The 268,833-nt window shown below is 36.7% G+C and overlaps 7 protein-coding genes across 9 annotated transcripts; 5 read left to right on the top strand and 2 right to left on the bottom strand.

The window, feature by feature from the left end:
• Positions 1-87,476: 87,476 nt before the first annotated feature.
• LOC139960500 (uncharacterized) lies at positions 87,477-95,879 on the top strand. Its single transcript, XM_071958905.1, has 2 exons — positions 87,477-88,220; positions 90,145-95,879. The coding sequence occupies exons 1-2, from the start codon at positions 87,881-87,883 to the stop codon at positions 94,743-94,745; spliced, it is 4,941 nt and encodes a 1,646-aa protein (XP_071815006.1). The 5' UTR covers positions 87,477-87,880; the 3' UTR covers positions 94,746-95,879.
• Positions 95,880-114,689: 18,810 nt separating this feature from the next.
• On the top strand, positions 114,690-133,181 carry LOC139959472 (uncharacterized). The gene is made up of 5 exons (XM_071957130.1): positions 114,690-115,044; positions 122,211-122,254; positions 123,551-123,625; positions 128,520-128,601; positions 129,573-133,181. Exons 1-5 carry the CDS (start codon positions 114,967-114,969, stop codon positions 130,494-130,496), a joined length of 1,203 nt encoding a protein of 400 aa, XP_071813231.1. The 5' UTR covers positions 114,690-114,966; the 3' UTR covers positions 130,497-133,181.
• A 185-nt stretch (positions 133,182-133,366) lies between these two features.
• On the bottom strand, positions 133,367-192,005 carry LOC139959465 (uncharacterized). 2 transcript variants are annotated; one of them, XM_071957122.1, is made up of 27 exons: positions 191,897-192,005; positions 190,159-190,309; positions 189,476-189,622; positions 189,153-189,326; positions 187,532-187,724; positions 186,644-186,693; positions 186,030-186,120; positions 185,596-185,689; positions 185,087-185,184; positions 184,799-184,863; positions 184,222-184,272; positions 179,867-180,005; positions 178,167-178,201; positions 177,011-177,229; positions 176,122-176,324; positions 173,954-174,024; positions 172,509-172,567; positions 168,810-168,866; positions 168,082-168,138; positions 162,651-162,833; positions 160,551-160,730; positions 149,738-149,867; positions 145,388-145,470; positions 140,301-140,374; positions 138,740-138,791; positions 138,059-138,237; positions 133,367-137,565 (listed from the first exon to the last, which is right to left on the bottom strand). In XM_071957122.1, the coding sequence occupies exons 2-27, from the start codon at positions 190,297-190,299 to the stop codon at positions 137,367-137,369; spliced, it is 3,024 nt and encodes a 1,007-aa protein (XP_071813223.1). In that variant the 5' UTR covers positions 190,300-190,309; positions 191,897-192,005; the 3' UTR covers positions 133,367-137,366. The 2 variants fall into 2 exon arrangements, with proteins under 2 accessions (XP_071813223.1, XP_071813224.1); XM_071957123.1 differs by lacking the exon at positions 184,222-184,272.
• On the top strand, positions 191,976-205,422 carry LOC139959467 (indoleamine 2,3-dioxygenase 2-like). 2 transcript variants are annotated; one of them, XM_071957125.1, is made up of 14 exons: positions 191,976-192,181; positions 192,846-193,002; positions 193,610-193,705; positions 195,180-195,299; positions 195,721-195,854; positions 196,653-196,773; positions 197,216-197,312; positions 198,141-198,192; positions 198,706-198,781; positions 199,533-199,614; positions 201,975-202,067; positions 202,712-202,808; positions 203,238-203,308; positions 203,949-205,422. In XM_071957125.1, the coding sequence occupies exons 1-14, from the start codon at positions 191,991-191,993 to the stop codon at positions 204,128-204,130; spliced, it is 1,569 nt and encodes a 522-aa protein (XP_071813226.1). In that variant the 5' UTR covers positions 191,976-191,990; the 3' UTR covers positions 204,131-205,422. The 2 variants fall into 2 exon arrangements, with proteins under 2 accessions (XP_071813226.1, XP_071813227.1); XM_071957126.1 differs by having other exon boundaries at positions 192,099-192,114; positions 203,949-205,421.
• A 434-nt stretch (positions 205,423-205,856) lies between these two features.
• On the bottom strand, positions 205,857-216,327 carry LOC139959471 (probable ATP-dependent RNA helicase DDX47). The gene is made up of 13 exons (XM_071957129.1): positions 216,144-216,327; positions 215,106-215,199; positions 214,451-214,639; positions 213,831-213,902; positions 212,943-213,013; positions 212,411-212,530; positions 211,784-211,900; positions 211,201-211,347; positions 210,344-210,420; positions 209,842-209,902; positions 209,639-209,709; positions 209,255-209,384; positions 205,857-207,600 (listed from the first exon to the last, which is right to left on the bottom strand). Exons 1-13 carry the CDS (start codon positions 216,291-216,293, stop codon positions 207,490-207,492), a joined length of 1,410 nt encoding a protein of 469 aa, XP_071813230.1. The 5' UTR covers positions 216,294-216,327; the 3' UTR covers positions 205,857-207,489.
• A 23-nt stretch (positions 216,328-216,350) lies between these two features.
• LOC139959477 (PHD finger-like domain-containing protein 5A) lies at positions 216,351-220,820 on the top strand. The gene is made up of 3 exons (XM_071957135.1): positions 216,351-216,503; positions 219,294-219,484; positions 220,611-220,820. Exons 1-3 carry the CDS (start codon positions 216,452-216,454, stop codon positions 220,698-220,700), a joined length of 333 nt encoding a protein of 110 aa, XP_071813236.1. The 5' UTR covers positions 216,351-216,451; the 3' UTR covers positions 220,701-220,820.
• Positions 220,821-230,965: 10,145 nt separating this feature from the next.
• Positions 230,966-268,399, top strand: LOC139959478 (uncharacterized). Its single transcript, XM_071957136.1, has 19 exons — positions 230,966-231,061; positions 231,849-231,946; positions 236,944-237,221; positions 238,382-238,640; positions 239,283-239,475; positions 239,599-239,601; positions 241,921-242,003; positions 243,309-243,404; positions 244,087-244,312; positions 245,397-245,525; positions 246,455-246,579; positions 247,261-247,387; positions 250,867-251,007; positions 252,377-252,412; positions 253,988-254,184; positions 255,241-255,457; positions 260,479-260,499; positions 262,930-263,016; positions 263,739-268,399. The coding sequence occupies exons 2-19, from the start codon at positions 231,900-231,902 to the stop codon at positions 264,642-264,644; spliced, it is 3,171 nt and encodes a 1,056-aa protein (XP_071813237.1). The 5' UTR covers positions 230,966-231,061; positions 231,849-231,899; the 3' UTR covers positions 264,645-268,399.
• Positions 268,400-268,833: the final 434 nt, after the last annotated feature.

Here is a 268,833-nt window from a genome sequence, read left to right as displayed (position 1 = left end):
CTGAATCAGAGGATTGCCACTTTACGGCTTCCTGTTTATAAACAAGGGGGTTGACGAGTGACATTTGTAAGTGGATATGTTAAATTAAAATTAATATAACTATTGATGACGTCCCATGGGAGAAACTTGCACGAAACTGTACAGATGGGATGATAAAAGGCAGCAACTTGAAGGCTGACAAACAAGGCTAGAAGAACCTAAGATATAAGAATAAGACAATTAAGAACAACCTTATCAAATCGTATAATGAACAGTAATAGCGGTACCAAAGAATGGCGAGCAATGTCGGTCCGTGTGCACAATCGGTTTCTCCAGTTTTAATGCTGCGCGAAATGTTAAGCTAACCACACTGACTGAAAATTTGGCGCGCAGGCTACTTTCGTGTATAGAAAACACCGCAGGTAGACGCCTTCCGCCCCCCCCCCCCACCACCGACCTATGGTGATCTTCCCCGGCCAGGTTTATATTCATTGTGACCGTTCCTCCATGGTGTTTGCTGTGTTTCTATGTACTGTGTTTCTGTGTGTTTCTATATGTGTTTCTATATGTGTTTCTATATGTGCTCTATGTGTGTTCTATACGTGTTTCTATACGTGTTTCTATACGTGTTTCTATATGTGTTTCTATATGTGTTTCGATATGTGTTTCGATATGTGTTTCTATATGTGTTTCTATATATGCTCTATGTGTGTTCTATACGTGTTTCTATATGTTTCTATATATGCTTCTATGTGTAATATATCTGTGTTTCTATATGTACGGTATTAAGACGGAAACACTGCAGATAATAGAATTACAGATAGGCTATATAAGAGGTATCACTGGATTTACATTAAAAAAGAGTTGAGCATCAAATCTATGTTTCAACCTGTGTTCCCCTAATCAACACAAAAGCATACTCACACACAGACAAAATAGATACTAGATAGGACATGTATAATTTACATTATCAAACTTTATCATCTTTATCATCTTTATCATCAACTTCTTTCATCATCTTTATCAACATCTTTATCATCAACTTTATCATCAAACTTTATCAACTTACATTATCAAACATTATCAAACTAATTCAACACAGATAGCTGTTTAAAGGCGGATCAGTTGTATTGGTATATATGCATATAACATTTATTCTTGATACCGATGACGTCTGTTACCTTCAAAAGAATAGAGCAGAAAATTGGCCCATGATAGACATAAAACAGTTGCCTGGAGTGGGGAGGGGAGGGGGTTAAGGAGGAGGTGGGGGAACTAAACGAGTTGGGTGGATAACAGCGAGTTAATCTAAGTGGTGATAGAGAGTTAGTATGTGCGACAGTATAGAGTCTGTGTCTATATCCTACAATCGCGTCTTATATAGTTGAATGTTGTGCACATACTTATTTGTTGCTTGAGTGCGTTGAATAACTTTGAATATGTTTCGATCGATATGACCCTAGACTCCTATGAGGCGTCAAGAATTGTCAATTGCACATCAAAGTTCACTATTAACCTGTACAGACCCAGACCGATGTAAGAGTGTCTGTCTGGTTCGCGGTTAACCCCTATAATGTGAGCGTTCATTGAAGTCTTGGATGAAAACATATAAAAGAGATTTCATTGTGCCTTAGAGGTTTGTGGTTTTGAAAATAATCTCAACCGCGATAACAGAATCACAACAAATAACAAAAGTTATTTCTAAATATTGACTAAGAATCAAGTATAGTTTGATTTGCATATGGCATTTGAAGTTTGCTTCTATACTACAATCGGGTCCGGGCAGGAACGGGCGAAGGGGGTGGGTGGAAGAGGTCTGGACAGGGCGAGACGGGACGGGAGTAACGTAAGGTGTTTTATCAAAAGGAATATCATCTTGAACAATTAATGCTATGTCATTAAATATTTCATATAAAATTTAAACATGAGAGTAAATATTACCTATGGGAAACTTTCAGTATTGCTATAGTTAGCTATCATAGGTTGATGCGTGAACCATTCACAAATCAGTATAGGTGATGAATTGAAAGGTTATTGGTATACCATACCACCATTAGTGGGCATATGAACATCCGCCTGAAAGGTTAACCTATCGTTATCACTGTCCTATAAATGGACCTACTGAAGTGACTTGTTGGGAAGGTGTTCAGTCATCACCATTCTTGTTTTATGCTGGGACGAGAAAGAGGATGAAATAAACTACTGATGCTGTATTAATCAGGTTAGAGGAAGGACGGGGGGGAGGGGATGGGAGGGTAGGGGATGGGATGGGAGGGGAGGAGAGGATTACAGACCTACGTTAATTGAGAGGAATGTATTTTTAAAAGCTCACAAGTGACTGAATGGAGTCTGAGGTAGATGTGTCTATAAAAGGTCACTCCCTGTAATACAGTTAAACTAACATATATATATATATATGTATATATATATATATATACATATATATATAACTATATATATATATAACTATATATATATATATATATATATATATATATATATATATATATATTCATATACCATACACGATACACAATCAATAACAAACAATAATACAATATTGGGAAACGTGTAAAGGGAAACATTGCAAAAAGTCTACATAACAATATCAGAGTCATTACAACATATCCAACTTGAAAAACAGCATATTTAGACAAAGAAAATAGCTTAAGGGGTTTTAAAAAAAAAGGTTTTCGAATAACAAAATGTGGAAAAACTCTTAAATGTCAACGTTGCACATGCAGTTAAATGTCATCTATAATAAGAACAGCGCTTATACAATCGGATCAATAACCGATTTCTAGTGTTATCAGCGAATTCTGTTTCCTTGGGCTATATTTATTTTTTTATTTATGTTTTACTTAAAAATACATCAATTGTATGATTTATGGTTCATCGCAAACGGATTTGGCAAAATGAGGGATTATAATAACATGAATTATGTATGTAAATATTTTTTTTGTGCATTTAAAAAAGAAAAAAAAAATCTTCTCCATAGGAAAAACAGATGGAAAGCTTTGCCAATCGTTGAAGTGAATGACATTCGATTATAGAATGAGTATTCAGTATTAACATGAATAACAATTATTCAGCTGCCAGCAACATGCGGTCTGTATCTACGTCATTATTCGCGTAGGCAGTGACGTCACTGGTATAATGGTCTCACTAGCGGATCACCGGAGGGGTGTTTAATGTGTTTGTTTAATTTAGTTACACTTAGTCACCGACTTATAGTAGAAAGGTATTGTGCTTATTCGTCAATTTTTTTTTTAATAAGCACCGATTATTACTCAAAATCAGTCCAAAATTAACCAGTGTGTACATTATTTGTTCAATATGTGCAGAGTATCATTCAAAATCGGACTAAAATTAGTCAGTTTCTATAGTATTTGTTCATAAAGTACATAATTGTTTTTTTCAAAATCAGAAAAAAAAAATTGCCAGTTTCTACATTATTAGTTCATAAAGTATAACGAGTAAAGCTCAAAAACAGGCCACAAAAAAAGTCAAATCCTTTTTGTTATCGAATGAACGTTAATTAGCAAGTAATTATTGGTTAATTAAAGTTATTATTTTATAATGGTGTAATTCGATTCTGCAAATGTATCTGGCAGAAACATTTTGTGCGTGTGTGTGTTATTAGTTACAAGCGATTTCACACTTGTGTACAGCCAAATTCTTGACGTGCATTGTAATGCGACTTTCTTATCGAATAATTTCCAACATAAAGGCAACATTGCCTTAAAATCACAAGTATATATATATATATATATATATATATATATATATATATATATATATATATATATATATATATATATATATATATATATATATATATATATATATATATATATATATATATATATATATATACGATATGAATTTTCAAAAATCTGGTGCATGGGTCTCGAAATAATATGTGAATAAATTACACCGTTATATGTTAACAACACACCACCTACTCCGCCCATTATTCCCCCCCCCCCCAATCCACCCATCCACCCACCATCATCATCGCCTGCACGTGAGCTATAATCACCAACCAACCCCCGGAGTGGGGAACGTCCGATCACGCTAACTGAAAGGTATTTGCATTGCCATACAGTCCATATTATACATATACGATCAAGTAATAAGTATGGTGGAGTTGGTATATATAGGCTATAATAACACGCATTGATTGATCACCCAGTACAGGGTAGTGACATTTTTTCGCACTGTTTTGATGACATTGACAAAGCGATCCGCCAACGCATCTATGTCATTTAACTCTAGTATTAGTTTCCACTCACATCGACCGCTTCCTCCAAACCCTAATCCATTTAGGTTATTAGATATGATATTTAAATGCTTTTCAATGATATATACTCCCAAAACATAAAAGGATACAGGCAGATGCTTATCCGATTGAAAATTTCAAGGCCTAGGGCAATATTATATATCTCATCATGTAACAACAAGAAAAGGTGTATGTTACTAACTAATGGAATGTTACAATATAGTTAATGCAAAACAAAAATCGAGCTCATGAATGTTGTAGATTAAATTACATTAATCGTCATTATACTGAATATTTTTTACTAGCGAAAAGAGCGGGAAAAACTAATGGTAGGCTCTAGAATAATAATAATAATAATAATAATACACCAGTTTCATAAATAAATGATATAGTATGTTTGTTGAACGCAATAATTCCATTGAAAAAGGGGGGGCGCTTTGATGAAAGAATTCGAGTGTTGCCTATAGGTAAGTATGTCGAAATCCTATCTATATTTTCCCGGGAGTTGACATAAGTATCTGAGCTACAGCGTTCTTTGTAAGTGCATAGCTCCATGGTAAGTGTTAGCCAAGGATAAGTAATTTTAACGCGGCGACTAGAAAGGCGAAAACATCACGCACTGTAATATTATAGTTATGCTCGACTCAATGTGGAAAGATGAGTGTCTATCGTTAAAACTATCTACAAAGAAGCAATAAAGGAATTCTGGTCATTATTTATGTTGAGGAAGGGGGCGGAGAGGGTGGGGGCGGAGAAGGTGATGCTCTGGAATTAAGTTGGCATCCACCAAAAATTAGTTCTTAGAAGAAGACTTATAAAGGTGTTTCCTACGAACATCTCATGCAAGTTAATAGCATCTCTATAACAAGTTGGTTGCGTTCCGACCGGGGCAACAGTGCAGATCGTTCCTATGACAACAGCTATAGTAAACCTTCTCTCACCCCAGATTCCAAGATAATAAACCACTTTTGGACCCTGTTCATAACTGTGTGTTTTATCTTGGCCAAGTTTAGGTCAAGAAATTTGTGAAACAGAACAATACCTCGCTGAGTATAAAGAATGAACGGCTGAAATGCATCTACTAAAGCACGGGCCTATAACTCCCACAGCAATCCAAAAATCGATTAGAAGTATTTTGGGTAAATATTGAATTTGTGGTATACTGTAAGGTCATTTAGCTCAGCCCCCTCCTTTCCACGCCCCCCCCCCTCCCTACGCGTTTCCCACATCAAACCCAAGCTCAAGATCGTTGATGTCACACGTGACGTATTTAATGATGATAAGGCACTAAGCCATCTAGACTAAGCCTACACAAATTTGCATAACTTGATATAAAGCGATGTTTTTCTTTATATATTTTTTTATGCCATTTCTATAATTCATCACTTTCTGCCCACATAAAAAAAAAAAAAATCTTTCTACGTTGGTAACTAGGCGTATGATCTCCCACACATGCACACAATGGAGACGGTTTGATTGTTATAAAGTACCCGCACTAAAGTGTTACTTTCCGCGTCTTGGATTTCGATGAAGTTTCGAAACTATATACTATATTAAAGTAGCTTCCGTGTCTTTGATTTCGATAAATTTCGACACTACACGAATTAAAGGAGCTTTCCGTACCTGCTGACGTCGAGACAGTTCCGACACTATTCGATACCAAAACAACACTAAATGTGACTTGTTTTTGATGACATTAAGTTTGATTGAAATAGGGAATTAAACTTGATATTTGCCAGTTTTAACATTTTGCTTCTAAGTTTGTGATAATTACAACTTACTATGAAAGTTGTCATGGCTACCAAATGTTACAGATCGAATCAAATTCGTTAATTACTCTCAGTAATATCAATTTTGGTTAGAAATATCCTAGGAGAGTGTTGAAATGCGATTAATGGCGCTGTCTGATCGCGAACAAAATCAACAGAAAACGCTGTCCAATCGGTCCCTATATATACCTATAGTTCCAAGAAACTTGACCAGTTGTTGCTATGTGTCTTAGTATACCATCAACGTGGAACCACCATGACAAGCAGTATAGCATGGCAGTAACATAAGAGAATAAGAGATGGTTTTAAACATTTATAGGTAATTAATCAATTAAAACAATTTTGCAAGCACCTTTAACGTGTGTTTTTCGAGATATGTTTATTGTATTGTTTTCGTTCGGCAACACAGCTGAGTCAATTATCCAGCGCGCGTCAGCGTACAAATTCATTAGGCGTATTCGCGTGCTCCTTCGACGCGATTATGTTACCTTTGATTCATATATGTTAAATCGCTATACAAAATCTTGATTTTGATTCATAGATTAGAATACAGTATATATATATATATATATAGAGATTCAATATATATATAGATTCAATATTTATATATATTCAATATATATATATAGATTCAATATATATATATATATTTTCAATATATATATATAAATATATTCAATATATATATTTATACAACACCTAATACTATTACGGCCATTTGATTGGTCAATTGCTCGTCGATTGCATGCAAAATCCGCTCTATTGCACTCTATGAAATAGAACCATGTGTTATACTTTTTTGATAGCACTTTTTTCAATGGTAAGAGAGCAGAGAAACCTGTCTGTTCAAAACAATCTGTTGCATGAGTGCATTTTACATCCAATTATATCCAAATTTCGAAGGTGTTGTATAAAACAAATAATGAATGGTTTCCATTCGTGCAATAGTGCAAATATTTCATTCGTTGAAAGATGTAATTTGTTCCATATTCAACTCGGCTGCGCCTCGTTGAATGGAACATTCCATCTTTCAACTCATGAAATATTTGCACTATGGCACTCATAACCATTTATTATTTGTATAATATATTCAATATATATATATTCAATATATATATTCAATATATATATATTCAATATATATATAAATATATATTCAATATATATATATATATATATATATATATAAATATTCAATATATATATATATTCAATATTTAATATATATATATATATATATTCAATAAATATATATATATATATATAGCATATATATATATTTACTGTATATATGCTGTATACTGTATGCTGCATACTGTATATATATATATATATATATATACATATGTATATATATATATATATATATACATATGTAAATAGCATATTTATAGCATATTTATAGCATATACCTAGCTATATATATAGCATAAATATATAGCACTTTTATAGCATTTTATAGCATATATAGCTATACATAGCATATTTATAGCATATATATATAGCTATATATAGCATATATATTGCTATATATAAATATAGCAAGTCAGGACAGCATCCATTGTCGTCCTATTCGGAGTGATACTCGATCGGTAGGATCATGGAGGTAGTTTTACCTCCATGGTAGGATTGAAATGAAAAGTGCAGATCAAACAGAAAACAGTTAACGGCTGCTTTCGAATCCAGTGACGTGGTTATTTCGCTGACATAAATAAATTACGTTTTTCAGTTTTTTAATGAGACGCCCGATTCCAACACTTTGCGGGGGAAAAGAAAAACCACATAGATAAGGAAATATAACAAGATTTTTTGCTCCTTATAGAACGGAAGTATTAAATACTGATTATCGTTTATTTTGATTATAAAAACAAAGATGTAGGAGATTATCTTAGTTTGATTAATTACAATCTACCTTGTAGAGTTGGCGACATTACCGGAAATTATTGAAGTACATTACGCCTACTTCCATGAAGTAAAATAACTCCAAAAAAATGAGAAAAACAGACAATAACGGTTCAAACACTTGACTTTTTCAATCACCAACAATCTGTGCAATTCGTCTAACAAATATAAGTTTTTTTTTTTGTGTGGATATGTATTACGCTTATTGAGTTTCCGAAATTGATCCTTCAAAACAGATCAACGTTTTAAGTAATGCTTTATATTAAAGTTTCAAGGAGGTGATTGATTGCCTAAAGGGAATTCAATGAACTCACGTTCCTTGAGCGTTAAATAAAAAAATAAAAAAAAGGCTTCTCCTCCTTTCAGTGGCAATAATACTGAACCTCTCTATTGGTACAATCTAAAAACCTGACAACATTCCACCATATTCATATATATATATAGGAAAAAACTTGTAGTCAGTGCTCAGCTATGACATCATCAAGAGATGTTTGCTTCGGGCTCCCATTTGACTTTTAAATGAAACTCATGACAACAGCTTCAGTTTGCAATATATTAAAACCGTAGGCATACAAATTCAATGCAAATGTCACTATAGGATGCCTTAGTGAAATTCCTCCTCTAGTAGTCAAAACACAAATTTATTTCTGGACTTTTTCATTTAAAAAAAAATAAAACAGAGTTTTGCATTCATTGTATAACTGAGGAAGGGGAAGGAATGATGTGGGCTTGGGGTGGGGTGGAGGTTGCAAACATAAACGTCTGGTGCATAAAAGTGTAAAAAAGGAATTCTTCCCGTGAGAGTTTTAAGTTTTGAGAGCTTTCATCGTTAAATGTTTTGCCATTTAGTAACTATTGCCGCGTGTTTACATCACGCCGGCCTCTTTTTGGCGCACGAGAGATAAAAATGTGATAACTCGTTTTTTTCTTAAACATTTTTTTTTTGGCGAGGATCAAATTTCATGGCTTGCTTTTAAGAAACCTAATTTGGGGTTGGTTAAAGGTATCAGGCAACATCAGCTAATGTGTAAACACTCGCATCGCATCGCATCGCAACGGATGGAAACAATGAAACAAGGGTCTTTTTATTTCAATAATAAACGAGAAAACAAATTGTCGCTTTCTATAAATAAAACAAAAATTATATTGGCCATAAGTTGGTTTAACGTATAGTTCAAAACAACCAAATGCCAAACTGCATCGCGGTTTCGATGAAGCATATGGTGAATGTTAGGTTTAGAAGTATATAAACTCTATTGGTCGAAAAATGAGCTTCAACGTGTTAAAGACCTTCAGAAAGGCACAACGGAATACAGATTATATTTCGATATAGATTCCAAATATATATTCATCATTTAAATATTTAATTTTTTTTTTAATATTTAAAATTCACCTTTAAGACAAACTTGGTGATGACGTCGTTTTTATCACTGTAGGGATAAATGTTATTGTTAATTCATTAGTTTAATAGGTTTTATAGCTTTGCTTGATGTCTCGTCAACGTCGGATGAGTACAGAGAACCCCGGCCGACATCAAACAGAATATGCAAAGCTAATAAGGTTTATTTTCAAATTTTGTGTTTTGCTTTTCCGGAGCTGACGTAATGGTCTATGTGTGACTAGACTTAGTTGTCCAGCCACTTTGATATAGTTCTGTAACATATCAAAATTAATTATGTAGTCATGTAATAATGTTAAATGTGCAGCAAAAAAAGCCAATGTTTCTTACACTCTCGTCTGGCATCCACAGGCAGAGTATAAATGACACCAAGGGTCACACTCCTTTTTTGTTGTTGTTATTTTTACGACGTTTCACACTTTCAGCTAATGGTAACATTAATCTCCATCAAGTGGAACAATATTATACCCTTTGTGGCCAAATGAGGGCACTTAACTATCACAATATGCCCTTTTGTGGGCAACTGAGGGCACCCAAACATTTGAATCGTGAGATCTTGCCCATGTTTCGAATCTTTGACTTTTTTTTCAATCAAAGATGACTCATCTTTATAGAGATAAAGATTTGCTCTTCTTGAAATGGTGTCAAATAATTTATCTTCCTGTTTGGCGTTCCATACCGACATTTCATTGCACCGTATCGTATTATCATATTTCAATATATGATACGACACGTCCATCGTGAAAAGTAAACACGATCGCTCGCCAACAAAAAAAAAAAAGAAGAATAAATGAATGACACATCTGTCCATAAATATCAACTGACGTTTGAACATCCCGGTTAGCTAAAATATCCAGAACCTTATTTCAAAAGATGGTTACAATATGAACACAAAGCAAAAATATAATTTATATTAGATAGGTTATACATATATCCAAAAGCGTGACCGTAAGTTCCTAGATTTGAAAAAAAACAACAATATTTTGATATTATTAAACAATAATTATTGAATGCTTTAATCATATCTCTGACATGTTTAGATGAAAGAAAAGGAGGTTATGCATGGAGAACTTAGCTAAACCACGTGACTCAAATGAGGAAGGTTTTCGACACAATTCCGCAGAGACTTATGGAAAGGAGATGAGAGGAATTTCATGAGCTTAATATCCGAATAGCGGCAACTGAAACCTTGAAGTACATTATCAATAGCGCCTAGAGCGATGATTACGTTGTGTTAATAAAACAGTACCTGACAATGTTCTCGGACTACATGGGCCTCACCAATTCGAAATGAAAACGGGGGAATCATTTTCAATCGTTTACAAACCTAACATGCTTCTTCCTGAGTGAAAAAAAGAGGGGGGATTGCAGAGTATTATGTTTCATCTGACTTATTCTGGGATGATCGACAATGTACTTTGTTCAAGTGTTTGGAAAATATAATGCATATTGGAGGTACAGGGGGTGGGTGGAAGTGGGTTGGGCGGAAGCAAGTTGGGTGGGTTGGGAGTGGAAGTGGGTTGCGGGCTGCGCGGTGTGAGGTATTGTGCGTGGTGTATTTAGTAGTCAGTGGGGTATTTTTTTTTAAACCAGGAATCAGTTTGGTTTCAGCTTCAAGAATCACAGGGCTAAATTCCAGTAGGCCTATCTAATAAGATATTTCGTATTTTAATGAAAGATTGTTCGAAATTTGCCAAAAAATGAAATCGGTGAAAGAAAGGTCTTGTGAGATATTACAATACACACACACACGCACAAACACACGCATATATGTATATATAAATATATATATATATATAAATATATATATATATATATATATATATATATATATATATATATATATATATATATATATATATATATATATATATATATATTCATTTGCCTTTGTCGTTTACCTCCATTGCATTAACATAAAGTCTGTTCAAAGTATCTCTTTCGAGATCCGGCTTTAGGAATCACAAATGATTTTCGAGTTGGATAGCATCATGTTTGATCTCTAGAGTAGGGCAAAATATATCACCAAAAACAGAACTAGTATTGTTCGATATAGGTGACAAACGCCTACAGTGGAATTACGATCTTCCTTACCGGTTTCGAACCTCTGGACATACAATCATGAATGCAGCGTCCATAGCCTAGTGGTTAGGGTGTCCGCGTACAGAGCGGGAGGCCCGTGGTTCGAATCCCGGTGGAGGCTGAAAGTTTTTTCACTGTTCTTGATTTTCCAACTCATTACGATTTTCATATATATATATATATATATATATATATATATATATATATATATATATATATATATATATATATATATGAATGAGGTATTAGTTTCCAATCAATAAAACTTTGGAATTTATGAACCACTCAGCGACCGATATGTTTGTTTAATTTAACAGAGAGAGGTGAGCCTGCTTCGCAACGGGGGTTGGGGAGGAGGGGAATGAGGATGGGGCTACGGTTGAGAAGAGTCTATGGTGTGCAGAAACAGAATCGTAATTAATGTAAAGTAAGGTGTCACATCCAACATTCCAAAGGGAGGTACCCTACAGGTAACGGCTCCGCCGTTCTGTGTTTGTGGTGGATTTTAAACGTGACTGTGAACGAAGGTATTTAATGTCCTAATCACCAAAGAGATCTCAAGAAAGATGTAACCCTTGAGCTAGATATGATGGCCCCATTTTTTTTATATAAGATAATCTAGTCATGAAACCTATTTAAATCACTGCTCCCTTAGAAACAAGGGAAGCTTAAGTATATACTCAATTGACATTAAACGATGACTCACAAATTTAAGTATATTTTATTTTGGCAATGATGAGGGTTCTTTGAGGGAAGTAGAGTAAGTAAATAAAGCCTGGTAGATGAATCAGGGCCACGTGAGCTGGATTTCATTCCGTCTTAGCCTTTAGAGGATTCCAAAAGTGTGACTCGGTTTAATACCCGAAATGTCAAAGACTAAAACTATATGATATCGATTAATCTTGATCAAATGCAGATAACTCGTTAACTAAAATTGATTTTACAAGTAAGGATTATATACGATATTGACACTACAGTTAGTCGCCATTGTTGTTGTTGATGATGTTGATTAAATGATTGTTTTTGTTATTTTAAACTATTAGTGTGGTTGTTATCGTCGTGCACCATGCAGCAGTGATGCTGTTGTGTATACTTCCAAATGTCATTCTCTATTGTTTTATGTTGCTAATCAAACTGTTGTTGTTGTTATTGCTGTTGCTGCTGTTGTTGCTGCTGTTGTTACTGTTGTTGTTGTTGGGTAGTGTAGAAGCAGCTGTTTGTGATTGGTCAGCAAGACTTTCCAAATTCATCAAGTCTTCAAAAATGTTTTATTAAGATAGCAATCGATCAAACGAAGACAGTTTTATTATATATTGTCACTAACTGAAATTATTTTAATTAGGGATCAATTAATGAATTTGATTCAATCTTTCAATTTCGTCGACCCGGCAGACAATATTCATAAAGCATAAATAACATTTGAAAAAAAAAAATAGTGACATTGAGACCCTCCAAGATTTTTCTTCAAATACAATTTGATGAGCAGGTAATTAAATTACTCCATTCAGATCCGAAAATTTATTCTCCCAGACACGTTTTCATATAAGTATTAATCAAGAGGAACAAAAGTAAAAATTTTGTAGGTAATAGTATAACTCTTATCTGTTATTTTGTGGAAAAAAATGAATTTTCTATATTGTATCTACTAACGAAACTTATCTTTTGTCTTGTCACTTTTAGGCGCGACGGGAGTCCATAGACGGTAGACCCAATAATCATCACAGCAATGATTGCACGCTGGCCTCCCCCACCACATCCACCTTCTTCCTCCCCCGTCCTCCCACATCCTCCATCCATTTCCCCTGATCACTGTGTCATGTGGTTCTATTGATTTTCTACATTGAACATACGTAGCACTTTTCAAACGGTGAACTAGTAGACCTATGAAGAATGACCTTTTACCGTAATATTCATCGCCATTCGTAATTTTCCATCAAACACGTATACAAATTATCGCAAATACAACGAATAATGAATTGTCTCTGTACTTATACATTTACAGTTGATTTCATACCAAAGTTATATAAATTAAACTCCGCAATGGAGTATATAAACAAATTTTCTTCTTCTTTACGGTTCGCTTCCTGATTTTAAACAATTACTTCCGATTTATAAAAAAAACCTCCATTAAGTTGAGATCCCATCATAATAAAATATCCGTGGCTCGACAAATCTATACCATAGTGTAACGTATTATAAGTTCGTCTACGTAAGATGAGTAATACATTTTAGTTCGCTTTTAATATTTTTTCCTGGAGGATAGACTTGTTAACAATACTTTCAATGTATAAGAAGAAGAAAAAAGTCTATTTTTATTCGATAAGATTTCCCCCCAAGACGTTTCCCTTCATTCGGTTAAACTTGTTTATGACGTCACATGTGTTTGTGTATGTACGTGTTTGTATATATATTTATATAAATATATATAAATATTCGACTTTAAAGAAAACGTGATTTTTACTTCCGTCTAGATGACTTGATATCACGTAAGAATGTTCGTCCATCAAGCAACAACAAAAAAAGCGTTGGATGCCAAATTGTTACTCTTCCGTGAAATAAGAGGCAAGAATTAAACTGAAAGAAAGAATAATATATGCATAGACAAAAAGATGACGAGTAGAAAGTTCAATTGAAAATCCCTTTGGGATAATTCTAGAGCTTGTAGAAGAGGAGAGGAGGAAGGATGGAATATGCCTCTCAAAGATAATAACAGGCTCTTGCATGTAATAATGACGGAGGCAAGTTGGAATGCCGGGATAGTATCGGTTGTCGGCCTCAGGGATAAGTCAAGTTGAATCAAGAAATCGAATTTTAAAAAAGCAATATTTAAGAAAACTGTTGATAAGTATAGTGTGTATTACGGGTTGTGACGTCAGTCGGGTGACAGATGATATGATTTTGCGGTGAAGTCAAATAATTATGATATTTTCATCACTTTTTTTGGTATCAGATGGATGAAATAGATGAACATAAGGAATCAGGAGGAGGAGGAAGAGGAAGAGGAAGAAGATGAAAGGTACCGACGGAATAGGAATATGTTAACGTTAATTGTTCAATGATTGATAGTAATGTGGCTTCTGAAAGTTGAATTAGTCCTTTGGTTTGTTTGTTAAACAAAGGGGACAATAAGAACAAGAGCACGAATAGGAACAGGAAGTAACGGCATTTGAAACAAAGAAATGAATTAATTGTTTGAATAGTTAAAAGGCTGTTGAAATTAAAATAACTCGGAAAAGGTATAGTTATATACGAAATAGATTTATTGGACAAAACTTGGCTAACGTGATTGGGGTAACCGCCGGGTAAGTGCAGTCAAAGCAATGTTTGGGAAACATTTTAGCCATTTTTTTTTTGTAAGATGTTTGCCCATAATTTCATTATGTTTATTATTATCTAAAATGTGTATCTGGTGAAAGATGTTGTCATTGTATTGGACCGAGAAATTGACAAAAGTGTTTACATGGGAATGTTATGTTAACCATAGGCCAATGAAGTCGCCATATTGGGGAAGGCACCAATCAAACATGAAATACCTTCACGAGATTACGAATCACCGTGATATACTACAGTAGTCTGTTCACACGATAACCATGGATGTCGTGTCCATTGCTGCATGTTACATTGTGTTAGGCTATATAGACAATATCCTTAGCCTAGCCTATCAATAACCGTTGAAACCGAAGCCTGACAAGCGAGAAGGTGCGGTACGTTTCCACCAATGTAAAAATCCAAAATAGCAGTTCCATAACAGCTTCATGGTCGTTGAATTAAGTCGATCAGTGAGATTAAAAACCTAAAAATTCATAGTAGTATTTGCACTAGGTTTTGCACGTGGTAGTGAATGCCATATACATACGGAGAGGATATATGGCCTGCATGGATATAACCTATACCGTGCATTGGCAAATGATAAATTGCTTCGTTTGCATAATCTGTTGTCAACAATTGGCAAAGTTTGAAAAATGGGAGCATTTGTCCAACGTTATAAAAGTTCACATAGGTTGTATTTTATTTCAAATTAAAGGCTCCTTTTACTTTGTGAATTTTGGAAGCATGAGTCTATAACATACGTATTACACAGGGGGAATACATGTTGGTGTCAGACTCTTGTATAGGCCTATTGTGGTTTTTCAAATGATGTCCTCGGATCAAGCTACATGCAGAGAAGAAGATTTAGAAGAAATATCAGAGAAAAATTTTGTCTGTGTACATCCGTTCAATAATTTTGGTTGCATCGATCACACTTTCAACCCACGTTATGACGTCACGGCGCTTGCTCAATACACACAAACAAACTGAGAGTGGATCCTGAGGCTATACTTTCAACGAAAAGAGCTTTTCGGGTTAAACACCACCTACTTATAACAGCAATTGCAAGAGTAATGGTGGTTTGCATATACTGACTGAATACATAGTACTTTGTGAGTATCGTCTGTTTGCTCAATCAAAAGTCTCTGAATGAGGAATATATATATATATATTTATATATATATATATATATATATATATATATATATATATTTTTATATATATATATATATATATATATATATATATATGTATATAAATGAAAATCGTTATGAGTTGGAAAATCAAGAACAGTGAAAAAACTTCCATCCTCCACCGGGATTCGAACCCGGGCCTTCCGCTATATATATATATATATATATATATATATATATATATATATATATATATATATATATATATATATATATACATATATATATATATATATATATATATATATATATATTTACATATATAGGCTATATAATAAAGAAAAAGAGTAATATTTTAGAAAATATTAATATTGGAATTTTCGTCAGCAATATGTGGCAGTGGAATGTAAAGTACAAGATGAAAGTAACATAATGAACGTTTGACGCTAGATAAGTGGCCCTGATGGAATTAATTCCAAATAAACCATGACTAAACACGAAGCTGATCAAGGAACATAGAAAGAACGGTTTACATATTTCTGTGGAACTGATGGTTGTTTAGGGGTCCCAAGTCCTTGTTGAGGCCGGTGATGTGAGACTTAATACGAAAGATCCAATCGCTTTTTTTTTTTTTTTGCGTTTACGTTCAGTTACGGATTTGAAGTTCGAGGCAATTAAAATACAGTTAAGGTTTCTGAGAGAATGTCTACGGAGATTAAAATTGTTCGGAAACGAGGAATCCTGCAAAATTACGTTTTATTAATCACAAAAAAAAAAAAATCAATTCGTGATAATTTTGCATGATTGTGTTACATTTTGTACTTTTCATGTATATTCGAGAATTTTGACCTTTGTTCGGTTTTAAATTTTGCTGTTCTATATATACAAGATGGTAATGGGCGTTGAACATCCGCAAGAATTCATATTGTTCCATTCACGCAACCTTTCAATATGGCCGCGTTGCTATAGAATCTGACGTGACGTGACGTGTGATCTTTCATGTAAGCCGCAATCACGACCACTACACTGTGCACAGATCGCAGATATTGAATAGGGTTTGACGTCACCAGCATTTCAAGGAAGTGGTAACATATGGTTCTTGAGAAGGTATCAAGGGTTTAAACAAGTTGTTGTTGACTCGATTTCTTGTCTGCGTTTCATATCCTTTAAGGCGATAATCATTATAATAATGAACGCTTTTGTCCAATATTAGTGATTAAACACCGACGTAACATTATTTCGCAATGACTGGTCATTAATCTAGCTACGTAGTTTTACGTTAATGTTAATGTAGTATCTCTCATTCTGACCGAGGCATGTACGGTATAACATTGTTAAATTTTCAAATAATAGCGCCCTTTAATAAATAAACGATTTTTATGACTATAAATGCCCTTATATATATACAGAAAATTAAAAGTATGTAAGAAACATAAAATAATATCGTCCATGGATTGTATATCGATTTTACAAAGTTTTTTTTTTCTTTCCGTATAGGTATTAGAATTTCTACGATTATAGTTAATATCTGTACCTTTCTTGGTTAGACATATCAACATTATAAGATTCTGCCTATTTCAGACATCATTCACAACAAACGCAGTACTGGTTAATGACTGTTCAATATAAGTCAATCACAAATACATATACTTTAAACTGCCTGGTATCATTCTTTTTTTGTCTTTGAGTTAATCCGATTTTATACTCCGTCATTGCGTGTACTTTATACCATAAACTAACCAACTGCATGATAACATCATAAATTATAGCTCTCAAAAAAGTGGTTTCCGAAATGCTTGCATTTTTCCAAAACGATCTTCAGCGTTCGAATAACCAGTCACGATATTGGGTCTCCGTCACAATTCACGCTTACGTATATCGGTTTACCAAAAAGCGAGGTGTTAGACAATTAATTTATTCTTCTAAGATCCAATTGTTTGTTGTTGTTTTATTTCTTCTTAATATACTATGAAAGGCGGTAACTATGGTAACAATAGATGGTCTATGACGTCACCATCACAGTTATCATTCATAAGATTTAAAAATTCCTTTTATAAAAATTATTGTTGAGTTATCCTTGAAATACGGTGATAAGTTGGAATGTTTGAAGAATAATTCTTTTGAATGCAATTTTTTCTAAGAACATTGGTTTCCTAGATGGATAAATTATTCATTCACTACAACGTTTTTGAAATTCAGCTAGCTCAATTGCAATACTCGATGAAATCACTAACTGTTGCCAGATGCAATCTCAAAATTTCACCAAAGTTTAACAAATTAGTAACTCCGCGATCCAAAACGCTATGGACCGAAAGATGCAAAAAATCCCCATTTCTTTTTTCTTGCTCCAAACAATGAGCTGGAATATATTACCTTAAGGGTGGATTTATATATTAACATTGATATAGAACGCGGAACGGTCACCGATATACCTAAAGTATTCCCTAACTTTTCTCTTTTGCTAATAAATCAATAAAATCGGTATTTGAAGATATAAGTAAACAGTATTATGTATTGCTAGTCTATACTGTATTATGCATTGCTAGACTACGTGGAAAGAATAATTGTTTGGCTAAATGGTTTTGCCATGCACACGGTACAACATTACATCAATTCCCATTATAGCCCTGATGCACACGAACTGCTTACGTGGCATGACGTCATTTAACGTGCACTGGGATTATTAACTTACCGGTGTGTGACCTCTTGTGCAAGAGACCGAATATTATGCCAAATTTATGTATATATATATATATATATATATATCTATATATGTATATATATTTATAGTAATGTCATTATAGGTAATTCCCTAACATAATGTACTTTCTAGAAACCGTTTCTTTGTAGATTGGAAGGTTATTGAACGTAAATAAATAGAAGCAAAATATGAAACTGTTTTTACGCGCGATGATTTTGATTGTAGTTTTAAATTTGGGGAATGTTTTCGTTTGTCTTGTGTATATGTAAATATTTTGATATAAACCAATGAGTATAGGAGATGATAATCACGCTAAGGCCTATGTATATAGGTTTTACCGGAGAATTCCGGTTTTGAGCGCTCAGGAAAAGCTATATGCATAAACATGAATGTGACCACTACAACTGGCAAACAGGAAAGAGCTGAGCAAAGAATCAAAGATCCGTTACTGTAACTACCATTGTCACATTAATGTCACAACATTATATTCAAAGCCATCGAGAACAAATCGCGGTTAGTCTGTCATAACAATTAACAACCATACTTCCAGCCTAAAATGTTATAGAGCATTGTGGTAACAAGACATACCATGCCGATATATACGGTACTTGTCTCAGGTATATAGGATTTAAAAGCGGAACTTGTAATTGACATTATTGAATGTTATATGGTAATTATATCACTAAATGCCATACACCGGTTTAGCGAGAAGAAGACATTCAATGAGTTGTGTATGGAATCTTGACCTAAGTTAGTTCCTTGGTTAAATTTCGGGGAATGGTAGATAATTGAAGAAAATGCAACATAGCACTTTTTTTTTCTTTCTTTAAAAAGGTCATCAGAATTCAGTAGCCCCCATATTTTTACCCTGCTAAAAATTGCTACGTTTCTATGTTCAAAATTACATATATAAGTCTGACTGTACAGACTAATTCCAGGCATTTTAAGTGTGTTCATATATTAGAGAATGAAATTTCTCAGGATAGTTATAATGCTCCGGACTTTTACAGCCCCGCCCCGTCTTGCCCCACCCCCCCCCCCGCCTATGGGGGTATATATCTTGACCATTTTATAATGCAGTATACCATTAACACAAATTAATTACAACGGTAGGAATACACTTCTTTCAAAAGTAAATCGTTTGTAAAGTACATTGTAAATCATCATCTCTGCATAAAGTTGTGTGCAAAAAGCAAAAGTAAAACAAATCAACATGTGCATTTTTTACGGGGGTGTTGGTGGGATATGGGGCTAAGATGTTAATTTTTTTCCCCAGGGGAGGGTTCTTAAAGGAGGAACGTTCCTTCCCTTTCCAAACATTTTGGCAAAATGGAGGGTACAGCTTAGATTCAAAATGGTGCTTTATTTTGAAACTGGTGAAAGAATGTCGAAGAATTTTCAACAGGTTAGGTTGTACCTCACATACGTGTTGTATATCTATGTATTGCAAACTAGGATATTTTGCGTAATATTCTATCTTGGGAAGCGGTGGGGGTTGGGGGGGTCGGGCGGTCACCCCTTGACTATATTATTAATGGGGGACTAACTATCCGCCAGAATTTAAGTATACCTCATTGTGCCCCTAAAAATGCGCAACATGATACAGTCTATTGAATATGTCATTGCGTAGTCCACGAATATTCTATAAAACAAGCCTATAAGTATATACTTGTGAAATGCAAGCAATGATAGGTTTGAAATATCTGAACAATCGTTTTAGAAGTTTAGGAGATACAAGAACTAAAAAAAATGATACAGACACAATATATGTCTTTAGTGATGTTGTAAGTCATTGCTTGTACTTTTGTCCTTTTGTCGTACAGTTACCGGGATATTGCTTTTATTCTTTATTAATATACTATATATGATATAAATATATCGATTGTACATTAAGTAAACCAAACAAGAATATTGTTTTTGTATTTTCCGTCTACAAAACTAGGCTAGTTACACAAATCATTAGCTGAAACTTCATTGCTGGCGGAAAATGTATGATTTTTAACTATCAGAATAATACAATATTTTCTACTGAGCAGAATCGTAGTGGAACCGGTTTATTGCATTCCGTACACTTCATACAGATAACGACAATATTCAGTTTGGTTCATTTCTTTGAGAAAGAGAGAAATAAATAAGTGAAGGGTTGCATCATTCGAAATTTTTAAATTGTACAGCTGTAGGTGGGAGGAATATAAATTTACATCTTCCTCGAAAACACGGTGTTAGTCACGAAGTTGACGACGACGTCGACGTCAGAGAAAGTTAAGATGACGTCACGACCGTTTCAGCCCGAGTTAATTACGTAATTTCAACAGGAGGTGACAGTAGGTGGTGGTGACGTAACGAAAGAACAAAGTGGAACACAACATAGGCTGGAACAGCTATCTGCTGCCATTTTGCGAGACCCTTATGTGAACAAGTTTTAGGCAGACTTTTTAGTTAATTTCGATAAATTTTGCGTTGATATTGAAATACTTCAAGCCCATAACAATGAAGAGCAGTAACTTAAATAAGTCACATATAAATTTCCAAAAGGAATAAATATAGTTGAAAGTTTCGACAATTTTCAAACTTTGCTGCTGATTATTTTTTTTTGGGTAATACTGCTATGAAAGAGAATGATCTGTAACTGTATACATGAAATCATTAAACAAAAATGCTCGTTCATTTTCACTGGGTGAAAAACCAAAATCCGAAGTGAGTTAGTTTGATCAATCCCACATACTATTCTTATATCTTATCTTAGTTTGATAAAAAATTTTGTGTTTTTTGTGTGAAATGTCATCCAGTGAACCCAACCCACCTACTTTAAAACAAGTAAAGAATGTAATACTTCTTATACGTTGAGTTTATGATTAAGACTTAAATTGAGTCCTTCCTGGTACTCATACATTATTACCTGTATACTCGTCCTCATAGATTTGTACTCGCAATTAGGAAATCTTTACTGTTCTATACATACTATAATGCACGGTGACTTACCGTACTGGTACTCACGCTTAGAAATGTTGTACTCGCAGGCTATAGTACGCATATACAAACCATGTACTTGTACTCGGGCTTATGGGCTCTTGCTAGAAGTATTATATGACTCGTTAGTTTATTTTGAATTATTTTCATATTTTTTACATAGTAGAGTCACAGGTTGACATTTCAGGCATTAGCGGTTGGCAGCAAGGAAACGGTTGTCGTTGTTATTATATATATATATGCGATATTGTCCTCCCACTCAAACTGAAGAGGAGGAGCCTTGTACTTAAAATAGATCCGGAAACAGCAGAAAGTAAAGCGAAAAGAATCCAAAATGCACCTTGAAAACATCTTTGGATCTCAGTGCATGTTAAGAAAAACTATGGTAACGTTAAGGTGCCATTAATATGTTAGGATCTTTCTGTAAAACAGCAGCAATTTACAAAAAAAATAAATTAACTGTTAAGTTAAAAGTTAATATGTTAGCAACTTGAAAATATATGATAAATTTCTGAGTAATTCAACAATTTGCTGTAAAAACGACAAAATGATTATTTGACAAATTCAGCAATTTATCAATTTGCTGCAATAGGCCTATAGCAATTTGCAGCAAAACAATATACATATATTTTTATATATATTTCACCAATTTAACATTTTGCTAAAGAAAAAATGAAAGAAAAAGAAAGACGAATTACGTTTTTTAAAGTCATCATTTCAACAATTTCTAGCAAAATGAAAAAGTTATCACTTAAAGATCTCGTAATTAATTTTAACATTTTTACACCAAACTAATTAATTACGGCTAGCATCGAAATGTCATCATTGCAATGTTTTGCGTGAAAACGATCAATTGCAGCAAAATTGCAGAGAAAGCTCTTAAACAATTTGACGTCACCTTATAACGTCTCCACAGAAAACAAGAATAATCTTGAAATGTTTATGGCATCTATCGAAATACTTATTGAAATGAAAACAAAATGCTATGAATATTCAAAGATTCCGCTAACAGTTTTCCCTTTTATTTGATTTTTGTTTGAATGAGATCCGATTCTTGGCTGTTAATTTCAGGCCTTATTCATCGATGTGCATGAACGTTAACCACGTGTTTTTTTTGTTCTGGTCCTCTTCTTTAAAATACAATCAAATACCGTGACTTTCCCACTGATCCGCTCTTGTATCGAAATCTCTAACTCTATACTGTCAACAGGAATCGGTTAAGGAAATTACCCTTCCCTCTTTCTAATTAAAATCAGCCAGTAGCATATATTTTACTTATATTTGTTTCCTGCTAATTCGCTCCCGTTCAACGTCATTGCAGTTAATTTTTTTGTTCTTTGAAAAACCAAAGAACACATCATGTAGTGACGTTCGCAAGAAACGTAAAAACGAAATGATTGGTGACGTAATTCAGAATCGTATAAATCGTCTTCCGCCTTAACCAAGTTAACATTTTGGGTGAAATTATTATCTGTGCAAAACGTATTTTAGCTTTTTTTGTTTTAAACAATAAAAAGAAAAACAATGAAAAATATAAATAAAGGGTGTTTTTCGAGGGGCTTTTTATCTGCTTGCTTGCTTGCTTCCATTAATTAGTGTTAACCAAATATCGACAGACTCGTATAAGAGACAGGGTCAACTTTTAATTTCCTGTATTTAATTGGAAACCCGACAAATTGGCTTTAATTTACCATCCTCTTGGCTTTTACATGTTCTATATTTCTACAACAGAGGTCACAACCTGAATAAGATGACGTCACGAGCGGAGGCGTTACGTGTTTATATATCTAGTTGACTACGTGCGTTTCACTTACAGTCAACGGAGTCAATTTTGACACTTCTATGAGAAAACAAAAAGCGAAGGATAAGAAGATATTGTGCGTCGATTGCTTTTACGAGAAATCAAAAGTAACAAGAAGGGAAATTATGACTTGAGAAAAAAAAGCAGACAGGCACTTCGAGGGGCAGGCAATAAATTGATCAAATTAAAAAATCAATGACAGAATATGGTCTTCATTTTTGGAGTAATTTTTCTTATTTATTTTTTTATTTTATAATTTTGTACAAATTTAAAAACAAAATGCAAACACAATCATTATGAATTTAATTTTGTACACTTCAATTGTGAAATCGGTGACTTGAGACGAAGGGTTTTGTCACAAATTTGTTTTTATTTATTTATTTATTTATTTATTTATTTATATATTTGTTTTATTTTATTTATTTACTTTTTCAATTAATTTCATCTTAGTGATAAAGACCAAAGAACCTGTTGCTCAAGGACAAATAAAACAGGTTGAAATTTATTATTCACGCAAGGCCAAAAAAAAAAACCTACAAGGTTAACAACCGCACATGAATTATAAGTCGATGGATCGGAGGTAATAGATAATACACAGAGCACGTGACTAGTATATCAGATCTGGTCAAATATATATCTGTGGTTATTCATCCCTGTATGATGACATTTAACTAGTTTGTGTATACGATGTCAAGGTTTTGTACTGCACATGTAGATTAATACTAGTATATGAAAAGTGTCTGGGCGGCAAAAAGTTTGGGATTCAAAATCGAAATTTCTCGCTGATTAAAATCCATTCGGTGATAAATATCTGCTTTATTCTATATAGTTTGATCAATTTCCAATCATATTTTGGGGTATATATCTGTACTGGATTAGTAAAATTAACGTGTTAATTGGTCAATGTATCTAGAACGAGAAGAAATAGTTTTTTCTTCTTCTTTTCAACTCAGTTCACATTAACTTCGGAAGCAGTTGCTGTGACCGACAGGATAAAGGCGGTGGCATTTGAAGCAATGTGTCTTAGGCAATCGGGAGCTTCCGGTTTCGAAACCCGGCCGGATCATATTGTTATCCAAGAGCAATCTACGGTTTTCCCATCTGAAATGAGTATCTAAATTGAAAGTTTCCATATTTGAGTTAAAATGTTGAATTGGAAGCCACCGACGTGTGAGTTGTAATCAATAAGCCCTTTGGGGCTTCTCTCACATTTGTGGTCGCTTAAGCGTCGTAAAAATAATATTGGTTATTATTAAAATAATAATCGGAAAGGAGGGAGTAGTGTAACGCAACCTTCGACTGGTCGTGTGACATGTGACACTGGATTGAGGGGGGTAAACCACAAAGTTATCTCCAGACATTAAAATAAATTGTGCATTCCTCACATAATGTATCCCCAAAGGGGTACATATCACCCACCATACGGATACTTTATAAACTGTTCTTGTTTTTCATAAGCTAGTGAATGCACCCACCCCCGCCCCAATAATAAACATTTATAAACGAGGGAAAATGTTTTGTTTGTAATGTGTCGATCACCTTAAATTAAATAGGCTATTCACGTCTAAATTCGGCGAATTTTACCCAATTTCTCGATTATTACTCTTAAAACACTCCCACAGCTCTCCAATATGTTTTGTTTACCAAAAAAATGTGAAATTGTATTAGTGTGTAGGTCATGAAGCAATACAAAGGTAATATTTTCGACACCAATAACATAATTACTGAAATAAGTTTTGAACCACACCCAACAAGAAAAAACAACTGAAAACGTTAAAAAAAATAATAACAAAAATAATATTAAATTAATATATATAATAATAAAAAGAATGTTTTTAGTTTTTCTTATCATTTGAATTAAGACTTGAGTCAGGTAAGTCAAGTCATATTGCAATGTTTGAAAGACGTCACAACCGCAATAAGTGGGAAACGCCCCCAAAGTTTAGACCCGTAAGGGTTATAAGACTATATATGGAAAGGCAATTTTAAGTTCATGGTCATGAAGTGTATGTACACCCACACAATCACGCAGGAGAGTGGCGTGCCAAGATAGATTAATGCTATAATTAACCAACACTAATTACTAATGGCTTTCAGAATAAAAAACAGGAAGTGAATCCACAAAAGGAATTTCAACATTCAAATCTTAAAATGTTATAAACGCTGACGTTAGACTTTAATTTATGTTTACACATCCTATATCCTTTTATGGCAATGTTTTGGTGTCGCGAAATATGCAAAATTACTCTGTCGTAAATTATGTATTCTCCCCCCCCCTCCTCCCCTCCTCACTTTCGTTTATATCTCTATTGCAATTTCAAACAAAAACTATTTTTTCCCTGACACATTGTTTTCATGAAGATAATTTTAAATGAAAAAAAAAACATTAAAGTGCTTACTAAACACATATTACTGATCATTTACAGTTGTGTATATCTTTGTTGTATGCACGGGAGCATTATATATAAACAAACATAACATAAGCACCTTGCAGAATTCTTAGAAAGCATATAATTAACGGGCTGCGCTGTGTATTTTTTTAATATTTTTTTTACAAAATAAGGAATTCAGCATGAAGCAGAAAAAAGCGTAACTTATGCAGAAATATTTCATGATTCCGCGAGGGATTTTGTTATAATGTGCATTAAATGATATATAATTATACCGAGTCCAAATAAACTAGAAATTATCAAACTTTGGTTAGATATCCTCAAACTATTTCTCTTTTTTGTCAAGGTACATGATCCGCCATAACATTTATATATCTCACCTCTGAGAATTTTCATTTTTTTAAAATTATGTTTGAGTCTCCGCAATATCTGAGGAAACTCTGGAGAGTAGTGACGTACAGAAAAACTAATTTGTCAAACGTTTAGCCATTTCTAAAGCATGCTAATATGTGGGGCAATGCTGAGTGCCTCCAAGAATTAGGGTTCATTGCCGAGTAATCGCCGAGTAATCGCCGAGTAAGACACTATTTCCGCACTATACAAAGGTCTATATACAACTGTACATGTACCACTCCCAACAAGTTCTATTTGTCACTGGTTTATTCATTTTTCGTCAGCCTATAGATATATAGGCCTATACATAAAAGCGATTCCCATCTCCCGGTAAACTATATATAGTTTCAAAATCACAACATTTCGTTTTTTCGTTCGTCTCTGTGAAGTCAGGACTCAGGGGATTGATTCCCATCGATGTTGTTCAGACACATGACCAAATGTAGCATAAAAAACAGAGTTGAAGAAACAGACAACATCCCCTCCCTTCCCCCTCTACCGCCCCGACCCCATATCAACCCCCCCCCCCTTGCCTCAAGAAAAACTAACAGTACACTAAGTATATATAGTCACATAGCGTAACGCTTACACTTTCTCAAATTTCTATATATAATTTCTATATATTTCTTTATTTATATTTCTATAATTTCTAATATGGGTAGAATAATATTTCCTTCTCGTATGGTTCTATTTTTGCTCTTCCTTCCCCCGCCCCCGCCCCGCCCCGCCCCCTCCCCCTCTTATAAATGATATAGGAACGTTGCTTAAACCAGTGCCTTCTTCTGTGCACGGTTCTTATTCTTATAATATTGTTTACAATCACTCTTATCCTGTATTTCCTTCCCATCTTGCTCATAAAAACATAAATTTGAACTAAACTGTATACTTAGATATGATACTAAAATATTAATTGTGTCTCATCGTTGTAAGTCAGTATAAGTTGGCTCAATGCCTGCATGGTTATTGATTCAAGTTATAAATACACGGTATATACAATTACGAAAACTTGAAACTTGTTACCACCCACTGGACTTCCTTTCCCCGTTTTGACCCCCTTTCTCTTTTCTTTTCTTTTCGTTTTTTTTTTTTTTGCAACTGCATGGGTTGTTTCCTGGAAATGAATCCTCTGTAAATATTTGAATTTTTTTTTATGTGATATTAATTTGTTCTTTCTTCAAAAACCGCGGTGTAACAATGAAGTTCAGGAAATTAAGTTTTTCGGCCTAAGGTCAAATCCGTATCACGTCTCCTGGTGTAAATATAATTATATACTCCTGCAATAAGAGGAGCCATTCATGAAACTAATCAACTAAAACAATGAAAGCGGTTATCTTCAGTTCCTTGAAACAACACACAAATAAATCTTTCTTGGTTAGTTCAAAACGTCATCACCTCCAATAATATACGCAAGACTTGATTCTAAAATTTGAGATAATTATAGTTAAAACTTACAAAAATCAAATCAAAAATAGAAAGCAGTACCAGTCATTATGAATATATTTAACATGACGTGTTGCGTTATAGTTTTGTCAAATTCCTGTAATTGAAAGTGTTTCATCTTTAATACTATCAGCGTTGTATATAATGATTATCAATGTGATTGATCGTAGCATGAGCACAATATACGCTGGATTAAAGAAACAAGAATTCGAATTATATTTAAGTCGATCAGTGTTCAAATCGTAATACGGAATATATTAGACTGATATTTTGGCCATTTAAGGTTTAAGACTGGTTGAAAACCAGGGGTGTCGTGGTATAGGGTGGGGTGTGATGGGGTGGGCTTAGGTGGTGGTAGGGTGAGGTGCTACTGTTTTGTCGATGTGTGGCCTTAGCTGACCTTTGTTCTCTGTCCATATTTACATGCTAAATATTTACTGATATTAATGTTATGAAATTACGTAATGTTAGAACATTTCATCGTTTGTATATATGTGCGGATCCTGGGGGGGGGGGGGTGAGGGTTTACACCCTTCCCACACAAACCAATACAAACAAACTTAATGTACACATTAGCAGACCCTTGCGTTTAGACCTAATTAAAGCCCAAAATTATAACCTAAATATGCCTCAAAATGCACCTTTCCACGTCTTTTTTATTCGGTAGACGGTGGGGGTATAAAAGGAACCCAGCCTCTCCTACATGGGAGTCCCGTCAATAGTCACAGGGCACGTCCAGCGCCCCCCCCCCCCCTACACCACCACCCCGCCGTCTAAAATTCTGGATCCGACCCTGACATCAACAGATATGTGTACACCTCTCCCAAATAATATATATACAGGAAGCAATCAAAGGGAAACATGTAAACATAAGTTGCGTCGTTTCATTTTAGACTCGACCAAGTCTTCGTTATATATATGAAGAAACACTTCAAACATTACATCTCCCAAAAGTAGCGAAATTTTACTCGTTACCTGTTTTCGGCGAATTTGTTCATCGTAAGCATACCTATATCACTATATACGTTAGTGATGGGGATTCGGTTGTTGTTTATCCTGAAATCTCTTTCCATGCACTGTCTTGAATAATAACGTCGAATGAATTAAGACTTCAACTATAGTATACCGCATACCCTTACAAAATCCCAAAAATAAAGGCCACTACAACGTGAAAGTAAACATTTCAGGAACGAGCAAAACTATTTCATAAAATAGTTTAAGTTACATATCAAATTATGTTTACAAAATGAATGCAATCTTACCCAACATTCATCTGAAATGAGCTTACAATGATTAACACCTACTGGGCATTGCTGTTGCCTTGTTATACATAAAAAATATTAAAAACTGTTTAACTATGTTCGTTGTCGTTCTTTCTGTTAGGCTTTCGAATTCCTGCATTATTTCTGTCCCTGCAAGTGACGACCAAAATAATTCAAGACAATACAACACAACGCATGAGTACTTGTTGTTTCTAGGAAAGACCTATTAATGTCAATCCATCACGACTTTGATTATCAATTATTTGTGCCATTTTATCCGGCGTTGAATCTCGTTGAGCTTAAAGTGGTGACGAATTGACGTCATTGGAGTGACGTCATGGGTCAAAATACCAATGAGCCTCCATCCCCTAGTGAATGGTGGTGAGCTATGCAGTTATTACGGGACAATGAATAGGATGTCGTTTCGAGATACATAGGCCTATATATTACATTTAATAAAGAGTTGGGCCATTGTTATGTAGTTTGTTGACGCCACAAGAGGGTTGAGACAACTAACAATTTTCATGGGAAAGTATCAATGTTCGGGAAAGTTTTTTTTTTTGTCAAACTGTTGTGTATGTGTGTTTTTCTTACTCATTCCATGAAAGTTTCCGCCATGAAATTTGACATTTTTTTTCGTAAACAAATGAAAATCTTGAAAAGTTTAATACATATACGGTTGTAAATAGAATCCATTGAATTCAGCAAATTGATCAATCATGGAAATTAAAATCGACATATTTGCAACATTTTTGGGGGGGGGGGGGAAGACTTGGGTAATATCGGCCAGAGAGCACTATTATAGTCCTTTTCTTAGAATATAAATAAGTTAAGTTTCAACTGTGAAATCACTGCTGGGTACAAACATTGTGTGCCTATATGTGTAGCAATTCGGTGCTGACGTCACCTGTCATTGGTCTTATCCTATAAATGTTTCAACACTTTTAAAGCAAACATCTAAGACTCCCACGCTTATAGAAACGAACGATGGGTTTCATTTCTAGTTTCCAAACGTCACATCAGATTTCTTCATATCTTGTTACACTTTAATATTAAACGTGTTGAATCATTTTTATCATGAAGTGTGTTTTCATTGTTGTCAAGAACAACAGTAACAACAAATGCTTAGTTATTACTTCATTCCTTTTTACATATACAATTAAAACAAATAGCAGAAACTTGTTAGGAGGGAAAAGGGTTTGTAGCAGCATTTTTTGCGTTGTTAAATTTTCAATAGATATATATATATGGATGCTAACATCCCATAACGATGTAGTTTATTAATGCAGTTTGATGCAAAATAATGACCGACATTTTGAAGAGTTTACATTTTTTTTATGCAAGTGTTAAATCCAAATAAATACAAAATTGCGAAATTGATTTAAATCAATAAAACACTAATTAATAAACATGTCTTGTAGTTTGGTCAATTGTTACCTTATTATAAGTACAGAAATAGAAGGCCTTGATAAAAAAAAATTACCCTGGATTGCCGTATCAACTGGGCATATAGTATGCCCAAGATTTTTCTTTTAAAGTATATGTTATCGTGATTTTCATAAGCCAAACAATGCCCATTGATTTCATTGTGGATTGAACTCTGCATGGGGTATAGAGTTGTACACAACACACCATTAGTTAACCAGACCACCCCACCCCAATCCATTTTCCCCCAGCCCTCCTTGCCCCAATGCTGCTAATGTTTCAACTTCACGGACGAGACGTCAGGGGCGGGGGGGGGGGGCGGGGTACGGTGGCAGGTCGGAACCTCCATTGATAAATCATTGAACCGATGTGGTTAACCTACAGTTTTGCTATTTTAGTTTTGTTTTTGTTTGGTATTTACGTCATAGGGAATCGTCACGCGATAAATCAAATGCAAGTTATTTCCTGTACAGAGGTGTATGCATGAGTGTATCTGAGAGATCACGATCATCGGGGAACCTTCCGTACCCCAAACCTTCAATGACAAGATTATTAACGTCACGCGGAAACGACGTAATTTTAATAAACAAAACGGCGAGCAGTTTAACACTTTCAATACATTTCAAAATTGATTTGTTTGTAAATATTCTTGTTAATCCGATAGTAGCCTATACAATATATACAAATACGTGTTTGCAGTGTAAAACGGATCCGATAATATACAATATACATATACTCGCTTGCAGTGTAACACGAATAGGATAATATACGTTATACATATACGTATTTGCAGTGTAACACGGATAGGATAATATACGTTATACATATACGTGCTTGCAGTGTAACACGGATCTGATAATATACGTTATACATATACGTGTTTGCAGTGTAACACGGCTCCGATAATATACAATATACATATTCGCGCTTGCAGTGTTAACACGGATAGGATAATATACGTTACATACGTGTTTGCAGTGTAACACGGATCTGATAATATACAATATACATATACGTGTTTGCAATGTAACACGGATCCGATAATATGCAATATACATATATGTGTTAGCAATGTAACACAGATCCGATAATATGCAATATACATATACGTGTTGTAATGTAATACGGATCCGATAATAAACATGTTTGCAATGTAACACGGATCCGATAATATACATATACATGTTTGCAATGTAACACGGATCCGATTATATACATAATTATATACGTGCTTGCAGTGTAACACGGTAGAGATAATACACAATATATACATATACGTGTTAGCAGTGTCACACGGGACTAGATTTAAGCAGATTCATGAGTCGGGTGTGATACCTTCTGTATTTTCGATTTGTTGTTAAAACTCCACAACAATCAAGCCCAATAGCTTGACTAGATCATTTTCTTTTCAAACTGATGACGTAAAAAATGTTGAAATGTTACGAATCGAATCGAGTTAATAAATTATTGAATAAATTGCGATCATGTAATTAATATTACTGCATTGTTTCTTTGTGTATAATACTCAATAGGTTTGATACAATTATTGTTGAACAAAACATTTACATACATGTTATCAACCATATTTTCGGATTATCGACCCTCAAGTTACCCTTAGCCTTGAAAACCATATATATGGCTTCTTATTCTTTTCTATCGCATTCCATTTATTTCATTTTCACCGATAACATAATGGCCAAACTTAAAAGCGTTATAAATATTCAAGCCAATGTGATTTTAGAACTCTTTTCCTAAATTACACAAGATGCATATTTTATTTATTTATTTTTTTTATTTTTCTTCTCTGCAGCGAAACTACTTTGCATGATACCCTTGACATGACTATGAGAACTAATTTGCATATACTCGAGAACATCGTCTAATTCAATAAAGTCAATAGAAATTTTAAAATGCTCAATAGAGAAAGTTCGTCACGGAGAAAGAACTAAAAACTGACTTCATTTTGTTAGAGGTAAAAAAAAAGGCCCAAATACATTGCTGCGATCCAACTGGTTTTTCTACTTGGTTGTACGAACTAATTTAATTTACAAATATGGCATAACTTGCAACCATACTCCGGTTACAACGAATGTAATTCTTCTATTCACCATCTTTTTGCCGTTTCTTTTCTGATTGTCTTTGATAAACTTGTGAAAACAATTCATGGTAAACAATTTATCGATAATCGAACTTTACCACGAAGAACTTAAAATATATGGTGTGAAGGACAGAATTTACGAGGAATTTACGAGCGAGCCCTCCTTTAAGGGAATTGGTACAATCCATACATGTGTGCGGGGTGATTGGTTAGCAGTCAATGCCACGTTAAGAAGCATGAATTTCCCATGGGGCTTAATAAGCAAGTTTATTAGAAAATAAAGTATTTTAGCAAGTTTCTAACAATTTGAAATCACTTTACCATCTGCATGTATATAACAGTGCATTTGACCATTTATGACACGTTAGCATACATACGGCTTACAACGCCAACATATCGAGTTTGAGGGAATTAATGATATCGGCGACTGTCTTATATGTAAGCGCATTGCATTATGGGATTAAAGATTACACATATTTCTCAATATGATTTATCTGAACGCGGAAAACTAACAGATGCATTGGCCTGCCTCTGCCACCGGTAATCAACAATTCGTCGCTTTTACTGATGCGATGATAAGGCCCACATTATCTTAATTCACTGTGCCTGGGGCCAGCGTCCAAGGTATACATACGTTACCTTCTATGTTACGTCACACTTCCTTAACGTAGAGTGATAGTTTCTTATACTATATGAATGAGTGATACTATAATTTAAATAAATGTGAATACGACCCGCATGCCACCTTTAATTTGTAAAATCTATTCGAGCTATCGCAATTAATTATAGTTAATATGATCAAATGTGACCCATGAAACTCCTTTACGTCATCAACCGTTATATATAAATATATCTATGTGTACTCTTCCTGGGCACTTCAAATGCCACTTTATAATACTATAGGCTAGTAGGTAAGCTTGCGCGAATTAGGAAGCAAGCAATACTTAGTAATTCAATACACTACTGCAGATATGTGATATATCCTTCGTTATATATATATATATATATATATATATATATTTATTTATTTATTTATTTATGTCCCTTAGAGTACTTTTTCTTCGGGAGATTCTCAACTTTAACAACAATTTATATCGAGAGAAGATGTATTTTTGTCTATATACCTTCGTTTGTGCTAAGGGTTCATTCTCTTCCACTGTATTTTTTTTTTCGTAGTTGAACGTTATTTAGTTCATATTACAAGCAATCTTGCGACCTATATATAACCTTACCACTCCACTATCACTTCAAGCCGTCCCTGGTCTCAAGAGAGATAATGAACGTTAGATCAGTTGGCTTAATTAGAGATTGGACGATAGTTTTGCTTGTCCCCATCCAACAATTTCCGCCTGGATTTTATTGAATTCGGTCGCTATATGACGTGGGTTCATGGAACGCGAATTGGGTAGGACTGAGAAACTTTGGGTCAAACCTAACAACGCATGCTGGCGTCTGCAAATTGTTTCTCTTTAGTAAGCCTATTGCATAAGTGCCGGTTATATATGCACGTATTGTAATTGATGTATATACGGCCATGTATGTTCACAGCCCTAGAAATAGAAAGTGCAAATAATCTTATAATTAGCAAATAATTAGCAAATAGTCTTCAGTCTAACACTTTTTAGTGCTTGATCAATAGTTATACACTCTTGGCAAAGTATCCAAAGGATAGTTCAGTATCGTTGAAGGTATGTATACTATGCATATATGAGTAGCATGTATAAGGGGTACAACAGAATATGTCGTATATGGGGGTGTAGGCGTCAGGTAGACCTATACCTACTAACGAGAACAAAGTTCGTATCCATAATCAACGCTATATGACAATAAAATATGTTGATGGTAGCAGAGGCCGCGAAAGAGGACTTAATCTGAGGGTGGGATGGGGGTGGGGGGCACAAATTTTGTAGGGCACTGATACATGTGACTTTGACTTGAAAAAACCTCGAAAAAACGACTCGACAAAATTGAACACTGTGCATACTGAACCACAATTTAGAGTAATTGAAAGGCGGTTTTTCTTTCAAAAAAACGGCACTTATTTAATTACTAGAGATATACTCTTTTTCTTTTTAATTTTGCAACAAAAGAGCACTATCTACTTACGTCTTTCCTGTAATTGCTCAACAAAGGGACATTTTGTTAATTATAAATAGGGTCACTTTTCGCATTATGTAAATATAGAAATGTATAGACTATTCTGTCCATATATTCAACTTTTTTATTTGATGTATTGTATGAATTTATTACCACAAGCCGTACATCCTGTTATAAGGGGGAGGACTCGCCATTGCGATGTGTCCATGCATCCACCCCCTTGTATTCAGTGTTTTAGTAATATCCTGTTTTGTTTGCGTAAATTTGTTACGGTGATTCTTTCGCTTTGTAATTTATCAGGAACTTGAGAAAATTTACGTATAGTCATGCTGGCGTTTATAGTTTCACACATCTGATATCTTATTATTTGAGTTCTCTTTGGAGTAAAAAGAAAGGTTACCTAAACAAAAATACAAAGTAGTGGTTTTCGTCTCCGAAAAGATAAAGTGACGTCATTTGGGCCAAGACCCTTTCGAACAGTACATATATTATGGTCCATTTAATATGGAAGGCTATACAATGGCTCATACAGTACTATGATTGGCTATAATTTATAATATAATCTAATATAATCTATAATTTACAATTAAGGTAACTGTTGTTAACAATATAGTAACGTTTACATGGTATTTGAAGCAAGTTCCATACAGAGTCAATTTCAATCCACCCAACGTGTTCTCCCCTAAGAGCCATAAAAAAGTAACAACGCAACACCTTCTGTGGGGGGGGGGGGGGGTTCTACCATACCAACTGGGTGAGTATTGTTGTGGCTTGCATGTTGGTGAATTGATGGAATATGTGCTATTAAAATTGGAACAATTAATACCAGGTTATAGACCGTGCACTCTATGCCTTCGATGCACAGCGTAGGATAGCTTGTTTTACTGGTATGGTAAGAGGCTTGAACTCTGTAAGCAAACCTTTAAGATCTCGTTGTTAAAGAAAAGCAATCTGTCGGTGCATGGTCATTGTAAATGAAAATGGAAAGTATATCATGAACGGTTAATGTTACAGCTATCCAGCCTGAGAGGATAACCTCGTGTTAAACTACTATCGAAAGTAGTATGTCGGTTATACATTACTGGAACGAATTATTGTGTAAGTGAACGGATATTTATCATTATAACGTATGCTACCATGCATCTTTGAAAGAGAAATCAACATGTAATATATATATATATATATATATATATATATATATATATATACTACTTAAAAAAGACTACTTAAATTATACACTATTGCATGTGAACTGACCCACGTGTGATCTCATGCCTACCAAATACCGTTACATCAGTCCTATAGTTAGTTAGTTAGTACGCACCATCCACCATCAGCTTACTTGTTTACTAATTATACTCGCTCTTACCAAGTCTATTCATGTTACCAAAAAGAGAGAAAGAGAAAAGAGAGAGAGGAAAGGTTTTATGAGTAAGTCTGGGGTGGTCATTGACATTATGATGCACGTACGCAAACAACTCACCTCAAAAACATGACGAAAAACTTGAGGTTTGCACGTATCAATTTAGATTACTGGTAAGCCATCGTAGGTGTGTATAACTTAGGAGAGGCATACAAGTCTCATAGAGTATGCATTCAATGAATAAACGCCCCCATGGACACTCCAGGAATATTGAGATGGAGTATACAAATATATCAAATGATATTGTTAAACGGTATATGAATTCATGTATGCTAAAAACGAGGTGATATATATAAATATATATATATATATATATATATATATAGCGTCATGATGTTTTATGATGGCGGAGACAATCTATATTACTAAATCATCCCAAATGATATGCAAATGAGATATATCTGTTGTGCAAATGCGGCAAATGTTATGAAATGCTTTGTGAGATCATCTATTGACTGCAAGACCGTGTGTTGGCATTATGTGCGAAGACAATGCAAAACATTAGTTAATTGATATATCAGAAATAGTTATAAGGCGTGGACGGAGCTTTACTATACAGCAGTATGATGCTCTTCGCGTCGGGCGCAGCATTATACACTTAAGCGCTGCAGTATGATGCGTTTTAAAAAGATTTGGAATTGCTCCAAATGCGCTATATGCATGCCTCCTTGACAGTTTACACCCAAAAAAAGGAAATCCGGACGACTTGACAAGGTGAGCTTTCTTCCCGCCCTTTTCTCAGATCTGAAAATTCAAAATCTGTGTCGTTTTCCACCCTGTTTTTGTCTGTAAATATCAAATACAGATTCAAATAACAGACAATGCAAACACCGTGCTGTGCGACCAACAGTATATACTGTTCTTCTGCATAAATATGTAAATCCATATACTGTAAAATACTATATACTATATTCAATGTTAGTATACATACCAGCTAAATTTCAACTCACTGCTTATCTATACTTCATATCAAACATGTCTTGCGATTTGAATGACTTTGGATCGATATTTGTCGAATATTTCCTTATAACTTAACTATCAAATGTTATCATTGACATTGATACACACACGCACACATTCCACCTGTCCTATTTCCTGTATATTATAACATTAGTAACTTTTATTTTTAGTGCCATTTTGACAGTGAATCGGCGGAGAAACTGTTAAAGGAGCCTTCCGAGCAATATAAAAATCACCACAAAGGTGATATCACCAGCCATATCCAATGATGTCAGCTTCCTGCAGTTACGGTATATTTCAAGAAATCGCGCGCCAAAAAAAAAATCAGAAATAAACACAAGACAAAAGTACAAACGATAGTTTATGAAAAGATTTTTATTACGTTATGGAGTAGAACTATTTATGGCAAATATACTGCGTAACAGATCCGTAAAAGAGTTATTTATTTGATGCCGGTTAGATCCAAACAGGGAAGGACTGTAACATGCCAATACTGGAGATGGCAAGCCTACACTATTGGAGGTTTATACTAAATTACACTGAAAAGGGTGCCATTTTAGGCAAAATTTCAGTTTTTATATTTTATGAGTCCCAACAAATAGAAGAATTTGAAGACATTCATCTCTCTGTATTTCTATGTTGGTCTTCTAGTTTCTTTTTTTGTATTAGCATTTCCATTGGTTGGAATGCTCCTTTAAGATGTCATTTTCTCAATCCAGGTTTAAATGGAATAGTGACGTGCAGTGCTTTGAGTAGCTGGGTCGATATTTATGTAAAGGTATAACGGTATCACTGCATTACTGTGTGATGGTATTAGGGTATTAATTCATGACGGTGTATAACGTTAAATGTTTATTACATGACTAAACACATCTTTGGAATACTTGGAAGCGTCAAAAATGTTTGTTCTTATGTATATATTAACTGTAAATTGTTGTTAAATTATTTGAAATAATATGAAACAACGAGACAATCTGTCTCCTATAAACAAATTCTCCTGGTTTCTTGTAAACCTACAAATACCAGTTTGTTTAATACCACAATCCTTGTTTATTTATACGTATTAAGTGCCTCAGCTTCGTTGTCTCTAATTGAATAATAATTTAACGCCATGATACCAGCCCACATCAGCCCTGTGTGACTCTTCTATACACACAAGAACATTTGACTTCTGTCAACCCTTGGACCACGATGCATGTGCGCCGCCGCTGAGAATTGACATGGAGTTACTGATATTTGTAAATTTAAAGGACCCAACCATCTTATTTGGCTAATATAATGACAGAGATCTTTGTGAAGATATCTAAATATCTAAGAACAGCCGATTCACAGAGATTACAGTAACTACTGTAAATCTAAAGTTTTGTACCACAGTAAATACTGGATCGTGCTGACAAATCTGATAAAGCGGTAGCATGTGCTATTAAGTTTACAGTAAGAACTGAGGATATGTGTAATCCCAACAAATCCCAACAACTGGATTCAAAACTTACAGTAGTAACTGAGTTCTCTGTGTGTATCGGGTGCTAAGAAATATCTTCTTCTTATTTTTCATTTTGGAGATATCCTAGTTTTAAAGTCGTGTATGTTGAGTTGTCATTGTTTTAAATCTGTGATGTCATAATGACACAAGGATATGAAATATTTTAGCTTTTTCCTTGTTTTTTCATTTCATATTTTTAAGATAGATTATTAACAGTACTGACAATCAAACCGTGTCTGGTGAGCTGTTATTGTTTAAATCTGTGATGTCATAATGACACAAGGATATGAAATCTTAAGCTTTTCCCCTGTTTTATCTTTTCATATTTTCAAGGTAGATAATTAACAGTACTGACATTGAAACCGTGTCTGATGAGCTCTCATTGTTTTAAATCTGTGATGTCATAATGGCACAAGGATATGAAATATTTAGCTTTCTCCCTGTTTCATCTTTTCATATTTTCAAGATATGGATTATTAGATGTCATAATGGCACAAGGATATGAAATATAAGTTTTCCCTGTGTTTTTTCTTTTCATATTTTTAAGGTAGATTATTAACAGTATACTGACATTGAAACCGTGTCTGATGAGCTGTCATTGTTTTAAATTAGTGATGTCATCATGTCACAAGGATATGAAATATAAGTTTTCCCTGTGTTTTTTCTTTTCATATTTTTAAGGTAGATTATTAACAGTATTGATACAGAAACCGTGTTTCCAGTTAGTTTCTATAGATTAGATCCTAAGTTTATAAAAACCAATTTCTAATACAGAAAATAAAATATTATGTAAAATAATGAAAATCATAAAAAAAAAAATTAAGCTCATGTGGCGTGATGATGTCATATTTAAACTTAATCAAGTATTCAGCCTTTCCTGTGAAAGAACATTAAATGTGTGATATCTCCCAGACGGAATATGATTTTACTTAGCTGCTTTGGGGAAATTATTCATGACAGATCCTCCCGATCTCATACATCAATCATGATGGATGAGTTCGTTGTTATGTGCCTCCTTTAATGAGTAATAAACTATGTTCAGTTTCATTTCCCTTCTTCGCGATGACAAGAAAACACAAGCCTATATACTTCGTTGAGAGATAAGTATTCAATGTTGTAAGTTGTAACTTTGTATGTATAATAATTTAACAACAAAACAAACAAAAACACACCTAAATATGTTATGCCATTGAAATTCTCGAGGGCAGTCATTGAAAATACCAATAAAAATAAACCTGTAAAACTGTTTGGCAATTGAGATTAATGCCCGAGTGATAAATCGATAATCCTTCACTTTTTTTGCCTCAAAAAGTGGAAAATTACCCACAAGTCACGGCCTATATAATGATGTATCTATATTTAAGTGTTGAGTTGCGAACAAATACAATTTTGACTTCTTTCCTTGCCTATATAGGTTGAAACCCAAACAAAGATAATGGTAGGTATAGGTGTCATGATTTCATGCTTTCTGCGAGGGGATAATAACTCATATATTCTGTACACGTATAATAAACATCAATGCATATATGGCATGGCATACAGTATAGGTCATAATATACGATACAGACCACGTCATAATGTTGTGCGTTATATACACAGAACCGCAACCTGCATCTTTTACAGACTGTCTCCTGTCTTAGTAAACACATCTGCATGCAGAATAAAAATGTCTATGTACAAGGAAAAAACATAAATAAATAAATAAATGAATAAATAAATAAATAATAAAATGAGTTCTTCCTCGTACTCGTGTTGTACCAAAGTTGCCAATATGTACTTGTACTCGCGAACCTGAATTAGTACTCGTACGCGGGGTATGCTGGGAAACAAGTCCATGGTATATATAGCACTATATATTTGCAATATATATATACAGGGTTCTGCCCAGGGTGGATTGAGTGCCGGCAGGACTATCTAAGCGGAGCGCCACCATCGGTTGGCGCGGAGAGTACAAGAAAATTTTGGGTTTTGGAAACCCCCAGATGGCCGGAAACGGCCCTTCCCGAGTATTCTGAGCCACATGTAGACAGCTTTGAAATGAGATCTCATGTCTGGAATTTTTCATAATTAATGAAAAAATCATTCAGGCTACATGTGCCGCGAATTTTCCCAGGTACCTTGCCAAACAACTGTGAGCTCATCCCATGTCTAACACCTGTTTGTTAACATTTTTGGCACGTTGCCAGGGAACTTTTCATGGAGTAAACTTTTTTCGTTCCACTCTAGAATTAATTAGGTCAGTCAGTAAAGGATCGGTTAAGTTATGCGAAATGATATCTTAGACGTTCAAGGAAAGTAGGTAAAATATCCCCGTTAAATTTAGGTAAGTAAAACACACCTCAAGCCAACTGACTCCTCCGCATGCACACCCCATGAAACACGAGGCACAGTCCATACCATACACGCATAGCACGATATCAAGGCCCCTTGCTATGGCCGTCTTTATGAAAGTTACCCTTGTAATCACATGTTTTAGGCCACTTGGCATGATTAACTCAATGCTAAATATTGTTTCCATGTTCTTGTAGAAAACGTAAACTCCGCAAAATACAATTAGTTGTGATTTTGTAGTTACGTGAGATCCGTTATAACCGCCGAGGTGGTTAGGCTATTTGCTATACACTTAACTATGGTAGGATATTATTTTTTCGGTATTTTTGGAAATGCTAGAAAATACTTTCTTTTCCCCCGCTTAACACCAGATGTGGTCTTACGGTATATTCATAAATGGATGCACTAGAGCCTTGTTTACATGACGTTAGTTGCATTTTGTACGCTAGCAAGTTTGGCGTGAATTTTTCGAAAGTGCTTTGCTCGATCTTTCGTAAAATTTAAAAGGTGTAGCTTACCACCTTTCCGTACACAATTGGTACACATTTTCAGTTTTTTTTTCTCTATACGGTCAAGTGAATAAGTTGTACATTGAGTATAAACTCATCGCGAATGCAAAAAACGATGCGGGGATTTCCAGCAGACAAATGTTTTCTTTGCGGGATTACTGAGTCAGTTGAAGGGAATCCCGCACCTTAGTGGGAACACTGAACTGAAGTCAAATTCATACGAAAGAAAACGTTTACTAACCAACATACAATAAAAATATAAAAGAACGTGGGATGGCAATATTGTTCAAAACATTTCCCGCGAGGCTGATTTATTACAGCAACCTTCCCGCGCTGGGCCGTGGGTGTCCGTGTGACACGTATACCCTGAAGCTTGCGAAATAGCCATTGTAAGTGGGTTGGGGACACATCATTACTCGTTGGTATTGTGACTAAAATTGCTAGCACGCTCTCTGAACATTTTCCTTTTGTTTCTGAAACTTTTCTTGTGAAATTTTACTTTTATTTTTTTTTTTTATAGATGTACTTATTTGTCCTTTGTGTTTTTTTTTTCGTCCCGTTTTTTTTTTTGTTTCTTTTTGTCCGATTTTTTTTTCGCCAGCCGGGCTGGATTTCCCGCGAGCATCGCGGATTTCCCGCGAACCTTGTTCGGACGGTTCGCAAGGTTTTCCAGCCCTTGTCACTCGTGCCTAATGCAATATGATGTAAATTCACCTGCTACGAAGGTTAACGGCCGTATGTGTACTAGCTAGCTGGATAGTGCCTGTGTCTCGCTCGATAAAAGTAGATATAAATGAAACTATCAAAAGTAAGATCGGGAGTTGGAAACGGAAAACAGTCATTGGTCTGGAATGCGGAACTCTGGTAATTTTTACTAAGTATGACACTGTGATGTGTTGGATATTTTGAAGAGTTATGAACTGGATTTCCCCTAGTCTCAAACAGATTGTTTCTGTACGTTCGACCCTCCGGCTATGGAGCTGGTTTTTGGAGTTCCTATCGAAAATAAGTGCCGGTCGGAAAAGTCACTCAGGCAGATTGTGGCGGTCGGTAATTCAGCGTGCTGGTCGGGCCCGACCGGCAGCGGCAGAACCCTCATATATATATATTATACCTGCAAGATACAGTACTCCTTATCTTTTTCGCAGACCACTTGTCGCCGGTATCGGATACAAATCATGGTTTACAGTAATTTGCATATTACTTTATCATCACTGCATCTAACCTACCGTATCATCTATACACAGATCACACCACCTGCACCCACGAATCACCTTTACATCTAACTACATAACATTCCATGTTACAACACTACATCACAGCCAACACTCGATACTCATAGCCCTATACATCTACAGGAATTCCCCGTTACACCACTGCGTTACTGAAAGACCCCCATTTAGAATAATGAAGAAAAAGAATTTAAAATTTGGATATTTCCAAAACTTGTTAATTTACAAATAAATAATATCACAATAACAAAGACATATTTCGAACGGAATGGTGGTAAACGTTTCTGAGGATATCTTTTTTAATATTATAGTTTGATGCATTACGACCTTATTTTAAGGTTTGGTAAAACAAAGTAAAGCAATTAATACAAAGCATATGGTGTTGTTTTATACATCGGTGCGTATATACTAACTTGATAATGTCTCGAACCATTAAGCTTGTGATTACGTAACTGCGAATCTAATTGCATATATTGGTCAAAAGATACTCGAAAGGTTTGATTATATCTCAAGTGAAAGAACCAACAGGTGCAAGTAATATTTTTTTTATTATTATCATAAGAGATGAATTTATAGCTACAAAATGAATTACGATATGTTGTAAACTATAACAAATCACAGGTATTATAAGTATGTCTGTAACACTATTAACTTTTCATAAATTGCCGTGTAAACATTATAAGGGTTCATCAATGAAAGTGGCTGGACATTTAAGTTTAACCCGCAGACAACAAAGCCAGTTCTTCCTGCAGATGCAACACAACATTGGCCTAGAATAACATGTTTACAATGTAGCGCAAATTTGTCAATGACATATGGAGTTGAATGTTTTTCAATGGTTGCACTGTTGTTCATGTGACGTTCAAAACAAACAGGCTTTTTGTTGTTGAGTTATTAGAAGTTATTAAATAATAGATTTACATAAACAGCTGACGTTATTATCATTTGTACCTCAAAGGCGTAGTGTTTACGGAGATTTAGCATATGTTAAAGTTGAATATCTGGGAAACTGGAATAGCTAAACAAACATTATTTTTAAGCACTCGATTTTGTTTCCTTTTTTTTAATGACATATAAAATAAATATGTGTCTATAGTCATCCTTTAAGGTTAGCACAACTGTCACTATGGTAACAGTTGGTCCATAAACGTTTTTTTCCCCCCTCCCTTCATTTTGCGCATGCGCTGTTAAAACGTCATAAGTTCATTTCACTTCGGGATGTTGCATCATGCTTCCGTTTAATTGTTCTTTTGGGAGTAGAATATTGGCATCTATTTTAATTTAGTAACTGCACAATTTAACATTAATTAAAATAAAATGAATAATCATAGAGTTTCATTCAAGTAAATTCTCAGTGTTCCGAATCCTCGTTTTTTGAAATGTTAGTCAGTTTTATACTTATTTCACGGTTTTACGTGGCAATATTAAACAGTGCCAGAATAGAAGACTTAGCTAACGCCTTTTTAATGGATATGGGAATCTATATTAGTAAGGAATGTGACGGGAAACATCAGTGATTACCTTATATACGTTGCGATCCTCTTCACGTCAACGTAGGCCTCTATGTCTGTATAACTTGAAGACAAACGTGAGCCAATTACTGGTCATTTCGTGCAATACAGTTTATAGATCGATTACTTTTTCCGAGCCATATTAGAGAAAGAGTTCGAAACGTGAAAGCTAAAATTTCTATAAAACAAAAACAGAAAAGGATGCATACATTATAGTTAGAGAATTATTGTGTGGATTTTGTCAATACGATGTATAAATCTCGTTCAAAACATGTGACCTTTTTTGTTCTATTTACGGTTTTCAAGATATTTTAATGTATGAAAGGCTCCTTTAAAATATACTTTGACGACACTCGCGCAAAATACCTCAGGTTGTTTTAAGTACTCAAGCAGACCATGGAGCTATAAACAGAGCAGACATACTCTCATATGATAAGAAGTGTTATTTAAACTCCACGAAAGCGAAACAAATCTTAAGTTCTCCCCCCCCCCCCCCCTCCCCCGTTCTGTGAATAAAAATACAATTTTCCAATTATCTCAGTTCAGACATTAAAGTCTGCATTTCTGTCGTTGTGTGTTAGCGCTTAACAGTAATTTATAAACATTACACTGGTAATTAAGTTTTTTTGTTTTGTTCTGACTTGTGAGACGCCACTATATGATAAACCTTAATAGACACGAATTTACATAATTGATTCAAACAAAAGACGTATTCTGGTGAATATGAACGCGTATATTCCGATCGAACGGTGTGCTGATGGAAACGAATCACACTGCAGGGCGGGCCCCTTTACTGCAATAAAGTGAGAACGCGCAGACTGTAAGTAACACGTGACTGTCTGGTCGTTGGAGGCTATTACAGGACAGGTTTCATTTAATAATGATGACAAGATAAGAAAAGAGGGTGGAACATAAAAGTGTTCTCTGATCATTATATTTGCAGAAGACAACAAAAATAGGCGTTGAAAACTGTTCCTCGTGAAAACAGTTTGCCTTGGAGTGATAAAATTATTACTGCAATACGCTGAGAATAAAATAAAAAATATACTAACTTATGTCCAACATTTGGTTATATCAAATCCATTGAGAGTTTTTTTTTTTCCAAATAAGGATTTCGTTTTATCAAGATAAGTCACCGTTCTACATATTCTCACCACATTTACGTTCTATTCATGTTTGGAATACATTCGTAGCTTATAATGTCGTCGCCCAGACACCTTTAAATTAGTTAAACGCCTGCGTAAGGGAATAACAAATAATCACACTTATTTTTTATTTTTTTATTTTATAAATGACTGTTCTTGGAAGAAAACTTGCCAAGCGCATTGTCGTATCTTGATATCACTAACAGTTACTGCCAAATTTCAACAATACGTGTTTTCACACGTTGTCGGTATCCGAAATCGCGTTTTCCGTACGCGCGTCGAAAACTTTGCAAGACGCGCGCGTTCTCGTAAGTTCTCTCACGCGTTGTCGGACTCCGACGACTCGTGAATGAACATATCGCACGAGTGAAAAGCTTCACTGATTGGCTATTTGAAAACATTGGTTTGTCACAGACTTGGTGAAGTTACTGGTGTGAACGACTTTAGTTTTAACCTCGTTATGATGTTAGTGCTTATCGTTTTGAGCTAGAGTAACAGGGGAAATTGGCTCGTGCCTAAGAAATTAGTATGCGTGATGACTTAGGGATTAATCGAATCTAGTCTACGATTAATGAGGTTTTTCCCGCCATTGTTATTATCGTTTATAGGCCTAAGTCATTTAATTTTATTCACATAAACTGTTCATATCGGTAGGCAAGCGTGACAAATTGTGCAATAGACTGCGTCAGTACATATGACATTAAAGGTGCAAAACACATGGTTTATTAGCTACAGCTACAGTGGTGTTACATGGCATCCCTGTCTGTAGATGTTAGAGAATTGTTTTATTGGCCGTTTTTAGTGTTGTAACATGGAATGTTGTGTAGTTAAGATATAACCACGTGGTTCATACGGTGCTATACATTGGTGTCGCATGGGTTGTTGTGTGGTTAGATGTAACCATGCGGTTCACAGGCTGTTATGTAGTGGTTTTACCTGAATGTTGTGTAGTTAGATATAACCACGTGGTTCATACGGTGTAATTGATACAGTGGTGTCGCCTGGGTTGTTGCGTGGTTAGATGTAACCATGTGATTTATAGGCAGCTATGACGTGGTGGAGACTGGAATGTTTTGTACTAAGATATAACCACGTGGTTCATATGGTGCTATACAGTGGTGTCGCCTGGGTTGTTGTGTGGCTATGTGTAACCATGTGATTTATAGGCTGTTATGTAGTGGTTTACCTGGAATGTTGTGTAGTAAGATATAACCACGTGGTTCATATGGTGCTATACAGTGGTGTCGCCTGGGTTGTTGCGTGGTTAGATGCAACCATGTGATTTATAGGCTGCTATGACGTGGTGGAGACTGGAATGTTGTGTAAGTAGATGTAAATCTCGTGGTTTGTAAAGGCTCGTATGCAGTCGTGTCGCCTGTTTTGTTGCGTGGTTATAGATGTAACCATGTGATTGATATGTTGCTGTGCAGTGGTTTACTATGGAATGTTGTGTACTAAGATGTATAACCATGTGGTTTTACAGGTTGTTATGTTGTGGGTTTACCTGAATTGTTGTGTAGTTAGATTTAACCATTAATGTTGTACATCAACTCACTCCTGTAATATATCGTCCCGTCGTCGGTCGTGAGACTATATCTGCAGGCATTCCACGAAACCTATTCCTATATTTGCGTGTTAAGACAGTGTACTGCCAATGTACTTGAAACAGAATATCGAAATAAGAAAACTGGAACGTCGGATTTCAACAGCATATAAAACCGTTTAAAAATGTGCTGGTATGTTGCTGTCTGTATGTTACTGTGCACTGCGTTATTTAAAGTCTGTTCAATATTTCAAATCTAAGATAAGCTTGGGTTAGGGGTACCATTTAAGGGGAAAAGATCCGAGTGTAGATTCCGGAGTAGGCATGCTTATGTCTTCAAAGGTCACACTATGATGTATGCGATCGTCATTACAGAAAAAAAAACAACGCAAAATGCGAGGAAACTTAAAACCATGTTCAGTAGAAAAATGACAGTATGGAATTATATACATCCATTTTATAAAAATATTTCAAAACAAGTTTTGCAGAAAACTCTTTTTTTTTTGGAAAATTATTATACAATCATCTTCAGGAATTAATTGAAGGATATAATGGTATTGACACTTAAATATCATTACGTACTTGAAAATGGTTGTAATGAGACCTATAAAGTGGACTTTTCTCCCTACTTCTGTGTCTGTTCTGCCGTTAATAAAACTTTTCTCTCTCTATATCCTGCCGTTAATAAATGGTGCGTTGGTAAGTACAGCAGAAACAAAATATGCAGAATGCGCGGTCGAAAGTGAAAATAATGTTCACACGAGAAATGGCAGTATGTTGCTTTAAGTTATACCGCTAGTTTTGAGTTGGACCTCTCTGGCAAAGATTCAACTAGTTAGATCTTTATACTATTCATTTTCTTTAGGCCTGTACTTGGACACGAGAAAGTAAGTTTTTGAAATAAATTACATCTCTCTGCAATAAAAGTAATCGTAATATATACCATGTGATTGCAACATTGATACTTCCTTACGCTTACTTTCGTGATATAATGAGACCCTCAGGTGGACTTTACTCTGCAATTTCAGTTAAAAATCAGCAAATATACTATATCATTTTAATATACATAGATACTTACTTAGTCTCGGTATATAAATGTTCATCTAGCTCGCTCAGGTTTTACATATTGATAACATAATAGAGATGTATGGGAAATTATTGCACTGCATATATTAATAGTGCTCATGGCGTGAAATATTGAAGAATCAATTTCCGAGAAACACGAGTTCAAGGAACAAAGTTAAAATATCGTCACGTGATGTATATATACATATATAGATCTGGTACAAACACCAGCTGAGAGCTATACATATATTGAGGGGACACAGCCATGTGATGTGTATATATATATATATATATATATATATATATATATATATATATATATATATATATAGCACAAACACCAGCTGAGTGCTATACACATACTGAGGGGACACAGCCATATAATACATATATAACACAAACACCAGCTGAGTGCTATACACATACTGAGGGGACACAGCCATATAATACATATATAGCACAAACACCAGCTGAGTGATATACACATACTGAGGGGACACAGTCACATGATGTCAAGATGTGGCACAAACTCCAGCATGTGAGCTACATAATTTACAGTTAATTGTATGGAAATCATTTTTCTTCATTCCAACTGAAAAACGATTGTTTGATTTTGTTTGAAATACAAAATTTCGATCAACTTCTTTTTATTTTTAACCCCTTGAAGGCTGCTTTAATAGTGACTGAGATTTTCATATTCAAATTAAGTCACGATCGATGTATAAACACAAACGTCATATCGATCCAGTTTAGCCTTGAGTCTTATAATATATATATATATATATATATATATATATATATATATATATGCACCCGCGACGGTTATTATGAGAGGAAATATTACAGTATTATGAATCGTGACTTTAATAGTGCTTTTGCTGAATATCGAGATCCGATATTTGCCATGTTGAGAGACAAGACGAAATACTGTAGGGTTATAATAAAATAATTGTGTACGTGGTCATGGTAACCACTCAACTGCAGATTTCAAATCAATCCCATGTTTATATAGGTCGCCCGGAGCGTCTTGAAAAGGTTTTAGTTATAAATACGTGGTCTGTTTGTCGGTTTCACAACATCATTCTCCCTGTCACGTTTGTGGCGCACATAATTCTGGGCAGGGGAAGGGGGAGGGGATGAGAACTGTAAGTCGGCGAAGCGAAAAGAAAACATACTGTCATGAGCATTATAAGTTCGTCTTCACTACCGCAATTAAGGCGGTGACCTTTTGACGAGAAACTTGAGATCAACTAATGCTATACTTCACTTCTAACCACTGTACAGAATAACGCTGACCACAGATAACAGCATATTATAGATCAGAATAGTATTCTTGTTGCGGTTGGGCTGAAATTAATTGCTTAATGGCATATCGGATACTATTTGCGTTTGCAATATTCGATGTAATATAATACCTTTTTAACCGTCTTGAACAGAAAGAACAACAGAATTCGTGTCAAACGTGCAGGGAAATGGAATCGATGTCAATTTCCTTCAACACTTCAGGAATTAGGAGCAAAACTTAAAGGTTTTCGAAATATCAAATTTGACACATTGCGGTATGAAATTCTATAAAGTTTGCATATATCTATATATCGCTTCTGCAAATGGTTAATAGCTACATTGTTTACATACTATTCTGACACAAAGTTGACACGAGACGCGGGTCAATTCCCAAAAAAGGATATGGCACCGTTTCGGTATACGTTATGTGTTCTATAGTCTTGTATATAAAGAGTGTATAATGCATCTTTATTTGATAATAACCATCGACCTTTGGACAAACTACAAATATTACCCTTTGGTAACAATACGAACATTACAACTTTATACAACTATATAAGAGAATAACTTCGGAATATTTCTTCCTGCTTTATATTGGAGACAAATAAATAGCAGTAACAATATAGTTCAGCTGATATTAGTAAGTTAACAGATATAGAAAGCCTACAAGATTCATGACAGTGATTTGTGTATCCGAAATATACATGTAGGCTACAGTTCTAATTATATACAAACCATATAGGGAACGTCGTTATAGTACGGTACACCACCATACAGCTCACCGATGTTTGTTATATTTAACCAAAAGACTTTACTACCCATCACCTTTAAACCGTTCAATAGACGTTATGGGGTACATGCATGCACATCCAGAGCCTTGATGTTTCGTCATTAGGACGAAAGCGACTGCATTTGACTATATCTGCACATCTTACAGCCTAAACTGTCATATTAATTTGGTGAACCCCCCCCCCCCCCCCAACCCTCCTACAGGCAAGAAGACAATGTAAATTTTAAGTCATCAATGACTCCTATAAATTTTTCTCTATATATGTTACTCTTCAATGTCGTAATTAAAGAGATCTGTAAGTGTTATATACACCCTCCATTCAGGCATGCACCATTAAAGCCTCGCCCGCACTTACAACAGAAAAAAAACTACAGTTCATATCAAACCGAAGCATCCGCGTTTTTGACAAAACATTCGTGAGAATAATTGATATCGATTTTGTCTCGGGTAACTGCCGAGTCTTTTCGTAAGACAGGTTCTTGCAATTTGCTAGTCATTAAAGTTTCAGCCCGAAGATAAGTTTATGTATACCCAAACACGACGGCTAAAAGGGTATTTAAAAGCTAACATTGGAAACTCTAAATAAAAGGCAATTACGGACGGCATCATACAGATATTTCATTAGTAAACCTTTATATATGGACTCTGTAAATGGCATTGGTAATGTGAACTGATAATCTATATACGAAATAGTAAAGAAATGCAACATTTCGATTAATTCCATGCATACTTGAAACATGTCGAAACAAATGAATTTGATATTATTTTGAGCATTTTTTATCCGTTTTTGCTAAGCTTTTCTTGTAATCAATATATAGTACTACTTAAAGCAAGGTGGTCTTCATGAATCGTTCAAAAGAGGGCGTTAACTTTTAATTTGAAATGTATGAGTTTTCTGCCACATAGAAAAAGATTTTCGCACTATTATTTTACTCTCCATGAAAATAATATACATAAGTGATAGTCTTAAATTATCGGGAGAAATTAGACCGAACATGTCGAGGGCCGTATGTAGCATTAACGGTTTCGTTTACGTTACCATGGTTACAATGACGTCTTCGCGCATGTGTATAATTATGTCATACAAAACAGGCACCTCCATGACTGCTATAAGATGTAGGCTATGCGCGAAGTCCACGTTACTAACGGAGGTACATTGCGTCATAGTATCAACTAAAACTGGCGTAAAGAAAGTAGGCCTAATATAATAGTATATATACGCTACTTCTTTGTGTTTTGTTCCAGTGCTCCAATGAAGCTCAACTGAATGGGTCATTTTGTAATATGTCCTGTCACACCGAGACACCGGCCATATTGTTACACCGAAACACCGGTCATATTGGAAAAGACCGTTGTATATTGCCAGGCGTCGAAAAGTATAGAAACTATGTAAGACAGGCTATACAGCGAAATTGACAATTTGTGACGTACACATGCACGAATGGCTCAGGGTAAACTCTCGCTAGTTAAGTTGCTGACGGAGTATGTTATAGTGTTCGCATTTCTCGTGTCTCATCCAAAATAAATAATTCCTAATGCAGTAACTCTCTTGTGTACCGTTCTTGTGTCCAAGATACATACCATTATTACCTACAAAACAGAATAATAAAAAACAACCAAAATATCAAAAGTCATACGTTTCCGTAGCAACCGCTTTGTGTAACTTCCTTTGTTAATTGACGCTTAAAGCTGTCGCTAAATACGGTAGGTATACACATGTGGAAAATGAAAAGCAATAACAAGAACACGAAAATAGGAGTTGGGACCTTGCATTTGATTTAAAGAGCGCAAATGAAATCTACAGTAAATATTTAAATCAAACGACACAGTTATAAAAAAATATAAAATAAAATAAAAACGGCAGAATAACGGCAAAGTGGTGGCGTATAAGGTTATTTGCATAATGGAGTGGTTCACTTGACCTTATTCCATACCAAGCCATGTTATATACCTATATGAATAATTTTTACCTATTACAAAGGCCTATAGTGTATATATACAATAAGCAGTTGACTCCTAATTAGTCAGTAATTAGCGGTTTAACACGACACAGGAAAAATCATATCATTTCTAATTGGCCTGTAGTAGTAGTTGTCGTAACACAAAACACAGAAGAAAACAATACGTCTCAACTATGGCAATCGGTGTAAAGTGAAATCTCCAATGGATTATTCCGCCCACCGCCCCCCAACGCCCCACGAATATGTGTAACTCAAATTGCAAGCGTATAGTATATACTTTTTAAGAAAAGTCACCCAGGAAAGAACCTGGGCACGAAAACCAAACTACCGAACGACTGATCCGCTCTCAATCCCAGTCCCTTGCATCGAGACTGTGACTGTGTGATCATCGTCAGGTGTGTATCACGATTCCCCTCGAAAGGGAACAGACACTACACATGATCTAGAATAGTATACTTATAAATTCATAAACCATCCCCTGCACAAGTTCCATGAAATATGAAAGACTTAGACCGCCAGAAAACTGATATTAAACCCATGCATGGTGTTCCGTCCCTACATATATATAGTATGAGGGTCCATGCTATCATCAATTTAGCCTTAAAGGAGCATTTTAAGAGATTTAACATCATTTTAAAGTATGGATATCTTGAAAACCGGAATAGCTAAAGAAACCTTCTCTAAATAGCAAATCAATGTATTATTAATTTGTTCTTCTTCTTCTTCTTTTGTGTTTTACTTTGAGATATCAATAAATAAAATTTCATCCAAAAGTCACCCTTTAAACTAAGCTTCTAATATAATAGTGTACGTGATGCCTGAACGGACTTATATAGTAGGATTATTTTGCTATTTATTCAGTTACGCATTTAAATAACCAACGAAGGTAGCCTATATCTGTGTATATCCGTGTTGACATTTGCCGGGATTGCGTCGAACGGGACCCTGGAAATTCCGCGAATTGTTTTGATCATGTTTAAGTATATACATAGTAACGGTTATTAACTTAACGCAAATCCGTGTAGTTTTGTTGCGGGATAAACGTGGAAAATCGGTGAACGTCTTATCATTTTCAAATGTTCTTTATTAATGTATATATATAGATCTCCTCCATATATCCGATTGAATTATAATCTCGCTTTTTAGTATTTAACGCTTCAAACCAGAAGAAAATATCTGTAATGAAATTTGTATTTTCGACGATATAATTTTTTATTTTTTTTTAAATTTCTGGCTTATACACTGTGAAACAACCAGTGGTTTTGATTGAAATGATAACAGCATTGTTGATGTATTTTAGAGTGTGGGTTTCATAGAAATTGTGTGTAATGAGATATTCCTGTATATATAGATAGTTATAAGCGTCCAAGTAGCAAATCCCTTGATAGAAGTGTAGTTATGACTGCCCCGTGCTGTATCAGTATATATGCTATGTGAATTCCCTTCCCACTGGCTCTTCAATTATTAACATATTTTTCCCCATTTTAATCTACCAACCCTCCCCCCTCGTCCACCCCTACCCCCACCCGTAAAATTTAACGAAGGAACTGTTGTATGATCATCGACCCTGTAAAACATGTTTTTTATTAAGATGAACTGCATCAACCCAGTAACAACAATTTGCTTACTAATCAATTTGCATATATCCCTATATTATTATTATTCTTTTTTATACTCCCGTTTTTAAATAATTTAACGAAGAAACTGTTGTTTCATCGACCCTGTAAACATGTTTCTTATATGAAGAGAAAATGCATCAGCCCATGACAACAATCTGCTTACTAATCAATTTGCATATATCCCTATTTATATTATTCCTATAGGTACTCCCGTTTACAAATATAAGAGTGACAGACTAATTACTGCGATTTCCGTTACGTCGGCAAAATCCTTGTCTTCGATTTAATGAACCGTATTGTGGCATAGTCTGACGTTTCGTTCCTCATAAAAGTTGTGCGTGTGTGCGTGTACTTCTATATATGTGTACTGCTATGTGTGTGTACTTCTATGAGTGTACTTCTATGAGTGTACTTCTATATGTGTACTGCTATGTGTGTACTTCTATGCGTGTACTTCTATGTGTGTACTTCTATGTATGTACTTCTATGAGTGTACTTCAATGAGTGTACTTCTATGCGTGTACTTCTATGTATGTAGTTCTATGTGTGTTCTTCTTAGTGTGTTCTTCTATGTGTGTACTTCTATGTATGTACTTCTATGTATGTATTCTCTATGTTTGTATTTCTATGTGTGTACTTCTATGTGTGTACTTCTATGTGTGTACTTCTATGTGTGTATTTCTATGTATGTACTTCTATGTGTGTATTTCTATGTATGTACTTCTATGTGTGTACTTCTATGTGTGTACTTCTATGTGTGTGCTTCTATGTGTGTACTTTTATGTGTGTGATTCTATGTGTGTACTTCTATGTGTGTACTTCTATGTGTGTACTTCTATGTGTGTACTTCTATGTGTGTACTTCTATGTGTGTACTTCTATGTGTGTACTTCTATGTGTGTGATTCTATGTGTGTACTTCTATGTGTGTACTTCTATGTGTGTACTTTTATGTGTGTGTTTATATGTGTGTATTTCTATGTGTGTACTTCTATGTGTGTACTTCTATGTGTGTATTTCTATGTATGTACTTCTATGTGTGTACTTCTATGTGTGTACTTCTATGTGTGTGCTTCTATGTGTGTACTTTTATGTGTGTGATTCTATGTGTGTACTTCTATGTGTGTACTTCTATGTGTGTACTTCTATGTGTGTACTTCTATGTGTGTACTTCTATGTGTGTACTTCTATGTGTGTACTTCTATGTGTGTGATTCTATGTGTGTACTTCTATGTGTGTACTTCTATGTGTGTACTTCTATGTTTGTACTTCTATGTGTGTGTTTCTATATGTGTATTTCTATGTGTGTACTTCTATGTGTGTACTTCTATGTGTGTGCTTCTATGTGTGTGCTTCTATGTGTGTACTTCTATGTGTGTGCTTCTATGTGTGTATTTCTATGTATGTACTTCTATGTGTGTACTTCTATGTGTGTACTTCTATGTGTGTGCTTCTATGTGTGTACTTTTATGTGTGTGATTCTATGTGTGTACTTCTATGTGTGTACTTCTATGTGTGTGCTTCTATGTGTGTACTTTTATGTGTGTGATTCTATGTGTGTACTTCTATGTGTGTGCTTCTATGTGTGTACTTTTATGTGTGTGATTCTATGTGTGTACTTCTATGTGTGTACTTCTATGTGTGTACTTCTATGTGTGTACTTCTATGTGTGTACTTCTATGTGTGTACTTCTATGTGTGTACTTCTATGTGTGTGATTCTATGTGTGTACTTCTATGTGTGTACTTCTATGTGTGTACTTCTATGTTTGTACTTCTATGTGTGTGTTTCTATATGTGTATTTCTATGTGTGTACTTCTATATGTGTGTACTTCTATGTGTGTGCTTCTATGTGTGTGCTTCTATGTGTGTACTTCTATGTGTGTACTTCTATGTGTGTGCTTCTATGTGTGTACTTCTATGTGTGTACTTCTGAGTGCGTGCTTCTATGTGTGTGTGTGGTCCTTTTTTGTTCTTGTTATCGTTTTCATACCGTATAACATGAATAATTTCGACTTCAAAAGACATATAGCCAAAAGACAATGATTCATTGTTATTTTAGAATATCAAACAATTGCCTTAGTCATTGTAGTCTACAGAAAAGTCGACACGGTGTCCAGAACCATCATCATCAAAACCAAATCGTTAGGATAAAATGTGTCAAATTTGTCCTCTTTTCAGCCCCAGTCATCAGCGGATTATTGATTCTATGTGATGAGGATGCATGGTGCTTCACGTTAGAAAAATGATTTATTTGGACGGAGTCGATGTTATGCCCCGCCCCCTCCCCCCCCCCCCACCCATCAGGTATATGTGGAGTACATTAAGTGTAGTTTCTCTTCGGCTTATTATAATATAAGCCGTTGGCTGCATGCACGTGATATGAAATAAATCAATATGAACCGATAAAAATTGAGCTTGAATCCGAGGGACAGTGCAAACACAGGTTTGAAGTCACATTGACGTAGTAATGGGGTCAGTGTATCGAGTTAATAGGAACTTAATTCCTCTTAGCATTGTAAGTGATACTGCATCTAGAAATTTAAGGATGTCCATGCAATAAGTGGTTGTCTGATTATCGAGTTAAAAATTTATCGGATATTTATATGTATTTGAAAGCAGCTATTTTGGGTTTGATCTGGCTGATTTTGCCGAAGGTTTACCAAACATATCAAATATTGCTTCAAAATATGATTGGAATCGATGAAACCGAGAGGCAGGTATTGTAAAAGCTGCCTTCATACAAAAAATCAATGCTAATGCATGTAATGGGATATATATTGCATGGAAAGGCAATTGCGATTACAACGTGTTAAGTGGATATAAATAGTGGATCCCGCGGAATATATATATGTATATGTTGTGTGTATATGCATATGTGTTTTGTATATGTATCTCTGTATGTCTATGTGAGTGTCTATGTGTGTGTTTGTCTGTGTCTATGTATGTGCCTATGTAGTTATATATATGCCTGCGTCTATATCTGCATGTGTCTATGCATGTCTTTGCTTATGTCTATATGCCTATGTCTATATGAATTTGTCTATGTGTAATGCATGCGTCTATTTATGTGTCAATGTATACGTGGCTACGTTTATGTACATCTCATAAATACATACTATATAATATGTATATATGAAGCAATATTTTGAAACGCATAGTTTAGAGGTGTATTTGACGTTGAATTTGATTGATCGTACTCTACCTTCGAAGAAAAATATCAGGTGCCTGAAAAATAAAACGATTTTGAGTCCACAAAATCACACAGAAGAAAGATAAAATTGAGATTAAAAAATTTAAAGGGTCGGACATATTAGTACCAATAAACAAATACAGATTCAAATCTCTAAGCGGACTATATCAAAAATAAAGAAAATATACAAAATTTAAAAGTCTGATTATTTATTTATCATTTTCGTAGTTGTTTTTTTTTAATCCTTGATGATGAACTTATATCCAGACACTCGTATAACACGAAGTTCATCATAATGAATGAATAACTTACAATTTGCGTAATTGTCTCGAAATATCAAAGTCTAATAACAAAACCTGCCCGTTTACGCACAGAAAGACTAATACAGACACGCACGCACACACACGTTCCCCTTTATAGCCCCGCCCAGAAAATAAACGAAACCCGTTGCGTCGTATACAAGACATATATAGGAGCATAACGCGGTAATGATACTGAAACCAACGAACTAACACATAATTAGCTATTGGTATAATCCAATTACATGGAAACGCATCATAAGATATACTAAGACCGACTGTAATTTATTAAATTATTGCTGTCTTTCTCGGGCTTACTGGCTTCGCCAGACCTGGTTAATAACTACCTTATAATAGGCTTTATGTGGTTACGTGAAGCTCTTTATATAATTTTTTATAGTACAGCTTACAACTCATTAGCAGATGATTAAGAGATCACATGATTTTTGTCGGCAAAAAAATGTTTAGATACAGAAACATATGTCGGGCTTATCCTGAAATCTATTTTTTTAAATTTTTTTTTATAGAAAATTCATTTTTCATTTGTTTCGTCATAATTAATAAGTGAGATTGTAGCAGGATTTCCACTAAAAAATATATTCCATGAGGTTTGTTCAAGAACGTGGATCGATGATCATAGATCGAATTAAGGACAACTTCCTGTTGTTCAGTGAACCCTTGATTAGCAATTAATTAATGACTAATGGTTACTGGCGTAGAACGAAATTTTCAAGAATATATTTGCAAGGAACTTTTACGAATCTTCTCATGAAATGTGCACAGTATGTAACCCCCTATATATCACCATCACCAGTCAAGATTAACGAACGGACTATAGCCTGAAATGTCAACCTCATGATATGTAAAACATTCATATAAAATGTTAGCATTTTACCTTTTACATGATTATGAACTACCGCTACACGAAAAGGTTTCTGCTGGTCCCGCACGATACCCTCCCCACCCCCCCGCCTCTCGTTTGTGTTAATATCGCACTAACCCCCCCCCCTCTGCCCCCTCCCCGCCTCACCACACCACCCACCATTCGACAGAATCAATTTGTACTACTCGTTACAAAAGAACGAGTTGACGGTCTTTTTTTTAAGTTCACGGTTGGATGACCTTAATTTGTTGCAGTTTATTATCGCGACAGACAGACAGGGAACAACGTGCACAGAAGTATACCGAGTATATATTGTGTGTGTTATGTGTGTGTGTGTGGACATTGTCGTGTTTACTGCCTATTTTGTTCTATTGTGTACCTACCAATTGTGATCTGTTTACCCTTTTATGGCACTCTTCAGGGCCTGCTAATAGTAGTCGGTTGTTTGTCATCTGACAATAATGACTGTAAGTCTACGAGGCGTATCAATAAGTAAAGGCAAAAGATAGAAACGAATTATCATATACACCTAGTTCAAACAATAGCCCGATACGTTTGAAAGCGTGACGCACGGTCTGTGTGTGAGTGAGTTTTAATTTGTTTATTATCACTGATTTACGGATTACCACGCCTACGAGTAAACATAGGCAATACAAATTAGCCACACCCTATATGAATAGTACTTACGGGGGGGGGGGGACAATAGAAACTGGGTGGCTACTAGTATGAGCAGGAGGAGGTGGGTGTACACTGTTACACGCCGGTCCCGAAAGGGTAAATGACTAAAAGAGGAAATGTAAGGCTGGTTGTGTTTGTTAGCAAGGTGTTAAGTTATTTCCCAGGGAAGCAAATAATTATGTTAGCGAACATATAGACATTTTTGAGATTTTTGTCGCATTGAGGAATTTAGAATCTAAGAATATTGTTTAACGGTAAATATAGGCCTATATGTACGGATTAAACATGATGAACACACCATCACATCAACACAACAACAATAGTGTAAGTATACAAATCACAACAACATACGAAAACAAGTTTTAAAAAATGGTGGGGGGGTCGGGGCCTCGTGATCCCTCACGTGACGTTACAACGTCATGATCATACAGTTATTTTCATGGGGGTAGGGGGATTAAATTGATAACAACAGTGGATCGCTCACCAACATTTAGACTAGTTGATTGTATAATGTAGACCTATGTGTTTCTTTTCGAATGGGTCTCGTGAGCCCTCACGTGACGTAACAACGTCATGATCATACAGTTATTTTCATGGGAGCGGGGGGATTAAATATTGATAACAACAGTGGATCGCCCACCAACCTTAATACTAGTTGGTTGTGTAATGTAGACTATGTGTTTCTTTTCGAATGGGTCTCGTGATCATTCGTGTGACGTAACAACGTCATGATCATACAGTTAGATTTGGGGGTGGGGTTGTTGTGGGCACGAAAGGCAGCCGTGGTATCAACATCATAAACGGGAAGAGGTTATGTGTTTGGCTACAGAGAGGGAGGGGAAGAAGGGTGGGGTGTTCGAATTTACATCATGGTATCATTATCAACTTAACAATCTAAAGGGTAAAACGTAAGGAGTGTATTGCTTAGAATGAAACTGAACATGCGGATACTCTTCGTTTCTCTCTTCGCCCCCCCCCCCACCCCCGTCCTGGCACCCAACCAATGAAAACAAAGTAGACCGTCGCCTCACGTGGATAAATGGAAATATTGGAATGGGCCGAAAGAACCCTTTTCTTCAAAACATGCATGCTACCGTTTACATACTTGTGTTACAAATCTTGAATTACACACACACCATAGCCAGAAAGTGATAACACGTATTAAGCCTAGCACTGAGTTTCTTTATTGCTTCACTGCACTTATTATTCTAGATATTTACCCAACCGGTATTAAACGTTCTTTCCCTTTCGTTTTAGCAACCATGCACCCAATTCACACAAAGATTACAGTATAGCTACTGTAAAACCTTAAACTTTTTGTACCACAGTAAACACTGGATCGTGCTGATTAATGAGATAACTTGGTAGCATGTGCTACCGGGATTACAGACTGAACGCAACCTTCTAATCATATGCTTAAGACGTTTGTTGGGATTACACATGCATACTACGCTCAGTTCTTACTGTAATCCTAATATAGCACGTGCTACCGATTTATCAGCACGATCCAGTTTCTACTGTGATACAAAACTCCAAAGTGATTACGTGCGATTTCGAAAAGGAAAAATATAAGATAATTTTTGATCTTATGTATTTCATTATTTTTCTTTTTTTTCCACCGGTGTTGTTGGTGGATGAAATGTGTCAATTGATGACTAAAAATGACAGTGATAGTTGTTAAATCTATCGGAACCGACTTAAGAACGGTAAAAAAAAAATATTGAAAGCAATTTGAAGAAAAAACACGGCTCTCATTATAAGAGCTAGACCATGCCTATATATGTCTATACTAGTGAGTTTCGTCATGAATATGCAACACTAAACAGCTTTAAGATTTACAGAAGTTACTGTGTTCTTTGTGTGTATCGGTTGGATCAACAAATATACTTTTATTTACTGTCTTCGTTTGCTGGTTGGGGCGTACTTTTAGCAATGGCAAATTAATTTTTAGTTTAAGAATTAACAATGCTACAATGAAACCTGCAATATATACACGATGTGTATAGTCACTGTGATTGGGAATGGGTGTATTGGAATGTCGCTTTCGCAGAAGGACATCGGTGGAGGATATAGGGGGGGGGGGGTTCGAGTGGGGTTAAGAATAGTCTAGATATTCTTATATGGGAAGGGAAGGGGGAGGGAAAGTGTGGTGGGGTTGTTGTGGAAGGTCACTATTTAAAAAAATATCATTTTCGTTACTGGTTCAGGATACACGCCCATGGGAAGTTTTTCAGTTATGTATAATAACACGCCGCGGTTAGTTAGCGTAAAAATTATAACCATATTTAATACGCGAATAACTAGCCCAATAAACAGACAAATAATCGACATGTATTCGACTTTTGGTCCAACAAGAGAAACATAACAAACATAAAGATTTTTGTTCTTGGGAGATGCTGCGTATTTGTATCGTCCAAATTTATCCAATGATATGTGGATCTCACAGAGTGTATATGTGTGCAGCATATATGACAAATTTAAATTATAAAAAACCAAAGATGGAAAATTGATATTTGTCTATCCACCCCAACCCTTTACTGGCGCTTCCCTCATGATCCAAGAAAACTTAGATTTTGGTTACGTCACAAGCCGGCGGCGATATAGACAAGACTTATACATTTATGTTATTTTAAATTTGTGTGATAAACGTTGCTTATGGGTTACAATCTGGCTAAAATATGTACCGTATGTCTTTGTTAAAGGCATGCAGTACAGACGCAAATGTGTGAAACTGGCAGCGGTAATATAATTGCATGTCTATATACACATTCATGGAGGTATCAAATTTTGCGATATGATATTTAGGATTGGTTCTGCTACATGTTGGTGTTTTTTTTCTTCAGTTTTGTAAAATACGGAACCTTACATAAAGTAGCAGGCTATTATAACAATGAAAGTTAATAATGGTAAACAATGAGACACGATGACGAAGCCTTTACCACAAAAGCGATAGTCGGATCCAGGGACCAGAGCTTAAACCGCCTACACAAGCGTTCTTTGCGGATCAAATCAATCTTTTCTGTTTTAGTTCCTATATACTTTCAAAGGCGTTCATCATAGGTATAAACGGCGAGGCGGTGATCTAATAATTGTGTGTTTAAGTAGCCTACTCACCCCATACGTTGACTCATATATGTGACCAGTTACAATAAAGCTATCGGGAGACTATATAAAGTCTTTATCGCACCGATGCATCATGTCAACGCCCCGCACGTGGGTTTTAGTTAAGAGGACACACCCTGTTATTGTTAATTCTTCTTCTCTTTATTCTCTTTAAATTTCTCTGGTAATATCTGAAATGATGACTGAATGTTCGCGACCGGACTATAGCGGCTGTGTCATTTAATTGTGATGTGGAACATGTGATGTAAAATTTGGATCTACCACGTCCAAAATGACCCCCTCAACAGCGACCCGTGGCAAAAAAACCCCTTAAAAATAAATGAGTCATTACCATCATTTTGTACACGTGGCCTTATTAAAGAGACTAGTAAAGATTAAAGACAATAGATCTATTTATTATAGCACTGCTAAAACTTTAGCGTATGCGACGAATCGAATGCGTAAATAAGTTTATCTGTTGACGTGTAAGAAAAAGGTTGTTTTCCGTTCCTCTTGAGAAGTGTTATCGTTATACGTTTAAAGGAAATTTGCTCCAACGCGTGAAGGGATTTCTTCATCATCATCGATTCATTTCGACATTATGACCCCACCGCAGGGCTAACCATATACGTAACACGATATGACGTGTCCTGCTATGCCTATAGCTGTATACGTGTTAGGCTCCCTGCATGTACGGGTTGTGAAACTAATCAGGAAACACAATAACAGTGCTCACATGTTTCGTTTAATTGTTACGAAACTTTCCTTATTACTCTCATATAAACCGAGACAATATACAAGAGGGGTCATGAACTTACTATATACGGGGTCAATTATTAACTGTTCTTCCTATGCTGTTAGTTTCACTATAGTTTCTGGCAGATTGGCGGGTTATTTGGTACCGCGCCGAACGGGGGAAATTTGTTCAGTGAAAGTCTCCCGGGAGTCAATTGCAAAACAGTTCCTTCATGGTTCCAAAACAGTTCCCGCGACAGGAAACATCTAATAAACGTGAACAAATCGAGCGTAAATACAAAGATGGAAATTGCTCAATGTTCTGCAAGATTTCTAGGACAAATAACAATGTAAAGATTGACAAATACTACCCATTGTGTCGGGCTGTACGCCAATATACGAGCAGAAATGGTATACTACCAACACAACTGTTGAGGCGACTCGCAACAATGTGAATCCTGTTGAATCAAGTACAAAAAAGAGATATATTTTCCGTTTTGCACTTAATGATTTCATTAATCTATATATACATATATATACATCTGCTCCTTTAATATCTTCACCTCGCCCCTCCCCTTCCACTCCCCTCCCCTCCCCTCCCCCTTCCTCCCCGCACTCCTGATTTCCAATGATGAAGATAACGACTGATCTAAATGTCTTGACCACGTTATAGTTGTTGCTTGGCGGCTTCAACATGCTGTACCTTTATAATTATGTGAATCGTATAGCAAGACTATAATTCTGCCTAAAGTCAGCAGTTTACCCGTTGAAAGCAATGTTTTCGTTTGGTCTGAAGCGATCATTTTCAACTTTACTATACCGGTGTTGTGGCCGAGTGGCATTTGATGAAGCAATCAGGGTTAGCAAGCGGGAGGTTCGGGGTTCGACCTCGCGGGGCCGGGTTATAGTAAGGTGGATTTTTCGTCCCAAGAGCAATCTACGATTCTCCCCATGTGTAATCACTTTCTGCATTGAAAAGATTTCCAAATTTGAGTTTAATATGTTGAATTGGAAGCCACCCGACGTGAAAGTTGTAATCCATATATATATAGTTGTAATTCTTGAGGGCTTCTCCCATGCACATTCATGGTCGCTTAGGCGTCGAAAAACAAACTGCATGGTTAATTCGACAACCCGAAATGTTACGCGTGAATGAAATCAGTACCAAAAGGGAGGAGGTACGACGGGGGGTCGGTATGGGTAGGAGGGATGAATGAGAGGGGAGAGGATGGGAGATGGGAGATGGCATCTCTTTCTCCTGGATTTGATAGCCATATATACTTCCGGCTAATCAAGTCTTCATACACCTCCTATGATGTGGTGCAGTACGCGTATACGTTTCATTTTACCTTATCAAGCGATCGTATGCTTAGTATGGCATGTTTGTTTATTCTCTCTCCCTCTCTTCCTATTTCTCACTGTCTCCACCTCCAACCCCCCCCCCCCCCTCTCCCTCTTTTTTTCATTAAAATTAGGTCTTCTATACCGGCTTATACTCTGTTTTTTTTCTTATCTCTAGTCTAATTGACAACAGCTTTTTATCAAATTCAAGGTCATTACGTTGGCAATTATACATGCGGATCGATTGTGTAAAGTTTACCTTGAGAATTTAAAAGCATATCGCATGCGTGTAAAGTTTGGCTCTATAAATACCGCACATAAATTGCATGCGTATATCGTTAAAACATCGCCCACGTTCAAAGTGTATACATTCAACTCCTTGCACGACGGAAACGATGAAGTTCAATATCAAACACTATAGGGTATGGCCATACTATAATTAGTAATCCTTGGAATGAAGTATAGGAGGGACTTGCCGGACTGTTGGAACTCTCCAAGGCTGATATGTTTCGTCATATGCAGATTTGAAAAGAAAAAGAACTTATGTGACAAAATCGGTAACATTTAAATGTTAAACTGTAGGCCAACTATCACAATGTTGCCGGGATAATTCTTTATCGGTTGCTTCAAATTTGTATAGCCTATAAACGTTATTCTGTAAAAATTGTATTTTGCTACAGATTCTACCACCTCTACCCCACCCCTACTCCTCCATGCTAGTGTCCAAGCAATTATTATTCATAGTAGATTATCAAACGAATCTCTCAGCAGGGAGTCCATAACAACTCCCTGCTCTCAGAGAGAGGCAACTGCGGAGAAAGGCAGCACATACACCGTAACATGCAAGTATTTTTACAGAAAAAAAGTTCTCTCATAGACGAATTGGTGCTCTTTCGTATTTCTCTAATTTGTGCTATTGTGGAGAGAAAGACAAAACCATTATATATCTTAACTATTAAGTTATGACATGAAAGAAAAAAAGATAAAATTGTTTTTTATTTATTTTCACTTTCAATAGTCATAAATCGCCCCTCCCCCCCCCCCCCACACACACACAACTTCTCACCATCCGAACAGGGTGCTCCTTAGGGTAATAACTGCATGATCCGAAGGAAGTTATATGCAATAAAATGGTAAAGAATTCTCCTTGAATATTAGTAAATTTCCTGTCGGAATGATTGAACGACCGGAAAATCCAACCTCAAGAATAGCCGATAAACTTCTTAAACATTATATTTCTGGTCATTCACAGAGTGACGTGAATGTATATATTATATATATATATATATATATATATATATATATATATATACATATATATATATATATATATATATATATATATATATATATATATATATATATATATATATATATATATAATATAATAATATGTAAAAAAGAAAATCCACGTATACTCCAATAGAAAATATTTTTTAGAAAAAAGCAGAGAAATAAGATATGACTCATAATTGACAAATAAGGAGAATTGTTTTGGAAAATATATAGGAATTTTCGGTCCCCCTGGGACCTTCGTCAGCAATACTTGGCAGTGGAATGAAAAAGTACAACATGTAACATGATGAAAGTATGACGCTAGATAAGTGTGAGTAGCATTGATGGAATTAGAACCAAATAAACCATGACTATACAGGGAGCGGATTAAGGAGCAAAGAACGGTTTACATAATGATAGAACTAGTTGTTATTTTAAGGGTCCCAAGTCTTTGTTGAGGCCGGTGATGTGAGACTTAATACGAAAGATCCAATCGATTTCTTTTTGTTTATGTTCATTTACGGATTTGAAGTTCGAGGCAATTAAAATATTTGAGAGAATGGCTATGAAGATTGAAATGTTCGGAAACGTTGAATACTGCAAAATTATCACGAATATAAATCTTGTTTGTGATTATTGAAACGTAAGCGGAACCGAGAACCTCATGTTTCACGTACATAATTTATCGATATAAATATAGATACGTTCGGCTATATTAAGCATTATACTGGGGAAGTGCATGGGAATCTTGCTGTAGTTTATGATTTTCTTTATCTTCTATTTACGTCACTATAGAATTCATCAAGTGACCTCGACCAAAATAACACTCAATATATATATAGTTTCAAGGAGGAATTTGACATATATTTCCTATTGTGTATAATGTCAATGGAATTTCACGGGCTCACGTATAGGGAGGAATAACAAAACATGCTATATAAATGTAACAGGATGTAACATGACGAAATGTATCGGTACATGTATAATTATGTACCTAGCATAATCTCGAAAGTGAAACAAAGCTGTCGCTACAAAGTGTTCGCCAAGCATGAAGTTCTGTTAGACACTCTTGTGATAACAGAGTTTTCTATACGGAATGCCATATGGTGGCATACTCCTATGAGAGTCTATATCAATCCGCCCGGATGTTCCCCTTCGGGAAAAGTGCCAAAATGCAGTAGGAGAACATCTTTTTTTTTATATGTTATCAATCAGGATCTGCTTTTTTTTGTGGCTTGCATGTTGAAGAGCATGAATGGAAGTACACGTGGTGCAAAAAATGGGTCAATGGGGGCAATTTTAGACCCATATAGGCCTCCCAGGAGCAGCGTACGAAAATTGTTTACTACTGAGTGAAGAGGTTTGTTTACAAGTGACGAAAAGTTCAGGCTCGGATAGCAAACAATCTGCATGGTTACGATATGAAAACTTGATGGTGCCGTGGAAGGGCAGCTTGTCAGCTATCCGGTGATGGGTAGCGTTTAGCTAGTGAGAATTTCTATTTAGACTTTCTATTTAGACCACATTACTTTTGTTATTTAGTGTGTAAGTCAATGGGGCTTTTAATGGGCGTATGCTACCATATGTATAAAAACTGTCCAAAACAATATGACCATGTCCACAATTATATATAAGCATGTCCAAATTTATATAAACATGTCGAAACTAATATAAGTATTTAATAATAATAGGAGCACGTCCAAAATAGTATAAGAGTGTAGAAAGGATCAGGTCCAAAATATTAAAAGAGTGTCGAGAAATAATACAAGACGGTCGAATGTAATTGTTAATTCAATTTGGTAGTGAACATTTTGGCGTTGTAAGTTACGCCATATGTTGCAAAGTATCCAAAATAATATAAGCATGTCCAAATTAATATGAGCATGTCCAAATTTATATAAGTATGTCCAAAACTAATATAAGCATGTCCAAAATAATGTAAAAGAGTCGAAAAAATAATAGAAAAGTCTCGACTGTAACTGCGCACTTCAACTTTGTACAGTGAACATGTAGGCGTTTGAAGTCACGCCATGTGGTTCAAATATCGAACTTTTATATAAGTATGCATTTGGAGGAAAAATTTCTTTTGGTCAATGTCAAAAATCTCGTTTAGAGTGATAATGATAGATTTAATTAAACTGTTGACCAAAGGGAATAAGTGACCATTAATAGATCTTCGGCTTATCGACATGGACCGAGTGAAGTGGTTCCTTAGGACGATGGACCCTTAGGTTTGCAATCACATGGTTACAACGATTTTATTTTTTTCCTCCAAATTAGCGAGCAATGGCACGTATATAGTGCTTAGTCCAATGCTGGAAATTAATAACTGAAATGAAGTTGATTCGTTGGCACGTGTAAAAAAACAGGGGACATTGTAAAAATAACCCGACCGGTATTATGTATAGGCATGCCTGACAGGAGAAACAGGGTAGTGGGTGCCTATATATATATATATATATATATATATATATATATATATATAGATATATATATACATGCAGGCTCTTCGATTAGGCTAAATATAAAGAAAAGAAAATGATTTGCGATTGCTTTGCCCCTCATTTATGCTTGCTCACCTAAACAAAAGGGCTTGAGTGACCAAACTGCTGGTATATGCCGTACCGGTATGATACCGCTAGTCATCTGTTAACACAGCAATTATGGTCACTCATTTCCACCTTACATAGTATATTAATATATATATATATATATATATATATATATATATATATATATATATATATATATATATATATATATATATAAATGAAAATCGTAATGAGTTGGAAAATCAAGAACAGTGAAAAAACTTTCAGCCTCCACCGGGATTCGAACCACGGGCCTTCCGCTCTGTACGCGGACACCCCAACCACTAGGCTATGGACACTGATTGTATGTCCAGAGGTTCGAAACCGGTAAGGAAGGTCGTAATTCCACTGCAGGCGTTTGTCACCTGTATCGAACAATACTAGTTCTGTTTTTGGTGACATATTTGCCTTACTCTAGAGATCAAACATGATGCTAACCAACTCGAAATCATTTGTGATTCCTAAAGCCGGATCTCGAAAGAGATACTTTGAACAGACTTTATGTTAATGCAATGGATGTAAATGACAAAGGCAAATGAATATATATAAATGAAAAGTCATATATATATATATATATATATAGGTTATATATATATAACCTATATATATATATAACCTATATATATATATATAACCTATATATATATAACCTATATATATATATAACCTATATATATATAACCTATATATATATAACCTATATATATATAACCTATATATATATAACCCATATATATATATAACCTATATATATGTAACCTATTCTGTATACTCAGGCTGTAGCTGGGAAAGAATTTCTTAAGTGGATATTTTACACTGTCACACCAGTCGAGTATATATATGATATTGCCAGAAAAGGGTATTAATAGTACCAGATACGGTATTATGATACTATACCATATATGAGTTTACGGTACTACCAGATACGAATATATGGTACTACCAGATGCGGGTATTACTACTACCATATACTAGACGGGTATTAAAGTTACGTAGGTCCGTTTATGGTACTACCATATACGAATGTATGGTACTAAACCGACACGAATACATGGTACCACCAAACATGAATATATGGTACTACCATATTTGACAACTGAATTGTTAATCGTAAATCTGTGGTTTAGTGCTAGTTCGATCTCCGTGTTAACATATATTGCGTATCGCTATATATACATCACGAAAGGCCATAATCACATAAATGTGTGTTAGATATGTCGACATGTAAGTTAACCTTACGCAAAATAATGTAGACTTCTTTATCAACGTTTGTAAGGCATGAGAAGTCGAATGCGTATTACTATGAAAGGTGCGGACTCTTCCGAATTAAAACCGCATTATTATTATACCAGTATTTAAAACAATCAACCATGGCCAATCTATTAGTGGCATGATTGCCTTTAGTTTCCACGACAAATATCCATTCAATACCCTGGTATATCCATTATCATAGATACCCTGGAATTCAACTTAAGAATGTATTCACTATGGGAAAGGTATCGGTTCCGTTTTTGCAAACCATGTAGTTTATATGTAGCCTATATAGTAAAAATTATGTATAATCAGCAACATATATACTTGCGTATACGTTGAACAAGAAACAAACCCAACCCACTATCTTTTCATATAATGATACAGCGGTGTATTTGATGAACAAATCCCACGCCAGGACTGCAGGGGGTTGGTGATTGGGGGGGGGGGGGTTCTACCAGTGATGGATGCCATAGTGTCACTGACCTTATTATTACTTTTTATAATGAAATTCATACAGCACACAGAGTCTCTGTGATGTCATTTATAAATCTTGCTCAATTCTTCATCGCATGACATAAATAATCAGAACCAATGAATATCTAAAACGGAGGCTGGGGATTTCGTAACTGTTCGGGAGACGGTGGAAGAAAGAGGGAGACAAGGAAGAGAAGGAGGTGGAGAGAGAAGGGGGGGAGGAGAGGGAAACACAGAAGGTTGCGAGGGAGGGAGAGAGAGATAGGAAGGGGGACGGGGATTATATATAAATATATATATATATATATATATATATATATATATATATATATTGACATATTGATTGAATATGATATTTGCATATGATCTCTAAGGGAGGGCTATATAAACAAGTATTATGGCCTCAGTCTAAAGAAAGAGCCTTCTTCTCGTTAGAATATAATAATTGTACACGACGATATTCCAGAAAAGTGGGGTACCAAAGGCCACCCCTGCCACCCCTCCCTCCCCTCCCACCTCATACCGACTTAACCTGCTCTCCTGTAAAGTCAAACAAGAGTCATTTACACGAAAGAACAGTCAGGAAAGAGGAATTCACACACTTACAAATAGACTCACAACAGAATCAAACGTGCAGAGACAACGTCAAGGTGTTCCATTTGTTTATTTACCGTATATGTAGATTTCACACCCGACAATCACACACACACACACACATGTCCGTGACCTAATGAACGTTAAACATTCCAACAACTCAATGAAGGCTTTCCGATGTATGAGCCAAGTCGGTCAAGAATACGCGTAAATGTTTTTTTGTTTTGTTTTTTTGTGTATATTAGTTTCCATAGAGTAACTTACCCAACGTTAATTTAAATTGATCGTATTATACCAATTGTAGTAGCAGAAGTAACAATACCGTTTCTACCAGCAATGTATTTACTACTCAGTTATAGTGACCTGTTTCAGTCTCTGCAGTACGTGCAAATATTGTCTGTTCTAGTTCTTTCTGTTCTCTGAAAACTGCTTACGTCATTCTTAATTGTAATGAAGCTATTTTTGTTTTTGATTTTTGATTTCTTCTTTTTTAACCTTTTTATATATATACGGTACATTTACCCTGAAAAGTAAGGTGTATACATTTAGTTGTGTTTATACCCCCGCCACGTAAATATACACGTAAGCATGGCATACACACTGTTAGTATGTTAGTTATACCTTTATATATAAACACATGGCCGCAACAGTGAATAAAAAGAAATTACTTTCAGCAATTTCAGCCCTGATACTTATATGCAAAGTAGACTAGGCTTATACATCTACTATGTAAAGTGTGCGGTCCAGGTTTAGCCTAAGGGGTAGCCTACAGTAGTAATGACATCGCAACAGATGTGTGATACATAGCGGGCCCGCAGGGGATAATCAAGTCCTCAGCCCCCCCCCCCCTTTTTTGCATACCTAAGTTTTCCTTCAATGGGCCTATGTTATTTAACTGAGAATGCATTATTGTATATCCCATATTTTCCCAAGTCCTTGATTGTATAGCCCATCCACCATCACGCCCCCTCCCGACCCTGCTCCCCTCCCCCTCCCCTCTCGCCATGCCTGGATGATCGTTCCAGGAAACCCTCTAAAGCTGGGGTGGGCAACCTACGGCCCGCGGGCCACATGCGGCCCGCCAGTGATTTTTTTGCGGCACGTGAGATGTCTCAAGAAAATAAACAAAATCAATCTATTTTACATCATCACAAAACACGAGCTAGCTGCTTAGAATTTATAGGCACTAATGATGCTGTCAGGTAGGCCTATTATCACCATTAATCATCAACTGGACTGTATTGACATGATGTTTTTTTCAATACAGATTAAGTACACACACCTATTGCTTGGAAAGTCCTCGAAATCAAAGGTTTGAAATCAACAGCAGGTCGTTGGTTAGGTGCGGCCCAGTCAATGTTTCACTCCTTATATCTGGCCATTCATTCAAAAAGGGTTTCCCACCCCTGCTCTAAAGGTTACTCAATATGCCCTTAGCCCACACATGTTTACACAATATATGTCAATATAGGTGGTATATATATACAGGTAGGTGTATCTGTTTTCCAGCAAATTAGCATGTATCATATCCTGGTTTGAAATTGCAGAAGTACGAACTTTCGATAAATTAAATGCAATAGCAATCGATTGACCATAGAGACTAATTAACGGCTAATTACGAAGAATGCTTTATGAAAGAAAACTTAATATACACACATAAACACCATTCAACGGAACAAAACAACTGATCATTCATTGTCGTAGCCAGCGGGGGAGGGAGGGAGGGGGAAGGATGGGAGGGAGGGGAGGGGACAGGGGATATAATGCCCTTAAATAAATTTCGGGGACGAAACGAGGACGGCAAAAACAAAACCGAAAAATGGAAAAGTAACAAATACAGCCATGTATAATATATATGATACTGGATTGGCCACTTGTTCATAGTCGAAGTACGTTGTTTAACGAGCAATCAAATTTCTCTCAAATTAGTCAAAATTGAAAGTAAACGAATATTCGTTCGATTGATAATCTGAAAGTCCGCATTTATCAGATAATGTATATATAACAGATATACGACTACATAATTGATTTCCTTGGAATAGTATTTTGATCCATTATAAATTGGAACTTCAATCCGATATAGATTGAAACTTAAGAGTGAAACTGGAAGTCGATCCAAAAGAATGAAATTTGATCAGCTATATGACTGGAATTGACTTTAATCCATTAAGATATGACATTATTTATGGAAACAAATCCAATAGGTCCTGAGTTTGGAATAAACGTCATTCTATCAATGGACGCAATTGTCTCCACCTTCTTGTTTAACTACAGTTTCTTTACTGAAGCGAAGAACTGCGCTTGCCCCCCCCCTCCCCCTCCCCCGAAAGTAACGAGCTTTACACACAGACGAAAATTGCAATTAAGCAAAAATAATGACAGCCATCAATATGTTTGGTTTTAAACGAAAATATAATGAGCAAGTATATAGTAATGAATTTGATTCGATTATGAACATTTTGTTGCCCAGATATCACTTCCATAATTTGTTCCTTTGTAATTATTCCATAACATGCATTCGGTTAAATTGGGAAAATTACTATTTACCAACTTTCATAAATACGTGACTCGTTATTGAATGTTAGTATTGAGTACCTCAAAATGTTTATCCATCAACTCACAAGGTTCCTAAAGTTTTAACAATTATCTTCCAAAGCTTGACTAGTCAAGTTATTTACAAATAATCAAGAAAAGTACACACACACACACACACAAAATCGAACATTCCCACATTGAATTTTGCTTATCAATAATAACAGAATAAAAAAACAATTTCCGTCGGCTGAATTTGTTTGTTAATAAAATCGATAAGAATCGATCACGTGACGTTTGATAATTATTCACCGCTATATACTTGGGGGAAACTATGGAAGAATTATATAGCTATCATTATATGTAATGTAATGCCTAATTTCTTAATGTTCGGTGTCTGTTGAGAAGTTGTACACAAATATTATAATAGATTTACCAAACACCGATCATTACTTAGAGCAATTCCTGAGTATTCTCCCCTTTGAACCGCCCACGGAATGTGAAAAGGAACTAACTCTCTCCCTCAAACTGTAGGTCACACTGCAAAGCCACCTGCAGAGAGGCATTGCAAATCATTGTTTTGGTACGTGCTTCCATTTTCTTCACACCAATCTAAATTTAAATTTTGCGAACGTCACTGTTACATTTGCAGTTCCCTTTCAGATATCACAATGGGTCTGATTTCGAGAGAGAGGTTATCTCGTACGTGTTTTATAGAAGGTCTTTTCCGGGAACTTTATTCTTAACTTGTAAACCATGCACCCATCACCGTGCACCCCAAGCAGCTAAAAGCGGTCTTTCCGTCTTCCGAAATACAAGTTAATGCCAAAGATAAAACGTTAAGGGGATGTTACTAGATTTGTTTGTCTATAGGAGAATAAAACTTCGGTTTTTCTTTCATTTCAAAGCCCAGTATAGTTTAAGTTGGGCTGTGACCAAGGGGGATAGGAAGCTTCCAAAACGTGGGGGGGGGGCACAACATCAGAGAGGCACTTTCTCATTCCACAACCACCACTCGTTATGCTATAAACCGATACACACCGGCCATATCACTTAAATATATATGATGTGTTAGTATATGCTATCAATACTATTTATTGAGATTGTTTATTGTTAACCGTGCTACAAAAAGATATGGGATGCCATTTTCAAAAAAGCATGTACAGACTAAAAATAAATAATTAAAATAAAATATTAAAATTAACAAAGGCAAATATCTAAAAAACAGTTGTTCATCAAAGTGGCATTTTTTATTTGCCAGTAGGGCACATTTGCTATTTTGTAAAAAAAAGTGGGGTGGGGGGGCACGTGTCCCCAGTGCTCCCCCTGCTCCTACCCCCTGGCTGTGACTTATATCAATCGAGCCTTGTAACGTTAGCGCTCTAAGAAGAGTTTACTGTGATAAGCATTTTCTCCAAACAGCTAAGAAAATTTTTATTCCATTTGTTGGAAGATATCACGGAATTCATGTTCCTTCACAGACAAGGCTGAGGACTTGATCAAGTCTAAATATGACGTCATTAAGCCAAATTTTCTTTAATTGTATGTACACTATATAGAAAATATAATAATCATGTAGTCCGATATAGAAACATTCATGTTCCACGAATTTGATCTTTGCAAACACTAGGAAGGATTTGTCCAATTCTATCACGTGTTATTTAGTATATAGAACGTATATTTTAATATTGTTCTCTTCCCTGTAACGGTTGGGTTACTTGCAGAATAAAAATGAATAAAACAAATATAAACACATGACACACACGCACGCATGCGTATAACCAAGGTATCATGTTTCAACTAAAAGTAGAAATATATTCATTTTGGAAATACTACCGGTATCTATAAATGTCAGACTGCGGTATATACGTTTCTTATTGATATGCACACATGCAGAGTTTAAAAACCTTTATCAGGCATGACGTCAGAGATAGGATGCCAGTGTCATGTTTCGCAATCTGGACACGCGCACGGCAAACTGAAACTGCCCATTGTAGATTAACGAGAGAAAAAAAAAAATCATAAAATCTACTGAGAAATTGTCTGCCTCTTCAGGCGAGAAAGAAATGAAGAAAAACATGCTAAAAGAAACCAAATAGAGATTTTTTTGATATCCGGTTAATTAATACTCGTTGTTTAATCTCGTGGTCAAGTTGGAACGTTGTGAGCGTGAGAGCATACACACGTGATGAAAGCAAGACATCCAACCAACACACGTGACCAGTTGCAACGCTTTCACTTTTCACATTAATCTCTTATTCGACATGTGATATCGATCAACATCAATATGTCAACCAGATACGCGGCTGTTATAAATGTATATATGTCCTTTCCTCTCCTAAGGAAGTTACTACCTCGAGTACGATTATAGAGGGATATATATATATATATATATATATATATATATATATATATATATATATATATACATATACATATACATATACATATACATATACATATACATATATATATATATATATATATATATATATATATATATATATATATATATATATATATATATATATATATATATATATACAAAGATGTATATATACATTTATATCGAATAAGTATATGGCACGTAATTACATCATTTGAACGAATAGATACTGTGATAGCAGTGATTATGAAACACCTATCATTGTTCACTGTCTTTTAGTAATACCACAATATGCTAAACTGTATAGTTGACTATATCGTACGGAGATATAGGCTACCTCTTTATATGCGTGTGATTAAATAAGTGCATTGGGTCTATACGATATTATACTGGTTGGATGATAGATAAGCTTCTTTTTTATTTGTATTTATAGTAATTATACCACCAGCGACTTTTCAGCCCACAGCCTTTTTTTTTTCTCAGTCGTACTGATTGAAAAATTTGGAACGAGGGTTGCATAATTCAATTATCAAAGAACGGTTTCAGCAATATTGTGCAATCTTAATCTTTTCTGGTATATACGTACCGTTTACGCTACATACGCGGAGTGCAATAACAAAATTGACTGATTTCGTAAGACTATATCGGTAAACAAATACAATGTCTTTTCAATACAATTCAAGTCTGTTTGAAAAGTGTATGAATAGTGGTTAAGGACATGTGTGAACTTGATCGATTGTTATTACAACATGGCTTCTTTGTGTGTTGTAATAACAAACCTTTGATCAATATACACAAGATTGGCTACAATCAATGAAGTCATCTTGCTGTATATATATATATATATATATATATATATATATATATATATATATATATATATATATATACAGCAAGATGACTTCATTGATTGTAGATGATGATGTAGCCTATACACATATATATATATATACAAAATTAAAAATTATGATTCACATGGGGGAATTGTCTTTGTCGTATATAATTAATCACATGCAAAATCATATTGGGGATTTTTTAACGTTTTCTTGTGTTTAAAACTTTGTGTTTCACACTTATTAACGATAATACAACTCCGTGTTTCGTTATCGGATTCATCATGGATTCGAATCATGTCGAAAATATGATAAAAATCAACCCGAAAAAAGCTGTTTTAAGCCACCTGTTTTACTTTTGTAGAGATAATTTGATCAAACATTACTTCGAGCATTATTTACAAAAAGAAGAACAAAAAAAAAGAGAATGAATTTTGATCAAACAGGAAACTTCTCTAAAAGTAGGATAAGAGTGAGGGAAATTACTTAATTTTAAATTTAGGCCTATATAGATCTTCCGTATTTCGTCACCCGGACACAATTCAGTAGTATTGACCAAATCAGACAGATGAACTACAAACATATCATTTCCTGCTTAATTTTAACTTCACTTTTCGAAACGAAACATTCATTAATCAAGTTTTATTATTGGTCAGAGAATTTAGTATACAGGCCTATAAAAAAGTACCACAATAATAAACAAAAATGTTCTCAACGCAAAGGGATTTCCAAGGTGGAAAAGGGGTGGGTGGGGGAGGGGTGAGCTGAACTGTCGATGGACCAGAGAGTCGGATGGACCGGGGAGTTGGATGGGCCCTAGAGGGATATAAAAAAGACGGTATCGTTTGATGTTACCGAATTTTATTGAAAGAGTCAGTTGCCGAAATGTTATCTAAGGAAAAGCTTAGGAACACAGAGATATAGTTACAAAATCCTGAATACAATACACGAACGCATGGTGAAATTGTCAAAATATGCGTAAAAAACGTTGGCGGTGATTTTAGCATATCTAGCCAATTTCTGTGTCGTCAATTGTTTTATATAGTGCATTTGCACGTGCAAATTGATATACTGACACGTGACGCGTCGAGGCATGTTTTTTTCCCTCCACCCACCCCAACCCCGCAAAGTGTAATAATAATAATGATCATATACTGGTACAAATTAGCATTATCAAACCATGAATATAACTATGTGATCTTTATCCCTCATTTCCTATATGCGTATTATACTAGGCAATGCTGGCTCACATCTATCAATTGTGAAAGTTCCGCTTATGTGACAACGTTACTTTACATACAGGTTCCGGTCTATTATATTTGTTATATTTCGGTTAGGCATCTGTTTTGTAACTTATTGCCATAAACCAAACGAACATTATAAGTCGTTGTATGTCGGCTGGAGAAAGGATAGGAAAGAAACGTATACCATATGTCACTGTGCAATGTCTTTCTTTCCCGAGAAATATATGTCACAAGGTCATGTTTAAAAATAGAACAGGGTCAAGTGCACGCATAGAACATGAAGAATGATCGTGTGTGACGACATTGATGACGTAGGACAGGTGCTTCTGATCACGTTTTAGCTGCGTGACTACTTCATATGAAATACCCTACATTTCTTTATCTATCTCTATCCCCCCCCCCCTACCTCCGGTTTTTCTTTCTTTCTTTGCGAGTTCTAACCCTTCAGCACCATTCAGTCGCAAATTATTAACCTATTATAATTTTCATATCCGTGTTTTCTTTCATTCGTTATTTCCCTTCAGTTATTTTTCCCCTTCTTTTTTTTTGAGAAACATATTTGAATAACCTTCGACACGGTTTAATATTAATACTATTATTATTATTACTTCAGCCGTTGGGAGGAACTTATTACGGAAACTGCCTGTTGTATTAAATCATTGTCATAATTCATTTATATACTTAATCCAATATAACGTGTGTGTCTACTTAATCCTCACGTGTGATACATTATTCGCAATTGTAAATCCTAAAGCAACGTGTACAACACCAAGGAAGCGAGTAAACCTATATAAGACACGGCTGCCAACACCTCCTATCCCCTTTCCCTAACCCAGCCCCTCTATTCCCAACCGCGCCCACTTTCTCCACCACCCCACTTTCTCCACCGCCCCACTTTCTCCACCGCCCCACTTTCTCCCTAACCCAGCCCCTCTATTCCCAACCGCGCCCACTTTCTCCACCACCCCACTTTCTCCACCGCCCCACTTTCTCCACCGCCCCACTTTCTCCACCGCCCCATGCACACTAATACTGCTTACATAAGGAAGATCCACTACCGAAAATACCAGCGTTGATGATATTAAATATAGTATAAAATTTAAAACAACAAAAATAGTGATAAAAAACAGAACAAAAATCGCAATGTTGATGATGCGATGGTGACCCGGAAGGCAGTAGCGATGATGATGATGATGATGATGATGATGACGACGACGATGACGGTGATGAGGGCGATGATGATGATGAGGGCGATGATGATAATGATGATGCATGGACGGATGACGTATGGATATATATATATACGAGTATTTAAGTAAACCCATACCGGCGACAAATCAAATTCAGTATAGTTACCGATTCACGCTAATTAAACTTTCATTAATTTTGTCAGAAAGATATTGTTTGATCAATAAGCAATCAGTTACTTTATCAGTATATGCTAAACTTGCTCCTCTTCTAGCTGAAAAGCCAAACGGTCACGATATGGATATTTGCAGGTACCATGACAGGCTATAAGTCCTCAGATATACATGTGGACGCGGGGTACAGGATATGCCAGTTGGAAACTTTGATCTATGCTTTAGCGGGCCTTGAAAGTGAGGAATTTTAGTTTGTCAATTGAGTCAACTGAACGCTTTACTGTGGCACGACACCTACCTGTACATATAACAGCTGCAATCTTACTTTTGTGTGTTACTCTAGCTGAATCTTTGTGGCAATATTGCAACAACAACAACAACAAAACTATTTTAGAGCGAGACATTTTCATTTGGTTGGCATTGTAAATATGCGTATATTAAAAATAACAATAATAATCATAATTAAAAAAATAAAAGAGTCGACGGTATATCTTTAGGTGCAACTTCTGAATCGGACACGAATTTCGATAATTTATTGTCTTTCCTTTTGACCTTTGTTTCTTCACGTACTACGTGTACATCGTAAAATCATGTATTCCTTGCTGTGTGTGTGGGGGGTGGAATATTCTTTTTCGTAATGCATTTAATATATACGCTCGGCACATTACATTCTGTACGTCAATTCGCTCAGTTTCGCGATATCATTAAACGTATACGCCCACATATAATAATACTACAGCTGTTTTGATTCATTGCAGCGTTCACCTGAGTAAAGCTGAGCAGGTTTAACAGCTGACTGAGTGTTGATTGCCAATTCCCGCCAGTTTCCACTATCTTAGTACCCAGATCTATAGCGAGTAACTATATGCTATCATTAAAACAAAAGTTAGATTACAATAAAGACACCACCTATAATCTAGAGGGTTTTTTTTAATTAAAGTGATGAGAAATTTGTTATAATTAACAATTAATCAATTCTAAGACACATATATAACGAAACATAAAATGCAAAAAATAATAATAATAAAAAAAAATATAGATAATCAGTTATAATTAATTTAATTCTACAGTATGAAGTTTCCTTCATAAAGTCCGTTTACACATTGATTACAGTCAAGTTAAATAAACGATATTTGTTTTTCTTTCTTAAATTTTATGACTTCGAATAGTATTAAACATTGATACAACAGTTGACGCAAATTAATAAGATGAACCGTTTCAAATAAATGGTGTGGAGTAATTATGTTCCTTCGTTTTGTTCTTCATTGAATTAGGGTGTCCCCCCCCCCTTTACATTGTTATTTTATGTCAAGGCGTCAGCTCAACTGTCTCTCACTCTCCCTCCCCCTCCCCTCCCCTCCTCTTTCTCTCTCACCCTCTAGCCTCTTCGTTTGAATGAAGTGTACTTAACGGATATCAAATTAAATTGAGTAATATTCAATCAGAAAAAAATTAAATGGGCTTTGTCAAAATGCCACAAAACGTTACGTTTGCAAACATCTTAAAATAGTGTTTTTTTCTTTAATCGTTTTAAACCTTGAATTGATGTAACCTTTAGAATTCGTGAAAGGGAACTTCCGGTGGGAGACAAGGCGACAGTATTTAAAGGGGTATTATCGTGACAAAGATGTGAAACTTATATTGAAGTGAATAATATTCCACACTGCAAGTTGAAAACCCACATCTCAATACATTGCCCCTAACTCTGACATTGAATGTAACGTATTTTGATTGGCTAAACCTTCAACTACCCGGAAGTTGGATTATAGTAGGGGGTCTGTGACGTCATCTGGGCAAATGCTCTTTCTTGGAACCTTTTCTTAGGCTATCATATTACTTGTTGATTTATCCTTGAAACCTGATACATATATTAGCATAGCCGTCAAAGTTCTCTGTACTTAGAATTTCATCAAAATGCTTCTTTTTTCTTGTAGACAAAATATTTTTGTCTGTGAATAAATAATTGAAAAAACTGTAGAGAAATTTTCAGCTGAAGTGCCCAGATGACATCATCCAGTCTGCTGTTGCCAGATGCATTTATCACTAAACTATTAAAATATATATATATGTATATATAACAATAATAATAATAATAAAGACTATGGAAATAATGCTCCTTCTTTAACGTGCTATATACAAAAATTAAAATTAAAAAAAAAGAGAGAAATTGTGTTTACGTTTAGGTTACCGCCTCGGATACAAGTCATATAGGTGTATAACCCACCCTTCTCCACCCTTCTTACTTCCCTTTTTCACTGTACTCTTTTAATACTATGACCGAGGAAGTAATTTCTATGCTTCAAACATGTATATAGGCCACGATGGCTGCATGTGTACACGCGGTTAGACGGCCTCATAGTATCCTTGTTCGCGCATAAGCTGCAGGTACAAACAGTATTACACAATCGACAAAACAGGGCGTTGGCTATAATCAACAAGGATGAATAATACCCTTAAATGGTTGAACAGAAGCCAGGATATTGTGTTTGTCCGCAAAGTGGGTGTTGCCGATCTAGATAAATAGTAAAAACATTACCGTATATCACCAACTGCTTAATCATATATACATCATTATAGACTAAACCTACGATGGTCATGAAAGTCTGAGAAAAATAAATATAAAAATGAAGATAAAATTTAAAAAACTACTGAAAATAGTGCATGTTGATTTTTCTTTGTGACATATTTTATAATGGAAGATGGATTTCCTTGATGGTCATGTAGACCTGAAATACATTACAAGATAATATACAGACATATCGTATTTGCCAAGTAATGGGCATTGATCTTACACGTATAGTCTATATAAATTATGAACTAAAGAACATATACATTTTCTTTGATGTAGCACTTTTAATCCAGTATACTAATATTTGTTATTGTTATTTAATATACTAAAGTCCCAAGTTTTCTTTCCATATTTTAGATTGTCAAATGGCTTCAAAGATATTGCGACTCTAAACTGTCATTTTGATGACCTCTGCTTATAAACCTATCCAGCAATTTTTATATAGTCAAAATGATTATACTTAAAAGATGATCAGAACTGTAGCCCACATTTTTGAAATATCATACTAAATTTGCTGAAAATCCCTTCAAAAGACTTTTTTTTTTTAATTCCTAGAACCTTTCGCCATTTTTTTACTGCCCTCCACAGTCAGGAAAATATGACCAGTCGATAAGATATCGATGAAAAAACAATTGTGACTTTGTTGGAAGTTTGAGCAAGAGCCGGTGACTATAACTTAAACTTACTAGCATATTTTGCAGGCCTAAAACTAATTATGTTGAATGATCTCGTTAAACAGAGTTGGAAAATGGGGGGGGGGGGACAGCGATTATATATACTTCAATCTACACTTGAGTTGACAATTCCCCTTTTTATAATATTCCTTTATAGCTGGCGAGCAACAACAGATCAGGGTAAATTCCCCAAGCTACAGTAATACGGATGTCACGGTATATACACTGGTGAGTATTGTCACTGTATATAATACACACTCTTAGCTTCGTTTACGTTAATAAATTATCCATTCATCGTCACTATGACGGAGATATGGGGGTATTTTTTTTTATTTAAAGCGACAAATAAACAATGAAATTGACGTCACGACTTCACTTTATCTACCACTCCTCCCCCCTCCCTCAAAAAACAAAAACAAGAGCACTTAAGGAATTTAAGAAATGTTTTGATATGTATAAAATGTTTGTATTGGTTAGCCATGACTCGAGGGAAAATCCCGAACGGCACTGGGGAGTCGATCATCATTGAGTGCCCCGGATGGCAAATTATTGAGGTGTCTAACCCCAGTATACGTTTATACGTGTATACGTGTTTAGTATAAAATCACATTACAAATCGTAAGGTATAGACGTTTATTACTCGTTTGTGTGTTATGTTTGTCAACTGACTTTTGGGAGTTTTTTCCATGACTTAAAATCAAATACCTTAAGAAATCTGAATAACTTGAAATCAATAGATGTCACAAGAGTACAGACGACAGACATATCCCACTACATTAAGTCCAAGACGCAAACCATTTCGGTCAGTTCCTTACATGCTTACATGCAACACAAAACTCACTATAGGGAAACTTAACACAACAGTTATACCTCATGCATGCCTCAAATCAGGCCAGAGTTGTATCAACTCACTGCTCAAAATAACATGTTTACAATGCGTGATCTACAGAATTGTCAACGACAAAATGGTTTTAATTGTCATGGGAGGATACCGTGTTGTTTATGTGAAGTTGAAAGAATGTGTTTTGTATATATGAGTTATTGAATTTATCACACGATGGGTTTAACATAATTATATAGGCTTACATGCGCGGTGAAACCGACATCATCATCAACAGAGCTTAATAATAATAACGAAAGCACTCAATTACTTTTCTTGAACCTAATGACATATGAAGGGCTATATAAAATCCTGCCTGACGTCATTCTTTAAGAATAGAACTGATCACTTTGAAACTGTTACACCCCGTTCAAAACCTATATACTAAACTATAGCTTTAAAAATCAATGAAAATTTCACTTCTTTTTATAGAGGTAGTCCTTTAAATTCGGAGGATCTGCGGTCAAATTCATCTCCTCAGACTTAATTACGATATTAAAAAACGCATTTTGCAAATATGCTTAGCAAATTTGCCAACGGCAACTAATGTTCGATTTACGATAGATGACTCATTTACTTACATAAAGCTAAAAAAACACTTTTGACAAAATACTCATGATTTGAAGTTAACAAACAATGTATTAACACTAACGATTAGACGTGACTTGAACTTATTAGTGGAGGAATTAACCATCCAGCTTGCCTCCAAGAAAGCATGATATTATATATTTAACATATTTTGAAAATGAATAACTTGAAGACCAAAATTAGATTGTTGCATATAAACACTGAATAAGTTCAGCTGAACTAATCATTTATAATAATAAATAACAATAACAATAACATTAACAATAACAATAACAATAACAATAACAATAATAATAATAATATTTATTATTCTTCTTTTTACGCCGCTTAAGCGACCACAAATGTGGGAGAAACCCGCAAGGGTTTATGGATTACAACTCACACGTCGGGTGGCTTCCGTTTCAACATTTTTAACTCAATTTTGGAATATTTTCAATTTAGAAAGTCATTTCAGATGGGGAAAACCGTAGATTGCTCTTGGAAGAAAAACCCACCTTACTATGAACCGGCGGGGCATCAAAACCCGGAACCTCCCGATTGCTAAGCCTCATTGCTTCAAAGGCCAACTCCTTTATCCACTCGGCCACATCACCGGTGTTCAAACATGCTTTGTTTGAATTTTCCCTTTTCACTACATAAACAACTTATACGTAACATATAATTTTTCTTCCGTTACAGCAACAAACAATTTTAAGGCCAAACTATTATATTCATTACCGTATCTAAATCAGACGATTTCTTTTCAGATGTCTACAAAATAAATTACAATCTAAAAATTCATTCAGAAAGATATATGATTATTTCTCATTAACTTTCTGAGTAGTTTTGTATGTAGCCAACATGTATGTGTGTGTATGTATGTATTTTAGATCCTCCTGCAAGCAGGAACTCGCGAAGAAGCCATCATTGGCTTATCAAAGCTGCAAGCTGACCAAAGTCAGTCACTTAGATTCATATTTAACGTCCATAATTATGACTCTGTAACTGGCCGACATACATTAATCTTGGAGTGACTCGAACTCGGGACCTATATGATTGAAAGGCACCGGCGTTAACCATTGAGCTAACACTCCTAGCATAGGGCTATTGATGGCGCTTGTAAAGGCCCAACTATATCCGTGTAACAGCTGCCACTCCCCCCTCCCCCCCCCCCCCATAGCCTACAAAACAAAAAAGGAGTTTACCCCTGTTCGACCTCGCAAGAGGTCCTACGGGGGATAATAATAATATGGTTTGGTAGAATAGACACTTTTTTTTCCTTTTTCTAGGGAAAGTTGTCTATTATTCAGTCAGGGTGATGCTGAGAAGTGAAGTATTGTGCAATAACATAGCCTACAATTTTCACAACAAACATATGAACTAGTATACTTCCGTAGCTTATCTGCTCCCTAACTCCAGTGTGTCGTAACAATTGGACATAGCAATGCACACAAAAACTGCTGGTGGACAATCGAACGAGCGGCTATTTTTAGAAATGACATCATTAGTCACCGATGACTGTACTAGTTTAATTCTTGCAATGTTCAGCCGGTAGCTTGACTTAGCATTTGCTTTGATGGATGATGGAGATATCAAGGGCGTTAATTCATATGAGTAATTTTAAGTAATATGTAACCATGGAATCAAAACAATAAAAAATATGGGAAATCAAGTTTTCTTAAATATTATATTGTAAAGATGCAAAGAAAGAATTTATGATTGAATAATTATTGTGACGAAGGACGAATGGATGAGTAAAATAAGAGACGAATATATAATATACACTGAAAAGTTGCTAAGAAGCAAATCAAAACCGTTCTTTTTTTTTCTTTATTTGAAAATTCAATGTAGTTCAAGTGAAGCTTTCGGTTAAGACAGTAGTTTTATACACACATATCTTTTTCTTCCCCCCTGGGTTTTTTATCATTAAAAAACCTTTCTGTCAGCGTATCAAGTTATGTGACAGGGCAAATATTTTCAATCAAAACGAATTGGCTGGACTTGTTTAACCTTTACGAGTTAACTATAAGAAAGACACTTTGATCGCAATCGAGCCAAGAGTGTATTAGTCGGTAAACAAGAGTATATACGGTGTGGAAGGGGACGAACATGGTATGAGACATGTGCACATGGGGCTAAATGGAGGAGAGTAATCAGGCTTTTTGAGATCTGATATGAAGCTAACCAACATGCGAAATATTTGTCCTGAATCTGGTGAAGAAACTTATAAGCAATTTAAGGAAAGGGTTGTAAAATAAATATATTAAGATACAAGATCTAATCTTTAAAGGAAAATCTAAACATACAAGACGTAGGCCTGTACTGAGAACACCGGTGGTGTATGAGAAATATTATGTGTAGCAATTCCATGATAATATATGCTTGCACTTGCCTAACATAATACCGTACATAGTTTAAGATGTGTGGATTAATGCTGACATTATATATATATATATATATATATATATATATATATATATATATATATATATATATATATATATATAATGCTAAATTAAAAACCGGGGTTGCCCTCTATGGATGGGACGCTGTCGCGGGCCTAGTAAGAAAACAAACTTAATTGTGCGTTATATACCTACAACAATATCAAGGGTGCGCTTTAATTTCATATTCTAATTCACATAACGATTGGGTAAAGTTGCTATATAACCAATATGCCTATAAACAGACGTAACAAGAACCTTACTGTTTTATGAGAAGGATAATGTTGATGTTTATGGTCATTTCCGCTTCCCAGCAGAAACAAATGTAAATTTGTAAATAAACTTCTATAGCCACAATGTTTATTATTATTGCAGATTGTATACTATGAGAACTATATAGTGATCCGTTTTTTCAACATCTTGTATATGTATCCATTTTCAGTCTTTCCCACGTTTTGTTTTCACAAGTTCATTACCGCTTTTGTCGATGACGGGAAATATGACGCAATTTCCTTTGATGTTAGGTCGGCTAACTATTAATTTATCTATCACTTGCGAGAGATTTTACGTTTATTACCTCACAATTGTTTTCTTCTTTTGTTGCGTTATGTTTCGTCAAGACTTTTCTTGTTAATTGTTTCCATTAACTTGATAACACCGGACAAACTGCTCACCATGCCCAGATTGACATGTACGCAGGCTGTATAATGTACGGAATATTCACACATATAGTCCAAATCGATTCTATATCATGTCTGTGCTTGAATAAGTCAGTAAATTAGGAACAGTTCACATCTATAAGTTATGTCATATATTATGATGTATCATTTGATGAGCGGTTAAAAATGTAGTTTTTTTTTAAATAAATATAACATGATATGAAATATACGGGGCCACCTTTTGAAGGAGGCAAAAAAAATGTGTCAAAACAATATGGTGTCAAAGGTCTCTTGTATTATAGGGATTTGTTTTCTATATGTACATGGCAACAGCCAAGGGAGTGAAATCGTGGCGTTTTCATTTTTTTCTCCGTTTCTTAGTTCATAAATTGCAAGGCATTCCAACAAGCGTGCACTTTTACGGTGAAAAAAAAATGGCGTTTCTCGTTCGACGAAGCCTCGACTTCAGTTGAGTGAAGAAACCATGATGTTGTATAATTCAAGGAGAAAAATGAAATCATTGTGTAGTCTAGCAACGATTATAAAAAGGAGAGTAAAAATTGTGAAGATCGAGGTGATCATTATACCCATCCGCCCCACTACCTCGAGTGAATGACTAAAGCTTAATTTCTACATGACAGCAATTAATTAACCTGCATCCAAAGTAAGTTTACCCGTCGAGTAAATGACGCGAAATGGGATATGGTTTCTATACAGCCAGCCCGAGAGATATACGTGTCTCTTTGCTATGAAAAAAAAGTGTTACATTTTCTGTAAAAGATTTAACCTATTGGTCATACGCCGCACGTACAAATGCATGCGCTCCGTAGTTTTTATTCGACCACACTCTGTATGAACTTTATAGTTTATTAATCGCGAATTAATCGTCGATGGTTCCTGTTAAGGATATTGTTTTAAATATGTATGTATTTATTATATTTAATATATATATATATATATATATATATATATATATATATATAAAAAATATTAAAAAAATAAAATATATATATATATATATATTTACAACAAGATGATTTCATTGATTGTAGCCAATTTTGCGTAATTAACAAAGGTTAGTTATTACAACACACAAACAAGCCATGACGTAATAACAAGCGATCAAGTTTACACTTATCCTTCACCACTATACATACACTGGCTACTCAGACAGACTTGACTTGTATTGAATAGACATTGTAGGCCTATTTGTTTACCGATATAGTCTGACGAATTCAGTCAATTTTGTTATTGCACTCCGCGTATGTCAGTCAATAGCTTAAACGGTAGCTTACGTTTATACCAGAAAAGATTAAGATTGCACAATATGCTGAAACCGTTCTTTGATAATTGAGTTACGCAACCCTCGTTCGTAATTTTTCAATTAGTACTACTGAGAAAACAAGGGCTGTGGTGTTGAAGAGTCGCTGGTGGTATAATTACTATAAATACAAGTAAATTTTATCTACCATCCAACCACTGGTATAATATCGTATAGACCTAATGCACTTATTTCATCACACACACATATACATTCAGAGATTTATCTCCGTCAACTATGCAGTTTTGCATATTGTGATATTACTACAATACAGTGTACGATGATGGTGGTTGCATATCACTACTAGACGGTGGGGCGAGCCGTTCTGGACGGTTGTCTCGTTGTCATCACTTTGGGACTACATGAAAATGATCTTAAAATTAGATATATTATTTAAAAAAAATAATTTTGTGTTTTCCCACGCTGGGAATTGGGGCGTTATTGAGAAATTAATTAAAACGGCAAATATATTTCTGTTAAAATTACCCGATTGTAGAAACGAAAATATCCAATCAGATCGCAAGTTTCATTTGACACTGGTTGCTAAGACTTGTCATTGACGCGATTGGTCCGATAATTTGCCTGTACATCAAAATTATGCCGATCGACGAATCAGAGTCGCTGTTTTAGCGTGCTTCGGTTCGGCTATTTTACGTCTCAGCTGGTACACACAGACGCTTCGCTTGCCGCAAAACATGACATAAACATGGATTGCAATGCGGGAAAGTCGCTGAATTCGTCCAAAAACAGGTGTTTTGCTCACTGCGCTGATGTTTTAGAAGATATTAAACCTTTTACAACAGCAAGGTGGACCACATTCTTGAAAAGTGTGGACATTTGGAAGGATTTGGTCGGAAATCAAGCCGATATAGCAACAGCTTTTTTGCGAGAGCATAGGAGTACGTGTGTATTAAGCTTGCCAATTCCAGAATTTGGTGGATGTCATAACACTTGTTATCGGTATTTTACCGACTCATCGAAGCAGAAGAGAGGAAAGATAAGCAAAGAGAAGCAACTACTAGCTGCCAAATCAAGTCGTACATCAGGTAGGTTCTTTATTTTTGTCATATAAACATGGACATTTACAGAGAAATTTCACTCACTCACTCACTGCTCACACTTAGGCTAGGGTGAAATGCACTGGCTGTATGGTGTGTTCAACTGTGTTGTATTGGTGGTGCATGCTAGCGGGTTCAGTTGTTTTCCGCATACGTTACTTTCCGCAGATTACATTCCGCTGAAAAAATTCTTGTGCGGAAAACACTTTTTTTTCACTTACCTGTACACTATATTTTTCCTCAATTTTAGGATACCAAATTCAGGCTGGATGATTAAAATAACATGAGAAAGTATCAAAGAACGTTGATAAAGGATGGTTAGACTGAGTTCATGTCAGAAAAGTTAAAGCAGCTTTTAATTTACAGGAGGCTTGGGGTGTTTGTAATTAGGGATTCTTAAGAATTATGACAACCTTAGCTATCCTAATAATAATCTAGTCTCACATTTTAGTCTCACATTTTACCCTGTTACAGTCAAATCCTTTCTTCTCCATCCTCCCAAATCCTTCCATGTGCCTAATCATTTCAGTAAGTCATTCTGTTCCTCCCAAAAAAATGGTACTTTCCGCTGAAAAAAAAGTTGTTTTCCGCTGACAAATTTGTCAGCGGAAAACACCGTTTTGTTTCAGCGGAAAGTAATGTGTGCGGAAAATAACGGTACCCCATGCTAGCCTATGGCAATGCTAATGTCATTAAATTAAAAAAAAAATACTGTCATAATGACCCAATATAAATTAGCAGACCTATATATCCCACTTCTTTATGTGTTTTGGTGTAAAATATTGTTAGGTTAGATCCTTATATTGGGTCGGTCATAAAAATCATGTTGCATAAATTATATAAAGCCAATGCATGATCATGCATGTCAGAGCTATGCCCAATTTTTCAGATGTTTTGTTGTAAATATTAATTGATATATTTAGTGCTACATTGAAATTATTATAATATAATTCTACTTAGACTTGGTTTTCTGACGGTTTGTGTCTAAAAAGCTGTCGCACGGCAGACCTATGCCCAATTTTTCAGATCTTTTTATATTGGGTCATAAAAATAATTTAAAATTAAATATGTTGCATCTAAAAAGCCAACGCACGGCGGAGCTACATGTATGCCCATTTGTTTTGTTTTTTGTGTACAGATATTATTTATTGCTACATTGAAATAATATATTCTTCTTAGTTTTCTGACTGCTTTATTTTGTCTAAAAAGCCGACACGGCTGACCTAGGCCCATGTTTTTATTCGGGTTACAACAATATTGCATCTTCAAAAAAGCTAAAGCAAAGCAGATCTACATGTATACCCAATTTTTGAGGTCTTTTTATTGGGTCATAAAAATCATGTTGCATTTAAAGAGTCAACGCACGGCAGAGCAATGCCCAATTTTTTTGGTGTAAAGGTTAAAGATATAGCTACATTGATAAAATGTATATATTCATATTTAGTTTTCTGATGGTTTTTGTCTAAAAAGATGTCACCATGGTAGTTTCAGACAAGATTTTGTTGAAAAACCTGTCACACGTGGAGCTATATGTATGCACATTTTTTTATGTGTTTTGGTGTAAATTATACAAACTTAAATTTTATAAAGTGCAAACTCTACTTAAAGTTGTAGGCCCTAACAAATTGCATGTTGGATCTATGCCCAATTTTTCAGGTGTCTTGGTGTAAATTATACAAACTTAAATTTTATAATGGCTTGAAAATTGTATATTTAAATATATCTTTAATTTTATATGGCATTTTCTAAATAGCTGTTGATGGCAGAGCTATGCCCGATTTTCAGGTGTTTTAGTGTACATATTTTTATTATTTTCATTGCTACATTGAAATATCCATCATCTCCCTATACACAGAATACAAAATGAAAATTCACACATATATTTTTCTTTCTTTCTTTTGTGCCATTACAGAATTGGAGCCTTCAACTTCAAGTATTGATACTGGTGATGAAGCAACAAATCCACAACAAGCCCCGAGGGTGTTACGATCTAGCTCAGCTCTTGCGGGTGTAACGAAGGAGCCATCTGTCCCTTCCCACATCCTGCCAAAGATTTGCATCTTCTGTTGCCGCTATGAAAAATCATATACAGACGCTCAGAGGAGAAAAAGAAAAGAACAGTTGATGCTTTGTGAACAGCCTGATGGAGGCAAGGTAGCCGCAGCTGCTAAAGACAAGAAGGACGACCGCATACTTCTCCAAATTCGTGATCGTGACTGTGTGGCAATCGAATTGCGTTATCATAGAAGTTGCTACAGGAGCTACACAGGGTACCAAACCAGGAAGTATGTTGAGCCAAAAGAACAGCTCTATGCCACAGCATTTGATGCTTTTTGCAAGTACTACATCGAACACAAGATTCTTCGAGAGAAACAGATTTACAGAATGACATCACTAAGGCGGTATTTTGGCAAAGCTGTGAAAGATGTTGAAATGAAAGATGCCTCCAACTACAGAACTTACAGCCTGAAGCAGCGTCTCAAACGAAGGTTTCCACAGCTGTGCTTTCTTCAGCCCAAGAAGAGGTGTTCCAGTGAGATGGTTTATGTTGAGACACTATCGGCCGAAGATCTTGTGCCTGAAGCTGTTGGTTCTGAAGCAGATGACACTGACACCACCACAGATACTGACAACACAGATGCTGAGGAGGAACAAGAACCACCCAGAAAGCGACCAAAGGGCATACCAAACAGTGGACAATCCAAGCCTCAAATGTCGTCACTAAGGGATTGCTACTCTACTGCATTGGATTTAAAAGAAGAAATCATGCAAGCCATGAAAAAAACCAATCTTCCATGGCCTCCAACATCTGACGATTTAACCCTTGATGCAGCACGCAAGATAGTCCCCACCAAGCTCTACAATTTTATAGCATGGATTGTTGGTGTGTCCGATGAGCCAACAGATGAGCAGAAAGTAAAGATTCAAGATGCAGAAGATCGTCGCATCCTTGCCATTGGGCAGGACATCATCTACCTGGCAACAAAGGGAAGGAAGATGATGCCCAAGCATGCATCACTGTCAATGGCGATTCGTCATCTTAGTGGATCAGCCCAGCTCATTGGTTTACTGAATGGTTTTGGACATTCTGTGTCACACACTAATGTCTTGGAGCACGATACAGCATTAGGGCAGCAGGAAATTGATAGAGGCAATGTTCTTCCATCCAGTCTCAACAAGTCCATCTACACCACCCTTGTGTGGGACAACAACGATTTTGGAGAATGCACCCTATCAGGTAAAGGCACTACCCACAACACCAACGGAATAGCTGTCCAACATGTGAAGTTAGATTCTACATCTTCAGGGTCTCAATTGCGTCAACATATCAGAAAGTCAAGGAAGCGATCCCTGCCAGCACCTGCTTCAGAGATGGTGAGATTTGGTGGTTTGAAGAAGTCATCCCCTCAGGCATTTGATGACAGTGTACAGCTGGAAGTTGAGCATTATAATGTTGTCCTGCATCCATACAGAGAAAAAGAAGATGCATTTTATGTCTCAAAATTTTCTGAGGCCCGCCTTCTTCCCTCTTGGACTGGATTCAACCAACTGCTTTCATCCAACATTCCACCTAAAGCAACCATTGCATACTTGCCAGTTGTAGATGCTAGCCCGACGGATTTAAATACTGTCAACACTGTACTTCACAGAAGCCTGGAAATAGCCGATCAGTTGGAACTTCCATCAATTGTGGTAGTAGTAGACCAAGCGATTTATTGTAAAGCTCAGACAATCAGATGGCAGACTCCAATTTTCCAGGAGAGAATAGTTATTCGTCTTGGAGCTTTCCATACCACAATGACAGCATTAGCATGCATTGGGAAGAGGTTCCAGGATGCAGGGTTTCAAGATGTCCTGATTGAGGCAGGTGTAGTAGCAACAGGGTCAGTGACTGGTGTGATGAATGGCCACAACTACAATCGAAGTGTTCGCTGTCATAAGCTTATGGCTGAAGCACTGCACCGCCTTCGATGGCAAAGTTTCTTGAGTACTCTGGAGGAACAGAAAAGACAACAGTTCAAGAAAGTAGTGTCATCCCTACAGGCATCTTATCCAAGAGAGTTTGACACCCAGCTGGAAGGAAGTGCTTACAAGGCTATGATGGCAAGGTATGGAGACTTCATTAAAGAAGGAAAGAACAACGCTACTTTCGCTTTCTGGTGCTCTTACCTAGAAATGATTGGCAATATTCTCCTCTTCATTAGAGCTACCAGGGAAGGAGACTGGAAACTGCATCTTGCTACAGTCAGAGTTTTGCTACCATGGATGTTTGCCTATGATAGGACAAACTACTCACGCTACCTTCCGGTATACTGGCTTGAAATGAACAAACTCCCAATCACTAATCCATTTATCCATGATGAACTAGTCAAGGGCCACTTTGCAGTTCAGCGTCAGGACACACACGGTTTTGCAGGAGTAGCTTGCGACATGACAATTGAGCAAACTGCCAATAGAGATTCGAAAACGAGAGGGGGTGTTAAAGGCTTCTCAAACAACCAAGGTGCCACCAATCGATGGATCAGAGGCCACCATGAAAGAGCACTGATAACGAGACAGTGTGAGGAAATGGCTGGCAAGGGAGAAAAAGTTTCAAGACGTGCAGATTTAACAAAGAGTCGTATGACGAGAGATCAGAATGACATCAACAACATCATGAGCACCATAATAAGTATGACCAATCCTTTTGATAGTGATCCAGAAGCAGATACTGCAGAACTTGTGCACCTATCATCAGGGGTCATTGCTTCAGCTGATGTATGCTCTGATCTTATGAATGCATATACAAAGGGTGACGAAGCCTTCATCAATTTCTCCAAGACCCGTCTGCAAGGAGACATATACCTCAACAAAACTCTGTCCAAGATGAAGTTGAAGACATTTGCAGATGTAGGCAAAGCAACTGTGAACATGAATGGGAAAGAGGTGGCTTTGAAAAGTGATAGAGAGTTGCTGGCGAGGCTAATTATTATTGGCAGAGTACGTAAGGTAGATCAGCGGAACATGTTGACTTTCTCATTGAGTCTATATCCTCCAGCCCTGGCCAAACTTAATGGATGTTTGGTGAAGACGAACAAAGCCAGTCTGTTGCACCACCTAGAGAAGTCACCAGAAGCATCTCCGACTGTCGAGTTACCAAAGGAATGTGTTTGGATTGTCGACGGAATGGCCAAGCTTCAACAGTTGAACTCAAAGACGATGCCTGACACCATAGGACAATTGGCAAAGAAAATACTGAGAGACCTGGTTTACTTGGCAAGAAGCACTGGATCAAACATCATACACTTTGTGACAGACACATATCCAGCTATGAGCATCAAAGGTGCAGAGAGGAAGCGGCGTGCAGCAAGTGGATCGCAAAGGATCAAGATCACCAAGCCAGACCAACCCGTGCCCAAACAGTGGAAGAAATACCTGGCTAATGGATTCAACAAGGAGCAACTTGTCAATTTCCTGTTTGACTCTTGGAGTACTTATGGGGAGGAGGATTTGAAGGGAATATCTGTGTACATTGCACACGCAGAGCAGTGTCATCTAATTACAGCAAGCAATGGGACAACAAATATTCAAGAAGTTCCAGAACTCCATTGTACACACGAGGAAGCCGACACCAGGATGTTGCTCCATGCTAAGTACGCCAGCGACATGGGAAGTAAAGATATTGTCATCAAGAGTCCTGACACGGATGTGTTCATCATTGGTATTGCTATGTCACCAAAACTTGAGAGCTCAAAGCTATATTTCAACACAGGGAAAGAAGAAAAGAACCGCACCATCAGCCTACAGGCCATCCAACTTGACCTGGGAGAGGAAACCACAAAAGTTATGATAGGCCTGCACTGTTTCACTGGCTGTGATTCAACAAGTTCCTTCTACGGAAAAGGGAAGACAAGACCATTGAAGCTAATTCTAGACAATGAAAGGTATAGACAGGCTTTTCAAGCCCTGGGTGAAGCATTCACGCTTACAGATGACGTCATCTCAACATTGGAGGACTTTGTGTGCAAGCTTTACAATATGCAAGAGCACAGCAGTGTGAATGATGCCAGGTACGCCTTATTTTCCATGGCTACCAGGCAAGAGGATATCATGCCCCCCAACAGAGATGCACTACTAAAGCATTCACAACGTGCAAATTACCAGGCAGCTATTTGGAAACGTGGTTTTGAAAGCCATCCTGACATACCATCACCAGTTGGCCATGGTTGGAAATTAGTAGAGGGTAACCTTGCGATAGATTGGATGGACCTGCAGCCTGCTCAACAAAGCATCATGGAATTAACTCGATGCACCTGCAACAAGTCAAAGTGCCAAGGTACAGATGAAGGATGCTGTGCAGCTTTGGGTTTGCGCTGTACCGAACTATGTGGATGTAAGAACTGTGCCAACATGCCCATACCAGATGAAGAGCCAGCCACTGAGCCTGAAGGTGATGAGGAAGATGATGACGAGCATGATGACGAGCAAGACAATGACGATGCTGAATTCCATGATGATGAAGAGAACTTTTAGGTAGCATACGAGGTAAAAAGCATACGAGCATACGAGGTAGCATACTATTAGGTAGCATACGAGGTAGCATACGAGGTAGCATAAAGAGAACTTTTAGGTAAAAAGCCTCATTGACTTACACACTAAATCTTAAAAGTAATGTGGTCTCTAAGTCTAGATAGAAGTTTTCACTAGCTAAACGCTACCCATCACCGGATAGCTGACAAGTTAGACTTTCATGGCACCATCAATTTTTTGTACCATGACCATGTAGATTTTTTGCTATCCGAGCCAGAAGTTTTCGTCACTTGTAAACAAACCTCTTCACTCAGTGGTAAACAAATTTCCTACGCTGCTCCCGGGAGGCCTAAAGGGGTCTAAAATTGCCTCAATTGACCCAATTTTCTCACCACATGTACTTCCATTCATGCTCTTCAACATGCAAGCCACAAAAACTAGACTATGATTGATAACAGGTCACAAAAGATGTTCTCCCGCTGCTTTTTGGCACTTTTCCTGAAGGAGAACAATCGAGCGGATTGATATAGACTCTAATAGGAGTATGCCACCTTGAAGATGAAGAATCATTCTAAGGTTCTTTAATCATGCTAATTGCTATTTGGTCAAATGTGATCCGTCATATCAAAAGAAACAATAAGGTCGGCCATGCATAAACTGAGATACAAGCAAAATATTCTTGCAAATTATAAAGAAAAACATGCATTTTTGTCATAATAAAGTGATAAAATGGCAAAAATCTGTTATTTTGGGGAAATTTCATCAACTATACGGTGTTTCGTTTCAACACTTCATGGAATGCACGTCCTTATTAGATGCCAATTCCAATATCATTACTTATAAAAAACAATATGGGTCATTGCAGGATGTCAAATCCCTGAACAAACAGTGTAATACCATATTTCACTTGCATGACACGCAGTCCTTTTTAAAGGAATTCTTGTTTTTTAGTGTTTTGTTTTTAGGCAGGATTTACTCAAAAGTGCCCCATTTCTGGGAGTGGGAACTGTTGGGATATTGAAAGGACACACAATACCTACATTTTAAGCCACATTTCATGTAGTCCCCAGGAGATGACTGCAAGAATTAATTTACAAAGCTGTTTTGGCCACATGCCCCATAGTCTATACCACAATATATATATTCTTTCAAATGATGCAATCACGTGTCATATACTTATTCGATCATTTATTACAATGAACATTGGTTCACTAGACCGGATATTTATGTATCTAGGCCTAATCTACTTAATTCATCTAACAAAGTTAAAAACAGAGAGTTTTCAAAAGTCTTTTCCGTCGTGTCTTACATACGAATTGCTCATGCAGTGATTGGACGCAATGAGCAACACGTTTTAATTTTTCAATATAGTTGATTTGATTTATTTGATTTACCACTGATAATAAATATATACATGTGGAGGGAAGTCCTCTAAAAAGCCAATTCAGGCTTAACAAGGTAAAGGACTCCCAAGAAAGAAAGAAAGAAAAAAATACATATATACATAAATGAAAATATAATTAATGTCATAATAAGGAATAATTAATAACGTACAATATACAAAACAACAACATACATACAACAACATACAATAGTTAATTTGGCTGCCGGTTAAAAGAATGATTATCTGTATGGATATTCTGTTGTATACTACACCAATCGAGTTATAATAAACATGTTTTACATTCAGAAATGAAGGTATCTGTGTGTCAGTGTAGTCGGAAGGTGATATGTCTGTATTGGCCTTGTTTGTATGTATGTATGTATATATGTCTTTACGTGGTGGGGATAGGATAAAAGGCAGAGAAACTGTACGCGCTGATGTATGTCAGTCAATGCCCTAGGCTAAGACTTAACTCATTCTTCTATATATATGCAGCAGTGGCGTAGGAAGGTACTTTTGAGTGGGGGGGCTGAAGACTGATGGCCGGCCTGGGGGAGGGGTCTAAGGGGAGGGGGTGTCCCCCTCCCCTTTGGAATTTTTTTGCATTTCCAGGTGGCCTCAGATGCAATTTGGTGCAATATAGCACACTTCAACACCCACTCCATTTTGTAAACTTAATTTTGTATTTTCACCTGGCCTTAGATGCAATTTGGTGCTCCAAATGAGATTTTTTTCTCATTTGGAAATGAAAAAGGGGTTTTCTGACTTGCGGAGCGGGGGGCGGAATGATACTTCCGCCCCTCCACATTTTTCACTGGGGGGCTGGCGCCCCCCAGCCCCCCGGTTCCTACGCCCTTGATATGCAGTACGTAATATGGACATAGCTATATATATGTAGTCAGTATAGTAACTATACAAAACAAATATATACAAGCGCTTTACCGCCGATTCCTGTCTGTATGCAGCCAGCCATTAGAGAATACATATTTATCGTTGGATATGATTTTCGTATAAAGGCATACATGGGTATACATCTTCTTGTAATGACTGTTTATTTAATATTTTCATTATATTTTCTTTGTTTCATTCTATGATAACAACGGCTGAAGGCGGCGGCGGGAGCTCTGATGCTCCCCGTAAAAACTGAATGAATGTTACAACAGGAAGTTCAAAGCATCAGTATGCATTCCATTATAAACATGAACTAACCGCCGATCCCTAACTCTAGTATAAAACACTCTTTCGTGGTACTTTTGCTGACACACATGATGAACCACGAGTTTCAATCATGTGATGGGTTGTGACGTAATACTATATACACATGTGGGTAGGCAGCGGGGGAGGGGTGGGTTGGGGGTGGGATTAGTTTTCAATATATATTGCATGGTTGGTCTGTACGCAGTACTTCCTCTATATACAAAGCATATATGTTTGTTTTTTTATACACTGTAAATTTCCTGAATAAAAGTGCTGATAATAAGAAGGAAGGAAAGAAGTTAACCCGAAGTTTAATATTCACCAAAATTATAGCCGTAATTGCCAGAAGGTAAAAAACAAACACATGTCCTGATATATTGACATGACGGCTAAAGCCATAAAGTCCAGAACTCGAAATTGGTGGTTGGGAGTAAATTTTCTTTGACAGCAAGCTATATACAACGCGAGCTGAGCCATTTTAAGTTCCTCTTCTTGTATTTTTCACCATCAATCAGTCACTTTATAACTGATAATATCATGTATGTTACTTAAATATTAATTTACTGCGATTAGAGCTGCCAGTAAAGGTTATCAGTGGGCCTATATAATGCTTCTCAGATTTTGGTCTTGTTCAAATTGCTACATTTCACATTTGGTTGTCTTGTCCTTTAGTTTGAAAGTGATTTTCTGAAAGTTCTGATCTTCAAAGTTTATTGTTTGAGTTATGAAGAATGTTCACATCACACATTAAATTCCTTCAGTAGGGGACAAAAATTTTCAATAGCATACCCACTCTATCTCAAAGACGTTTGCTCTCCAGTCAAGGATTCAAGGGCTCTTTGTAATATCAAATAAATAACTTGTTATAACAAATATTAAGTTGTAATAACAAATTAATAAAAACGTTTTTTGTTTTGTTTTGTGAAAACCAATTCCTTTTTTTTATAACACATTAAACAATTTGTAATAACAAATTTATACCTTAATTTGTGAAAAAACCAAATGAATCATTTTATTCACATGGCCGTAATATGGTTTTTCGTAATACGCTGATGGCCAATCAAAACGCGTTTTTTTCATGTTCCGATGAGTATAACTGTCATATATATTAACATAGGCGCAAGACCAAATACAGGGCTCATGATTTTATCAAATATACCCCCATGGGTATGTATATATAGTACGCATATCTAGATTGTATACTCATTTCCATGTCCTATCAACTGTGCACCAATGGCAATGGAGGTAATCATTCAAAATTGAGCATATCCGGTTATTTTAATGCACATCGATGCTTTAATTACGTTACGGTGCCAATACCGTGCTTTAACTATGTACAGTTATAACTCCCCAGTGAGTTCGTAAATGTCGTGTACTGACAACCCGAAGTGGAGATATTTCAGTACAGTACAGACTATATACACAGCTGCTACATAAAACTTGGCAAACTGTTCTCTGCCCTCCGATGAAATATATGTGATCACAATTTTATTACTTTCTTGACGTTGCAAAACATGCATTAAAAAAGAAAACATCTAATTCATTGGTATAACATAAACTGCGTATAACGTTAACCATGGCCCTGCAATATCATCTGAATTAGCTATAGGTTGATTGTATGCCAAAACTGTATTCTACTGATAACAGCCTCTCTGATAACCGGATGTTTCGCTTAATAATATCAAAATAAAAAAAAAATATGATATGGTTGATTGTTGATTTATGGCTTGCATTACAGAGACGGTAACCGATTAGAAAACAACTTTTGTAAAACGAAGATATGGATTACAAAAAGTATATATTGCAGCCTACACTATATATAACTATATACAGTGTTGTGTTATAATAATAATAATGTTTTCAATTTGCAAACACCGAAATAATATCCGGGCCATATTAAAGAAGACCCGACATACATTATTAAACTGCCAGTAATATATATACGACCTTCCTTACCGGTTTCGAACCTCTGCGTCCATGGCCTAGTGGTTAGGGTGTCCGCGTACAGAGCGGGAGGCCCGGGATAGAATCCGGTGGAGGCTGGAAGTTTTTTCACTGTTCTTGATTTTCCAACTCATTACGTTTTCAATTATACATATATATATATATATATATATATATATATATATAAATGAAAATCGTAATGAGTTGGAAAATCAAGAACAGTGAAAAAACTTTCAGCCTCCACCGGGATTCGAACCACGGGCCTCCCGCTCTGTACGCGGACACCCTAACCACTAGGCTATGGACGCTGATTGTATGTCCAGAGGTTCGAAACCGGTAAGGAAGATCGTAATTCCACTGTAGGCGTTTGTCACCTATATCGAACAATACTAGTTCTGTTTTTGGTGACATATTTTGCCCTACTCTAGAGATCAAACATGATGCTATCCAACTCGAAAATCATTTGTGATTCCTAAAGCCGGATCTCGAAAGAGATACTTTGAACAGACTTTATGTTAATGCAATGGATATATATATATATATATATATATATATATATATATATATATATATATATATATATGTAACTTTTCTACTCCTACTTTCCACTTTGTCTTAGGCATTGTTTGAAAGCAGTCGTTTCTTTTGTTTGTGCATGTGGATATTTAATATGATGAGTACTAAGTTGTCTATATTATAGTATTAAAGGAACGCAACCTGTTGCTTTTAAGTATAGTGCATGCCTCATTCTCTTTCTGCTCCTTCTGCGTGTGTGTTTGCTTGTGTTTTCTTCTTGTTCTTTCTTCTTTTTTTGTATTACACAATTTTTTAAATCCTATCAACCGTTTATGAATGGATGCCTGAAAATATACGGCTATGAAAACACAATTTACAAACAAATTTTATACACACAATCACTGTGTTCTGTATATACGTGACGATAAGACCAGCTCTTTTCTTCACGAAAGAGAAAAAAGTCACGTGATTTCTAGTCAATAAAAAGGTCCATTCGTCTCGCAAACAGTTCAATGTAAAATTAACGTACTCAATATACCCAGAGAAACGAACTATGCAATCACATCCGGTTATAGGAAGTATATATAGGGGTTTTGCTGAATTTTATCCAATGGTTAGTTTTTCATTTTATTCACACAAACTTCAATACATTCAGTCGAGTATGAAACTATTTTAACCTATCAAACACACACATATACATTCCAAGATACAAAGGAAAAAAGTATGCCAAACAAAAAAGTGGGGCATTTGTATATAGCTGTGAAGTGTGTGATATACAAGGTATGTCAAAATATCTCGATAACTTTATATACTAAGCGCCCCGTGACTGGTGCACTCGGGTTTGTTGCATGTGACCATAGCATTGCGGAAAGGCGACGCACAAAATAGCGTAGCATCCTTCATGTGATATGTTTACCATTGGCTTATACACACTAACTATTCAGTAGCTCAAACTAGTGAAGCAGTTTCCATTAAGTACCTTTTACAAGTTTAATAACAATGCAGGCAATATTCCCTTCGTTTAGAAAGTTGACACTATAACAACTTTTCTGTAATGACCATGTAGGTATTTAGCTATAAGAGACAGGGAGTCCGACATTTTGGCTAGTAAAATATAAATAGATAAATGCTAGACTCTAAACAGAGTAGCATTTTCTGCCTGATCTGAATCTCTATAAACGTCACTGAAATTATGGATTTTCCCTACTCTGCTTTTGCAGGTTGAACACACATTGCCTAAATTCCGCAATTTCTCCACACAACAGATACATACCTTATACAGAACAACATCTAAATCACAAATACCAAAGTTTGCTATGAGAGGTTGACCTATGATCTTAGCAAGATATATGCCATATCCTTGAGGGGAGGGGTGGAGGAGGAGGGGCTAAGGACTTTAACCCGAAGGGAAAATACTTGGGCGGATTGATATCGATTATAGCAGGGGAGTAAACCGATTCGCATGGGTGATGGGAGAATCGAAGATCTCTTCTACAAGTATCAAAAAGTATCGCGGTTATCGTCTATACCATGCAGGGGTGGGCAACCTTTTTGAATGAATGGGCCAGATATAAGGAGTGAAAAATTGATTGGGCCGCACCTAACCAACGACCTGCTGTTGATTTCAAACATTTGATTCCGAGGACTTTCAAGCAATGGTGTGTGTACTTAATCTGTATTCACAAAAACATAATGTCAATACAGTACAGTTGATAATTAATGGGGATAATAGGCCTACCTGACAGCCTCATCAGTGCCGATCAATTCTAAGCAGATGATGTAAAATAGATTGATTTTTTGGGGCTTTTTCTTGAGACATCTCACAGGCCACAAAAAAAATCACTGGCGGGCCGCATGTGTCCCGCGGGCCGTAGGTTGCCCACCCCAGGTTTATAGCAATGGATACTTAAACGGGCTATACAGATGACATATACAACTCCGCTAGTATCAGGTGCTTGATGCTTCCTTGATTAATTCCTTTGATAAAGGAGTTGTATGGAGGGGTTGGGTAAGGGACTAGAGATGGGGTTTGGAATCGGACATCCGTGTGTGTGAATTTCAAGCTTATGGTGAACGAGGCCCAAATGACACCATTAAAACTTAGCGTGTTTCGTTGTGTAAAGGTTGCACACTCCATATAGGGTCATACCAATCCGCACGAGGATTCTCGAAAAGTGCGGAAAAACAAGTCGGAAACATCTTCTTCGATGATATATATTCGTTATCAAACCGGGATCAGTTTAGTGTCTGCGAAATTTGGAGGAAATTAAGGCCAATTTTAAACCTTTTGTTGTCCTTCGAAATGAACAGCGTATATACGAACATTGTTTACTGATGAGTAGTTAAAAGGCTTGTTTGTAAGTGACGAAAACGGTTGGCTCTAATATCTAAAAAAAAATCTATATCCATATCATCATTGATGCGGAAAATATATTTATGAATGGACTAGCGTGTCGGCTATCCATCAGTGAGGGGTAGACTTTAGATAATGAGAACTTCCCACAAGGACTTAGAGACCACATTACTTTGGCGATTTAATGTGTTATTCAATGAAGGTATCATAGAGCCGACTGTTATACCGTATAAGAGACTACATTTTCAAGAATTCATTCAGGGGGAATAAGATCAATTTATTCTTCAACAGATGGCCGATAACTATATGGTCTCTGTAAAAGAATGAATTCCCGACTCTTTGAAGATTATAGATTGTATACTGGTAATGCCGAATAACACGAGAATAAAGTGGGCTAACCTTATTATCACAGTGCCTCGATATGGTTAGAAATATATTGAGCTGGTGTAGTATAGTCACACTTTTCATCTCTATTGGGTTCAAGTCATGTGCCTTAAGTAATGAAATCTTCGTCACTGATTACCGGAATGGCATGATCGGTCATATTTAAATATGACTTCGTCACGTGTAGAGTGACGTCATATCAGAAGGGCGATCAAGTGTATCATTACCAGCTTGTTCGTGTGCAGTGATTCTTATATAGCCGCTTAATAACCTCTTTTATGTCAACTACTCGTTTCTTGATATAGACACGCTATAACGGTGTTTGTTCGAAATCACCCGAGCAAATAAATGACGTCACAGCACTGTTGCAACTACGTAGGCTCCCTGCCTATAGTATAGATTATAATTGGTTTATCTCTATAGCGTTTGTTGAATAAGTAAACAGTCCATGACATCTGCTGTAATCCTGTCAAACAGTTCAATGTTCATGCAGTGAGAATATATATATATATACCAATAACACGTACAATATATGAATACTGTGGTATTCGACACTTTGAACCGTAACACGGTATTGTTATAAAATAAATATGATACAATTAATTCAAAAGACCGACAAAGAAAATGAAAATGAAACCAAAGGGTAAAAGAAAATTCCATCTTGTGAATTTCTTGTCAGATATAATCATGCACAGACGAATCGCTTCTCGATATTTTGGCTAAGATTATGTATGTTCCCCTTGTCTAGCATTATGTTCCCCTTGTAGGGGAACAGTGATACACACCCGACGACGGTCACACCAGGGAGCTGTTATGGAACACAGTCACAGCGAAATCAGTCGTTTGGTTATTTGTTGGGTTTTCGTGCCCAGGTTCTTTCTCATTGGTGATTTGCTTTTTTTTCAAATGTATCTGATCAATTACATAACTAGGCATTTGTGATACTGTGTTAGTCCTATTCTTAGTCTGCATGAAATTAAATTTCTACATTAAAAAACCCTCATTTAGTTGAGATCAATATTTCAATATTTATGAATAGATTAACGTTAGGGCAATCTTATAGATGAGCTTGAAGCAAAGCACGTGTACACTGTCCAATATCATAGCAATGTAATGTAAGCATGAAGTTATCAAAACCTACATAGACATACCACATACGACACGTATAAATATACCTTCGGAATGCTGAGTACAATTTGCGTCAAGTTGAATTTGTCACATGGAATCTCGTCGCCCTCTCCCGAGGGGGTGGAGGCATGCTCTCGTCATAATTTTACGCAGCAAGAATTTTCTCATCGGTGTGGTAACACCATAGACGGAAATTTCAACACCACTATGTATTGGTTTGATTGCTGCCCCCTCCCCCAACCCCTCCCGTTCCCCTCGCTAACCAATATTATACCTTTTTATAAGGGTCCTCTAACCTGGTATAATAGTATGTTCGCCCATTCTATGAACTATGTACAACTGCTGACCTAAAATTGTACTGGTAATTTATTAGTTTCCCTTAACCACAAACGACAGGAACAAACAGTACCGTGCGCAATGACACCCCCCCCTCCCCCCCCCGCCAACTTCCGCCGTCAGTCTAGTCATGGAGGTAAAAACAGGTCTAGTGGAAAACGTTCAGTAGGGATATTTTTCAAACTTTCCAAATTATTTACAAATTGCATTTAGACTATAATTGTAGAACTTATAATATATTATATATATATATTATATATATATTATATTATATATATAATTATTTTAAACTTTGGGGGAAAAAATTCTGGCGGAGGACGCCCAGACCTCTCCTCCTTTTATGGCAGTCGCACTCATTGACCCCACAGCCACACCCTCCATTCGTCAATATTTGCATCCGCCTACAGCCCCTATACCTACTAAGTCAGTCAGGGATAATTTGAAGCCCCTGCCCCCCCCCCCCCCGCGACCTTTGAAATCATGTGAACGTCACTGGAAAAACAAACTATTGACACAATTTAATACAAATAAAGAGCAATAGATTACTAAAACAAGAAAGTGTGATTTGTGTGTCGTATACCTGCTGCTCCTCCCAGTTCTCACGTGTGGAACATTTTATACGTCCACTACAATCTCCGTTTATAAATTTTATAATTTTTTATAATTTTTTAAAGTTTATAAATCAAAGATTTTGTAATCGTTCAACTATGTTAATGAGTTAGTCCCAAGGCATGTAACTTATAGGAACACGTGTTAGAATTTTAAAGAGACTGTATACAATGATCAACAAATGACTAAAATTGTGGCCACAATATTCCAAAAGTATGAAACACACGCATTTCAATCCTTTCTTTGACTGTTATAGGCAGATATACGGGTTATTATTTTACATGATACTCGACTTCATGTCGACTTCTGTCTGTCTGTCTCTCTATTTGTTTGTCTATCTGACTCTGTTCACATATATTAACAGTGGCACATTCAGTGCAAGACCAGCATTTTCTGTGAATGTCGATAACGTCAAATCATGGGTGCTTCTCTAATATTAGTCCATATGTAGTCCCTAATTCTGTTTCCTATACACCGAACATATAGCACCTTTAACTGGATCCTATATAGAGGTTAGCAAAGTTAGTTTAATCTTGACTGCCTGTGGGTCAGTGGATTAAGAAAGCCAATTTTGACCTTGATACGTGAGGTTACACATAGGATTTGTCGCAACCGGTGTGCCATAACCCGCTGTGCATACGTGTCGGAGCCAAGAAAGACCGGACAGTTACCCGGCAGGTTTTGTTTTTAACTTTAGGTAAGGAATGAAGTGGTCAGGTGGTCTCAAAATTCAAAAATGTCCCAAAAAATGTGATATCCGAGGTCGACGTATGAAATCAACTTGGCTTCTCTTTTTTCTTTTAATAGTGACGTGAATCCACATGTTGATGCTTTGGTCAAGTCTAACGATCTGTTGTTTATTCTAGTCGACGCTAATTGTAACCATTAAATGAATGCATATCGTACCTTGGGGCGGCAATGGGTTACCCTGGTGCGCTGCTTAATACCAAGCGGAGTCGGGGATATTATAGCCTATACTCTTTGCTATATACTCTGCCTCGTTGATCATCTGTATAGGCTATACGTGGTATATGCATGCATATCAAACAACTAGTGGATTTGCTATAATCGTTAAAGTAGCCTATCTTTTTTCCCGGGTTTTTGTGATATATATGCTATATATACTGCATGAAATGCTATAAATATTAAATGCCATGCATGGTTTACTTGCATGGTACTACGGTATACTATACGGTGTACGGTATTATACGGTATACGGTATAGTATGGTATACTTGCGTAGATGAACGTCATGCCCTATGTTGAACTCCCGTGAGTCCTAGTGTTACGAAACACATGATAGGATGTACGGAATACTTCAGTACATGTGTAGATGTTTGTAGTGTGTACGGTCATGTTCGTATATGGTAATACCTATGGTTCAAGATACCTCACAATACTATTATTTTGGTTGGATATTCGTATAACATACCCAACGTAACAGTATGCGTTTTTAGGCATGTAACACCCCAAGATGGGTGTGAGGGTTGGGAGGAGGGGGGGGGTGGGGTTACAACTTGCCAATTAAGGGCAGACAAATGGTTGTATCCACATACATTTCTGAGTTATGTATAGAATGCCACATTTTGGAATACTCTCGAACCCAAACTTAAAAAATCACCAACCTTATCAATATTCATAAAGCAACTGAAGCTATATTTGTTAAACAATGATTTGTAATATATGCGTTAAAGTTATCACATTTAATAATGCTACTTGTGCTTCCCGTTTGGGAAGTGGGGAGGGGGGGGGGGGGGTGTAGTTAGCGTATTGTATTTAATTTGTTCATGGTGAATCTGCACTTTATGAGTGTACAAGCGTAGCTTTTTCAGATTTTCCATGCTTTTTTTCTTTCTTTGACATTGGTATTATACATTATTGTGAATGTAATTGTAAAAAAGGAAAAAAAGTGAAATAAACGAAACGAAACGAAACGAGGTGTATCTAATAATGTACGAAATATATATAACATTATGCTTGGTCACAGTACAGAGCGACAACCCAACTTCGACGTGAAAGGCAGTGTGTAGCGGTTATTAGGTTCCCAAATCCTCACCAAGGAACAAGATTCTCTTGACCATATTCAAACTTGTTTCCTTTGCGGTATTGTTGGGCGGAGTCTTCCGTGGATTTGGTGTTTCTGCGAAATGGGAACTAGGGTTGTGTTTTGTCATTATAATGGTTTCGAAACAACATTTGTCACCATAGCTTCATTGCAATGATGATGAGTGGGGTGCATTTATACCTCTCTCAGTATTTGAGAAAGTGGTCAGATGCTGAGGTACACTCTCGTCCGCCGCGGATGAGGGACAGTGGGGGCGCTGAATGGGGGTGCAGGAACGAGTGCGACAATTACATGCCGGCGTCGTAATTATACTTGAACACTCATCGAAAGATTAGGCTTGGTTTAAGCCGGCATTTATCCACGATCATCAAACTGGAAGGGATTAGTTCAAATGAGCTTCCATTGGCTTTCTAGCCCTTGGGGGATTACTCAATTAAACTAAGTTAAAACTACGGCATGCCATACGTTTCAAAAATGTCCAAAACAATATAAGCATGTCCAAAATAATATAAGCATGTCCAAATTTATATAAACATGTCGAAACTAATATGAGTATGTCCAAAAATAATACGAACATGTCCAAAATAATATGAGAGTGTCGAAAGACTATATGAGCATGTCCAACATATTAAAAGAATGTCGAAAAATAATACAAGGGCGACAAATGTAACTGCCTAATTCAATTTTGTATTGAACATTTTGGCGTTTTAAGTTACGCCATATGTTGCAAAATATCCAAAAAAAATATAAGCATGTCCAAACTTATATGAGCATGTCCAAATTTATATAGACATGTCAAAACTATATGAGCATGTCCAAAATAATACGCGCATGTCCAAACACATATAAGTATGTCCAAATATAATTTGAGCACGCCCAAAATTATATGAGAGTGTCGAATAATAATATAAAAGTCTCGAGTGTAACTGCTAACTTCAACTTTGTTATGAACATTTTGGCGTTTGAAGTCACGCCAAATGTTTCAAATATCAAACTTTTATATTGGTATGTCGAAAAAAAATTAGCTTACAATACCTTCTTTGGAGGTAATTTGTATCAACTGACACAATGGTTATCATTATGACAATATATTATTAAAACATTCTTCTGTTTTTGTGACGCAAATAATTCAAAATATGTAAAAACAAGACCATCACCTAACATTTTTCCTTTTCACATCCCTTCGTAATGTGAGTGGTTTCGCCCTGCCTAGAGGTGCTGAGATTATTCATATATTGTTGCGAAGGCAAAGAAGTTCACGTGCGAAAGTACGTACAACATGCACAAGCGCTAACAACGTACAGTAGTTATCACACATGCGTACGTTGACAGTGAAAATGAAGTACTATACTGTGTTACTTTTTTAACGGAAAATTGTGACACTTAATTACGGTTACCAGGCGAAGTCGGCCACTAGCCCAGAATTAAAAAAAATAAGCCTAGGTTAGGGGTATTCAACGTTTAATATTCACTCTCACCTTTTAACTAAATTTCAAGATGGAAACGTGGGAAGAACTCGCCAACTACATATTATTGATTAAACCGCGTGGAATGTTGGACACAGTGGTTCTTCCTATTAAACTCACTGATAGTTACAGCACCTTGGGGCCAGGTTGATCACTCGCGCTACGAAACAACTCAACTAATATTTCCTCGAAAATAAAATCGTTCTTGATCGAAATATCATTAAAATATTAACACACACACTAATACGGTAATGGATGAACTGTATATCGTCTTAAGTTACGCTGGATATGGTGTTTTTGTTTTCAGCATACCAAAATAAAAAGTTTGATATTTGGAACATATGGCGTAAATTCAAACGCCTGACTGTTCATTACAAAGTAGAATCGAGCAGTTACGCTCGAGACTTTTGTATTATTTTTCGACACTTTTTTATATTTTGGACATGCTCATATAGTCTTTCGACACTCTTATAATATTTTGGACATGCTCGTATTATTTTTGGACATACTCATATTGGTTTCGACATGTTTATATAAATTTGGACATGCTTATATTTTTTTGGATATTTTGCAACAGATGGCGTGAATTCAGATGCCAAAATGTTCACTAAAAAGTTGAAGTTAGCAGTTACATTCGACATGTTCATATAATTTTTCGACACTCTCATATTATTTTGGGCATGATCATATTATTTTTGGACATACTTATATTAGTTTCGATATGTTTATATAAATTTGGACATGCTTATATTTTTTTGGACATGCTTATATTATTTTGGACATGCTTATATAGTTTTGGACATTTTTGATACATTTGGCATTCCGTATAAAACATATAGACATCTTTCAGGTTTAGTGTCTCTTTTACCAAGCATACCGTAGATTCTGGAAGCTGTATAAGCTCTCGTGTAAATAAATCGTCGACTGCATAGTGTGTATAAAAACAAACCTATGAACTAATCCATCTTAGCATTGATTAGAATACTCACTACGTGAATGATGTAATTGTGACGTCGTTATTCAATAGAGCAATATATCACCATTATGTATCATTACCACTCTTATATATTGACCTGCCACCAGGAAGGGCGTTGAAACAGCTCTCCCTGCTTCAGCAAGGAGCTATAAATAAGATTTACACAAGCTCTGTTCTACCATGGAGCTATAAACAGATCCATGTTTCTACCCATTGCCAATATAGCGTCTTTAGTGAATCAACGAAACATGCACCCTCGGTAACAATCACGTCATGACGTCATGAAATGTGTCAATCTGCCCACGTGGGACACACCAGTTAAAGCAGCTACTGACGTCACACTTAGTGAAGTATTTTAGAAAGTGTCCTTCATATACGAAGATGCGTGCGTACGTACGTACGTGTGTATATGTGTGTGTGTGTGTGTACGTTATATCGAATGCTCAAATTTTAATCGGAGTTGTGCTGTGACGTTTTTCCGAGAAATTTCAAGCTTCTCAGCTGTTCTCCGGAAGAGAGTGATGAACTCCTGCAGTATTGTGTTGTATAAGACCCTGTTATTCAAGGTATAGGTGGAGTATTCATAGTGGGTCGTGTCGCTACCTATAGCATCGCCGTAAACAAAAGTAATAAAGGGTCGCTACAACATTTGGAGGGGGAAAAGTCGCCGATATTTGAGGGCTAAAAAAGCTGACATTTCTGGTAAAATTACAGTATGTAACACCATTTTGTTACAAAGAACAATTTATCATATAAAACATGGGAGTGGGGGGGGGGATACCTCCACCTAGTAGAGCCCTTCCCCCGGGTCACAAACTCCATGGAGGATGAGCTAGCCAGAGAGGATGAGCTAGATCTTGCGTCTGAAGGCGAAAACGGTGACGAACGCCCCTAAATATAACACACATGCACCGTACATCGTACTATACAACTGTAGGTTTGATGGATGGAGTGATCCGGTGACGAACGCCCCTAAATATAAAACACATGCACCGTACATCGTACTATACAACTGTAGGTTTGATGGATGGAGTGATCCGGTGACGAACGCCCCTAAATATAAAACACATGCACCGTACATCGTACTATACAACTGTAGGTTTGATGGATGGAGTGATCCGGTGACGAACGCCCCTAAATATAACACACATGCACCGTACATCGTACTATACAACTGTAGGTTTGATGGATGGAGTGATCCGGTGACGAACGCCCCTAAATATAACACACATGCACCGTACATCGTACTATACAACTGCATGTTGAATGGATGGAGTGATCCGGTGACGAACGCCCCTAAATATAACACACATGCACCGTACATCGTACTATACAGATGCAGGCTGAATGGATGGAGTGATCCGGTGACGAACGCCCCTAAATATAACACACATGCACCGTACATCGTACTATACAACTGTAGGTTTGATGGATGGAGTGATCCGGTGACGAACGCCCCTAAATATAACACACATGCACCGTACATCGTACTATACAACTGCATGTTGAATGGATGGAGTGATCCGGTGACGAACGCCCCTAAATATAACACACATGCACCGTACATCGTACTATACAGATGCAGGCTGAATGGATGGAGTGATCCGGTGACGAACGCCCCTAAATATAACACACATGCACCGTACATCGTACTATACAACTGCATGTTGAATGGATGGAGTGATCCGGTGACGAACGCCCCTAAATATAACACACATGCACCCTACATCGTACTATACAACTGTAGGTTTGATGGATGGAGTGATCCGGTGACGAACGCCCCTAATTATAATACATATGTACCGTACATCGTACTATACACAACTGCAGGCTTAAAATAAACATGAATAAATAAATAATTATAGATGAAGCGATTCAGAAGCGAAAGGAACACATCAGCAAGTACAGTTGCATATTTCATTATGATGAGTTTAAAGTGGTTGGGTGAGTTTCGTTCAGTTTTGACACTTTCATTTCAAACGAGATACACGCAAATAAATATTCGTTCAAGTGTTCCGTGGAAACGCCTTCGTGTATTTTGTCTTCAAAGTTTGTATTCAGCCCTATACTTAACAAAATTTTAGTTTGTTTTCTTTCCACTTGAAGGAGGCTATACGCACATCTCGAACACCCCCCCCCTCCCCTCCCACTCCTCTCCCTAACCTTTCAAATGATTTGGAAATGCCTATTGCTCCTCGCAGACAGGAGTGCCATTATTTGTAAATTTTCATTATACAACTTTATGGCAATATCGCAATTCAGGCCCGGCTAGTATAATATGCAGATAGGAATATGGCCTTGAGGTACATAATGCTTTGAAAGTGTGCTATAGGATTATGTGTAAAGTACATATATGTTGTGATTGTGACAGTGATGTATAAACGATGTGATGTAATGTGTTGTGTTGCACCAGGTGTTGAGCGATAAAGCAGGACATCTCAACAACAATAACAACAACAACAACTTAAAGATCAATTCTAACTACATTGGAATGTACTTGATGTTCAGATAAAAAAGCTACCATTTTTAGCTACATTGCATGCAGACACCATAGAAGCTGGCATTAATCTAGAAAGAAGTCGAAACTTCCAGAATAAATTTCCGTATAAAAAGGTTTTGCAATACTTTTTCAAAAATTACGAAAGCAAACACAATTTCCAACGCATATTTCCAACAAGTTGTTTCCAACGTTGATTTCAATATACTGTCTATAGGTCACCATAAGAACTATATAGAACCCAAACAAACTTTTCAGATTAATAAAGAAAGTATGGCCAAGGGGTGAAATCTATCTTCCACGGTTTACTGATTAGTATTATAACTACAATTTATAATGATATATTATGAAGAATCACTTATACAGATAGTTTAATTAATTGTAATCTCACTCTGAATACAATATGGTTTAGACTTAGCAAAAACAAGAGCGTAACTATAGACTTATGGGTTTTGTTTGGGGGGGGGGGGGGGTGGGGGAGGCAATGCTTTTCTAGGGACAGACATGACCTATTTTCTATCAATAGGGGAGGGCTGGGCTGAAAGATTATTGGGGGGGGGGGCGTTTCCTCCGCCAATGAGTTAAAATAGTTGACATAATGTAAAGACTTATGTCATAGTTCACTGTTGCAGTAATTTTACAACAAGTATAGGCCTGTACTGACACAGTTCTCTAAATATATAAAATCACCGGAAGTAAACATTTGAAACGTATGAACAAAATTTGATAAAGAAAGAGCAAAAAAAACCCTCTAGATCTGCGGCAAGTAGGCCCTAAATGCATCTTTATTTCTTCTGAAGTCCCTCCCCACCCCCCCCCGCCCCGCCCCTCCCACGTTGTCACATAGACCAACGGACGGTATGACATAACAACATTTAATTCTTACCCCCCCCCCCACCCCAAAGGACATTTTATTATCAGCTTATCTTATACGAAATAACTTCCGTATTGATAGAATAAATCAAAGAATTGTGGCAGAATTATAACTCGAAAAAGCAATAATGTGGGGCTATAATTGCGGTGATTTTGCATTTTCGAGAGTGAAAATGCAACCTTCGAAGTGTTATGCTCTATTCAATCACAGCGAGTTTACGTTATTGATTAAAAGAGGCAGCTAGTCGTCGCCAGTTTATTCTTGTTTATAATGCGGCGAAGTGATAGGTCGCAAATTTAGAAGTTGTAATGAATTGTGTCAACCATCAATTTATTATATACGTGCTTGATTATTAAGTGGAAGAAAATACCGTGTCAGTTACAACATTTCCACACCTAAAATTCCCTTTTACGTCACCAAAACACACCCACACCTCACATACACCTCCAACAAAGAAACAACAACAATTAGATCTTCTTATTGCCGAGTCGAATATCCCCGTTAAAATCATGCATATTCATGCCGTTTATATTGTATGAATATTAACGACATGCTCACTGACGTTCTCGATTTCAGTTGCACATTAATTATTATTGACCTGTAGGACAATGCCAATGGTTTGATGGAGTGATCAAGTGACGAATGCCCCTATAGTTACAAAAAAAATACGAAATTTTGTCACGTATACGTAAATAACCCAGACGAGATCTCGAAACAATAATGTTAGGCCTAAATGTTACAGGACAATTTCCTCCATGGCTCCTTTCCCCGCTGTGTAAATAACACCGTCTTCTCTTAATATTACCTTCCCTATGCATCTACCAGGACCCAAAGAGTCAACTTTTCAGTTCTCTTCTGTGTTGGCGCTTTTCCCCTCCTTCACACCCACCCACCCACACCACCTACATATCAATTTCATATCGAGGTCTTATTGTCCTTGTTATATTTTACAACATGCATCCACGTGGGATAAAATCAAACCAGCTCTTCCTGATGTATTTGATGTTTGTACTGGTATCTGATATCAATATGTTTTTAATAAGTTTTCAAACCAAGCCGTTCAAAGGCAATAATCACTCACTATGATGGGATTTATTAACACGGAGGTTTCGAAGTTGGTATAGTCCCACTATACTGACTGAAAGAAGGGTGTGTACGGACCGCGTTGGGATGGGTGGAATGACGGGGCTCTTGTAGTGAATAAAACGCCCGCCGGACTCAATGATGATCAAATAATTGGGGCACGGGGACGCCGTTAAGGTGTCCTAAACCAGTATTGGTCTTCCAGCAACAATAAAAACAACACAGAAATGTATTTGCTGTCTTGCTGCACAATAGAATAGTGTACAGACAGATTATGCTGAACCGTACATCTATTTAGGCTATATGTATGTGTGATAATGTTAGGCACAAGTTAGCCTACATTATTGTAACATATATAATATCGTGAACAACACCAGTAACAATAAAAATGTTTTAGTGAAAGATCCACCTTCTTTATAAAATCCTGCATCCGCCCTTACAATCCAGCTTGAGTTTAATGAATACAAATCGAAAAATAAACTGGGTACTGAAAAAAAAAAAAATTGAAAGACTGTGACCGCAATTTGGTCTGGATCAATCGGTTTTACCTTACTTTTAACCAGTGCACAACACTACTATTATAACCCTCCCTCCCCTCACCCCCCCCCCCCCCAACCATGTTCATGTCTAATCGCTGTTTCTACGAGATGGGCACACCAAATCATATCCATTCAAACTTAGATTCTTCTCTAACAACACACCTCTTCTACTGCTATAACCTAATTTTCAATACAATTAGAGCATAGAAGAACATATATACCCTACCTTCCATTATTGGAAAGTTATATACATCGGACCATAAAATCAGAGCTTTCCAGAATGATGAAATACTTGGCCGATCTAATCGTAGACATGACGATTAAGTGAACACGTTTATTAAGGTCGGTAACAAGAATTTAACCAATCAACAATCCTTACACCGTGAACAAATGATCCAATCCACAGGAGCTAAAACGGTTACTCACACTTTCAATCAACCAATCACGTAGCGCCAAGCGACCAACCAGTTATTACTAGTTCCAACCAATACTATACCTATAGCGTTTCACAATAACAAACATATCCCATTTATACAGCGTTGCTGTGTGCATGTCTTAGTGCTATGTTTATGTACAGTGTAGTCTTTACACAGCCAACCTTGGTTGTTATGCATTGACGTAACAACATATATAATATATAGCAGACGACCCTGGCTGATTTGTCAGACGGTAGATCGGAACCAAGTTAAGCAGACGTGCCTTTCACGTGTAATACTAATGATATCAGAGCGAATGCTCCGTTAAGCTCTTGGAAATCTATAAATGGAATAAACTTCTCATATTTGTTTTTAATAAAAGTTATAAACGCCAAGGAATTTTCGGATACGATATTTTGGGTTTATCTCGGTGTTTTAATCTTCAAGTAAATTTCACCATGTTTCACGATCGCCAAGTTTTGCAGGTACCGGAGATATACATTGCGGACTCCATACGGAAGAAGCGATTACGAAAGGTATGTAATACCTAAATGGATTAATTACTTCTGTAGAGAAAAGCATATGTCATATTTAGTTTTCAACTTCTTGTTTGTAACCGTTAGCAGTCAACGCAATTCTGCGTTCGACACTTAGAGGTTTTATAAGAATAAACCTTAGTCATGCATAATTTTAAAAGTTGTTAGACAAATACAGAGGGGTTGGGAGCGGGTGTATCATCGGGGCGGCATTTTGGGTGAGGTGCCGGGGGAGTGGGGGGGGGTGGGGTGGAGAGGAGTTCTGTGGAGGGAAAGGAGAACGGGAAAGAGCCTGAAAAATATTTATCACCGACTCATGAAGTAGCGCCTTAAATGTCAACGGATGGGTGTAATCGGAGGTGCTATACGTGAGGTACTCCATGGTATAGTGAAGGTGGCTAATTCTGCTCCAAGTTTGATACCTTAGAATTTGTGGTGGTTGGAAATTTAATGGACATGTCTACATGGTGAGATTCTAAATATGTCGGCACAAACATGACCATCCCCATACGTCTCTTTCCCACCCCACCGTCAGACCTCTGCATCGTTAGGCTTGTGTGTTAAAACAGTCACCTCATTCAAAAATACTGACGTTAAACTAATGGTGATAATTAAGTGCTATATTCAGTGGCGGAGCTAGGGGTATTGGTCAGGAGGGGCGAGAATGGTCTGTAGGGGCGCTTTCGACACTATCTAAGCGGAGCGCCACCACAGGTTGGCGCGTAGCGGACAGATTTTTTTTTGAGTAAAGATACTCCCTATAGATCGCCGGAAATGACCCTTTCCGGGCCTGGCTAATTTGCAGATAAACGAAGAATAAATAGGTGTCATCGCCAAATTACACCAACAAAATGTGACAAATGTCAATATGTAGATGAGAGCGCAATAAAAAAGTCAATAATCGCGAATAAGTAGAAAGTGGTAAAGAGCTGAAAAGGGCGCCAGCAGTCCATTTGAGTCCGTCATGGGGGCATTCGCCCCCCCCCCCCCGACTGTATGGACGCTCCGCCACTGGCTATATTCCCGACGTCCCCAGATCATGGGGCAGTGATGGGGTAGGTGATCAATGAGGGGGGGGGCACGTCAAAATTCACAATAGGGCCTACTTGCGGACGTGAAATATTCGACATCATGTCTCGTAATTTCTATGGGTCCGGTTGAGCTGACCACACGATCTTGTGGTGTGATACGATCGTGAACTTTATCTGCAGTATCGAATTGTTTTATTGATGCTTGTATTGTAGCATGTACAGGTGGCCTGTCTGGTAACTAACACGTACGCGCGTTGTTGGTCAAGTTACATTCCACACGCATTCATGTGATTGCTCGAGCGTATCAATCTGACCACACGAAGAAATAAAAATGTGAAAAAAAGCGTATTTTTGGCAGTTACTGTAATTGAACCATACATGACTTCACAAGTCAGCTGAACCTCCTGATAACTCGACTGATCTAAAGACTAAAGTAGTGATAGGCAAACATGTGCCCTGACACCAACGGGTTTTGTCGCCAAAATGATTAAAAATATTTGCCCAAATATCCCAGCTATAGGTTTGAAAGAAATTTGGCAATATTACTGAGCTTATAACGGACCTTGCCACTTAGCGAAATCCTAGACGAATGCAAAAGCAACTGAACTTGTATAATTAAATAAAATAACTCCCGCGCATCTTTCAAATGGACGCCGTTATAACTAGAAAGCATGCGTGCTGTGAATGAATTTGCAGGATAGTCAACCGTGCAACACCTATCGTCGCACTTTATGAATGGGCTGTTGCCATTGGTTGACCTTTCACTGGCGGAACGTGGTGTGCTGCAAGCGAGGAAATATTATCCAGAAAAAAACCGGTACTTGATACGGTGGCGTTGTTCAATGTTTCATAAATTGTAAAACGGTGCACGTTGTTGAAAATACGGATAAATCGTAAATGGGCAGCTTCCTGTTAGTTAGAACATGGAGGTCTGTTTTACCTCCATGGTTAGAAGAACAACAACGGTCTTGGCAATCTTGGTTGGGAGATAAAAGGTGAAGGGGAGGGGTTGGCAGGGGGTGGGGGTGGAGTCCGAGAGGGGTGGAGGAGGACACGGGCAACCCCGGAGAAACTGACAACGCTGTGGCAGCGATCGATATATTTACAACGCCTGGTATTCTAGCTCTCGCTTACACAAACTCTGTTATCATTAGAAGCAATGTTTACATATAAATTCTATGAAGTTTTGCTTACGTAACTTACTTTTGTAATGACCACTTGATTCCCTTCTTGTTTGACGGAACTTTCTGGAGTTTGGCTTAACTCAAAAGTGAAGATTTGGGAAACCGCATCAGATCGTATATCCAAGAGTCACATAACTATTTTAGTAGAAAATGGCAGAGCAAAAATTAACTGCTTTAACTATATCAGTTTCCAACAGTTGGCCCATTGCCTCCATGTTTTGACACTGCTCCATGTGGCTCACTGAATGGGCCCATGGCCTCCATACTTTTGACAGACTGCGCCACGCTGCCCGCTGAATGACCCGGTGGCCTCCATGCTCATGTGATGAGAAATTACTCTTGTTGTATTCTGTCATTTAGACCGCCGAGGTCGTATCCTGCTGCAATGTGACCTCGGAAAAGTCTCGACAAAGAATCAATACTATTGACAATACAGAACATAACTTCAAAGGGTAATGTTAATTGTTCTGCGCCAATCACCACCCATTCATTTTAAGTGGCTCGCTTAGCTACCTTGTCCAATTTTTTAGAAGTCTTCACGCCCTAGTATCCAGAGGAATGTTCTTGTCTGTTGTGATTGTTGGCTATTATTATGCGAAGGGGGAAAGCGTATTATTGTTAATGGAAGATAATGCGGATATAGGTCTACCTGCATTAAAATCAGTATACACATTTTATCATTTATTATGTAAGTCGAGATATATACCTACAACCATTTTAGACACTTTTGCACTCATGATACTGAGAGAATTCATACCTCCAGGGAGCTGCATATTAGATTAACAACTCCGTATTCAGAGAGTCGTTTAAAAAGAATAAACTAAAATTGGTATCCGTTAGAAAACCCATATACATTTCCCTCTTGTTAACTGCAAAAGTATATACGAAATTATGCCCTTGATGTACCACCTTGAAGCCTCAAAGTCACCTCTATTCACCCATATTTAATAGTTAGACTGATTTTCATATCTATAACGGGAACGAACACCCTTGGGAGTTATAAGGTGGATTGTGGTTAAATGAAAAATCGTTGCGTGGCAGGTATTTGAGCTCGCTGAAGCGCTTTTCAATCAGGTTTATGATGAAAGCCTATACATACCTACTAGTAATATTTTGGCCTACGTGTCGTTCGTTCGGATGTTTTTCATGCGACGTCACGGAGCGCGGGAAACTCATCATGTGAACGGCGAGGTCGGTGGTTTCGTCACGTCCCGGTCAATAAAAAGCGGGCTCGTTATTATTGTGGTTCGTCCGCGTCGCACGGCCTGGTCTGCTACGTGACTTGGTTGTTATTTATTTCTCTATTTTTCTTGCTGGATGATTGGTTCATCATGGCTCCTACCTTCTAACACGGCAATAGTGAACACTATATATGACCATGCAATTACACACCCACTTACCCTGTACAGTACAGTATATATACGGTATGTTGCATGTGTACAGCAAACATTCAATACATTGTTATAGGATCTCCTTCGATACTACTTGCCAATGGTCTTTGAAGAGCCTAAGTACATATTATCGGCCTTGTGGCAAATGAAAATAAGAATGTATTCACAATAGTTCACCAAAATTGCGCCAGAATCGATCATAATGACAGGCCAAAGTTTGCTCATCAAACAAGGGATACTAAATTTAGTTTACTGGACAACTCTTTTTTTCGGTCTGTATAGGTTGAACAACTTTTTATTTTATTTTGCCTGTACCATATACGTTGAAACTGTACCATTACTGGCCACTTCAGAATTACCACAACTAACACGTACAGTATAGGTATGTCACAGATCTGCGAATACATGTTGGACATGGAGGTATGTATTACCATGTAGGCATAATACATCCATCAATCAATCAATATATCAGAAACATTTATATTGTGCCAATGTCAATAAAACCTCCATGTATTATGATGTGAGTGGATGATGTGTTTGGATGTACAAAAATATTGCTACTGAATACTGATGTTTATTCGAACGAAATGAACGCGACCAAATCGAGTACGTCCATGGTAAACTTGCTTGATTTGCTTATATAAATGCGCATTGTTTGTGTGCATGTGTGTGATGTGTGAGTGAGTGGGGAGGAGGAGGGGTATAGTTAATAAACTGTCGTGAGTTATTCAAGCAAGATGAAAAACGCATTTGGAAATCATTCTCGAAATACTTTTGAGCATGGCTGTTGCTTCAACGAACATAACATCTTTTCATAACATCTCGGTGATTGTTACTCAGAACCACAAAATATCTGACGAAAGTTTGCGCATACCAACTCTTGTGAAGCAGTTCGAACGTGACCAATGAAAAAGCAGCCACATAACGATCAAAACAAGGCTTTACGCTGTCATGGGGTGTTGGAAATGTAGTTTCGGAGTCGGATAGAATGATATGATGCAAAAAAAAAACAAAAAAAAAAATGGGAGAAATTTATTATGATATAATGTGTTCTTATCTATATAAATAAACCGCAGAGATATAAAGAAGAAGGAAAATATATCCAGAAACGAAACTGTCTAGTTCGTGTAATGTATATGTGTATTGAGATAGTGTTTTGCGGTTAAAATCACATGTTATACGCTGTCAGGATATTAAATGATTGCGGTTTATTGCAGAAGAAACATCAAGGATGCGGCTGTGTATAAATTCTGTGTACAGGTATGTAAGGTTCTGTATAAGAGTTTGGCCTATCCATTGTGAATGAACGGAATATTTTAGAGTGAGATTAAATATGAAGACAAAGTTAGTTCATACTACACATTCGGTAGCGTCTCAGTGTTGTGTCCAATAAAAGCTTTTGAGCCAATCTACGTCTTCCATCTCCCGTGACCCCCCCCCCACCCCCTTTTGTACACCCTCTTCTCTCTCCGCCAGTTTCCCTTCACTTAAAGTCTTAAATCTGGCTGTTATTATCTGTAAATAATATTATTCACTTATTATTGGGGGATAACCTAGTAATTTTGCAGAAGGTGTTACACCTTAGGTTGCAGGTTGTTATATATATATACGGACTGACCTTTAGAGGATAGAAATAAGTCAACCGAAACCAGGGTTTCTGCTTTGCTCACGTCTCCAAGAACCGTTGGGCATATAGCTAAACCAATAGACGAAAAATGTAGTCTACCTTGCTTCTGCGCATTAGCGTTGGCCTATATATATATCAAATACAATGTGTATTAATGATACACGCAGTATACTGTATAACTTGCGCTAAGCAAATCTACATGATAAACGTCACCAGATAGGCGTATAGACATGTAAACATTAAAGCTGACATTAATGATTGCAGGTGGGGACTTTTTCCTTTTTTTTTTATCCCAGTTAATGAGCCTGCATGTGATGCCAAGTCACGCGATGAACAATCACAAGTTTCATATCGATTAAGCATCATTCATATTAGTGAAAGTTAATACTGTTAGCAAAGCGAAAGTTTTGACCACAATTGTTTACAGAACCTCATTGAAGCATAAAATGTTACCGGTATAATTTCGCCGTCCGACTAAAATGTATTCGGTGAATAAGAAATGCAAATAAACCCCACTTGGTACAAAGTTAAGCCAATTAAATAGTCGTAACCGATCATAACTTGATCGTAATTTAAATAATGCCAGCAAACTTCACCAAGTAGCCAAGGTGGATTAAGACTCTAAACAATATGTACAGATTTATACACAACGTGTATGTAATCGAGGGGAGCAAAATTACAGACTAACTACTCCTATGTGTACGGGGTACATGTTTAAACTTGTATTCGATACAATATGAGTGATTTCGAACGAAACTTTAACAAAAAGAAGAGACAGAAAAGAATAAAAAACAAAAACGAAAATCCTTTTGGAATTAACCTTCAATATCTTGCCTAGCGTACTTATTCATCAGTTTATCTTGGGTTGTTGCTTCTTGTTCCTTTCAGCGGCCTATCATCGGTTACAGGCCTTTTCTTAGAATACATGTGATAGGCCTATGTTTTTAAACAAAAAAAATCATGTCGAACTTGCAGTCTCTGAGTGTAATTGCCCTGCATTTCTTTCCTTTTTTTTGCATGAAATTTTACGTCTCAAAGAAACGGACGGCTCAGTATATATATATATATCTGCTTACGACCCTGGATAATATATATATAGACATCGCCATGAAAGAACATTCGAGAAAACACTTCACGTATAATATGTATCAACTTGGCAGTGTTCCAAGAAAAAAGAGCCTGCTTGATGCGCTGTTAGCAACCGCTTATTTTATGAACATGCGTGGGCGTACAACACTGTATTGATTTTTGAGGGGTGTAATGGTAGATGTGAAACTAGTCCGGCTATGTTTATAAGTTCTTATATATTTGCACAGTGAAAGCTTTCACTCTCCCTGCAAAAGTGTTATCTATTTTTAAAAGATTGATACGGTTTATATCTTACGATGAACATACATACATCGTTGGTAGTGTAAGCAGGGAGGTATAGGTGTTAAGTGCATAGGTAAGATTTTTGGAGGACTCTCATGCGTGTGTTTTGTCATAACATTGTGTATATGCACTCGTTTTAGAGGCACGTTACCAATTGTTTTGTTTTTGCTTATGCATTATACGCCAAAGCGAACATATTAATTATTTAAAAAAAAACGGAATTATACTGTGAAATTTATCTTCACCATATCGTGGATGTTTCCTCCGTTTATTTGAAATCAAAATTAAAGCTGTGCACGAGTCCCCTTTTTTTACCTTTTCGGAGAAGTCTAAATTCGTTAATTTACAAAATAATTTTTTGCTAATAATGTTTCCATGGTCGAGGCAGGAACTTGTTAACCAACCCTAATCTCTCCTGTAGCAAAATAATTATCAAATTATAGCAGCTTAAACTCGACCGGTATGTAGACAAAATGTGACCTTGCATGGAGGTTTGTAAGAAAAAACATTTCATATAATTTTAAGACTGACCTGTTTCATTTCTCTTCGATTTTGTTCTCAGGGTCGAGTAGAATTCCTCGTCAAATGGAAAGGTTGGACAAACAGGTATGTGTTCAAAAGGTTTCCCGCGGTTTCATTCGTTTCCCGCCAACGGTCTGAATTTTAATGAGCGTCGGGTTTTTTTTTTTGTGCGGAGGTCTTTGTTTTATATCCTTAAAATGTTAAGTTATCCAACGCGTCCCACGATGGCACTCCGACTTGCTTTATGAAAGAAGTCGTCCCCGCCCGTAGGCCGTATATGGTCTTACTGTTATAAACGTTCAACATTTTGTATATAGGCTTGAACAATTCAACCAGGGGTTTTCGTAAATACATATTTTTTTTTTATATTGTTGTATATAGGCTATGCTTGATGTGTCGGGTTCCGCATACACATATTTCCGCGAAATAAGGTATACGCGGAGAAGATCGTGCGATATTGTTACCCAAATACACTACTCCCGGTGAAATAAGAGCCTGTTAGTGTTAATTAGCGCTTTTGGTCACAAGGAATTCTTTAAGTGGGGGGGGGGGGGGGGCTTTAAATGGAAACAAGAATGAAGAAGTACAGTTTGATCGTCTACTAAAGTCACAGTTAACACTCACTTTTGTTCAATTAGTGTCACCATGTAAAAGCTTGTGGGCAGAAAGATTATCACAAACGTATAATGAATACCATGCATGATTCATGCATATAAATATTGAAAAAAAACAACAAAACTTTGGACACATCCTTAAAAGTTTGTTTACCAATGCGAGCATATCTAGCAAGTTTGAATCTCACTGAATCCCTTTTAAACTGTTCATAGTACAGACTTAGTACAGACATAGTACAGACACCGTCATTCGTTGTATTGTGCTGTACAACAGTGATACACAGAGATTCATGTTATAGAGTTATTGTTTTTAATAGGCTAGCCTACATGTAAAGAGCAATGTCAGTTTCAAGAAATCGTCTGGAAATCAGATAACGAGGGGAAATAATTACGACAAAGGCTAAAAAACGGTTACTGGCGGGGTATAGGCCATGGGGGAGGAGGGGGGTCTGGGGGGAGGAGGGGGGTCTGGGGGTCATCGGTAAAGCTTTCAGTTTTCCAGTTTAATTGTATGGCGCGTCAAACTTCAACCATAACTTTTCCAAGGTTTTTTTTTATATATATTTTTTTATAGCTCACCATCATATCGAAACTGAAAGAAATAGGAATGAAAAAGAAAGATGTAACCAGTTATGTTGTGCCTAACTTTATATAACACTGTGTAGTATCACCATTTATTTGGAAATGAAAACATTTTGTTTTTGTGCTTCATGAACCTTCTTGACTTAAATTAATGGTTTCTTTTCCCTGTTGACGATATCTACAGGCACAACACTTGGGAACCGGAAGACAACATTCTCGATAAACAACTCGTCCAGGAATTCGAAAACAAGCTAGTAAAGTAAGTCAATATCATGTGCTACTGTGTTTGCTATGTGAAGTTGGTCCAATTCGCCGAACTTTCGATTCTTGATTCCTTTCTTTAAATGTACCTGGTTAACGAATAGTGCGTTCCAGAATAGGTCTAAGACAGGTCTCATCTCCCGCACCCTCCCCCAACCCCCCACTTCCGCTCTCCTTCCTACCCTCCCCACCCCAATGCGCTCTTCACGTAGTGCTGTTGTGAGACAAGTTGACTTGTGCGTGTAAACGTTCCATGCATGATAACCTCATTGGGGGTTACATTATCCATGTATGTAAGTCACCACATGATGACATGGGGGGAGAGTATACAATAGACCTAGTTGATCCGTCCTCAACCTAGATTTTACACATAATCACATGCTCAATATGTTCATGAAGTGCGTTGTTGTTCGGTTCAGTCCGCCTATACCACCTAACAAGTTACTATACCATTGCATGCGGCGGCTGTATATATGCAATCTTTATCATGCAATTTACATCACTTCACAATTCACGCACCATTTAAAGTTTCATCATCAAAATGCAAATACTCGAGTTTATACAACTGATCGCCTCGATCATTGCTTCGCAAACATGTTGTTATTCGCCCATATGCTTCAAATTGCATATAATAATATGAATTCGTCAGCACGTCACCGCTAAAAATAGAATTCAAGCAACGACGCGAGGTTTGTATGGAACGCGTAAGAGGTAAAAAAGGAAAATAAAAGCGCTAAGTGATTAGAAAGAATCAGTTGAGATATCCGTCTGCCAATGGACTGGCATGGAGCTGTGTAACAAAACAAAACAAAAAAAAAAAAAAAAAAAAAACATACCAACCAACATCGATAATATGTTTTTTTGAAAGATACACATTTGTTTCTAGTGTACCGTATAACTGCGAACCTAAGAATTATCGATTTATACGACGGTATGAACTTCAGATATAAACCATTTTATTATGGGACGGATTGAAACCAACGTTGTTGTGTTGCCGGTACAAATTAAACTAAAATACCCCCACCTGTACCTACCTAACCCCCTCCCTACGGGTGATTTCAGTTTTGAATCGTGGTAGTTGACAACATTCGCTATATATGCTCGCCATATGTCATGGGTATACAGACCCGCTGGACCAAATTAAATTTCAAACTTAGTGAGTCACAAAATGGCAGTAATTTAAATCGTTTGTATCGAAAATTGACATAACCGAGTCGATCTTTTAGATAAACCAAAGGATTTTAATATGAATCATACCGTAACTGAATGTTAGAAACATCATAATGAACGGGTGGGGTCTCTTGGTGTGATAGAAAATATACATTTCGACTTTCTAAATCGACTTTGTGGAACCTCGGCGAGATGTATATTGTTATTAAGCGACACGTTTCTGCCGGATTGACAACCTCTTCATTTTTTCGTCAATTTTTTTTTATAATAATTTCGTGTATGTCGTTAAAATTTTCATTTGGGCAGCACTTATCTCGTCCTCGGGTGTTTGTCAATATAACAAAACAGAAAAGAAAACCTTTCATTACAATTTAAGGATTTTTGTTGTTTTGGTTACGAGGGCTCATTCCATCTCAATATCACGTACTCGTTATTGTTATTGTTGTTCCGTTGCCATGGGAAGCCAACGATGGTAACAACGATCGTGAAGACTACAAATCACTTGAAGAATATGAGCGGCTTTCTTTATTAATAGTAAACCAAAACGAGAAGAAATCATTTTCTTTATTGATTGCAAAAATTACCTCGCGTGTTGGTTCGCGCAGCTCGAGTCAATTACGGAATCATGTATAACCTCTAAGGGTCCTTGATGGGTTTTACAATGTTTACATCGTTTATTTCTCATATGAGAGAGGTAAAAAGTCAGTGCAGATTTTATGTCAGCATCAATTCACCATGCAGATAATGTTAACTGTATAGTTTATATATATATAGAGTGTTTTCAAAGGGTTACTGTCAAACATGGCCTCAAATGTGAAATCATAATTTTATTTTTTATTTTCTTATGTTGATACTTTCATTATCATAAGTTCATTAACTTTACGAGTTGTAATTCCGTCCCGTGATATCTAATTGAGTTGTCATGAGAAACTGTTGCAACTTACATCGCGGATTATATAACGCCGCAACCATATACAGGTTTGGGCGTACAGCGAAAAACATGTGTTGTAAAAGGCATGTCAGAAAGCAAACTTGTACAAGATGTGGGAGGTATTGTTCAGTGGAGCGAAACCAAGAGGTCAAAGATTCTCTGCAAAGTACCGTTAAAAGGTGATTTAAATACAGGCAATAAGCTGGAGCCACTTCATCAATTTTCACCACATGACCTTAACAAGAGGTCAACCATTATCTGATCATCTATTGATGTAGTGACAGAAAGTTGTCACAATATTTACTTATTGGTAGAAATGGGTTGTCCATTTCTGGTGGCAGACTTAACGTGTTACTTAGTAAGGAACAGTTTCGAGTGTAACGTTTCTCAAAGGAATGGTGTTACATTTAAACGGGTAGAATGTTAAAATAGATGATTTGGTGGCACCCTATGGGTGCGATACACATGCACAGTAATTGAGAGGAAAGTTCATTTTTTATGTGGAATTTACTATATCGAGTTTTGCTAACATGTTATATATACGTATACCTTATATACGAATCGTACTGAGATTATGTAGGTAATCGAAAGAGCATCACAATTGGATGAGAAAAGCAAACAAGCAAAGCAAACAAAACAAACGAACATGTCATTTTTAATGAGACAAACTTTAACCTGTACTTTCAATAAATCATAGAAAAAACCTATTATAATAGCGTTGCTTTGAAACTTGCAACCTGGACTTACACTTCATTTAGTAGCTCTAGATCGGTTTCGCTCCTCAAGTTCCTGTCATATATTCGTTCGTATAGTTTTCGTCCCGTATAATATGTACTACTGTATATATTCATTCCTTCACGGCCTTCCTCTTTAAATCGACCGACACAGAAAAAAAAAAATCGGAAATGAGTTACTACAGGTTAACCCTCGCTAATTCGGCAAGTGTATAAGGAATTTTTTTTTAAAGGAATTTTTTTTCGTTTTGTGCAACGCTCCAATTATAGACGGCAGAGTTGTGAAGATGTGTGACCATCCGGAATAGAAGGCTACAACATTCGTCGAAAATCGATAAAATAAATCTATTGTTGCTACACACGGTCGTCACCAACCCTCTGTTTGGCCATATTTTTGTAATCGAGGCAATGTCTTTTGAATGGAGGTATATATAGGCAGTAAAATGCTAAGAACGACACATTTGGATTGATGGCCTCTTTAGAATCCTATAAATAGAGCAGCGAGGTTTGACTGAGGAACACGCTCGTATAACACTTTCTTGTATTTTCATGAAGCAGTGCACTTTGTGCTAGTTCCCTCCCCGGTGTTTGGCGAAGTACGCCGTTTCTCCGCTAGACTTATGCCGTTTAATTGAATGTTGAATTCAGTCCATTTACCTTGTAAGGTCAATCCGTCCTGTATCCAAGGAACATTCAGTCGCCAGGGGTATTCACTGATTCGCGGTCTCCCTTGTCTAATAATTGGGAATAATCGCAGGTGCCGCTTTTTTGGCGCGAATCTCGGCGGGCGCGCGACGGTGCACAGAGTGTGTAAAAGCGCAAAGTATATATGGTACCCATATATGTAGGCATTGACCTATTTACTGTGATCAATGTTTTTGTAACATTAATGCCGGTCTTGTTGTTGGTATTCTTGTTGCTTCAAGAAGCAAATTAGTCCTGAGTGCCTACCTTTATATACGCCAACTATTCAGAGGGATTGAATAACTGTCAATGTAGGTGTAGACGTGAATAACATTCAACAGTGCACACTTCGTTACTGCGACGCTGATACGGCTACACTGTGACTCTGTATATGCATGGGAGTTTGAAGTGTAGTTGCTTGCACATTCGAGTATAGTATACTGTACGATACGCCACGATTGAAACAAAGCATAAGTCCATCAATTTCATTACACCATGACACATGAAAATGGATTTAGCCGTTCATAATTCGCTAACGTATATATATATATATATATATATATATATATATATATATATATATATATATATACATACATACATACACATATTAACAAGTCAACGTGATAATATAAACTCTCAAACAGAATACTAAGCCCTTGCGGTTGCCGCATTTTCTGTATATTAGTCGTGCTCAATCTGCATTCAGTACATACAATTAATTATTGTTTGATATAAAAGTCCCACGATAGCGTACGACTCGATATTATAACATCATTTGTTAATATTGCTTGCCTGCATGCATTCAACATTTTATTATTCTTTTTATGTTTTTGTAATTCCGGCACACGCAACTCATGCACAACCTTATCCCATAACGCCAGTAATACTTGTATATATATGTAAGCCTCGTATTAATTGGTTGTTAAAAATTTACTATTTAAATTGAGGCGCGTGGGCGATATTTTATTAGGGCAAATAACAGAGGCCGTCAAACAGGACGGGTAAGCTATTGAAAATACCGCGCGGCTCCGCCGTTTTGTTGTCTCGTTAATTGATCGACGAGTTTTCTATACTCGTCAGCAATGAGTTTCTGCGTCGCCGCGTGCTTCATGTAAACAAAACACACGTGCCTAGTTCGCGCGATGATTAAAATCGGCGGGAAAGTTTGTACGCATTGAAGTATTACATACTCCTTTGCCTGCCAACCCGACGGGTGTCATAGGTGTAGCGGCTCATTGACAAAATCCAATAGAAGCGGAGGTTACGAAGGGTCATGTAAAATGGTAGATGGCATGTAATCCATGTTGTTCTCTTTTTGCCTGAAGACTCACCAATATATTTTCTTTCTTTATTTACTTGATTACTTGCAGACAAAAGATGAAAAGAAGCAACTTGAAAAAAATGGCGCGGACTAACGGGATTGCGACAAGACCTCAGCGAATTAACTCCACGGTAAGTTGAATATCATTATATAATTTAAAAAAGAAGAAGAAGATATTACCCGCACGTACGGTGGTCTTGAAGCGACAGACGAGTTGTTAGTTTTCACACTGACAACTAGTCCAAAAATATGATGTTTAACGCAACTTGAAAGCACGTCAAGATATAACAATATTCGTCGAGTTGTCAAGTAACGTGCAACGCAGCAACTTGAAAAAATTTGATAATGTTCGTCTAGATGGAACACACGACAATATTAGACAAATCGGTTGATATCTCGTGTTATACTACTAACACTGTATAGGTATACCAGGGAGTTGTACCATTACTACTTCCCGGGTATACAACTTGTCTGCCCCTACATCACCACCGTACTATGTGTTTCTTTCTCTGTTCTTTTCGATTTCCTTCTTTTTCCCGCCAAAAAAAATATTGAAAACCTTGCGCAGTAAGTTGGCCGTTTAACGTCGTCGGCGCGAAAGTTCACATGGATCTAATAACGGCAATGCAAGACTAGAAGTGTTGAACGGTCATTGGAAGGGGAAAACAGTGCAATAGCATTTTCAGTGGGTGAGGGAAATGCAGGAAGGTGGTGGAACTGATTGAGATATTGTTACAGTGATCTTTGAAAATGTTTTTGATTTTCGAGATGATTATATTAACAATCGTACATGACTATAAGACCAAGGTCCGTCCTTCTTGAAATAGTGGGTCTTACAGTTGTCTATACATTGTCTGGTCTTGTACCTTAAATCGTTCTATAAGGACAGACCGATTGCGGGAGATCATGAAAAAGGTTTTTTTTGGGGGGGTGGGTGGGTGGGGTGGGGGGGGGTGGTCCAATAGGAAGGAGACTTGTAGCTGCGCGTCTTTTCTTCAATGTTCATAAGTCTTTTGAGTTTAAGCCACGGTTACGTAGCCTTCAACTTCCACCAAGCAACGTATAATTTTTATTTAAATCTACTTATTTCTTCATCCTTCAGGAACCGACTTCTCCGATTTCGAAAAGTGGCCGTCGGATGAACCGTCTGCAGAAGTCGAAGATAATCACCAGCCTGTCCGACGATCTCTTGGAGGAAATGTTCTGTACCTCGGATGGCAACTTCCTCGACTTTCCAGAAAATTTAGCGGTCAAGGGTGGTCCGGAAGACCAGTCTCTGGCACGGTCGTCAGTTCTAGTAAGCTACATTCCCAAACAAGACTGCCTGAGGAGTATAAAGTTCAAGCTCGGATGGTGTCGGACGCGAAAGGATGACGCCGGGTCAACCTGTAGTTCGCCGACGAGCGATGCCAGATCGAGCTGTTTCCTGTCCGACACCGAGTCGTTTTGCACGAGTCCCGGCGCCGACATTCATAACGACGTTTTCGACGACTGTCCTACGACGACTACGACCATCAAGAGTGAAAACTACGACAAGTCGCCAGGTCCCGTTCCTTCGCCGAATCCTTCGTTACCTTTCAAGTTATCCATCAAAGTGCAAGAAAGATTACAGAGAGGTCCGATGGAAGCTAACACAACAGTCACGTTACCCTCCTCCCCGTCATCTCAGATACTATGCTGTCCACCGGTTACGCACGAAGACTTCACCGACATTGCCGAAACTGGAAAGCTCTTTGACCCGCCCAGCATGCCGGTCCAAGAGGAGCCCAAGATAGCCTCCGACGCTCAGAGGAAATGCTTACAACTGTCGGTACAGCCAACGTATTCAACCATCGATTTTTCTCAGCTTAACCTCTCGCCGCTACTGTCGCCATCGATCACACAGGACCGTTTTACCTTTTCGCCCGAAAGTGACGAATTCCACAAAGTTCCATGCTCTTTTCAACCAGACCAAATACGTACGACTGGCTCGCCATGTTTTTGGACCTCGGATCGGGGACATCTTTCGTTCAATCCCTATCAGTGAAAGGGTTCGTTAAGAATCATAACGGACCGGGACAAAACTGCAGAACAAGAACGTGTTTCGTTTTCTATGTTTGTTATGAAAACGAACGAAAGAATGAAAGCAGAAAAGAAAAAGAGTAGCGGTCGCCTTAAAGGCGACCAAAATCAGCAAACGGGTTTATCCTCCGATTAGTGTGTGACTAGTGTAAATGATGCCTCGAGTAAAAAGCCCTCCGCCTGTATAATCTCTACGAATCTCGGTGTTTTCAGCTTTAAAATATTCTACTTCATTATTAAAGTTTTGTTTCTTCTGTCTGTCTCATTCTCTGTTCCTTCCTCTTAAATGGATCTAACAAGTTTCTATATTTGGACTTACTCTTACTTTTTTTTCGCTGATATGGTATTTGTCCTTTTAATGTCGAGAGTCATTTAAGGAGGTAAAAAAAAGGGAGAAAAAGTAAGGAGGATGAACTTTCAAAATAGAAAATGACGGTTTGTAATGTTGGTTTATATAAGTGGGGAGCAGAATGCATATCATGTGTGGATTAATTAGACTCCTGGTGGAAGTTGAGGAGAGGGTTGGGAGGGGAGGAAATGCGGCTGAAAGATAGCGTAAGTGACTCTCGATGGGTGGGGGGGGGGGGGTAATGGGGCTCAACGATAGCGTCACTGAATCTTGATTCAAATTATGAAGACAATGTTGTTGTTTATTTGTGTTGTGTCTGTTTGGGATTGCACCTGATTAAATACTTTCGTAACTCGCAAATCAGCGTGTTTTTTTTTTGGTAGTGGGGTGGGGTGGGGGGAATAAAAAGAATGCAAATTGAGGTTGTTGTAGGCTATATGGTTTCATAAATGGAACACTAATCCATCAGATCAATATTCATAAGCGGGGAAAAAAAATTGGAATATGAATTTTGCTTTAAGAAGAAAACCGCAAATAATGTTCACCATTGTTTCGCATTTAGTTTTTTTGAGTCCGTATGGATATACTATAGTTTAAATGTACTGTGAAGATATCACACATACTGCAATATTTCATACATTTCAGTGAAACCGTATATACGCCTATACCAGCATCTTTTAAATCTTAAAGCGTGTCACATTATCACTGTGCTTATTGGCTATCGGACGACACCGTTACATCGGTTTTCAACATCACCGTTAATACGTATACTAGTCTCTATGTCTTGTGTAGGTAATATACTGGTCGGGTTGTACATAGTACCAGGCGCGGCGGAACGGAAAAATTATTGGGGGGGCTAATGTGTGGAGACTATCTAAGCGGAGCGCCACCATCGGTTGGCGCGGAGCGTACAAGAAAATTTTGGGTTTTTTCAAACCCCCAGATGACCGGAAACGGCACTTCCCGAGTGTTTTATGCTGCGAATACCTGGCCCTAAAATATGTGTCTCAAGCCTGCAATTTCTCAGATTGCACGTTAAGTCTGTAAAAACATTGTAATTTGTATATTCGATGGTGTTTTAAGAGAGTTGCTATTACTTTTAGTGTACTCGCAAAGACGTTTTTGAGTGTAGTAAGGGCAGTGGCGGGGCTAGGGGTATTGGTCGGGGGGGGGGCAAGAATGGTCTGTAGGGGCGCTTTCGACACTATCTAAGCGGAGCGCCACCACAGGTTGGCGCGGAGCGTACAGAAAATTTTTGAGTAAAGATACTCCCGAGATTGCAGGAAATGACCCTTTCCGGGGCCTTGCTAATTAGCAGATAAACGGAGAATAAATAGGTGTCGTCGCCATTTTGTCGGAAAATACACCGACAGAATATGACAAATGTCAATAGGTATATGAGAGCGCAATAAAATAGTCAAAAATCGCGAATAAGTAAAAAGTAGTGAAAAGCTGAAAAGGGCGCCAGCAGTCCATTTGAGTCCGTCAGGGGGGGGGGGGGATCCGCCCTGACTGTATATATGGACGCTCGATCCACCACTAAGTAAGGGGATGTTGGAGAACTGGCTGAAATGAGGCAAGTCATTGGCCTAAGACGAAGTTGTGTTACGCTCACCGGTACTCACACTCACTGCTTCCACTTTTCACGGGGCGTGAAGACGCGGTTGGGGTGACAATGTGGTCTATAGCCAAGGGACGGGCCGAGGGTCCCCCAGCAATTACTTAAATTATTACACCTATAGAGTATACGTGTGCATCGGACAGATCGACAAGTATGCATTGAAAAATGGGCAGATGTAAGTTTCGGAGCCTTGGTAAATATTGGGGGGGCTTATCATGCATTTGCCCCCTCAACTTTTTTATTGGGGGGGCTGAGCCCCCCCAAGCCCCCCCGGTTCCGCCGCCACTGCATAGTACCTATGTGATAGAATCCTATAGTCTTATATTACATGGTGTATATATTAAAATTGATGTGTAGGTTCGTCAAGTCTCTCGCGATTTTCTCTTTTACAAAAACAGAGCAGTTTTACGCAAATAGAATTGTAAGAAGACGTTCATATAAAGCTAGAACAGAATGTGAGTGTCACTCTATGAATATTTATAAGACGATGCAATAGGCAGTCATGACAGTACCAAACGAGAAACATATTTCTTTATGCCAACGAGGTAAAGTTAAGTGAAAATTACAATAAAAAAAAAATGTTTTTAGTGAACGTTATTGTTAATACTACAACAGGTTATGTAGTATGTATGTAACATACAGTATGTAACATACATTAATTTTTGTACAGGAGACAAAAATTTAAAAAAAAAGGAGGTTGGGTTTATCTCTGAAATAAGAAAGTATAAAAACCAAACAAACAACTAATTTCTGTTCCATAAGATTTTGTAATAAGTAATCAATTCCTTAGTCATTGTATTGTATGAATGACACAAATGAACCAAAGTACGAGAATTAAATAGGAAATTTGTTGAATTTTTATAAAATTCAGCTGAAGATCAGTTTTGATATTTATGCTTAACTCCTTGTAAAATTGTTGCTGGAGGAGGAGTTCAGTTGTGAACATTTAAGACTTGCATCAAAAATGTCCATGTTCAACAACTTTGACATTATCTTCTCCAAGTTTCACTTTTTCTCTCTCTCCCTCCCTCTCTTTGTTATCTGAGGAAAACTTAATTAATAGAATACTGTAAAGGAAAAAGATTGCAGTTTTTTTTTTATTAAAAATTAATGTGGAAAACCTGAAACAAAAAAGAAACTGTACACTTTTTACTCAGTATAATATTCTTATAGAAAAGTAAAGAATAGTTTTAGTAGGTTATTGTAAGATGTGCTTTAACCAAAAAACAATAAGGAAAAATCTTTCAAGAGTGTAACAAATGTATTGTTCATGAGTTATTAATATGAAAAGGATTAAAATTAAAATATCTGCTTAGTAGTACCCAGTAACTTTTTTTCATTCATATATGATATGTTTTAGTTAGAATATAAAGTAAACAACTCAGTGTGGTACAATAAGTATTTGTCTGTATCATAGTCTTGCAATCAACTTTAGTTGTTTACGCCAATTTTAAGTATAGATTCTTCCTTTTTACACACGAAAAAATATTTGTAAAATTGCTGAGATTGTTGTACTGTTTTAATTATGGATGAGTCATAACTGGAAAATGACTTTTGAGACGTAATAGACAGGGTTGCAAGCAGTGGAGGTTGAATTTTTAAGGGGCACTTTTCCAACTTTTTTTGAGGATATTGACTCGGAGAGTTACCAATGAGAAAGTGGCTGAATTGACTAGTTTAACATGCAAATCACTACTGTGACTCCTCCCTCTATGCCAGTGCTCAAAGCAAAAGAGAATACAGTTCAAAAGAAAAAGGGGGAGGGGGCTTAATGTGCTGTAGTAACATGTTTACCATATAGTACAACTTTGTCAGGGACAAAATGTAATGTTTCAAGTTTTATTTTAAGAATTAAAGATTGTTTGCAAGTTATTTCGAGGTGAACGGTTAAGGGGTGAATGTATGACCAAATAGAAGAAATCTTTCAAATGGCATGGATTGCATGGGTTGGTAAAGAAATGAAATGGATGTGTGTGAATGGTTTTGGAGGAGGGGAGGTGGGGTGGGGGGGAGGGGTTGTTTGGGAGGTCCATGAAATAGTGCAAGGTTTTGGCAATTTTAATAGATTGAAAAGCCTTTGATATTTTTGGATTAAAGAAAGTTTATAAATTCCTATGAATTTGGGCGGGAGAGAATCACTAGAAGCAATGATTCTTAACGTTATGATGTTTAACAGTTTATGACAACAAAGCAAAATTGAAAGTTACTTAACTTAGTCTTAGATAAAGTTGTAGACATGATGTTGTTCATGCTTGTTATCTAATAGGTATCTTAAGAGAAAGACAAAAGCCTTAACCGTAAAAGGTAAATTTTTCCAGTACTTTTTAAGAAAACTTTTTGTTTTTGTAAGAGATGATTTTATTAAAGAAGTGTGAAATTTTATGGTATGAAAGATGCAAAGGTTGACAAGGTAGAAGATGTAATATACGGCAGAGGCTAGAAAAAAAAAGAAGATTCCTCTTGTGTAATATTTTTCTCACATTTCTTCAGATACACCATTGGTGACAGCCATATGCTCTCCCCGTCCCCACCCCACCCAAAATAGTATCTAACAAATTAGCTCATGAGATTTGCTAAAATAACTCCTCAACTCTCCTAGAATGCGTGAGTGAGTGAGTCTTATATCCTCCCCACGCCTCCTACCCCAAGAAAGAATTCATAGCTCATGATAGGTGACAAGCACAGGATTTCAAAAGTGGTGGGGGGGGGGGGGTTGAGGGGATTCTTAATTTTAATTTAGGTAAGGGCATGTACCTTTATGGATGGACTTCCTGAGGTCTCATCTTTCCCTGTCTGAATGTAAGACACCCCCACTGAAGGATTTATTAAACAGACAAAGGAGGAATTGACCTCCCTCCGCCCCCACCCCCTCTGCACATGCCACTGCTTAACTGTAGAGTGAGTGACTGGTCTAACCCACCCCAATCCCCAAAATATCAGAAAGTTCATTCAAAGCCTTACCACATTCCAGAGTGGCCTTAAACTAGGTCGAAATACAAGGTTGTGATAATAAATACCTTTTTGAATTTGGAAAACAAAATCCCCCCCGATTGGATGTTAAGGGGAGGGACATGCCCCAACACCTGCACACTGCCTCGATCCCATTGTCAAGGTCTCGCTCCAAATGAATGAATTTCAATTTTGAACAATGAACCTACCAGTACTGCATAACACTCTATTTGTTACAATTTTTAGCTAAGTCATAGGTTTATTTGAATCATCAAACTCAGCGTAAAATCGTGGCTGAAGCATAAAGTATTATCCATACTGTTTATTCTCCCTCTTTTCAAAACATTCCGTAAAATATGTCATGTCATTTCACGAATGACCAGATTCATGTCAAAACGAGAAATAGAAGCATATAAGAACTACCAAACAAATTATCTATTGACTGAAAACTACTCACCTCAACCTACAAAAGCTCACCCATTCTCACACACAAAGTGATTTAAAAAAAAAAATATTTCAGATAATTGACCCCAAAAATAAAGACTGTACCGTTTGACTTCGCTATACGCTGCTGGGAAAATATAGATTATTTTAATGGATGTAAAGTATTTCCTTATGAGTTTTTAGCTCCAAGCAAGGAATAGAATGTTTTGGCCAAGCAAGAATATTACTGTACTTCATTGATAAAAGTTATGTAAAATGTCCGAAATATTAAATAAAAAAAAATGTTGCCTTGTAACATTCGGTTCAAGTTTGGCCATCAATTCCCATCAACAAGTTTACTAAATTTGGTCATTGATGAAGTATAACGTTTTCCTACAATTCTACCAAAACAAGTCAATTAATCATTCCACTGCACACTAAACATTTTGTTCGCCGTACGCTTCCCTCATTTTGGAAATTAATCACAAACAAAATGCAAATACTATCTGAAAGATTTTCAAAATTTTGCACCTTTTTTCTTTTGTTAGTTTGAAAAGGAAACATGAAAAAGTCAAGCTAATAATAAAATGAATTATAACTACCACCACGCAGGACCTCAAAATTTGACCAACATCGTTTCGACTGCTGTAAAAGTTACAAAACGGTCACCATTAACAACATTTAGCAGACAATAAATCATACATCATTGTGGAAGTTAAGACATCAAACCCTCGAGTAGATCAAAGGCTATTCTTGGAGAGGTTCTTGAAAATAACTTGTGCCAACTTAAAGCAACGTACCGTCTTTTACGAAACACCGCATCCGTGTGACATCAGTTTTCATTGATTTACTCCAGACCTTTTTCAAAGCTCGTAAAAAGCACACGGGTTATTCCCTACAGCTTGATGACATTGACAAATGACGTACTTAACAAATATCATCCTCGGAAACAAACAATAGACCAGAACATTTGCAGGCGGATAACCAGCAGCAGCGTACTTCGCCCTCGACAAACAGACCGTTGCAAACATGACAGTCCTACAATAGTGAGGGTTTCAAATATGTGTAGAAACACTCGATGCCGGTTGAAACCCGATTCAATTCTGCTTCGCAACTCAACAGAATGTGTCACCAAGCATGAAATATCCGGATGAGAGTTTTCAAGTCTAAGAGTGTGTTCCTTTAAGATATGATTCGCTAAAAGAAGTGAGTACATTCTAATCCTCGTTAATCGTGACTATAAATGCACCAGCCAAACAAGATCATGGACAATTTTTTTCCAGTAAATTGGCAAGTCAGAAAGTAGGGAGACAATAAACATCATAAACCCCTTAACTAACTCCCCACTCCCTCTGCCTCCCTCTCCCCCTCTCCTTTACCCCATTTTACTTTAAATGACACATTTGATTAAGTATCATGCCCCCGAACCCCCCCCCCCCCCCAGGCACATGCTGCTGACAAACTTCTCTATGCAACGTCAACGTACTCTGTGTCTACAGAGTCTTCTGAGGTGTACTTTCCTGAGAGAATGCCGCCATATTCATCCTCTTCAAGAGAGGAGAACTGATCGATGAGGAAGTGGTGGCAGCACTCCTCGTCTTCCTGACACCCAAAGGAGACGGTGGGGGAGACCTGGTCGTATTCCGGGAAGCTTGCACAGCAGTCAGAGCATTTAAGGCCTTAGTTGCCTCTCTGTGGATGAGGTAGAAAAAGGAGGAATAATAGTGCAAGAAGAAGGAGAAGCTGAGGGGGATGGGGAGAGGAGAAGGAATGAGAGACTGAGCGGGGGGGGGGGGGGGGGGGATGGGAGGCTGAGGGGGGAGAGGGAATGAGAGGCTGAGGGGGGAGAGGGAATGGGAGGCTGATGGGGGAGAGGGAATGGGAGGCTGAAGGGGGAGAGGGAATGGGAGGCTGAGGGGGAGAGGAGAAGGGGGAAGCTGAGGGGGAGAGGGAATGGGAGGCTGAGGGGGGAGAGGGAATGGGAGGCTGAGGGGGGAGAGGGACTGGGAGGATGAGGGGGGAGAGGGAATGGGAGGAGAGGGGAGGGGGAGGTGGTGGTGTGTGTGTGTAATAAATATAATATTTCATAAGAAGTATTGATAAAAAGGTTTGTACTGTCTGTCCTTCAAAGAGAATTGAATACAGAATCTTGTGAGACAGCAACACACATATTAAGTGACAGTACCTTGCCAGAGGGCCGCCGGCTTTCTCTCTGTCCTTCAATGCCCTCAGGACGTTGACCTGTGTGACCTCTAGGGTGACCAGCGTACGCGCCACTTGAAGCCGGACGTACTCGCACGAGTCCAAGTCCAGCATTTCCAAAAGCATTCTGATTATTTTATCACTTTTCATCCCGAGCACGCCCTACACATGGGAGACAATAAATGTGCGGAGAATATATCAAGAGTGCCGACTTAGAACGAAAAAGAAGAAAAATATGATCGGCTTGCAAAAGGCTGCTTATATCTTCTTTGGGATCAAGTTTTATTTTGAATAGTTCACCAACAAATCTACATAACCTTTAACGTTTATGAACCTCGAAAAAGAAACAATGGCTGATAAAATCTCAACAAACCCATTGCCCCAAAAAATTTGTTCAAGGAAAGGACATTCCATACAAACAAAAATAACTACAGGAGAAAAATAGAAAGACAAAAAACTGAAATGAACAGCAGGATATTCACAAGGCAGAGATAAAAGTGGAGGAGGTTTTGGCATCCACCTCCACTCCCCCCCCCCCTCGCTCCCTCTCTCTAGACCCTGAGATTCTGAATGCAGGAGGGGGGTGGGTGGAGTATGTTCATGGAAGGTTGTTGATGAAGATGGAATATTATAACATTTAAAATTTTTAAAAATGGAATCTCACCGCTGATATGACTGCATGAGCTCTGCAATCGTCATCCTCTGCTTCTAAATCCCTGCGAGGGAAAACGTGAAGATCGGTATTGAAAGAAGACAATTTATACAACCTCAATCTAACAGCAGGCTGTTTGATACCATCACAACAAGAAATAATAGGCCAAAGATAAAAAATAAATCTTTTTTTTTTAAAGAAAAAAAATGAAAAAAATGATTATAACATAAATGTCAAAACAAATTAATTTGATCCACTTTTTCCAGCATTTTAGTTTGTTACATTGTTGTTGGGTATCAACTTTTTCACAACTCTCTCTCCCAATTTTGCACTCCCTTCTTCCACCTTCCCCCCCCTCCCGCCCCCCTATTACCAAACACACCCTTGCTGCAAGTATTCCTTCCACAGCAAGGATGTAATTAATCAATATTGTCCCATATGCGTATGTTTTCTTCATTCTTCAGTTTTCAAAGTAACGACGCCACAGTCTTTTCCAAACGCTGGTTACTTTACAACTGTGCTAATACTGTTATCATGAATAACTGTCATAACAGACAAACTTACTAAAATTATATCATATCATATCAATCCATCTCTTTCCTCTCAACAATTTCTCAGCTTTCATCTCTCAAAAAAAGCACAAACTCAAATGAATGTCATGATTTAATCGTTGTAACATCATGCGGACAATGTTTTGTTTATTTTTAGTTTTGTTTGCATTGAAGGTGTTTTCATTTCACGAAGAAACAATGCATACCATTACTTGAGAGAAACGTGCCTAGATTAAGCCATCCGTGTCATCCTTTGCGATCGGAATTTAGTCACGATTTCTCTCCCTCTCTCGTACATCCCCCCCCATTCCCAGTCTCATAACCTAGTCAAAACATAGCCTCCACTTTACAAAAACATCAAATGTCTGATTGGTTCTTATAGTTTCACTTGAAACCAGGATATAGCTGGCAACATGATTCTCATGTTAGCAGAAAAGTTCAACCCTGGAATGATAACAAGTCAAACCACATCCATTTCCCTTTTTACACAAATTCTATTCCTCCCCTCTTTATTTTCTTTGTGGTCAAAAGATAATATGTTGTAATTGGTAAAAACACAAAGAGACAAATCGTTAGAGCGGAGAGAAGACTTTCATAGACATATTTAAATCCCTGGTATTGGTCATAACAATGAAGCACTTTAACATTTGAATGATACTCTGATATATAAAACTACACAGACCCATCCACCCATCCCCCTTCTGCCCCCCCATCCTCTCCTGCCCCCTCCCCCAAACCACCACATGTACTCAACTCTTTGCTTGTCACCTCGCCCTGGAAAATGATTCCCTGAAAAGTGCTACGATAACCCATTCAAATTTGAATAATTCTAACGTTGGTTGACTACAACATCTTTGAAGGAAGGCTTCCATTGATGAGGTAAAATACCCCTCCATGGTACAACCCAACTGTTCACTGACACCAATCCCTGCCCCCTCCCCCCCCACCTCCCCACCCAATCTTCCAAACCCTTGAGGAAAACAGAAATAGTGGAAATGAAAATATTACATTTCATGACTTACTGTTCAACTTGATCTACTATCCAATCCCTCATGCTGAGAGCAGACAGGGTATTAGCCACCTCAGCTCTCACCTCCTGTAGACCAAAAAGTATTTCAGAGCAAAAACAAAACATAAACACAAGAAAAAACACAAACATTAAAATGGAACTGAAATAAACTGAGTATTAAACAAAAGGTAACACAATCACATGGCAAGAGCTGCACACAAATTAAGATGCTAAAAGACAAATTGTTTCAAAAAGTTTAAATTATTGACAAACGTCTTTGTACAGCTTTTTATGTTTGCTAATGTTTGCTTCAGTACATCTGAAGCCTTGATAACCTTTCATCCCCCTTCCTCCTCCCCACCCCCTCCCCACTTCCCCTCTCCACCCCTCCCCACTCCCTCCTCCCCCATTTATATCAGGAAGTGCAACTGCTATCAACTGTCGCCAAAACACGGTTTGTAAGAAACATGAAAGCAGCTCCAAAATGACCTCTTACTTAGAAAGTGTCAGTCCCTTCGTTTTGGGGGAAATTTTACAGGCGGAATAAAAAAAAAGGGAAAAGAGAAATAAGGAGAATAGAATAAACAATGTAAGGATGTCATTCCATTTCCATTACTTTTGTACTCTTTCCATGACTATTCCAGGATTTTCCATGACTTTTGGCCTTGTACAGAGTTTTTGTTTTCTTGTTTTTTATTGAACATTGCCATTATCTTTAGGCAGACTTTGGAAATTAATTGATCTTGAAAACTCCAAAACAATGATTCTCATCTTTTCCATTTGCCTTTCACCCCTGTTTGAAAATATCTCTATTGAAAGAGAAAAGTTTGTCCCCCCACCCACCCCCCCTCTCTCTCTCTCTCTTAGTAAAAGAAAAAAATAAGCAGTAAGAAGAAAAGAAAAAGAGAAACAATTAGGACATCAATAAACCCAGAACAAAAATATTGTTTCAAGAAATTCAGTACTGGTTGTAAACATTATAACAAAAAAACACAAACAAAGACAAATTTTCCAGAACAATGAAACTTGATCCTTTGTTGTTTTATCTTGAACATTGCAAAATCAGAAATACAATATTTGAAAACAAACATCGACATTCAAGGTACAATCTTCCGCTAACACTAAACTTTCCCCTGTAAAAGAAATCTTTGTGCTACCGACCACGAAAAAAAATGATATGAGATGACGTGGAATTATTATACGGAGGTCACATTGAAACCCTACGAAAGATGATAACATACCCCCCCCCTCCCGTTGGTCTTTCATCACACTGACTCCCCTTTAATATTTCACTGCTATATGATGAATGATCAATAGCACGATAAACTCTGCTCGAAATATCGAGAGAGTAAAAAAAAACGAAAAAACCCCCCGAAAGAATGACTTTGCCCCGATACGCATCTGCACGTATAGACTGGTCGATCATGCGTGAATACAAAATTTTGTTTTCGTCAGAAAAGAATATCAGGATGCTTGCCATCATAGAGGAAGGTATATCTCTCGAATCGGGTTCGACTCGAGGGACGGACATTCTTCTGATTATCCGACATTTCGTTTTCAAATTTGTCACGATGTTAAGATCTATGTCACTAACAGAAATGTCATCCACGGTGGTAGACCTTAGTTTTTTTTTTTTAATTTTTTAAGATTAAATCTAAAATCTAAAATTATTTGCACTTTTGAATATTCCTCTGGGGAGATGAACAATTCTCGTTCCTCAATTTTCGATTATTTTTTCATATTTTGGCAGTAGCCAAAATAAAAAACATAAATAAATAATTAAACCTATAAATAAATATCGTCAAAACAAATATGAAGCGCAGGATGACAGATGTGTAAAGTTAGACGATGGAGAAATGAATATTTATTTATCATTTTTGGTAAAAAAAATTGAATTAATTAAAGTATTCATGCCAGAGATTGTAGGGGATTATGATTGTTTCCATCTTAATTTTTTTCAAAACATTGATAGAACTTGAAAGAAGAAGAGAGAGAGAGACAGAGGTGTAAAATTTATCGCTTTGAGATTTCCTAAATCGCATTGTTGTGTAGCGCATAGTAGCACACTGAACAGATTGGCCATGTATGAGATGTTGCTTGATACGAAAGTCAGGAGTTTTAGAAGAACTTCCAGTTTGCATGTTACATGTTTGTACAGAAAAATACCCCTTCCCCACCCTCTCTACAGCCCAATTCCTGTCTGCCCCCTCCCCTTACCTACAGCAAAACCTCAATGCAGGGTTGTAGCATAAACAGTAGGATACAAATCATCATAGAGCATTTAAGACATTTAAACCAGGAACAAAAACTGAATTATTTTGCCATCATCAAATCTATCAACTTTCTTTTTTTTTACTAGGATTTGTATCATCACTCACTTTTAATATATGTTTTTTTTTCTTTCTAGGTCAGTTTTACTCTTTTTTTGTGTTTTTTCCTTTTTTTTCTTTAACTGTCATATTTATTTCGCTGCTTTGTGATATGTAGAATTCAAAAAAAGCATGATGTACAAGCATATGTTGTAACGGGGTAAGCCTTTATCAAATGGCCTGAATGATTGAGACAATCAACGTGCTAACTGCACGAAACAGGACACTGGCTCATCAGATAAAACAAAAGGTACTTTTTGAACGATCTACTTCAACGCAAACATCTCTCTAAAGAGATTGCAAAGAGCTATTTTGGTATACTTGTACTTTCACTTCCACTGCTACTTTACTGATTTGACAACAGCAGAACTAAAAGTTGCTGACTAATATGATATTTCATCACTTTAATCAATGCCCTCCATTTAGGTTCAATGGCCACCACTAAGACGTTAATAATTACTTACAAGTAAAGGCAGACCAGGATATATATTTTCAATAATATATATATATATATATATATAAATATACATATACATGTTTATATGAATATATATATATATACATATATATGTTATATATTTATATATTACATATATATGCCGTGGTTATTTGAATGACTATCAATCGAGATAGGCAGGTACATGATACATCAAGGTAATATATATATATATATATATATATATATATATATAAGTTTATATATATATATATATACATATATATATATATGTTATATATTACATATATATGCTGTGGTTATTTGAATGACTATCAATCGAGATAGGCAGGTACATGATACATCAAGGTAAATAGACATTGAGGAGACTGATCAAATTTGTACAGCCAAAGGTAAACAAACAAGGATTATGACACAAAGGTTAGCTGCATTATTATAACTCATATCAGCTGACAAGTTGCTCTAAGATGACTCATATCGTGGAGCTATTATCGGCAAATAGCTCCATGCTCATATATAACACGAATGCCCACCAGCATCCACAGATATAAACACAGACAAACATAAAAATAAGAAATAAGAACCAAAACTAGTGTTAATAAATCTATGGCAGGACCTATCTGTGATACCAGATGGTAAAATAAGAAGTTGAAAAGTCATGACAACAATGACAACAGCAAAAATAAACATCTATATATGTTAAAGAAGATAGGACTTTGTTTTCAGGCGTGTTAATCAAGGAAACTATGACAGACAGTTTACATTATTTTTTTATGTTTTATGAATATATATATATATATATATATATATATATATATATATATAAATATATTCGGCTAAATTCAATGGTTGGGCGAATTCCCCATTGATTTGCACACTGAAATAAAACATTAATTCCTCATATACTCCCTAACCTCTGACCCTAAAACTAACCAAACCCTAGTTTTAGACAGTGGAGAACAAGATAAGACTACTTGCGACAATAAAATTATGCCAAAAATGGTAGTAAAAACGTTAAGGAGAAACAACTTTTTTGCCTTAGCGTCAAATTTCCACTCTCCTATTGTTCAATTTCGCCCTAGTGCCGAATTTTGAAATATATATACAATATCACTGGGCTAATTTCAGCAGTAAAAGGTAGCCACCTTCACTTTCCGATGCTCCCGCCTCCTTCTCAGAGAATTCCTTAAAATTATCACTAGAGTTTGCAAATATTGTTCCACATTTCACTTCTGAAGTCTTTTTAAGAAAACTTTTATCATCTTGAAAACAAAATACATATATATTTACTGTATATGTTCATTTGCCTTGGACATTTATTTTCATTCATTTAACTGAGTCTGTTCAAAGTATCTCTTTCGAGATCCGGCCTTAGGATTTACAATGATTTCGAGTTGGTTAGCATCATGATTGCTCTCTAGAGTTAGGCAAAATACGTCAACAAACACAGAAATAGCATTGTTCGATACAGGTGGCAAAGCCTACAGTGGGATTATGACATTCCTTACCGGTTTCGAACCTCTGGACGTACAATCGGTGTCCATGGCCTAGTTGTTTAGAGTGTCTGCATATAAAGTGGGAGGCACAGGTAAGGGCTAGAAGGTTTTTTTCGCTGTTCTGGATTTTCCAACTCATTACAATTTCAAATATATATATATTCAGTTGCCTCAGCGGTTTTATTTCCATTTCATTTAACTGAGTCTGTTAAAAGTATCTCTATCGAGATCCGGCTTTAGGAATCACAAATGATTTACAGTTGATTAGCATCATGATTGATCTCTAGAGGAGGTAAAACATGTCACCAAAACAGAACTATCATTGTTGGATACAGGTGACAAACGCCTACAGTGGAATGACGACCTTCCTTACCGGTTTTGAACCTCTGGACATACAATCAGCGTCCATAGTCTAGTTGGTTAAAGTGTTCGCATATAAAGCGGGAGGCCAGGTGGAGGCTGGAAGGTTTTTTGGTGTTCTGGATTTTCCAACTCATTACCGTCTCAATTATATATATATATATATATATATATATATATATATATATATAGGAAGCCCTGTATATATATATATATCATATACATATATATATATATATGTATATATATATATATATATATATATATATAGGAAGCCCTATATATATATATATATATATATCATATACATATATATATGTATATATATATATATATATATATATATATATATATATATATATATTTATATATATACGTATACATGACAACAGTTTTTAAACTTGTTCAGAATACTTACCCGGCTTGGATCATCATAGAGACGTCGCTGTAGGATTTCAAAAATTCTGTTCATTTCATCTTCATTTTGAAAACATTCCAGACCTGAAGTCAAGGTACAAATAATATGAATATTATGAGAAAGAAATTGAAAGTGGATAATTTTTCTTTGTTCTTAACTTGCTACCAAAACAAGAAAAGGGGGGGGGGGGGAGAGAAAGAAAAAGACCAAGCAGAATAAATCCATCCTTAATTCCATAATGACAACATGATTGTCAAAAAGCAGCATCAGAGAATGGTAAATAATTTATTGCTTTGAATTGTTATTTTCAAAGATGTTTATCAGACCACCTGACAGCTTCTTTATTAAAACTCAAGCAAAAAGATGAGGCTTAGAAAAGTGATGTTAGAAAACTAGCTGATTAAAAAGTCAGTAACCCTGTAAATGATACTAAAGACTCTAGCATCTAAGAGTGTAATATACTCCAACATAAATATTTACTGCCAGCATCGAGGTATTTCACTGTAATATAAAACTCGTCTCAATCTCACTTTGAAAACAATTTGGGGGCTGATTACTTCAAGGAAAGAATTAAGTAGTAAAATGTATTACATGTTAAGTTTGCTTTAATAAGGTGTCTTGAAGAGGGCAGGTATATCAACCATAGTTAACACTTCAGAAAGAAAGGGAATAAAAGAGTCTTACTGAAGATGTAAGGTGAATGTAGGAGGAGTGAGGAGAGATGAGGGTGAGTTGAGGTGAGGGTGGAAAGATGAGGATTATAGGCACAGCATGAGTATAGGAGGGATGATGGTGGAAAGGAGGTGGGGATGGGAAGGAAGGTGAGGATGGGAGGTACAAGGTAAGATTAAGAAGGGGGGGGAGTGGTAGAAAGGAGGGGTGAGGGTGGGAAGGGAGGAACAATGTGAGATAAAGAGGGGTGATTGTGGAAAGGAGGGGTGAGAGTGGGAAGGGAGGTGAGGATGGGAGGTACAAGGTAAGATTAAGAAGGGGGGTGGTAGAAAGGAGGGGTGAAGGTGGGAAGGGAGGAACAATGTGAGATAAAGAGGGGTGATTGTGGAAAGGAGGGATGAGGGTGGGAAGGGAGGTACAAGGTGAGATTAAGAGGGGTAATGGTGAAAAGGATGGATGAGGATGGGAAGCTACAGTAGGGATGAGTGTGGGAAGGGAGGTGAGGATGGGAGGTACAAGGTGAGATTATGAGGGGTGATGGTAGAAAGGAGGGGTGATGGTGGGAATGGAGGTGAGGATGAGAGGTACAAGGTGAGATTAAGAGGGGTGTTGGTGAAAAGGAGGGATGAGGATGGGAAGGGAGGTGAGGATGAGAGGTACAAGGTGAGATGAAGAGGGGTGTTGGTGAAAAGGAGGGATGAGGATGGGAAGGGAGGTGAGGATGGGAGGTACAAGGTGAGATGAAGAGGGGTAATGGTGAAAAGGATGGATGAGGATGGGAAGCTAGGGGTGAGGATGGGAAGGTAGGTGAGGATAGGAGGTACAAGTTGAGATTAAGAGGGGGGATGGTGGAAAGGAGGGGTGATGGTGGTAAGGATAGGTATGGATGGGAAGGAAGTTGTAGATGGGAGGGTAGGCAAAGGCAGGAGACTGGAAAGGAAAGTAACAAGAGGTAGGCTGCAATGGGTGCAGGATGAATTGGGAAGGATTTTTGGTTCTACTGTTTGATTGTCTTCCTTGGAAGTATATATCACTGTAGTAAAAAATATCCATAACTTGTACTCACAATAAAGGTCAATTCACATGAATATTTTCAAGTTCATTTAAGCTTTAGTTATCGAGTAAAACCTTGCTTACAAGGTTTTGACACACTTTGACCTTTGTGGACCTCTGGCGATCTCAATTGACCTTCAAAACAATGGTAGGGTCCTTTTAATTAATAAGGTGGATCAAGATACTAGGTAAGAAAATAAAACATGAAACACTTTTTGAGTTATTGTGTTTAAGCCTAGCTTATACATAAACACACTCAAAATCACCTCTGCAAAGAATCCTTTTTCCTTACCGCAAGCAATCAAAGAGCAATGCCATCGATTCCACTTTGATCTTATTTCATCATCCATTGTACTATTTCATGACTAGACAAAGATGTATTGTTCTATATCAATCCATTATAAGATCTATTGTTCTAGTCCAACGACATGGTGTTTAGCAATACAAATGTGAATAAAAATTGAAAAGACAATAGACACAGAGTCTTGGCACAACCATAATTGTTCAATTGTTACAATTCATTGAACTGAATATAATATTGTCTGTTGTAATATTTGCACATAAGTGCATGGATTCCTTTTGCCTCCGGCAAGGAATGAAAAAAAAAAGCAATGCTATCCTATTATTTCATCATCTGTTGAACGTATTGTTCATTAGTCGATTCCATTATAAGATCTATTGTTCTCTATCCATTCAAAATATTAACAATGAAAAATATCCAATTAACAATATGGAAAGACAATAGAAGAAACTAAGTACAACTGTAATTGCTCATTTACAATGCATCGTTATATCAAATAGAGTCTGTTTGTAATGATTGCAAACAACGTTGACGTAAAATTTATAGTCCCTCTATCAAATCTCATGTTGTTTACTATTACTAATATTAACACAAGATTATAACTGCAATATGTGTGTTCACATGGAGGGTTGTACATATATCTAACAATCACCTTTCTTGTCTAAATTTCTTCATTGGAACAAAATTCTTTTGAAGAAATACCACTTTTATTCCACTAACAGGAGTCATTTAATTGTCTCTCGTAACCCTTACATCGCTAAAACCTATAATATTTATTCTATACCAACAAGGTATTGACAAAGCAAACCGTAATAGAATTGCTAAATCAAATCAAATCAAATCAAGGAGTTTAACCCCCGGTGGACCTCGCTAAATGGTAACACTTTTAGCAAAGTTCATATACCTGAGGTATACAGCCAGGATTCTCATTATTGTACGATGCAATCAGTGCATGTATATACAATGAGTTGTAAAGACACAAGCACTGATTCACACTGTAAAAATCCATGTTGCACCAAATTAGGTTCAGTAATAACACCAAAAAGATATTTTGATATGTGACAATTATAGACAACCAAAAATAGAAAAAAAGGAGTAGCCTAAATTTGACAAACTTTCAACAAAGTCATTTATTGTTTAGTCCAAATATAACGTTTGACCTAGATCTAGAAATAATTTTTTCCAATCAAACGCAACAAACAATTGAAAAAATTCTTCAGAAGGACATGCTCACATGAATAGCATAATAGGTATTCAACTGAATACCCACCCCCCCTCCATCCCTCCCTAAAGAATATAATATCAAAACCCAACAAGTTAAAATAAAGTTAAATCATAAACACAGACGAGTGAATCAATAGGTAATATGTTGAAAGTGTTCTTTGTCTGGTATGCCGTGCTTTCGATGTTATTAAATGATTCCAAAGTTACGGTGGTAATAATTATAAAAAACCTCAGGCAATTCATTTCGATTGCGTAAACCTAAGTCGTCATTCACTCAGAGGACGTTATAATTCTGCTCATAAAATTGGAAGAATTTTTTTTTTTTGATGGATGATTGATTTTCAGTCAGACATCATTCATGTTTAAATATTGATTATTAAATATTAATTGAGTGAGCTAGAGACGGTAAAAATGTCTCCAAAAACATTGGTTTGACTTTTGCTTTTGAATAGCATGGAAATGTGTTTAAAGGGGACGTTTCCGTGGCATTTTATCACAGTAAAGAAAAATATACCTCGTCCGTAACTCAAGATATATCTTTTCGAATGAACCCTATTGTTTGGCTGGCTTAAACCCTTGATTCTAGACTAGTGTGGATCACTGTAGGTGGTCTGTGACATTTATTTTATTATATTTTTTGGGGGGCAGAAATATTATAATCCTCTTTGAATAAGTGAGACAAGTGAAATATTGTAAAGAAAAACTGAAAACATTTTCATCTGAATTGTAGTGATGACATCATTCAACTCAGCTGTTGCCAGAAGCAATTTCACAAAATGCCATCATGGCATTGCTATCAATGTACTATGACTATAAAAGGCTGCATCAAAATACAACTTTATCCAAACATGTTAAACTCTCTCGCAGAACTAATAATCTGTTCATTGCGAAGAAAGATAAACAACGTACATACAGTTACCATTACTGATCTCACTCCTTTTGCTGTTTCCAGATACATGCAATATAAAATTTGACCAAAAAAAATCATATCTCTGACATTAAATTATCTCTTAGGATGTGCTTCCCCCCCCCGGCCCCCTTATAGATATCAAGTAAAGAAAAGGCAAAGGAAAAAACTAAGTTCAATATGTCTGTCTTACCCAGAAATACCAGGAGTTTGGCCGCAGCGGCACGATATTTCCAAACGCTCGAGTTCTCGAGCTGGTGTATGATGATCTCGACGACGTCTGTATCGCTAGCACGGAGTTGCCGGACGAGGATCTCCAGGGACTGCGACAGATAGATAAAAGAAAAAAACCCTTAAACAAAAACATTCTGACATCGATTCTCAATTTCACATGCCAATTTTTCCAAAAATAATTTGGGCATTTCTCGCAAAGATATCACAGTCACAAGAACAATACTATTTTTATATACAAAATTTTGTATATCAAGGGAAAATATTAGGTAAAGCATATCTCAGAATTATTGACAAGTTGAAGAATTGTGCAGACATTGACAAGTTGATGAAGAGCCAGCAGCCCAAGGTGTAAATTTGATAAATTCAATTTTTAACCAATTGGGTTAAAATGTGCACAGGTATGCTAATGGAGAACTGGAAGCATTACATTCCCCCCTGCCCCCCCCATTTTTTTTTTTTCTGACTTCCATTCATTTGATTTATTTCCAGCAAATAGCCCAAATTTTTTAACAGAATTATCATAGACAATGTGAAGTATTTCTAGAATAAAAACATGTCATCGTTTACTTGGTCTTATTGTTGTAACTACAGTAGTTTGATTGCATGGAAACGGAGAAAACAGAAGTGCAATGACCGTATTTTCGTTCCCCTAAGGTTCTCGAGACTAGTCTGGATATGACTAACTACACACAATAAAAGAATTCATGTACAGTGAAAAAAAACAAGGAGATCTGATCAATGGGAAACGAAAGCAGAAGAGACAAGACTAGGTTATTTTACACACTTTACGCATCACTAGTGTTACAGTTACTGCATGAAATGAAAGTTAATTTGGCCATTTATGTGTGACTGGTGACGTCAATAGTTCTTGGTAATAGCGTTACAAGTTTAATATTATCCTATAGTAAATTACCGAGTTTAACCCCTGAAATATAGAAAGGTAATTTTTTTTTGTAATTGTTCTTACATTTTTTTTAATTTTTTTTTTTATTAGAATTATTTCTTTGTTTTGTAGATCATATTTCATATTTTACCTTAACATATTATTAAGCTCATTTTTTTTTCTGTAATGGAAATTGGGTCTATTGCAAAATGATGGAATTTCAAATATTGAAGTTCTTAATATGACCTAATGATGGCAACTGTTTCTTCAAAATATGAAAAATAGAAGGAAGGAAAAAAAAAGGAAAAAGAAGAACTAAGAGAAATTAAAAGGTCACAGATCCTAATGGCACTATGACATCACTATGACATCACTATGACATCACAGATTTACAAATTATACCAACAGCTCCCAGACACGACTGTTTCAACTGTAGGATATCTCCAAAAGTGAGCAGGGCTTTTTCTTTTATAGCAGTCTTGGGGAGTTTTTCTTTTACAGAGATGTCTGACAGTATCAGCTCCAAAATTGGTCTGGTCTGCGTCTTGGTTAACGAATCCTATTGTCCTTATTACAAAATTTGCTCGAATGAGTCAATGATATTGAAATAGAGTAGCCAAAGGTATGTTTTTACCCGTAACTTATGACTTATGATTCAGTTTTCCTTATCTCTGCTTTAGGGCTTTAATCTAGTATTAGAATTTAACAATGTACAGAGAGAGAGAGGGGGGAGGGGGAGGGGAGAGGGGGAGTCAGCAGCCTTTTCCCAAGAGCTAACAGCTTATTTCTATGTTTTTTTTTGCATATGATATATCATGTCTTAAAATGTCTTGTACAGCTCACATTTGCTAGGACAGGCCCTCCACCCCCCCTCCCTCCCCCCTTCTACGATCCCAAGTCACTCGTAGCTATATTAGTTGCTGGTAACACTTAATCCTTTGAGAATGGCAGCCATACGGTGAAGAGCATATTCTGTGTGTAAGTCATTTCTCCGCAGAGATAAATCTCACATAAGTGACGAGACTGAAATCAATAACTTTTGACTATATTATATCAGATACCTGCACTTTATTACCAAACAACGTCAAACATTACAGACTTTATTACGAGGTTTCAAATTACGATAGCAGTTCATTTCTACCGGTATCGTTCGTTTATAGAAAGAGCTTTCAGAAACCATATATAGCGTAGCTGACTGAAACATATACAGATCTGATCTTAGTATAAAACTGTGTTCCACACAGTCTGATCCACATGTTACATGTTTACTAAACTCTGTGTACCACACAGTCTGATCCACATGTTACATGTTAACTAAAACTCTGTGTACCACACAGTTTGATCCACATGTTACATGTTAACTAAAACTCTGTGTACCACAGTCTGATCCACATGTTACATGTTTACTATAACTCTGTGTACCACACAGTCTGATCCACATGTTACATGTTTACTATAACTCTGTATACCACACAGTCTGATCCACATGTTACATGTTAACTAAAACCCTGTGTACCACACAGTCTGATCCACATGTTACATCTTAACTAAAACTCTGTGTACCATACAGTCTGATCCATATGTTACATGTTTACTAAAACCCTGTGTACCACACAGTCTGATCCACATGTTACATGTTTACTAAAACTCTGTGTACCACACAGTCTGATCCACATGTTACATGTTTACTAAAACTCTGTGTACCACACAGTCTGATCCACATGTTACATGTTTACTATAACTCTGTGTTCCACACAGTCTGATCCACATGTTACATGTTTACTATACTCTGTGTACCACACAGTCTGATCCACATGTTACATGTTAACTAAAACTCTGTGTACCACACAGTCTGATCCACATGTTACATGTTAACTAAAACTCTGTGTACCACACAGTCTGATCCAGATGTTACATGTTTACTAAAACTCTGTGTACCACACAGTCTGATCCATATGTTACATGTTAACTAAAACTCTGTGTACCACACAGTGTGATCCACATGTTACATGTTTACTAAAACTCTGTGTACCACACAGTCTGATCCAGATGTTACATGTTTACTAAAACTCTGTGTACCACACAGTCTGATCCATATGTTACATGTTTACTAAAACCCTGTGTACCAAACAGTCTGATCCACATGTTACATGTTTACTATACTCTGTGTACCACACAGTCTGATCCACATGTTACATGTTTACTAATACTCTGTGTACCACACAGTCTGATCCACATGTTACATGTTTACTAATACTCTGTGTACCACACAGTCTGATCCACATGTTACATGTTTACTTAAACTCTGTGTACCACACAGTCTGATCCACATGTTACATGTTTACTAATACTCTGTGTACCACACAGTCTGATCCACATGTTACATGTTGAATAATATTGTGACATGAAGGGCTGAATGATGTTTATGTCTAACTTACAAAAGTACTGCTTCTCACATTTCTCGATCATAAAGACAAGATTAATGTAACCCAAGACCACAATAACAACAACTTTTTTTATCTTATTACAATCACTTCTGTGTGTTCACTTTGAACAGATCTATGTTATGCCAGCCAATTTCATACAAAAACAAAGGGGGAATCATTGTGGGGCAATGAGGAACTTTTATTGTTATTAAAACTATTAACTGACCTATCTCTTAAAACTTAATTAGGAAATAGCAGATGCTTGGCAAATAGTGGTGTTTAACAGGGAAGGAAACTGTCCATCTGAAAAGAAATGTAAGGATGTGGGGATGGAAAGGTGGGGGGGGAGGGGGAGAAGGAGAGGGGTAAAAGAAAGAGATGAAGTAGTTATACAGTATTAGTGCTAGGAGCAAAAGCTGAGGACAAAAGTCTGGACAACATGGGTTCAAATAGTTCTGGCTTATGGATCCTCTGAAGGAACAAACTCGATCAAGTTGAATCGATTCTGTGGTAGATCAAATAAAAGATGAACTGAACCATGACGAAGACCGATTGATGAATATGCATGACTTTTCAAATGTACTGTTTCTTACATATCTTGATTAAAAAGAAGAGATTGCTATAACCCAAAGAATACTTAACAATAAGTTTTTAATCGTATCACAATCATCTCTGTGTGTTCACTCCAACAGGAACAATCTTAAAACCTCCTGGTGGGTTTGGGGGGGGGGGGGTGGGGGATGTAAAGTTTGTCCAACAATGAGTTAGAAAGACCAAACATTTGGCACTTATCAAATTCAGAATTTGGATCAGAAGTTTAACTAACAATTGTTGTCGAGACACTTTTGATGCATTTACATATTCGTCTTAATCTTGTTCTCCTAAATGCTTTAATATGAGTCGAAGGAATCAAGAAGGCCGAAAAACACATCTGAGAGCAAATTTTTTTCTGCACTGTACCAGTGGAGGTTTTTTTTGGAGAGAATAAAGTAGTGAAGCAAATACTATACAGCTGGTGCAAAAATAAAAAGCACACACACACAATGATCTATATTTCAATATCCCTTGTCTCTAATTTGTGGTATGAATGAGTAAAATTCAAAAAAAAATGTCCTGAATTTTATTTTCTTTACCATAAAAATGCCTTTTGTAATGCATGTACGACACAAGGAATGATGGTAATTGATTAAGAGGTCGAATAACGATCCTCTTCCCGATAAAAAACACTACTTTTCATAAATGAATACCTCTACATTATGAATACGCGGCTTATCGAAAGAGAAAGAAAAAGAAATTGTCACAATCAAATAATATCTCTGCAAAAAGGGAAACAATTTTGCAACTTACGGTTTGTTAATACATCACCCGAGATGATTCACAGAGGCAAATAATTAACCTGTCATAAAGGTGATGACTAATTAACAAAGTAAACAAAGAGTTACAGGTGGTGTGAGAGGACAACAAACAAATGGGAGAAGTAAGATCTGTTTTCATCAGTAACGAGTCTACCTATAAACATCATAACATGCATAAACTAAACGTGGGAGGGACTGATGGAATTGTTGGCCGGGAGAACTCCTTCACAATCGCTATTTGCATAAATGGTCAAAAGTCTTTTGTCAAAATGATCGAGACGTGACTAGCTTGACTGGGCATGTTTTCGTTTCAGAAAACGGTTACGTCAGGGAGAAATCTATTTTTAAATTGTTGTGGTGTAGCAGTTTTGAAGGTTCTCATTTTTGTTGTGAAGGAATTGTTGGGGAAAAGTCCTTCACAAACGCTATTTGCATAAATCATCACAAGTCTTTCGTCAAAACGAGGCGTTACTAGCTTGACTGGGGATGTTTTCGTTTCAGAAAATGGTTACGTCAGGGAATAATCTATTTCTAAATCATTGAGTAGCAGTGTTGAAGGCTCTTAAGTCTGTTGTCTGATATAAAATACTATCGTTTCTGTGGAACAAACCCCCCTTCCCCCCCCCCAAAACAAAACAACAACTTGTTTTGCAAGTTGCCCACCTTATCGAACAGCATTTTGTGATTTGATATCATCTAAAATTATTCACTGTGACTACATCCAAATTTTGCTCTTTGCATGTTGTTTATATAAGTTATGCAAAGTTTCTGAAAAACAAAACATTTCTTGCAATCAAAAACAAGCAGGTAGTACTTACTATATGTATAATTTGGTAACAGAAAAAAAAAATTCCAAAAATTCCAAAACAACAAAACATCACAGATTGTCTACAAAGTTTAATTAATTGCTATCTTACTTTGATTAAAAACTGGCTAGGTCTTAGACGGACCGCCAGGGGGTTGAGAGGGGGACAAAGGACCTCAGAGGGGCTCAGAGCCTGCAAAACAAAGTGGAACACACCATCACCAAAATGTGGAAAATGTGCAGTCTTGCAATTGCTAGCTTTACGAGCCGCATCAAATGATGACTGACCCGCTGGGCCCACAAATTAATTGATATGCCACTGGGCTAGGTTTGATAGAATCGGGGACTAAATTAAAAACTATTTTGAAGTGTTTAAAATCCAGATTCAAGATCTGTATTCCAAATGGTCAATCATATAGTAGTAATCTTCTCAGTTATTCATAACAAAAACCAACAGCAAATGTCTCCCAATTTAAAGTCAAAGGTCTTTTTCTTGGTGAGGAACATAAGGTGATACACTGCACTTATGTTTTTGAATTTTTTTGGTGGGGGGGGGGGGAGTGGCCAAAAGAAAACTTAACATTGTAAATCATTTTTCTGTAGTAATTGCCTTCAATTTTTTCTTTTTCTTTTGCCCCTCACACATGCACAAACAACTTTATATTCAATGTGTTATACTAACAACATATCCTGTTGTATTCTCTGTGTATATCAAAAGCCTAGTTTGTCAACCACTGCTCTAGTAGTCCATCTTCACCATCGACATCAGCTCTGTTCATTCATTGTGCAGAACATCACCTATTGTGTCTTTCTGGATTCATTGTCTTTATCACCATAGCTCTCTATTGTGTTTCCCCAATTTGCATTGATGTTCACCACTGTGTAGTACATCGCCTTTTGTATTTCTCTGGTAGTATGCATCTCCATCATAGATATCAAATCTTTCCATTCATTGTAGCAGCACATCACCTTTTGTGTTTCTCTGGTTGTATTGTAGTTCACCATAGACTTCTATTGTTTCCTGGGTTGCATTGTTGTTTAACACTGTGTAGTAAATCACCTATTCTATTTCTCTGGTAGTGTGTATCTCCATCATAGACATCAAATCTTTCAATTCTTTGTAGCAGTGCATCACCTATTGTGTTTCTCTGGTTGTATTGTCATTCACCATATATTTTTATTGTTTCCCAGGTTGCATTGTTGTCCACCACTGTGTAGTATACCACATATCATGTTTCTCTACTAGTATGAATCTACACCAAATATGAAAAAAAAAGTTATATTCATTGTGTAGAACATCACCTCTTATGTTTCTTGGTTGTATGGTAGTTCACCATAGATTTCTATTGTTTCCCAGGTTTCATTGCTGCCCCAATGTGTAGAACATCACCTATTGTGTTTCTCTGGTTGTATATATTTCTATTGTTTCCCAGGTTACATTGTTGTCCACCACTGTGTAGTATACCACCTATTGTTTCTCTGCTAGTATGAATCTACACCATAGACGAATAAAAGTTCTATTCATTGTGTAGAACATCACCTTTTATGTTTCTTTGGTTGTATGGTAGTTCACCTTAGATTTCTGTTGTTTCCCAGATTTCATTGTTGCTCCCCCACTATGTCGAACATCACCTATTGTGTTTCACCTGTTGTATTGTAGTTCACCTTAGATTTCTATTGTTTCCCAGGTTTCATTGCGGCTCCCCCACTGTGTAGAACATCACCTATTGTGTTTCCCTGGTTGTATTGTGTTCACCGTAGATTTCTATTGTTTCCCAGGTTGCATTGTTGCTCCCCCACTGTGTAGAACATCACCTACTGTGTTTCGCTGGTTGTATTGTAGTTCACCTTAGATTTCTATTGTTTTCCAGGTTTCATTGTTGCTCCCCCACTGTGTAGAACATCACCTACTGTGTTTCGCTGGTTGTATTGTAGTTCACCTTAGATTTCTATTGTTTCCCAGGTTTCATTGCGGCTCCCCCACTGTGTAGAACATCACCTATTGTGTTTCCCTGGTTGTATTGTGTTCACCGTAGATTTCTATTGTTTCCCAGGTTGCATTGTTGCTCCCCCACTGTGTAGAACATCACCTACTGTGTTTCGCTGGTTGTATTGTAGTTCACCTTAGATTTCTATTGTTTTCCAGGTTTCATTGTTGCTCCCCCACTGTGTAGAACATCACCTACTGTGTTTCGCTGGTTGTATTGTAGTTCACCTTAGATTTCTATTGTTTCCCAGGTTGCATTCTTGCTCCCCCACTGTGTAGAACATGACCTATTGTGTTTTGCCTGTTGTATTGAAGTTCACTTTAGATTTCTATTGTCTCCCAGGTCAGTTGCATTGTTTTTGCACTTTGTAGAACACCTTGCATCTCTTATGTTTTCTTTGGTTGTATTATTCTTCACGGTAGACATCATCATATCTATAGGTTTATTTTTACAAAACATCACAACCTGTGTTTCCTGGTTTATCATTGTTAATGATATGCCTCTATTAACAATACGTCTTTCCATTCACTGTGCTCAATATCACCTCTTGGTGTTTCTCCAATATAGACAAGCGATATACATGCAGCGCTGAGCAGAAATCAAACAGCTGTACGAGCATCACATTATAGTCAAACTATTTCATCATGTACGAAGTAACATAATTCTTACACACCTTGTAGGAAAACCATCGACATATATGCTGGTACCTAAGCGATATCGAAAAAATCCTAAGTCAAAAAGGTTAAGAGAAAATATTTGTAAAATTATGCAACCTTTTAATAAATAATACCTTTCCCCTTATAAAAGTTCTTTTGAAATTAATGGAAATAATGTCTATTGAAGAATATCCATAAACACAATGACTTCACCATATTTATTACATGTTACCCGAAACACATCTTTACGAAAGTTAAAATTTGAAGATGATAACAAATGTTGCCTGGCAACAACGACTTTAAGACTAAATGTGAAAAGTCACTCATATTAAAGGTTATGCAAGCTAGCCACTAAAAGGAAATACAACATGACAAAGCTTAGTCTGCTAGCGATATATATATATATATATAAATATATATATATATATATATATATATATATTATTAGAGAAAACCAGAGAAATAAGATATGACTCATAATTGACAAATAAGGAGTAAGTTTTAGTTATATATATATATATATATATATATATATATATATATATATATATATATATACAAAACGGCATAAATAATGCTCTGTTATATGGTACAACCAAACCACTTGTTCTCAAGGCTTCTAACCTTCAGAATGCACCACTGCCTTCATCAATGGGTTAGCTCTGATATCTGATAGCCAAGTTTTGCACAACCCTAAGCAAAACGTAGGTTATGATCATTGGCAACATTTATATCAATTTCAATCATTTAAAAAACCACCTACAAACATTGGCCTTTCCTTCTAGACATTACAGTCTCAACATAGACCTGAGCAAAAAATTCTTTCTTAACGCTATAAATGAAACTCTTCTTTCCACTTTTATTTACGTCAGAGAGAAAAAAATCGATGGGATGACTGTCATGAAGGTGAAAAGAGCAACTGCTTAGAATCTGAAAGATCCTGAAACCCACTCAATTTAAGACAGGGACAGTATTAAAGGCAGGAAATGTGAAAGCAAACATCACATACTGATAATTAACTGCCTTCAAATATTTACTAAAAGCTTGCAAAAAAAGTGACCACAACTCACAAATCCTTACGTCTTTAAGGTCTTCATTATCTCTCGCAATGTTTATTTAAATGTTTCGCTGTCTGGAAATAACTTTCTTTAATATAAACCAGAGCCAAAATAAAAAACAATTAAAAAAAGGAAGTCACAAGTTTACTGTACAAAGAAAATGTCGAAAGTCTATCAAAATAAATCCTGTTTGTCTTGTATACCCCAAGATAATGAACTCTGTCAAAAAAAGGTGAGTTTGCAATTCAGATTATTGACGAATGACGCAAATATGAAACGATAATGCAACAATGAAAGGAAACCACCAGCAACGAGGCAAAATGATAAAAAAAGCAAGAATTAAATGGTTTTATTTCAGGTATCCAGGATGTGGGACTGCTGTTGACGTCAATCACGAAACCGAAGAAGAAGAAAAAGGTCGGTGGAAAAATTTGTACAATAGAAGACGGTAAGACTCGGTTTAGTTACTTTATTGGTCAACCTGATATACAGCAGAAGACAACATCAAAGGTTCAAATTAAGGATGGAGCGAGGACAGGGCCATTTTCTTTTTTCTTTTTCTCAGGGAATTTTTTCAACTGCGATGGCAGGGTACCATGGCTATTTTTTCAGCACTCAAAATGGTACAAAGGCGACAATTTGAACAAATTTTGAAAAGGTATCGAGGCAATTTTTTTCCAACCTCAAAGGGAGAGTAAAACATAGAGGAATGACTGAAACAGGAACAATTCATAAAATGATTTGTAAATGGTACTTCTATAGCTTTAAGTCTCCAGTAGTCTTGCAAATAGCTGTCTTCTGGCGCAAATACTGCTGCAGTTTGCGACAATTTTGGTGAGCCCTAATTTTTATAGTAGGTTGAAAATATTGATTGAGATAACTGAAAGGGCGAATACCGTCTTGTGGTATGGCAGTTGTTACAGATATTCAATGGCAACTTGCCACCAGGATGTTGGTTTAATTTGAGTCCTGGTCAAAAAGAATATCATTGTTTACTTTAAATAACCAGTCAAAATAAATAAACCTGAGCATTTCTTTGAACTTTGGTCATTACATGACAAAGTTGTTAGGATTTTAACTTTTTTTTCTTTCTTATAAAAAAAATGGGGCAAAGAACTGACGATTTTTTTATTTTATTGACATGTACAATTAATATGTACCTGTGCGGTAACGTGTGTGTGGTTGCTACTTTTAAGTTACAAATAAACACTGATTATAACTCTCCAGTGCGGTAACGTGTGTGTCGTTGCTACTTTTATGTTACATATAAACACTGATTACAACTCACCCGTGCGGTAACATGTGTGTCGTTGCTATTTTTAAGTTACAAATAGACACTGATTACAACTCACCCGTGCGTTAAAGTGTGTGTTGATGCTACTTTAAGTTACACATAAACACTGATTACAACTCACCCGTGCGGGTTAATGTGTGTCGTTTCTTTAAGTTACAAATAAACACTGATAACAACTCACCCGTGCGGGATAGTGTGTCGTTGCTACTTTTAAGTTACAAATAGACACTGATTACAACTCACCCGTGCGGTAACGTGATTGTCGTTGCTACTATTAATTTACATATAAACACTGATTACAACTCACCCGTGCGGTAACGTGTGTGTCGTTGCTACTCAGGCTACCCATGAGTTTCTGCTTGGCTACTTCATCTGGTACACAAAGACGTCCCAGGCAGACAGCACAGTCGTAGCCTAAGTCGTCCTGAGCTGGTGAAGCACACAGTTCTTGTAGCACGGATATCAGCTCTTGAACGGAGGGAAGGTTCTATAAATGAAGCGTTTAGAGAAAAGGGATCAAAACCATCACAAAAAAAGTAACATTAGCAAACCGATTCCATTGCCGTGGTAACGGTACATATTCCTTCAATTTTTGGAGCTTCCAAATTAAACCTCTGGGTTTTGATACCTCTTACATAATTAGCTGGTTATTGAAACAAAATTTAGTAAGCATATGACAAGACCGTTGGTCTTCAAAGGTGCCACTTTAGCATAAAGTTGTTACTGCTTTTGAATACCCTTTTCTCAGCAAATATTCCAAGGCTAAATGTCATAAACAAAAAATGTTTTTTTTAAAAAAAAGTGAAAGGTGATTGAGAATAAGGCGATGGTGGTGATGAGGTGAGATGGTAGTGATATCAGTGGTATTAAGCTAAGAAGGACAAACAGGGCACACCCTCCATCAGTGAAACACGAGCCAAATGTACACCGGGCTCTTTTTTTTAATGATGCTTGTAAAAGACTTGTAAAATTTCCCTTTCTTCACACATCCTATATTTGACCTATTAGCACCTATAATCAGGGGTAAGGTAATACTTCAATGTCGATGATGATGACTATTAACGGATAATTTCACCTATCTGGCCGAGAAGTAATATTTCTTGGCAACTCATACATAAAGTTGTCCTAAGGACTTGGGTAAATCTGATTGGAAGTGAAAAGCAATGATGTACCAAATCAGTGAAAATACTTTTTTTAAATTTTTTTCAATTAAGAAAAAAAAAATTGTCCTTTGTTTTATTAAGATACAGAAGTTAAATTACTGCAAGGTGATTCAGAATTAGTTGGCTTGACATATAAGCTTCTCTCAATTCTTCTTTATTTTGTTTGAAATAACTTAGTATAAAGGTTTTGCAGTGTTTACTAAAAATTGTTTAACCATTTTTTTTACTGCTCAAATTTCCTTTTGTCTACATTCATAATGTACTTGTATTTTGTTGATAATATGGAAATTAACTATTGTGAATCCAAACAAGGATTGGACTTATCAAATGAGGAAAAATAACCAGTGATTTTGTTTGAAATAATTTTAGTTTAAAGCTTTTGCAATGTTTACTAAAATTTTACTGCTCAAATTTCCTTTTGTCTACATTCATTATGTACTTGTATTTTGTTGTTAATATGGAAATTAACTATAGTGAATCCAAACCATGCACAAGACTTATCAAATGAGTAACAGAAATGTTGAACAAAACACTGATGGTATTGTTGTCAATACCAATTTGTTTTTCTTGTTTGTTTTAGGGGATGGGATGGGAGAAGGGGGCGCGGCTACATTTTCCTAGGACAAACACAAGGTTAATTTTCCAGCCTTGTCAGCCATGTTATCATTGGCTGATAATCTTGTGTTTAAATGATCAATCTTTTTGACATTCTCTGAACATCTGTACACAGGATATTGTAGTACAAAGTCCATCATAATTATGGTGGGGTAGTGTATTAATAATAAAATGCATGATATTTACACATCTAGAGACAGTAGAAAAATAGTGACTTTTATAGTGAATTATATCAAAGATCTTGAAAGAAAACAAAAAGTATGAAACAGGTAAGATTGGCTAAAGTAAAGATCAAGAATGGAGCAAATATGAACAATACTGTTGGGAGTGGGGAGTGGATGGGATGGGGTGGGGGGAGAAGGGAGGGGGAGAGATTAGATCATAGACTGGATTATGTGATAGGGATATCAAGTGGGTGCAGGACCCTCCCCTCCCACCCTGCATGGTTTTGCCGAAGAAGTTTCTTCCTTTTTTAATCTATACTGTTCTCTCCCCTCCCCCTACCATTCCCCCCTAACTCCACCTTTCTGATAGGTACTCCCATGGATGTTCCACCCCCCAGAGAGTGAGATCAGGAGATATTTCCTTCACTCTCGATGCCGTGGCAGAATAGCCGAGGAGAAGCGCACCTTGTTGACTAAGTGTGTGTTTCTGGCGTTGATCATCGTGGTAACGACATCAGACTTGGCTGCATGAGAGCCGTCCTTCAGATAACTCACGAGTTCACCGACTGCGAGAGCAGACCAGTAGCCGAGGGAGATGATGGACTTTGCCGACTCATATCTCACCCTTGAGTCATCGTCGACTTCGAGCTGGGAAAGAGAAAACCATAACGATCGAGATGACATTTTACGGCATCGTCTTATCGAGGGAGGACTCGAATCGTCATCGCCCGAACATGATATACGCGGCGAGAGCGGAGATTTCAAGACCGCCGTCTAATCAGTCGATTGGGGCTTATGAAATGTGATCATTGAATTTATTCACTCATTATTTAATGGGTGCAGGTGAAAAGCTATGGATTCAAATAACAATCAATATTAGGTGTAGAATGGAAGGGGGGAGAAATGGGGTGAGGAACGTGGCAGCTATAGATTGGGTATGAAAGGTATATCGTAAATTTCACCGACTGAAATGTGGAAGGGAATTCCAATTAGTCGATTAGTGAGCTGTGAAGAATGTTTATTGAATTATCTTACCCCTCAAAATGATTGATTGTGTCTGAAACAATTGAAGTAATGTTATCACTAAAGAGGGGGTGGAGGGGGGGGTTAGTACAAAATTAATTGGCAGAGCAAGTGTATAGATATCTTGTCATACATTGACTGCAAGTAGCAGGGATGTATAATAAAGTTATATTACACTCCTAAAATTAATAGGTTAATAGGTGCAAACAACACAATCATGGAGAATAAAATTAATCAAGGCCGTTGTGTTACTCCACATGAATAAACTGCAACATCCCATGACAAGTAAACATTTAAATTAATGGGAGCAAGTGGGAGCATTAACACATTTGCATGATAAAATAACCAAAGAGGTTATGTTATTATGCATGAATAAACTGTAAAATGCCCTGACAAGCAAACATTTAAACTAATGGGAGCAAATTAACACATGTGCATCATAAAATAACCGACGAGGTTATATTATTATGCATGAATAAACTGCAGCATCCCCACACAAGTAAACATCTAAATTTAATAGAAGCAAATAACACATGTGCAGGATAAAATAAACAAAGAGGTTGTCTTATTTTTCATTTTGCATGAAACATTTGAAATTAACTTCAAATTTATGGGAGCAAAAATAACACATACAGAATTAAACAACCAATGAGGTTGCTTTATTATGCATGAATAGACTGCAACACGTCCTGACAATCTAATATGCAACCAAGAAATGAAGTTCCTTGCACCAATGTCACAATGTTTATTTCCGCATGAATTAACCCACTCATCTTATCCCTAACAAACCAGTTGAGCATGAAATGTAGTTTCACATGAAACTCTGTGCAGGCTTTGTTTTAGTAACTACTTAGCAGGTTTAGAGGTTAATTACATAATAAGATAGAACCGAAAGTTGTGAACTCAACATTATAAAGTACACGACAGTTAACTATAATTACAATAATGAAATACAAATGTCTATTATTAGATTTTAATGTCACTGCGTACATTGTGTTCATTATTAAACAGAAAACCAACAGTGGCTTCATTTGTAGTTAGATATAACATATATATATATATATATATATACATACATATATATATATTATATATATATATATATATATATATACATACATATATATATATATATATATATATATTATATATATATATATATATTATATATATATATATATATATATATATATATATATATATATATATATATTGAAAATCGTAATGAGTTGGAAAATCAAGAACAGTGAAAAAACTTCCAGCCTCCTATGTCGGTGGCAGATTTGATTACGGTACATTTGCAATCTATGCAACCAGTATCGTTAACACTCACAGGTATGGAATAGTTACAGGTCATATCCACTGTACGTCATCTCTGTACGACACTGTATGTTTTAATGATGTCATTCTTTATGGTAATAATTTGTAATGATTAACCCAAAGCAACTGATTACCACAAATGAAACAAAAAGAAAACAGGAATAAACAACTTTAAATACAATGTGAGACTACACTCAATAACCTCCAAGAAGACAATTCAAGTCACATGACATGCATCGTTAATTCTGAACTAATTGCTTTCTGTCTTGTGACTTTCCTTTGAGATATAGATATCGATATAGAGATATGGAGATATTGAGGGACTCTTGTCACTAGGGAATCTCAGGAGATATCTGGATATATTAACGTGCTAACAGCCGTTGGCCTTCAAATTTCGTTGAGTGGGATCGGGGCAAAGGTTTTCCCGGAAGAAGTGCTAAGGTTTCTATCTTCCGGGATGGTTTCTCTCTACTTCTCCCACCTGACCCCCCCCTCCACCCTCCTCCATCCCCCTCCATCCTCTTCCTTTGTTTCTGTGTGACTCCATTTCAACACGATGACAAGTAAAACCGGAAAAAAATACTTAAAAGTGCATTCAGAAATTTTAAAATTTTTACATTAAAAGTAATAAAAGGGCTTTCAAAATAAGGTTTATTTTACAATTCAAATCATCGGGGTTAATGGGTTTGACATTTCCAAACGATGGAAAGACATTCAAATGAGGCTGGAAATGATGAAGGTTTACTGTCTCTGAAGCCAAAAAAGAATTTTAAACAGAGGATGCTTGACGTATATTGTCGCGTGAGGAGTTCCGATATGTACATCCCGACGACATCCAAAATGGCAACAACTTTCATCGCTTCGATTAACATCAATTAGCATTTTACTTTCATAGGGTATGAAGGATGGCCATGAACTTTGACAGTTAATATCCAACAGTCCACGTCAACCGTCAGTTTTTCAAAAGGTCTCGTTCGACGAAAACAACAACAAATTTATCGATTTCTCATAAAAAGGCTCAAGACTAGAGTTAAAACTCACAGAGCTATCCGTATATCCCTAAACCCTTTTTACATTTTGAGAGATGACCCTTTAATAAGTGACTGTGATTCATCGATTAAAATGACTGGACTACGTAGTCACACGTTCGTAGACTACGCACACAATGGACCTTTCAGGTCAGGTATTCAGATGAAACACAAAATATCAATAGCAAAAACATTAATAAGACATGGTATGGTCTAAAAGTATCTAGGAGGAAGGATCTAAGTGTAATAAAAAACCTCAAAATCTCATTTTTTATAATTTTTTTATTTTGAACACCCCTTTAATAAGGTCAACGTACTTTTCAGCTTTCTTTGGCTACTTTATACCATAATGTAAAAAAAGTATTAAAGTGGAAGTCCACTTTATGAGGTTTAAATATTGCTTGATGTTTCATCCACATTTTCTTTCACAAGTTGCTATAATTTCAAATCAGAAACCTTTTTTTCTTCACCTGTAACATTATCAACAAATACAAGTGAAAAAAGCAGAAGTATATCTACCATACGAATTTTTTTTTTTTTAAATAAGCCAAACACTTATAAAAAGGTTGAAGTATTGCTTGTTTCATTCCACTTTACTTTCAAAGTAAAATATGCAAATTGCTAATTAAAAAAAAACCAACATACATTTTTCATTTTCAATACTAATAGGTATCAATTTGAAGCAGAAACACATTTCTGTCTGTGAAATTTATTTTAAAAAAAATCAGTAAAACTGAGAGTGGTATAATTTGTCCTTTCAAACAAAAAAACCCTTCTGAGATTGTTACTTTATTTTTGCGCCATCGCTGATGACAAAAAAAGATGAAAATTTTGATCCGTGGGTTTTGTTACTATTTTAAAACCAATACGGTCTTTAAGACTTTCAAATGTCAGAGGCATCATTTAAATTTCCACGACGCAGTAGTTTCCCTAATCGATTCCATTTACGTTCAAAGTCTGACTCCTCTCCCCGTTCTTTAAGATAAATGACAAAGTTTCTGTCAATGTTTACAACATATTACACACAAAAAATGAATAATATATTGAGTACATTTGCATTGTGAATATTTGCCAAGCAACAGATGACTGTTTGTTAATTGTTTGACAATATATGGTTAAAGTTGCTGCCATAGATTATTGAAGTAAGGTTTTTATACTCTTGGGATTTCTAAGAGACAAATGAAATATTGTTAACGACTTGCTTTAATATCTACTGCAAAAAGCCTGCGGAAGTAAATATATAAAAAGTTTTAACAGAGAGCGCATTGTTTAGATCCTGGCAAGATCATCTTCGGAGGCCAAATAAGACGTCAGGCCCTCTCTAACTTTAATACATCTTGCGATTTCTATCGTGAGAATAAAAGGTTTAACTATTTAATTTTCAAGCCTTGCTAAATTGTCCTGGTTTTTCAACATGGTTCAAACACAGAGTTTGAGTTCTCCAACAGCTGTGAACAATTTATCATAAAGTTTTACTGTTTGTTATGTGCAGTGTGTTGTGTGTTCGAGTCACTCCAAGATTAATGTATGTCGTCCGGTTTCAGAGTTGTTGGCAATTGACAATTCATAATCATGGACGTTAAATATGAATGTAAGAGACTGACTTCAGTCACCTTTGCGGCTTTCATAAGCCAATGAGGCTTCTTCGCGAGTTCCTGCTTGCAGGAGGATCTAAAATACATACATACAAGTCAAGACTCAAGTCTACCAATTTCTCGTAAGTGAAGCTATTAAAAAATAAAACAATGTTTGTCGACTTGCTTGTCCTCACAGATTCAAAGACTCAACCTCGAGTCAGGATAAAAATTCACCGACAACGACTGGACTCAACTTAAAATGAAGTGACTTTGTTAGACCTCTAATTGTGTACACATGACTCAGCACTACAACATTTAAGAGCAATATTTGACTTAACAGTATACACTGACAGTTTGTCAAAACTACAAGATCAATTTCTGGCACAGTATGGGTGGGTGTGCAAATCGATATACAGGGGAAACCTGTTGGTTGTTACAGAGCAGGGATGGGGGGTGGGGGGGGGAATGGACCCATGATAGGAAAGTTGGCCTTTGGTAGTATCTACACAGAATCTCATATACTGAGAAAGACTCAAGGTGGATATTATTATTATTATTATTTAGGGTTATATTTTATTCTTCTAAACTTTTTCACAAGCTGTTATTAACTACATCATATGTGAAGTCAATTATAGTAACCAGAGAATTAAATACAAACAACCAAAGCACGGGAAGTAAACGGGAAGTAAACAAAGGATGCTATTAAAGGGGAGCAATACTGCCTGCTTGACTCTTCACATGCTTAAGGGGCTCTACAAAAGTTCTCCTTTAATATCAGTTACCGCTACAGCCTGGAACTGACAGATTCCTTACCCACTACAGTAAAAGATTTGCCGCAATGATTTTGCTGGGTGTAGACCGCACCAAATTCTAATACGTCATGGAGTGCGCATTTCATATTATCAATCACAGTGAGGCAGGATAACAATGGTATAGTACCATACTTACCCTTTTTGTGAGGGCCACGATAATTTGCTTTTCGCAACAGTCCAGGACACCAAAATTCTGAAAGATGAACAAAACAGGCGATCTATTGTATAAGATGATTGCAAAAATAAAGGTCACGAAAGACAACAAAGGCTTTTATTACTTTATCAGGGTTAACAGTTTCTCTGGTCATAACCCGAACCCAAAGGTTACCCTACCCCCACCCCCTGCCCCCCCTCCCCGGATTTAACTCTGTGTACTCATATTCCATTGCATAGATGGATCTAGCCCTAGTGCTCATCTGTCAAAGTATACATCTGGGGTAGCTAACTGAAATATTATCTTTGAATTCTTACATTGCAATACCTGTTACACAACTTATTTCACTGGTCTTGCATGCATCACTATATATTTATCCCAATCCCATGCCCCTCCCCCCTCACTCCCCCTCACCCCTCCTTCCTGTACAAGTACAATAGTTCTAATGTTTGTTTTCTTCATCCTCTCAAAGCATCTGCATAAAGGGTTAGAAATTAAACCTAGGATACTAATGATACGACTGAAGACGACAGTCTGGGTATTTTTGTAATGTCCATTGTACAAAACGATACTTTGAAGAAGAATTACAAACTCTAATATATTCAACATATTTTGAAATTGCTTGGAGTAGTTTTTCACTATTATTTAATATCCTGAATTTGTATAATATTTTGAGCAAATGAGTGAAGACAAAAGACAAGAAAACAAACCCTTGCGGTGTCTCGTCTTTCCTCCACACGGTCTGAGTCTAATTTGGTCAACATCACCTGACAAAGCAAATAAACAAATTAATAAACAATAAATAATCATTATCATAATAGTAAATAATATTATGGGACGATTTCTTTCCTTTGATCAACTCTGTCGTCTGGTCTGTATGTTTGTTTTAAATATGATTTAACTTCACCGAACATTTCAAATCTCATTTTATGAGTCACTGTAGGTCATATGGGTATTGGGCTCAATGCCAAGCAACTGAGCAATCCACCCTTAAGCAGGTATATAACAAGCACCAAATCCCCAAAAAAATCTTACCAACATAAAGGAGGATGAACCAAGCATCAAAAGCAATCCAATATTTCCATGATGATGTTGCTCAATAAAATCAAGCACCAAAGAAATCCAACTCGGTGTAAAAGAGAACAAACTAAGCAAACAGGCAATGCAACTTTAAAAGAGGATATACTGTACCAAGCAGAAAAAAATCAATTCAAAATGAAAGAAAAGAAATACCAAGCGACAAAACAACCAAATATAAAAGGAGGAAGATATACCAAACAACAAAGTAAACCAACCTTAAAGGGATACAATACACAACAATTCAATTCAAGTTGCACGTTGCATTGGTTTGTGTCCTTGTGTCGACACTTGCAGTGGCGTCGTAAAGAGGGTGGTCGGGGGGAGGGGGGGCAGGTGCCCTCCCAAAACAAAATTGTGTCTCCCCCCGATGTGATTTGTAGTGTTAAGAAAAAATACTACACACACGTCCGATCGTCCACCAATCAGAGAGCTCTGTCGACGTTTTGGCGATCCCGCCAGCTAAATAGAGTTAAAGCTTCGAGCACCAGTAAACATTGTATCGAAGTCTCCGAAATATACTCAACATGTACCTGCGATTCCTTGTTTAATCACCAGTGGTGTATACAATTTTGTGCATAATCTTGTGAAACATATTTTCACGATTAGCGAAGACACTGAGATATGAAAAGTCTTCGGAGATTATCAAAACAGGAAAGATCACGTGCGTTAGGACCGATATAAACCCCCAAGATCCCCCATTACTTCACTCAATCAGATAGCTTTATCATTAATGGTGTTATCGAAAAACAGAAAACATTGGCCTCTTACAAATTGAGTGTAATGTAGTATATTTTCTTCGGCAATCTGCAATTTTTCAATTAAGTAGCGGATATTAACGTATCTAGGTGCATTTATCGCTCCTTTCACCACTCTTTTCTCAGCATCACCAGATTACGGAGAAGTTTACTGGACTCAAATACAGCTTAATAAGAAGAAGAATGTACAAAACCATACAACAAAGCAATACAACTTTAAGAAGAGGGCAATATTGGGTATAAAAACCAAGCAATACATAAAACTAATATTTAAAACAAATGGAAATAGCATGGATAAAAAACCAAGCAGCAATACAACTATAAACTGTCAAAACAAGTTAAGATGGGGTTTACCTGCTTAACAAAAAACAAAACCCTGATGTGTTCTCCAAAGTTCATTTTGTTAAGACTATCAAAGAAACACAAGATGAATGAATGGACATACTAGCAATCTCCTTAATGTATTTTTCGATGACCTTAACCATTTCCTACCCTCTAAAGATCTTTTTAATACCAAAGTCAGATTTTTTTGGGGGATTTATATCACTGCTATATCTACCAGATCTGTTGACAGACGGGCTCCTCTTTTTCCTAATAACTATAATGCAGATTGTCGACGACATGACAGTCTTAAGGGCATGTAGCTATTTTCATCGATGAAAAAGACACATGGTCTGAGAAGATCATTGTCAGCATTACTCTATTTGATTACTCTGTTAACAGACAATATTAAAACTTGGGCCCATTTTTTTTTTACAGTTTGTTAACAAGAGGGGGGAAGCACTTCAGTCTATCCCTCCTAAATATGACACGATATCCAGAGACAAGAAATATGTACAATTTTTTCTACTTAACTTCCTTTTTTTCTTCCTTGTTCTTCTTAACTATTATCATAAAAAGGCAACAATTATAACCACCTTTTGGTAATAATTTCGTTTTTTCTTTTAAATATTATGACAATAGTCATAATAATCTGCCAATTCAATTCAATGGAAAACATTAATAAGTATATTCCACCATATCACTATTTAGAAGGCTTTTCATGTTTCGAGGTGTTTAAATCTTGGTTTATGTCGTTCACATTCTCTGCCGAGCAACCTCCGCACCTGACAACTGCCGGGTGATCTAACGGGACTCTCTATTAACGAGGATTCTTTTTAACATCTGTCAGTGAAGCGAGAGGTGAGAGCCGATTGGGTATACCATAGATTTCTTTCGAAAGAGCACAGCTTTTGTTTCGCTAAACTTTTCCAGCCACATTTTCTGTCGTTGATATGCTGGTAAAGTAACTAAATTGATCTGAAACACCCTGTCCACCTTTTCACTAAATTCATTTCGAATTATTCCAAATCACTGTTCAGGTGTTGATTAATAATTAAAAATACGTAATTTAACCGTAAGTTTATTCATCGGCCAGACGCAGCCACTTGGATCTTTTCCATTTATAAAGCTACTAACTTTTAGGATAATGGTTATATCCCTGCAGAAATGAAGAAATAAAATACCTTCAAAATTAAAACAACTGTATAGTGCTTCCACAAGCATTGTTGCCTACTGTAGCACATGATAAATATGTAAATAACTTGAAAATTCCCTTTTTTCCCTTTTAAAATATAAACATTGCTATGTACTACAAAGCCACATTTTTTTAAAAGAGCTTTAGGAATGTGGTATTAGTGGATATTAATTTGAAAGACTCTTTCAAACCGTTGTTTGCCTAAATATCTTAACTTTCAAATTGCATGCTACAAAACTTGTTGCTATGACAGCATACCAGCACATTGATTCTGTACTTATCACTCAGTAGGTTATCCAAGAAATATAATATAACAAAATGGATATTAATTGAGCCATATGTTATGCGCTTTTCACTGATGAATCACCAGTGTTAATTACACCGGTAAGAAAGCAAATTTTGAGTCAATAACCACATAAAGTATACCTTGCAGTAATTATTCATCCTCAAGAGCGTTAAAGGGACATTCCAAGACAAAAAACTAAAGGGGCACATCACCATGCTTGAAGGCAATCCAGAAATAATACACACCGCAGTGCTTGTTACAGAGACTTATCTGATTATAAGTTTTTTTAGGTTTGCTAAATAAACCTGTTGCTACGCACAGAAAAACACAAGTCTGTAATATCGTCATGGTAACAATTTTTTAAAAACCCTTCCTTTCCTTTTTATCCATCTTGCTTTTAACATATGATTAACTTGGAAGCTTTGATTTAAATAATTGTTGATAATGTTCAGGATGCTTCACCAAAATGCCAAAAATAATGTCAGAATATTTTACCCCACTTTTTGCACATTGCGTTATAAAAGTTTATAAATAACAGTAAATTTCTGCTTGATTGCCATGACGATGTAACTCGACATGTTGTTGCCAGATACATTCATAATGTTTCAAGTTAAACAATTCACGATTAAAACATGCTATACCCATGACATGGTTTTCACTTAGTGATAAAAAGAGTAAATAAAAACAAAATTATAGCAAAAAATACACAGTCACATTTTGACACCAAAGTATCTGAAATTTTTAATCAGAAACTGTCAATAATAATGGTTACCATTATTCTCTTCCACTTTGGGCCTTCTTTGTCCAATCTCCGTACACCTGATTTGCATTCTGAGAAAGAAAGAGAGACAAATAAGTAATAAAGTTGCCCAAAAAAGGCTGACCTCTTTAAAACCTGACCTCTTTTAAAATACTTCTCATTCCAGCTCATATACAACGGGGGGAAGGCGGGGGCAGGGATCATCTGATTTACCTCGCCCAACTGCTTGCGAAATCCTTGTCAACAGTTGAAAATTTGAGATAAAACACATCTAAGCAGGGTATGACTTCTTGCAACATCCCTCGCAGTAACTAGTGCAACTATGTGGGTGTGAGATAAAAAACGATTGTCGTCAAATTAATCGCCCACGTAAAAATTTGGTGCGGGCAAAAATAAATTACAAACGCTGGTATTTTATTACATCATGACTGCTGTTTTTGCCACGATGGACAAATTTACATCGACTGATGAACGTTAAATCTACACGCATGTCATCCATGCATGAGATATTCTTTTGGCTCAGTTCATTAATATTAACAAAATTTCAAGAGAAATGCATGCAAGCAATACCATCAAATTTTACAGTAGATTTTTTTATTTTTTTTAATAAAAGAGGGCTCTTTTATTTTTAAATTTTCCTTTGCCTTCTCAGAATTCAATTCAATAACTAATTTCACTTACAAGGGATGTGGTTTAACAACACTCTAAGGAAAAGCTTCATACGCAGAATTATGACAGCCATTAAAATTGTAAAACATAATAAAATATTTTGACAAATGGTGTAAAATTCTAAATTTTTCTAATATGAAAGTAATCAACAATGTTGACAATCCTCAGAAGGAAATGAAACAAGAGAATCGGTTTCCGGCTTCATTTTTGTTACATTTTACTTTTTGTTTAGTTTTATATGGATTGAGTGTTTTTCATGGTACACACAATTTGTTTTTCTTTCTTTTCTTCTGTTTCTTTTCGTCATTTTATTTTTCTCTTCCTTTCCTTGATGTAATAGTTCTACTTTGTTAAGCCCAACAGTATTCTAGAATATTCCCTTTCACAACTGTTGTATTAGTTTGAATGATTCAAGTGTAAATATAGAAATGAAAATGAAATGAAATGAGATGAGATGAAATGAGATGAAATAAATAAATAAATAAATACCATATATTAAAGTGCTGTTATCGTGAAATAAAACATGCTCAAGAGCACTGTACAAAAGAACCAATACCTGGAATATAAAATTACCAAACTTAAAGAAAACCTAAAAGTAATAACAACAGCAATAAAAGTAAAAACATAATATAAGACAGGGTTATAAACCACAATAAAGAACATAAAAATATAAATATACATAAAAATGGGCACAGTAATGTGAATAAAACAACGAATAAGATTATTGAGTTGAAATGAGCTGCAATGAGATGAGATGAGATGAGATGAGACTCATGTCATAAACTTACTGGCTCCAATCAGGCTGGCAAGGTTTACTGCAGCTAAATTCATCTTAGCGCTACCAGGTGGTGAAAACTTCCTGTTAACAGAAAGAAAAAATAATTTTGAATAAACAGAACGGAGGTTCCATGAGGTTCATTCATCTCTCAAGAGTCAAGCGTCTGACTACAACAAACTTGATGATGGGATAGTGCATCTTCTGTGGTCAGTATATTGTTTTAGTTTCAGCTTTTAGTCATGAAAAAATATATCCATAACACAAGGAAAATAATTTGGAGTGAATAGAAGATGAATTCCTGGCTGTGGTGCTTGTATATGCTTACAGGCTAGTGGGTCAGAAATTGAGCTGGAAATGTCCCCCTGTGATGGGAGGGTTAATGACAATTAGGTGCTTATTTCACCAGGGAGAGAATTTGATTATTCTTCATAGTATGTCTCTATAGTTTCTGTTGTAGGCATGTAACATTTTCCACCAAAAATGAAAGACCCTGAAATGAAAAAGCTAATCCATTTCCACTTGTGACCCATATATGGTGGTAGGGCTGATATATGGTGTTAGGGCTGATATGGTGGCAGTGCTGATATATGGTGGCAGGGCTGATATATGGTGGCAGGGCTGATATGGCAGTAGGGCTGATATATGGTGGCAGGGCTGATATGGCGGTAGGGCTGATATATGTTGGTAGGGCTGATATGGTGGCAGTGCTGATATGGTGGCAGTGCTGATATATGGTGGCAGGGCTGATATGGCGGTAGGGCTGATATATGGTGGCAGGGCTGATATGGCGATAGGGCTGATATATGTTGGTAGGGCTGATATGGTGGTAAAGCTGATATGGTGGTAGAATTGAAATGGTGGTAGGCTGATATGGTGGTAGGGCTGATATGGTGGTAGGCTGATATGGTGGTAGGGCTGATATGGTGGTAGGGCTGATATATGGTGGTAGGGCTGATATGGTGGCAGTGCTGATATATGGTGGCAGGGCTGATATGGCGGTAGGGCTGATATGGCGGTAGGGCTGATATGGCGGTAGGGCTGATATGGCGGTAGGCTGATATGGTGGTAGGGCTGATATGGTGGTAGGGCTGATATGGTGGTAGGGCTGATATGGTGGTAGGGCTGATATGGTAATAGGGCTGATATGGTGGTAGGCTGATATGGTGGTAGGCTGATATGGTGGCAGGGCTGATATGGTGGTAGGCTGATATGGTGGTAGGCTGATATGGTGGTAGGGCTGATATGGTGGTAGGGCTGATATGGTAGTAGGCTGATATGGTGGTAGGGCTAATAAAGTGGTAGGGCTGATATAGTGGTAGGGCTAATATGGTGGTAGGGCTGATACAGGGGTAGGGCTGATATGGTGGTAGGGCTGATATAATGGTAGGGCTGGTATAGTGGTAGGGCTGATATGGTGGTAGGGCTGATATGGTGGTAGGGCTGATATGGTGGTAGGGCTGATATGGTGGTAGGGCTGATATGGTGGTATAGCTGTTATGGTGGTAGGGCTGATATGGTGATAGGGCTGATATGGTGGTAGGGCTGATATGGTAATAGGGCTGATATGGTGGTAGGGCTGATATGGTGGTAAGGCTGATATGGTGGTAGGGCTGATATAGTGGTAGGGCTGATACGGTGATAGGGCTGATATGGTGGTAGGCTGATATGGTGGTAGGCTGATATGGTATAGACTAACAAGTTTCCCAATGACCTCTTCAGTACTTCAGAGGATGACCTTGAATGCCACCCCATTCGGGGGGTGGGGGTTACTTTTCAATAGCTTCTGAAAGGCAGGGCTAAATCTTTGCCATATTTGAAAGCATTTCCACATCACATCACTAATAAAGGATGCCGTAAGGCAGAATTTTGAGTGTTGATATGTTATCGTCAAAACAAAAAGGTATGTTTCTGTAGCCATACTGATTTTCAAGATATTTCATTTTAAAATAAACTTGATCTCTGGACTGCCAAATTGATGATGACATCCGCTCCTCGGTGGATGGGGTTCATTCGACACTCCGAGTCTCATAGGCAAATTAGATAAAGGCTTGGTAAATCTTGCTATAAAGCAAAGCCAATATATGGTTCCCTTATTTACTGTCATTATAATACTAAACACTAGCAAATGATTACAAAAGTAGAAAGACAGAAAAAACGTTGGTGAAATAGATAACATACTTTGGAGGCGACTCTAAGGTCAAAGGTTTTGTGATTTGTTTGGGTTGGTAGGCGGTTCTGCTCTTGTTGTGATTCCGATACATGATGAGGTTGGTTTCCTTGGCGACGTTCATCTGATTCACAAGTCGAATGGTTGGTTCCATTTCTGCGGGAGGGGTATCGTTCCAGTCGTTGGATATCCTGGGGTATTTTTTGTCTGGATTCTAAATGACCGAAAACAAAAGTAGGAAAAGAGCAGATGTGTTTTAATTGGGAAAAGTTTCAATACATATCAAAGTTCTGAAGAAAATAAAAATAACTGGTGTAATTTGACACTTGTCAATGCAGTCGTATGTAACATTATTGATCATTTTCCTGCTGTTTAAAGGGAATGCGAGAATATCATCCCTTCTTATTGAGGACGAGTAGGAGTGAGGTCTCCATGGATACAAACCATAAAATACAGCAGAGAACTAACTTGTTTTCATTATCACAGAAATCTAGAAATGTTACCGATGACTATCAGTACCAAAGCTTCTATCTTTATCATCCATTATATGACTTTAATCAGGCCCACAAGTCCACTGACTTGACTGACATCAGGCCCTCCCTCCCATCCTTCTCCTCTTCCCCCCCCCCTCAAAATATTTGATTTCAAAAATTGTATAATAAACGATAAATAAGAGCCAACCGTTGTTTGAATATATTCTGTCCGTCCCCCATATTTACCCCTCTGAACTATATACAACACATGGTCTTTCTAATTCATGGTTGGACCCCATTTCCATTGAAAACATGAGCTGTGAGTAGTATGTTCAGGTTTCCTACATGGCTAAAATAAAATTCCCCAAAATAATGTTAACATTTAAACAGATAAATTACTCCCCAAAAAAACAAAACACAAACTTACTATCCTTGTCAAAGGTAACAGATCTGGGACAGGGACTGGTTTAGGGTAATACTTCATATGGACGGGATGAGGGGTTACCGTCCCCGATTCTACTGGTGGTAAGCTTTCGGCGCGAGTACTCGGGCGTGGTCTGCTACCACCGGTGACGGATCTAGTTTTAGTGGTCGATGGTCTGCTACGGTCTGGCTTGTCTGCTACTGGAAGGAGACTTGAAGCGGCCTTCGATGGCAAAGTAGTCGAACAAAATGTGCCAAAAATATCCAGGTTGATATTTCAGAAAATTTGATTAATTTCTTGGAATGAATCATGTGTAGAGGTAGTATGATCAAAGGAATAGGCGGAACGTGGACTGTGGGTGGGGGTGGGGGAGGGAATGACAGGAAACAAAAGGACAGGAAAGAAAGTGAAGCAGGGCGGTGATCCATGTGTCTCTCATTACAGAATGAAATCTTCCAAGTGGCTTTAAACTACTGTTCGCCCTTCCTCCCCTTCTACTCTCCTCGAATTGACCTCATGACCTCACAAAATTTTCCTCCAAGATAAGTAAAATGGAGAACATCAGTAACTGAGTATTGCACAGCATATTAAACCAGCACCTCATAATCATCATATAAATCTTTATAGCTGATCGACATGTTTTCATTCATATCCCTTTTCAGAAGTTGACTTTTATCGCATGGTCGGTTTTAAGCACACAGATGAGACACATATAACCTAATAGCACGGTCACAAGTTGTCGCTTCAAATGAACTGTTTACACATTCAGTCGTTCTTCTTTATACCCTACTCTGCACCCTTCTTCCCACCCTTCTTTTGCACCCACCTCTACACGCTGCCCTGCATCCTACTTTGCACCGTAATTTGCACCGCCTCTGAAGCTTAGCAGCTTAAGAATAAGAGTGAGTCATCTTAACCTGTAAATAAGTGACCTCTTCTCTACACCTTGACCTAAACCCTACTTTGCACCATAATCTGCACCATAATCTGCACATAATCTGCACCTCCTCTGCAGAATGGCAGCTTAAGATTGCAAGCTTTAGGTAAATGACACTCCTCTCTAATATATTCAATATTTCATATTTCAATATTTTATATTTTAATTTCATTTTCAATAAAGATAAGGACAGAGAGGATATAGATATTAAACGTTTCTTACCCTAGAGGCATTCGTCACGGCAGTTCCAACTCGGCCTAAAGTGGGGCAGAAACATAATTTGGTTATAGGGAATGCATGCATGTTGTACATGGTCACAACTCAAATAAATATTAGTAACTATTATGCAATAATTGATCCAAGATACAAGCAACCAAAGAAACAATCAGTTAAAGCAGTTCTTTGAAATTTACAAAACCGACCGAATGAAACTCAAAATACGATAGCATTCGATCGGGCCGAGACAAACTACTATTAAATACTTCCACGGAATGAAGGTTCATGAGAAAGTGATTAAATCAATTTGATTGGATCCTTGGCATTCCATTGACCTAGAACTTTTCAATACAGTAGTATTAAACACATTCATAAGCAGACTGGAATATTTTCAAAAATTTTAAAAGACCTTTACACTTCATTATTTGAAATCAAACTTGACTTGAAAATCTAGTTAGGGTTTTATAAGTATCATAAACAGGATCAGAGAATTGATCAAAAATCAACTCAAAAGACTACTTTAAAATTTTGACGAACTGGACAGAGTGTCAGTAAAAATTCTCTGTATTTTGGTTGATGGCAATCTCGTGGGAAACGCCCTGCTGCAAGGAAGTAGTACATTAGGCAAACAGTTGAAGAGAAAGAAAAAACATAATTTATATTAGATATATGAACGGATACTGCAGTAAATGAACTCCTCACTAATATGTGAATCTGTCATGGTTGCATATTTTGGCAATAATATGAGTAACATAACAGTTTGTCATACCTGCAGAATTCTAATAGATAAATTTGTTTTGTAGGAAATGAAGCTTATTATTATTTTGATTGTGTTCACCCGGCCAATCAGAGACTGACGTAATGTCATGGTACTCACAGAAGTGTAAGCATAAGGTACATCTGTGCAAACACATCTGTTTGAGACATTAATTTGCTCCTGGGAGGCAGCCATCTTTTCATCCCCAAATCAAATATAAATGAAGGACATGATAATAATGTAAGCAGAAAAACAGTTTTCTTGCCATATCTAAGGTGCCTTTAAAGCTCACGTGTGATTGCCTCCACACTTAACTTTGAAATAAAGTGTTAAATTTGTTTAACAGAAGCACTTTTCTCGGACGTCTGCGACACTGCTAATTATTTCCAGCCGTAGCAGAATTTAGTAAATGTAGGTCATTGTTCAAATTTTCTAAGAGCGGCTGTTGAGGACTTGTTGAAGTATAAACATGGCTGACCATTAATTGACTTTCTAGCATATTTTGGTGAAATATTAATCACCTTTTTACATAAAGAAAAACATCTGGTGACATAGGTGGCAGTATGCATAAAAACAACAACAACCGTCCATGTCTTGTGTACAACTACATCATGCGATCTTTGGTGACATATGAAATATAAGTCAAACAACAAAATTCTGCCAATATATCTTGTTGAAAACTTCTTTTTTTTGTATTTAGTTTTATAAGTGGCAAGATAATGCATTATTGATCAATAAAGTACACTGGATGTCAAAAGGTAAAAAATTTGCACTCAATTTTTTTTTTTTTTTTCATTTCTCCAGGTGACAGAATTGAAGAAAATACTTGTGCCTACATTTGTATTTCTTATAACTTTGACAAATATCTGTTTCTTTGTTATTTCCAATAATCGTTTTGTAATATCGTAAGTAATATGATTTTTTCGGCAACGATACGCAAACTACTCACTTCCAGTATTACTCATCATCTTTGAACCTCTTCCCGATTCATCTGGAGACTGGTTGTACTCGATTGACTGAACAGCTGCATCTTCCATCTTCTCCCAGATCTCGTGGATGCGGTCAGAAATCTTTTCCAAAGCGAGTTTCTAAGCAATCGGACAAATATATTTTTAGATGACTTCACATTTAGTATAGCTTATGGCCATAGACACATCATGAAAACTGTACTGTAAAATTGTAACAATAAGCCATGGGTTTTTTTTTGGGGGGGGGGCTCTTTTTCTTCTTAAACTTACTGATTTTTACCATATGAAATAATACAGGTTTGGAAAAGGTTGTTGAGTAGCAACAGATGACTAAAATAATAATTATTTTGATTTATTTTTAGATATTACTAATAGCCCCAAATACAGATTTAATAACTGAAGAATAATAATTTCTTTGACTTTCAGCTCGTGCTTTCTTGAGTTCAATTCCCAAACTGTTCATAATGTCACAAGTTTCTCAATTTTTTCCCCTTCTTTTTCACTTTCTTGGTGAAATTTCTATCTATATTATTTTGCTCAAGATTTTGGACACCAGTTTGTGTGATTCATGACACCATATGAAATTCTGATTGCTACTTTTATCATGTACAAACTAAAGTGTTCACAGCAAACAATGATATACATGCACACATAGATAATAGAAGACACTCAAGTATAACTAGAGAAAAGCTTTAATACCTAGTATCAGGGGATATACATGCACACATAGATGATAGAAGACTCTCAGGTGTAACTAGAGAAAAGCTATAATACCTAGTTTCAGGGGGATATACATGCACACATAGATGATAGAAGATGATCAAGTATAACTAGATAAAAGCTTTAATACCTAGTATCAGGGGGATAAACATACACACATAGATGATAGGAGACGCTCAGGTGTAACTTGAGAAAAGCTTTAATACCTAGTATCAGGGGATATACATACACACATAGATGATAGAAGACTCTCAGGTGTAACTAGAGAAAAGCTATAATACCTAGTTTCAGGGGGATATACATGCACACATAGATGATAGAAGATGATCAAGTATAACTAGATAAAAGCTTTAATACCTAGTATCAGGGGGATAAACATACACACATAGATGATAGGAGACGCTCAGGTGTAACTTGAGAAAAGCTTTAATACCTAGTATCAGGGGGATATACATACACACATAGATGATAGGAGACGCTCAGGTGTAACTAGATAAAAGCTTTAATACCTAGTATAAGGGGATATACATACACACATAGATGATAGAAGACGCTCAGGTGTAACTAGAGAAAAGCTTTAATACCTAGTATCAGGGGATATACATGCACACATAGATGATAGAAGACTCTCAGGTGTAACTAGAGAAAAGCTATAATACCTAGTTTCAGGGGGATATACATGCACACATAGATGATAGAAGATGATCAAGTATAACTAGATAAAAGCTTTAATACCTAGTATCAGGGGGATAAACATACACACATAGATGATAGGAGACGCTCAGGTGTAACTTGAGAAAAGCTTTAATACCTAGTATCAGGGGATATACATACACACATAGATGATAGAAGACGCTCAGGTGTAACTAGAGAAAAGCTTTAATACCTAGTATCAGGGGATATACATGCACACATAGATGATAGAAGATGCTCAGGTGTAACTAGAGAAAAGCTTTAATACCTAGCATCAGGGGGATAAACATACACACATAGATGATAGGAGACGCTCAGGTGTAACTTGAGAAAAGCTTTAATACCTAGTATCAGGGGATATAAATACACACATAGATGATATAAGATGTTCAGGTGTAACTAGATAAAAGCTTTAATATCTAGTATCAGGGGATATACATCCACACGTAGATGATAGAAGACGCTCAGGTGTAACTAGAAAAAGCTTGAATACCTAGTATCAGGGGATATAAATACACACATAGATGATATAAGATGTTCAGGTGTAACTAGATAAAAGCTTTAATATCTAGTATCAGGGGATATACATCCACACGTAGATGATAGAAGACGCTCAGGTGTAACTAGAAAAAGCTTGAATACCTAGTATCAGGGGATATAAATACACACATAGATGATAGATGCTCAGGTGTAACTAGAAAAAAGCTTTAATACCTAGTATCAGGGGATATACATACACACATAGATGATAGAAGATGATCAAGTATAACTAGATAAAAGCTTTAATACCTAGTATCAGGGGGATAAACATACACACATAGATGATAGGAGACGCTCAGGTGTAACTTGAGAAAAGCTTTAATAGCTAGTATCAGGGGGATATACATACACACATAGATGATATAAGATGCTCAGGTGTAACTAGAGAAAAGCTTTAATACCTAGTATTAGGGGGATATAAATACACACATAGATGATATAAGATGTTCAGGTGTAACTAGAGAAAAGCTTTAATATCTAGTATCAGGGGATATACATCCACACGTAGATGATAGAAGACGCTCAGGTGTAACTAGAAAAAGCTTGAATACCTAGTATCAGGGGATATAAATACACACATAGATGATAGAAGACGCTCAGGTGTAACTAGATAAAAGCTTTAATATCTAGTATCAGGGGATATACATCCACACGTAGATGATAGAAGACGCTCAGGTGTAACTAGAAAAAGCTTGAATACCTAGTATCAGATCAAGGATTTTAAAATATGAGGGGTTATCCCAAGGTCATTACGGACTCCACATAGGGGGGAAGGGAGGAAGGGGTTCATCCCTGAGAACCAATTAAAATTAATGATGTGACATGGTGCATTGTGAGACATATTTAGCCTATAAAACAGATTTTATTATTAGTTTCCATTATTAGGTTGACCATTCTCGAAACCTTTTACAACACAATGAAGACACCATGAAATTTATGAAAAGAAATTTCTACAATGGGTATGAAGGGGAAAAAAAATACCATTTATGTTGATTGTTAGAAACTTACACCTTCCAACTGTAGATAAGCATGCAAAGAGAGAGAGTGAGAAAAGAAATACCGAAAGAAAAAAGTGAAATTGATACTTAGAAAAGTACACGATCAACAGACCAGTAATAAACAATGCACATTTGTAATAGAAATGAGGAGACTTCAAATGGTCCGTTCCTACCAAAGAAACTATCACATCTCTATCGATTCATGCAATAAATCTTACAGACAGACTACTTACTCAAAAGCATGTTTTAAGGTCATGATTCTCCCTTCAGCTGTGCGCTTGTGTGTGTGCGCACTCTCATTTTCACAACCAGCACACAAGGGAAAGTTCAATTGTGCTACATAAAGCCTGACACTGCAAAACTTTGATTTCTTTCATCTGATCTGCCCAGCTACGAATACAAATGCCTAAATCCGTGGCATCCGTCACGGTCAAAATTATTCTTCTAAAGCTGTTGGTCTACAATAAGTGAAATCAATAGTGACGAGTAAAAGTGTTATGTCTGGTTCCAGGTAAGCATGCACTCATGAATTTTGGCATGCGCATATTTTGGAAAATGGGCCCAAATTTGCATGGCATTAGATTTTCAAATCCTGTTTTCTAAACTTAATCTAACAAACCACTTTTCTTTCTTTTTTTCTTTCTTTTGAAGTGAGTTCCAAATTTTCTTTTCTAAATTTGTTTATAATGATTTTTATCTGTTGACTGAGTTATCTGAGGATTCCCCAAGTGAAATGATGGTTACATAGGGATTGCCTCCAGCATAGGGCTGAAAAGCTCAGTTTGGTAAAAACACAGGACTTGTAATACTGTTCAGTTGATTGATTGAGATTCAGTTCAAGACAAAGATAATTTTTTCTTGTCCAATTGTATTAATTTTCATTCCAAAAGAACAAGGTTTTTTTTTTATTTCTCTTCTCGAGGTCTGTTCATGGTCAACAAGAACGACATCCACGAGCTATGGTAGTGCACTACCTTAAACAGGGAAGATGCAAAGCATCTTTGCATTAGAAAATAGATATCACAGAAAACAATAGCTCCAAAGACTACATGCAAATGCCACCACCACTCACATCACCACCCCACCCCCCAATGCCCCCTCCCCCACCCCCATACAAATACACTGTGATGCTTAACCACTGAAACAAGTGTATCATAAAGCAACACTTTAACACAAGGGATGTACACCATTCTTTCACATTTCCCTTTGTTTTGTTTCTTCACTTCACAGCTACCTTTCACACTAAAAGTTACCAAACTACAAACTAAAGCCTACTACAGGCCCAAAATATTGTCAAAAACACAAAAACAACACTTTGAGAGATGGCACTGTAAGGTCATGCAACTACTGTTCAAATCATGCAAGTCACGTGCAAATGTACACACAAATTCATATTCCTTGGCTGTCATTGAACGTAGAGGCTTCAACTTCCAATGCTGTTATCGAAATATAATAAAATTAAATTGAGATGTTAATATGAATTACAATGAAGATAGAGAAATAAAACGATGTTGCCATGACAACAAATCAATGAGGAAACGAATGATATGTAACGGTTAGTTTTTGTAACATATGTCACAAGAAATGCTTTAATACCGCGAAGGATCATATCTGGTTCTTTTTCAATGCAATAATATAGAGCAATTGAGTCTAGATTCAAACTTCTTTCCAAAAGCAGAATGACATCACTAGGCTTAGTCTAATTTGCATATAACATTCTGGGCTGAACTTCTCGTTATCAAATGATTTGGCTCAAACATTAAAAAGACACTTTAATCCATTATGGAATAACTTGAAATTCATCGGTTGACATAATGTCCTGGATAATCCAGTGAAAATCTTTGAAGTACGACAGAGTTGTATAAATGTTTAGACAGAAACCCATGCAGCAGGGTAACCATAGAAACATATGAACAAATTCAGAACCTGAGGCACAAGAAAAACACTTAAAAATAGACTCACATGAATATCCAGTAGGTCAGCATTTTGCATCTGTCTCCATGGCAACTCGGATGCAGTCTCTGGGGCTTTTCATAATAAACGACGAAAAACAGAAAGTCAAAAAAAAATATTCTCAAATGCATCATTGCAAGTTGGTTAAGCCATAAGCAATTCAAAAGTGAACATAATTTGCGTATTTTACTATAAATCTTCAGTTATTCTCATACCTTTTGTGAACTAAGTAATTGATACACCAGAAACAAAAATTTAGTGGTTTTGTATTAAGTGAAAAATTGGAAATGTCCTCACCTGGTTCAATGAATGAAGATGTAACGGCCAGACCCAAGTTATGGTAGGATAGAGGGTTCTCTCGGGTGATAGCATCGTACTGATCGATAAAGTCAAACCTGAATAAAACAACAAAAATAAAAAATAAAAGAATTACATGTCGTAACTTTCTTTTACTAAATTCCTATTGGGATGTTCTGTTGCCTTGCTTGTTTAAAAATGCTGGAAATTTTCTGTATCATTACCTGGTCAAAAGCACATTCTAATAGCATTCCGTACGGCAAAGATATCTATTTTTTTCAAAGTTGATTTTTTTCTGTGCATACATCTGGCAACAGAAATTCCTTGCCGTTTACATATGGTCGGCTAGTATTATCATCTTACAAAGAAAACAGACCATCTTGGTCGTTTTTGTCCTTGTAAAGTAAATGTTAGCAATCAGTTTCACTTGACGGAGCAGTTGTGGCTTTCAAGGTGTGATGTAACAACAGGTCAAGAGGTCAATAACTTGATGGGTTGGCTTTTCCTACCTGTGATGAGGGGAATCCCAGTACAGATCAGCTAAATCTCTCTCATCCTCCTTCACAAATGCTCCACTCTCAGCTTCATCTTTCTTTTCTTTTACTATACAAAAAAAAAGTAAATTGGTCAATCAATTAACCAATCAATCAATAAACTAACAAACACTTACAGGTAGCTGAACAAAACCTAAATGTCAGAGCGTGTCAAGGAGAGTAAAGAAGACACAATTTTCTCCATGTATATTTATCATTTATAATAGTTTCTTCTTTGTAGTTATCATAATGTTTATATTGCCTACTAACAATGCTATCATCAGAGCAAACTGGGTCAGATTTACATGAAAACAAAAATAAGCTGGCATTCTAATTTTAAGTGAGTAATTTTTTCTTCTTCTTATGTTCAATCATTTGACCAACATTTGTGTTTCAAAGAAAAGACTCACACTGGACCGAAGCTGACGAAATCCTTTGCGTTGGAATTTCTCTATTGTCACCAGATTCCGTCAGAAATACACCCTTATCATCTTGCTTTGACTATAAAAATAAAAGAAAAGTAACAAAAATAATCATAGTAGAACCAACCACCAAAAACAAGACAAAGTCGTATTAAATTTTACAAATCTCTAAAAGTTATTTCCATAGCCAAAAAAAAAGGAAGAAAAACAGAGGTTCAACACAGATGCCAAACTATTGTTAATTATGAGCGTAGAAGTAGGTTTGCATATATTTGCGACATAGTTATAACCCAACGCACGAAGCCGGCACAAGCAACTATATTTACAAGCTACCTTGAGTAAGTCCCGATTTATACACCTGGGGTAGAAGAGAGACAATGGAAATTAAGTGCCTTGCCCAAGGATACAACCTTATGATCTGGCCGGGACTCGAACCTACATGTTAATTAGTGCCTTGATGCCAATTAATGCCAATTAATGCTAATGTCAATTAATGCTCTCTCACCTTAATCTGATGAAAGTCACATTGATAACATCTTTTTATTAAAATGGAACGATGCAAGTATAAACAGCTTTGAACAAACAAAAACATTACATCTCACCTGAGCACCGTCCTCATGGGAATTGTCCACCATCTTGTCTAAATGTTCGACTGGAGAAAGGAAAAAATAAATGGATGTTAACTTGAACCAGTCACACTTTTCTTTTAGCTAATTTACACAAATGTCCCAATCTTTTACTTAAGTACAAAAATGATGCTATTTAATTCCTCAACTAGAGTAAATCCAATAAGATATCACAGTCACAACTTGTCATATTCCTTGAAAGTCTTTAAAGACATGTTTGGCAAAACTATTTTTGTTTTCACCCTTCTTTAATTGACGTGTTTCTTTTTACATGATATACAGTACTGATGACAACGTGAAATTATAAAGTTACGATGAACATGAAAGTATATCACCATGTTCGGTGTACTCAAGCAGAATTTCATGAGTTTATCAGGGCACTACCTAATGAAACCAATACACAGCAGCTTGCATGCATTTTGACATAATAATTTCCTCTCAGAATCAAATACATTTAAATACAATTTATATTGACAGCTTGTTGTATTTAATCTTGGAACTTGCCTCCCACGCCCCCTACCCCCTCCCCCTCTCCCCAGCCTACTTTGCATAAGAATACAGACTCATGTTGTTGTTGTTGTTGTCATTTATTATTGAGGCTTAAATACAATGAATGATAATTTGTCATTTCTAGACAAGTACAAAACTTTATGAGATCGAGAAATAATGTAATACCTCAAGTCATTAGAGTGAAGCCATATGGGAGAAGTGGCATATTGCTATCAAATGCAACAACCAAATAATAAAATTGTAAAATGTGACATGCAATTACTCTAGATATTAAAAAATTCAATCATCTCTGATTTTCTCTGAAATTCTAAGTTTTCAAATTTCAATTTTGGAGACATTCTCTTTAATAAATACCTGATCTTATTTCTGCATCACCACCTCCTCCTCCTCCTCCCATCTCCTTGCTCTGACTGGATCTTTCCTGTGTTTCACTCTTCCTAGATAAGGCAGAGGATTGCTTGAGGATGGATTTCTCTGGTCGTAGAGGCAACACTGTTGCAACGGGTATGACTGCTACCTGAGGTACTTTACGAGGTGAATTATCACTCTAAATGAATGACAAACAGAAAAGCATTGTTTCAATGCCCCCAAGGTTGTAATTTCACAAATCTCAATATTTGTGGGACTATGAATGTCATACCTTTGAACCATTCAACTGTGTCATCTCAATCCCCATGAAGGAAATAACTACCCCCCCCCCCGGCCCCCTCTTGCAACCCTTCTTCATTCTCTTCACCATATTGGCTCTCTTTTACCTTATCACCTTATCATGATCCTTCTCATCTTATCTGCCTCCCTCCTCCTCCCTGAGCCACTTTTATCACATTTCATCACATCTGAGACGTCCCCTTTCATTGCACCTTTAGCCTTGGCATTGGTTTATTGACACTTTATTCCATTATCTGTCCTTCCTCTTGATGTTATTATATTGTGACGCTTTGATTCCTGGTCCTCCCACATTCCACTCTAATATATTCCTTTTACCATTTATGGCCGATTCTTTCAGTACCTGTACTAGGCAATTTTGTTAACCTTCTTGGTCTTCTGCTTTTTTGTAAAAGATCCTTCTATGATCAAACCATGAGGGTGCCCTCAATAACTTTGATTCATAGATATTCAAACTTGCAGAGAGAATAATGTAAACCATTTATGCAAGTTAAACAAAGTATAACTTTTATACCTCTTAAAAGTACTTGTGCTGGTTGCAAGCATGCTTCACAAATTCTAAAAAGTTCACTGCTTCCTTTCCTGAGATTTACTGAGAAACAAGTGATTGATAACTATAAAATATTTTGAAAGCTGCTTAATCCTTGATTGGCTGACAATTTCAGCATTGGCCTAAAAGTCAACAATATTGGCCTAAAATTTTAGCTTGCTTTAAATTGTTAGAAATTTTTCAAAAACCCTTTCCTGCATGTTCTGATTCTTCAAACATTTTCACACCAAAAAAAAAGTGTGCAGCAGTGTTATATATAGACAAATTAACATATCAGTGTGGACACTATTATTGTAGTAGCCAAACACTTCCTTGTTGGAATTTTGATCACAGGTGACCATTATCAGAATGTCTAGCATATTTAGAGATGAAATGCCAATGGCTTCCTTTCTAACCAAACTAAAAGAAGTATCACTTAAAATAAAAATCACAATTAATCAAACCAATACAACCTCCTACATTTTATTCTTTATCCGATGAACTTTAAATAATCAAGTAGTTGCTAATTTCTTTCCAATTCTAATAATTTGTCCCCTATCATAAAAGTAGAGTAAAAACATGCAAAAAACCAAACTAGAAATTCTGAAAAATTTTCCATTTCGACTGCATAATTTCAAATGGAGCTTTGGTAGACATGCTAATGAATAACATTGATTCTCCTTCTTGGTTTCGAGTTAGATCATGTATGATAGAAAATCGAACAAAACATTGTTTAAGATACAGCAGTAATGAAAAATAAAAGATTTTTCGACAAACTACCTTTTCTGTCCTGGCTGATTGTGGATCTTTTCGATACCTTCCTAAAAGTTGGTTCATCCGATCCTCCAACCAAATTACTTTCTTGCGTGCGGCGGGTATGTCTCCTCCCACTTTTAACGCTTCCTTCAGCATCAGTTTGGCATGAACCAATTCACTGTTTAGTTTTCCGACCACCTACAAAATGAAGTGCCAAAGAAATGCGATGGCAATGTTATATATTACTTGTTACAGTTTGAACACCATGAGTTACCTTAAATTGACTTCAAGCATTTTGGGGGGGGGGGTTCAATTCCTGGATAACTTTTAAACAAAATTTTCCAAACCTTGAGAATCAAGACCAGTTCTTCGCTCTCGGCCTTGAGATCATCGACCTGTTTACCCCAGAACGAAATGTCTGCTTTGGATCTAGCATGCAGCAACTGTTCCATGGCCTGCTGCAGCTGATTCTGCAAGTGTTGAACCATCTCAATCTACAGAGAGAAACATATAAGTGTTTCATCTTTAGGGCTTGTGAAATCATTAAACACAAAGATATATAACAATCAAGATATCTACTGTACTGCTTGTGAAATCATTAAACACAAATATACAATAAAGATATCTACTGTACTAACTGAGCACATGTGGTAAGGTGATAAAGAGCAATGGTAAACAAACATTTTGGCTTGGTTCTTTTTCTGTAAGCATCTGAGTTTATAGTTCTGTATGTGGGCTAGTACTTTAAAAGAGAAATGACACACAACTTTAATTTGGTCTAAGTTCAGAGGCAGCACCAAGATTTCATAAAAGGAAGCTCGGCCGTGGGTCATTGATGCCGATATCATCATTGTAGGGAAAGAAACATTGGAGGGGTGTACAACCCCCACGTCAACCCCATCCCCTCCTTGGAACACACCTTCATGTGCAAAGTCTGGATGTGGTCTATTCTACAATTATTCAAGATGCTAAGGGGGGTTATTGCAAATCACAGTTACTTGTGCTACAAACCTGATCCCACGTTACTCACTTGGTCATCCATAAGAACCTCTGACCTGTGAGCCACAGGTCTAACCTTAGCGACTGGTTTCCCACTGACAATTTTCCTTGGTTTGCCTGCAAACTTCCTTTGCCTCTTGTTTGTTCTTCTAGCCTCATCCAGAGTCGACATCTTTGTTAGACTTAACGAAAGAGATCAATTGTATTAATTAGAGGTGCGGCTATCAAGTACGAACATAATAGTCAAAGTAGGCTTCAAAGGATTAGGCTACTAGTAAAGTGAAGGCAGAATTACTACTTGAGCCAAAAAGATTGCTAAATCACAATGAATGTTGAAAGTTGTTCCTGACACTTTGAACAAATCCTGGGGAAGGAAAGTAAACAAGGGTTTGTTGAATACTTAATATTATAGCATGCAAACTATTATAGGAAGCAGCTATATCATGGTAGATGCTAAAAAGATTTCGCAAAGTTCTGAATGTGATATGGGAATCAAAACACATGGCAGCATCCTTTGTCAGTCTGCACCTTGACTTGATTAACTTCATTAAATGTTAATACGAGGGCTAGTGTACTTCTTAACCCCACTCTAACATTAGTTGATGAAATCTGTGTGGGCAACAATTTTGATCATAGTACACCTTATGCAACATGCTTTTCCAGGAAAGTGTTGATAAACCTGCTAATTCAGTAGAATTTTGGTCACATGCATTCAAATGTACATATTCTTGCAAAAGCGCTCAGTAGTATGCAAATAGGCTAGGCCTAGGCAACATAACTTAACCATACATCCAGATTTTCCAGGCCATGTCCTTCTGTTACAGGTGCGTCTGGGTGGATTTATAAAATTCTCAGGATTTTTGATACGTTAGCTCACACAAAGTTGCATATTACATGTATAGTCAGTATTGCGAAGTTCGGAACACTGCGAAGTTCGGACACCCCTAAGAAATACACGATTTCACCATGACAACCTATTGCAACAGCCAATTTCACGAAAAACTATAAAGCTACAGTTATTTTCTCTCCAAAATGACCTGTGTGCAAGTAAGTACTTACATATTTGTCAATAAAATGACGGAGATCTATGAAGTCTGTAATAATTGCTGAAAGAGCAACTACGCCACCAATTTTATCACCAGCGCCACACTGTGGGTTGGGTATCCGAACTTCGGCAATGCTCTAGCAAAGAAATACCAGTTACACAATCACGAAGAATCTTCTTGGAATACAACGTGAAAACATTTTGCAGGAAAGAAAGTTTGGCCGTGTATCGTAATATAACACCCTTTTCCAACCATATCAAGTATATATTTCAGGTGATTTATACCAGAAGATATAGTTTTGGGGTGTTTTCAGGCTTAGGTGTCCGAACTTTGAAGTGTCCATGCTACTGTAGTCTGTAGGCCTAGGCTAGTGGAATAACTTGCTACTTAAGGTTAAACTAGCCTTACTTTTAAAATGACTCTGGGTTCTGGTACGTTATAATCTTATACCATTTATGTCAGGGCCTCGGGAGATTAGCTTTAAGCTATTTGAGTTTACCCAGTTTAATGTTAAAATAAAAAAAAAATAAAAAAATACCAAACTTATTACAACATAACCCAATACAAACCTTCATATATAGAAACAGTTCAAACATCACTTTTATCCTAGTTACGCGAAAACGAAGTCAATTACTCACTCTCTTGTCTAATAATTCCAATCATTTTAAACATGCAACTATTGAGGAAAGTTAACTTCAAATTAGATAACGATTAGAGACATACCTTTACGAGAGAAAATAGGTAATAAATTGAATAATACAACGAAGGAAACTTTTTTTGTGTCAAAAGACGTTCGTGAACCTGTTTACTGTTTCCAATGCAGCTGCTGACCAGAAAGGAGGGAGTAGAATTGCCAAATCATGTTGAAGAGGTGCCCAAGGAAGGAGCCAACACTGGATGTCTGATTTTATACCTTAATTGTGCCGAGTCTGGAAGTGTAGGTGTGAAAATCAAGACAAATTTAGCCAACCTCTGGGGGAATGTCTATGATAACTGCATTATTTTAAAGTATGTCAGGAGTTCAGTTTCAATCCGAAAAAACTTTGCACAGTTGTTAGTGTTAGGTCGAGTAGCATGGACACTGCCAAGTTACTAGAACTTTGTAAGCCTAGCCTAGGTCTACTCCGTCTAACCTAGCCTGAATAGAGTGCTGAAGTCAGACATTAATGTTTCTGTTGTTAAGTTACAATATTATGTTCAGGCCTCGAAATTCAGGCTATTAATTGGATTAATGCCAGTGGATTTCACCGTTTGCTAGTAGAACAAAAATGCCCTTGCATTTTTCTGCCAGTGCTGCTAATTTAATGTTTTTGTTGTATTAATTCAAGAAAATGCCATTGGGAATTTTAATTCAGCCAGTGGAGTTTTTAAGCACAGGCAGTTTTCAGCTAGTGACTAATATTGTGAAATTCTAAACCTGTAAGTTCACCACCGATGTTTAGATCATCTACAGAACATCAAATGCCAGATAAGGTACAAAATTAATTAGGCCTACTTCCAAGATACAAATCTGACAAGGAAACTTGTTCAATACAACAATGAATCAACCAACCTTAAAACAGCAATTTCAACTTATTTGCTTGCTCCAAAAATGGAAGAAAATGAAACATTTTGCAAACCTCTTTCTGTGCTAACTACTTTTCAAACTATCAAATTTTTGCTTTCTTTTCAGTGTTTCTTTTATTCTAGCCCATACCTCCCAGTCCTTTCATAAGTTCACAAGGGAGTCTGTATATGTTTCAATCATGACTTCCTTCAGCGATGTGGAATCTCTCAAGACACGTTTTGATATCTCAGAAGAATTTGGTTTTGCTGCTGAATACCCATTGGTTGGTACTTTTGGAGCCAATAAAGCAGATCTTAAATATTAATATTAAAACATAAAGTTACCATTGGTTATGCCCGATAGTGTCATGACTAAACCTGCTGAATAAAGAATTGAGTATTATCAAGAATATTGAATTTCAACATTTTTTTCATATGCACAGAAATTTTTTTTTTTTAAATTTGGGCATAAATTCAGACTTGAGAGACATGTATCAAGTTTGTTAAATATATACCAAGCCAGGCTTTGAATAATTTAATTTTGTTGTATAGTACATACTGTACATAGCATATGTTATTATGTCATTCAATGGCAGTTTCAAACTGCATTTTTATTAACATAGAATTGTTAACTGTAATAACATATATTCTACTTTGTGGGTTTTTTTGACATATCTTATTTTTTAAATGTAAGAACTACCATTACATATTTTGAGCACTTTGTTTCAACAGGCTCATTTATCCTTTCCCACAATATCTACTCTTTTTTTACTTTTTTTTCTCTTTTTCATATTTGTTGGGGAGGGGGAGTTTTTTATTAAACTTTCAATGTATGCTTTCATTTTGTATTGAAGAATGATTGCTTTAGTTTTGTTTTGTTATTTAAATTAGAGTGAACTTCCAGAGTATTTCAAACCATGGACTGACATTGCTCATCAACTCAAGCAATTGATCGATGAAAAGAAGCTAAGGGATGAAGTCCATAAGGTAAGCAAACAATTTCAATTGGTTAATCTCCTACTCTGTCTCTTGTTTCTCTATTCACAGGATACAAAAATCCAGCCAGTATTTTCTGATCTAACATAAAAATTATTAAACAAAAACACTCCCTGAAATGCTGCAATATATATCTGGTTTCAGTTTGAACATATCAAAGTTGAAGAAATCCTTCTTTAGTATCTTCTTTCTTTAGTTCTTCAGTATGTCCAATATGTTTACTATGCCTATTAACATCAACCAAGCAAACACCTAAAGTTTCATGTAATCTACCAGTATACAATATTATCACTTAGCCACTGGCACATATCAGCAACTAATTTTATAACAGTGTTAATTAATTCAAGTAAGTTTACTATGCTTATTAACATCAACCAAGCAAATACCTAAAGTCCCATGTACTTTACCAGTATAAAATAATATTATAACTTAGCCACTGGCGCATATCAGCAACTGATTTTATAATAGTGTTAATTAATTCAAGTAAGTTTACTATGCCTATTAACATCAACCAAGCAAACACCTAAAGTTTCATGTAATCTACCAGTATACAATATTATCACTTAGCCACTGGCACATATCAGCAACTAATTTTATAACAGTGTTAATTAATTCAAGTAAGTTTACTATGCTTATTAACATCAACCAAGCAAATACCTAAAGTCCCATGTACTTTACCAGTATAAAATAATATTATAACTTAGCCACTGGCGCATATCAGCAACTGATTTTATAATAGTGTTAATTAATTCAAGTAAGTTTACTATGCCTATTAACATCAACCAAGCAAATACCTTAAGTCCCGTGTACTCTACCAGTATAAAATAATATTGTAACTTAGCCACTGGCGCATATCAGCAACTGATTTTATAATAGTGTTAATTAATTCAAGTAAGTTTACTATGCCTATTAACATCAACCAAGCAAATACCTTAAGTCCCGTGTACTCTACCAGTATAAAATAATATTGTAACTTAGCCACTGGTGCATATCAGCAACTGAACTTATCATAGTGTTAAATAATTCAATGTAGCACTGTTAAATATTGTTCCTACTATCTTCAGAATATGTGATGGATTTTGTTATTGAGACAAGAAAGGTGTTGTCTTTGAAACTGTTTGTTTAAAGGAACATAAATGTTATGCATTTCACCGATCTCTATTGAATCAGATAACTCAGGTCAAATTCAATCTGAACTTAACGTTTTTATTGACATTAATTTTGTAAGACTATATTGTATTATGACCAACTGACATGCACCAATTTTGGTCACACACTTGACTTTTACAGAAGAAAATATTTCTTTATAGCTCATCAATTCTCTCCTGAATAGTAGAATAGTGAAACAAATTCATCTTCTAAAGGAGAATTTTCCTCAACTATGATTGTAATATTGTAATTCAACCAGTACCTTTCATTTCTAGCAAAATAACAAAAATATGTTTTTTCTCGTCCTCCAAACAAGCTGCCACTCTTGGACCACAATAAACTGAAGAGCAAAGCAGAATGGGAAGCAGCACACTTGTTCCTGGCGTACATCTCTCAAGGCTACGTGTGGCAAGATGGAGAAGAAGGAATTCCAGAGGTATTAAAGTCCGCACAAAGCTACCCGCATGTTCTGTTACTGTTATACATCATCATCACTCGTTAAAGGCGACATCTGTGACAATATCGTCGGTGTCCCGGTTACAGCTGGGCAGCACATCTGTACTAGGATGGTAGTATTTATTTTGAAGGGGGGAAAAAAAATTAGTAACTTGGTTATGGTTAATAGCTACACTGTAATGAAATGTGTGTTGTGATTTAACACGTTTGGTGAGAAGGAAACTGCCATTGTTTTTCTATTTGAGTCAAAGTTTCTATCTCAAAAGTTTCTCTCTTAGCGCATCAAGACTTTTTTTGTGTGTTGCGCTTTATAAGAACTGTATTATTATTATATTATTATTGTTATTGTTATCAAAATAATTACTATTTGACTGAAAGTCACTTTCTATATCTACCTGCAGATTTTACCCAAATGCCTTGCAGTTCCATTCCATGCGACTAGCCAACATCTTCAAATTCCTGCCAGTTACAACCAGTTCAACAGTGTTCTAGTGAACTGGAGGCTTAGAGACCCTCAGAAGCCATTCCAACTTGAGTATGAAGCAGATGTCTTTTCTATAACACTTCCACCCAAAATCATTATTGTCCTTGTCGGTGCTGTTGTCATCGCCAATCTCCCAATCTCATTGATCCATTCTTGTACCATGAAGCCAATTTCCAGATTTTAAGGCCTATTGTCTTTTAACTTTTTAGTCTCCATTCTCTGAATTGTCTTGCTACTGACATCCTGGAACATTAATTGTCTCTCCACTGAAAATGGAAATGGTGTATCAACAATTTTTTTCATATCCAAAGATTTGTTTTCATTCAAAGTTTTGCTTAATTTTGCCACAATCTGGGACCAATTTACTCCAAAAAACTCCTGTGATGTCAGCTCAGTTAGGCTGTTAAGGATTCAAGCAGCTTGTTCATTGGTCAGTTTCATGCAAAATAGCTGGATTTCTGTTTGTACTCCTCTTCACCTTTCTTTGGATGGTGATTACAATACCACATTGCTAATTCTAGACAATCTCAAGGTTTCTGCATTCGACCTACAAAATCTCACCAGATGTTTTGTCGACGCGATCAATTTGGGAATAAGTCGCAATCGTATTGTCAATGGAAGGAGAATCTCATTGCCATACATTTTGTTGTTTTTTTGCAGTGCAATAACACTTTGGAATATAAATACACACACCCACATGGGCACACACGCACACACACGCATACACACAACCCTTCATAATATACCATGTAGATAAACTTTCCAGCCTTGCAGATATTTAATTTTTTGGGCGGTTATTTTTTTTTCCCCTTCATAACCTTTACATCTGTTTATGTCTCTAATCAACAGAAATTTGACCACAAATGTGACACTTATGGGAGGGGAGGACGAGGTTTGGTTCTTCATGACTTCATTAGCGGTTGAGAAGGCATGTGCTCCTGCCCTCTATGCCATCGTCGATGCCCAAGAGGTAATAAATCTTGTCAAAGTCTCATAGGAAAAGATAACGAACCCCTACCACCCTCCCAGTCCAAATCCAATTTTTCTGCTTAACCATTATAGGGAACCTCTTTTTAGGACAGATTTTCATGTTAATTTTGTAATGTGAATCTTGAATGGTGGATTTAATAAGTGCCTCACTTATGCATTCAATCCGGATGGCCTAGAACGGTCTCTTTCTGGTTCTATTGTTTCGTAAATAATCAGTTTGGCCTTTTTGCAAGATTAAAGATTGGTTACCTGGTGTTTTACATAGGAATGCATAATAGCATAATGAGGCTTTAAGTGTACTAAGTACCCATTTTTTTTTTTTTTTGAGAATGTTGTTGAGAAAATGTTGTTTTTGAGGAAAATCAAAGAAGGACAGATGATAACAACATCTTATAATCTCTTTCCTTTGATTTCTTTCATAGGCAGTTTACCACAAGAATGACTCCCAACTAGAGGCATCATTGAAAAAGATGGAAAGTTCTATACTGATGATGGTTAAACAGCTCAAAAGAATAGGAGGTAAATAGTGTACAAGCTATCAGTCATGTCTCTCTATGAAAGGGGAAAAAAAATCAGCCTGCGAATATCACACGCTTTATTTAAGGAGGTGGGTGGCCAAGGAGAGGGGTGTAAGAGAGAATGGGTGAAGTAATAATTATATGCTCACTCTGGTATATTAAAATATTGCAAGGGAATAATTTGCATGTTGAATTCTTGCGATGACACGTTTTACCTCCTTCCGCCTAATCCTCGCATTCATGCGCAAATATCGGCAGGAAATGTTCTTGTTTTGTGAAGGACATATGTACAGGAAATGTCTTGTATTCAAAAAACATTCTCCTTTGTATTTTATATCCTTTGTTTTTTATGCCTTGATGTTGATGAGTAAGGTTCACAGTCATAATAAGATGGATGTACAAGTTATTGCTGGTTCACACCAGTACGAGATATCGATAGGAATGTAGGAATCTTTAGAAAACGATCATGTCTAAGATAACATGAAACTATTAAGCAAACAGTTCTGGGGAGGGGTGGGGGATAAGAAGATATCTAAACCAAGGGATGGGTGCCGCTCCCTTTGAGCATTTTTGTGCTTCGATGCAAAAATGGTGCTATATTTTGCAACTTTTAAAGCAATGTTGAAGAATGTTCATCTGTTTTGGTTGTATTGCCACATGCACTGTGGGGGAGGGGAGGGTTAAGTACCCCCACCCCCCCCCACCCCCCACTTTCACAAACACTGGGCCTCTTGATGTGAGGAAAGCATCAGCTAAGGGCAAGGAGAAGAAAAAGATTTAAACTACGAATTGTAATTTTTTGTTTTCTTTTTTTGCTTTTATTCTCTAGACGGACTAAGGCCTCATATATTCTACAATGTAATTAGGCCGTTCATAGCTGGGTGAGTACAAGTCAGTTTTGGATATTTATTTTTAAAACAGAAGAGGAGAAAATTAATGTATTCAACTTCCACAGGATGATTTTTAACCATTCTTTATCGCTACTAATTTATTGGGAGCATCAAAGTTTTTTTTAAATACTTTCCTTGTCAGTTTTCAACTCATAACTGCTCATATTCTGTTTTATCAGTGATCTAATTTGTATTTTTGGTAAAAAAGTTCTTGATATGAAATTTTGGTCAAACCATGGAGGTATTAATCAAATCAAAATTGAATTGATTCCATAGTTTTATTGGAAATCTTAAACACATCTGCAAAGAATGGTTAAATGTAACCCTTTTAAGTCTCAAATGAGCTTTGGTATGTGTTTTTATTGTTAAAAAAAGGCAGCATTTGGATGATTTTGGTCACTCCCCGCCCCACCCTCATCATGTAAGACACTACTACTAGTACTTGCTTCCTGTAGCAAGTTATTGTCTTACCTTCAATTAATGCTTCTTTCCTATGATTTGCAGATGGAATGCCCCTGCATTCCAGGAGAAGGGACTGAAGGGTTTAATCTATGAAGGTGTCAGAGATGAACCATTCTCGGTGAGAGCTGGAGACTTGAACTATAACATGTCAAAGTGGTTATGACGTATGTGACGACATTATTTATTTAATGAAATTCATGAATTCCGATGTGAATTCAAGCAAAGTTTACCTGTAGTTGTCACCTATGTCATTGTAATCATCATCGACATCATCATCATTATTATCATCGTCATCGTCATCGTCACCATCATCATCATCATCATCATCATTCATCATCATCATCATTCATCATCATCGTCATCATCATCATCATCATCATCATCATCATCATCATCATCATCATCGTCATCATCATCATCATCATCGTCATCATCATCATCATCATCATCATCATCATCATCATCATCATCATCGTTTCCATCATCATCATCATCGTTTCCATCATCATCATCATCGTTTCCATCATCATCATCATCATCATCATCATCATCATCATCATCATCATCATCATCATCATCATCATCATCATCATCATCATCATCATCATCATCATCATCATCATCATCATCATCATCATCATCATCATCATCACCACCATCACCATCACAATCACCATCTTCATCATCATCATCATCATCATCATCATCATCATCATCATCATCATCATTCATCATCATCATCATCACTATCATCATCATCATCACCATCATCATTTCCATCTTCACCATAATCATAACCATCATCTTCACCATTGTGAATTTAATGATTGTCATAACTCTGATTTCAATCCTCCTCTCTGCATGGTTAGTTCTCAGGAGGGACTGCCGCAGACAGCTCCACCCTTCCAGCCCTGGATGCTGCATTGGGTATATCCCATCAGAAGACTGAAGGTGAGAATCAGTCAATTCATTCTTCCATTCCTTAACTAAAGACATGTAGTGAGACTGTTACTGGCCTGAATGTGGGAAGTTGCTTTAGATACCAAATGCAGAGCTGTAAAACTTACTACCCTTAGCTGGTTGCAGTTTTGGGGGTTTTTCGTTTTTTTTCTGTTCTACCAGCTTTTAGTCAAGTTATTTGTTAGGTAGAATCTAAAACCTCCATCACCTGTGTCTTCTTAGCGAGAAATGTTGTCGCACAGTACTGCATGTAAATCACCACAGTAGGGGTAGACAATGCCAACCCCCTTTAGCCTTGATATATACAAAGCTGGCATGTACCATCCGCTTTCAAGCTCGCCCATGTGACGCCACTCATCAAGAAACCCTCGCTGGATCCTACCGTTCTCTCAAATTATAGGCCAGTGTCAAACCTTCCATTTGTTTCAAAGATTCTAGAAAAAGTTGTGTCATCCCGTCTTACATCCTATCTTGAACACAATGGTCTACAGGAGACTCATCAATCTGCATATAGGAAACACCACAGCACCGAGACTGCCCTCGTGCGCATTCAGAATGATGTGATGGTAGCTCTTGGAGGTCAGAAAGCGTGCCTGATGGTTCTGTTAGACCTTTCGGCCGCTTTTGATACGGTTGACCACCTCCAGCTTCTTACTACACTCAGTGACCTTGGTGTTAAAAGTACCGCCTTAAAGTGGATGACATCATACCTCAGTGATCGCCAACAGATTGTGTGCCTGGGAAAGGATTCTTCTGACCCTCAGACGTTAGAATGTGGCGTGCCCCAGGGTTCGGTCCTGGGGCCTGTGCTCTTCACGGTATACACGTCTTCACTGGGTCAGCTACTTCGCTCACAGGACATGGACTATCACTTCTATGCAGACGACTCGAGTCTCTATCTTATGTTCCATCCCAATGACATTACTATCACTGTGCACCGTCTAGAGAAGTGCATAACCTCAGTTCGGCAATGGATGTCACACAAATGCCTGAAAATGAATGACTCAAAGACTGAGGTGCTTCTAATATCATCAAAGCATCTGGCCAGAAAGATAGAGTGTCCAAGCCTCATTATTGGTGACCATCAGGTGGAGCCTAGTGATGTGGCAAAGAGCATCGGTGTCATAATGGACAAGCATGCCTCTATGGAAGACCATATAACATCTGTGTGTCGGTCTGCTCAGTACCATCTCTACAACATCGGAAGAATACGAAAATACCTCACCAGAGAAGCCACAGAGCAGTTAATCCATGCTTTCATAACATCTAAACTGGATTATTGCAATGCACTTTTATGTGGACTACCAGTTAAACAAATAAAACGACTGCAAAGGCTTCAAAACATAGCAGCAAGGATCGTTACACTAACAAAAACATCTAGTCATATTACCCCAATATTGCATGAACTTCATTGGCTGCCAGTATCACAGCGGATTAGATTCAAAGTCCTTCTTCTTGTGTTCAAGTGCCAGAACAACATGGCACCTCCATACCTGCAAGATCTGATCCGTCTTTATCAGCCAACAAGAGCCCTACGTTCTTCTGGTCATAGTCGTCTGGAGGTTCCGATCACCAAGACAAACAGCTATGGGAACAGAGCTTTTTGCGTGGCTGGGCCACGCCTCTGGAACGAGCTGCCAGCTGAACTTAGAACTGTTTCTAGTCTAACGACCTTTAAATCAAAGCTGAAAACCTTCCTTTTTAGACAGCATTTTTGCAATATTTAAACTGTGTATTTTAAATTCCTTTCATGTGCAATACTCAAACGTGCATGCTTTTTATTTTTTCATACTCATTTATATTGTATTTAATTCTGCATTTTTTACTACATATTTTGTGTCATATTTTTATATTTCTTTATTTGCTGTTCATAGCGTTTTAGAGCACTTTTGTGGATTTTACGCTTTACAAAATAAATTATTATTTATTATTATTATTAAGTTACATTCAGAGTAAAAAAATTTATAAGTTTTAGGCTTGTACTGCTGATTTTTGCTTATGAAAAGTAACAGCTGTTCATAAAAAGATACATAAAACCCCAGCTGTGACATTAATTCCTGTAAAGATTACACGTTAGTGCATCCTTTGTTGTATTTCATGTTGAGAAAGTTATACTGCAAATAATGTATTAAACCAGGTGCTTAACAAGGTCACTGTGTACATGACATACACTAGGTGGTCTGCAATAATCTGTCACCTCATGTAGTGTATTACATCAAACAGTATCTCTGCAAGCAATTAACATACAAGGGATTCAAGGCTACTAATTCCCACTTATTCCCAAATAAAGGCAGAATTTTCCTCTTTTTTTTATTTATAATATTTAATATTTCTTTTGTTTTTATTAATAGATGAGCTTCTGGATGATTTTAAGAAGTACATGCCACCTAAGCATGTTGAATTCATAGCCGCAGTAGGCAAAGGACCTTCCATACGGGATTATGGTCAGTAGTGTGAAGACTCTCACATTGATTTATGGAATTTCATGTCTCTCAGGGCCGTTATTTCATGTTTTTTTGTTTTTTTGTAAAAGCAGTATTTTGCATTTTATGACTTATTTCATTGCAAGTTTATCACACTTGGCAAGCAATATTCACAAAAAAACCTGGAGACATCTTAGGTAATGGGAGAAGAGAGGTTTCTTGGGGGGCAAGGGGAGGGGGGGGTTGTCATTGAAAATGGAATCCAATTCTCACAGGGCTATTTATTTTTGTATTTATATTCTGCCCATTGGCTGCGATTTCGTTTTGTTACTTATATTTTTTGGGGGGGAGGGGGTGTATTTAGAATTGTTGGGGGAAGGCATAGAAGGGAAAGTAAAGACACTTCAATGAAACAAGCTTAGTTTGTTCTCGACGCCATGTGGATCAGTTCTGCCAATAATTTTGACATTAGGAGAGAGCTTTGTTGTTTCAAATGACCATAGCAATAGCTAATCAAAGTTCATATTTTGTATGCAAATAAGGTAATCCCATCATGTAACACCATCAGAGCAAGACCAAGATGGGAGCAACTTATTCCTAAATGAATATATTATAGATGAAAGCACTTACCTAACTTTAGACATCTTATCTGTTCCTTCCAACAGTCCTGAATAAGAGAGATTCTGAGGTACTAGCAGCTTATAACAGATGTCTAGAGGCTGTCCAATCATTCCGAAATACACATCTTCAAATCGTAACTCGGTAAGGAGATTAAGACATCCATTTGATCGGCATGAGAAAGTTATATTGCATGTTTTCAAGTCATTGTTTTAAGGTTCAGGTGGGAGGCAAGTATGTATTGCTTGATATTCAGTTTACTATCAAAGTAGCAATGTATAAGAAATGTTATTAAAATATTAAAAATGTAAGCGAGCAGAGTATGCTAAACAACTTGTTCCCTATATAGTTTGTTATAATTCTGTGACTAAGTTTTAGTGACTACCAAAAAAAGAAAAAAATTGGCTGGACCACCCATGATAGGATTTGCATTGTCAAAGGTGATGTGATATTGATTAGTCTGTTTGGAATTCTCAGTCAAAACAAAGTCTAAAAGTTAATTACTGTTTATTGTTTGGTGAATGTTTATAAATATGTAAACACGTAACAATACTGTCTTCCCTCTCTCTGTAGGTTCATTGTTGTACCAGCCAGTAAAAGTTCCAAAGGGCAGGGCAAGGGGCTGGTTGGAACAGGTGGCACAGGTATGTTATATATATATATATATATATATATTTATCCTCAAAGCTTCCTAGCCTTGAAACATGGAGACAAGGCAGTAATGAGAACACAAATCTCCTTAGCTTATCTCCTGCTTGAAAGCTTATGTGTAAAATTGAGACAAATTTAGTTGCTCGCGTCATGAAAAACAAATAATTAAGAAAACAGTTCCATTTTGGTTGAAATGGTTATTCATTAAATGCGTCATGCCCTGAATGTTTGGAAGTCGATCATCAAGGTTTCTTTTTTTCCGCTTTTTACTATTTGTGAAGAATGCTATGTTTTGTGTATGTCATCTGTAGATATTCTATCGTCCTGTTTCAGCAGAAAATTACTGTCTTTCTCTCATCTCCTCAGTCAAACCACAAAAAAAGTTTCTTTTATACAATTTGAAGATGCTTGATAGCTTTGAAAAAATAACGACATGCGTCATAGAGATGGTACTGTAATATCATATAGCCCAAATAATAGCCAGTAATTAACATAATGGTTGTTTGGCAGGTCCCCACACTTAAACCCGCTAGACTTCATCTAAAGCACACATCCTCTTAAATGCTAATGTACATTTCTGAAATGGCCCTCTTCTTGTCTTTGAATTTTTCTTCTCTCTTTTCCCTCCGAAAGGTTTTATGCAATTTTTGAAAGGTCTCCGAGATAGTACAATAGAAGCTTTAATCGGCAAGGAGGACCCCAAGGGTGAGTCCAACCCCCAGTGCGGCTCTCCCTTATCGAGATACGCCACCATCGCCACTGTGGCAGCCATCTCGGTCGTTACATGTGCAACGATATGGAGGTACCTGCGATGAGGGAAGAGCAAAAACAGCGCCAAGACGGATGGGAGGTTAGAGCTGTGTCTCTGTCCAGAACTCATAAACAAGATGTATATATTTGTTGGAATTGAAGGATAAATAAGAAATAATATATGGTAAATAGATAGATAGGAACTGTATTCAATGCTATAATACATGGTTATCGACCTCTGCCTGTGCCCCTGACCTTTATCAGCAGACAGAGATTAAAGCTACCTTGTAAGTCTGAAATTATAGGGAATATCTTTGTTTTGTCACCTACGATTTCATTCAATGTATGTACAATTTGATTAAGTTCATTAATAGCTGTTTGTGGGGGCAGGGGGGGGAGGGGGGTAATTGAGACAAATACCACTTACATTGTTAATTTGTAAAAAAAAATGTGAGAAATTTGTAAAAAACATTGGCGGAAGTCATCAATAATTAGAAAAATTATTTGATGACCCTAATGCAACATTAGATGCCATATCAACCCCCCCCCATCCCCCCAATAATTTAGACAATATGTTTACATTGTTACGGCAATGATCTTGTTTTTAAAACCAATGCAATGCAAGATAGAACTGTGCAGCAAACTGTGATGTTTGTACAAATGGTATTATATGTTCTTGCTGTATATGTCACTTACTCATTTTCACTCAATCGTTTAGTATTGTTATTTTTAATGTACAAGAATAGATTTTATTTTTTTCCCTTCTTATTAATGTTCTTTGCCAGAAAGATGGAGAGGATGTGACAGTCATTAGCAATTACCTCAAAGAAATCTACAGATTTATTAGGCAGACAGAATTTTAAAAAGATAAAAATGTCATCCGTAGAACAAAGGAATCAAACCATTCGGCTTTTATAGTTGGAAAGTCTCGACTTGCGTTGTAGAACCAGTACGACTGTTGTTTGTGAAGGTTTGAAATTCAGTTGCTCCTTGTACCATTCTAAGTATTTTTCTGTCACTTTGAGTAGAGTGCTCAGCAGTATTCAAATGCGTCAAGTTCAACTTGAAAATCATTCTTTGTGTGTAGGTGTTTTTTGGAGCCATCCATTTTCTATCTTGCAACTGTTTTAAATATTTTACTCTCCCTATGTCGTGTATGTATGTATGATATAGTGGATTTTGCTTATTATATTAGGAGTTTTGCTTACTCAGACCTTAATTCATGTCTGTGTTGGCTTGGGCATTTATCTCCATTAAGTTTAACAAATTTTATTATTCTTACATTAATTTAATATGCTTCACTTCATTTTATTGATTCAACAATGTGAGATGTATGTATATGTATGTATACTTACATAGATATATTTATAGAAATATATATATATATATATATAGAAATATATATATATATATATATATAGAAATATATATATATATATATAGAAATATATATATATATATAGAAATATATATATATGTATATATATGTGTGTGTGTATCTTGTAGCAATTTTGTGTTTGGTTATTTTAATATAGATATATATGTATATTAATATTTATGGTCAATTGTTATCTGAGCTCTGCACCAAATCTTGCTACCTTTAATACAAGAAGTTGTGAACTTCTATTTATCTAATTTTGTCATCGATTTCATATATCTTTTCATAAGTTATGTGATCAACTCAGGAATTGAGGCAAAAAAATGTTGACTTGAATGAAAAAAGTTAAAAACGGTGCATCTTGCTAAACTGCTGCATAATGTGTATTATGTATTATATTTTATTTATATCTAATATGACTGTACAGACCAAAATAATGATTATTCCTAATCAGTAATTTATTAGTATGTGATAAAGATTATGTACAAAAAAATTGTTTGGAAAAGATGAAACATTCACATTCAAATGGACTCATGACTAATCTCCCATTAATATTCTTACTATGGATATTTTGTTTTAAACACTTTTACCAAATTGGTTGGATAAAAGTTGACAATCACTGAAAAAAAGCCATTAATGAGAACGTTTGGTGAAAACTATTAACGTTTTGGTGAAAATTGATATAAAAATCATGTCTTCCTCAATTTACTCTGATATTAGAAAATATCAACATATAATCTGAAATAAATAGTTTGTTTGTTAATTTCCTTTATACAAAAATATTTTACACGATTGTTTTCAAATATTTTATGGAATTTATTGGCTAACCTAAAAATTTACTTTCCAAAATTGTTTTCAGTGGTCTGTCTCTGAGGTTTGAGGATACTCTAGTTTTGATTTTCCTTGTGTTTTTTGCGTCTCTTGCTTGGTAGGGTCAAGCAGGTTATGTGACGGTGGTGGCTTAGGAATCTAGGAATGTCTGAGATGAAAATAGCTGAAGTGAAATAAACTGCAAACAAAATCATCAAATTTTCTGCACTGATTTTATATATTTTGCCTTTTATCATTTTGAGTGACAATGTTTAGAATGTAACTTCAGTGAAGCATACTAACCTTTGTTTACGTTATTATTCATAGAAGAACAATGATTCACATCTCCATCACCCTCGATGCGTGTGCGACATTACTTTTATCGATAAAGCCTGCCAGATATCGATAAAGTCCGATATTAATTTGTCACTACAGGCTGTGAATTTAATGTTCCGTATCTGAAATACTCTCTACCTTACATTATTATACATAAAAGAACCATAATTTTACATTACACAACAATCCTAGTGGACAAAATCAATCTTTTATGTAGCATTGGGACAATGTCCTTCACAGCAAGAGTCTCGAGCACCATGTTAAGGTCGTATTCCAGAAATCAATCCCAATGAATTCGCACAAGCAACCAATTATGCATGGAGTGAAGTAGGTCTTACTACCATATACCTCTCCAGATTCTAACCATACTTAATTATAACGTCACTTAAAACAATGTTCTCCGTTATTGGACAGCGTTTTCTCTATGTGAATGCTATCTTTCATATCCTATTTCCATAATTAGAAAGGCAGTTGTTATGACAACTGTCTTTTTAGCCAATTAGGTAGTCATCTGTTTTAATCTGGCATGATCACAATCACATTTACAAATCTTTGTAATACACTACGACCGACCGATAATTGGTCATTCCACATTTACTGCCCCCGGTTTAGAACAAAGCCATGCACTCAATCCTCTGCAACAGTGTCCCAGAAAGGTTTGCTTCACCAGAAACAACAACACTGAAATGAAAATTCCACCACAGCAAGAGTCCCAGTTAACTTTGGTAAATCATTGCCTTGCGAGATTTACCTAGTAGCAGAATGGCTTCCATTAGCACACGGTTGATGTAAATATATTGCTTTTGAGCCTATCTTCCTATTTCATCGCTGCCGCGTTGTCTTTCTGTCCCACCTTCGTAACAAAGACTCTGTTGCCGTGTTAACTTCTCTCGGCTCCCGTTATCGTTTCTTCTTAAATTTCTTCCTCAGGCCCGATGATTCCTCTGTATCCGAGTCATCGTTCCGTCCACCTCTGCCTTTCTTCTTTTTCTCATCTCTTTCCCTCATTTCCTATGAAAGAGGTAATTTTTCTCCGAGATAATTCCAGATAAACCTATAAATTTTCAAGGTGAAGACCCTGATGATACTGATTTAAAGATTACAAACATTCTCTTGTAAACATCCATTGAGAGCATTGCTAAACGATGACTTTGCTCATATCAACAAAGCTTTGTGCAACTACACACAGACTCTCACATTGTGTGGTGATGGTTTGTGCAACTACACACAGACTCGCACATTGTGTGGTGATGGTTTGTGCAACTACACACAGACTCACATTGTGTGGTGATGGTTTGTGCAACTACACACAGACTCGCACAGTGTGTGGTGATGCTTTGTGCAACTACACACAGACTCTCACATTGTGTGGTGATGGTTTGTGCAACTACACACAGACTCGCACATTGTGTGGTGATGGTTTGTGCAACTACACACAGACCCATTGTGTGGTGATGCTTTGTGCAACTACACACAGACTCTCACATTGTGTGGTGATGGTTTGTGCAACTACACACAGATACGCACATTGTGTGGTGATGGTTTGTGCAACTACAGACAGACTCACATTGTGTGGTGATGCTTTGTGCAACTACACACAGACTCTCACATTGTGTGGTGATGGTTTGTGCAACTACACACAGACTCTCACATTGTGTGGTGATGGTTTGTGCAACTACACACAGACTCGCACATTGTGTGGTGATGCTTTGTGCAACTACACACAGACTCTCACATTGTGTGGTGATGGTTTGTGCAACTACACACAGACTCTCACATTGTGTGGTGATGGTTTGTGCAACTACACACAGATACGCACATTGTGTGGTGATGGTTTGTGCAACTACAGACAGACTCTCACATTGTGTGGTGATGCTTTGTGCAACTACACACAGACTCTCACATTGTGTGGTGATGGTTTGTGCAACTACACACAGACTCTCACATTGTGTGGTGATGGTTTGTGCAACTACACACAGACTCTCACATTGTGTGGTGATGGTTTGTGAAACTACACACAGACTCGCACATTGTGTGGTGATGCTTTGTGCAACTACACACAGACTCTCACATTGTGTGGTGATGGTTTGTGCAACTACACACAGACTCACAGCATGATGTGATGATGCTCCAGGCTATACTTGTATGCATCACCAAAAATGATTCCTGCTATCAAACTTCATAACTATCAAAGGACTTGTGACTTGCACATGATGTGGTCATACTAGAGGCTGCTTTCACTACAGCTGTTGTGTTCCTACAACAGAGCTGTGAACCAGTGGCATACCAAGTGGGTATATAATACAGTTTAAAGAAAGCACCATTTTGCATCTAAGCCACCAAAATTTCTTAAAGGGACATCCCCTCTCCTATAACCTCCTCAGAATGGAATCCCCTGCATGGGGTGACAAAGGAAGGATCCCCCAGGTGCCAACCATTCTAGGTTTGCCACTGCTGTGAATAGCTGCACACACACTTTGTAACATGGTGCGGAAATGCTCCTTGAATGATAATGGCTAAATCCATCGTTTCTAACCATTAAATGGAGCTGTGTACAGCTGTACATAGACTTGTTGAGTATGGTGTGGTAAACCTCCACTGCTATGGTTGAATCTTTTGAGTTTTGCAATAAACCAAATTTTTAGTTTCATAATTTTGTTCTCACCACTTTAGCAAATCTCTGAGCTTCAGACACTCTCTCCATGAGTAACATCACCTCCGACTCCTCCGTCTTATAGAGCGGTAGTTTCTTCTCAATGAGTTGCTCTATCCTTTGGTATAATTCCACATCATATCTGAGAGAAAAAAAGAAGAAAATTTTCGTTCCAATCTTGTAAAAAATTCCCGACATTCATGTTCGAACCAAACCCTCTGTCCTTCATTTTACAGAAAACCATCACAATGAATTTAAATAATGCATGAACATCCTCTTCTCACAAGCAATAAACTATACGTCAAGTGTACTAGGTCTTGACATCCACCTCTCTAGATTCTAACGATACTACATCTATTCTAGCACCGCTAAACAAAAATTTTCTGACATACTTACTGCGATACAAAAGTAATCGCTTTTCCTGACCTGCCGGCCCTCGCAGTCCTTCCAACTCTGTGTATGTAATCCTGGAGAAAGGATGGGGGAAAAAAATGGTAAGAGCTCGCTTGAATGAATGTCGATCGCATGTAACATTATTCTTCAAGATCTAGTTTTTGACACACCATGGGTAAAATAAATAACCACAAGGCTTCCCTTACCTTGGAGTGCGTCGGTATGTCAAAGTTGATGACCACATCGACGTGGGGTATGTCCAGGCCTCTGCGCAAAGAAGAGGAAAACAAACGTTGGAGCAAGTAAAAATATAATTTTTGATCTTACAAGGATCACAGTAACCCTGTCAATGTGGAGTTTATCATGGCAACTGTATGTAAATAGATCATACAAAAACTAAAGAAATAAATTCATAAACCTATACACAGACACGCCTTCCTATTTTATTTCCTCTATTTTTTGTTTTCTGCCGTTGTCATCATTTTGAAGGAAATCATCCACCTTTTTCAACTCATGTGAAAGAGTTTTCTTGTGGACACAATTGTGAAAAGAGTTCTTTTCCAAGCTCAGTATGTAAGGATGTAAAGAGAAGACGTTATATTTAACTCTTTGTTGTCACCTTTCCATTATCTGAATTACTTTACTGAAACTGTTTAGAAAGTTATTTTTACACTAACTTTAATAAAAATATTAACCAAATCAGCTCACCTGCTTGCAACGTCTGTAGCAATTAAAATTGATCGGCTCTTCGACTTAAACTTGTTCAACGAGCCTAACCGTTTGACCTTGAAGGGATAAAACGAAAGAAACAGACATCAAAAACTGTACAAGAGGGATTCTCGTTAGGCGGGCCTGCGGGCCATATACGCAGATCAAGAAATATTTCATTTTGACCTATAAAAATTAAAAACTGCCACATAGCTACCCACAAAACAAATATTCCATGTCACCTGCAAGTTTTCTAACAGGGTACACAGTATGGTGAGGCCTTTGGTGTATCTCTGGCCGTTTTGATATGACCCTTGTAGAACTTCAATTGCAAACCCCAGCTCTGAAATATTTGAACGTCAAGCATTAATAAAAAATTTCCATCTGATATAAGAAACTTTTTGGAGAAGAGCAAATCTTTCCTAATTCCAAATAAGATACCAGAGGTCATCATCTTAAACTCCAAAAGTCACAAAGCAGGATTAATATTCAGCATAACTTTTTTTCTAATCGGGTTGTGAATGAGTGTAACGGTTTGCCTCAGAAAGTTGTACTTGCAAGTCGTGCAAATGGGTTTAAGAATGCTATGGACAAGCACTTTAAGCATTGTAATTAGGGTCTGAGTGTTGATGTCTTCAGTTTTTTTTTCTCATCTATAGGGTCCTGGACTTGAGTGTCCCTCCTGATCCTTTTTATTCTACTAAACTAAACTAAACATCAATTTCATGTAGCTGGTAACTACATGTAAAATCCACCAAATCAGCATTCAAAGGTCTTGCTAATGCTTGATAAACTACATCTAGTATTTTCGAATAAACGATCAAGCTCAGCAAGTTAAAGCTGCCTCAAAACCCCACCTGTCCCATTTGACCATGAAGGGGTATTGCTGTCAATCCAAGATTTCTCAGCATCAGTGCCGTCCGTTGAGTGTTGTTACAGGTACCACAGAAGACCATGAAGGAGTTGCCAGCCAACTCGTTGAGGATGGAAACAAGGTAGCAATCCTATACATAAAGAGAGAACGGAACGTCGACAATTTCACGTTATGAAAGTATGAAACATGTACCGTACCAACATAAAGTAATATTTTTGTGAAGTATGATTTTGGCTTTTGTGACAGAATCAGAGGAAAGATGTAAGGCAGAGTAGGTGCAAAGAATAAGTACCTTACTAAATCCTTCGTAGCTTGTTTCATCGCTAAGAAATAACAATTTTAAACAAATTTAACTACTTCCATTTTTTTAATAAGACCATGGTGCAAATTTATGAATTTATGATACATGGCCAAACACATCAAATTGTTTTTCCTTATCCCGCTTCATGATCCATATATTATCAACATTAAAAAAAACTGACATCATATGGTAACATATTACCATCTCCTTGAGAGTAAAAACAGGGCATTCACTGGCACATGGAGAAACAGTGTACCATACAAACCTTGAACTTTGCAGGCATGAATAAGTAGTACTGTTGGAGCTTCTCCACCGTCTGGTACTTTGTGGAGACTTCCACTTTGACGGGATCATTTAATGAGGCTCTTTGCAGCTTAGCGACCTGTAAGATGAAAAGCAAAGATTGATGGAATGTCAGCAGCCTACACGTAGGGCGGGGGGGGGGGGGGGAAAGAGGGGACAAATGTCTAACTTCTCCCAACTGATCAAGGCAGAGGCATGAACCTTTTTGGAAAGGTCAGAGGCAAATCAAGAGTTTTATAAATGAGGCTGAGGTGCTTGGCCTTGGGGTAATCGAAGCTGACTCCCATTAAGGGGGATCTGGGGGTCCTCGCAGAGAAAAAAACAAAGTTAAGTTATCAACAGCGCAGTCTGAGGCATATTTAGACTACAAATTAGGTCTATGATTAATGGTTGATTTCGGTGTTAGGTTGAAATGGGGGGAGGGGGGGGGGTTATACCTGTAGATGTGGTCTGTTTCTAAAATATATCCCCTCTCCTTACTGAACCATTTTCCCCGACTGAAATATTTCCCTCCGCTGACGATGGAAGGCAGGGGCCACCATTGGGATGGCAATTATCCTACTTAATTAAGTGTCAGATTTCAACAAACCTTTTTGGTCATTGTTGCCGAGTAAAGGTATGTCCTCCTCTGCTTTGGAATGACTTTCAAGATCTTTTCCACTTCCACCTCAAAGTCCATGTTTAAGATTCGATCAGCCTCATCCATCACCTTGAGAAGAGAAAGAGACAAACTTGAAATAAGAGGCGATCGAAGCGACTGTCACAAAGGGGCAAAAAAGGTTTTCACACACAACCCTGGGTACAATAGAACTATGTGGTATTTTAATAGCACGATGTCAATTAAAAATCAGCTTGGAAATACTAGATACCAGAGAAAGGAAAAGCTTTGATGACATCTTAAATAATCAAAATTGATCCAGCAAACATTGTTTTCTTAATCACCAGTAACTTTCAATCAATATTTGTAGTTTTTATAAGGCTTTGCTTTTTCTTATCTTGAAGAGGAAAATGTAATCCAACAATCAACAATCTTCATGTAGTATAGAAAATGTATATAAAAATATAAAAAATAAAAAAAAATCATAATAAATTTAAAAAATACAAACCATATGCAAACTTACCAAATATTTTAAAGCTTTCAAGCTGAACCCCTTCGTGTTTTCTAAGTGATCCACAAGTCTCCCTGGGGTTGCTAAGTGACAGAAATAAGCAAGTAGAAATAATAGGGATGACTCAAACAAAATCCCAGAGTAAACATAAATATTTATATACAGTATGTATTTACTAATGCTAATCAAAGCAGCTGTTGGCAATTCACTACTAATGTTATAATATCATTCTAGAGCAACCCAGGACTTTTCACATGTCTTCAAATCCATGGTCCACGTCAGCATCCCTGCATGCTGGGCATCGATTCTGAAGGGTGGGTTTCAATTGGAGCACGACTCGGTCCTCGCAGAAAGGCCCTGGGAAGTGGGCCTAAATGTTGACAAATTGCTGCCCTGGCGTACTTCCAATTCAGGTAAACTAATCGATGAAAGTATTGGCCCCTACCCCTAAGAGAGACCAACCGGGTCATGATTTTTCTGAGCACTCGATGAGAATAAACAACCTTCTTACAATCCTTTAAACTCTACAATGAGTTACTAATATGTGCATACTGGAAACAAATAATTCAAGATAAATTGAACTTTGTGAAAGAGTCTTAAGAAGCCTAGTCCTAACTTCATCTACCCTGAAGAAGATATGAGCCCCACATTACGCTGTTAGAAAGTAAACCTCCTTCTCCCCTAAAAATACGAAATGAAACAAATAATGTTATAAAGCAATTTTTATTCCTTCTTCTTTGTCTTCTTTTTTTCATGTTCTAGAATTATTTGGAAGATGTGAAGCATTCTGTAGTAACACAGAAATTAGCTTTAACTAATACACTAACCCCAAAAGGAGGCTACAGGGAAAGCAAGCCTTACATGCCACTGGAACACCAAAGCCAAATAAATAAAACTCACCGATCACAATATGGGGCTTCTTTGCAAGCTGCAAGGACTGAGTCATCATGTCGATACCTCCCACGATGACAGCTTAAAGAGAAAGGAGAAACGACACGTCACAAAGTTTATAAAAGTATCATTAAACAGGTAGCAAAAAAAAATTACACTTCAAATCTACTGGCAGAGTGTGATGTAGATCCTCACACAATTGCTAGTGTCCAACATACACCTCCCCCACCTTCCTTCATTCTTAAATCCTTTAAATATCAAAACACTCCCCCAAACTGAATTCAGTACACCATAACCATCAACAATACAGCTTCTGTACGACCCACAAACCTTGGCTCCACATTGATATGTAACCAGTAATACACACTCTCCTTTGTATGTATTATGCACAATATATATCCTATTCCAAAGACCACATTAAGTGTTTCTAATCTACTTCACATTGTTTTACAACGAGCCATCATGGATATACTACATTGTCAACTACTGTGCACTGTTGACTGTTCACAGTGACTAACACTAACACCTCTTGCTCCAAGATAGTACCCATTCATAGATCTCCTTTTTTAACCCAATAATCACATCACACATTTAACCACACTGATGAGGAGAGAAAGAAAATCACCTACCACATGACACCCCAATATTGGAACCCAAAGCCTCAAACTGTTCAGATATCTGGAATGCTAGTTCTCTGGTCGGGGTAAGTACCAGTGCAAACAACCTTTGAGGGTTCTCCAGCAATGCCTGGAGGATTGGAAGGGCAAATGCACCGGTCTTTCCCGAGCCTGTCTCTGCTAAGCCAATCACATCCTTCCCTGTTAAAACAAAAGCAAAACATTTCCTCTGTATTTTCAGAGGGATGAAGAAGTCGGAGATTTCAAAAAAATATATAAAAACAGAGCTATTTAAATGAGGCATATTGATCCACTTGCCAACCTCATAACTGGTTTCATTTATACCCATTACCGAATTCACAAGACTTGTTTCCTGTGGTCAGTGACTGAAATCAAACTTCTATTCCATACCCAAGCACCTGTTTTCAACCACATATTGGTAATAAATACAACATTTCAGAAGAATAGTATATTCTGGGAAGTTCCATTAGTCAGGGCTTACATCATCCAAGCACAAAGAGTGACTGTTTTATAGGCAAGAAAAAGGGCTCAAGGCTGAACATTTATTATATTTTTGCTTAAATTTGGTTTATTGGAGATTTTTGCTTTTCATGAATAAAGCCGAAACATAAAATCAATGCACAATAAATTCTCTGGTACTTCCTACCTTGAAGTGCAAGCGGGAGGGCCTCCCTCTGAATTTTGGAAGGATGTTTCCATTTCAGTTTTTCGCAGGCATCACATAGAACATCGACGACGCCCTACACAAAAAGATGACAGAAAACATTTCTTGAAATCACTTATTTGTCTGCCTCACAACAAATCTGGTCACATGTTACATGTACAGTCAGAGTAGATAATACAAGAAAGGCAATCTATGGTGATTTGAATTTCTGAAACTGTTGTAAAATGTACTTTTAAGACAACTACAGTATAGACTTGATAATAAAACTGTAATTGAATATGGATAACCATTAGTGACTTTTTTTTTCGGTCCAATGCCCTGGTTCCTGTTACCATCAGTTGCACTGACAGTAGCCTAGTGATCTGTACCTGCTCTTAAAGGCATTGAAGACTCGCCCCAAACCGCGTGCGGCCGTCTGAAAAAGTTAACTTTCTGTTGCTTGCAAGTGATGTTTTGTTCGTGTCGCTACAAAATGCAGACAGTAATGAAACGTGATACCTTGTTATCTTTAGCTGGACCTGAGATGTCCATCGCTGTATCGTTTGTATACTATGCTGTGGGTATTGACGGCAGCATATGTACTGACTTAACACTAGTGTCTAATTACCGACGGTAGCAAGCTGTGTGTGTATTTTCTGGGAGATGGTGGTGCTTAAAACTTCTATTACACCTCATTCGAAACTAGGTCAAATTACCGGCATTAGACGTTTCTTTTTGCGCGAGTCTTCACACCCTTTTAGCTTTAGCCTACATAATATTTTGTGGAGCATAGAAATTTCTTGCATATGTCTCATAGCACAAAATATCTTTAGTTACAATGAATGGCAGTAGGCCACAGATTCGTCCTGTTACAGTACTTATACTAATACTGGCCTACTACAGTACTAGAAGTACCTTAGGCTAGTGGTAGTTAGTAGTACTTTTCACTAGTACTACTACTACACTAGTTTGCTCAGCCTAATGTTACATGAGGCCTTACGTATAGTTGTTGTGCCTTAATATAACTAAACATTGACCTACCAGAGATGAGAAGGTAACATTTTTCTGTTCATTTAGGATTTCCTCTTCTAAAGACGACGGTTCTGTATCTTCCTTTGCACTTGCTTGTCTCTCCTGTTCGGTGGGATTCGTTTGCTTTTTCTCACGCTGCGGATTCATGGAAGCTGCCATCTTGATTTTGGTTGCAACACCAAATCAATGGCAATTTAACATATATTCATGATATCATTCTGGCCTCCCAAGATTACACACACACCGTTTTTATCGCGTGCTGGTGCAGTTTCTGATTACATTATTGTGCGTGTTACTCAATCGTTTTTCGTATAAAAATGGCTAAGCATCACCCAGATTTAATTTTTTGCAGAAAACAGCCTGGCGTCGGTAATAAAATTTTGCTTGGAAAATGCTCGTGAATGTTTATCTCCCAAATTATATGTAATGTGTATGCTATAGACCTAGGCCTCTTGGTTTAATATATTTAAACATGTCCTATTCAGTAAGTAAGACAGTGGTACCAGATCCGCGAATCGAAAACGGGAATACTGTGCTGTATCCCTACCCCATAAATGACCACGACTGCGTTCCATTTGGGAATATATTGTCCGAACTTCTAGGTTGCCAGGGTTGATAGCGGGGAGACACTTCACATCCTTTTACTTAGTATAATTAATGTAGGTAGGGATTTTTACAGAATAGTGGGGTGTCATCTTGTCATATTGATGACACTTCACATATAGGCCCTATACGGTTAAAATAAAGGTCACGACTATGCAGCTGGTGGAATAAGATTAAGAGAAACATATTTTGCTATTCGCATGGCAGCTACGAATAAGGTTTAGTGCTTACTAGTGATGGAAACAGGAATCCGGTGGGCCCACCGAAAAATTACAACCTGGTCTAAGCCGTCTCTACCCAGCTCAGAAATTCGAACAGATACAAACATCGTTCTCCATTTCCAATTACATTTTTATTCGAATTAATGAAAGGGAGGAAAAATTCATGAGCTTTCTTCCTTAATTTCATCATTTGGTGTTATTCCCATGATCCCATATATTTTGATGTGTTTAAGTATTTGTTAAGTATTGTTAAGTATTTGTTACTTTTCCTGCTCGTGAAAGTTTTGATCAACTGTAACAAAAACAAGGGTTGATTGTTGTAGTTTCTGTGGACTTTCCAACTAATGTATCAATAGAGGGGACCTCTTTGAGCGCTAGCCCTACTGTGCAGAACAATGAAAGAACATGTTGGATAGTCCTAGCGCAAGTGTGATGTCGCGGTGCCGTATAAGTACTGTTACTTTCTTGTAAGAAAGTTTTGGTTGCAAAATATTCTGTTAACTGTCTCCCAGTGATTAATTTTAGCAATTTTATGCAATTATACCCCAACAAATGAATTAAGGAATTTTTCAATTTTGAACACAAACCACATGTTTAAGAGAAATTCCTTCAATGAGGCATTGCTCTGTTAGGCTTGAAAGAGTTACAAAACTTTTTCATAGATCACTAAAAAAACATCGGGGAAAACCATCGAATGTGTTGAATACATAAAGTTAGCTGAGTTGGGTTTTAGCAACTTGTATGTTGAATGCGTAATGAATGGGTACCTGGGAAACCGACCAAAATTAGCAAAAAGGTACTGGGAGCAAATTTTTGGACCATTCCCATCACTAGTGCTTGCTATTCATCCTCTGCTGGGAGTATAAGGAAAAAAATTACCTTATTCCCATGTCACCTGGATGAATAAGAAACATAACAATTTTTAACCAAGCAAGCAGAAAATAATGCGAACTGCCCTCTTATGTTGCTTCTTCCCTTGGCAGCTGGTCACAGATGGAACCGCATGTATCTAGTTATATGCACATAGTACAGATAGATTCATTAACCAGTTATTTGCGCGTGCAGATTTAGAGAGGTGGTTATTGAAATGGCACCTAACAATAGGAGAGCAGGTTCTCATCACCAGAATGTTTTAAACTGTGGATGTGGACAGAACATTGTTCATGTTTATTGAATACCTGTCATTCATCAAATGATTTCTAAAATGAAATGTGAATAACAATTTCTTTGAACCGTTATCGCTTGGAACTTCATCAACAAGTGTGGATGGTGTGTTACTCTGCACCTGCTAAGCTCTGCACTCTGATTGGTTAATTAACTGCCAGACAAGTAGTGGGTTATAAATTGTAATTCCCCTGGCTGCTGGGCGAATAGCCACAACATAGGAAAGTTGCGCAGCGGGTAATCGACGCTCACTTACCTTCGTTAGAGTGCTTGTATCATGAGAGGGTCCGCAATAAATTGAAACAAATCATGCAAGACCCAACACACCCTTTGTTTGAGCACTACAATTACAATTGCGTTTATGCCCACCACGTACACTTAGGGCCCGCTACATATACTCATTTGTGCCTAATTCTATCCATATATTTAATTCACTAGTGAGAAGATAAGTTTCTTATTTGTAGGACTTGCTGTATATTTGTTTGTATTACTGTATGTGTATCGCAGTCTATTGATACTTATACTATTGCTTTTGTTTTTTTCTTTTCTTTTTTCGTTCACGACCTGTGTAAGCCGAATTTCCGATTGTGGAAAATAAATTCAAATTCAAATAACATAAATGGAAGAATCCTACCAAGGATGGGATTTGATCTAGGAATGGTACCCAAACTTGGTGAAACATTTAATTGATAAATGGTTGTCGGAATTGTCTTCAAACGATTTTGATACCTTATGGTTCAGTACTTGAAGAAGTCCCTATTTGCGTCACCATCAAAAATTAAATGGGGAAAATAAGTTTTGACAAACCGCTTATCTAAGCTAAATGCAAATGCATGAGTAGTGAGAAACAAAATTTCACCTGAACAGTTAGATTACACATTGTATGATTTGAACATCCAGAGCTTTTCAGAAAATACCATTTTTAGGCCAGATGTTTGATTTCTGAAGTTGACTGGGAGCCTTAACTATATAATTTTAATCTAAAGTGTACATCTTTTTTTCAATTTTGGCAACTGCTATGATAGTTATATTGTATTGAAAACAAAACTAAATTTGGTCACCATGTTTGAAATACAGCAAACCAGTCTCATGAAAATGCTCTGTTAAGTCTAAGCTGAACACATGATCGTGACTCAACATATCATTCTATCGCCCTGAATTTATTTTGCAGCTATCGGCAGACTCTGTGAAAAGTGTGACGGTAAATGTGTCATCTGCGATTCGTACGTGCGGCCGAATACATTAGTTCGCATCTGCGACGAATGCAACTACGGCTCCTACCAGGGTCGCTGTGTCATCTGTGGTGGTCCGGGCGTATCCGACGCTTATTACTGTAAGGAGTGCACAATACAGGAAAAAGACGTAAGAAATATTTTAACATTTACTTCGCTCCTCTCTTTACCTTATAGACTCTCAGAAGAGTTGTCTTCCCTCCTGCCCATGTCTCCTCCCCACTGCCTCCCTCATCTCCCTCCCCCCTTTAATATTCAGATTTCAAAAGAGACAGAGAGGATCACAATTCCAGTTGTAAGTAGCATTATTATATGCCTGAAATTAACTATAGTAGCATAGATTGAAGGCCCACTGTATCCTCAATACAAAGTCACAAATATGTGTGCGATAAGTTTCTCTGGTGTCTGATTTGCTGTGTAATTGATAAATAGTAGTCAATGGTAGTTTCAGCATCATGTCTGTAAAATCAGTCTGTATGTGTAACTGTGGAATGCAGTATGAAGTTACAAACTCTAAAGGAACTATCCATCTGTCGCATTGATTCATGCAATATCCAGGGATGTGCCCAGGATTTCCTGAGTGCCAGGTATACTGATCGCCGTCCTAGGGGAGGGGTCTAAGGGGGAGGGGGTGTCCCCTCCCCTTTGAGAAATTTTTTCGATTTTTGAAGGCGCTCAGATGCCAAATGCTGGCACTTGTGTAGCTTTGTAAGCACATACACTAGTTTTGCTAACAATTAAAAAATTTTCATTTTTTTATTAGTGAAATATATTACGAACCTGGTGAAAGTTATTAGTTTGTTTCAAAGAAATTTTACAAGGGACCGATTGAGAGTCGTAAGTAATGTTTCTCGCATGCGTAACTGATGCATTATTAGTCTGTATGATATTGGCATAGGCTAGGCCCAATTTATGTTGAATATATTGTTAGGAATGTCGGAATTTTAGATGAAAATAGTGCTGGGCGGGATTCGCGATTTCTCAGACAGTGCTGGGCGGTAATTTTTCGTGCTGGGCGGTGCCACCCAGCGTGGGCACATCCCTGAATATCATACGAGATAATGATGCAAAGGGTGATCCAAGAGGTCACAATTTGGATGACCCTTTGGAAGTGCAATGTTTGTAGTTTGTTAATATGTCAACAGTCAGTATTCATAGGAGATAGGAGTGGAGTCTATTCGTTTCAAGGGACACTGCTTAACTCATTACTGTAAAATGATTTTTGCACTGCCCTTTTTTTTCCCTCACTTTTACAGAGAGATGGATGCCCCAAAATAGTGAACCTTGGAAGCGCAAAGACGGATCTCTTTTACGAACGGAAGAAATATGGCTTCAAGAAGAGATAGCATGAGGCTGTGGCAATGAACTCTTTATTCCAACTATTGTATTATACCTTTTGTAGTCGTTTGTCGAAAAATTAAACGTAAACTTGATTACGGCTTCTAATTGAAGTCTTTTCAAACCAACCAATCGTTGTTATTTGTATTGTTTTTTATACTTGGTTAATTAAACCAACTTTTGCGTTGATTCTTATAATGTTTGTTCATACTTACAATGTGTTTCATTGAAAACACAACTATCGAAGGTTTTCTTTTTGAAATACACTTGATTGACTACAAGGTAAAAAATATTCAGATGACTAGAATCAATGGTTGTTAACACACTGTATTTAATGAACATTTTTCAATTGTGTCTTGTTTCCACATGACACCAGGTGAAAACCCAGATGAAAATATTGGTACATAAAATATCATTATATGATATCTGTACCATAGACAGGCCTGCATGAAGCTGTTTTTGCCCCCACTCATAGACATTTAGAACTAGACTGACTCCACAGGGTGGGGTCGGGGGAATGGACAATTATGTCATTTTGCCTTCATTTTGCAGTCTTTATTTTTCTTTTATTATGATATTCAGAATACACTATTCTTAAAAAAAAAGGATACATTATTTATTATCTCAAATTGTCAAAAAATACAATAAAACCCACCAGAAAGGAAAAAATAGGACTATAATATTCTTAATTTTCCCAGACCCCAGCCCCCAATATGAGCCTATGCTCTAGGGATGTATCCCCCTGACCCATGTCTCCCCTGGTCTTTCTCAAGACTTATGTGGTTGTTATTCAGTACTCAAATAACCAAGTTTGATAAGTTATGACATACATGCAAGCAGTTCATTGAATGCCTCAAGACTTATGTGGTTGTTATTCAGTACTAGTCTCCAATAACCAACTTTAATAAGTGATGACAAACATAACTGCAGCAAGCAGTTCACTGAATGCCTCAAAACTGATGTGGTTGTTATTCAGTACTCCAATAACCAATGAATAAGTGTTGGCAAAGATAACTGTAGCAAGCAGCTCACTGAATGCCTCAAGACTTATGCGATTGTTATTCAGTAGCCTACTCCAATAACTAACTTTCATGAAAGTTGGGTGAAGTGGTTAAAGGAATTGCAGCTCACTGTAAATCCTCAAAGCCGCGCTTTTCTTAATTGGGATGCACTCCAAAGCGTTGCATTGCTTGGATCATTCATTCAGGTGGATTTTCCATGCCAGGTAATCAAATAGCAAATTGTTAGTTCTTGTTTAATTTTTCTTCCAAACTAGAGTTAATTAAAATCTCCATTTGGATCCCTGATAAACGAGATACCTGCGTTTACCTATCCACATGTACTAGTATGTATTCGTGTATAGGTTCTGGGAGTATGAGCCGTATATTTAGAACCAGAGCCGAAATATAGAACCAGGGCCGTATATTCTCTAAATACGGCTCTGCTTAGAACAATTAGTGCCTACCGCCCTCTAAGTTCTTGCAATTGCACGCAAAGCCTTAAACATAAATGTAGTGAAAATGATGGTTAAGATAGGAACCCTTGCCCCAGCTAAATTCCTGTCACTATTCCTAAATCTTGATTCTTAACAACTGGTAGAGTCTATAAGGTGACATGAAAATTAATTTCAATACAAGTGTTTAACTTAAATGCCCTGATTCTTATATTGGGAGGGGGGGGGGGGGGTAGAGAGAAGCCCCTTACACCACGAAGGTATCGCTACGCGCAAGTGGTTAAAGATAACCTTCCACTAAAAATCGGCTTATATTTCGAAGTTTAACTATTTATACCGAAATTTCGACGTCAACTAAGTTTGTAGAATTTCTAATTCTACTCTGTCTCGAAATTTCGACTGTCGTCTCGAAATTTCGCCTATTATCCCTAAATTTCGAATTCTGTCCCAAAATCTGGACTTTGCATTCCGACTTTTTAGTTTTCAACTTCTTTTTAGTTGGATTTATTTTTCCAATGCAATATGTCAAAATTACGATTTTTTTTTTGTACCAAAGTTTCGACAAAATGTAGGCCTACGTCATCGAAAATTTCGAGCTCATTCTTTAAAAAATTCGAATTGTTCTTGGTATTCCTGTGCAAAATTTCCACATTGTCATTAAAAATCTTTGTTTCTTCTCGAAATTTCGACCGTTTCATACAAAACTATCGTTTTTTTTTAAATTCGGCTTTGATTATGAATTTTATGACAAAATATCCACATAAACATCATAAACGTTATCTATTCGACAACTGCAATTTTTCATTTGTAACTTTGCACACATATTGACAATAAGCCTCTTATCACCAACTCATAAATAAATATGGCAATTGCCAATTCAATATTAAAATTGCTTCAAAACAGATATTAAAAAAGGCCTATAGTAATTCGACAACACAAAATTACTGTAGCAAGCTACATCACTTCTTGTACGATACTATATGATATGTGGTCCTCATCACAGTTTATCCTCGGCGAAGAATGTATCTACAGCTATAATACGATGTCGTGAAACACAAGCCATTTTAGACTAAAAAGTCGATATCTCAACCTATTTTAACCGAAACTGGAAACTCGCGCAGCTGTCGTCACCGAAGTAATCAATTTAACGAATATTGTTGTGTACGTCGATCGAAATGCACGGACTAGGTATTACAGTATATCACTTCAAAACGTGTGTGTGCATTTCAACAATCTTCCAATTTGATAGTCCGTTAGAAATTAAATATTACTCATTTGTGTGTGGCTAGCTGTGAGCGTATGTAGAGCTAACCATCACTGGTTACGTGTATATTGCTGCGTAGTGCCGTTACGTTTTCATGGATACATTTTGTTCAGATGCAATTATACATGACTGACTGCACATTTGGAATGCCAGTTGTTTACATTATTTGTTTAAATGTATGTGTTTGGTAAACATAAGATTTGACTGGCCTCTAATTGGTAACTATAATTGCACTACATTCAGGACAGCTAGCTACCACGGTTTACATTGTGCTTAGCAAGGAAGGCACGCTTGAACAGACGGTTGATGTGATTTTTTGCACTGACTATATACAACGCTCTTAGGTCTGTTATTGTGAAGTGAGACGTGAGGCTATTTGTGAACAATCTTGTTTGGATGAGCACAACGTCTTTGGATACGTGTTATCATATGGAGAGTTCTCGTAGATTGCTAGTTTAGTTGCTTTTTGGAATCCATGAGACGTAGGAAGACAATAACGTTATACATGTAGGTCTACGGTATAACATTGAAGTGCATGGGGTAGGATGGTTCGTAACTCACCATTTGTACAGTATTGAGCGTGTGTTGTGGTTCGCTCACTGGACAGTCGTTAGTTCTTAACAAATTATCTCTAATTGCAATATAAAGGCCTATAACCTTCACAGTCGACTGTGGAAGCTCTGGGGAATTGTGGGTATTATGACTGTTTTAGTAACAGAGGGTTTTGACATGAAGCCTACACATTTTTATGGCCGTAAGCATTCCATGTAGCCTATCCCGTTACGTTATATGCAAATCTAACACATTTGTAACACTGGAAAACTTACATTACGGGACGCCAATATGGAATTTCCAAAACGAAAAGAGATGCTACTCTTAGGCGTACTATGTGTGCTCTCTGTTTTCGTTAAAGCTCAGATTGAGATACAAGTACATTCAACAGATTCTACGGGAGAAGGATCCCCAGATGCTACGGATCAAACCAAAGAGAACGAAACCCAAGTGAAATTTTGTACCTTCTTCAACAATCGAGCCCCAACGCCTCAACCAGACGTCAAGAATTGTACCTGGTATAAACATGAATCTTGTTGTACTCAAATTGAGATTGAAGAAACCTTTAAGAATATGAAACCGTTACAAGGATCCACGCCAAAGTGTCAACGTTACATTAATTACTTAATGTGTTATATATGTTCACCGTATCAGTTCAGATTTTATACGTATCAAAGACTGACTGTTTGTGAAGACTTTTGTGATTCAATATTAGACAGTTGCACTGACGCCACGTTAAAAGGCACTAAAATTGGTGAGCTATATACAAATGGAACCCATTTCTGCGAAAGTAGAAATCTGGAAGTACAAAAGAGGGGGCACGAATCATGTTTTCACTTCGATGAAACTGATGATGAAACGTTGACTGGATCTGCTGGGCAGGTTGCCATGGGGAAATATCAAAATGCTGTTATTTTAAGTGTTTTATTAGTAGTGGTACATGTGTCTTTTGTGATCCAATGAGTTCTATCAAAGAACAGACAGCTATTCCAAAGAGGCTAACTGTGAACAGATAGGAAGTCATACTTTTTTAGGCCTAAACTCCCAAGTATTCCTGCCAAGTATATTGGCCTATAAATAGAATCATAAACGAAAACCGGTTGCTGATGATCAAACGTTAAGACTTCTTTTACTGCCATTGGGTGGATTTTTTACTCACAAGGACATTTGATTGTCTAATTTGCTTGCCTTTGGAATAGATTGGAGAGTTGAAACCGCCAGAAATGTACTTTCAGAGACTTTAAGCATGTTGAAGTTCACGGACAATAGTGATGTATGGAAAAAAAGTACTTCATATTAAGAAGCAGAGTCAACAAAAGTTACAACCAATCAACAAGCCTAGCAAATTTGTATCCAAACGATGTCATGGCAACCGTTCAAAGGAGCCCCCTGACAGCCCGAAAGGAATTAGTCATCATTGAAAGATTCAGTTGCCTGATGATCACCTCTGAAGAAACTCAATGTGTGCGTGAAACTCTGAGTTGCAACGCGATGGAATAGCCTGTTAATACATATATCATTATACATATATATAAACATATATATATACATTGGTATCACTACCAAATGCAAAAACATTATTTAAAGTTACATATTTCCACTTTCTTCCTGCAATACATATCATAGAAAAAAATATCACTTAATAACAGAGACAAGAAGCTAAATAAATTTTAAATGGAGTTTTGACAAGTTATGGTTGTACAAAAAGGAAAATTTTCATCATATTATCAACTTATGACCAACTTAGTTTAGGTTTAACTTTCTTTTGTCAAACAGTATATTCATTTGTTACACTATGTTCAGACAAGTAGTATTCAGTGAATATTTGGAGTTTTTTTTTATCTTTTTGAATGTTGTACAGTTCTGTACCTATATATATATATATATATATATATAAATATATATATATATAAGTTACTCAATATGGTTATATATATATATATATATATATAAATATATATATATAAAAGTTACTCAATATGGTTTCTTAACAATTTTCGACTTAAAGATGATCAGTATTGCTACAAAGCCAGATAATGGTCACCCATGCTCAAATTTCAGCAAGCAGTTTACTCAGAATTTAAAAATATATTAAGTTGATCACTTTGTAATATGTTAGGTTTGTCTTTTCTAATAATCCTCAATTTCTGGAGGAAATATTTTGAAATGCTATAAAATACTATATGTACTAATTGAATACATACATGCATTTGCAAGCTGTATGTACGTCTTGTTGGTGAACTCAAATTGGATATACAGGGTAAAAATTTTCATAAGGATAAAGTGCAATATGGTAATATTTATTGTTATTTAAAATTTTAGCAAGCGTTACTGTATTGCAAAATATTTCATACTTTTTGAAAATACAAATTGTACACTTTTCTCCTGAAGTATGGGCTAATAAATCAGTTTGCTTTTAGCCGCCTTCGTCATTTTTGACATTCACTCAAGGATAAGACAATTTCTACAAGAAATACTGACAGTACACCAGTCTTCAGTATTGCTATATGAAAGCTTTTTAATCCCTGTGACGAATGTAGCTAGTGACATCACTACACATACCTTCTTTTAATTCTTTTAATCCTCATAATAATGATAAATTTCACGTCCAAACCGTGCAACATAAATTCAGATGGTTTCATTGGGTTGTGTTGTGAAATCAAACGATACAGATGTTTACTCATTCCCTGTAATTAATTACATTCCTAGTTTTAGGTGATTATGGTACGCAACCATGAATTTGAGATAACACTATATATTGGGTTAACACATCTTTAAATAAAAACATGTTTGTCAAGAAGACATTGCTAGTAATCTTGTTTGATGATCGTATGTAGAGTCATGATGGCTTTACAAGGAGGTTTTAATAGCTGAAACCAGAATATAAAAATGTTTATTCTCTTTTATTTTTGTCCTCGGTTATGGAATTATAGAATTTTGTGCATTGGTTTTTAAAAATGGCCATATTTAAACAGTTTATTCAATCGATTTGGTTTTATGCATTACTTTAACAAAAAGAAAATCATGGTTGAGAATATTTTAAACTTTGAAAAGTTACCATTCTTGTTTTTTCATTAAATATTTATATATAATGTTAAGCAATGATCATTTAGACGAGTAATATATCAGTATGCTTCAACCAGTTGCCAGTTTGTATATTAATTTGTAACAATGACTTATAATTGGCACAATGCCATATACGTTATAATATGTCTAGCTTCACTGAAAGCAAATACACCCAATGCAATGCTGATGCATAATCTTGAAGAAAAGTATCCAACACGAAAGCAGATTCCATTGTATAATGTGTATGTATGAGTCTTAATTGACTGTGTGTCTATTAAAGGAGATGTGACATGCATGTTATGCAATAAAATAGGGCTCCAATCTATAGCTATGCAGATATTTCAAGTCAGACTGAGCAGGTCACGAGTCCTTTATATGCAATAATTCCGCACTAGTAGAAACTATAACCTTCTACACACTGTATCCAAATTTTCAGTTTGCTCAATTGACATTGAAATTTCAAATATGGTTGCTCAAATTTCTGCATTTTTCTTTTCAGACGTTTCAATATAAATAGTAGAAACTTGTATAGGGACAAGGAAGTTTGGGGAAATTTTCATTCCGAACTTATGACTATTATCAGAAAATGATATTTAGCTAAAAATATCCGTTATATTTTCAAAAGATTGGTGAAAATGGTCAATCTCAAGGCGGGGATCTGGGGGGGGGGGGGGGGTGAGACGGTTGGTGCGGATATGAGATCGCATCGACGTTCCCTTTTACATTTTACAATTTTATTACGTGGGTTAAGTTCCTATTCTGAACCCACTACCCTCCCCCATGCACCCCCTTGTGTCACACTTGTGCCAATCCTTGCGAAAAGCTCTGAGACGCATGGAGGGATTAATGGTAGGGACTGGGGGATCAGTGACATAGCAACCTCTTACCTGTCCTCCTTGAATTTGGTCTCGTAGCATATATGCAACATGGACCCCGCCAGGCGAACTGCAACAAGGCTAACTCAAGTTACTCAACTATACCACGCCGCACCAAACTTTTAACTGATAAGATCATTTTATTCACTTAATTTAGCAAGTACGCCCTCGCACATTCATCATTTGGTATTATGTACATATCTGTTTATATAATATCAGAAAGGTGAGATACCTCGATATTGCATACGCAAGTTTATGGGGAATATGGATATGAAAGGTTGAAAGGAAGTATTTGGAAAGGAGTAGAAGACGTGGGAAAGGAAAGACAATAGCCTACGAATAGATCGATGTTGACTGAAAATTGGAATGCGCCATTGTGTGATGTTGGCACCGTGTACTAGGCTATACTTCACAAAGGACACAAATTTATTAGTTTTGTTTTAGCGGCAGGATAACTGCATGTTGGTTGACGCCCATTCTAGGCAACAGTCTAAGAAAGATGTGGTAGTTTAGTTTTGATAAGGAAGCTCACATGCAAAATAGTGCAGCTATCATTTCCATTTCAATTCGTGTAGTGAAAGTATAGCTGTCGTCAGGTGTATATATACGATTTAGTGTGTTTGTGTTTATATAAAATGTAAGACTATCATATGGAAGAAAGTCGATTTTTTTCGGAGGTGGGGGAGTGGGTCACGGCTCCCTCTTCCCCATTCACTGGAACGAAACTTTGAGATTTCCGTATATTAATTGTCTGCTTCAATATATTGGAATTTGGAGATTAAAAGACTTTAAAATATTAATCTAGACATATCAATTCCTTTTGCACAATTTTTTGGAATTGGTAGAGTGATCAGTTAGATATATATTACTCTTAGCTGCTGTACGTAAAACCTGTGGACTCGTCGACGTAAACACTCTGCATTGTGAAGTGTTTATAAATCCGCCAACTGACGCAATTTGGACAGATTTACTACTCATGATTTGCCAACACCTTGTCCGGTGGCAAATCTCAACGAATTAGAATCATTGTAACATTTTTTGAAAGATAACTTCTCTATCTCTCCGATATCGTTTCAAGGAAACTGATAGTCGCTAATAACTGGGAGGAACAATGCTGTTGAAACTTCCACTCTTTTATGAGTTATCATAAGTATATGTCATTGTGAAAATTGAATAGGGAAGTCTACTTAAGTTGGATTAGTCTTATCTTTAATCCCAAAGTCCGGTCGTAAACTTTCTCTGAATGTGATAAACATTAGATCATTGGAGAGAAACACTTTAACAAATTATTGAAAATGGCAAAATAAAGCCGGGTCTCACAGGAGGCTGAAGATGTCGCTTCAGCTCATTGCTGCACTGGAAAGAGCAAAATGAATGGATATACCAATAGTCGAATGCCACAGAATATGATATATCCTTAAATATATTCTCCCTATATGCTAAATCGAATTATAGAGATACTGTAAAATGAGATGGATTTTTATTCTTATTTCAGTTTTACCATTTAATCTATTGAATCCTGCATACATTGGCGGCGCTACATGGAGGGGGGGGGGGGGGCATCAGGGGCATTACCCTCTATATTTCCGCTTTCCGGCATCGGTCTCTCCCCCCCCCCCCATCAGATCTGCTAATTATCCAAAATATATATAGAACTATGCTAATCGTTTGTATTAGAACAGCTTACAATGCAATGCATTAATGTGGAAAATTGTCAGGAGACCGGAATTGAGAGGAAACCGTGTTATACCCCCCCCCCCACACTCCCCATCCCCTATTGCCTTGCTCCTAGATTGCCTTGGCTAATGCCGCCACTGTCTGCATAGTGTTTGGTCACCAGAGTGTTTGCTCATCAGCTATTTAAGTCATTGGTCTTGCAATTTGCCCCTAATATATGTTAGGGGCTCAAATAATGAACATTCGCGATCAAGCTTAATGACATATCTTACATCCACTCTCAAAACATTTTTTTTTTAATTATTTTTTTTTAATTAGGAAACATTACTTTACACAAGCAGATCAAAACCATTTTTTTAAACAAATTAAGATATGGTGCATGTTTAGTTCTCCATAAATTAATTTCCCGTTCAGCAGGACTGCCATAAAAGTGAGTGAAAGGTAAGATCAATGCAAACTTTGTTCTTGTCATGCAAAATAGTAATCATGAATATAGTTTACATATATATCAAAATACGTACTACTTTCAGCTCCTTATGTAGTAAATAGTACCAGTGGTGGAGCGTCCATACAGTCAGGGGCGGATGCCCCCCCCCCCCCCCCTGACGGACTCAATGGACTGCTGGCGCCCTTTTCAGCTTTTTACCACTTTTTACTTATTCGCGATTATTGACTTTTTTATTGCGCTCTCATCTATACCTATTGACATTTGTCACATTTTGTTGGCGATGAGACCTATTTATTCATCTTTTATCTGCAAATTAGCAAGGCCAGGAAAGATCATTTCCGGCGATCTAGGGAGTATCTTTACTCAAAAAAATTCTGTACGCTCCGCGCCAACCTGTGGTGGCGCTCCGCTTAGATAGTGTCGAAAGCACCCCTACAGACCATTCTCGCCCCCCTTGACCAATACCCCTATAGCTCCGCCACAGAATAGTACCACGTTTGCACAAGGAGTTATTCATTGTTGCATGCACTTAGAAAGATCATATGAGTCAAGTTATTTTGATGAGCGAGGGGATAACCATCACCGTGCGAGACTTTCGGTCTCGGGTTCAGTATAGATGCAACCGGCGTTGGAAACAATACTCATGTGTTCCTATTATGTATAACGGGGTACTATTTTACGGTGTGAATCTTCAAACGGCGTGCAAAGGAATGTGGGTTAAAGGATTGGTACATGATATTTAATGATCGTATTTAACAAATCCGCCTGTCCTCTTACTTAACCCAATCAGATGTATTTAACTTACAGATTCTACGTATTTATTATTTTTTTTATATCACTGAAGTCTTTCTTTTAGTTAGTTCGCCTGATTGTTTTATTTCGTAATCTCTGAAATACCCCTTTAATTTGTTTATTGTGTTTGTAAATTTGCTGCTTCGATACAGGATACAATATGGCGATGTTTGGACTAGCTACGCTTGATTGGTGCTAATAAACCTGTCACTGAACGAGCAATATAAGGGAATTTATAGCTGGTAAATTATTTCGAAAATCGCCGTTATTTGGCTCAGAAATATTTAAAGTGGTATTGTATTTTTGAAATCACGCTTATGAAATACAATCTCTTTAAATTTTCCGTGCTAGCAATATGTTTACTGCTTAGCAATAGCCTAACGTTAGGACTGATAACTTACAGTAGTCAAGTCTATACCTAGTTAGTCTAAGTTAGGGTCGAAATGCATTTAGGGCTACGTTAAATTCTAACATGCATCAAGAACAATGACTTGCTATACAACAACATTGGTGTGTATATACTACATCATTTGAATGTAACTGTTGACCGACAATATTTACGATGCTTTAGAAAAAAATCAGACTGCCTTTAACTTGAGAAAGAATTTGCAGCCGACATATTATTATAATTACTTAGTGTAAACTTTACTTTTTCCAAAATATTGCTTACTTAAATTACCCTCTTTAAAGCCAAATAATAAAGTTACTTGCTCATCTACTTCTTGATGTTGCAATGGTTATTAGCCTATATAAAAAAAAAACTGTCAAATGTAATAAGACCTCCCACCACTAGTCTTTACATGCATTGAAGGGTTAGGTGCATCTGTTCTGACGAAAATAGAAAAAGGTCATAAAGTGAAATGAATTTCTCAAGATTTTCAACAAGTTCTTGTGGTACCAATGCAAGAAAATTACAAACGAATTTTAAATCCAAGAGAAGATACTTTGTTTGGATATTATATTTGCAAATTTTGCACCCCAGCTCTGCTTGATAAATTATTGCATTTCTTATTTTGTTTGCTCCCCTAGAATAGACTTGACAATCAATGTTGGTGATATGTACCTGGGCAAGATCAAAAGATGTGGCAGTTGCTGAATGGTGGACAGGACGATCCAGGAGATCAAAGGTCAGTATGCTGTTAGTTTAAATTTAGCTTTTAGTGAATCTCAGCCGTTCAGGAGCCAACAGGGAAGCTTACCTGTAGTTGTAACCCTCGATCCATGTGATGATTCTGGGCAAACACCTGCTTACAGTGACTTCAGAAATACTGTTCAAAATCCTAAAAGATTCTGCTCAACATCGTGGAAGAGGTTTAAGAGAATTTGGTTCTTGGTGTGGGTTGTGGGGTAGGGACTCTAACCACTTCACCACACCTTTCCATAATTTTGTCTGTTACTGTAGTGTATGAACATTAACATGCATTGTTTCGTCTTAAGAAATTGTGATTTGTATCTAGGACAGATGCAGTATAAAAAGATGGATGTCAAAGTAAGCTGCACGACTGAGTCATGTTACAGTATGCCTCATGTTCTTAGAGTGGGGGAGGGGGAAACGAATTACACAATTTCCTTTTCTCAAAGCAGTCAGTGAATGTGTATCATTCTACCCTCCATCACTCACTCCCTTCCTTCCCCCACGCCCCAAATTTCCGTTCCAAATCAGTGCTTATTATGCTAACAGTATTCTTGCAAAAATGATTTCATAGATAAGAATAAGCTTCTTCATTTGTTTAAATGAATTTTAAACAAATACAAATGCATAGCAACATCTACCTTGAAAGACCTCAAATCATCTTGACACTATTGGACAACAATATTACAGGATATTTCCTGGCAGATTTGTAAAGGTGACCCATTGTGCTAAAACTTCAATTGTCTCAGACAATCTTAGCTGTGGGATGGCCAGCCAAGGCTGCCTTTTTGATAACAATCCAAGGCAATTTTTGTCCTAAAAGAGTTCACTTGACCCTCTCATTGTTATTTCAAGTTCTGGTCTATATGTACTATGGCCCTCTTATTGTGGATCATAGGTAACACTTGTCCTACCCAGTACACACTCTGTTCTCTTGGTTTTGTTTTGTATTTTAGGGGAGGGGAGATGGGAGGGGGGTTGGAGGGTTTCTTCCTATGCAGTTCACCTTTAAAGACACAAGTATGCTGCAGTTGAACACATATATGTGTACAAAAGAAATTGTGTAATTTTCACGGCATACCATTATTTATGGTTAATTATCCCTTTAAATATTTAACTTTCCTTCAATTCAGCTTTTCACACCACGTTTTTTCCTTTCTATTCACCACCTCAGAATTTAATTAACAAATTTTCAATCCTCAGTACAGCATGTGAAAGTGATTTTCTCAAGAAAAAAGAAAGAATGAATAGATAGATAGATAGATAGATAAAAAAATGCGGGGAACACAAAGAGAAGATCATTCATTGTATTAATAGTTCACGACACTATTCATTTCAAACTTGGGCGCAAGTTCTACATAAATCAATATATTGATTTTGATATTTTCTGAAGAATACGTCTCCAGCGAGAACACAATATCGCGCAACAATGTCAACAGCTACTTCTTCTTATGCTGGAGAATTTTAACATATTTTCTAAAGAGGAGTATTCTTGATAGAACCAAAATGAAAAAAAAAATCAAGTTATTTCTAAATTAGCTGTTGGGATGTTGCCTAGCAACAAAATTGTGTACTTGAGATCTCTATGCAATTTATGGTCTAAGGTGTAACTTGATGCAAATTGTGAAGTTGAGTGGTGTAATGAAGCAATGATAGGCTTGGAACAACTTTTTTGGTTAGTTATATGTAATTTGGGAAATATATTTCTGACGGATTCAAACAGATGGAACAGGCCTTTTGATTATTATTGAAACATGTACTTTGTGAATTTGAGTATTTGTTGCTTTTGGAAATGAGCTATTTCTATGCACAAAGAAGGTAAAACTATTCTTTCTTCTTTTTTTTTAATTTTTTATGTTTTCCTATTACTGTTATCTAAAAATGTTGTTGTATTATATGGGGTCGATTCTACTTCACTATGCTCAACAATTTATGATTGCTGACACCTGAGAATTCATAAGAAAATAAGTGAGAGAAAAAAGTGGCTTGGATATCATAAACAGATTATTAAAAAAGTTGATAAATATTGTTTCCTAGGTGAGACCTAAGGGACAGGATGAGATCAAAGAATCATTCCTGTGCTAGCGGTTTCAGTTGTCTTTTATTGTGTAAATTTAGGATTGCGCCAGTTTTTTTCGTTTGATGTTTTAGTACCCAGAAATCAGCAGGGAAGAGACTTCTACAAGTAGGGGAAGTCTGATATTTTTTACATGTATGTGTTTCATTTGGGCAAATTATCATTTAGTAAAATGACAAGCGGTGTTGGTTTATAGACTTAAATTTGTGTGGCTGCAGTTATCAAAGCTTGATTTACTTGTCAAAAACATTAGACCATTAAAAGTGAGGTGGAGGGGGAGAGGGGGGGGGGGCAGCATCTACTTGTATCCATAGAAACTGTTTTCATCCAAGTTTTATAGGAGCAAAATTCATCCAATCATTATAGGTCTGTGTGACAGTCTGATAGAGAAAAATTGTCATGAACAACTTTCCCATACAGCTATCAAAAACCTTACTCCATTTTGAAGAATGGATCAAGTCTTAATATGTCATCCTGGAGGCACATGTATGACACATGTATCAAAAATCTTAGTCCATTCGAAGACTGGATCAAGATTTAATGTGAAACATATATGATACACATATGTGTATCAAAAATGTAAGTCCATTTGAAGACTGGATAAAGTCTTAATATGACATCGTGGAGGCACATATATGTGTATCTTCTTGAGGTACAATATTTAATTTCGATATTTGGAGATGGATAGATTTGCAAATTTATGCTGACTATAAAATATTGACCCTCATAACGTGACCAAATGATGGCAGTGTCCAATGCTGCCAACATTATACCTTGAATTTTAATGTGAAAAGAAGAACAAAGTAAAAGTTGGTTTCAGGTCTTAGTGGCACTCTGGGTATCATAGATTTACAAAGTGACAGTTCCCAGGAACATCTTTACTAGTTTAAAGTTATAGATGCATCACAATTTGTAAACTTCTTAGAAGAATCTTGCTGGTTTATATCACATCTTCGGTGTATGCAAACCACTATAGACCTGCTAAAGTAGGGAAGGTTTATAGCATTGTTGTACCCACAAACTCAAACTTGAAGATTTAAACAGTATTTTCATATGCACACATTATTTCATACACAAACAAACATACATGGTCTCTAAAAAAGTGCAGTAGGAAATCCCTTCCACCCCCCGCCCCCTCTCTAAATTTACATCACTGCATCTTGGGTTCACTATATAGGAAACCATGTTTCACTACCGACCTGGTTCCTTCAAGTATTGAACAGATTCACTATGATTCATATCGAATACAGGAAATGTTTCCTCAATACAAGGGAAATGCTATTAATCAATATTGCAATCAAAAGCACCCACTAATGACAATAATGTCTGCTGTTAATTTCTTATGTAAAGTGTCTGCAGTTATGACCTTTAATTTAGGAAGGCTTTCATGCATGAACTCATCATACATTTTCTGTTTTGTGGCATATTTAGCACCGACCTGGTTATCTTTTAAGTACTACAGACACTTAGCCAGTTTGCCCCATATTCAGGACAGTTGTTGTGTGTGATAAGTTCATTCAACGATCTGTCAAAATTCTTTGAAAAGTTCTTTTAGTTTCCAAGATATACACATTTTAAGTTTTTATAAATCTAGGAAAAACTCATTAAATACAAGTGTGCAAACTATGGTGTAGAGTGTTACGCTCATCAAAATTCCTTATTTTAGCACTTTAGCACATAAGTTAACCTCTAATTACAAAGCCCACATATATCATTTGAATAATGTGATGTTCCTCTTTTACAAAGACGACAATAAAATCATCTCACATAGCCATCATCTCACATACTAACATACAACCAAAACCAAATTTAAGTGACTGTGTTTTGTACATAATATATTTATAAATGATTATGAAAAGACATGATGGATCAGTCTGTCAAAAGAATAATTTCAGATCTTCAACAAATTTGATTGATATCACAATCAACTCAAAAAGCTGCTATAAAGCCAGCTCTTCATTCCAAGTGTAATGAAATTTTTTATCTCCAGTTTATTTGAGAAGTGCAGCAGCTGTTGTCATGACAACAACCATTAGGCTCTTAATTACCTTATGGCATTTGCTACTGGGATTACCTATAGATAGTAGCCTAAGGTTATCACACAACTGGGCACATGTATAAAATTCTACCAAATTTGCTCCTTTGATAGCTCTTTTCAGTAGATTGCTTTTCTTTTTAAGAAGTTCAAACTAAAAGTAGACTCATCATCTCATTCCACATTTTTGCTTTTATAAAAACCTTTTTTTTTAACAAAATAGATCTCAACTGATCATTTGAGTGTGAATTGTGAAGCACCAGATTTTGCTAAGGATACAGTACATACATTTAGGTGGTGATACAGTAAATGGACTGCAACCTCATGCTAATGGCAATGCCAGCTCACCTTGAAGAGTTGCCTAGTATTAAAGCGGTTGACTGTATGGAAAAAAAAACCCAAAGGAAGTAGTATGAATAAAGTTAGTTAAGCAGCTTTTGTATGGAGGTTTGGACCTTTGTAGGTTAATGGTGTAAATACTTTGCAAGTTTACACAGTTTATAGCAGTACTCAACAAAACATGTTTATCCATGATATTTTACTTAGGTCTTGACTTTTGTGGTCATTGTGTAGAAGTTTGTCAACAAAGAAGATTGACATCAGAGAAAATTCTATAAACTAGAATTTTGAAATCCCGAAGTCAGTATCAATATATATGTTTATATCAATCTATGGGTTCCCTATAGTGACCAGTAATGCTTTGGCACTGAACTAATTAGCCCTGATGTCCCAGTATTTAGAAGTAATTTTTTACAGGAAAACTGGATTTGATAGGGTCATAAAGGTTTAAATGTATCTATGTACAGTATACACTAGCAAGAAATTAATGCATTCTCTCCATTTCTTCTTCTCCAACCACCCCCCCCCCCCCCCCATCCAGAGATCCAAGCCGAGCTGATTATTCTGCTAACAGTAGGAATGCTTACCTCTCCAAATTTGGAGCACCACTACCAGCTATACCTGCTGAGAATTCCCCTCAGCCGACAGCTGAAAACCAGATGATTCCCTACGGGGGACGCAGGACCCAATTGTCCCAAATCGACCAGCCGCCGATGGTGGGGGACCTGGGCGATGGCAGGGTCAGGCAAGTTGAGGGCAGGCTTTCCTTGGTGGAGCAATCAAACCGAGCGTTACTTGAGGAAGTAGTCAGACTTCAAGGTCAGTTTTTTTTGGGGGGGTTCTTTCTACTTTTAAATCAAACTGAAGATCAAAATGTACTACATCTTTATTTTTTTTGACACAAAATCACTAGACAACCTTATATCATAATTGCATGGTATTATCATCTTAAGTAAATTTTGTAATGATGCAGTCTTTGAATGATCAATAATGCTTATTGTCAAATTTTAATCACATTTCTTAGACACAATTTTCTACTTTTTTATTTTTGAATCTTCAAAACTCTACAGCAACCGTATTGATCAGGTCTGTAAAGCCTTGTTTCGAAACGATAGCTTTCAGAGTAACAAACTTTTGCTAAGAAACATTTCAGACATTTTCCACAACTTTGTGTCTTAAACTATGAGGTTAATGGACAAAATGAAAAAGGTTGCAAACAAAGAGAGCTTTCTAAAAACTAACAAAAGGTGAAAAAGTGCATGAAATAAAAAAGGCAGTGTTCAGCTATTTAACAGTGGACATTGTACAAATCTTTTGTTATGCTCCCAATGTGTGAAAAGGACGGAAAACGTTCATCTCTTTCAGAGCATCTTATATCACTGAAACAATCCTCAAGGTGAACAGGTTTTCTCATCATATTAGATTAATTTTGAGCTTTAGAATTCGCAGGAAAGCATTTTTCGGGGGCAAATTCTGGTAATTTGTAGCATACTTAAGTTTAAGGAAGGCCACCTTCATGATGACTTTAAAGGAACTGTGTGCAATTCAATACTTTACTGAATTTGTACCATACCAGTTATTTTTCCCCCAACATATCACCAGAACCACACAGTTTTCACACAAATTTATGTTGAAATTTTCATTGCATTTAATGGATGTGTTGATATTAGTCTCACAAGGTATTTTTACATACTTCCATGAGATATATATATGGGGATATCAGGTTTTTAGTGTACTTACTCACTTACATGTCTCCCCACAACAACTGTACTCTCAGTATTTCATGATAAGGAGGTCGGTAGACCGGATTGGTCTGGTCACTAGTAGAGGGCGGTCCTAAAAAATTACCAGATGCTCTAGACACGGTGGAGAGCGAGAGTGCAGTTGTGTGTGAGGACAGGTAAGTTCATGTTCATAATTATCCACACCAGGTAATTTTTGGATATATCTGTTACGATGTTTCCTTACCCTTCCTGTAGGTGAATTGAAAGCAGCACAGAGAAGGACAGAAGAAGCCCTCCAGGCTGAAAGGCAGGCTCGTCAGCAGCTGACAGAAAATATACGTGGAAGCAATGACCTGGTGGGGCAGCTGGGGGCCAGGCTGAAGAGAGCCGAAGAAAAAGTAGCTGATGAGAGGACGGCAGTGGGCGCGCTCGTGAATCACACCAAACAGGTCGAACAAGCAGTCTTGGGAAGCCAGCAGGAGTTAGTGGCCAAACGAGATCAACAAATGACTAAGTATGTATGATTCTGTCATGGTTACATGTGAGAATACAGTTTAATGGTTAACAGCTCCTGAAGGAGTAACCAGTGTGCCTAGATGTTTGGCATGAGAATATCATTGGCGGCCCACAAGGATTCATTTAATTTTCACTTTTATGAAGAAATTACTTTAACATATAAGTTTACAATTATTTTCATCGTGGCTGCAAAATTTAGTTTTTATGTGATGTTTCTCAGTGGTAGAATATCAGTAGGGGAAAGGCAGGTCTTGGATCTCATATATCAGTTTTTTATCGCACATTAAATCATGGAGATGGTAGTAGGTGAAAGGTTGAAGATAAGAGTTGATCTTAGATTCTGTTCTGTTTTCCTTTTCTCTTCTCTTTTTTTTTTAACTGCTTTAATTTATCTAATTTAGCTAATAATTTATCTCTAGGTGTAGTTCATAAAACCCAACTGAAAAACGACGTCGCTATTAACCTAGATTCCATTTGTGCACTGCAAGTGCACTTTGCAAACTGCCTAGATAATTGTAACTTAGCAACTCATCCATCTTCTAACATTTACCCCCATCCCGCCCACCCCACCCCCACCCCCACCCGTTCCTTAACCATTCAAAGCTCTAATACAGTCTCTTCTCCATTTTGGCTTGACCAGGATTGCCGAACTCCGGAACGACCTGGACGAGGCCAACAGGTTGCGAGAGCAGCTAGAGAGAGCCACCACCACCCTGGTGGATGAACTCCGTCAAGTGAAGAGTAAACAAGATGCCCATTCCATCGAATCTAACGGAACCCTCCACGACATCAAAGAGAGGACTAAGCGTCTGGAGGAAGAACAGAGGCAGGTCGTAAGTCATCCAAACTGAAATATACTCCCACACCGTGAACATCTCCAGGAATAGGAATATGGCCTATGTCCATCCTTACTGTGTTAAGAAGGACTTGAAAGGTCATAATATCAACTGTATCAGCGAGTCTCTATTACATTAAATTGCGCGTATCGGGTGTATACCTTGTCTTCTCCTGGCTTTCATTTGCAATATTCTAAATTTTAAAATATGTTAATAACCAAAAGAAAGGGGGGGGGGGAATGGACAAATTGTGATCATTGTAAACGTACAAACTATTGTTTTGTGAAACAAACTGATTGTGGTGTGATGTGGTTAATAGCTAGCATTTTATCCCATACTTTAGCTCATCATTACATACATGTGTAAAACTCTGTATGTGAAGGATTATCGGAAAACCATGTTTTGTCCATACAAGCATGCGATTCCACACTGTGAAAATGGTTGTTTTGGTAAGATGTGAGTATTAATTTATTAAATAGTGCAAATCAAAGTTGCTATGCAAATTGACAATATTCCTACACAAGTGCAAAAAGATGTGGATCAAAGTTATTAGTTTAGGATAAAACAAAACCTTAATTTTCAAATATTAATGTAAAATGTGACACCCTAAATCTATTTCCATGACGACATCTACTTCACATGATATCATTAAACTTTTTCTCTTTTCTTTTTGCCTTTTGCTGCTCTCGGATCATCATCTCATTTTCAAATCAACAGAAGGTAATAATTCTTCAACCTTTTTGTTGTCTTTTGAAACAGTTGCCTTTGTCTGTCATCAATTAGTCATCACTTTTTAAGTGGCCATGTTTGGAACCAAAACATTCAATTTAATAAAGTTGATAGGTACAACAAATCCATGCACATGTGGCTCAGTGATGTCATATTTAGACTTGCTCAAGTCTCCAGCCTTGTGTATATATGTGGCTCATTAATGTCACATTTAGACTTGCTCAAGTCTCCAGCTTTGTGTGTATATATGTGGCTCAATGATGTCATATTTAGACTTTATCAAGTCTCCAGCCGTTGTGTGAAGAAACATAAAATCTATGATACCTCCAGAATGGAATTTTAGATCTTTATTAGCTGTTTGGAGAAGGTGTTTGTGAGAGTTAATCTCTATCACAGAGATCAATAGTGATTGTTAGGTTTGTTCTCTTGACTGGAGGATGAGGTGAGGAGGGAAGGTGGGGGGGGGGGGGTTGGGGGTGAGTTGTTCTTGAGAGTTATCTCTATGACAGAGATTAATAATGATGGTTGGATTGGTGTCTCCTTTAAACTGGGTGATGGAGATGCCTAAGTTGATGGTTTATCAAGAAAAAAAGAAAAAAATATCAAGGTTCTTGTGTATGTCAGACTGGAGACTCATTCATACATCGCAGGATCGCTATGCGTTGACTTATTTATTTCATTCTTCATTCATTGCTTTATTTATTCTCATTGACAAAAAATAAGTTGCTGCTGCAAATATATCAAAGCTTTTTACACTAGCTAATAGTAAAAAAAGCACAGGTGGGCACATGTTTTGTTTAACTTCTACCATGAAAACCATGAAGAGACAAGGACCCAAATTGTATTTCCCTGGGACCCATTTTGCATCGTTAAACTCCAAAAAACTTGTAGTTCCTGACTTCAGTTTAAGTTTTGATTTCTTACAAATGGAAACAAAAGTTTCCTTAATTTAAGAAAAAAAGAGAGAGGTGAGTGGAGTTATTCATTGCCTGAAAGAATCTCTCAGATCTCTGATATGAGTTAATAAATATGATGCGTTGTTTATTTGTTCTAGGTTTATAAGGCCTTTGCCCAGTCTGAAAGATGTTTTGTTAGCGATCATTCAGAGATTGCATTCTTTGGTTATCATTTGGATAATTTATTAATTTAATAATTTATGCTTACAATGTCAGACTAACAAACTGTTGGCACAGATACCTGAACCATATCATGAAACAGCCCTGAAAGAACACAGGGTTCAGGTCGACAAGAGGTGAGACAAGATAAAAAAAAATCAAATGAGTGAAATGGTTTACTCCGTTTTTTCCAGCTGGTTTCATTATACACGTTCTCCTCTATGGCGTCTAGTATAGAACTCTACCTCTCTGCATCAAATTCTTCAATATGTTGTCCCCCCCTCTTTGCCTTGGTCTTTCAAGATTTATCGAAGGCTAACGTCTGTTTAAACCTGTTTAAATATATATATCTTGTGAGGTGCCCACGTGCAAACCCCTACCTGCCCCTTTTCTCTTTTAGTTAGTTTTCACTATCTGTTCATATTTATTAATATAATATTACAGATATGATGTCATCCATCATGAGCAGCTTTACTAGTTTTCTCATCTTTTTGGGGGATTTTTTTTTTTTTTTTAGTCTTTCCATGTCTTTTTTTAGTCTTCAATGTGCTCGTTTCTTTCATTTCGTTTTGCGTCATCTCGCATCACCGATCCTCAGCTGGAAAACCAACGAAAGAGCCACGAAAGCCAACATACTTCCGAACAGTCTACATCGCTTCTCAGATCACAGTTAGACGCTAGGTAAAATTGCTGCTTTCATTTCGCTTAATATTTCCATTTTATGTTGTCTACTTTTTTTTTCATTTCTTTTTTGGAGGAGGGTGGGGAGGGGACCAAAACATCTATGATGTTTTTTTGTTTTTTTTGGCTAAGATGTTTGATGTGGATTTCATTTGTTAATGAATATTATTTATGATTGATGTTTAATTACAATTAAAACATTCATTACAGCTTTATAAAGGTCTTCTTCAGACTGGAATGCTGAAAATGCAGTGAAAAATTGCATTTTCCCCCGTTCAATACCTCCTGGTTTGTTTACTAAAGTATATGTTCGACAAGATAAAGGGAAAGAACTGCCACCAATTTATTGGACTCTTTATCAAAAGAAAATCCAAAAATTTGAAAAGGGGTTAATGATAGTCGATCCATGAAAAGCTTAGTTCCTAGTGAACGGAATTTACATACTTGAGTTGCGAATAAATAATCGAGTGAGCCTAACAGTTTTAAGAAAAGATATTTTCCAAGTTTCATGATTTCCTTTTGTCTGGCAGCTTTGTGTTGTGTGCTCTTCATAGCAAGCTCAATTATTCATTCATTATTGTTGCTACTCTTTTGACACTAATACCTTGAAATCTGACTGCTATTAATATAATAAATTGTGCATAAGTTTGATTAAATTATTCATTGTGTGTATACTTCCGTATAAATTTCTCTTTACATTTGTCAACGACTGAAAAACAGCATTTTTACATTTATTACTGGTTTGCAACAAAATTTGGACATGTCAGATATTTAATACTCATGAAACCGATTGGAATCGAACAAAATAAGATATAAAGGGAGTGTCAGTTACAAGTTGGTAGATACAACTTTCAAGCATGTTTATAATTTTTCTAGTTTGCGACACAGAAAGTAAAGCTACCTTGCCATTAGTTTCCTCATGTTAGTTTGTTATTATGGTTTCATAATACCGAAAAGCAATATTTATTGATCGCGCCACTGGAAGCCTTTGTGAGCCGATCTCGGCCAGGGTGAGAGCCGACTTAATTAAGCCATTCGTTTCACTCCTCAGACTAAAAATATTGATCTTGAGAGGAAAAAAGAGTTTAATAATACAGGGGAAGAGAGAAGTCTGTTGAAACCCAAGGTCTTTTGCAATATAAATGTTTTGTCACAGCAATTTAATATTGCTTTACAAATTAATTTCATCACAATGTGCTAGTCCTGACCACTTTGATTTTGCAGTTTCATTATAAAAATTTCATTTATAAAGTTTCATTATAAAAAATTTTGATATTTGTGATTTGCACATTATACATTTCTCAGGTTAGGAGAAGTTCGAGACGTTTTAATGGACCTGAGAAACCGGGTAACCACCGAAGAAACCGAGAGGAGGCAACAAGAACAAACCACACAGTTGAGGTATAAAACCGTATGAAAATATTTGTGAAAAACAAAGAAGATTAGTATTAAAAATTAAAAAACTTATTGAAATTGGTTCTTATTAGGCCAAACCTTGTAAGCTTTGATCACAGAATCAAACGTAAGCATTTCTTTCAAATTATTGAGAAGAAGGAACATTGGTAATGGGTTATTCTTGGCTGAGTGTTTATAGGACAGGATAATAATGGTGTAAGTGGACCTGATGTATCTTTCCAATGCTTTTCAACTGCCTGCATACAATTAAACACTGTACACAAAGTACCCATACAGAAGGCAAACAGAATGTCCTTCATTTTCATAATATTTCAAACATAATACTTTCTAGCTAATGATTGATTTACCATATCTGGTCCTGAGAAACTTGACAGTGTACACTATTGTCAATACGCACAACTGGGGTGGGGGGGGGGAGCAGTTGTCCGATTGCATTGTTTTTAACCCTGAGAATTCCATAAGTCAACCTGTCTCCACACATGAAGGGCACCCTTGCTTTTACACACAAAACACTATTTTGGTCACCCTATCCAGGTGAAACCATGATAAAAATATGTAAAAATATTTTCACATAAAATCTTTAATTTTTTCGAGCCAAATGGAACGGCTCGCCGAATTCACAAAGGGAGTAGTAACGTTTCTCTCCATCTCACCATCCGGTGTTCAGAATCAACGAAATCCAGAGCCAGGTGCACGAACAATCTCGGAAACGGGACGAATCCATGCATGCTCTGGATGTCATCCAACGAGAACGAGAGCACGCTGCAGACAACGAACGGCTGAAGATGCAAGGCAAGATCGCAGAGATTGCAGAGGAGGTCAGCAGAAAGATTCTGTCCAAAGAAATCAGGCTGAGGGAAGAAGCTCAACAAAAATTTGCAAACATCGAAAAGGTCAGTTCGAGATCATCAACAGCTTTTTTTATTTTTTTTTTTATCGTTTTCTTCGCCCACATAAATACACGATGCTCAACGTACGAGGGTGATTTCATAAAAGAGAAAAAATTCACATGGGAAGGTAAAAATTCTTGTATCATAAGCTGAAAGAGATTACCTTTCATATCAGAGGTTTTAAAGATTCAGGGTTATATTTCAGGTGAGGAGGGTTTGTCTTTGTATTATAGGTGAGGCAGGTTGGTAGGAAGCTTCCAAAAAGTGGGGGGGGGGGCACAACATCAGAGGGGCACTTTCTCATTCCACAAACACCACTCATTATGCTATAAACCGATACACACCGGCCATATCACTTAAATATATTATGTGTTAGTATGCTGTCAATACTATTCAGTGAGATTGTTTATGATCATGTCACTGTGCTACGTAAAGATATGGGATGCCATTTTAAAAATAGCATGTACAGACTAAATTTAAATAATTAAACTAAAATATTAAAATTAACAAAGGCTTAAGATATCCAAAAGACAGTTCTTCATCAATGGGGCACATTTTATTTGCCAGTAGTGCAGATTTGCTATTTTGGAAAAAAAGTGGGGGGGGGGAGGCAGGTGCCCCCAGTGCTCCCCAGCTCCTACCGCCCTGAGGTGAGGTAAGATCACCTTTCATATCAAGGTGAATGGAGATTCATTATAGTTTTATTCATTTCAGTATTATTTAGACAACAGAATATTCATTGACATATCATAGGAAATGTCAGATTGGTTTGTCTTTTCGAAGGTAAATAATAACTTATTAGCATGATAAAAGACTCAATTAAATAATCAGGGTAGTTAAAATATTCAGGTTTGTATTAATAAGGCTGTTAATTTTTTTTATTCACTTTAAATGAAACCTACCTTTAATGCAGACATGGAAATTGTCAAGGACAAATCCTGTAGATGGGTAACCATAGCAACAGTTAACAGAGAAACACAAATACAGGATATGTGCTCAGCTTGTCATAGCTGATGGCCATTCGTGTTTACCAAGGACTGTCCTAGATTATCGAAATATGATAATTAATGCAATTTTGCTATTTTAGTATCTACATGCCGAGCAAGCAGCGAGAATCGCCCACGAGCAGGCCATGAGGGAGGAAAACGAGAAAAGATGGGGTGCTCTACAGAAACTGACGGAGGAAGAAGTTCTACATGTCCGAGAGGGCCAGAAGGTGAGAAGAGGGCCTGATGATAAATATCATAAATGTTTAATAGAGGATTCTTATGAACCATTTCTTTCATGTGTGTCATCATGTTTTATCACTGTTTGCAGGGTGTGGGGGAGGCTTGTTGCTGAATTGTGATCAATAAAAACCAGTCCTATGCATTCCTGGTATTCAAACATTTTTGCTTTGTGACCCCAATTTTTGACCTTCAAAATATTTGTGACCTCTCAGTGACAGATACTGTGGCCTGGGGAAGCCAAGGTTTGAAGCAACTTCACAATTTCTTCACCTTTTCCACAAAAATTGGCAATCCTTTGCTTTCAAATTTTTGGACAAATTTCCAAAGAAAAATTGGCAACCCTTAAAATTGTCAAGACCCTCACTTTGCAAAAGAACCAGGGCTATAGATATCAAAGGGTATTAGTTGCAAGCAGTTCTAACATATTAGTTTTTTTTTTTGGGGGGGGGATTGTAGCAATGTGAGCTAAATGTTAAAGTATAGAATATGTTCATCATAAGAAGAAATTTAATGGGTTTTCTTTCTGAAAGGGGTCTTCCAAATAATAATAAAACAAATCCAGTGTGAGCTGATTCTGTTTACAGAATAGCCACTCAAAAATGAAGTGTAAAAGCTGCAAGCTATTCTTTTTGCTCACTTACAAATATGGCTGTTTAGTATCATAAAATGAATTACCCATCTATAATGATCTCAAAATGCAAGTTCCTATGTGTTGTTTTTTATAGACAACTGCTTTTGTTTCTTTTGACAAGGGTGGGGAAAGGAAGGGGGTGGGTGAATGCCAAAAGACCTGCTTTCCATTGGGGCTGGCATTTTAATTTGAGTTTTTGTTAAAAAGTCTTCCAAATTGTACAGGCTGGACTCCCAACATCTATGTTATGATGTAACTCTCGTTTTGGTTCCTTTTTTCTCACAGCTCGACAGACACAAGAATGTAGGCAGTCTCAGCAAAGTCGGTGATGTTGTCGATAAATTAGAGAAACAACAGGTGGACACCAAGAAACAACTGGAACAGGTCATGAAAGCTGAAATTAAGTCTAGGTGAACAGTTTTACTTACTTTTCTTTCCCACCCACCCTCCCCTCTCCCCCTTTCTAACTGACCAAGGGTCCATTTAACAGAAGGCAAAGGAGCAAGCAAGCATGATGTTTGCAATCTATTTGAAGTGGACAAAGAAGATGCTGCATTTTGTAACTGCTGTACTCAAAGAGTGCTTATTAATTTCGTTATTTAAAGGTATAACGAAGGCAGGGATTATTATTCAGTAACCTCAAAACTATCTAATATACAAGTTTTAAGTTAACCGCTTCCTGTAGGACTGAATACGCTCGCTTTGAAAATTGGTTCCTAAGGCCTAACCACGATACTCAGTAAGGCGCCATTGATTACGCAAGCGAGTAAAAGCTCTTGAATTGACATAAATGTACGAAACTACAAGACAGTTTCAATGGATTTGATTTTAAGTGTTTTAAATGTGTTCATTTAGACATACCTGTGTTAATGCAGTTGAGAATGTTGAGAGAAAGTATGCTGCAAAAGTATCCAGCTACTTTTTGTTTGTATATGCTATGTTGCATCAGTCAATTTTATGTTTAGAATACCTCTTAATACAAAAGTGCACTAAATTTACTATTTTCTGTTACTGGAATAATCTTGGTCAGATTTTTTTCTCCAAACCAGCATATTTTTAAAATTATTTTCATACTGCTTATGACATCACAGGCAAAGTCAAGACAAACAGATTGAGGATAAGATTGAAGACGTCCAGGAGAAACTAGGTGTGGCAATCTCTACCCTCCAGCAAGCCATCGGTGGAATTAATGAGCAGGTGTCATCAGCAAACACTGAGGTATGGCTAACATGGATCATAAAAAATACTGAGGAAACATTGATAATAACACTGAGGTATGGATAACATTAATAATAATACTGAGGTATGGATCAAATTGATAATAATACTGAGGTATGACTAACATTGTTCATAAAAATACTGAGGTATGTCTAACATTGATCATAAAAATACTGAGGTATGTCTAACATTGATCATAAAAATACTGAGGTATGTCTAACATTAATAAAACTGAGGTGTGGCTTACATTGATAATCATATTGAGTTATGACTAACATGGATCATAAAATAATGAGGTGTGGGTAACATAAATTATAACAATACTGACGTGTGACTAACATTAATCTTAAAAATACTGAGGTATGCCTAACATTAATAATAATACTGAGGTATGGCTAACAGATCATAAAAATACTGAGGTATGGCTAACATTAATAATAATACTGAGGTATGGCTAACATTGATAATAATACTGAGGTATGGATAAAATTGATAATAATTCTGAGGTATGACTAACATTAATGATGATAATGAGGAAGGCTGACATTGATAATAATAATAATGAATGATGGCTAACATTGATGATATTAATTAGGTATGGCCATTGATTTTAAATCATAATGTGGTATGCCTAACATTGATAATGACAAGGAGGATTGGCAAACATTGATAATAGTAATGAGGTATGACTAACATTGATAATAGTAATTAGGTATGGCTAACATTGAAAATAATAATGAGGTATGGCTAACATTGATAATAGTAATGAGGCATGGCTACCATTGTTCACAATAATGAGTTGTGTCTATAACATTGATCATAATAATAAGATATATCTAACATTATTCATAGCACAAAGGTATGGGAAGTATTTATAATAACAATGAGGTGTAGGTGACTACAGTTTGATCATCAAACTAGTAACATGATCAATGATGATGTGAAACAACCAGTGATTATTAGTCATGTTACATAATTAACAGTAACTTATTAATGACTTATGGCTAGTAGTGTGGTTAGTAGTAATGAAGTATTATAGGTTATCCTCATTAATGAGGTACAGGGAACATTGAACATTACCAACAGTGTTTCTTCATCAGGTGTCATTAACAAAGACGTGTGGCAAAGATTGATCTCAAATTAAAAGTTACACCATAACTAATGAGGTACATGGAATATTATTCATTACTAATACAGATTGATCTCTGGATGTAATGTAGACACATTTTAGCGTAGGTACTAGCTAGGTTATCAGAGACTTGCATCAATATCTCAAAACGTTTATGAAACTTTGGTTATACTATTCAGCATTAAATATCTTTCAAAAGGCAGAAAGATATTTTTATAAAATCCCTTACTTTATTCACTAGTCTTTGATCGCCCCCTCCCCCCCAAAAAAAATATGTTCATTCCAATTCACTGACAAGTAGTTGTGAGGATGCCTTAGGTCATCTATGGTATATATTTATGAACCATCTTCTAAAGTTTATTACGTGTGAGCACAGAAAATTAAGAGAGAGAAAAAAAGGTGTGTTTCTTGACTCTGTACCGTTCTGCTATGCGATAACATCGGCTGATTTATCTTTGGTTGCTATGGTGACCTCAGCATGCGACGTTACAAAAGGAGTATCTCCTGCTCTTGTGCCTGGTTCTGTTCACGATGGGTAAAAAGCCAAATTCCGTCGGTACTCTTCCAAGACTGACCTCCACGGTTAAGCTTAGGTCGTCGTCCGCACCCGAGAGCAAGGCCCTCGCGAGCATCCCGGAGCAGAACGAAGAACAGTCTCAGATCAAGGTGGACCACGATGACGGTCGATCCTCCCTGCCGAACCTGCCTCATCTGGGTAAGGCGGACGGCTACGAAATTCAGCGCTGGCTGGATTCCTTGAAGGATATCGATCCGACGAAGCTGGTGGAATACGAGCAGGAGTTACTGGACGAGGCCGAACAGCAGATAGATAACAACCCATCTGAGGTTTGCCTTGAACTGTATATCCATGTTTGTCGTCAGCGAGTGCCAGTGGCTTTTGTTGTTGCTATGGTTACTTAGGCTCGGTAATCTGTCGTGCTTAGCGATAACATGTCCTCTGCATTTCTGTCAGAGACTTCCTTGAAACAATTTTCCCTGTTGTTTATGGAAACAAAATATTGTTAATACTCTATTAATACTTGTGTTCACAAGTTTTATGGGTTTGAACGGTTTCCTTCTTTGTTTTTGTTTTAATATTTTTATGTTTTCGTTTGTGTAAATATATTAATTATGTATTAAGTAGAGATGTGTACTAACATATATCTATATATTTATATATATATTATCTATATATATATATATATATATATATATAGAGAGAGATATATATATATATATATTTATATATATGTATGTATTAAATATATATGTGTAGATATATTAACAATATGTTTACTGAAGGTGTATAGTAACATATATATATATAAATGTGTTAACTAAAGATGTATACATATATTATATATACATATACATTATATATACATATATTATATATTATTTATATTTGTATGTAAATAGAGATGTATACTAACATATATATGTATATTAACTATGTATGTGTAAATATATTAACTAAATACATGTAACTAGAGATGTGTATTAACATATATGTGTAGTAACTAATATATGTAACTAACACGTTATATTATATTAATGCATTAACCAGAAGTAATATTTGTATGAATAGCATAAAGTTTGAAACTTTGAAGGGTGTGTGTCACTCATCTCAAGAATTGACAAGCCAAATCAGGTGTCGTTGTTGCCACGACGAAAAACCACAATTTCAGAGCATTGCTGCAAAAGTAGCAAGACACAATGCAAAATACCAAGAGGGTTCGAAAATTAGATTTTAAGACATTTAAAGGAAAAGTATGTGTTTGGTCAATAGGTTCACTAGGACTTTGTCATGATTTCTTTCGTATGTATTTAAAGTATTACGTAGTAGGTGACGATAGATGTCGACTGTCATGATGTAAACTTAAACACAAATTCTAACATTGTAAAGTTACTATGCATTGACCAAATATCTTGAACATCTGTTGTTTATGACTTTCAGAAGCAGAATGGTTATTTTTAAGACAGATGGCTTTTGCTCACACTATCTGTTGCTCTTCTTAGTCGTAAATAATAACAACAAGAAACTTTTAGCGTATTTGCAAAGTTGTGTCAGTTCAATTTCTTTCGTACTTTGGCAAATTGTTAGACAACTAACAGAAGTTCATGTGTAACAGTTACGATATCTCTTTCCATCTGTTGCAAATTGCTGTTTTATGAATGCAGTATAATATTAGTAATTGTATCATCATGCCACACAACCGTCCCTTTCCCTTTCCCCTGCCACAATGAAGCCTCCTCTCCTCCCCCGCCCCCCGTCGTCATCAACATTTCTGTTTCTGATGGGAGAAGTGATGATGTAAAAATTTCATTTCTCATCTGATTTCTTTTTTAGTACCAAGAGAGGATCCGGGCATTAATTGTAGAAAACAGTCAAGGTGGTGTTAGAGGTCTAGCAGATTTAGATGCTAGATTGGTCGGCTTGCAGGTCAGGATTACGGCCCAGGAGGAATCTGTAGACGAGAAAATTCAAGAGGTGAAAAAATAACATTCGATCAAACTACACATAATATCTCATGTTTTCGCACATTTTTTTCTCTTTTTTCCGTCTCTTTATGGGAAACATGAATAAACAGTAGATACTGGATTATTTGGACTTACTGGAGGTTGTCCAGTTTTTGAAAATTTGGAGAAAAAAGTTTTGTACACTGTGCTGTAGTTTTGCTAAAAAATGGACTATGTAAGAGTCTTTTAAAGCAGTCCGCCTGTAAAGTGCTTCGAAAGTTATTCTTAATAAAATAAATCTGTTAGCAAACTGCTTGTCCACTAGAGAGCCTGTGTATTAAGAGAATGTGTAAAAGTAAGTTGGCCTGACGTTTCGATCCTAACAGGATCTTCGGCAGAGGCTGAATGACAAGTAACAGTAACAGAAGGGACAAAGTCACGCACAGAAATACAGACAGGTTAATGAGCACGGTGAACACAATGAGATAGATGAAAGGGGGTTATAAGTAGACAAGGGATGGAGAGTAGAAAGAAAGAAACCAACAGGGGGAGAAGAGAGGTAGGAGATAAATAGTGGAGGGACAAAGAGAGGATTAATGGAGGGGGGTAGGGAAAAAGGTATTCTGATCTGAAGTTTGTGTGATCTTAGAGTGCAGTATCAACTGTACTTATATCGTATTATCAAAATGACAGGCAGCTTCAGTACAGCAGTACACGGTAAATTATGTATGCCCTCTAAATTTATCTACTGTGCTTATATACATATATGTAGTTGTACTAAAAGACACCCTACAGTAGTTGCCATTTTTGAAAGTCAAATTGTAACAATGTTTGCCTATCACAATTTATAACACAACTTAAGTCCAGAAAAAGTTGGATCTTCCAATCCAGATAATCCTGGACCAAGATGTAATACAGTTTTCCAGATAATCCAGGTTTCGACTGTGAGTTGATGTAACGACTCCACAGTCTGTATTTTTGACATTCTGTTTGTCGTTGTGGATTCGATGGGAATACTTAACATCCAACAGACGTGTGCTGTCCAACCTTTCTGTTTTTGGCATGTAGGTTAAATGTTGAACTTTCATCATCACTGACCTCACTATTTGTAGAGTGTGTTGTGATTCTGAACAATTTGTTGGCCAAAAAGACTTGTGAATAGTTTCTGAGACAAAAGTTGGTTCAGGTTTCATGGATCTTTTTTTTTAAAGTAAATCACTTGAGGTGTATTGTTTTTCCTGTCGGCACAAAAACAAAATCAAAACATGATAAACATTTGTCCCACATAGTATGTGTCATTATGTATTAGAAGCTGAAATAAAAATGACTTGGTTGGGATGTTTCTCCTGATTGTATATTAGAAATTTCACACTTTCTGATGATTTTTCTCTCTTGTACAGGCCTTGAATGCAGCTTTGGTTGATAAAGAGAACGAGGTACAGTATGTGTTTAAAGGACATAGTTACTTCTTTACTTCCCCCCCCCTTCCATACCCCATTTCATTTTAGCTAATTTGACATTGTTTGGTTTTGAATTTGGAAGATGCTTCTGTTGTACACTGGTCAGTGCTGCTGCATACATCACATGTTTTTTAATAGTCATCACAGTACGTAACGGGAAGAAAGCTGAGCACTTCTTGAAGCTACATTCCATACTTGAACAATAATGGATCAATGTATAACAACCCCCCACCCCCCAACTATATATATATATATATATATATATATATATATATATATATATATATATATATATATATATATATATATATATAAATGAAAATCGTAATGAGTTGGAAAATCACGAACAGTGAAAAAACTTCCAGCCTCCACCGGGATTCGAACCTGGGCCTCCCGCTTTATATACAGACACCCTAACCAATTAGGCGATGGACATTGATTGTATGTCCAGAGGTTCGAAACCAGTAAGGAAGGTCGTAATTCCACTGTAGGCGTTTGTCACCTGTATCGAACATTACTAGTTCTGTTTTTGGTGACATATTTGCCTTACTCTAGAGATCAAACATGATTCTAACCAACTCGAAATCATTTGTTATTCCTACAGCCGGATCTCAAATTTATATATATATATATTTACATATAAATATATATGTCCACATATTTATAAATACAGATATATATATATACATACATATATAAATATGTATATATTGTCTTGCACTTTATTTTAACTAGAAGTGTACCTACACTTTGAAAACAAGAACTAAGAAAATATTGATGAATATCATCTACAACTGTACTTTTAGGTTTACTGACACTACATGTGGGACTGCAGTGTACCTGAGATGATGGTCTGCTCTACCTGAACAGGTCAAAGGTCGTCTAGCTGGTGCAGCATTACTGGGGTAGTCCATCTGTTCCATGCATTATTATCAGTTCTGTATGGCGTGGAATTTGGCCTAGGATGGTTGTCACTTCCTGAATTGCACGGCTAAACGTCGAGATTCCTCTTTTATCATCACGAGTACCGGCCTATATCCGTCAATCGGGAGAGGGTAGCCCCAGTGACCCGAATTCTAAGGCACGGTTCCTTATTATGCATAGTCAAGTGAAGGAGATCTTGTATGACTGATTTGCAAAAGAAAAGAGAATAAAAAAGATTGTTGCCCTTTTAGACGTGTCACTATGCGAAAAACAGTCGGTCGATGCAAGCCCAATAGTGGGTGAAGACTGTGTATGATTTTTAAAATTGTCAGTTTAGGTCTGATGTAATTAAGGAAGTTAGGCAGAGCAAGGTTGGTCCCAAGTACAATTTCTTTGGCCTTTACTAATAGACTTGCTTGTTTTGAAAAAACAACAACAAATGAAGACTACAAAAGTCCACACACTGTTGTGTAGGGTTTGAGGGACCTCTTTAACACCGTTCTAGGTTGATGCGTTTAAATTTGGTCATTTTGTTCTGTTTACTCTTTCGTGGTAAATAACCGAAATTGTTGAAGGTTTCCATTAATATCTACTTTCATTGTTTTCTCTTTGGTGACTGCAATTTAGGAATCCAAAAAGGCAATTGAAGAACAGAAAGAGCAGCTCGAGGAGGTGAACGATTGGAGGGACAGTGCCGAGAAGAAATTGAAAGCTATCAGGGAGAGGATGGATGAGCTGGGACCAGAGATTAGGGAGATGAACAGGACCAATGAAAGTATACAGGAGGATATGAAAGGACTAGTAGAATCAGAGGGAAAAGACAGGTAGGGAAAAGGGGATGTAGTGGGGTAAAGGAGGATGCATTGGGGTAAAGGATGAGGGGATTAGCTGGATTAAGAGATTTGGGTGATGAACAGGACCAATGAAAGTATACAGGAGGATATGAAAGGACTTAGTAGAATCAGAGGGAAAAGACAGGTAGGGAAAAGGGGGCATATAATGGGGGTAAGTGAGAAGGGGATTAGTCGAATTAAGAGATTTGAGTGATGAACAGATCCAAAAATAGTATACAGGATGATATGATAGGACTAGTAGAATCAGAGGGAAAAGAGAGGTAGGAAAGAGGGAGATAAGAGGGAGGGATTAGAGGATTAGCTGTAAGATATGGGAGATGAAAGTATACTGGAGGATATGAAAGGACTAGTAGAATTAGAGGGAAAAGACAGGTAGGGAAAGGGGGGATATAATGGGGTAATTGAGAAAGGGATTAGCTGGGTTAAGAGATATGAGTGATGAACATGAATAAAGTATACAGGAGGATATAAAAGGGCTAGTAGAATCAGAGGGCAAACACAGGTAGGAAAGGGGGGATATAATGGGGTAAGGGAGAAGGGGATTAGCTGGATTAAGAGATATGAGTGATGAACAGGAATAATGATGGAAGTATACAGGAGGATATGAAAGGACTAGTAGAATCAGAGGGAAAAGACAGGTAGGAAAGGAGGGGGGGGTATTTAGGGGTAAGGGAGAAGGGGACAGCTGGAATAAGAGATTTGAGTGATGATCAGATCTAATAAAAGTAAAATGGAGGATATGAGAAGGTCGGTAGAATTAGAGGAAAAGGAGAGGTAGGAAAGAGGGAGACAAGGGGGAGGGATTAGAGGATTAGCTGTGATCCAAGATTTGGGAGACGAACAGACCAGGTAGGCAAAGAGCGAAATAGGGGAAGGGAGAGAAGTTTATTACAAACATGTAACATTCAAACAGTGCATAGAAAGTAAAAAAAAGCATGGATACTATATACATATTTTGATTGATTGATTGATTTATCCATGCATCCATCTATTAATATCATTCATTCATTTCATTTTTACCTTTAGGGTGAGAGATGTTCAGATGATCAGGCAAGAATTCCAAGGCAAATATGCTCAGCTGCAAGATGAGCTTGAAACGGTGAAACAGAAGGCTGCACAAGAGGCCTCAGTGGTACCCTCCATCCCAATATCACAGAAGGAGAAATTATCCCAGGTTAAAGGAGGCAAAGTCGATGATGCCACTAAAGCAAGGGTGGATGACATTGAGGAGGCAGTCTTGAAGGTAAGTTGAAGATATTGACAGGGGAGCATGGAAAATAATCATGCTTATCAGATATGGCCATTTGTTAAAGTAATGGATAAATTGTGAAAACTTGGAAAATTATGAACCCTAGAATTTGGATTCTCTTAGAAATGGAAACTTATAGTTAAATCATGGAATTAGTTCAACTTATGATCATACTTTTAAATTAACCATGATAGGTCATGGATATAACATGGAATCAGTTTAACTGCTTATCTGGTCTCAAACAGAATTTCTTGAGAAATCATGGATGTAACATGAAATCAGTTAAACTTCTTATCTGGTTTCAAGCTGAATTCAATGAAAGGTCATGGATATGTCATGGAATCAATCGAGGAATTAGATACACTTTTTATCTGGCCTCAAACAGAATTCCATGAGAAATCATGGATATAATGAGAAATCAATTAAACTACTTCAAGTAGAATTCAATGAGAAGCCATGAATATATCATGGAATCTGTTAAGCTGTTTATCTGGCTACAAACAAACTTCCATGAGAAATCATGCATAAATCATGGAATCAGGTAATCCGCTTTTCTGTGTATAAACAGAATTCCATGAGTAGTGATGAATGTAAACTGCCTATCTGGCTAGAATCTCATCAGAAGTCATGGATATATCATGGAATCATGATATTTGCAGCCATGAAAGTCTTGAATGAAATTGAGAAACTATTTACATTGTTTATATGCTGATGAGTAGAAATCACAGAAATATCTGAGATATACTATGTAATGGAATCGGTTAATCTAATTACCAAGTTTCAAACAGGATGTCCTCTCTCTATGAGGTCAAGTTGTTGAAAAACATGTGGTGTTTTGAACAGAATGTCATTAAAAGTCATGGAATTTATGTTTGAATCAGTTAGACTAAATTTTAGGTCTAGTCCAGGCTTTACTTTAGAGGCGTGGGTATATTAAAAGATCAGTTTAAACTTTTAAGATATACTTTAATAACATGGTCAAGAAAGTGTTCATGGGTAAAGTCCTGGAAATGGTGAAAATCACCCCCAGACCTGGAAAGATCATTGTGGTTTTAGATATGTCAAATTCCTGACTTTGGGCGCAAAATGTTCTTGATCTATCAGTTAAACTATTAATATGAGGATCGCAAGGACGTTTTAGAGGTAACTTTATGTTTACATCTAATTTAAGTTCTATGTTAACCTAGGTGAAAAGAATTATCTTTTGAAAAATCTATCCAAGCCACTTCTTGTGTATTTTTTTGCTTGCTGTACTGAGGTTTGAGTCGTAATGTTGCACCATTTGCTGTTTTGAATGTTTTGCAAAGAAAAGTCTCAATTTTGTTAGGTGGTAACAAGTTGGATAACATCTGAGATCCCATCCTTCCACAAACAAGCCAAACAGCTTGTGGGAAGTTGTTAAAGGTGTTTTAGAGTAATTTAGTCTGAAGTGTTACATGTTTTTATTTGTCCAGGAAGTAGTTAACACCTTCTTTGCTGGTCAGTTGGTTTGTATTTATTATCCCATGACCTGTCGACCTTGTCCTGTGAATGTTGATTTTGCGGGAGATAGACTTCGTAATTTGGCGTTGACTGATCTAAATCCATCCCAGGACAAGATATTTGACGTTAATTTTAAAGAAGCTTGTACTTTGCCTGTTCATCATCAAACTACACACACACACTGAATGCAATATTGGTACAGTAGGTGATGTTTCGTAAATGAAGAATTTTTTGAGGAAGACCACCACTGTCTGTAAGATCATCCAGTGTTCTTTTTGTGGTATTAAATAAATTTCAAAACTCAATTTGTCATGATTGATAGTCCAACCTCCTTTTGTCAGTAAAGTACAGTGTACTGCAGTATTTGAAGTACAGTGTTCTGTTTGCAGCAATGCAAAACAGTATTACAAAACAGTAATATGAAACAGTAATACAAAACAATAACACAAAACAGTAATATGAAACAGTAATACAAGACAATTATACAAAACAGTTATATGAAGCAGTAGTACAAGACAGTCATTTGCAACAGTAATATGAAATAGTAATACAAAACAATTATACAAAACAGTAATATGAAGCAGTAATACAAAACAGTAATATGAAACAGTAATATGAAGCAGTAGTACAAAACAATAATACAAAACAGTAATATGAAGCAGTAGTACAAAACAATAATACAAAACAGTAATATGAAGCAGTAGTACAAAACAATAATATGAATCAGTAGTACAAGACAGTAAGTAACAACAGTAATATGAAATATTAATGTGAAGCATTGATTTATAGCAGTAATACATGACAGTAATAAATAAACAGATATATAAAACAGAAGCATAAAGTGCCAAAAAAAAAAACTGAATTCATCATTCTTCTAGTCTCCTTCAAAATCAGTTATACAATTTATGTAACACCATCATCATCTTTTCAAAATACAATATTGAAAATAAGCATCATTTTGTTTTCTTTTACACTCATAAGTGTAAGAGTGGTGGTAGTTCCACCACATCATGTAATCACCTGAGTTTGAGATATCCTGATCCCATGAAATGACATGTCACTAGACTAGATGAAAAAATCATTTAATTTCAGGTTAACTTGATATCAATTGACTTGTGACCTGACTAGGTTGCAACACTGCCTTACACTGAAATCATTTTTCTAGTCTCCTTTAAACTCAAAACAAGGTTTTTTTAATATGCCATAACCACCTCTCTCCCTCCCCCCCCCCTGGAAAAAAGCACAAGAGGTGGTTGCAACTAAAATAAACATTAGTAATGTGAGTTTTTGCCTCTCTCGTCAAGCTGCTCTGTCCTAGAACATCATCTGTTCTCCAAAATTTTGGAGTTGTCCCCATTATGGCAAAGATATACATCCTTTATCTCATGGGCATGGCATTCTTAGAATAACAGTGGCCTACACCACTGGAAGCAATTGATCTTGTAAAACAACCACTTCCATTAGATAACATGCCCAGCAGGGTCCCACCAAGTTAAACACCTTGGGAAAAACTGGAGAGAGGAAACCAGAAACAATGATAAGGAGGTAACAATACGATCCGTCGAGCGTATTTGCTTGGAAAATAGGAAACTGGGTAGGGTAATGAAAGTAATTTTTTCTTCTTCTTCTTTATCACAAACATTGAAAGTACTGCACAGTTGTGTACCCAAAGAGTAAAACACACAGCATGAGGGTTTTGTGCTATGCAGTACACCAGATATTTTTATTTTAGTGTATGGGCTTAAATGGTGTGTGATACGATCACTTCAGACCTGCATATTAACCAGTTGCAGGTACTTAACCAAAAATGACAGGTTGCTTGTGATCTTTGCCCCTACCCCTTTCAAAGGCAGTATTAAATGGACAACCACTTATCGTCACATTTATGTTCAAGAGAAAAAGATCAATTGTGAAATTTTGGTTACATTAGTCATGGATTAGCATTGTCAATGCACCTCTCTACCCTCCCAAACACACATACACACTTGCATGTGCACGCATGTTTGTATTACATTCAGACCGAGGACCCCATTGTACTTTCCATTGTTCAAATCCACGTACCCTAACCTTAACAATACCCCATGAAATAGAATTCTTCCGAGGACGTGGTGATTCTTTAGAAATCACAAACGATGACCTGGAATTCTTTTGTTCAAGTCCTCGGTCAGAATACAAAACAAACGCACGCCCACACACACATGAAAGAGGGAGGGAAAATGATAAAGAATATAAATATATATATATATATATATATATATGAACAAAGTTCAAATTGAAATTTCTGAAAGTAGAGACAGTGTTTTAGTCAAGACTCGCATTTAATAGTCTAAACATTTGACCAGCTGAGCTAGAAAAACGATTGAACTAAGGAAGTCATTCAGTGCACTATAAATCTGTGTTTATCAGAGTTTACTAGCTGCAGTGGTATAATCTATTGTGTATTTGTATATGTATATACATTGCAGGCATTCATATCCTCCAGCAAAAATCGACAACTTGAAAAGGTCGGAAGCAATTTAAATCTTCACCTTTGAGACGTCTTCTTCATCTTCTTGGTTTTCTTCGTCTTCCATATTCTCATAGGTTTTGAAAGATTAAAGCAAACATTCCCAGACTCTTTTTTTCTCTCATGGTTCACATGATGAGCTGCTTGAGATTTTCATCCTGTGTCTGGTGATGGTCATGTTGTTTATTATGACTGCAGGATTTGTACCTGCAAATAAACACCAGGGTGTGCCTTTGATGCCGGAAGTACTTGAGGTACTTTCGAGAGGCTTTTAACCGGCTGCGAGACATTTTAGACTTTTAATACTTTCTCCTTGACATAAAACCATGATTGGAATTTTTTGACAGTGGTAATAGTAGCTAGACAGTTGAAGGGTGACTCTAGGACATGCCGGCAGGGTTGTGCTAGCCTTGACGAGGGTGTTTGTGATAAGACCTTTTTTGTAAAGGGCTTGGTTAATTATGTGAGAGGGGTGGTGGTGGTTGTCTCTTTATTTTACTTCAGAGCTGTTTTTCAATCAGTAAGTGACATGAAAAAGACCTACAATGGGGATCAGCACAAAGTAAGGGTTTGGATAGCTCAGTCGGTAGGTCGATGGTTTCTAAATCCTGCTCTAACATCTAAAATTGCTTGAAAACTTGATTGCCAACATTAGATTGGCATTACTTTTTAAATTGTACTTGGTTTTTGTACTTTCAAGTTCCATGGGAATTTTTTTTTTATACAGTAATGTATCTACTGCAGGGTTTTTATCACCACCATTCATTTCCCCCTCTCCTTCTCCCAACCCCTCTCCCCACCCCTCTCCCTTTCTCCACAGCTGTTTTGTTTTGTTTAGTGACATAAGTGGTTATGGTATATTTAATTTCAAAGAAAATGAAAGAATTTGTACATTACGGCAAAAAAAAAAAAAATTTCCTTTTTTATTCGTGAGGATATTGAGGTTCTGTCATAATATCAAAGTAGATCCATATGTATGTGTGTTTGTCAGAAATTTCACTTATGTTTCATTTCTCTCCTGTTACAGAACCAGAAGAAGTTTGAAGAGGTGAGTTCTTGTTTTAATCAGTGGTTATTGGTTGGGTCCCGATATTAGAACTTTTTTTTTTTTTTTCTGACATGGTTCAGAGAGAGCTTATTATTTGTAACATTTACAAACAGAACAATGTTCTGACTTAACTTGCTCACAGTTTTATTATTTTTTTCTTCTCAATGAGTGTGAAAACCATTTTTGCATCTGGTCACAGATTTCAAGCAAGTTCACCAAACCTACAGCAAACATTGCTCAAAAACAACCTTACAAATGGTCAAACTCTGACAGCTTACATTATATCTCCTAGCAAAATTAATATTATTTAGATAATCTATTCCACCTCATATTTCTGTTTCCCGACTTGTTTATTTAATCAAATAAAAATTTTTTTTATCAAATTAATTTACATGGCATACATGCAGCCTAATAGGAACTAAGTTCTATGGACAATTCTCCTCATTAATTGAATGGGAAAATTTTGTTAATTATGCCTAATGAATTGTATTGTCTTGATATGCTCATTTGACAGCTGTTCTTGCGTGTGCTAATTTTGTTTCTCAAAGAAGAAAAGGTGCGATCCATTTCAAAAGTATTAGTTTCTTGCAGCATGGGGCTGGAAGCTTTGAATTAACTATTGGAAATAATCACCAAATTTTGAATTCTTGTTGATGTACATATGTTCAATTTTATTATAATTTGCTGGCTTTTTTTGTTTTCTATATTATTTTCTATTTCTCTGAGCTTCCATAGTGCTGAGTACAGCACACCGAGCACAGTTTTGCACACCACACTCTAGTAACAAATAGTACTGTATTCATCGATAATCCGATGAAAGAAAAGTGCCAAATTTCTTTTTTTCGATCCATGTATTTCTTGATGGGCATGACTACAGACATTTAAGGTTACAAAAATTGAAAACTCACCAATTTTTCAAGGGACTAACTTATTCATCACAAATTGTTCTTTGTTTTGAAGAATTTGTTTATGATCACCATTCTCTGAAACCCTCCAGGACGACAATACCTTTGGTTTATTACAAGATGTCATGCTCGTTACTCTAGACTAAATATTGTATCGTACATGGGGTTTTTTTTGGTTTTTTTTTTTTTTAAATTATGAAATATGCAACCTAGTTTCAAAATGTTGCAATACATGTTTTGCAAGTTCAGCTATTTTGCACTCACATTTTCTGTTAATTTAATTTTCTCCTTCTTTGCTGCTTGTGGTGGCAAAAAAAAAAAAAAAATGAATCCCAGAAGTCCTGTATCCTTGTGTCATTTTACATTGACAAACCAAATGTTGGTCTCTTTCAAGGGACAGTTCAAGCACATTAACAGATCGATCGACCATAGACGGTATCATTGATAACTAGTTTAGGTCTGACCTAGACATAGCCCAAGTTCTTTATTGCCCCAGCTGTCGGGAGTGCCACACATCCTTGATGAGTATTTTAGCGATGTTTATGATAATCTGTCCCAGGTAAAGGTTACAAAAATTTGCTACGGTATCGTCTGGTAATATTAGAGGTTGTGATATCTCTACTCTCGATAAATTGTATGATTTGACTTCGGGACGAAAATATGCATTGTCAGCTAGTCTAGGAATATGTGATCACATATTACTTCAAGCTTCCAATTAAAAGAGCACAGATTAAAACAATGAGGTCCCCTGAACAGACGTTTTTAGTGGTAATGTACGAGAAAGTAGAAATTGGAAAATGTCTGTCGTATGTTGCAGTTAACAGTATGGAAGCTCTTTTGTATTCCATCCTATCCAGAAAAGAGTTTCTTTTATTATACCTTCTCCTGCCTCCACCCCCACCCCACACCCATACCCCTTCCACCCTCCTGACTATGTTTTCCCTCTAAATACCCTGGGAAAGTTTCAATGTGCTATGATATTAAACACAACTGTTTTGCTTCAAGTTTGCAAAAATACAAAAAAATGGCATCGACTTCAAAAATGGCATGCAGTAACTGAATACAAATTTAACACCAGGATGGTTTAGCATCATACGACATTCCTCTTGCATCAGGGCTCTTGACCTAAATTTACCCAGGTTGGGACTATTCAGATTACTTGATATTAGACAGTGTAGCAATGCTTTCTTATAACTTTCTTACACTTCACTGACTGACACTTTATTTTGTTGTATATATTTATTGCATTTCCGGCTTTTTGTATTATCGTTTATATTGTTGCTTTTAGGCTTTTACATTTTATGCCTTATTGGTTCTGTATATTTAATATTTAGGACTTTGTTACTATTTGTTTTTAGGTCATACATTTGTAAAGCGCTTTGAGCAGCTTTGCTTGATTGTGTGCTATATAAATATTACTTACTATTATTATTACATTTAACTGAAATAATTCAGCCGTCTCTGTAATATAAGCAATATAAGATAAAATATTAATATTTATATAATTTTTTTCATTGGATTACAGATGAGTGAAGAAATAACTAAAGTTGAAAATAGCATCCAGACGGTCAGGGTTCACTTATCGAGGAAGATTGACGGTGAAACCAAAGCAGTGAGTAGATTTAAAAAAAAAAATATTAAATTACCACCACTTTTGAGTTTCTCATTCTTTCGCACCCTCTCTCTGACTTTCTTTCGATCACAATTTCCTCCGTTGAGATATTAGAATTGATGCAAATTATTACTTATGGAATTGGGGGGGGGGGGAAGGGGGGTGATGTATGAATTTTAAATTGAGTTGAAACAATTTTAGCAATATTTTCATAACATTCAAAAGAATTGCCACCTGTTTCTTTATTGCCTTTGAATATTTGTGAGTTTGGTTAGATCAAAATAGTGTTAAGAAGTTGTCTCTTTGGGGGAAAGCCAAGATTGAATAGTTTTGACTGATTCATCATGTGCAGAAAACACTAGAGCCGTTTAGTTTTCCAAAAGAAGTTGAAAAAAAAATTGTTTTACCAAAAGAAAAAGGAACTTTGTACAGGAAGGAGGTCTAGATTTGAAAAAAGTCTGTATAATGCTTAATAATATATTCCTCAATCTTGCTGTCAAAATGACAGACTAACAAACAGAGAAACCAAAAATTTTAAGGTGCAAATTTGAGGCAGCTTTTGAGAGCAAAGCTCTTTACTTTGGAGTGTTTGTTGGCAACTGTCATAACAACCATGACCATGTCCGTCTCTGGCGAATGCACTGTTGGGTTTGTCGTGTCGCACGTTTGATTTCAGCTCTCACTGCAATATGCACGTTTTCTATAATCCTAACATTTTTCAGCGGCGGAACGAGATTCAAGACCTGCAGAATATATTCGAAGATTTGAAGACCAACATGAGTCCGCTCGTCAGCCACGCGGCCTCGCTCGGCGACGTCTTCAAGAGATCGGATCGAAAAGCGAGCAGAGATACGATGTCATCGCAAGAGAGGGATCGGAAAGGTTCTGGCAGGAGAAGGGCCAGTCGAGACGAGACGGAGAAAGCCAGAGATGAGGAGGGCAAGAAATCGAGACCCGCGTCCAGGGAGAAAGAGAAGGTTGGAGCAGAGACTGCGAACAAACCCCCGTCAGGCCCGTCATCCCAAGGGGAGAGAGAAGATGAGGCCAGAGAGAAAACCAAACCACCATCCAGGGAGAAGACCAGAGATGGAGAGAGAGACAGAAAGGACGAAGATAAAACAGGGAAGGGAGGGAAGCCACCGTCGTCGAGGGAACGACATAAAAGTGGCAGTAAGGAGGAAAGCGGAAGCAAGGAGAGTAGAGATTCCCGCCGAGGGAGCGAAGTCCAGAAAGAGGCAGGAAATGTAAATAACAGTAACAATGGAGGACATGAGGACACTCGAATAGTATCGCCCACCGGTAGCAGGAGCGGCTCCAAAGACGAGGAGGAAAAGAAGAAATCTGCCGCTGCCCCCAGAAGACCATCGGATGCAGACGGAAGCGTCCGGAAGGAAGACGGAAAGACGGACGATGTCGACGACAGGGGGGAACAATCGGCGGACAAGAGTAAGGAAGGAGGGAGTTCAAGCAAGGCAGCAGGGAGTGACGATAGGAAGAATGGGGAGGACGGGCCGCCTCCTGATGACCCTCCAAAGAAGAAAAAGGAGAAGGACGATCCGGTTGCCTTACGAAAAGCCAAAATGAAAGCAGCGAAGAAAGCCAAACCACCGGAACCAGGATCGAGTTAAAACCAAAGAAAAACCCTTCGTCGGTTCGGAGAAGATGTTATACATATAGAGCACGTAGATAGGTGGTAGAGTTTGTGGTCGGAGAACATTTATTAATGACAATAAGAGGCTGAAATTTCATAAGTGTTAACAATTATAATTTGCCAAATTTAAGCTCACATTCCAAAGAACCATTTTGAAGCATTTGTGACTTTTCATCGTATTTGAATGTATAAGAGCAATCCCTGTGATTTATAAGTTAGAATTTACGGTGATGAAATGATGTAAAAAATCTTTTTTTTTTGGCAATGTCAGTTTTCATAAAAAATTAGAAATACAGGCTTTTGAAAGAGTGGTTAAACCAAACCTTCTACGTGCCAGTTGTAATAGTATAGATACAGTCGGAATCATTCAGTAAAGAAAATGAAAACGTCAGTGTCTGTACAATCTTGTAATGTTAAATGGGGAAAAAACAATAGAACTGGGAAAGACAACATGAACTTAAACCTGAGATGACTAAAGTAATATAGCATCGGGAGTCACTGGTATCTTCATTACACTTAAATACAGAGAGTTTCTGTAAAAACTACACCAGTTTGCATAACTCCCACTCCCTCCCTCCCCCCAACCACCCGAAAAACTCAAATATATATATATGTATATATATATATATAATATATATATATATATATTTATAGATATGAAATGAGGCTATTGACCTGGTTAGTTCTTTAAACTAATTCTAGTAGTTAGACATTTAGGAGGTAGTCGCCCCCTGCGGTGGGATCAAGCACCTGGTCTACACACACTTGTTCCACAAAATCTTTTACGAGAGATCAGTGAACCTTTGTCTTGAAATAACTTTTCGAATTGTTTCCTGTGAAAAGTTTCCTATTTCTGCTCTATTTCACCTTCCAAAAAAAAATTCAAGGATGTTTCCAGATAACTTGTCAAGGTTTCTGTGAAATAGTTGATTCCTTTCCCAAGAAATGTTTACAAAAAAACCATTCTTCATTGTTTTGTAATGATTAATAACCGGTTCGCAATATCTGTAATGTATCTTCCAATATGTAAACTGTTGTGACTTTTTTCGTAGGAAACTCTTGGTTGATATGTAAAGCTTAAGAGATTTAAGGTGTCCTACTGAGTTAATCTAGTTAAGTCTGTATTTCTAGGTAAGTAGGGCAAATTATTGAAAGCATCACTTTTTATTCAAGATTTCTGCTCCATTTTAATTGATATCTTGTGTTTTAGGGTTATAGCTTATTGTCTTGATTTCGGGACCAAACCATGCAATATTTACGTGTAACTGGATACCTCCATCTTTACCAAGAGATCTGTGTGGTTCAGAGGGTTGGGGGAGAGGGAATGGTGATGGAACACAATCTTTGAAGGGCGTTGGAACATCTTACTTTGATTTGAAGGGGCACACCACAAAATCACCCAAACATGCCTCTGTGCATTCTTGTACCACAAATTCAAGTGTTTAAATGTTTTGTAACAAAATTGTGCTTTTTCATCACAATTTTTTCTTTATATAATATTCCACAAAAGAAATGGCATTTGCTAGTAACTTCATTTCTCAAGAAATCAAGGGCGGCAGAAGCACTTTTAATCTGGGGGGGCACCGACATCAAAGGGCACTTTGCAAAAATTCGATTCGACTGATGAAGCCTTCTATTTAGTACCCTTTATAACTCTTATTGTATTATCTTATTTGCGTATACACATCACTCCTTCAACGCCCCCCCCCCCCCCCATCCTCAAGGAAAATATGCATACTAGCACTGCAATATCCAATGTGCAAATTGGGAAACAAGGAACAAGTCTTCTTTGAGACAAAATGAGGTGAAATCATGCTAGTTGCTAATGTAGGAATCTTCCTAATTAGAGTTTATTTCTTGTTAATATCTTAACAAAAAATTTTCCATTCGAAATAGCTTTGAGTTTGACCCACAGAAATTCATTAAAAGTCAGGGGCGTAGCCAGGATTTGCAAAGTTGTGCGCACGACTATCTGAGCGGAGCGCCACCATCGGTTGGCGCGGAGCGTACAAGAAAATTTTTGGTTTTACAAACCCCTCAGATGGCCGGAAACGGCCCTTCCCGAGTGTTCATTCTGGTTCCCTGGAATCCCTGGCCTCTTGCTAACTTGAGACACCTCAATTTTTATGTAGAAAAAGGGCACATTTTTAACCTGAGGAAAAGTGGGGGGGGCACGTGCCCCCTGTGCCCCCCCGGTTCCGCCGCCCTTGCAAGAAATGCACATTCCACGTTCTTTAAAATAGCATTTTTTTTCCATCAGAAAAACTACTAAAAGTACTTTTTGCTTGCATTTGCAAACCAATTTTATGACTAATTCTATCGGTTTTGGCCAGATTGTCATATAAATTCAATGCACCTTTATTTTCATTAGAATTTCAGTTGACCATGAAAGGTTGTAAATTTGACATTCGTATGTTATGGGGCTGAACTCTCTTGTATATTCACGAAGAAAACGACATCATATTTATAAGAGTATAATGTGTAAACGTGTCATGAAAATTTATTAATTACCAACAATGATTTGATTTTTAACTTTTCCAGAAGAAAGTCAATAGTGACGAAGCCCATAGGAAATGGCCTTTTTTTAAGTAAACCCCGAAAAAAAAGACAATTGAACTAAAAGCAGAAAATATCATCAAAGCCCTCTTTTCAGGTTGAAGGAAGCTAAGCTGACCCTTCTCAATCTTTCCCCTGAAAGTTCATCAGCTACGTGATTAAATACTCTAATCATTGTTTATTTCCTGAAACGTGGCAGGCATTTTGGGCAAAAATTTTCTTTTGTAAATCTTGGCGCTCAGTTAAGTGTAATAACGCTCCCATGATGAGAGATGCCCCTTTTAAAATCCCCCCTCCCTCCCCTTTCAAATTTCTGGCTACGACCCTATCAGTCGTACCGGTGTTTCTTTTGAGGGTGGGGATGGTTGAAGGGGGGAGGGGAGTAATTGCGATCATATGTTTACAATGCTGACGTTCGTTTCTGTCTCTCAGTTTATACAATTAGAGGTCTGGCAAAGACTACTGACTATATGATAAATCACATTAACTTGCCTGAAGTAATTACCGTATACGCGCCCGTTAAATTATTAGTATAGATACATACGATGTACATTTATTTTCCTAGTATTGGGTCGCAAAGCCCTCTCACACCCAAAAGTCAAACAATCTTGCGTTTGTTCTTTCTTGGGATCGTTTCTATAAAACTTTATAACGCATCCGCCCTTAGAAAACTAAGGAAGCTGTTGTTTAATCATTAAAAAAATAACCCGGGTGGTTCAAAGGTTTAATAGATCGGAGTATAGGCTATCTATAGACCCCGACCACGTGGTTTGTGCCGGTATCGAAATAGTTATGGGCAATAATTACTACTGAATACTAAGCTGACCAAAAGTGAATAGAGGGCCATAACTGAATAATTCTGCAGGAGAATAGGAAATCTATTTCTCTGTTTAATTGTTTCTAGATCGAAAACCAAAAAGTATTATTTGAAGAGGTTTACCGTCGAGCTGGCGTACTGTAAATGTATTTTACCTACAGGGTGATTAACTCTTTCTGGCACGATAGTATAGTCTATATATTATACTTCTCGAGTTATTTTATACTTATGTGATGGTTTATAGTATATGCAAACACTGTCAGAAACGGTGGCTTCAAGAGGCTGAAGTTATTTGAAACCAAATTAAAACGTACTTTTTTAACATTTTTTTTTTTTTTAAAAGTTGAAAATATCCAAAAGCTAATCTAAAAAGGAATGTGCGCGAGTAAAGCATTAGTGTCGGATACTGTATAAACCGGTAGTTTGTTTGAGTTTCCGTCCGGCCCGCTTCAAGGCAAACACAGCTAGATTAATCCGATAGTATAGTTACCTAACATATTTCCTTATTTAACTGCTTGTTGACAAAGGAAGGGTGTTTCTTGAATGGATAAGGCATTCGACGAGATAACGGGAATTTAATGAGTAATAGCCATGTTATGCAAATTTGTATCTTTATACCGTTGTACCTGATTTTGTACAAGGCTGGATTTTCAATAGGCTGACGAAGAGTCTAATAGAGTTTTTATTCTTTTTACAAATATTCCAAAGAAAAGATGCAAAACGTACCAAATTGATGTACTAAGTAAAGTTATACACGGGAAGAAATACCCAAAAATTAAACAAAAACCAACCA

Source organism: Apostichopus japonicus, chromosome 19 (genome assembly GCF_037975245.1).
Source record: "Apostichopus japonicus isolate 1M-3 chromosome 19, ASM3797524v1, whole genome shotgun sequence".
NCBI classification, from domain to species: Eukaryota; Metazoa; Echinodermata; class Holothuroidea; order Aspidochirotida; family Stichopodidae; genus Apostichopus; species Apostichopus japonicus.
The sequence above is the reverse complement of the archived record's forward strand: the minus strand, read 5'-3'. Positions and strand labels throughout refer to the sequence as shown.

Coding starts and splice junctions, on each gene's coding strand:
- LOC139960500 (XM_071958905.1), top strand. CDS start 87,881: ATGGATTGCAATGCGGGAAAGTCGCTGAATTCGTCCAAAAACAGGTGT. Junction 88,221..90,144: donor CAAATCAAGTCGTACATCAG/GTAGGTTCTTTA, acceptor GTGCCATTACAG/AATTGGAGCCTTCAACTTCA.
- LOC139959477 (XM_071957135.1), top strand. CDS start 216,452: ATGGCTAAGCATCACCCAGATTTAATTTTTTGCAGAAAACAGCCTGGC. Junction 216,504..219,293: donor CAGAAAACAGCCTGGCGTCG/GTAATAAAATTT, acceptor TTTATTTTGCAG/CTATCGGCAGACTCTGTGAA. Junction 219,485..220,610: donor GCACAATACAGGAAAAAGAC/GTAAGAAATATT, acceptor TCACTTTTACAG/AGAGATGGATGCCCCAAAAT.
- LOC139959465 (XM_071957122.1), bottom strand. CDS start 190,299: ATGTCGACTCTGGATGAGGCTAGAAGAACAAACAAGAGGCAAAGGAAG. Junction 186,694..187,531: donor TGATGCAGAAATAAGATCAG/GTATTTATTAAA, acceptor TCCTTTCTCCAG/TCGAACATTTAGACAAGATG. Junction 149,868..160,550: donor ACACACACGTTACCGCACGG/GTGAGTTGTAAT, acceptor TATCTGTCGCAG/TCCCTGGAGATCCTCGTCCG.
- LOC139959478 (XM_071957136.1), top strand. CDS start 231,900: ATGTGGCAGTTGCTGAATGGTGGACAGGACGATCCAGGAGATCAAAG. Junction 231,947..236,943: donor GACGATCCAGGAGATCAAAG/GTCAGTATGCTG, acceptor CCCCCCATCCAG/AGATCCAAGCCGAGCTGATT. Junction 254,185..255,240: donor GAATCAGAGGGAAAAGACAG/GTAGGGAAAAGG, acceptor TTTTACCTTTAG/GGTGAGAGATGTTCAGATGA.
- LOC139959471 (XM_071957129.1), bottom strand. CDS start 216,293: ATGGCAGCTTCCATGAATCCGCAGCGTGAGAAAAAGCAAACGAATCCC. Junction 215,200..216,143: donor ATGTTACCTTCTCATCTCTG/GTAGGTCAATGT, acceptor CTTTTTGTGTAG/GGCGTCGTCGATGTTCTATG. Junction 213,903..214,450: donor CAATATTGGGGTGTCATGTG/GTAGGTGATTTT, acceptor TTTCTCTTTAAG/CTGTCATCGTGGGAGGTATC.
- LOC139959467 (XM_071957125.1), top strand. CDS start 191,991: ATGCAGCTGCTGACCAGAAAGGAGGGAGTAGAATTGCCAAATCATGTT. Junction 193,003..193,609: donor TTGCTGCTGAATACCCATTG/GTTGGTACTTTT, acceptor TATTTAAATTAG/AGTGAACTTCCAGAGTATTT. Junction 195,855..196,652: donor CAGAAGCCATTCCAACTTGA/GTATGAAGCAGA, acceptor TCTAATCAACAG/AAATTTGACCACAAATGTGA.
- LOC139959472 (XM_071957130.1), top strand. CDS start 114,967: ATGTTTCACGATCGCCAAGTTTTGCAGGTACCGGAGATATACATTGCG. Junction 115,045..122,210: donor GGAAGAAGCGATTACGAAAG/GTATGTAATACC, acceptor TTTTGTTCTCAG/GGTCGAGTAGAATTCCTCGT. Junction 123,626..128,519: donor TTCGAAAACAAGCTAGTAAA/GTAAGTCAATAT, acceptor GATTACTTGCAG/ACAAAAGATGAAAAGAAGCA.